Below are 243,793 nucleotides of genomic sequence, written 5' to 3'. Positions count from 1 at the left end.
CCCCGCCCCCGCCCCTCCTCCCGGCTCCGCCCGCCCCTCCTCCGCCTCCCGTGCAACTTTTGCCGAAGCCCCCACACACAGCCATGCTGAGCTGAGCTCCGGCCGGGCACTGGCCGCGCGCTGCCCGCCCCGGCTCCCGCCCCACCGCGGACCCGCTCGGGGGCCGCGGCCGCCCGGCCCCTCGGCCTCGGCCGCTGCGCCCGCCCGCCCCGGCCGCCCCGGAGCCCCGCGCAGGGGCCCGGCCTCGGCGGCGGCGGCGGCGGCGGCGCCCGGCCCCCTCCCCCGGCGCCGGCCAAGTGAGGCGGTGATGCGGGCGCTGGCGGCCCCGGCTGCGCCGAGAGCGGAGACACAGGCTCAAGATGGCAGATTCCGACTGAGGCTGGGGGGGCCGAGCTCGCGCGCCGCGTTCCCTTCTCCGTTGCCATGAACCGCGGACACCCCGGCCCCGATGGCCCCCGTGTACGAAGGTAAGGGGCGCGCGGCCCGCCGACCCCGCTCGCCCAGCGCCGCCCGGCCGCCGCGGCCCCCGCAGCTTTGTTCTGCCCGCGGCCCCTCGCCGGGCCGCCCCCCCCCTCCCACCCCCGGCCCGCCGCCCCCCGGGCGCCCGGCCTCCGGCGCCCCACCCCCCCGGGGCTTTAACCGGCTCCCGACCCCTCCCCGCCTCCCCCTCCCCTGCCCACGGCACGACCGGGATCCGGAATTTAACAGGATCTTATTTCCAGGGTGGAGAAAGAGGCGGGGGGGTGGAGGGGGGGGGGTGCGAGGGTGGGCTCCTGACCGAAGAAAAGAAATTGGGAGGGGGCTCCTGGGAAAAGACAGACCCGTGACTGTGCTTTTCATTTATTTGGGGTAAATAAAGGTGATGCGGTTTAGCTTTCATCCTCCCCCCTCCCCTGCGCACCGCCCCCCCCCCCGGAAAATTACCTTTAGGGTGATCTTCCCACTCTGTCCCCACGGCTCCCCTTTCCGCTGCTCTCCACTCCCTCCCCACACTCCTTTATTCTTCGCGAGCCTCTGATTTTGGGGGGGCTGTCGGATGGGAATGTATGTATGGGGCTAGGTGATGAGACGGGGGTACGGATGAAAAGTCCATTTCAGACCCAGGCAGAACAATGAAATTGGCTAAAATCTCCCCGCATTAGCGTGTGGAAGGGAAAATGTAGTTGAGCTTTTCAAGTCGGGGTGGGGGGGGCCTGGGGGGGAGGCGGCCGAGACGTTTCCCTCGGTGGGTCTGGCTCAACCTGCGCGGTGCACCTTCACCTGGCGTGGGGTCATTTTCCCGATTTGACTGTCTTTAGGAAGAAAGAAAAGCACGGAGGGCAAAAAAGCACTCCACTCCCCTTGCCCTCCCTCTCCGTTTCGCTTCTCTCCAGTCGGTTCTTGTCAGCTTCCAGCCAGAAATCAAACCAGAATCAACTAAGTTTTTACACTTCGGTGTGTTTTTGTGTGCTTGTAGTAGGAGGAATTTTAAACCAAAGGGTGCCCGATTTTTTTCAGTCATTTCATCGTGAAAATGTTTTTCTCATGAAATCATTGAAATAGCAGCCTTTACATACTTTTAGCGTCAGTCCATCTGGCTTTCTTTCGGTTTTGTTCAGATATTCTGTGGATGAAATAGCAAATGAGAGGGGAAAGGGTTTGTGTGGAGCAGAGAGGAGGGGCAGGGAGAGGAGGTTTTAATCCTTCTATAAATCCCGGGAACAGTGCTGGCGAGTGAGACAGGGAACGCATTAATAGTTTTATCTCTGTTACAAGAGGCAGATTAAAAAAAAAAAAAAAAACTTATCTGAAAAGAAAATCTGTTATTAGTTCCAGGGCTCCAAATGAATTTGGTTTCTGGATGGAATAAAGTTACCAGTCAGGCCCCGGATAATGAGGCTGTAAATAACCTATGGACTGTAAATATTTTTTTTCAGACTCTCTTAGAAACAAAGGGGCTGTTTAGAAGGCAACAGAGAGATGTTATTCCAGGGGCTTTCCTCTTTGATTCTGAAGAACACAAGGTCCATTTAACCATTCGACAAAACAAAACGAAATTTCTGATCACTCCACCACGCAGAATAGAACGAGCCAGTAGTGGCTCTGCGAACATGCCAGGAGAGCCCATGTCGGGCCTTCATTGTTCGTCTGTGTCTATGGGAGGGGGCTACAGTCAATGCTCCCACTGTCTATGGAGTGTTAAAATGAAACAATTTTCTCTTTATTAAGTACCTCCTTGAGACTCCCTCTGCTGGACACTCCGGGTGAGCATTAGAGAAGGAACTTGGCAATGAATTCAGAACTATAGTAAACGGCTGCTTTCCCTCTTAGGAGGGGCTGGGTATGTGGGTTGGGATGTATTTTGTCAACTTTGTAGAAAGCCGGCTTGGGAACTGTGCTGTTCTCCTCCTGTTCCTTTCCGTTCCAAATCCATACGGAATGTAGGCCATACCCCCGGGGCTAAGACGTGGCCCTCCGGTTCTGACTCCAGTGTTTTTTAAGTTATTCTTTTAGTGCATGACGCCAGATAAAGAATTGTGGGTGGGTAAGGTGTTAAGGGTTAAGAACGATCATGGGTCTCAAAGGTCTCAGGAGCTCGCTGTTTCTATTTGCAAGCTTCATTCCCTGTGGCAGGTGACCTCCCTGGTCACCTCTTTCAGCCCTGGGTTTCACTCAGTCTTGCCTTGTTCCTACACTTTGTACCCTTTGATTCTGCTGGAGTTTCTGTGCATCTCTGTCCTTTTTCTGTTCTTTCTCCTCTCCCCTTCTCAACCAGTCCAGCCTCACACGCTCAGGCCTGGGTCTTTCTTGAAGGAGACTGTTGGTCATGTTCTGAAACAGACAGGTGACCTCTATAAAGGATTGTATTGCTGGAACCTACATTCATTTCGTGTGATGAGTGCTTCTAAGACTCCAGTGACCTCCTTTTCCCCTCCTTGGCGACATCCGCTGCATTCAGTGAGCCTGGTTTTTTACCATATCCCGGTCACAATGCACGGACTCCCTGTGTCTATCCCGAAGGAGTAGGGCTTTTTCCTGGGGAAGTCACCAAGAAGAGCAATTTCTAATTGTTTTCGAGCTACTAAAAAAACGAACATGGGGTTCTTCTAAGGAGAAGTACAGTGACAGGTGAGGTATTCCTGCTGGGATTCAGGAGTGCACTCGTTTGTTTAAATGGGGTGCACTTGCCCCAGGCGGGGATACTGGGTCAAGGCCTGAATGCAACCGTGGGGCATTCTGAATGTGCCAGCTCTTGAGAGAGAAATGCCGTCTTTGGGTATGTGTGATAATCCGAATTAATGGGTAGCCAAGTGTTACCAGGCTTGCACTTCTTGCTTTTAAGGTTAGGTTTTAAATAGCGCATTAATTTTCAGTAACTTGGTACTGGTTAAGGTAGACTTCTTTAAAAAGGTTTATTTTCTTTAGGAAGTTAAACATTTGCCTTGCAATTGTGTTTACTCCATCAGCTTGCTTAGCAAGGCTTTTTTTCAATGTGTAGTGCAAAGGCCAACCACATAGGTCTGTATTGCCAGGGGTTCTGAACTAGGGGACCCTATATTCCAAGTTAATTACGTCCCACCGTACCTGAGATGTGTCACGTCAATTAGTATTGGCTTACACAGTCAGACTTCCCAGAACTGTCGTACTGAAATCTCTCATCAGATGGGTCTAAAGACACCTACCAAAATGCCTACCAAGAAATGGATTCTGAATCATCTTCCATTAAAAGAATTTGATGACACACGTTCTAAAATATCTTTTCCTGTGTTTGTGTTTTGTATTTTTAAAATGAGTAAGTATAAATATTGTTTTCATTCGCACCACATTTGAGTAGTGAAGCAAGGGTCATTAATTTTATCCTCAATTCCAGACAGTGTGGCACAGTGCTTAGATCCGAGAAACCTGGCTTTGAATCTGGCTGTACGACTTTGGACATGTTACTGAACTTCTCTGAGCTTTGTTTTGTTTTGTTCTGTTTGAAGCCTTATTGGATTGTACGAGGACTCCATTAGCAAGGAGTATATGTAAAGCGCCTGGCTGTAGGCGTTTTCTCTGTGTGTGTTAAATCCCTCTTTTTTTTTTTTAAATTTTTTAATTTTTCTGTGTTTTTGCACTGCTTACAGGCATGATGACTCCAGGGAAAGAATAACCCACAAATAGTTTGGAAAACCAATAATAGCAACATTTCAATTATTAATCTCCTGCTTTTCCTCTTCCAGTTTGGGCACCAGCGACAATAAACCCCCCACGGCCACGCAAGAAAGAGCCTTTCTGACCCCCTCTGTGACCTTTCTAGATTTCTGTTCCCACTGAGTTTCTGCCGGTTTCAGGTAGAGAATTTCTCACATTCTATGCCACTTTAAAAATGAGGAAACAAACCGTTAGAGCAGAGTTTCAGGGGCTGCAGCTGTGCCTGTGGGAAAGTATCCCAAAGCATGAAAGATAACCTTCAGCCCTAACCAGGATCCCTTCCTAACCCAGGGGGCAGGCGGGGAAAGGGTGCAGCCAATGGGCTCACCAGCCTCAAGAGGGGCGGCACGCACCCAGCCCCACGCCGGCGTCTGGCTCATCGTGCGTTTGACACACTTTTCCTACAGAAGAAAACTTGGTGCTTTATGCACGTTACAGCTGCTCCTGTCTTCATATTTAATTTTCTTATGTTTCCTCATTTCTCTTCCTTCCTCCCGTAGAGACCAACCTCAGGGAACCACCTTTGAGGTTTCTAAGGAACAAAGTAGTGATGATCAAGAGGGTATGATATGTGACCATTTTTTTATTGTTCTCTGAACGTGTAATTTGCCAGTGCTTTCCGGTAGTCTTGTGATGACAATTCAAGCACTTGAGGTTGCCGTCAGAGACGGGATTCAGAATAATGCCAGCCGACTTTGTATAACCACCGATAGATAGAGTGCGAACGGGAAAGGCCCAAACTGGCAATAGTTCCATCTAATTTGATGATACTCTGTGTGTGTGGGGGGGGGGGGGTGAGCAGGGGGGAAGAAAACTGAAAAGCTGGAGTATAGGGAGGTCTTTATTTTTCTTCTAAAAGAAACCGAGGTGCCTGAAGTTCATAGCGGGAAGTGTGACTCATGTGCCACTTAGAATGTGCTGCACCCCGCACTCACATTAACTCACTGTCCTAACAGCCCCACGAGCTGGGCACTGTCCCCCTCGCTCTGCAGACAGGGCACATCTTTAATGAATTCACTTAACAAGCATTTACGTAGGGGCTCTTTCCTCAAGGAGTCCAGGAGGTGTGGGAAGCGAAAGTCAAAAGTACACGTGGGCTCACCGGACCGTGGCCTGACTCAAGATGGAATGCTTTTTGGGGGACGCGTGTGCGTGCCAGTTTTTAATTCTTCACGTGCGAGTGTTTCTTAAGCTGTATAGGGAAGGCCTCGTTTCCCCATTTTTCTCTTGAAAGATGTTTAATTTGGATCAAACAAGTCTTTCTGAATGTAGGAAATCCCTATTACAAATTTCCTTAGAAATCACCATCCCTGGTTACCATTGCTTCCTCTTTTCTTATATTTTGTATCCTTGTAAATGCAAATATGTTTCTAATTTGCACACCCGCCCCTGGGAGACTTTTTGTTCTTTAAGGCTACGGGTTGTGCCGTGCGTGGACCAAGCGGACCCCTGCATCGGCCGTGGCTTTTGGAGAATTAATTTCTGGCCTGGCTGCCTGGATGAGATCTTGTGTTGTGGTACTTATTCGTGGGGATATAGATCCCTCAGGGAATTGTGGGAGAAGAAAACCTGGCTCTGCCACTCAGGAGCATAGAACCCAGGGCAGGAGAGGACCTCAGGAGAAATGTAGTTCATCCCTCCTGCCTTCAGGAGCGTCAGTGTCCATGACTTGAAATCGTCAGTTCATCAAAACAACCTCCCCCCCCCCCCCCCCCCCCCCCCGCCCAGGGAAGAGCCACACTAGGAACCCCCCTCAGTGACCAATTCCAGGATTCTAGTAACTGGATTGCCAAAAAAATTCCTGGGCCCACCAGTTCTCTGCTGCCATCGTTCAAACCTGTTTTCTTTTACTCAGTTCCTTTCTCTAAAACCTTTCATATATTTGAAGATAATAACTGGGTCTGTTCCGCTCTTTCCCCACAGAGCCTGTTCTGTGTCCCCTCCCTCCTCTGAACTCTCTCTAGTTTCTCCACATTAAAAAAAAAAAAAAAATGGTGGTGGTCGAAACTGAATGCAGTTCTTTAATAATGGTCTCATTAGTACAGTGTACATAAGAAAAATGACTTCAGGCTTCTTGCATCACCGGGAACCCCTAGAGGGCAGGAACCAAATCTGATTCATCTTTGCACCCCCCACAGTAGCTGTGCAGTCCGTGAAACCTCGTAGGCACTTCATAAATATTTGTTGAATTGACTCTTCCTTTAATATATCTAAGTAATAACGTACACACACCAGCGCTGGATTGGTAACTAACAGCTCGCTTCACCTCAGTCCCGAGTCTTCGAGTTCCTTCTGTGGCACGCGTAGCCATCCCTCCCCCAACAGCGCCACCTTCCGCTTGACTCGGCGTCTGCTGGATCCCTTTGAATTCATTCACCCTCTACTTCCAGCTCCTCAGAATCTTATCTATCTCCTACGCATCCGACCAACAGAATGCAGAGGACCTGAGTGTATGAAGTTGAACTGCTCTCGAAAGAAGAGAAGAGATTACACAGAAGAATCTTGATGATTCAGTGTAATATCAGTTCATCCAGCTTGAGAAAAGACAGTTTGTCAAATTCTCTACAGATTCTGAGTCAGCTAAAGCCATACCTGTTTTTCTGGGTTCTCTGTGACAAGTAAGCGAGGCATTTGTGAGAGCGGCTACAAGTCAGCTGGTATTCCTCCCTGCCTTTGGTCTAAAGCCCACAGAAAAGGCCAAAGATTCTGATGGACAAGGCCATTCAACTTGGGACTTTCTGATGAGTGACTCTCCCATTAGAAAGTAAGCCGGTAAAATAGTTGCCAATACAAAAAAAAAAAAAAAAAAAAAAGCAAACCTTGAAAACTGGAAAATAATTTTGTGGTTTTTACAGTCACTTATTTCTACACATGGCACTGAAGAGATTTGTAGTGTTTTGAAAGTGGTCTGTTTTGGCAATTCTTGCCTAACTTCTTTTGCTCTAGTAGGTTCTGATTAATTAAATGCCACTGTGTTTAAGCAGAATGAAGATTGATGGACTCTTGCATGTGCTAATGCTGTAGACTTTATAAAACCTTTACTGTCACAAAAAGAATACAGGCTAATATGTGAGCGAGCAAGGGCATTTTCCTTCCGTTGGTGGTACCTATCCTCAGGAAAAGATCGCTGCGGAAGCTGCTGTAACATTGGGAAGAAAAGCACTTTTTGGTTCATGCAGTTATAGATTGCATCCTGACAAAGGAAGGTTTGTTTCTGTATTTTTACCATTTTCCTCCGTATCAGTATTACCTCACTGATTCAACCTACAGAGTTATTATTCACAATATAAAATGATTTTTCCAAGAGCTTTTCATGCCAGTTCTATGTAGAACTTCTAGTTTCATAAAGTATTAAAGAAGCAAATTTCAGGTCGCCTGGGTGGCTCAGTGCGTTAAGCGTCCTACTTCAGCTCAGCTCGTGATCTCACGGTTCATGAGTTCAAGCCCTGCGTTGGGGTCTGTGCTGATGGTTCAGAGCGTGGAGCCTGCTTCCGAGCCTGTGTTTCCCTCTCTCTGCCCCTCCCCCACACGCACGCTGTGTATCTCTCAAAAATAAATAAACATTAAAAAAAAATTTTTTTTAAAGAAGCAAATTTCAGCGGTACCTGTGCCTGCAGTCCTCTTAAAAGTCATATGGTCAGGAGATTTGGAAAACTCTGGTTTGCTGATTGTTGAAGTATATTCTTTTTTTTTTTTTTTCCCCTCTCTAATGAAGAATTTATAGAGCTCTGACAAAAACCAGCATGTAAGTTCCTGAAATTGTGCAGAAAGGCAGCAAGTTACACCCTCCTGAGTTCTGTGTGACTGCAGCTACTCACCAGAATCCAGGCTGATAGCAACTTCTGCCGGAAAGTAAGTTCCAGGGGAACTCGTTACAGGCAGAGCGAGAGAGCACACGCGTGCACGCGTTCAGCTTTATCCCCTGAACCGCTTACATTTGCAGCCCCAGCACAGTACGGTTACTGTTACTCATTAAGTATGACCCGCACCATCAGGGAGAGATTAATCGATATTCGTTATGTTCCGTTAGCCGCGACTGGGAGGTTCTCTCTCATGCAGTGCAGCAATGTTTCCTTTAGAAAATAGTTAAAATGAAGAAACTCGTTTAATCACACCGTGACTTACTTCCAAAAGGATTGAAGGCCGCTTACAGGGTTAAATTTCTGGACGATGGGAAATGAATTTAGGTAGATCAGTTTCGTGCATCAGCTTATTCCCGAGGATGTCGGATAAGTGAGGTATTCCTACGCCAAGAGGCTACAGGAGCAGTCAAAACTCCCGTGCCAGCATAACAAGGTGAATAAGCAGAGAGCATAATGGAATTCATTTGCAAAGTAATTTTTGCTTGGCTGGAGTGGTAGGCACAAAATAGGCCAGTAGATGAGAACGGGAAGTGTTTGGGATCAGTTGTTGAAAGGTTTAAAGGGGGTTCTAATTCAAGAGACATTTTATGGTATGGAGAGGGGGACCAATCTAATCAAAATGATACTTGAACAAGGTAATTTTCCCTGGCCTGAGTATCATAGTGGAATGAGACCACCAGAGGGTGAGCCTTGCTGGGAAGCCGTGTGCTGCAGTGGAAGGGTATGAGCACCGTGCAGACGGACCCGGGGCCCTTGTTGGGGTCACGGAGGAAAATGTGCAGCGCGCCTGACCCGAGGGTTCAGTACATATTTGTTCTTTTTCACTTTCCTCCCCACACCTTATGGCAGCGTCCTAGGATCAGGAAAGCTTGCGGGGGTTGGCAACACCATGATATTTATTCTGTTTTTCCCAAGAATCTCTTCTCTTTCTAGGCTCTCTCACATTCCACGTGGAGATCAGCCTATTTCAGTATCTTATTGGTTACAGTAGAAACCCAGTGGGATCTTCACACATTAGTATCCACCTTTGACACAGGAGGAAACTGAGGTCCAGAGAGGTGAAGAGGCTGCCCTGATGTCGCCTAGAGAGAAGAGGGGAGGCAGAGCCAGGGTTCTTGTCTCCCAGGGCAGTGTGCACAGAAGGCTCGGGACACCAAGCGGGGCTTTGCTGGGCTGCCCTAGCAAACGGAGCTCCGGGGGTAATGGTTCCCACAAGGCTGTGGGAGCCCCTGGCCTTTCCCCCCCAGACCTGCCCGGGGGGGACAAGGCTGTCAAAGCCCCTGACCTACCCGGGGAGGACAAGGCTGTTAGAGCCCTGGCCTTTCCCCCCAGACCTACCCAGAAGGGAGCTGCTGAGCTGTGCTTCTCCTGGGTCCCCTGTGGCTCACAGTGTCTCTCTGAGCTCGTACACAGGCAGGATTTTCCCCGTTCCTGAGGAAAGCAAGGCCCCGTGCCCTCAGCTCCAGCGTTCAGAGTCTTCTGTTAGGAAGTTGTTGCTCGGTTTCTCTGAGAAGGTTTGCAGCTTGTCACCATAAGCTACTCATTAACAAAAACAGAAAAATCACAGAGAAACCAGTACAACTGAGCTGAGTTTCAGAGAACCTCAGAGTATCTTCCAGTCATTAAGCAGCTTTTCTTTTCTTTTTTTTTAATTCTGATTTCCCAGGTACAGTTTAGAGTCATTTTTTTCTCACTGACATGACCAGAACTTGTACCCATGGGCCCTGGGGAAGGCCTGGAAGTGGGCGAGAGGCCTTTGGGGCAGGAATTCCCTGGGCCCCAGGGACCTAGGTCACAGTCGGGAGAGGACAGTGCGCAGCCCGTGAGGTGGCGCACCCCTTGACCTGGGGGACATCCCCATCCTAAGGGCAGTGGTGATACGGGGACTTCTTGCTGTAAAACTTGGGGCAAGAAAGGCAACTTGAAACGTTTCCTGTTTATACAAGTCATGGCTGTTGATTGCTTCACTGGATACTCAGCTTTCCTTTCTTTTCCTCTTCAGCCTTGATCTTCTACTGTGGTTGCTCCATTAAGCACACTTGATGAAACTGACCCATTTCCTGTTGCTTGCCATGGCAGCTCGGTAACCAGTATGTTCCTCCCACAATGAAACTTGACAGAGAGCCCAGTAAATCGTATGGCTTTTCTGTTTCGTCTGTTGGAGCCCTTGACGGGCACAGCCTCTCCATGGCTCTCCTTCCTTGATGTTACGTCACCTCTCTGCTTCCACCTACTTATTACTTCCCACTCGTCTGCCCACAGCCGGGCTCCTTTACCGACCTGTTTGTTCTTTGACTTTGTGTGTCTTCGCTGTGTGTTCGCATTGATGCGCTCGCAGGTGTGAGGGTCCAGGTGGAGGAGCACGTGGAACCTCCCTTTGGGTCCATTGGTGCAGGAAACTGTCCGGAGAAGTGGTTCTCGGACTTTGCCAGTCACCTGGAGGGCTTGTTAAAACACATCGGTGGGCCCCACCCTCAGAGTTTCTGTTTCAGTAGGTCTGGGGTGGGGCTGGAGAATTTGCGTTTCTGATTGAGAACCCCTGTTTTAGAATGAATGTATTCAGAATGAAAAATCAGTAAACCTTTAAAAGGAGGTGGTAGTTGTTTTGATTACAACTTCTCTTGGAGGAGGGAGAGTCAGAGACCTGACATGAGCATTATTTTTAGTCCTACTGCCCTTGTGTGGCCAAAACTTCCTGAAATCCAGCCCCTGGCCTTCCTGCCTCTGGCTGCGGGAGTGCCAAGGCCCCATCCTCCCTTTCCCTGGTTCTTCCAGAGCCAGCCAGTCTGTAATTCATGCAGGTTGGCCCTGGGGTCCTAGAGTAGACTGGACAGGTAGCATTCTTGCAATAATAATATATTGTCATTAACATGAAAAGCTCTGTGATCTTCGGTCTTTGCACAAGAGGCCATTGAGGCTTAGAGATGTTAACTAATGTGTCTCAGGTCTCAAGCAGTAACTGGTTAGAGCTCGGGCCTGAGCCCCACCTGATACCAGAGCGTGCCCTTGTCTTGACCGGAAGGCCACCTTGCTTCTCACAGGTGAGGGGTCTGTGCCATATGTGACAGGGAGATACATGATTAGGACCCTTGGAGAAGGGGCAGTCCCGGTGGGGGCTGATGGTCCTAGAGCATTAACGTCACACACACACTCCCGAGGCCCTGCTGTCCCACTTGCCGCTTCTTCAGGATCCCGTTGACATGGTGATCTAGCACTTAGTCTGGTGGCTGGCAGAGACGCTGGATTATAGTAAAGGGCAGCCAAGACATGAACCCTCTTTGAGCAGCAAAACAGATAAAATATCTGAGAACAATCTCACTGAGGCGTCTAAGAAAAAACTGCTATGGGAAGATGATAACAGCTAATCCCTAACAAGCCCTAGCCGTTGCCGGTTCTGTTCTAAGGTTTCACACGTATTAATTCATTGAATCCTTGTAGCAAGGCTGCAGGGTGGGTTCTGCTACCATTGTGTTAGACAGAAGCACAGGAAGGTTCCGCAGCTCCAAAACGGCAGAGCTGAGGCTGACCCCAGGCAGCCTGGATGTAGAGCTCGCACCCCAAGGTGGAAAAGCCCTCCCAGCCCCTTCCTAGATGGAGAGTAAAATTTGGAAATACGTTCTTTGTTTTTTGTTTTTTTTTTCCCCTCCAAATGCAGTTGTTCTTTGTTTCGATCAAAATCTACATAAATGTTTCCAAATTTGAGAAACTGATTTCTGTTGCTCTTGAGAGATGAGGTAGTGGGCATGGAACAGTCAGGCCTGAAAGGGGAGCGTAGCAAAGGGGTGAGCTCTACCATGTGTTAAAAGAAACCGTAACACGTCAAATTTGGCACGAAATTTGACAGGCCCATCAGTGGGGCAGAATACATGAGCCAGCTTGAAGGCCCTGTTGTCTGAGCATTTAATAGATGATGAAGGAGGTGCCACAAAGCAGTGGGGGAAAGGAAACCCGACTGAACAAATGGGAGTGGGGCCATCTGATAGCAATTTGAAAAATCTCAATGGACGTCCTCACCTCACACCATTATACCAACATAAATTCTACGTGATTAAGATGTTAAATTCAACAAAAATCTGTCGAGCGCTTTCAACATGCCAGGTACTGTTCTAGGTGCCTTCAGTGAACAAAACAGATGAACAGCCCTACCCTGAAGCAGTGTGTATTTTAGTAGATAAAGGTAACTAATCCAGTGGTTTTGGTTTTGGTTTTTGTTTTAAGCCTGAAAGAAACAGAAGTGGCTATTTATTAAACCTCTGGAGGAGCTGAAATTTCTAAGCTTAGAATCTGTGGATAAAATCACAGAGCAAAATAATCAATAGTTTTGTCAGTGTAACATTCCCCAAATGTTAAGGTTATTTCTGGTTTTACGATCGCGAGATGTTCCTCAGTGTTTATTCAGTGTAGCATTACGGTGTGTCTGAATTTCAGGAGAGGTTCTCCGAAGTAGAATTACTAAATCAAGGGGTGTGAACATTTCTCGGGTTCTAGATATGTGCCGCCAGATTATGTTCCTTCCGGAAGTATTTTTGTATCAAACAAATCCAACCACCTAGATAAAGACTTAGGTTTACCCACCCCTTCCTTCAGGAAGGAGGAGTTCCTCTCTTCTCAGGGGATGTATCATTTCCAAGGGCTTTGGGTACAATCTATACATATCAGTAACTCCCAAACTTGTATCTCTACCTAGATTTACATTTTTGAGTTCCAGAGCCTTAGAGACAACGATTGACCTGACATCTCTGTTTGGATGTCCCACAGGCATCACATTGAACACGTACAAAGAAAAAAATTTTGGCCAACCCTCTGAAATATGTGCCTTTTCCAGAATTCCTTGTTTCCATGAATGGCATCATCTTCTACCTTGTAGTTGACATCAGAAAGCCGAGAGTCATTCTTGACTTCATTTTGCTTCACATTTAATCTATCACCAAATTTTATTGATTTTGCCTCCCAAATATAGACATTCTTGTTTCTCGCCAGAGTTATGCTCTGTAAAGCTGCCACAAACATGAATTAGCAAATCCTGAAGCACTGCTCTAGGTTAGCTGCCTGCAAGCCTCTAGTCATATTTTTATCAGCCGATCGATACATAACCTTGTCTACGTGTGCTTCTGTTTAAAGACGTCTTCTTTAATGTATAGTGTTAATTCATTAACATTGAACTCAAAGGCTACAGCACTATTAGCTCATGCTTGAATGAAGCTTACCAGCACATGTACTTTCTCTGTAAGGCACATCGCAGCCTTTTTGCATTGAAAAACACTAGATTGCCCTTCAGCACTGTGCTTGGGGGTCATTTTTAAATCCCCAGCGAAATCCACAAAAAATGCAAACCACGTGGTACTAAATAGACAGTGGAGAATATACTTGCGTATAGTATAAGAGCGGAAACTAAAAGGCAGAGCATGGCCTCATTTGACCTCAGCTGGGAACACAGTGTGTCAAGGCATGTCCGGAAGTTACTGTGAAAGCACGCTCTGAGTACTGATTTTGGGATTACAAATAAATTTTAGTGAGTTGGTGAATTCGCAAATACGGAATCTGCAAATGACAAAGGACCACTTGTATATGGTGAACCTATCCATTTCTTTCTATACTGCTGTCCCCTGGCCCAGTGGTCAGCAGACTCATTCTGGAAAGGGTCAGACAGTAGGTACGGTTGACCCTTGAACAATGTGGGGTTAGGGGTGTCAACACACAGTCAAAAATCCATGTATAAATTTTGACTCTCCAAAAACTGTACTAATAGACTGGAAGCCTTACTGATAACATAAAGAGTTGATTAACCCCCCCTTTTTTTTGTATGTGTGTTATATAGTGTATTCTTACAATAGATTAAGCTAGATACACTAGAATATAGTGTATTCTTACAATAGATTAATCTTACAATAGATTAAGCTAGAGAGGGGAAAATGTTATTAAGAAAATCATAAGAGAAAATACATTTTGGGGGCTATATTGTAAAAAAAAAAGTTCACACATAATTGAACTTGTGTGGTTCAAAGCTGTGTTGTTCAAGGGTCAACTGTATTTTAGGATTTACAGGCCGAATGGTCTCTGTCACAGCTGCTCGACTCTGCAGCTGTGGTGAAAGCAGCTGTAGACAATGCGTAAATGAGTGGATGGCACTGGGTTCCAGTAACACTTTATTTACAAAAGCAGGCTTCGGCTGGATTGGCCCTCAGGCTGCAGTTGGGAATCTTCTAGCCTAGTCTAACCCACCGTAGTGTCTCATCTGGACTGTCTTCCTGACCTGTCTATCCCCCATGTCCGTTCTTGAGCCTCCAGCCAACGTCCATGGTGATAGGAAGTGTAAGTTAGATCTGATCCCCTCTCCCACTTCAGATGTCCAGCTGTTTCCATCACACTTCAGATAAAATCCAAAATCTGAATATCATGGCTACACCACGGTCCCTGCTGATTTGTCCAATCTTATTTTATGCCAGGCTTCCCTTCTTTGCCCTGTCCGGGCCTCTTCCAGGTCTGTGACTGTTCCCAGCTGTTTCCTGCTTCAGCACCTTACTTCCAGTCTCTCTGCCTAGAATCGTCTTCTGCCTCTTGCCTGGCTGACTGCTATTCACTCTGTAGTCATAACCGAAATGTCACTTCCTCTGGTGTGAACTAGATGCCCCTCTTCTGATCTCTAGGCGCCCTGTTCTTTTCCTTCACAGCACTTACAGTCTTTACCTACCTACTTCCGCCTGCCTTCCCCATTAGACTGCAGGCTCTGTGAAGATAAGAACACGTGTGTGGTTGTGTCTGTTCTCTACTCGAGTTGCCTTCACGCACGTTGCAGACACTTCCTAAGACTTGCTAAATCAATGGATGATTGTACAGCACAGTTTTGTTCATATAGATTTTTCTACACTATAGAAACCTGAAGAAGTCACCCTTTCAGGGCATACAATATATCTTCTAAAATTGAGAGTGATAGTTGAAGAGAAAAGTCATCCTGAGAAGTGGATTTGTAAATGGGTGTGAGCGTGTCTTTATTGTTCAAGGGTGTATATACCTGCCAACAGGTATATCCGGCCCAACGTTTCCTCCCTGGGACTTGAGTGCTGTGTTAAGTCCTGCTAGGCTCCCTTTGCTCCTGGAGAGTTATTGAACCCTGCCAGTAACGTCTTCTCCCAGGGGAAGTGAGGGTCAAGTGTGCTCGAGGAGGCATTTGGCACCCCTTTAAAGACTGCCTACAGTGTGAGTCTGGGGAAGAAACCTTTGATTTGTCAGAGAATCGTTTTAGCATTGAAATCCAAAATCAAAGAGTGTTCGCAAGTCATTCCAAGAATCCTGCATGCTAGAGATGGACAGACAGCATATTTTGGAAAAATGATACATCATTTCTTAGATGGTCTCTCGTGGATTAGCATTGTAAGATTTAAAGCCTGTTTAATGTCTTTTGAAAAGATGTGTTGTTATTAGAAACACTACCTGTGCGTTATAAAAAGTTAGAAAATACGGGCAAGCAACACAGACATGCACACACTTTCTCTTTTCTTCTCTCTAGAGATTACCACTGTTATACATCGCAGGTCTTTTCTGTGCATATAAACGTACAAACACTTTTTTTTTTTTAGAAAAACCAAGATGATATATTACTGTCTCGTAATCTGCTTTTTTCAGTGAACAGTTTCCAGTCTTGTATTTCAGTGAAATTCATTTCATTTCATTCCTTGTCCATATTCACATTTCCTTAATTGGCCCCCAAATGTCCTTTGAAGACAGTTTGTTGAAGTCAGTATCTAATTGGGGACCACGCACCATGTCTGATTTAACTTTCTTTTAGTCTCTCAGCCTGGCACAGTCTCTCTCTGAAAAAAATGGACAGTTTCCTGTAGAAGTTCTCACCTTTTCCATCTGCAGGCTCGCTTCTTTAGGGCATTGCTGCACCTGCTTCTCCATCCCCTGGATTTGCTGAATCTAAAGGTTCCATGGGTTCATCAAGTTCACCAGTTTGCTAGAATACCCCAGAGGTGATTCTGTGCACTTCATTTACCTTCCACTTACCTACTCGTAGAGAAGCTGAGATTGACGCCCTGGATTAGGGTTGGGGCAGCCCCAAACCCTTCACTGTCCAGTTCTCTTCCCCCCCTTGACACCAAAAGCGATCTGTGTGGTGTAACTTTGGTATATAGACCATTTGCCGAATAGTTTTAGCACCAAATGATAAGTCTTGCCTGTCATCTTATGTTCATTAGGTTTTGTGAAATGATGCTTTTCTAATTCATTTCTTGTACTGGGTTTTCTCTCATCTATGGGGGCTGTCTGGTTATCCTGAAAAAATTCTTCTAATGCGAAAGGCAGGATCTTTGCTAATACTCCATCCTTAATCATTAATTTTCAAAGTAAGGAGTTGTATAATAGCCTTTTCAAATAGTGAGAAATGAGGTTTTTTTCTGTCTTTTTTAAATCATTTTATAGGCATGAGTTTGTTTTTTTCTTTTAATTGATTTGGTGTTTTAGTCATTAACCTTTTTGTTACATCTTCAGGCAGTGAGGACCCCTTCGCTAGCTGCTGTGACCTTTTGACAGGACTTTCATAAAGTTTTCTTACTAGATGGCACAAAATGCCCAAGGCTCATCTTGGACTTTTCAGTGGTCTCAAACAATGGTATTAGAGACCACAGTCTGTGCGTTAGGGGTGGTTATTGCTACAGAGGTGACTTGTTGCTAGGCAATTCCAGTGGACGGAACTAGAAAATACATATTGTTAAAAAGTTAGAGTTCCAATTGACTAGTTTAGTGTTCATTTCCCTGTGGTTTCACTCAGTTTCCTCAGTTCTTTCTTTTCTTTCTTTTTCTTTTTCTTTCTTTCTTTCTTTCTTTCTTTCTTTCTTTCTTTCTTTCTTTCTGTCTTTCTGTCTTTTCTTTTTCTTTCTAAAATTTACATCCAAGTTAGTTAGCATATAGTGCAATAATGATTTCAGTAGAATCCAATGATTCATCCCCTACGTATAACACCCAATGCTCATCCCAACAAGTGTCCTCCTTAATGCCCCTTGCCCATTTAGCCCATCTCCCCCCCCACTGATAACCCCCTCCAACAACCCTTAGTTCATTCTCTATATTTAAGAGTATCTTATGTATTGTCCCCCTCCCTGTTTTTATATTATTTTTGCTTCCCTTCCCTTATGTTCATCTGCTTTGTATCTTAAATTCCACATATGAGTGAAGTCATATGATATTTGTCTTTCTCTGACTAATTTCACTTAGGATAATACACTCTAGTTCCATCCCTGTTGTTGCAAATGGCAAGATTTCATTCTTTTTGATTGTGGAGTAATACTGTACTCCATTGTATATATATATACCATATCTTCTTTATCCAATCAGGTGAATGTGCCCCTTTGGAACAGCACACCTGTATCCTTTGGATAAATATCTAGTAGTGCAATTGCTGGGTCGTAGGGTAGTTCTATCTTTAGTTTTTTGAGGAACCTCCATACTGTCTTCAAGAGTGGCCGCACCAGCTTGCATTCCCACCAACAATGCAAAAGAGATCCTCTTTCTCCGCATCCTCACCAATATCTGTCATTGCCTGAGTTGTTCATGTTAGCCATTCTGACAGGTGTAAGGTGGTATCTCATTGTGGTTTTGATTTGTATTTCCCTGACGATGAATGATGTTGAGCATTTTTTCATGTGTCTGTTAGCCATTTGGCTGGCTTCTTTGGATGTCTTTGCCCGTTTCTTTACTGGATTATTTGTTTTTTGGGTGTTGAGTTTGATAAGTTCTTTATAGATTTTGGATACTAACCCCTTATCTGATATGTCATTTGCAAGTATCTTCTCCCGTTCTGTCAGTTGCCTTTTAGTTTTGTTGATTGTTTCCTTCGCTGTGCAGAAGCTTTTTAACTTGATCAAGTCCCAGTAGTTCACTTTTGCTTGTTTCCCTAGCCTCCTGAAACACGTTGAGTAAGAAGTTGCTGTGGCCAAGGTCAAAGAGTTTTTTGCCTGCTTTGTCCTCAGGATTTTGATAGCTTCCTGTCTTATGTTTAGGCCTTTCATCCATTTTGAGTTTATTTTTGTGTATGCTGTAAGAAAGTGGTTCAGGTTCATTCTTCTGCCATGTCGCTGTCCAGTTTTCTCAACACCATTTCCTTTATTCCATTGGTATTCTTTGTCAAAGTTGAGTTGGCCGTATGTTTGTGGGTCCATTTCTGGATTCTCTGTTTTGTTCCATTGATCTGTGTGTCTGTTTTTGTGCCAGTACCATACTGCTTTGATGATTACAGCTTTGTAATATGTCTTGAAATTGGAGTTGTGATGCTCCCAGCTTTGGTTTTCTTTTTCAGGATTGCTTTGGCTATTTGGGGTCTTTTCTGGTTCCATACAAATTTTATGCTTGTTTGTTCTAGCTCTGTGAAGAATGCTCGTGTTATTTTGATAGGGATTGCATTGAATATGTAGATTGCTTTGTGTAGGATTGACATTTTAACAATATTTGTTCTTCCAATTCATGAGCATGGAATGTTTATTCATTTTTTTGTGTGTCTTCAATTTCTTCCATGAGTTTTCTATAATTTTCAGTGTATAGATTTTTTACCTCTTTGTTTAGGTATTTTATGATTTTTTGGTGCAATTGTAAATGGGATCAATTCCTTGATTTCTATTTCTGCTGCTTCATTATTGGTGTATAGAAATGCAACTGATTTCTGTGCATTGATTTTATATCCTGTGGCTTTGCTGAATTCGTGGATTAATTCTAGCAGTTTTTTGGTTGTAGGGAAATCTTTTGGGATTTCCTCGTAGAGTATCATGTCGTCTGTGAAGAGTGAAAGTTTGAATTCCTCCTTGCTGATTTGGATGCCTTTTATTCCTTTGTGTTGTCTGATTGCTGAGGCTAGGACTTCCAATACTAAGTTGAATAACAGTGGGAAGAGTGGCCATCCCTGTTGTGTTCCTGACCTTAGGGGGAAAGCTCTCAGCTTTTCCCCATTGAGGATATTAGCAGTGGGTCTTTCCTATATGGCTTTTATGATCTTGAGGTATGATTTTTCCATCCCTACTAACAGAGGGTTTTTTTTTTTTTTAATTTTTTTTTTCAACGTTTTTATTTATTTTTGGGACAGACAGAGACAGAGCATGAACGGGGGAGGGGCAGAGAGAGAGGGAGACACAGAATCGGAAACAGGCTCCAGGCTCCGAGCCATCAGCCCAGAGCCTGACGCGGGGCTCGAACTCACGGACCGTGAGATCGTGACCTGGCTGAAGTCGGACGCTTAACCGACTGCGCCACCCAGGCGCCCCAACAGAGGGTTTTTTATCAAGAAAGGATGTTGTATTTTGTCAAATGCTTTCTCTTCATTTATTGAGAAGATCATGTGGTTCTTATTCTTTGTTTTATTAATATGAGGTATCACATTGATTGATTTGTGGATATTGGACCAGCCCTGCTTCCCAGGTATAAATCCTACTTGATCGTGGTGAATAATATTTTTAATGTGTTGTTGGATCTGGTTGACTAGTATCTTGCTGAGACTGTTTGCATCCATGTTCATCAGGGAAATTTGTCTGTAGTTCTCCTTTTTACTGGGGTCTTTGTCTGGTTTTGGAATCAAGGTCATGCTGACCTCACAGAATAATTTGGAAGTTTTCCTTCCATTTCTATTTTTTGGAACAGCTTCAAATGAATAGGTGTTAACTCTTCTTTAAATGTTTGGTAGAATTCCCCTGGAAAGCCATCCAGCCCTGGACTCTTGTTTTGTGGGAGATTTTTTATTACAAATTCGATTTCTTTACTGGTTATGGGTTCTTTCTTCTTTTAAGTTCATTTTTTTATTTATGCCATCTCTGCACCCAACGTGGGGCTTGAACTCATGACCTCAAGATGAAGAGTCATCTACTCCACCAACTGAGCCAGCCAGGTGCCCCCCCTCCCCAAATCTATTTCTTGTTTAACCTATAAATATAATTATAAAGTTTTGAAATACCAATACCTATATTATTACAAATACTAAAGCTACAAAGGAAAGCTTAACACATCTTTGTAATTTTTGCCATCCTTAGAAGAATGCATCCAACTAAGTATGTGTGTTTAAAAACCGTGTTCTAAAAGTACTTAAAAATAAAGCCTTCCTCACGGTGATTGTGTCACCAGTTTGACATATGTATTAGGTTCATTTCTTTCAGTTTCTTTTCAGTTAAAGAAATTTTGGGGGATGCCTGGGTGGCTCAGTCGGTTGAACATCCGTCTTCAGTCCAGGTCATTATCTCGTGATTTGTGAGTTTGAGCCCCACATTGGGCTCGCTGCTGTCAGCACAGAACCCACTTCAGATCCTCTGTCCCTCTGTCTCTCTGCCCCTCCCCTGCTCGTGCTCTTTCTCTCTCAAAAATAAACATTAAAAAATGGAAGAAATTTTTAAATTTAGCTTTTTTGGGATAAGTAATGCATTTTGCGTGACCAAAAGGTCAGAACTATGAAGGTATTAAATCTGGATGACAGTTATATAGGAACTTATTTTCTCTACATTTCTTTATGTTTGAAAGTTAACATAATTAAATTTTAACTACAGTAGACTCCCCTGATCTGCAGGTGATAAGTTCCAAGGCCCCCAGTGGATGCCTGAAACCATGAATAGTGCTGAACCCTATAGATGCTGTGTTTTTTCCTATACATAACATTCCTGCCATAAAGTTTGCTTTATAAATTAGGCACAGTAAAAGAGTAGCAATAGTGACCAATAATAAAATAGAACAGTTATGAGAATATATTATAATAAAAGCTGTGTGAATGTGGTCTCTTTCTCAAAATATCTTATTGTACCACACTCACCCTTCTTGTGGTGATGGGAGGTGATAAAGTGCCTGCATGATGAGACGAAGTGAAGTGAATGACGTAGGCACTGCTACATAAGCGGTAAGCTATTATTGACCTTCTGACCATACGTCAGAAGGAAGATTATCTGCTTCTCCACCGCAGTTGACCTCGGGTAACTAAAACCAGGGGAAGCGAAATCATGGATGGGGGAGAGGGGACTGTGCGTATAGAAAGATACGCGCAATGAAGTCTTGCTCTGTTTCCTCATAGATAACCATTTTTGTTAGTGTCTTGGCATTTAACTCTTTAAGTCTTTCGTTTTGTAGATTCAAATTAAGTGTGTGTGTGTAAGTGTCCTCTTATTGTCCTTTGTTTGTGTATATTAAAGGTAACCTACCTTGTATATTCTGCATCTTAACCTTTTTTTCTTAATGTATTCTAGAGCTGTCTTCCCTATTAGTACATAGAGATTATCTTCAGTCTTTTATGAAGTACTCCATTTTGTTGACATACTATGACTTATGGAACATTAACATAATCTTGGCTTGTATCCATTTCTCTGCTATTTATAAACCATCTGTAATTGATAACTTTATATCCATGTCATTTCATCCCGTGCAGGTATATCTATGGGATATAGTCCTATAAATGGGACTGTATGGTCAGAGGGAGGGTGAGTACATCTGTAATTTTTTTTAAAGATACTGACAAATTCCTTCTGCCAGGATTTGTACTATATTTCACTCACACAGGCAATGTAAGAACATGCCTGTTTCCCTAGAGTTTTACCTATAGGATCTGTTGTCAAATTTTTGGATTTTGCTGATAGGTAAGAAACGGTATTTTGATGTAGTTTTAATTTATAGTTCTTTTATAAGTGAGCTTGAGGATCTTTTCATTTGCTTAATTGTCATTTTATATATATTTTTTTGTGTTTTGAACTTTATACATTTTCCTACTGTGTTGTTGGTCTTCTTTATTTCTTAGAGCTCTTTATATATTGTCTGTGATCTGAGTTGCAAATACTTTTTTCCTGGTTGGCTGTGTATGTTTTGATTCCCTTATGGTGGTGGTGTTTGCCCTTCGAAAGTCTGTTTAATTTTATGTAATCGAGTTTATCTTTTTGTTTACGGCTTCTGTGTTTTGAGTCAGAGTTAGACACTTCCCATTTCAGGTTTTAAAGTTCTTTCTGGCACTTTTGTCATTTCATCTTTTCCACTTACATCTTGGGTCATTTCGTGTTTATACTAGGGTCTAGTCTGAGGTTTGGAGCCAAGTGTATATTTTTTCAATACTCAATTGTCCCAACACCATTTATTAAAAAGCTTATACTGGGGCGCCTGGGTGGCGCAGTCGGTTAAGCGTCCGACTTCAGCCAGGTCACGATCTCGCGGTCTGTGAGTTCGAGCCCCGCGTCGGGCTCTGGGCTGATGGCTCAGAGCCTGGAGCCTGTTTCCGATTCTGTGTCTCCCTCTCTCTCTGCCCCTCCCCCGTTCATGTTCTGTCTCTCTCTCTGTCCCCCCAAAAATAAATAAACGTTGAAAAAAAAATTAAAAAAAAAAAAGCTTATACTTTCCCCACAGTATAATAAGGTCTACTTTATCATGTATTAAATTCCTTTAGGCATGGATGTGTTTCCAGACTATACTTTTTGACTGGTTGGCCTGTTGTCCATTATTGGGGTGTCTATTGTCTTTTAGTTAATATCTGAAAGATATGAAAGTTCTTCCCCATTGCTCTTCCTTTCCAGAGTTTTCCTGGCCCTCCTCCTTGTTCGTTTTTCCATATGAATTTGAGAATCCACATGTCTTGATTTCAGAAAAACACATTGGCTTTTCTTTTTGGGATCACGTTAAATTTATAAATTACTTTACAAAGTCAACTCTTCTCATGTAAGATCACGTTTTCTTTCCACGTGTTTTTGTTCGTACTTTCCTAACATTTAAGGTTTTTTTGTGTGTGTAGAGATCTCAAATTTATTCTTGTAAACGAAGTCATTGACTTTTAACTGGTCGTTTTCATCTATGAGGACTATTGATTTCCATGTGTATTTTTTTGAACAGCTTTATTGAGATGTAATTCACATAATTCACCCATTTAACATGTATAGTTCAGTAGTTTTTAGGATATTCACAGAATTGTGCAGTCCTCACCACTATCCAATTTTATAACATTTTCACACCCCAGAAGGAAATCCTGCGCCCCTGTCCCACTCTCCTTTCATTCCCTGGAAACCACTAATCTACTTTCTATTTTGGAATTTCATGTAAATAGAATCATGCAACATGTGGGGTTTTTTTGCAACTGGCTGTTTTCACTTAACATTATGTTTTCAGGGTCCATCCATGTTGTTGTAGGTGTCTGTCTTTTGTATCATAGCCCTCCATGTGGGTGTGAAGCAGCATCTCATTGTGGCTCTGATGTGCTGATTGTTTTTAATGTTTAGTTTCCTTTCGCCACCTCCTCTAGTGAACTGTCATGAGGGCAGGGAGCAAGCTTTCAATTCTAAATCCCCAGTGACTGCCATAATGCCCGGCAAATGTTTGATATTCAGTCAAGTCTTATTTAACGAATAATTGGCTCTGTTATATTTCCATACCGCCTCTACTTTTTAAAGTTAAAATGTGGTTTAGCACATATAAGTTGATTTTTAGTTACTCTAGGCAAAACATAAATAGAGGGTGTTTTTCTCCCCTCTGGGAAAGTCATGTGTGAATCCAGCAGCCCAGTAAAGACAATTTTGTATGATATATGGTTTGTGATGATCAGCATTCATTTTTCTTTTTTTTTTTAATTTTTCTTAATGTTTATTTATTTTTGAGAGAGAGACAGACAGAGTGCAAACAGGGGAGGGGCAGAGAGAGGGAGACAGAATCTGAAGCAGGCTCCATGCTGTCCGCACAGAGCCCGAGGTGGGGCTTGAACTCATGAGCAGTGAGATCATGACCTGAGCTGAAGTTGGATACTTAATCAACTGAGCCACCCAGGCACCCCAGCATTCATTTTTCTTACGTTAGACTGAATGACTGAGAGTTGCTGGTACAGCTACTGAGAGTAGCTGGTGTCTAGAAGACTCATTATCTTTTCAGGAGGATGATTTTAAGCTGTAGATTCTGTTGTTATTGGAGACTACTTGGCAACATATTAAAAATAGAGATGCAGGGCGCCCGGGTGGTTCAGTTGGTTAAACATCTGGACTTCAGCTCAGGTCATGATCTCGTGATTCATGGGTTCGAGCCCAATGTTGGGCTCTGTGCTGACAGCTTGGCGCCTGGAGCCTGCTTCAGTGTCTCCTTCTCTCTCTGCCCTTCCCCTGCTCACATGCTGTCTCTCAAAAATAAATACACATTAAAAAAATGTTTAAAAGACAGTAGAGATGAGAACTTACATAAAGGTATTCTGGGCCTGGGAACATGGCGTTTCAAATGAGATTAACTCATATATTTGAGAAGTCCTAAGTTTACTAAGGTCTGTGTTCCAGAATTTCCTTTGTAAAGCAGCTGTATAGACACAGATCAGATTTAACAATAGAAGAAAGTGGTGTCAGTTAAGATTAGGGTCTCCAGCTGACCTTAAAGAATATTTAGCAGCATGGCTGATGCTTGTGTGGGGGCAAGAGGAACATAGGAAATCTCTATGCCTTCTGCTCATTTTTGCTGTGAGCCTGAAACTGCTTTGAAAAATAAAGCCTATAGTAAAATTGTTTAAAAGAGAGAAAGTAGCTGAAATACGTATTTTTCATAGCAAAAGGGAATAATTAATGTCAAAAATAATCTTGAATAAGAAATGATTACTTTTCTTTAATGTCAGTGTATGAAGAAAGATATTTTAATTATAAAAATTGGGGTGTGTGTGTGTGTGTGTGTGAGAGAGAGAGAGAGAGAACGAGTGTGTGTGTGTATGTGTTTGCAGGAGACTTTGGGGTCACTGTCCAAGGATTTAGAGGCCAAGAATCCCGGATTTTTATATCGCCACAGTTTTGTTCAAAATGTGTGACTTTTAACATGATTGTTACCCTCATATTATTAGGCATGTTTGGGGGGGGTAAGAGGGAGGGAAAGATTGATTAATTCGCTGATTCGTTCTTTCATTCATTGACTGGGACAGATTGATTTCCCTGAAGTGTCTGGGCCTGAGAGATGGGGAAGTAGAACATGGGTCAAAAGTATGTGCATTTGCTGTAAGGAAACATTTGTCTGAGGGGAACTGAGAATTGAACTGTATGAGACAGAAGCAGTATCTCAAGGGCAGATGGATTTAAAAAAAAAGGTAACTGTGGATCCAACTTGAACCAATGATTTGAAAGCCACAGGGAGCAGATTTAATCAAACTGTAAGGAAGAACATAATGCTGCAGTCTCTCCACAAATGGACAGTTCTGGGGAGCAGGGATTCCTTTGGTACCGGAGGAATTCAAGATGAGCATCTTTCGCTGGGCCTGCTGGGGAGTAGCATCCAGTATAAGATGGATGGGTGGGCGAGAAGAGCTTTAAAATTTCTTCTGAGGGAGAAGGTAATCGTCCTGATAGGATGCAATGTGTCCGAAGTATGTGGTTCCGGGTCTGTTCCTCGCGACCTCCACGAAAAGGTCTTGATGCCCCCCCTCTTCTGTTTTCCAGCAAAATGAAGCTTCGTTCGGTTGGGTGTTTCCCTGACCCAGAGCCAGATGACAACACTTATTTGAGCATCTCGCGTTTGTGCCCCTTCTACTGCGGGAGACTTAGAGAAAGTAACTCTTGTTAAAATGGCTGCGAAGGCCGGACGAGGGCCCGAGGTGCCCTAGCTCTCGTGTCCAGCCCTGTTGAGGCCTCTCTGTGGAGCAGCTTTCCCCCTGCTTCCGAAGGGTGCCTCCCAGGGAGACGTCAGATAACAGCTCGGCCCGGCCCCTTTCCCTGTTCCTGCGTCTGGCTCCCATCTTTGAAGTCAGGTTGCAGCCCAACGGGCCGAGCTGCTGCCCTCCTGCTCCTTGGTTATTCAGCGCAACCTTTAGTCCAGGAAGAGTGCCAGTCTTCATTTCCAAGAATCATATCTCCCTAGATGGGGCAATCTGCTTTAAATGCCCTCTCAACCGGCGCCTTCCCCATCTCACGATTGGCATAATTAAAGGAACAGGTTCACCTTGTTAGCTGCTTGTACTGTGCTAAATCGGGGTGGGTGGCTGGGGCCCACGTCAGGGTGTGTGCATGTGTCACCGTGTACGCGTGTGCACAAGTATCCCGTCCTCCAGCCCTCAGAGTGGCCATTTTCAGAAGTGCTCAGAGTCGTAGGCAGACGCAAGTTTTACTTTTCACACTTTCCCTATTGTGCTCAAGCTAAAACAAAAATTTCTTTTGTTTTAAGCAGGCTCGCTACTGTACGCACGAGGCTTTTTTTTTTGTATCTTGCCGGAACGAAAGTTTGGCCGAGAGAGAGCCTCCTCCCTGCATCGTCCCAAGTCAGAATTTGTTTGCTCCCTCCTGACATTTGTTATCTTCCTCCCCGAATCTTTGCCCTTCACTCACGCTCCCGGTGTCGGGCGGGTGCCCTGCTGCTCTTCATCCGCAGAGCCGGGACCGGGCTCAGCGAACACTGTGGGGTGGAGAGCGTCTCCCGTGGTCGCTTGCCCGCTCTGACTCCCGGTCCAGCTGACAAGCCAGCCCCTTCCATTGGACTCCTCTGGAACCTGGCTTCTTATTACCTGCCACTCGGCTTAAACCAGAGGCTTCTCTCAGGGCATAGCTGCGACTGGTGCTACCCTCTGTTCTGCGAAGGCGGCCGCGGTTTCCAAGCCCTTCGCTCTCAGAAGTCAGACCCGCAGCCGCATTTGAGGCCCACTGCGTGTAAAGCCCTGTGCTAGGTGGTTCGGCTGAGAACGAAATAGAAAACGTGACCGTGCTTCTGGATCACTTTAGAGACGAACAGAAGAACCTGGGGACAAATGCCCACCTGGGCTGTCCCTGGAACAGGTAGGCATGCCCTCTTCTGGGACGTGCACTTGGAGTTGATTTCCTGGCGGTGAGGACACATCTGTGCTCACGTCTGCCTCATTTGCCACCCAGGTCCCCTTCGTGGTGAAATCTGGCGTGCGCACGTGCAGGCCCCAGCAGCGGTGTCGGACTGACGCTGGGAGTTAGGAAATGTTCAGTCGGGCTCTAGAGCATCTGTGAAGGAAAGCCCTTCATGTCTCAGGAGAGCAGGTGCGGCCGGCTCTCCACACGCTTCCGTACAGTTTACTGTTTTGGTTTCTGCCGTAAGGAAATATGGGTCAGTGAGAAATAGGGTTTGCCTTACGGGAGGTGACTTTGGAGAATCCTGTCCTCAAAAGCAAAAGAAGCCGAAAGACAGGGGGACGGAGGGAATGTTGGGTGTAGTGGTCCTAACCCCAAGAAGTTAACTTTGGGTGCGTTCGGGAAGACTGTGGGTTTTGAGCAGTTCAGAAGTGAGATGGGTGTGATTTGGTACAGGAGGGAGAGAGGGGAACGTGGAAGTGAGAAGTCGCGTGAAGGCACCCTGAGTAAAGAGAAGGCACGAGACAGATGTAATGCCCGAAGGGAGGCCATGCAGAGTCTGGCTGTTGGGGGTTACTAGAATGTAAGAGAACCTTCTTTCATTTTGTCATGTGTGCGAGATTATCTGGAGGGTGGAGAAGAGCCGCGTGATGCCTTACACTTCAGATGTCTCCAGGACACCTCGGCGGGCTGGGTGTCCTGGAGACTGCAAGCGGAACAAGGCCTGGGCGGGACACCGCTGACCTCTGGGGGCCGTGGCAGCACGGCGGGGAGGCGGCGAGGAAGGAGCTTGGACATCAGTCCCTGCTCGACCAGAAGATATGTCTGTGTGCGGGAGGAGGTGGCTGAGTGGGTGGGTCAGAGAACATCTAAAATAGTTTCTGGGCGTGTGGGTGTGCCCATGTGTGTCTGGTGCCTCTAAGAGAAAAAGCAGATAGAAAAGGCCATATTGCCGGTGACCCAAGAGCAGCAGCATTGCAGTGTAGAAGCACCATTGCCTGGTCCGGAGAAAACACAACTGTGCTTTGAAACGGACTAGCAAGCTTTCCTGGCCTCCCTCTCTCCCTCCTTCCTCCCTTCTTCTTTTGGGGAAGAATAAGAGCTATGCGTATGTAGTGGTGGCAAATTCAGGACTCATACAGAGTTTCTCAAAGCATCTCTCTGGGGTTTACCTTCTAGCCTTCCCGTGGTTCAAGGGGGCATCTGGAGAGCTGCCTTCGGAGGGTGTTTTCCAGGAGCATTGCGGTTCTTACGGCATCTGCCTCCTCCGGCCCTTTGTCATGTCTCATTTATCCTTAGAGCTCCCCGAGTGTGCGGTTTCGTGCCCAGCCCTTAATGAGGGTAAAAATTAGTGTATGTGGTTGGCCCTGCAGAAATCCCTGTTTGTCTGTCCAGCCAGCCAGCCCGCCAGCCCGCCAGCCCACCAGCCCACCAGCCCACCAGCCCACCAGCCATCCAAATAAGCGATTCCTCAAACCAGGAAACCTTCCCTAAAGGCCCCCCGCTGTTCTCTTCCCCCTTGGGTAGAAGTGTAAGTGCCCAGCCCAGGCCAGTGACTCCCGGGCACAGGAAGTGCTTAGCTTAGACTAATCGGGATGGGCTCCTGAACCACCCTGGGTGCTGGTGTTGGGGGTGACACTTGAACCAAATCGGGGTTCTGCCAGAGGACAAAGCGGAAATGGCTGTTAGGAAGGCAACTTGATGGTGCCTGCTTCAGCATATTAATTATTTTACTTTTTACTCCGCATCGTGTTTTTTTTACCGAAAAAACATTTTATTTTTTCTAAATTTGGCTCTCTTTACTATAGTAATTATTTTCGTTGAGTTCTACTCAATCAAGTGTTTATACCTCACCTTGTTTTACAAATTACGCTTTGTTTTGTGGTATAAACACATATACTACAATAACCGATACAATACAAAAGAACATTGAAGAACAGGAAAAATCGAAATAAATATAAAAGTTCAAGGCCAGGAGGAAAAGGTATCACAGGTATGCAGACACTGAGACCCCCTGCATTGCTCTGGCTGAGCCTCCTATTGTGTCTGAGGCGTCATAGGGTCAAAGGGAAGAGGGACGTGCGGTCACTTCAGTAATTCTTGGTGCCAGAGAAGGAAGACGCACTGAGTCTTTAAGAGAAGCCAGAGTTTTTAGTTCTTTTGTTGTTTGTTTGTTTTCTAAGTAACTCTCATGACCCCGAGATCGAGAGTCGCAGGCTCTACCAACTGAGCCAGCCAGGCGCCCCGTTTATAAACTAAGTTGTGCATGTGGACTTTTTGTTTTTATCTCGGAAGAATCAAGTGGTATCACGAACAGGGTGTGACGTTCCCACAGCAGACGAACAGCTGGGTTCTTGTAGCTCTTTCTCATAGTCCTCCTGATGGGAGACTCAAGGCAGAACTTCAAAATGCAACTTAGCAAAAGGAATGCTAGCCTCAACGGGTACGATTTGATGCAATGCTAGAACCCAAAACACCCAGCACAAGTGCTGGTCTCCACATCCATCAGATAGTCTCCATAACGATTAGTTCTTTAACTGGTGTGTGTGTGTGTGTGTGTGTGTGTGTGTGTGTGTGTGTGTGTTTGAGTAGGTATATATGTATATCTGTATATACTCACATGATACTAACACATACGTACACGTGTATATGTACGTATATATGAAGAGACAGTTCGGGTTATATTCCATTGCCTACCCTGCTGTATTCTAGCTCACCGATTGAGGCTTTAAGAATCGACCTGGTAAGTTTGACATCTTCCGTAGAAATTAAGGATTCTATTTGAAACACTCACAGAGGAGAGTTCTATTTTTGTAAATAGGATAATTGGGTGGGAAACTGTGCTAATATCTATCTTTATTTATCCACTCCCAGGGACAAAGCCTAACTGTTAAAACTGTGAGTCCATAACCGAGGAGCCACCATTTACCCAGGGACAGTGTCCTCTGTAGGGAGGCTGAACAGTTCAAAAGAGTGCAGAAGCCGAAAGCCAAGACCATTCAGGTCCGTCTTAGTCTCCAGTGTATAAACAGAGGGTGGGAAGTGACCAGGTAGACTGAGGCAGGTTAGTAGGGAGGAGGGGAGAAGAGTAAGTGACACCACCACCAACTGCCAGGAACGTTATGTGGCAAAAGGTTATGGAAGAGGGCTTCGGGGAGTGTTAAATGAGACAATAATTGTGTCCTGACAGACCAGATTTTTTTATTCTCAGTGACAGTTGATGATCTTCTTTCTGTCCTTGTGCAGATTTGAGCGGTCGATGGCAGTATAGCATGCTTTACTGCCTACTCTGCTCAATGCCAGAGGAAGGTAGGGATGGGAAGCATTTATAGAGCTCCTACTGTGTACTGGGCATATCAGAAAATGGTCAGGAGTGTGGCTTTGCAATCACAGGGATCCAGCTCCAGGCTCTAAGGCCGAGTTTCTTCATTCAAAAAATGGGGGCAGGGGTGGTGCTTTACCTCACAGACTCATTGGGAGGTGTCACGAATATATCACCAACGCTCGGTAAATGTTAGTTATTAGAATGATGGCCATCAATAGGTCTTTCTTTATATAACGTGCGGCAGATCTCAAGCTCCTCATTTTACAGATGGGCAAACTGAGGCTTTAGGATGTTAATTTACTACACTGTCTAAGATCTTTCACCTAGTGTCAAAGCTAGGGCTCAAACCCGGTTTTCTAGCACTGGAACCCGTTGGTTTTTCTCTGTTCCTTGCTACCTGAATTTATGGATGGCTCTCATATCTCACACTGAGATGTTTGGGCAGTGAACTCAAGCACATTTCTGGGTACGCTGTGCTGGTGGATGACTTTCTGTTCTTTCTGTTTGCATTTGATAAGCTCGGGCACTGGTTTGTGCCATGACTGTGACCACCAAGCATTATGCTGAGGGGTCTGGGTCAGGGGAGACTTTCCCATTTGCGTCTGCCATGCCACCTGGAGAACATACCTGTACGATGAGTGAGCTTGGCTAGACGAACGTGGCGGAGTTTACCAGCCCTATATTTTGTGACTGTGACAGTTGTCGTGGTTTTCCTTTTGTACTTCTGCCAAAGTCTGTGTTTTTGGACCTTGTTAAATCTGGCGGAGTGGACTTGAATTGACGTTATGTATAATGGAAATAGCCTTATGTGGTATAAGTTTCTGCCTGGGGTCACCACCTGCTCCCACAAAGCTGAGCAGCCAGTAACTTCTTACGGATCTTTTCATATTAATAGAATAATGGAAAACAGATGGTATGCCAGGAGGGGTGCTTTTTCTTGGAGGCTTTGAGGGCCTGTCATGGGCTGAATTGTGTCCCCCCTGCCCAAATTCATATTTGAAGTCCTAACTCCTCACACCTCAGAATGTGAGCTTATTCGGATACAGGATCATTGCGGATATAATTAGTTAAGATGAGTTCATACTAGAATGAACTTCTCCTCTATGGCTGGTGTCCTTTATAAAAAGGAGGAAATCTGGGCTCAGACACACAGGGAGAACGGCATGACAGTGTAAAGGCAGGGATGGGGGGTGATGCTTCTACAATCCACGGACCACCAAAGATCGCCAGAAACCACCAGAAGCTAAGAGGGAGGCCCGAAACAGATTTGCCCCCACAGCCTTCAGAAGAAACCAGCCCTGCCGATGCCTTGATCTTGAACGTCCAGCCTCCAGCGCTGTGAGAGGCCAATAAGCTAGTGTTGGTAAAACCAGCCAGTCCCTGGTCCTGTGTCACAGCAGCCCTGGCAAACAGAAACAGGGCCCACGAAGTGACTTCCCCGATTCGACAGAGAAACGAGTCACCTCACGTGCTTTGGTTACAATTTGCACTGGAGTGTGGAGTTGGATGTAAGCTTGAGAGTCAGGAAGTAGAAAGAAGACAAGCAATACAGACAAGCAGACCAACATCTGAGGAATGTGAGTGCTTGTTCTATGAAGGACGTTGCTCTGAGGTGACCTTTTACCTCACTGGGTTTTTTAGGAAAAACCATTTGTCCGTTGGGGTTGGAAATGTATTTTCTTCAAGACTACAAGGTGACGGCTTTCAAAAAATTAGACCACCTACAAGTTTAAATGTTACCACCCAGAATAGTTCTGTCTAATAGAACTTTCTGCACCGATTATAATGTTCTAGGTCCATACACACTAAAATGGTAGTCACTTGCCACGTGTGACTGTTAAACACCTGAAACGTGACTGGTGTGGCTAAGGAACTAAATTTTAAATTCTATTTAATTTTAATTTTAATTTGCCACTGTGGCTGGTGGCCACGGTATTGGACAGTGTGGATCTAGAACAGCAGCCTGGTGCTAGGCTAGGACCCAGAGGCGAAAACGGTGCCTGGATTTTTAGTAAGGCTCACGGGAAGGCTGGGCTAACTGGTCACCCTCACGTGTGGTCTTGTCCTCAGCTAAAGGGGCTCTGGTGGGAGTAAAAGTAAAGAACACAACAGAATCTTCTAGATGCTTTACTGAAAAGACGCTTAACACAGAGCTTTGTTAGATGTCACTTCTCAGAGCCCAAATTGTCTTACAGTAGTTAGTGCTCAGTAGAGAGATGGGGCAGATAAGTGAGCGTGAAGAGGGCACGGGGAAGGTGGGTGTGTGGCTCCAGGTGGGCTGCATTTACTTTCAGGCTGTGCACGGGCCCTGATGTACCCCGAGGGACCTGTAGTCCCAGTGGTAGGACTGCAGGGATGTCCAGATCGGGCCACCTTCTCTGAAGGGAGGAGGGTCTCCCTCCAAGTCTTTGGTGTTAGATTGGCTTATGCAGATGGCCTGGCAGAAAGTACTGGCTGCAGCCCCCTCGGCCCAGCCCTCTGCCCTGGTGGCCACTGTCGCAGGATGTGCGAGCAGAGGATGCTGTTTTGGAGAGAGTGCACGTGGGATGGGATGTTTCAGAGTCGAAAACGGAACCCCATCCCAAGCATTACTAAATGAAAAAGAGCCCGTCTGTGTGAATGTTTTGGTCAGCCCTGGACAAATGACTTGTCAGTGTATCACCGCTGGCTTTGGCTCAGTGCCCGGTATAATTTGAAAACTGCTTCTTTTTCCAGCTCTGCTTAGTTATCGTTTTGATTTCACAGAGAAGTAAATGGTTCATCAGTCTTAGGTTTTTCTAGCTCCTGAGACAAGTGATGGGTGCGGCACAGAGACGCTGCACGGCGGCATGGTGCCTGCCTCTCCCCGCGCCCCCCTTTACTCTGGCGGACTCGACTCAAAACAGCGTAGGGGGTGTTGTGGAAGGAAGAGGGAGTACATGTGACTGAACAGTTAGCAGGTGGATGTTCAGCTGGAGTTTCTGGGTCCCGGAGGGCAGAGGTTTCGTTTGAGAAGAGGCTGAGGGAAAACCGCTTGTCAGCCTTTAGCACGTTGGGTGACTGGTGCCACGTGCCCGGGACCTGGGGGACACCAGTAAGCAATGAGGGCTAATAGCGCTAATGCTCATATAACGTTACGCTGTATTAGCCCACTTAAGCACCAGCTCTCTCTTCTCCAGGAACTTATAAACTCACTGCAGACGGGGTTAGGTAAAGCAACAAAAGATAGCAAGTGATGCAAGGTCATTTGTGCTGAGCACCATCAGAGAGGCCCAAAGAGGCAACCCTGAGGGTCCCAAGCGACCAGCGATGTCTTACTTGGTCTGGTCTTTGAAGGACGGCCTTCGTTTGGACGGGCAGCGCGGGAGCCCGTGGTGGCTCCAGGCAGCGGTGCACAAGGCACGGCTGGGGGACAGTGGGTGTCAGGCTTGGCACGACTGGAATAAGTCACAGGTCACAGGTTTTTCCAACCGAATGTGCTTATTTGACTGCGGTTGCCATCAGCAGATGGTGAGTTCAGAGGGACTACCCTGAAATAATTCATAATTTGCAGATGCAGTCAGTAGCCCCGGTGCGTCCATGTGCCTTTCCGTTCCAGCAGAATACACGCAAAGAAGGGCTCACAGCCCCACCTGCTCTGCTCTTCCTGGCTCTACCTTTTATTTAATAACCCTCTGTGACCTGTGCACGTGAGGCCATCCATCTCTTCTTTTTCTCCTTTGAATAGACTTGGCTGCTACTTGCTGTGAAGGACTTAACTAGTTAGTGGGTGGGATCGACCTAATTGAGTAAACATATTGAGTCTAGGACGGTGTTTGCCAGGAGCCGCACAGGAGGTGGACTCCAGCCTGGAGTGGAAGAGGAGGGAGAGGAAGGAGAGGGGGAAGGAAGGGAAGGGGAAAGGCGAGCTGGGCATTTCGCCCAGGCCGCTGGGGGCGCTGTGAGGACAGTATAGTTGTGGGAGAAAGGGAAACAAGGGAGGGGTAGGTTTGTGGGATGGAGAACAGGGTCATGACCTTGAGTTGGGACATTTTCAGTATGAGACAGGACATCCCCGTGGAGACATTAGGTAGGCATTAAAAAAGCCCAGTCTTCGGCTTCTCTCTCCTTCCCTTGGCAAGTGGTTCCCCATAGAGTCACTTCGGATTGGCGGGGGGAAAGTTGCTCAAGTCTCCTGAGCCTTTATCCTCACACTTGAATGCTAAATCCAGAACTCCCCGTTCCTGCTAAGTAGTTCAAAAGCTCTGAGGGATCCTTGGAACAGTCGCACCCTGGTGGGACTTTTCAGAGCACTCCTGGGGTTGGGAGAGAAATTTCAGGGTAACTGCAGAATAATGTGAGCTATAACCGGCTTGAGTGATCTTCTAGCTGGGATCTGGATGTGAGACTGGCATGTTTGAAGGTTGCTGAATACCTGTTGACCCGCATGCCCCAACTGGGTGAACTCCATCTACCTTTTGATTCCTAACTAATCGCAGCGAACAATACATCAGCTTGTCTTCTGTCAAACGAGAGGGGTGAGCGTTCCCACCAGCCTCGCCGCCTTGGTTGGACAGGTCAGTTGACTGCCTTGAAGCTCTGCTTATTCATCTGTAAATTGAAGGGATTTGGCGAGCTGCCCTTTAACACGACTTCCAACGCTAGCATTTTATGTCGGTCAGGGATTCTTTGTCCAGGGAGTGCTATTTTTTCCATAGGAACCGTTCTGCAGTTGCTAGTTAGCGTATCACCCTGGCAAGAGGCGGCGTGGAGAGGTGGGCAGAGCACGGCCTTCGGAATCAGTGACCCGATCTTAAACCCACTCTGTCACATGGCTCGCTGCGCGACTCTGGGAATTGGCCATTCCTCGCCAATCCTCAGGTTTTCTCACTTGTGAAAAGGGGATGATAATGCCCATTTCAGGTTCATTGGGTGATAATAAATGTCAAGCATCTGCGTTTGTGTCTTTTTTTAGGCAGTTTTATTGAGATGTTTATATGAGAAACTCATGCACCACAAGTTTGCCTTGGGTTTTAGTATATTCGCAAAGTTGTGCATTAATCACTACTGTCTAATTCCAGAACATTCTCCTCACCCCAAATAGAAAGTCCGCACCCATCAGCAGTCCCCCCCCTCACCCCCCACCGCCCTCCCCATAGTCCCTGGCCACCACTAACTGTATTCTGTGTCTCCGGATTTGCCTGGCCTGGACATTTCATGTAAATGGACTCATACAGTATGTGGTCTTTTCAGTCTGGCTGCTTTTGCTCAGCAGGACCCTGTCCGCCTTCTTTCGTGTATCCCCACTTTGCTCCTTTTCACTGCCGAGTAATGCTCCGCCGTATGGATGTACCGCATTTTGCTCATCCATTAGTCACTTGATGGACATTTGGGTTGTTTCCACTTTCTGGCTGTTATGAATAGTGCTGTGAACATTCGTACACAAGTTTCTGTGTGGAGTGTATTCAGTTCCCTTGGTATCTCACTGTTCTTTTGATTTGCATTTTCCTAAAGGCTAATAACGATGAGCCTTTTTCATGTACTTGGTGGCCATTTGCATGTCTCCTTTGGAGAAAAGTCTTATTCAAGTTCTTTGCCCCCTTTTTAAAAAATGGGTTATTTGTCTTTTTATTGTTGAGTTCTAAGAGTTCTTAGTATATTCTGGATACTATGCCTGGCATGCAGTTTTAAATAGGCATGCAGTCAGTGTCACTTCCTGTCCCCAGGTTTCTCACAGAAGTCTGTAACCTTTTGAAGTGACATCTAGAACTAATTGCTCAGATGTTGCATCCCCGGTATCCTGAGTCCTACCCCCTACCATTATGTCTCGACCAGAGCTCTTAGCACAGGGCCTTTCTGATGAGCCATTCTGATCCTGGAGCCCAGATCTGGAACCGGGACCAGCAAGGGATAGCTAGGGTCTGGAAATGAGCTCTGGATGAATCCATTGGGCCAGTGGTTATTTCTAAGTCTTGGGCTATTTCTAAGTCTATTTCTAGTCTTGTTCTAGATGGAGGACTTAGGGGGTGATTGTACAGATTTGTTGTTGTTTGTTTGTTTGTTTGGCTGCTACTGCACTCTGGTATCCTCTAGCCTATGCTGTGGGCATCTGGAAGTTGAGGCTGACGACCACATGGAGGTGTATAGGAGAACATCGGCCTCTTTCCACAGTGCCATGGCCGGGATGACTAACATGTTTTCCAAGAGTGATCTGGAGATTTTAAGCCATGTATAAATATGTCCCAAGGAAAATCGTGGGTCTCCTTTAAAAACAAGGGAGTTTTATGGGAAACCTTTGAAGACCTGGAAATCATTCTCTGTTCTGAGAGCTGTTCTGAACTGTATTCTGTGCCCTGAGACATGTTCTATCCTTTGCTGCCCCTTCATCTTTACACCCATCCTCCTCCTCCTCCATCCCTGCAGCCTGGCGTGTGTAACCATTCCTCAAGGCCCGGCAGAGTCTATGTAGTTAGAACCCCTTCTTCCTGCACACCAGGGGAAAGGTGCCTGCAGGGCAGTGACGGCCTGGACTGCCCCTCAGAGAGCCACCTCCACCAATTTGTGAAACTGCCAAGCCGCAGATTTGCCCTGAAGACTTGTTCTTTCCTTAGATGTGGCTTTGAAGGGCCGTAGACTGACGATAGTGATTCCTTCCCTTAAGTTCATCAAGACAGGTTGAAATCTCTTTAGCGCCCAGGGAATTTGCTTTGGGGGGGACAAAGTCAGCCTAGCTGCATTTGAATGATGCTTACTTATTTTAAAAGGAGGAGCGCCTAGGTGGCTCAGTTGGTTAAGCATCCGACTCTTGATTTTGGCCCAGGTCGTGATCTCACGGTTCGTGGGTTCGAGCCCCATGTCGGGCTCTGGGCTGACAGCTTGGACCCTGGAGCCTGCTTCCAATTCTGTGTCTCCCTCTCTCTCTGACCCCTTCCGCTTTCGCACTCTCTCAAAAATAAACAAAATAAACAAATAAAAATTTAAAAAAAATAAAAGGATAGGAGGTACCTCTAGGAATGCGAGTCCTTTTAGAATAGCTGTCCCCAGGGGAGCTTTCTCTGGCTCCTTTTACTCCTCTGAACATTCAGATCTGCCTCTACCTGGCTGCCCTCTTCCTGATTTCATAGAGAAGCACACCTTGCCCTCGGGAGGTGTGCCCTCTGGTTGGAAGGATGAGATGAATCCATTATTCACTCTTAGAGCTGGAAGTTTCCTTAGATTATCCAATCCAGTGTTTTCCGGTCTCCTTTCTTGACTGTGTGTGCGTGTGTGTGTGTGTGTGTGTGTGTGTGTGTTGGGGGGGGGATTTTTCCTTTGGTAAAGACATTTGGGCCACATGGTGGCCCTCTGGGAGATGCGGTGCTCACTCACTAGTAGATTCGAGGCTCCAAGGAGTCTTGCAGTGAAGAAGCAGTTCCTAAACTGTTTGAATCTCATTTTTTTTCTTCTTTTTCCATAAAAAGTATTAATAGCTCATGGGACTCTAAGCACACTCTGGAAACATTGAGTCCCATACGGACAAAAATACCTGTGTTCAGAAATACTGAGTGACTTAACTCAAAGCCAACGCAGAAATCAAGATTTCTAATTCCTCATCCGTTGTTCTGCGTACAAATAACAATCCTGTCATGCTTGAATGACAGTGCATGACATTCACAACGTTGCTGTTTATGCTACTAATGAAAAAAAAAATACAGGCTTCAGAGTAACGCCGATGTGCATTGAAACCCTGGTTCTGTCATTTGACTAGTGTGTGACCACGGGCGGCTAAAGCCCGTTAGTCTCTCTGAGTCTCTTCTCCAATAAAGCACAGATAACAACGGTGACTTCACAGGGTTATTGTGAGGATTAGTTGAGATAGTATACGTGAAGATCCAATCTGTGTTTCTACCCCTGTTTCCTCAGACTTTTCTCATCAGAGCAGGCACTGGGCCCCGTTACCTAGGATTTTGAAAGGCTAAGCATATTACAGATGCCAAGAAGTGGAGTACAGGTCATAAGTGATATTTATTGAATGGTTGCTGAAAGAATGAATGAGCATGAGTTAGGAGTAGTTACCTAGGAGCACGCAGAGCTATACTGAGCTGCTAAATATTCATGGAATCGAGGGGGAAAATGACAGAGGGATGGGCTAGAATTTGTAGACTAACTGGGGCCCCAGGGACAGGCTGTGGCCAAGGCAAGACACATTCAGCATCTCAGGCCAGCTAGCTGCCTTCCCCTTTTCCATCCCACAACACAAAACCGTGGTTGAGGTCTTTTTAGTAAATCGGTAGCAATTTGCTTGTGGATTACAATGTATTTTAAAAGGTTTGGGAACAAAGTTGGTCCTGAGGCGGGAAAGGTGACAGACAGGCGGAATGTGGCAAGGGGCTGGGACGGTGCAAAGTATGGCTTCTGGAAGGTGGAAGGGCCCCAGGGCCCCAGGGGCTGCCTGGGTCTGAGGTCCCCCCCCCCCCCCCCCCCCCCCCGCCCAGTGTTCCCAAGGGAGCAGAGTGGTGAGCCAGCCATTCTACGACTTCTCTTTCTCTCCTCTGCAGAAATCATCCCTGCCTCACCAGCCCATCTCCCCAGCCTCCCAACTTGCTTGCGGAGCTTTGGAATTTGTCCTTCTGCCTTAGGAGTTCAGTCTGGTGCCCCAACACGAAGCTCAGGCGTGTGTCTGCCACCAGCTTGGAGGGGCCACATGCCTGATAGGGAATCACCAGTTGCGTCGGTGGTGGGCCTGGCTCCCTTCCTGTGCTTCAGTCCCTGTGTGCTTGCTGGTCTTTGCCCTTATTCTGGAACACATCAGGACCAACAGGCGACAGGCCCCAAAGGGCCGGCCTCGTCGATACCTTCCTCGTCTGCTTGCTGTCTGGATTTCGCGTGGCCCTCGCCCTCTCCAGGTTTTCTCCCCGCCAGGTTCTCGGCAGGCGTTTATAGGAGCACAATCTGTGGGCGATAGTAAATAACTCTCCCCAAGGCTTTGACCAGTAGCACAAACAGCTTTGCCACAGCGAGGGGACAGTCAGAGAGTGCCAGCTTGCGTCCCGCTGCAGCTGTGCCGTGACAGAGAGCCGCTTCATCTGGCAACGGCACACCATGTGCCAGACCTTGTCTGCCATGCCAGGTGCTGGCTCATTCTCCGGGACGGTACAAGGCTAAGCGTGCTGCTGGCACCGAGCGAGTCACAGCTTCCCTAATTTATTTACCTCGAGTCAAACAAACCCTGACTCCTGCTTTGAATGTAGACTGCGGTAGTTCGCAGATGACAGAAGGGCAGCCATTTCTGTAGAGTTGCCTTCTGTGGGCTTTAACTGGGGCTGCTGTATTGGATGGCACAACTCCTGGGGACAGCAGGAGGCCACTTTAGAAGACAGGGTGGCAGCTCCTGAAAAGGTGAAGCCTGGAGTATCCACACGACCCAGCATTCCGCTGCAGGGTACCCCCGAGGGAGCTGCACACGCTTGTCCACACAGTCTGTTGTTAGCGAGTTCGTAGCAGCGTCGTTCCCAACGGCCAAAAAGTGAAACAGCCCAAATGTCCTTCAGCTGATGGATGGGTAAACTAATGTGCTCTCTCCACTCAGTGGAATATTATTTGGCAATAAAAAAGGGATGAAATGCTGACACATACTACGGCGGGCGTGAACCTTGAAAAAATTACGTTAAGGGAGAGAAAGTGGACACAAAAGGCCGCTTGTTGTATGGAGCTATTTATGTGAAATGTCCGGAATAGGCAAAGCCACAGAGCAGAGAGCAGATTACAGGGTGCCAGGGGCCGAGGGAGGGAGAGCGGGGAGTGGCTGCTGGTGGGTGGGAGGGTCCCTGATGAGAACGTTTGGGGGAATTAGCTAGTGATGGTGGTTGCACAAGTGAATGTACTTAAAAACCACTGAGCTGTGCATTTTCACAGGGTGACTTTTACAGTGTGTGAATTATACGTCAGTAAAGCTGTTAGATTAAAACTGCCCTGAGCTTGCCATTGTAGTCAAGTCCTTTGTGGACATATATAGGCTAAGGGTCAAGTGGAAGGAGGTGGGAAGGCCCATGGTGGGAGAGGAGCAGCACTGATCGTGCGCCTGGAAAGAAGCACCAAGTGATGGGTTTGGATGAGCAATGCTTTGGGGACACATTGGGGTTTGGGGACACGTTGCGGGATCCATTATGTTTGCTCTCAATTTCAGGATGCCTCGAACTTCCAAGTCCCGACCCCCTACCTGCAAATAAGTTCCAGGTAGATTTCATTAACTAATGAATAACTGCTCCCCCTTATCCACTTAAAAAATATTTTGTTTGGAAATAATTGTAAACTTACTGAAATTTTGAAACTAAGCGTAATTTACAAAGAAGAGCCCGTACCTTTTACCCAGATCCACCGGTTACCATTTTACACCATTTGCTTTATCATTTGCCTGCTTGCAGTCATGCACGCTCACTTTCTCCCTCTGTTGTCACACGTGTGTGTGTGCGTGCGCATACACATGTATGTTTACGTCTAAATGTACTTCCAGGGAATGACTTGAGAGTAAGCTGTAGGTGTCATGGCCCCTTATTTCTGCCCCATTGAATACAGCAGCCACAAGCCACACGTGGTTATTTAAGTTACAATGGAATAAAGTGTAAAAGTCAGTTCCTCAGTCACACTGCCACATTTTCAAGTGCTCAGTAGCCCCCTGTGGCTCGCGGCTCCTGTGCTGCTCCTGTGCTGGTCGGCAAAGGTGAGGGGGCATTCCCGAGATCACACGGAGTTCTAGGGGGCGGCGCTGCTCTAACCCTCCCCCCACCCCAGCACATCCTGCATGTTTCCCGACAGTAGGGCATTCTCCCTGGTAACAGCATGGGCTCCAACGTTGGCGAACTCGACGCAGATGCGATAGTTTCGCACAACAGTTTGTATCCCAGTTTTGTCAGTTGACCCAGTAGTGTTCTCATTCCTTTTGGAATGAGGTCTCCAGTCTTGTCTGTGGCCCAAATCTGTGTGGTTTGTGCCCAGGGGAAGCATCTGAGCTAAAGACTGTGTCAAGCTTTGATGAGGGCGGCCCTTCTCCCGCAGACTTGACTCACGTGCTGGAGCCAGCTTGCATCCCCCTCTCAGGATCGTTTCGGTGTCTTTGCCGCTCAAGGTGCAGTTTCCCTCTCCTCCTGCACTGACATTCGGTCTCTGAGCAGGTGGGGCTCTCTCTTAAATCAGCGGGAAAGGCTTCCCCGTGCGTAAAAAGAAACCAGGCTGCCAGCAAGCACACCATTTTTCTTTGTGCTGATAAGTTTCCCCAGATTTTAGCCTGCATCTAAAGAGAGGCCCACCTTGTTCCTTGTTTGTTTTCTGTTCATGGCTGAGTTGTGATGCCATAGTTCTGAGTCACTTCGTGTGGCCCAGGACCAAGGGGGCATGGAGACGCTTCCTGCCCCCAACTCGTGTGCATGGAGGCCAGATCTATCTGTAGGCCCACATTCCTGAGTGCTGCCCGCCCTGGCCCTGGCCCTGGCCCTGGCCCTGGCCGTTGGCGGCTCACTCTCCACCAGGCCCGGGGAAAGGCTGATTCTTGATGATTTTCACCCGTGCTTTGGTTGAAGCGTGGGGAGAAATGAGCAAATTGCACAGTGGTTTCTACTTTTGAACTAACTGGTATTAGAACTTATCCTCCTGGGGATTCCTGGTGACTTAATGGGATTTCATGGCATGAGTAAAGCATGGAAAACAGGTTCCCGGGCTGCTGACTTCACTTCCTTAGAGGTCCCTTCATCGCCCCCAGTAATTTCTAGCATTTTGTAGGAGTCAAAGCTGGGGGACGAGAAATCAACAAGTTTATTCTTTTGCCTTCTTGTATTTCCATTTGCCCCTCAGAATGTGTTCATACTCTCTCCCACCTTTTATTTGGATTCAGCCTTTCTTAGAAGAGAAGAATACTTAGCAAGGTAAGAGTCCCTGAAGAACACGGTGGGAATCCTATATGAGCCATATAGTTTGAGCCAAGAAAGAAAAGGGAAAAGGATTCATGCAGAGAGAGTGGAAATGGAGCTGATGGTTCATTTTCTGCTTAACTGAAAAAGAATGAAAAGGGCTTGGCCAGCGGGGTCAAGACCACAAGGCGAGCCGCTGAGAGCCGTGTGGTGCAGGATGGCGGTGAAGTTTCGTCCTTCACCACCTTTTGAGAACTGATATACAGAGGACTTTGAGCACTGGGTCCACTTGGCTCACTTGGGCTGGGGCGGGGGGTGGTGTGGGGAGTAGATGGAGTGTATGTATTTGATGTTAGTGAAAGACCAGAGAGTTCTCACCGCACCCGCCATCAGAAGGAACACAGAAATCTGGATGTTCTCCATTAATATCTCGTGTGTAACAAAAGGTACCCTCATAGGCCGGATGGTTTTGGTTGAGTGCTTCTGGAAGGGTTGCTGTGTGGTTTTGCTCGAGGATTATAGGTCCCTGTCCCTCCTGGACCCCCCGGCCTAGGGATTAAGGCTTTATGTTACCTGGTAGGGTCCTTCCAGCTACGGCTGGAGAGCATCGTCATGGGGCAGTAACTCATAGAGCCGGTGTGAGAACTGATTTCATTTTAGATCAGCTCTGGCCTTGGAGACGCATTCACGGAGAATCTGGGCGGCTGGAGGGGTCATTGCCGATTGATGCTTCCCGGGGAGCATCCTGGTTCAAAGAGCCCCCAGGCCTGGCCACGAACACCAGGGCATGCCCCCTTCTGCTGCTCCAAGTCAGCGAGAGCCCCATGTTCTGTCACTCATCACTGCGGCTCTACGGTATGGCCAATCCCTCTCCTGCCCTCTCCCTCCCCGTCCGCCACCACAGTCTTTAGATTGCTCCTCCAGTCTCTTGTCTGTGGCCTTGCCTTACCATCGCATCAGCTCTACACCTTTCGTTCAGGACCTCGCCTCACAGAACCTCCTCTAAGGCGGGCTGGGAGCCTCTTGGCCTTGGCCACACAAGGCCATTTTCCACGTGGCAGGCCGACTGGCCCTCCCGCTCACAAACACCTCACGACTCCTTGCTGCCTACAGGATAAAATTGAAACCACGTCTGACTATAACTCGTCTTCCCAAATGCATGTGCCACTCCCTGCGGGAGTCCTCAGATGCTTTCAGCCGTCCTCATTCTTCCTTGTGTTCCCTTCGGATAGTGGTGTTCCTCTTGTATCTTAAGCTATCTTATTCTTATATCTGCAAACTATTCCAGGTCCTGTGGGAAGTAGATGGCTTATAAATCTTAAATAATAATGGTCTTAGGGGCTCTTGGGTGGCTCAGTTGGTTAAGTGTCCAGTCTTGATCTCAGCTCAGGTCTTGATCTCAGTGTCGTGAGTTCAAGCCCCACATTGGGCTCTGCTCTGGGGGTGAAGCCTACTGGGAAAAAAATGTTTAGTCTTATTCCCTAACTGCAATGCATGTCTCCTGACCCACTGGCCTCTGTGCTTCAACCTCCCACCGCTTCCTCTTGGGGTGCTCTGTCCTGTGCTCGGTCCTCCTTCCAAGCCTTGCGGCATATCATCAGTAACAGTTATGTCAGCCTTAACGTGGTCAGTTATCGGTTCCCCATCACCCATCTCCTTGTGGTGTTCTCTTCAAAAGCAGTAGTGCCGTTCTCGCAGCCCTTGGGATGGTGCTTGAACGTGGCGGTCTCTCGGCAGACGTTTCTGGATGCTCACCATGGCCTCTAGAATCCTCAGCCTGGCAGATCTGTAAATCTAGCTTCATAAATTCATCAAGGATTATGAGGTCGGGAAGGACTGACTTGCAGTAACTAATCTTACAGAAGACTGATTGATGGATCTGGATCATTACAGAGAGAGGCGAGGCATGCTTATGCCAAGGGCATTTCCTCCTTGGTCAGGGAGGCCTTTCTGGAATCCCAGTAAGAGATCGTACTGCTTAGTAAGCACAGAATTTGAGCAAAAGGTATTATGTGTTTTTACAGATAACTATAAATTTAAAAAAGGCTCTCTAGGGATGTTTCTCTCTAAAGAACCTGAATCAGACATCTAAAATGAAATCCCCTCTCTCCCCCTTAACAATGAGAACTCTCCGACTTATTTATAAACTTCACTCCGACGACTGTCACTTGCCACTGTAACATCATCCCTCTTTATTTTGGTATGTTCAGCATGTTACAGTTCCCAGGTTTATAGATATCTTCCTTAATGACATTTTAGGATGATCATGTTTGAGTCACAAATATGACAGCATCTTAAATCCTGCTTTTGCAGTTTCTAAGGATTCCTTCTTTTGGGATCTGCCGAGCTCTCTCTGTAAGTTGGCACAGCACAGCACCCCTGTTAGAGCGGGGACACGTGCTGTACCTCAGTTCTTGGAGCCTCGGTCTAAAACCCCATAGAAGTAAGGAGTCCAGGGTAGTGTTTGTTCCTCCATTAATGAGTCAGTGGTACCCTGGGTGTGGGAGCAAATGCTATTTGTAAACCCATTGCTGACTTCAGTGATAAAGAGGGTACAGACTGTGCCTCGCCAGGCTTGTGAGCGTATCGTGAGTAATACCCGCGGCTATTATGATGTCAGAACTTGGGAATTCTCTCCCAAGAACAGAAGCAGTGCATCATGCAGGTGGGGGCAGGGTGTGAAAAAGTCTCTTTTTCCCAGGAAAGCAGCAGCAGAGGGGCATATGCTGAGGCTCCGACTAGGGCGCCTCGGCGTCAATTCGGCCAAACTGCCGTGGCCGATCTGAAGAGCAGCTTCCCATTTCAGTGCTAGCATGTCATTTGTCTCCAAGGTTCCAAGCCTAATAGGCATGTGTGACAGGTGATCCTAAACCTTCTGCTTTTTTTGGAGCGTTCCTGGGTGGGGATAAGGGTGCGCTCACCTGAAATCACTTAATAGCTTTGAGGATCGGAGCTTTGCCATCGTTGAACGCATGGGTCTCATGAAGCTTTTTCACAGGACACAGACCTGGTGCCTAAATAGGGGCGGTAGGGATTGAACCATTTAGAAGTTTTAAATTTGTCTCTAAAAATGGTGCGCTCTGCTTTCGACGGGTGAGCACGACGAGCATCAAAATATAATTACATTCGACCTCGTTCATTTAGACTCATCTGGGACAGCAGCATTAAGGGAAGTTGCATTGTAGTTAGGAGGGGCTGAGTTATACTGCGGCCACAAAGGGGCGCCTGGGTGGCGCAGTCGGTTAAGCGTCCGACTTCAGCCAGGTCACGATCTCGCGGTCCGTGAGTTCGAGCCCCGCGTCGGGCTCTGGGCTGATGGCTCAGAGCCTGGAGCCTGTTTCCGATTCTGTGTCTCCCTCTCTCTCTCTGCCCCTCCCCCGTTCATGCTCTGTCTCTCTCTGTCCCAAAAATAAATAAATGTTGAAAAAAAAATTTAAAAAAAAACAAAAACCCCCGCAACCCGGGACTTTGAAACAACAAGGGTGTGTGTGTTTCGCCGTCGTGCTGCCTGCGTACCTGTGGGGACTCAGCTGGGGTCCCTCTGCTCCTGGTTATCCTCATTCAGTTCTCTGGCCATGCAGCCTCCACCCCGGGGATCATCGCTGGCGGGAGGATCGAACAGGGGGACCGCACACTGGCTCCGCAAAGCCTCTGCCCAGAAACGGTATTTCACGCTCACTTTTTATTGGTCGCAGTTAATCATGTGGACAAGGCTAACTCACTTGGCTTGGACATCTGAGTCATAGGCGGGGGTTTTCAAAGTGAGGGGCTCAGAACAATTTATTGGGAAATAGAAGCAAACACTAGAAATACATATATTTTATCCCATTCTTTTAAATCTTCTATGTTTGTGTTTTTTAGTAAGCATACTATGGTAGTAAAATAGAACATGTATAATTTATTAAAAATAAATATCAGATGTATTAGGGGTGGTCAAGTTTTGTTTTTGTTTTTTTTCTTACCAAGTGTTCAATCAAAAAAGGTCATAGTTTATGTAACAGATACGGATCTGCAATGAACGCGTTGTATTTAGAAACTGGGTCTAGTCACCTCACACCTGTCTGAATGGCTGTTATCAAACTGACGAATAACAAATGCTGGGTAGAGGATGTGGAGGAAAAGGAACCCTTGTGCACTCTTGGTGAGAATATAAACTGGTGCAGCCGCTATGGAAACGGTATGGAGGTTCCTCAAAAAATTAAAAATAGAGCCACCATATGATCCAGCAAGTCCACTACTGGCTTTCCGGCAAAAGGAAAAGAAAAACACTAATTTGCAAAGATAGATGCACCCCTGTGTTCACTGCAGCGTTATTTACAGTAGCCAAGATGGGGAAACAACGCAGGTGTCCGTCAAATGATGAATGGATAGAGAAGATGTGACACACACACACAATGGAATACTACTCAGCCATAAAAAAGAATGAATCTTGTCATTTGTTACAACTTGGATGGACCTAGAGGGTATTACATTAAGTGAAATAAATCAGAGAAAGACAGATGCTGCATGATTTCATTTATATGTGGAATCTAAGAAACAAAACCCAACCAACCAAAACAAAACCTAGATTCACAGATACAGAGAACAGACTGGTGTTTGCCAGAGGGAAGGGGGCGGGGGGGAGGGGAGGTTGGTGGAGGGGATTAAGAGCTACAGACCTCTAGTTATAAAATAAGTAGGCCATGGGGATATAACATGCGGCATGGGGAATATAGTTCAATCATATTGTAGGACCTCTGTAAGGTGACAGATGGTGACTAGACTTATTTGGTGGTCACTTCACAATGTCTACAAATGTCAAGTCACTAACCATGTTTGCATACCAGATGCTACCATGATACTGTATGTCAATTATGCTTATGAATAAAATAAAATAAAATAAAATAAAATAAAATAAAATAAAATAAAATAAAATAAAAAGAAAGAGAGTCCCAATTATGACCAGGGGTAGAACTTTGGTATAAAGCATTATAAGGGGTCCTGGAGGAGTTAGGGTGGCCTAGGCTCACCTCGTCCCTCGAGCACAGCAGGTGAATACCAAATCATTTCAAACACCAAGAAATCGGTCTGAATGCTGAGAGAACTACACAACTAGAGAGAGAAAAGAAGCCACGTCACGGGAGAGTTCAAATTAAAAACTTGCGGGGCACCTGGGTGGTTCAGTCGGTTAAACGTTGACTTCACTCACGTCATGATCTCGGGGTTCACGAGTTCGAGCCACGCGTCGGGCTCTGTGCTGACAGCTCAGAGCCTGGAGCCTGCTGCACATTCTGTGTCTCCCTCTCTCTCTGCCCCTTCCCCTGTCACACTCCGTCTGTCTGTCTCTCTCACTCTCAAAAATAAATCAAACGTTAAACAAATTTGTTTTAAATTAAACAAATCAAAACTTGAAAAGAAGAAAAGAGTTACAAGGGGAAAAAAGGCACATGTTTTTTAGGCAAAGTAGGTAAAATATAGGCTCTGCCGTGTGAATCTTCTCAAGCCCTTGAAGTTTCCCGGCATCCTCTTCAGGGTCATTGGAAGTTGCTTTCTTCCTGATCAAACTTGCCTTTCCTGACGGAGTAGCATTTGAGATAAGTAATAGATGAGACCCATTTCAGTGTTTCTCTGTTTCCTTTGTCCATCCGGAGATGGCACACGGAACCGCGTGTGTGGGCCAGGCACCGGGCTGAGTGCTCACGTGTCCTCGCGCCGTTAATCCTCACCACGACCCCCTGAGAAGCTCTCGCCGTGCCCATTTTCTGGAGGAGGACGCTGAGGCCTAGAGAGGCCGTGCGGCGGGCCGAGACCGTGCAGCCAGCGAGGGGCAGAGCCCGTGGCCGACGTGCTCCCCGGGAACTCGGAAGCAGTCTGGAATGAGCTCTCAGAACACTGTTACCCCCCCTCACCAGGTGCCTGCCTGCGTTACGAGGCGGGACACGGGCAGGCTCTCCTACGCGTGAGCCATGCTGCGGGAGGAAGGCGCCAGTAACCGTCAGAACGTCACCTCCCCTCGGTGCCGCCTGTGGGTAGCCCAGCACCCAGGCTGTGGGCTAATAACCGCACCGGGGCTGGCCTGATGGCAGTGACTCCTAGCATGAAAGTGTCCTTGCGGCAGACGTAAGAGCCCACCTTAATCTGCACAAGCGTTTTCTCACTTCTCTGCCATCTTTTTCTTTAAAAAAAAATTTTTTTTTTCAACGTTTATTTATTTTTGAGAGACAGAGCAAGAGCCAGGAAGGGGCAGAGAGAGGGGGAGACACAGAATCCGAAGCAGGCTCCAGGCTCTGAGCTGTCAGCACAGAGCCCGACGCGGGGCTCGAACTCACAAGACGGCGCGATCATGACCTGAGCCGAAGTCGGACACTCAACCGACTGAGCCATCCAGGCGCCCCTGCCATCTTTTCTTTTACCTTTTCCTCCTCCCCTACCTTCCTCCAGCGTCCCTGCCAGTCTTCCGCCCATTTCTCTGACTTTTCTTCCTTTGTGTCTTCCCACTTTCCTTCTCTTTCCACCACGGGAGTGGCACAGATTCCTCTCCCTTTCCCCAAAATGGTCTGTAATGGAGTTTTGTCAGATGTCAGTTAAAGCAACTGAGAGCAATGAAAAAAAACCCGCCAGGGAGCAAAGGAGCAGCAATGGAGAGTTCCCGATGGGAGCGGCGGTCGGCATTTCAGTCCTGGAAGAGGGGTGTGCTGCTGTGCCCCCGGCCGAGGGTGGGGTGGATCCTGGGTTTGAAGAGAACCCAAGGGAGAGAGGCCTGTGTGCGGGCGGCTTCACAGGCATCCCTGTGTCTGCCTGACAGCTTTCACGAAGTTTTCTTTGCGGGTAGATAACAGCCTAGGAGAGAAACGTTAGGAGGCATACATAAACATGAGCACAAGAGGCGGCGAACAGGTGTTGTACCGGGAGCAGATTGCAGGCGGCGGGCCTTTGTCCTGGCTTCTTTGTCTAACAGCAAGGAGTTGAGGTTTCAAGAGGGCGGGTCTGAGGAAATGCCTTCCCCGGACTCCTTAACTGCTGGTGGGCTGCAGCTGAGCACAGATGGAACTGTCGCCTGCTCTCGTCCCAAATTTTGTTGTTCTGAAGTCGAACGCGGGTTGCCCTGAACAAATGTATTCGCATCGAAAGGGGAGGTGCTCTGCGCCCTGGCAGGATTGGTGACTAAGCCATGGGAGTAAAGCTGAGGATGCTTCTAGAGCTTTTCAACCAAGAGGCGGCAAAGACAGACTCCATTTGGCCCACGTGACCCTGCGATTGTTACAAATGCTTTATCACAGCTTGAGTACAAACATATTTTTTTCGGTGAAATAGATCCTGAAATATATTACAGAGTATATTCGTTTCCTAGCGCTATGATCGCATTAAGGTACCCAAAATGTGGCTTGAAACAACACAAAATTATTCTCTCATAGTTCAGAGGCCAGAAGTCGGAAAGCAGAGTGTCAGCAGGGCCTGGCTCCCACTGCGGCTCCGGGCAGAGCCTTCCTGGCCGCTCCCTAGCTTCTGGTGGCACCCGCAGCCCTCGGCACGCTTGGGCTTGCGGCCACACCACTCTGATCTCCGCCTCTGTCTTTAACGCGGAGTTCTCTGTGTGTCTGTGTCTTTCCTCCTCTTCCTATAAGGACACCAGTTGTATTGGATTTGGAGTCACCTTAATGGCCTCATCTTAACTGGATCACAGCCTCAAGACCTCCTTTCTAAAGAAGGTCACCTTTGCGAGTATCGGGGGTTAGGACTCCAGCATATCTTTTGAGGGGACACGTAGCAATAGCATTCCGTAGAGTAATGGAATTTGCGTACTCTTTGGTGTCAAAGAGAGTTGGCGTGGCACAGTAATTAGAATACCAAATGGGAAAGAGGAAAGTAGGTTTCCTGTTCCAATGCTGAGTGTGCCAAGCATTTCCGGAGGTGAACCTAAATGAGCTCAGAAAGACAAATCGGTTGTGGGCTGGGCATGGGATGAGTGACGGTTAAGTAAGGAGACCATTTGATTTTACTTTACCAGTATGGTACCAGAATAACTCTGTTTTGCACTCGAGAGTAAAAAGCCTAATGGATTTTTAGCCTTGATTTGGACTAGACTTTATAAGACATTTCTAAAGGATAGAAAAGTCGAAACTGAGGCTTGCATGGCATTGCCAGATACATACCTGGTCTCCCCAAGATCTGTTCCAGTTCTGGCTCACTCGTTTCTTGAGGTGTCAGTCATGATTTTGGAGCAGTAGTGAATGGGGGGGGGGGCGGTAATGAGAGAGAGTGGCTGAGAGATTCGAGGACAAGGCTTTTGCAAAAATTTGTGACTCAAACACCTGGAAATTAACACCATTGAAAGTTCAACCGCCTTATTTAGAACATTTCAGGAACAAGATGAGCATCCTTCTAGATCCTTGGAAAATGTATATTTGAATGGAATTTATCTGTGTTGAAACCAGGAGTAAAGCTGGTTTTGTTTTTACAGTTGGTGGATATTTACCCTTTTCATCCCGTCAAGTTTGTTTAGGAAGGCCTCTCTTCTTGAGATCCTCAGTTGGAAGGAAAATGCAAAGCTGGGAAATGTCACAGCCGCCACAGGCTTTGCATGAAAAGGATAGTGTGGACAGCAGAAGAGAATTAGTACGTGTGACACAAGACTGGCCCGAGAAGAAAACTTCCATCCCATGCCCAGCCCACAAATGATTTCTCTTTTGAGCTTACTCATGTCCTACTTCACAAATATTTGATACACCCAGAGTCAGAACTAGAAACTTGGCTGACTCTTTCCCATTTGGGTGTTACTAACATGTCCCTGCCAACTCTCCTTTATATCAGAGTTGACTGCAGTTATCCTCAGGATACATAACAGGTACATCCCTGCATGGCCTTTTCCAGAAGCACTAGAACATGCACGTCATGCAGAATTTAATTGAAAATAACCACTTTGCTTTTGCTTGTTTCCATATGTAATATGTGACTAATTGAAATGCCCTCATAGGTCATTCGAGGCAAGATATGGGGAAATCACAAAATGAAATATCTTCTCTCTAAGGAGGGAAAAACGGAGGGAGTTCTTTTGGAATATCCAGACTCTATATCCTGAGAAGATTAAAGTCTGGTAAAAAGCTTTGGGTTTCCTTAAACCTATTATTATGGGTTGAGTTGTGCCCCCCACCCCAAACTCACATGCTTTATTCTAACACCCAGTACTTCAGAACGTGACCTTGTTTGGAGACACAATCTTTACAGAGCTAATCAAGTTACAGTAAGGTCATCAGGGTGGGTCCTAATCCAACATGACTGGTGTCCTTATAAAAAGGGAAATTTGGACACAGAGACATGCATGGAGGGAAGAGGGAGTGAAGACACACAGGGAGAACACAGCCTCCTATAGACCATGAAGAGCCTTGGAACGGATTCTGGGAACGAGTCCTCGGAAGGAACTGAACCTACCAACACCTTGATCTTGACCTCCAGCCTCTAGAACTGTGACAGAACAAATTCCTGTTGCTTCAGCCACCCAGTCTGTGGTCCTGTCTTACAGCAGCCCCAGGAAACTAATACTCTGATGTTCAGGAGTTTAGGGGTTTTTTTGTTCCTTGTTTTTTTACTAACAAGAGTGTTGATTAATGCAACTATTGTTTTAAAAAGGAGTTTTTGAGTTAGTTTTGTTTCTCCTTTCATGGATTCCGCCAATTTCCTAGAGAAAGAAACTGGAAAGCATGTGTGTCTTAATGGCATCATTCTTTCCTTCACCAGAATTATATTGGATTCCTAATTTCCAGATTGCCTGTAAACACCTGGTAACATGGCCTCCACATAATCCATTCGTGGACTGCGGTACTCACCTGCTGCCGTGAAAGGCTGGTTCATCTATCACGGTTTATGGCTTTGTTCAGGCAATATGGTAGAGTCACAGCAAGGTGAATGTGAGAGAGGCTCAAAGCTGTTATAGGTGAGGTTAGCAACTTCCAAAAAGAAGTAAGTCTGAACCTGAGAGGGGCCGATTTCGACACATCACGAGCCCATAGGAAGACAGATAAGGAGAATTTGCAAATGGCGAGGACAGGATGCTTTCTCAATTGAAGGACTCCAGCTTCTGGTAGAATTTGTAGATTCAAGGCAGATGACGTAAAGGATTTTGAGAGTCCTGAAGAGAATCACATTTCTTGGAAAAGCAAGAGGGTAACTTGGTGCGTTTGCTTCTCTTCCCAGGAAAGCACCCCTTCTTTCTCTCCTCCTGACACTGTGGGAAAAGAGGGCTATTGGCTTATATCCAGCCAGGCCCAGTACCTCTTTCTCTGTTTTCCTTCTCTAGGATCAATCCCTTAATTGTGTTTATCATCATTTTATCCTTGACTTTTCCCCATGACTCATACTTTCCTCATACTATTCGACAACGTCTGTGCCCCCAAGGATTTCTTTATTTGCCATCTGCTCTACTTTCTACACCATTTCTCCTGGGAAACAGCTATACCCACACGGACTCCATTTCCATCTAGGTGTTGGTGATGGCCCTTAAGGTCAATATCTCCAGTCACGATCTCTCGCTCATTCTCCTGTCCTGGTTTTTTTCTCAGTACATATAGAACGTTTCCTCTATGTTGTTATCAATGCCTACAATGAAATCTATCCAAAATAGAGCTCTTCCAGCCGGACTCTCCCCTCAAAATCAAGGACACCTTTCCTTCCTCCGTCTCTTTGGGATGTGAACTTTTGATTTTAGTCTTTTCCCCTTTTGGTATCTTTGTCACTGGTCCTGCTGATCTTTGTTTGTCAATCTCTGGTGTGCGCGTGAGCTGATCCCGGGTCACCCTGCCCTCTTCCCCCTCTGACTAATCCTGTGCCAGGTTAGTGCACCTTGTTGGAATCCATTCTCTTTTCAAGATGGTTTATCCTCACTCAAGACTCAACTGAGCAAATGGGAACTAGATGCTGATGGTCAGTGAGCAGAGACTCCTGACACTTTAGTTTGGGTAAATTAAGGAATTCCTTGCCTCAGAGTTGCAGCATGAAGAGTTCAACACTGAATATCTCCACTTGGGCACCTTGTCAGTGCTGTAGCTCCACTTGTGGAAAACCTGTTCTGTTATCCCATCCCCCGCCCCCGAGACAGACAGCTTTGCTTCCACTCCCCGTCTTTCCTGCCACGGCCGTGGAACCCTGCTCCTTTGAGCCCCCCAGACATATTTGATTTCCCTCTCCTTTGCCCTTACATCCCACCTGTCAGTGTGTCTTGTCTTTTCTTCTCCACAAAGCCTTGTGTTTCTGCTACCTCCTTTCTGTTTCCTCAGACAGTCCCTTAGTCCAGATCCTCATTGCCTCACCCCTGGACTGCCGTGACAGCCCAGATCATCTGACTCCAGACCAGTGCTCTGCCCACTGGGGCCACTCTGCATCGGATAAGTGAGGTTTACCTCTTTAATGACATACACTTATTTTATTTGACCAATTTTGACTGGCTGTGTTTCTCGGATGTTATGGGAACCAGATGATGCAGAAACGGTAGATGGCTTAGGATGATCACTGTTGTGGGTGCCCATGATTTTAGCAGGTGGTGCGCAGTCGGGGGTGCCCCATACTTTACATCTGTCGCTTCTCCCATATCAGCTTTTATTTCTCCTTGCCTGTTGGACCAGTCTCCTTGTTTGGAACTTCTAGTCTGAGAACCTGAAGAGTGAAAAAGAATGGTTAATAGCATGAATTGAGAGTCAGGCGGACATCAGATCAAATCCCAGCCCTGCTCGTAGTAGCAAAGTGACCTTGGACAAACTAGATCATGTCCCCAGACTCCATTAACTCATCTGTAAAACAGGGAAAATGCACTTTACAGTTGTGGGGTGTAAGCACCCGGGGTCTGACACAGAGAGCAAAGTCAATGATAGTCCCTCTGCAACTTGTTAATTGTGTTAGAGGACAGTCAGTAAGGCCGGGTGAAGGCTAAAGGTTGGATGGGAGTGGCTTTAGTGGTCGGGCTCCACCCCAGCCTTACTGAGTATTCAAAACTTACTTCTGAAAGACTGAGTTAGAAGATGACGGTTCTGGGTGGGTAGGCTATTGGTACACACGGTTGTTTATTCGTTTAGCATTTGTTGTTGTTTTCCTATGTAAAATGCCCCTACATTGTCATCTCCAAGCAAATCCTAAACTTCCTGAGGGCATAGGGCCATAGTGCCGGCTGCTCCCCACAGTTTGCTTACGCCAGTTAGCAGGACCTGGGACATTTCAAAGATACCCCCCTCTCTAATCTCAGCTCAAGTCTTAGCTCCTCTAAACTCCTGTCATGTTTAGCTTGACTAGTTACTTAAAGTTGCCTAGAATTGCCTGTTGTTTTTTAATTTGCAGTGAACTTGACAAACCCATGAGATTTGAGGCTCCTTTAGGCAATGCTGATGTGTTAGATGTCTTTGTGTTTCCTTCTGTGCCCAGCCCCAGCCTTTTTTATATAGAGGACCCTTAATGCAGTCAGTAGTATTGTTATTGTCATTATCGACAAAAGAATTCTGTCGAGTGTATGTTTGCTTCTCAACTGTGCTCTGATGGAGCAGACTGTATATTTAACGTGACACCACTAGAGGATAAACCGACTTTGATTGAAAACAATGTAAAAGCCCCACAGGCATTTAGTGTACACTATTTTGGAAATATATCATTTAAAATTGGCTAATCTGAAATTATCTTTGCACTAGTTGTGAAATATAAACTTGATAAGCAGGGAGACTATCATTAAAATTGTATGAATATGGTTTTGCATGTCCATGAAGACATTTTTTTCCTAGTACTTTTCAAGCCCCGAGGCGTCCAATTATCATGTTGTACAGGGTGATCAAGGGTTTTTCAGATTAACCCTAGATGTTGAAAAATATCCATTCAGGTGCTCATTTCTAACATTCGTATATTTTTGACATTTCTTTTGAAATATTCTAGAACTGGACGATATCTTCATGTAATAATTTGATTTATGATACAGATACGGCATCCCGTCGGGTATGGGAATTAATCCTTCCTTTAAGTTCCTGATTGCTCCTATCAAACACTCATTACTCAGCAGAAGTGTGTGTCAGAGGATTTGGGGAAGTGGGGACGTGTGTACCTTCTACACCAAGGTGCTCACGATTGTGGTGCTCACGATTGTGTTCTCGCGAATAATGTAACTGGACTCTGTGTGGTAATCTATTTCACATCTGCCAAACCACAATTAAACCTTATCCACTGCGGGAAATGGTGCCATTATTTTACTTATACAATTCCTTCTCTCAAGCTTTGGTAGAATTCAGTGAAGTTGAATTCAATTTAATTTCTTTTTAAATCATAGTTGAACCCTCACTCATCCCCATGGTTTCACCAGAGTCTGATCTTCCAGTAGATAATTTTGGGGTGGTGAAATGGAAAGGAAATGTACTCAGATGTGAAGCAACTTTTCAGTTCTTCTAGTTGTGAAATAAAAAATTATGAAGAAACTAAGCAACTAAGCAGGGGGAGAAAAAAGAACTAAATGAGCCAGTCCTTTAATAAATGACATTTAAAAAACCTTGTGCGCTAATCCTTCAGGAAAATCAGGAAGATATTTAGCTATTCTTATTTTTAGGTGGAAAAATTACTCTTAATCCTAGAAAACGGGATTTATCAATAAACCATTAAGACAGAGACAAAGAGGCACATAGAATTGTTTTGGTTGGAATGTCTAGGGTCAGGGCCTGATTTTTCCGCTTAATCCTGGGAGCCTAAACCCATCAATTGTCTTCCTAGCTTTCAAACTAGGACCTTTGTGAGAATGGATTGGAAAGAGTAACTCTGGACTGTCCCAGACAAAGTCGGACGTGTGCTCACCCTGTCCATAGTACATCTGGCCCAGAGCCTAGTGGGTACTTGAGATTTTAAAATCTGGAGAATCATGGTAATCCCGAGGAATAGCATTTGAGGCCCCAGGCGCGATGAAGGGCATTGTTAGCCACGCGCATCTCCTCTCTGGTCCTGGGCATCTGTCACCAGAGGTAGCCAGCGATGATTTCCACAATTTTATGACCCTTGGCTGTCATCCCAATAACAAATAAGTCATAAGCCATCCTCTTCCCCTCTGTAAATTTCCACTTCTACACTCTGGCCTTTCTACAAAATGTTTTTGAAACAGTGAAAATAGAGAAAAGAGCCACTTCTCCCTTATGTAACATCAGCAACTTTCTTCCAATGCCATGCGACCCTTCCCTCCCCAAGTACTTGAGCGTTGAGGAATGAGGCGCACATGAGGTAGCAAAGGACAAAGGAAACGCTTTGCCTCCAGTAGATAAGTTACTAAAAGTCGAGGGACTGGTTATTTCTACATAGTGGACAACATCTAGGACAATATGAATATTTAGTACTGGTGACTATAGAAAACAACATTTTCAGTATTACGACAGAATTAGAGGGAGGTTGACTTGAACAGAAAGAGCAATGGGGAAAAAATAGGTAAAGTGTAGATTCTGAATAAGCAAGCCAAAATGGTCTTGCCGGGCAGAAAGATGTATATGGAGGTGTAGTCATTTTGCATAGGTAGATATTGGAGTTCAGGATCCAAACAGGAAGGGAAGCCTTTCTTAGATCTACGGGATCAGGTTGAAGGTGGGGCTCCGAGCAGGTGCTGGGTGTCAGGCTGAGGCTGCTTGTGGACAGTCAGAGCATGTCCAGACTGAAAGTACCGATAGACGGTGAGTGCTGACATCAGGGCAGGAGCTGCCCAACCCCTGCCTCGTTTTTTTTTTTTTTTTTTAAAAGCCTTGGTATGGGTGGGAAGATAGCGACAGGTTTTTCTTTACTTTCCAGGGGATGGCCAGGTCCCATAGGTGCCCATGACTGGTCATTGCTCTATGGCCAGAGAGCTAAGCTCTCCTGGAGGTCTGGCCAGTTAGAGTGCTTTTATTCCATCAACTGAGTGCCTGCCATGGATAATATAAACTGTAGCTCTTGCACCCAGAATATAAGCTGGTTATGGAAACATGACCTAAATGTGTAACAAGTGAAATAGCACAAAAAATAAGTAATTCAGCTCAACAAGACAAGATTTTGCAAGGCAGAGGTACAATTTGTGGCCAAATGGATAGTGCATATGGTAAGTGCTGTAGGGAAAGAGATTCGGGAATGATCACTGTGGGTTGGTGAGGTCTGGGAAGAGGAGGGATCCGAATTGTCTTGTCTTTGAATAACTTTGAAGGCGTGCCAGATGAGGGAATGGAGATAGGAGTGTGGAGGTAGGACGTGTAGAGACATTCTAGAAACAGTGATAGAACTGCTTAATTCAAGTTGGGGGTTGAGGATAGTTCTTCGTTGGAGATGAAACCAAGAAGGTAGTTGAAATTGAATGTGATAGTGTTAAGTGAAAGAGTCCTCAGCTTTATCTTGTAGACACTAAGAAGACACTGAAAGTTTTTGGACAGGGGAGTAATGTGCCTAGAATTATTCTAGGAAGATTAATCTGGTGACTGAATATGGACAAGTTAGAGGAAAAGACTTCTCAGGTAGACCAGATGTTGGCATTGGCCCTAGTCCTATTAGGAAGTGATAAATAAATGCTTTAATCATGGAAGTGGCAGCCAGAATGGAAATACAGAGATGGCTACAGAAGACATTTTGAAAGAAAGAGAAATTAATAAGATTAGTACGTTGTCCATGGATAAAAGAAGACTCATCAAAGGTAAATCCACATTTTTGGAACCAAGTGACTAGAAGAATATTCTATGAACAGAAAGGGGGATGTTAGAAAGGGGCGTGAGATGGCTAAAGTTTTAGGAGAAGATAAGGAATTCAGCTTTGGGAGATAGTCTTTGACGTTGCAGGAGGCAGAACTTCCTAATGGAAGATAAGAGGGAGAACCTGGCCTGAGATAAACGGTGGGAGTCGCCTGCATAAAAATGACAGCTCAAACTGTTTGAATGAATATCTTCCAGAGAGAACAGAGTCAAAATGTTGGAAATACCAACATTTTAAAGGAGGAAGAGGAAAAGGAACCACCCAGGCACACGGTGTGCAATCAGACACTGGAGGAGGAGATTACAGATTCTCATAAGCACAGATAAGAGCATCGAGAAGGAAGTTGTGGTCAGCATATCAGATGTTTCAGGGAGGTCAAGGAGAATAGGGGCTGAAAAGGGGCCATTGGTTTAGGCAATTAGGAAGTCATTTACCTTTAAGAACCTTGCAGAACACAGCACTGTAGTGTGTGGATGTGCGGGATGGGGGCCTAGACTAAGGAGAGAGCCTTGAAGAAAAGGGAGCATAAACCACTGATGACAGGTGAGAAGGAAAAAATTAAAGGGGGAGAGTATGGCTGTTACTCTTCTTACCTTCTAAGTTGGGAATGTGTGACACGGTGACACAGGAAGGCAGAAAAAGATTAAGTCATTGATTTGCTTGGCAAAACTTTATTAAATACCTACTAAGGACCTGGATCTAATTAACAAGCAGAAATTGAAAGCTCTGGGAGAGGGAGAGGACAGTGGAGGGAACTGGAGAGGAGGAATCATGAGAATGAAAGGAGATTTGGGGGTTGGAAATGAGAGACACAGCTTCCTCTGAGACCGGGGAGAAAGCAGAAAGGATGGGGGCTGGATGTAGATTCAGGAATGTTCTGAAATGGAGAGAATAAAGGTGGAAAGCAAGACTGCAGGTGTTGGGCTCCTGGACAAGTGGAAGGTGTCTGCTGGGAGGGAGGGTGGCTAGGGTGACAGGTGACAGGGTGTGAAGGAAAATGTTTAATGACCACTCTAGGTAATGCGAGGGGTCTGAGACAGGAACACAAGGATGGCTAGACAACAGCAGTCCTTGACGGAAATCCCACTGTCCTTGTGCTTCTATGAGAAATGGTTATGGCGTATCTGGGTGGCTCAGTTGGTTGAACGTCCACCTTGATTTTGGCTCAGGTCATGATCTCACAGTTGTGAGACTGAGCCCCACATTGGCCTCCACGCTGGTCATGGAGTCTGCTTGGGATTCTCTCTCTCTCCTCTTCCCCTCTCCCCTGCGCGAGCGCACGCTCTCTCTCTCTCTCTCTCTCTCTCTCTCTCTCTCTCTCAAAAAAAAACGAATGTTTATCAACTACAGTTAGATGATGAGCAGTGTTTGTTTTCACTTTCACCGTTAAGAACTTACCTTCCTCATTTCATTGCCTTATTTTTCCTTGATACTTTTCTATGATTTTTGTTTGTTTTTAGAATCACCAAAATTCTAAATTGTGTAACTATTCCAGAGTTATAGTCTAATAGATTTCTGAGGTTATCTAAATTGTGGCTGAGATGTTGGTACGAAAGAACAGTACTTTATAGATAAATTTATGGATAGATGAATTCAGCAGGAAAAGTTAGTGAGTAGAGCCCATAAATGGTGCTACCCACTCCTTCCCTCCCCACAAAAAAAGTAAAGGTTTCAATGATATAAAACAAAATAAATGACAAAATGTTTTATTTAGACCATCTAAATGAAAGCATCAGACTAACTGCTGATCTACTCAGCCCTAGAGAATTCATTTAAGATGACTAAGATCCCAGGGGGTAATTACGATTCATCCGGAAGCTACCGGATCATGAGTGGCGCCATGCCTGGACCCGTAGAGGAAGATGTTTCTTCGAACGAGTTAACCCAACAGGGTCTGTGACAAGGAGTAGCAGACCATGTGGGACAATTAAGTCTAACAGTTACCTGGGCCACCTGATACAGTCCTCGGTTTTAGTAGGATTGCAACCCGGCGAGAATTGGGGAAGAATCTGTTTCTCTCACAAACAGTATTTATAAAAACAAATAAGTCACGAACAAAGTCCTGATATTCCAACTCTGTATCTGAGTCTTGATTGTATTCCTGACCGACTCTACAATTCTCCCCCTCCCCACCCCCCACGGTGGCAGGCGGAACACGAACTCCTCGGCCCCACGAACTGAGTGACCAGAATGTGCTTCCCCGGGGTGGGGGGGTGGATAGATTCACTTTCCCAACCTTGCTTTGAAGTGGGAGGAAAATATTCTCTAGGACCCGAGCCACCGGTCACAACTGAGATGAATCTGCTGAGCTCGTCCGTTTCGTGGCGACTAAAACACGTGTCTTTCCCTTTCTTTTCCTCCTAGGTATGGCCTCACATGTGCAAGTCTTCTCCCCTCACACCCTTCAATCAAGTGCCTTCTGTAGTGTGAAGAAACTGAAAGTGGAGCCGAGTTCCGCCTGGGACATGACTGGGTACGGCTCCCACAGCAAAGTGTACAGCCAGAGCAAGAACATCCCGCCTTCTCAGCCAGCCACCACAACCGTCAGCACCTCCTTGCCGATCCCAAACCCAAGCCTACCTTACGAGCAGACCATCATCTTCCCAGGAAGCACCGGGCACATAGTCGTAACATCAGCAAGTAGCACTTCTGTCACCGGGCAAGTCCTCGGCGGACCACACAACCTGATGCGTCGCAGCACTGTGAGCCTTCTCGATACCTACCAAAAATGTGGACTCAAGCGTAAGAGTGAGGAGATTGAGAACACGAGCAGCGTGCAGATCATCGAAGAGCATCCACCCATGATTCAGAATAATGCCAGTGGGGCCACTGTAGCCACTGCCACCACATCGACTGCCACCTCCAAGAACAGTGGCTCCAACAGCGAGGGTGATTACCAGCTGGTCCAGCATGAGGTGCTGTGTTCCATGACCAACACTTACGAAGTTTTAGAATTCCTGGGCCGAGGGACGTTTGGGCAAGTGGTCAAGTGCTGGAAACGGGGCACCAATGAGATCGTGGCCATCAAAATCCTGAAGAACCACCCGTCGTATGCCCGGCAGGGTCAGATCGAGGTGAGCATCCTGGCCCGCTTGAGCACAGAGAGCGCCGACGACTACAACTTTGTCCGCGCTTACGAGTGTTTCCAGCACAAGAACCACACGTGCTTGGTCTTTGAGATGTTGGAGCAGAACCTCTATGACTTTCTGAAGCAGAACAAGTTCAGCCCCTTGCCCCTCAAGTACATCCGCCCAGTCCTCCAGCAGGTAGCCACAGCCCTGATGAAGCTGAAAAGCCTCGGTCTCATCCATGCCGACCTCAAACCGGAAAACATCATGCTGGTAGATCCGTCTAGGCAGCCGTACAGAGTGAAGGTCATCGACTTCGGTTCGGCCAGTCACGTGTCCAAGGCTGTGTGTTCCACCTACCTGCAGTCCAGATACTACAGGTAAGGCCACTCACACAGAGACGAAATGGCGAGGGCCCGGCGGCGCTCACGGAGCGTGGGCGGTGGCGGCCACTGTGGGAGAAGCCAAATTACGTGCCCACTGTTGTTGCCCTCAAGTGATCTTAGTTTAGTCAGAAAACGAGGACACATGCACGTGGAAATGATGGTCAGAGGCCATGCGAGACCGGAGCCAAGTAGGCTTCTCGGCATAGACCTTCGGAGTCAGAAGGGAATCCCTGGAGGCTGGGGTGAAGGGCACCGCCGGGCAGTTATGTCCTCGTGGGTGAGAAGGATCCAGGCCTGGACGGGGCGGGCACTACTGGAGTCACTGCTGCAGGAAGGCTCCAGACTTGCACGGGAGATGAGGAGGACCCCCGCCCGCGCAGCGGGGCACCTGGGTGGTGGCAGATGTGATTGAAAGGATAAACTGGGGTGTTGGGGTCTGAAATACCAGACCAAGGGGCCACAGCTGCATCCTTAAACATGGAGCAAGCACTGAGGCGGGCGAACAGGGTGGCAGGACGAAGGTGAGGCGGGGAGAATGACTTTTCTGTCCCCGGGGAGGAGGCAGGGCAGGAGGGTGAGGTGTGGCCCAGGGGCCAGTCAGCTCATGCCGGGTGGGAGCTCCAGGTTTGGAGCCCTGGATGGGGAGTGTGGCGTTTGCATTCCTTCTGTCAGTCAGCAAGGATCGACTGCCCTTCCAGCGCGTGCCAGGCACATTGCTGGGCCCCGGGGTACAGCACAACACCCCGGCCAGACCCTCTGGAGTCTCTGGCATACTTGTTCCCAGCCCTGGCCCGTGTGTTGCAGTCACCTGCGGGGGTGGGGGGGGTGAGGGGTGGAGTTGAAAAATAAGCCGGGTGGGGTCCTAATCCCCACGAGCTGAATCAGCCTCTCTGGGTGTGGGGTCGTGCATGTTATCTTAACAGCTTTTCTGGGGATCCCAGCACAGCAGCTAGGGTTGGAAACAGCAGCTCTGGTGGGTCCCTGGATGAGAGAGCCGGGGTTGAACCGGATAGCCCCTCTCGCTGAGCTGTGTGGCGTGGGCTTGTTGCCTTGTTTCTCCGTGCCTTCACTTCCTCGCCCACCAGCTGGGGAAGTCCGGTCACCGGCCTCGGGCTTGCTGGGACGATGCGCCCTGGTGACGCTCACTGTCACCACGCCCGAGTGCCTCGCTTACTGTCCAGCTCGTGGTCGGCGTGTGAGGAGTGGGAAGGAACGGGAAGCAGGAGAGTCCGTTCTGGGGAGACCGTGATGGGCGGTGTTTGAGGTGACGGTGAGCAGGCCCGCGAGGGTGGAAGTTGGCGAGGAGCGAAGCTGAGCTGCCGTGAGAAGCCAGGGCCGACCCACATTTAAGAGGTTGCCGTGTAGGCCATAAAACCGAAGTCCCAAGACTCGTGTGTGCCTGAGCCCTTCTGCCCTGATGCTCGAGGCCACAGAGAAGGGCTGCGAAATGTGCCAGAGGCGCGTGGGCCCCTCGCACTGGTCACCCATCCCTGAGGCTGCCCTCTCCCTGCCCGTTTACCGCCCTCAGCCTGCAGGCCTCCTCAGATAACCTCAAACCTCCTTCCCTGGGAGGTCTGAGCCTACAGGTCGTGTCCCCGCCCCTTCGTCATCCAGTGGGGCCTCACCGGCCTCTGGGCCCCACCCCTGCTGTGTCTCGGGGCCCTGGCCCGCCCTCCCCTTTAGGAGGCTGGGCCACAGCCGCTCTTCAGGCTCTGCCCCAGTCCTTCCCCAGCGTTCCTTTCCCACAACATCCAGATGCACCGACACACCATCTCCCCGGCCCAAGAGGAGCCTCTGCTGACCTCCGCTCCTGGCCTCCCTGCCTCCCTGCCAGCTCCGGGAGGGACGGTTCTACTGCTCACGTGCTTGCAGTCTGCTGTCTGTCCGTCTGCTCTGGAGCCACGTGGAGAGGGAAACCATGAGCCGCGCCGTGGCCAAGGGGGAGGCAGGGCATGAGCTTGGAGGCTGCGGGATAGGGCCCTGCGTGAACCACCAGGGAAGGGTTGAAGGACAAGGACGTGCGGCGGTGAGACAGCTGACGCATGTTCTCTTTAGAAACTGCCCTTCTTCCAGGGGTAGCTCTGGGCGGCGTGATCGCCCTGTCACCTTCGCAGGTCTGGTTGAGGAATAGCTGGTGTTCGGGCTTTTATTACTCAGTTACCCTAAATTGCCATTCAGCGAACAGGTACCAGTGTTATTTGCCTTTACTAGAAAGTGAACATGGCGACTTACAAAAGGACCTTTAAAAACTGTTCAAAAGGCAATTCAGGAGTGCCCGGGTGGCTCAGTCGGTTGAGCATCCAACTCTTGATTTCGGCTCAGGTCATGATCCCAGGGTTGTGGGACTGATTGTTGTTGTTGTTGTTGTTGTTTTTCTTTTTCTTTCTTTTTTTCTTTTTAAAAAGGCAATGCATACAAGTTGTCAGAGTACAACTTGATGGATCCAGTAACTTTGACTTTGGGATTCTTTATGTCCTCACATCTTACCATCTTGTGCCTGTCCCTTTCCCACCAGATGGTCTCTGCAGTTTACTTTGCTTTTGTGTCTGCACCTGGGGCCTGGGACCCAGCTCAGGGCATCTGGTGGGCGTGGAAGGCTTCTTTGCAGACAGTCCCAAGGCTCTCTTTAGCTCCCCCCTCCCCAACTTCCACCTCTGGCCCCTGCACCCCCGTTACTCTTGGAAGGTCCTCCACCTGGGTGTGATGTGACTCCTTTTCTTTGGCCCTTAGGTGACTGTTAACCAAAATTCTGAGCAGGCTGACCTCTTCCTCCTCAGGGTCACTTTGGCCAAAAAGCTTGCTTCGGGTCCTTATAGTGACTTTCTGCGCCCAGCTCTGGATTCAAGGGCACAGCCAACATGAAAGCCAGCCCAGTTTGAGCCCTATGTTCTGTTCCTTCCCCAGGCCTCATCTGAATCCCAGAGTAGTTGGCAACCATAGAGAGCAATCCAGGTGTTTGAGGATAGTCTTCAGCTCTATCTGTGTTAGTCCTAGCTCTGAGGGACAGCCAACTCCAGGCCACATTTATCTAGTTGATTTTCCCAATTGCATTGCCTCTTATGGGGACTGGGGATGGAAAGAAAATCTGCAATTGTCCATTGTTAATCTGAGAAGGAAGACATTTACAGCCACAGCTTGAGAGAATGTGTCTGTTTGAGCTGCCTGGGATAAGGAAGTCAGCACACTGCATCTGTCCTTCTGTGGATCCCTTGGTTCCCTCAGCATCCCCCTATATCTATGCTGGGTACATTATCCCCTGGGGATCTCTCCCTTTCTTTTTTTTTTTTTTTTTTTTTTTAACGTTTATTTATTACTGAGAGACACGAGAGAGACAGAGCATGAGCATGAGCATGGGAGGGGCAGAGAGAGGGGGAGACACAGAATCCGAAGCAGGCTCCAGACTCTTAGCTGTTAGTACAGAGTCCAACGTGGGGCTCAAACCCACAAACAGTGAGATCATGACCTGAGCCGAAGTCAGACACTTAACCGACTGAGCCACCCAGGCGCCCCTCTCCCTTTCAAAGAGGAGGACACTTGCATGCCCTTCCTTATTTTACTTTAATTTTTTTAATGTTTATTTTTGAGAGAGAGACAGAGTGTGAGTGGGGGAGGGGAAGAGAGAGAGAGGGACACACAGTTTTCGAAGCAGGCTTAGGCTCTGAGCTGTCAGCACAGAGCCTGACACAGGGCTCGAACTCACGAACCATGAGATCTGACCTGAGCCGAAGTCGGGCGCTTAAGCCTGTCCCTCCTTATTTTAAATGGGACAGTATTAAATATCATCTTATTCCCTTGCCCGACGTGTGATGTGGAAACAGTATGACATAGACGTTCCTGTCCTCGGCCCAAGGTACCTGGAAAAGTAGGTGGTGTTACGGGGAGGGAACTCTGGCATTTGGGTGGCCGAGGTTGGGGGCATATTACTGCAGCGGCAAGCTCAACTGTGAGTTTTTCAGGAAACAGAGGCTCCTTTTTTTAGTTTTTTATATCTGATGCATGAGTATCCCCTTCCTACTTGACCTTCCAACTTGAAGGTCTGTTACATAGTTAACTGCCAAATCCCGTTGCTTCTCAAACTGTATTGTGCATAAGAATCACCAGGAGAGCTTGTTAAGAACACATTTCTACCAAGGTCCTGCCCCATACCCACCAAATCAGAATTCCAGAGGAGCGCCTCCAGAGAGAGTCTCCACCCCCCCCACCTCACCCCCCCCCCCACACACGCACACATACTTCACTGTACACAGTTGGGGGTGAGCTTGTGCAGGTGGCCTCAGGTCCACTCCAAGAAATACTGCTAGGGAGAAAGATTTCCTTAATGGTCTCGCTTTTCACATGCTCACACCCTAAGAAATGGAGTCGTAGGTAACTTACTTTTGTTACCTCACCTTGGAAGTCTCTGCCATTTCCTTATTTGATCTACATCCATACCAGTTTTTGTGGGGCTTGTTTGCTTTTTTGTTGTTGTTGTTTTCTGGTGGAGGGAAAGCCAATGGTAAATCGACATGGGGGTATTTCCACTATAGGCGTGATCAGCAAACTAAAAACAGGACCAAATATTAAGCTCTACTCTCAGGAAAAACAAAGGGAAAGACATGCCATTCAGGCAAAGGATAGTCAGTGATTAAGATGTGTGGATTTCTTTTTGTTTCTGGCAATTCAGAACACTCCGTCTAGACTTAATTTGGAACACTTAAGACCGTTACTAAAACCTCAAAAAAACAATGGGCATAAAAATCCCGGACATAAAAAATGGCCAGATAATCTCCTTCTTTAGAATAATCTAACCTTTTTTTTGTCTGATTCTTTTGGTTGCAGAGTCTGTCTTCAGATTGGTTACATGGTTGTTTTAGGTGGGGTGAAGGTCTATTTTAATTCAGTTCCATTCATCTGCCATTCACTAGGTACCTACTGTGCGTCCTGTGGTAGACCTACTAAAGGGAACGAGGTAAGGAGAGATCACTCATCTGGAGGAGTTTATGGTGTCTCTGAGGTGATCACAGGACACAAACGAATCACCCGGAGTGTAATTCCGATGTTTTGCTATTGCCAGTGTTTGATCACTCTGCAGATACTCATTGAGCCTGGAGGGAGCAAATCATGAGCAAACCAGTTAAAGAAATTCAAAGTCAGTGAAAGAATTTGCAAGATGGGCTAACAGGGAAGATTTATAGAGCAAGAGCTGTATCAGAGGAATGTTGAGGTGGGTCTTACAGGAAATGAGAGATGGGGGTAGGGGAGCCTGAGAGGCACCAGGATTGGCATAAATGAGGGAAGATGGTCACATCTGGAAGGAGCTGAAGGCTTGAGTCGGAAAGTAAGGGTTAGGGGAATCAGGTCTGATCGTGGACATTAACATAGGCATATGGGGCTGGGATTTAACAACAGAGTAATTGAACGAAGTTAAGGATGTTAATGAAGTTATTCAACGGGAATGGCAGAGAAAAACAGTGGGGGAAACGCAGAGGTTAGGAGACAGTACTAGTTGTTTAGGAATAAGCCCTGGATTATGATGCCTCCCCCATCCCCCCCCCCCCAGTATAAATGTGAACACTTTTAGTGCATTTAACTTTCCAGGTACTGTGACTGCATAATTGGCCTAGAGGGGATAGTTTTCTATCCGTTTGTTTTGCTTTCTTTTGTTTATTGACTTTGCTTTCTCTAAGGCACAATTCCGAAGCTCTCGTCTCTTTGGAACCTGGTTTCAAATCCCACCCCTGCTATTGAGTGATAGGCTCTGGAAGGGTCAGGAGGCTTCCACCCCTCTCCTGGCCCTGTGTGTCCCCAGCTCACTGTGTTCTACTGAGTCACTGATAGAACGTCAACGGGGCCATCCACACTCTTGCATCTGGACCCCATTATGACCAGGGCCTGTGTTTGGCCGTATGGTGGGTCAGAGTCGGTGGTTTTGTCTGTGGCCCTGGGACTGTTTCCTCTCCTGTGGATTGAGTTTGGCCTTCTTACCCCAAACTGGGAGCCCTCCATGATCGCCTCTCTATCAGGAGGGGACACGGCACATTCTAAAACGCCATACTCTGAGTCACTTCAGAAGAGGGGCATAGCTTCATAAAGCCATAAATGTAAGTAGTTTCAAAAATTACGTAACTTGTACAGATGATAAAGTATAAAAGATGCCTGACTAGAAGTTAGGTTTGATTGAAGAGTGTAGAAACCAATCACATTGTAGGCATTGGCTTTTTAAATGAGTCTTTTGTTACTAGCAGATAACAACAGGACAAGGCCCCAGTTTGAGGGTATTAAGTGAAATACTCAACCCATTGACAATCCCATCCACCCAGGGAGACGGCCATAAATACGTGAAAGCTTTTAGGGCTGCAGCTTGTCTGAGAAGTAACCAGTTAGTTGTCCAGCCGGTAGGTTATCTTCAATTTCCCTTTACTCATCTCTGGGACCTTGAACCATACGGTGAAATAATTTGAAATTAAAATTTTCTTACTGGAAAGCTCAAGTGGGAAGCTTCGTGTGTGCTCGACTACATCGGCCCAAGTGCCCTTCCCTTCTACGCGCACCCACGTATGCAAGTGTTCGTGCACACCAGCTGTGTGCCACAGCGTAAACCCGTGCATGGTGTTTGCAGACAAAGGTGTCCTTGTGGCACCTTGGTGGCAGAAGCTGACACGTGGCTGCAGCAGAGATGCCAACGGGCACAGGTGTCCCCCACACCACCTCAGGGAAGGACACACACAGACACATGCAGCGGACAGGCACGTACATGCAAAGACACACACACACACCTTCAAAGACTGTGAAATAACCTGCACCTTCACGGACCACACGGGCAAAGCCAGGCAACCCTAGAGATTGAGCAGCGTTAATGCCCCGGAAACTTGGCCCAGCTTCCTGCCTTGCTGCAGGGATACCAACTACGTGTCCCGAAACCTGAGGACAGTGGGCCAGACCGCTTTGGGGCTGGGCCCGAACCACTTTGGGCCTCGAGGCATAAGCCTGTTGTTTCCAAAGTGTAATCTAAGGATCCTCCTGCCCCAGAACCACCCAAGTACTTCTCAAAAATGGAGATTCCTGAGGCGCCTGCGTGGCTCAGTTGGTTAAGCATCCAGCTTCGGCTCAGGTCATGATCTCACGGTAGGTGAGTTTGAGCCCCGTTGTCAGGCTGTCTGCTCTCAGCACAGAGCCCGCTTTGGATCCTGTGTCCCCCTGTCTCTCTGCCCCTCCCCTGCTCACATTCTCTCTCTCTCTCTCTTTCCCTCTGTCTCTCTCTCTCTCTCTCTCTCAGAAATAAGTAAGACATTTGAAAAAATTAAAAAATAACAAAAATAAGATGGAGATTCCTGAGTTGCAAAGCAAATCTAATGAACAGGCTCTCTGGGGGTGGGGCCAGGTGACATACATTTAAACAAGCTCTATAGCTAATTCTGCTGTTAAAACATTAATGAGGTATGACTGGCATACAGAAAGCTGTGCATATTTAACGTGTGCAACGTAATGGGTTTGGAGATAAGTATGCACCGTGAAACCGTCACCACAGTCTGCCGTAAACAGATCCGTCACGTCCAGAAGTTGCCTTCCACCTGCTCTTCATCACCATCACCATCCCCACCACCATCATCATTTTATCCTCTGAGGACTGTTCCTCTGGGTGGCGGGAGTTCCAAAATCTCTCACCCCTTGCCTACCCCCCAGCGGTCATACCGTGTGCCCGGTTGAGATGGGAGAACAGGGCTGCCGGTGACGGCCTGGCATCGAGCTGTTGATCCTTCACCTGTGATCAAACCCCTTTGCTTGTGATCAAACCCCTTATGTCCCAGTGGTGGTGACAGTGAAGATCCAAAAGTAGTTGGTGAGGTAGGAGACGTGTGTGTTGGTGAACTGGCAGGTGGGTGGTTAGGAGGTGGGTTGGTCGGGTGAGGTGAGAAAGCAGATGAGCGGCAGAGGAGATGATGCGGGTTACTCTCTTCATGCTTTACAATAGACGTAGCATTTGCCGCGCTGTAGCTGCTGGGCTCTCCCTCGAGTCACAGCGGGTTTGGAGCTATAATCCTCATTTATGCATCGAACAAGTAATTTTTTGAATTCCGAAGATGTGCCAGACACTGTGCTTTGTGCTGAGGTTTCAAGAAATGAGTAGGAGTGCCCTCAACTATGCGGCTCTGCCCCCAAATCTGTAACGGAATGAGCTGTCCTTGGGGAGCCAGTGGTTGGGTGTGCTAGGTTCCACTGCCCTTATCCCCCGGCACAGACATCTCTTATTAAACCGAGGAGGCAGAGTGTGCAAGACAAGCCCGGAGTCGCCTCTCTCCCTCAGCCCTGTTGGCTGCTGACCAGTCTTAAAGCCAGCTGGAGGATCCGGGCTCTTGGTCTTGGGTATCGGGCCCTGGGTAATGGGCCCTCGTTCCCAGGCAGAGATGTAGATGCTGGCATTGTGGGAATGAAGGTCTCAGGTTGGGTGTTCCCCAAGCAGAGCCTGAGGCAGGACTTGGGTGCCTAGAGTCCTTCTGGGAGACATAGGGAATGGGGAAGTGACAGGGAAATTAGGGAGCTGCCCCATTCTCCCTCCAAGGGGGCCACTGAAGGCCTTTGGGATCAGGCCCTGGAAGGGCCAGAGGCTGGGACTCTGCACCCACCCCCCTAGGTTGAGGGTCCTGTGCCTTTGTGTGGGGGCCACGCTGGTGTGAGGACCCTGTGCGCTGGGGCAGACTGAGAGGAGGCTGCAGCAGAAAAGAAAGGGGACGACGTGTCACCGGCTGAAATCAGAGGGACCACACCCATGCCCCGAAAGGCCCCAGGGTGTGTGCTACAGCACCACGCCCAGACCTCCTTCTGGGTCCTCCCCGCCAATCCAATCACATGTGAGGTGTGTTTAGATGGAAAGACTAAAAGGGAAATGCCCATTTAGGCAAATGTAAGGACCGTATAGGCTAAGAATTCAGAGTGGAACTCCAAACTTTGTTTGGTGTTTTAGAAGTTGGAGATAGGACTTAAGAGCTGACATTAACAAATCCCGCCTCCACCCCACCTTCCTTTTGTAGCTGACTAGGTGTCTGCTGGAGGTGGGAGATGGGCTGGGCTCTGAGAGAGAATACCTGGGCAGGGGCAGGTGCCTGAGGGCACAGTGGCGGGAGGTGGAGGGAACTGCTCCTCTTCCCGTGTCATCCAAGCACACTCAGGACGTGTGCAGGCACCGTTCCCTATGGCTCCTTTGTTGAATGAGTCAATGGCTAAGCGGCCATGTGAATGAATGAATGAATGAATGGCATTGGTGGCCCCATATGTTTTAGCCCAGCTCACACTGCCACACGGCAGACACCCTCACACACCCGGTTGCTTGTGTTCTGTCACTGGTCACCCGAACCCTGGGCCCGTGACGTCCGGCATCTCTGAACCCGATCGTATGGGTCTGCAGTGGCAGCCTTTGGGGGAACATACACATTTCACCAGAAACAGTCATTCGCATCTTGCCTTTCCACCTGTGAGATTTCAATTTAAAACCTGAAGACAGCTGACTCGGCTTTTAACAGATTAGTTCCCTGAAATCAGCCAACATCTGTCATGTCCCATTATACCTTTGCAGAAAATTAGAAGCGACTCCCCTAGCACGGAGAAGGGGTCGAGCACAGCACGATCTGACTAGAGAACCTTGAAGGTGTGAAGACGGTGCCGTCCTCTGGGCCTCTAACCTCTTACCTGCTTCCCTAGGGGACCTTACTCACATGCTAGACATGACTCCCTCAACTCTGTCTTCATACGTGTGAGCTGAGCGAACAGAGATTTCCTGCAGAGAACGCGGCTGCTCGAGCGTTGCTGCACATGAGCTCGGCGCATGGTGAGCTCTGCGTAAATGTGAGCTGCGGGCATTTTTACCACCGTTCTTCTCCTCATCGCCATGTGTGGCAGCGGACTTGGCTTTGAATTCCAGACCTGCTCCCGTATAGCTGTGTGATTTTAGGCAAGTTCCCACTCCTCTCTGAGGCTCATTGTTCTTTCCTCTTACGGGGGAAAAATCACAGCCGTTGCCGAAGCTTTTATAAGGACTAAACGAACAAGCTGCGTGTGTCTGACTCACCTGTGTGCGCCTAGCCCGGCCCGAGGCGCCTGTCATAACCATCATGCTTTTCCCTTGGGCTCCCTTCACGGTTAGGCGCCTCTGGTCTAGCCTGTACTCAGTCTGGCCTGTGTGTGTCATTATTAGCTATCAACATCCCCAGTATTCCCAAGCTTCTTGGGATCGTGCATGATTTCTTCATCATTTCTATCAACGTGGAGGCCCGCTACTGTGCTTTACCTTCGACAGGTGCTAAACGAAGGAGGGCCCGCGTGCAGGGAGTGTGTTTGGTGGGTCTCCTCCAGCGTCAGGGAGGGACGGTGTCCAGCTCAACAGTGAAGGGGTCAGCATCGGAGGACAGGAGCGACATCCCCCCTCTGAGGCGGGAGGGAGAGGTGACGGAACTGTGTTGGTGTGGATAGAAAGACAGGGCGCTGTTCCTCACTTGAGGGCATGGGCTGTCGCCACCCTGCTGCCACTGGTGAGCCGGAGGAAGGCTGTGAAGTACTACGCTCTTTGGGCCGGGCACAGGGGCCTCGGAGAGTGGAGAACGGCACCCTGGAAGCCTCGTGAAGGTGTATTGCGTTTGACACCTGCCGGGACTTCCCACGTCCACTCGCCATCTCTGCCGACATCAGAAGGTCAAGGAGCGAAGACTGGAGTGACGTAAGAGACTGTTCAGAAACCGTCCGATGGCATGTGAGTGTGTGTTGGTGTGATTGTGTGTCGGGGGTGGGTATTGGATGTGTCGGTGTGTTGGATATTTGAGTATGTATTTTGTGTGTGTGTTGTGTGTGTGAGTGTATATTGTGGGTGTGTTGAGTGGGTTTAGCGTGTGTGTATGTGTGTTGGGTGTTGGTGTGAGTGTGTTGGTGTGTATGAGTGTGTGTTGGTGGGTGTGGACGTTGGGTGTCTTGGATATGTGAGTATGTGTCGTGTGTGTGCCGAATGTGGGTTTCGTGTGTGCGTGTTGGAGGTGTGAGTATTGGCGTGAGTGGGTGTTGGTGCGGGTGTGTTGGGTGTGCACGCTCATGGGCAGCAGGTAGACTGGTCCATAGAATATCCCATATTTGGAGCCCCCTCTGGTCCTGCTGCTTGTGACAGGGGATGTGTGCTCTTTGGTCACAACCTGATTTATGTAAACGTTGACCACAGAATAAAATTTTTTGGCCAGCACACGAGAGACAAACTGTTGGTGTCGCTTCTTCATCATCCACTGCCCTCCAGTGAAGGAGTTCTAGTTCTCTTCTTTCTGTAAATGAGAACTTATAGTGGCAAATAAAAATGCACTGAGTGTGACCCTCCCCCCCCCCCCCCCGAATATAAATAGACCTGGCACTGAGATCAGATTTTGTCACTTGGGGAAGTGAGCAGCAGGGCCGGGCGGACTCAGGGAGATGGGAGTGCTCCGGGTCCTGATTGTGGCAGTGGCACCACAGATCTGTACGTGGACCAGAACTCATGGCACTTAGGTCAAAAACTTAAATAAAAAATTCTGAAATAAAAATTTTAGATCTCTTCACCCATAAAGACCTCTAAGGAAAATGTTGGTAACATTAAACCCTTAAACCTTACCTTGCCTGGTTTTTCTTCCTGGTTGTGTTGTGTTGTGTTGTGTTGTATTGTGTTGTGTTCTGGCAAAAGAGATAGATTTGTCCATCCTGCAACAGGATGGCCAGCAGGGTAACAGACATTTCTGGAAATGGCCGGACAGGGCAACCTGTAGAAACAACTCTGGGCAATAAACAGCTGCTGATGACAGCAGCATTTCTATCATGCTGTTTCTTTATTTTATGTGCTGCTTTGTGGGACAAGTCATGGACTTGTCCTCTAAAACTTAGGGACAGTGGCTGCCGGAAACAGAAGTGACACATTGTTCCCTCTAAAGTGTCAAAGTCCAGAAAGAAGAGTAAGTCTGTGGAATTTGGTCATGCAGCTTTATTATGCCTATGGGGTCCTGCCCTTGGCTTTCCCGTTATTGTGGCCATGGCCAGCACACCCATGTGTGAAACAGCCCAGTTTTTCCCCAAACCAGCTTTTCCCTGTGGCAGGCCCCCCATCTGAGGGGGTTTTCATGCTGGTTTTGCAGGGCAGGTCTTCTTTCCTCCGCAGAGAGAGGGTGCCTGCGTGCCATCTTGGACGCGGTGTGTCAGCTCGTCTACGTCTAAGTGACAGACCTTGAAGAGGGGCCCCTGTCCCCGGCAGTGATCTCAGGCATGACGAGACCAGTTCTGGCAGCAGGGCCTGGGTCATGCACCCCAATAACTGGGCCATGGCCCAAGGCCACATGCTGGGCGCAGAGCCACATTCCTTCTTTTCCCTCTGCGCTGACAGGAGCTTTCTGCTTGCTCCTGTGGAAGAAACAAGAGAGCCACCAGCATGTAAATGTAATTTCACTGTGCCCTCTGCAGCTCAGAGCAGCCAGTTTGAGACACAGGTCCTCTGCTATGACTGTCCTGGCGGTGAGAGGTCCACTGGTTTGCAGATTTGAGCTCATGGCCACACTACCCCTGTTTGCTTCTCCCCGTCGTGCTGTCAGGCTGCTCTCTCTGCATTAGTTCCAAGGAGGTATCCTTCCTTGCTCTTAATCATTCCCTTTTCTTCCTCAGAAGACATTCCCCAAATCTCCTTCCTTGATTCTATGCCCTTCCTCTATTCCCGGTTACAGCTCCCATATTCTGGGTCCTAACCTGGAATTCAAAGTCCTGTTCCAAGGGCCCCAGCCTTCCCCTCACCCCGTGTGGCCTCCGTGCCTGCCAGGAGACGGTGCTGCTGCCTTTGCTTCCGGTAACTCCCCTGCCCTGCGTCCCACCCAGACCCCCGAACCCAGCCCTGTTCCACTTCCCTTCCGAAACTCAAGAGCCAAATCTGCCGTGACCAGAAGTGATCTCTCCCTCCTCAAAACATTTAGATCTAGTGCAATCGTCTTGTTAGTCATTCATCCATTTGATCTCCAAGGAAACTGTGAGCTTCCTGGGGCCAGGGTCTGGCTCGTAAACCCTGTGGGAGAACCAGGGCTGATGTTACAAATGATTTTACAATGAGCTGAAATGACTAGCTAACACCAGCTCAATCTAGGGAGGTGCCGTGGGGACAGAGACCTGGGTCCCAGCATCCCACCAACCATGTGATGCAGGATGAGTCTCTTAGCCATTTCCTTAGCTTCTGGATCCCGTGATGTTCCATAAAGGCCTTGGGGACCATGAAAGTCTCTGCAAGTTAGCGGCACTGTGTTGAAGCTTTCCACAGCTCTTCTGAGTCTTGCGTGTATAGATTATTCTCTCTTTTTTTTAATGTTTATTTATGTTAGAGAGAGAGACAGTGTGAGTGGGGGAGGGGGCAAAGAGAGGGAGACACAGAATCTGAAGCAGACTCCAGGCTGTGACCTGTCAGCACAGAGCCCAGCTCAGGGCTCGAACCCACGAACTTTGAGATCACGATGCGAGCTGAAGTCGGACGCTTAACCGACTGAGCCACCCCGACGCCCCTGTAGGTTATTAATTGTAACATTCCTCGTTCTTCCTTTTTCTTCTCTTCCCTCTACCTGTGTTCCCAGGGCTCTCCCAAGCTAACCCAGGTGGACATACCAGCAGTGACGGGAAGTCTCCACAAGTCACACACTTAGACACGGGGACACAGTTAAGTGAGAACTGAGCTTTCAGAATGTTGCCAGTTAATTGCTGTCCTGTCCTGTGTTAGGGCTGCCCCTGAAAGAAATGTATTCACGTCTGACTCTCGATTTGGTGCCATGCAGATCCAAACGAGGCTTCTGACGGAAGATGTAAGACCGAAGATGATTTTCTCAGAACTGTGCCATTTACAGTTTTTTTCCCCCAACTTTTCATGTTTATGTTCTGTGTCGTGCTTTGTATGGAAAGGCCCGTATTTTCATCTCAGTGCATTACTTTATAAGCTGTACTCAGCAGAACAGTCCCTACTGTGTGTGAGACACTGCGGGGTACCCTTGGCCCTGGAGGGGGTGCCGTGGCTTCTTTGGAAAGAACATCTCTTATGGGCACACACGTTTGGATGAAAGCCTCAGGATTGGAAGGCACCAGAGAAATTAGCAGAAGGGCCGAGTGGGCCCCACTCTCTGTGAGGGGGAAGCACCCGTTTGTATTTGCCCAGGCCTTTGGTTGTGATGGTGATGATGGCTGTTCATCTCTCCTGAGTGTTCCAGGAACGTGGCTTCATGTGATTGTTATCATAACTCTGAAGGGAGCTGGGGCAGCAGCAGCTTCCCTGTCTGGCCGTGTGGTCCGGGCCTTGCCCGGGGTCACCCACATGTGGGTAGCCAACCCACGAGTGCAGCCTGTATGTCCACTCTCTCTAGATGCCCCCTGCACCGCTGCAGAAGGCCTCCAGGCTTGCCCCCGAGGGCTGGAGAGGGCTAGCGGCTGCGGGTAGGCTCAGGAATGCGTGTGATGTGAGCAGCGTCCTGTCCGTCCTCCTGCCCTCCCCGCCTCACGCAGACAGGCGTCCTGTCCTCTGGAGAGTGCCGCGGAGCCACAGTGCCTTTTCCTGTCACGTCAGGAGCCCCGAGCGAGGCTTGGTTTGGTGCGACAGCTGGATTTGCACGCTGCTTGGTTTTTACAAGCCACGGCCCCTGTCCCGGTGGTAGTGAAACGGTGCCCTTGGCGTGCCGGACAGGCCTGTCTGGGCAGTGTCCGCACCCACTCTGAAGTGGACACGTCCAGCCCAGAGACCGGACGGCGTGGGCGCGTGGCCACAGCGCACGTGCGTGTCTGCCAGGGCAGGCCACGCGTCCGCACGTCACCCCACGGTGGACTCGGGCTCAAGTCAGCCTTGGCCCCAAGAGCGTGCCCCTAAACGTGAGGACAGGAAGGATGCGGATAACTGCGACGCCCGAGTGCCGGCTCTGCGGGCTTCTGCCCAGGGAGGAACCACCTGGGGCACAGGGCAGTGGGGCCACAACCCCCCACCCCGCGCCCGGCCCCCCTGGCTGACGGCAGGGTGTGCCGAGCCCCTTGCCCACCTGCTCTTTCGTAAAGCTCCCCGCACTCAGTCTAACTGCCTGCTGCGGAAGGAAGGCACGTGCGGTCATGTCCTCCGGGTACCAGAGAGGAAGCAGGAGGGACTCTGTACATATTCATGTTATCCCTCTTCCCATCTAGCGAGCAAGACTCACCACACTTAAATACTTTCAATTTTGCCTGCACAGCATGAGAATTGCTGGGTTTGTTTTGCCACAGAAATTGAACATTTCTAAGGAAACATGACAACACTGCCTTTCCTAGCAGGTAGGAGAGGGCTCTTCTGCAGGAGATATGCTCCCCGCCGCCCTTGGGAAATGAGATAGTGCCCGGTGCCAGCGAGGGAGGCGGAGGGTCCCAGCTCTTCAGTGTCTCCTGATCAGGGCGCTCGCTGCCTGAGCTAACCCGCATTAATAGAGCTGGGCGCCCCCGTCGGTGAGGCAGGCCGTTGGCCGGGATGCAGGCGGGCCGTGGTGCTAAGTGCTCTGCACAGTTATTGTTTTTCTTCTTTATTCAAACCGCCCTTCAAGGACTTCTGTTTTGTTTCCCTATTCATCTTTCTTTGGCCGCCGTGTTTTCCATGCATCTCTCCCTTGTCTGTTGTAAATTCTCGTTGCATTTAAAATCTGTATTTTATGCTTCCTTGCATTTGAGGGAACATTTGGACTTCCATTTGTTTTATAATTTGTCCTGGGGGTTAGTCTTGGGCAGCCGGCTAGATTGTAAATGTCTTGGGTGTCCGTTCTGGTGATTAACATATTCTCCATACTTGATCGGGGGAGTTGAGGATTAGAGATTTCACAAGGTCTGTTAAAGGAAAGCTGTTATATAAATCCCCTAAGCCTTTCATGATCTGCAAAGGTCAGCATTAATGAAAATCATTTCAGGAAATTTTTTTTTTTAATAATTTAGGTATGTTTAAAAGAGCTTTTGCGAGAACCTTCATACGTTGCTGGTAGGAATGCAAAATAGCGTAGCTACTGTGGAAAACAACTTGGCCCTTCCGCAAAAAGTAGAATTTCTGTATGAGCCCTGCAGTTCCACTTCTGGGTATATACCTGAAGGAATTGAAAACAGGGACTCAAACCAATACTTGTCCAGAGGTGTTCATGGCAGCATTATTCAGTAGCCAGAAGGTGGAAACAGCCCAAATGTCTATCGGTGGACAAATGTATAAGCAAAATTGTGGTCCATCTGGACAACGGAGTATCATTCAGCCGCGAAAAGGAACAGAGTGCGGTTGACCCTTTGAACAATGTGCGGTTAGGGGCGCTGACCACCCTGCGCGGTCAAAAATCCACACATGACGTTCACCGCCGCAAAAACTTCGCTACTAAAAGCCTACTGTTGACTTAAACCTCACCAATAACATAAAGTCAATGTGTATTTTGTACGTCATATGTGTTATTTACTATATTCTCATAATAAGGTAAGCTAGAGAAAAGAAAATGTTCTTAAGCAGATCGTAACGAAGAGAAAATGCTTTTATAGTACTATATGTTATCGAAAAAAAACCCGCACATAAGTAGAGCCATGCAGGTTTCACCTGTGTTGTCTGAGGCTCAGCTATACCGATAGATGCTACATGAGGGCAAACCTTCAAAACAGGCCGCAGAAGCCAGACACAACAATAAAATGTTTTATTCCCTTCATATGAAATGTCCAGAATAGATGAATTTATACAGACAGGATGCAGATTGGTGGCTGATGTCAGGGGCTGGGGGACACAGGAGGGGAGGCTCTGCTGGTGGGGAAGCTGTCTTCCTTCTGAGTGATGGGAACGTTCCAGAACTAGATAGAGGGGCTGGTTACAGTGTTGTGAGGCCACTAGGTGCCACGGAATGGTGTGCTTTAACGTGGCTCATTTTATGTTCCGTGGATTTCACTTCCATAAATTAATATTGAAAAAGAAGAAAGAACTTTTGCAGGCTGAGATGTTGGGATGAGATGGGATTTTACTGTGAACTGAGATTTAGGCCTTTTTGGGTTTGTACAGGGGACCCAGAATTGTTAAAAATGCCAGCTAGAATATGAGTAGCTTTGAGAGCTGTATCTGTGTAGTTGCTCCAGGAATGGATTTAAAAATCCTTGCAAAAGCAGAATTTTGAGGATGATGTATACTTTTCTGGTGCTAGGTTGAAACAGTGGAGTAAATTAGGGGTTTTCTTTTTTTTTCACTGACTTGGGAAGAAAACGAACGTCTTTATCCTAGCTGTCTGCGAGGCCCCTGGGCACCCTGGTGCGTAAAAGTGGAGGTTGATGTTGCCCTGATGAGCGTGGTATTACCTGAAGGCCAGGCACCGTCTGCACAGTGAGCCAGGGGTTCCCAGAGTCTCTTTGGTGTGTGTGTGTGTGTGTGTGTGTGTGTGTGTGTGTGTGTGTGTGTCCGCGCACGCGCGTGTGCCTTTCTCTCTCTCTTATAAGGAGGACCCATCCTGTCTGGGGAGAAAAAAGACCTGTATTTATGATATGTCAGTGTTGCTAAAGTACACAGTAGAACTGATTTCAGAGCTGGCGACCCTGAAACAAAGCTCCACTTGTGCCGCTTCCTGACTCCGTGTTCGTGCACAGGTTCCTCAACCGTCCCGTGTCTCAGCTTTCTGGTCCCCGCACTGGGGATGCGCATACCGGCCTGTCGCCGTGAGGCTGCATTGAAGTGCACGGCCTGGGAAAGCGCATGGGAACCATAGCCAGCCTCCCCCACAAAGGGGAAGTGGTGGTGAAAGTGTGTCACCTGTGGAGTGATGACCCCAGGGAGGCCAGGGGCTCCCTTCAGTCTCGCGTTTGAACCCCCTCATCCTTTCACCGCTCCTTACGTGCGTGCCCCTCGGTGTCATGCGCTTTCTTTGCACTACCGTGTGGAAGAAGCACAGAGTGCCTGGGTTTTCTTTGGATTTTCCTCACGTGTCTTCCTCGCCCCTGGATTCCATGTGGGTAGTGGTACTTTATTCTCCCAGACCTTTAGAGGAGAAAGAAACCTGCATATTACCACACGTGTATTTACACATTGTCTTCATCCCCCGCTGCTATTAAGAAAACCAAAGTTCAACAAATGTGACATTATCACTGGCTTTCCGGGGACCCTCTCCTTGCCGTGGTATCTGTTATTCCGCAGGACACTGTCCCCTTCTGGCCACTTCTCCCAAGTCTGAACCAGTCATATGTCCATCCTTCTCCAAATCTGGCTTGGTTATTCCTTCTCTCTCCCCTTCAGCCAGGAAGCACTTAGTGGGCCCCCACTCTAAGCGGGGTGGGGTGCACCACGATGAAGAGAAGGAGGCCCTTCCCTCAAGGAGAACCCAGGAAGGACACTGAGAAATCACTATGATCACAGCAAAGCTGTGTTGAGGGTGATAAGATTTCATCATTAAACTCTGTTTCTGTAGCCATTTTATTCCCCAGTCATGCTTCCCCATAATTTTGGGTAATTTGTCCAAAATATCTTTTGCAGGGTGTATTTTGTGACTATTTGTAAATCTCCCTTCCCTCAGTTTTTCTCTTGAGTCTGTGTTCTTTCTCTTCCTGGAAATTTGTACTGGTTATATCAAACTGCCCTATAAATTGTTCTTTAGAACAGCTCCAATTTATTCTGGTTCTTCACTTTCCTCTGGCCTCTTGGAAAACTTTTTCATGTCCTCAAGCTCAAATGTATCCATTTCCGTATCACAGATACAGAAGTTTTTCTCCCTCGTAGCACAGATGTCAGGTAATTGGGTTGGCATTATCAGCCCCACCGCATGGCCAGGTGGCCCCAGGAGGCGATGTGGAGAATCCCCCAAGGCCACCCAGCCAGCCGGTGATAAAAGGTGGCCCCGGACCTCTTAATGGTCGTGCAGTTATATTTAGGCCTTTCCCTCCGTTTCGGAGCCGCCCACTGCGATGGTCACTTTGATGGCCAAGACTGCCGTTCCCCGGGATCCGGGCTACGCGCAGCCTCCTCCTTAATGACTGAACACATGTGGCTGCTGGCAGTGGGAGACAGTATGAATATTAATAAACTATATTTCACTTTTATTGCTTTTTTATTAGGTTTTCATGGAGATGGTGTTTGTGAGTGAAGTCCAAGTGCTGAGCCATAGACAGGCGTTTTGTTTCCTTGACAAAATGGCGAAGCTTCAGCCAGAGGCAGGGGTGTGCTTAGGAGCAGCTCGTTAGGAGAAATGCCGGTCAGCATGGCAGGCCACACAAAATGGGATGAGCCTGGGAATTTTTATATTGTAACTGTCATCTGTGGCAGATAAATACCATCGCGGGGCTTTGCAGGGAACTTCTCTTGTGGCTGTGGCAGCACCCCACCCCATAAGCGATTCCGTCACCTTCGCCTGGGGTTGCCGTGAGAGTATTGCCCTCCTCCCGCACTGGACCTCACGGCCCTCCCCCTCCCCTTCCTCTGCTCATCTGACATCTTTCCACCAAACCAAAGCCGGCACGACCTCCCCCATCTCTCGCGTCTCACGGCCTGTCTCTGTTTTTGTGTGACCGTGGATGCCCCTGGGCCTACAGGAATAATTGGGCCAGCAGGTAACGGTGGACTTGTCAGCATCACTGGCAGCTGGCCCTTTGAGACCCAGGCAGATGAGAACGGAGTTGCCATGTGGCTCCGGAGACAGGAGGTGGGGCAAGAATGATCCTTCAGCAAGTACCTTTGGTCCTGCTCTAGGGGAAGACGCTCGCTGGAGCTCTGAGCTGAGCGTGGCTGGGATGTGTCACTTTCAGGCCACATCCTGATCTTTGTGGTGAAGATGGGGCTGTTCCTCATCGGGCCAGGGGACGGAACCTCGGCCACAAACCTTGTGTCCTGTGGAGCGTGCGAGCGCACGTGTCTCTGGGATCGTGGAGCGTGCCTGTGGGAGAGCTGTAGGGGACAGGCCTAACTGAACGTACTCGTTCCACCAGTCGGGGAGATCAGGTGCATTTCTGCTAACTTGAAATTAAATAGTCTACTTCAGCCAGGTCAAAAGATCTGAGAGACCCAAAGTGCCGAGTAGCGGAGAATACTGAGGTTTAACCATTCTTGATTTCTTATTGAATTGGGGGGGGGGAGGGTATGTTCCTGCTTTTTCAATTCCCGATGTTGTCTCAGTTAGAATTAATTACTCCATAGACAGACTGCCCTCTTTATGCACGTAGAACTTGCCTGTTTTTACAATTGGATTATCACTCCTTTCACGTATTCGATTTGCAGCACGTTTATTGAGTGCCTACTGAATATTATATTTTAATACTCTGATGAATGCAGGTATTTTTAGAAATGGTTATATAAGTCACAATATTGGAGACTAAAGAATATCCTATATGTGTAAGTTTTCCAAGTGACTGCAACTTAATCCATTTCCACGCCACACTTACAATGTTTCCATTTTTCTGGACAGAAATCGAACAAGAAGACACCACTGCACCCACTGCCCTCTGATACAGAGGAGAGGACAAAGGGGGAACGGCACTGACATTTAATGAGCACCTGCTAAAGGCCAAGGGCCTACCTTTAACCCTCATGAGCTTTCTCATCCCCATTTAGTAGATGAGAAAATTGAATCTCAAGAAACCCATTGCCGAGTGACAAGGCTAGTAAGTAGCTGCTGGGATCTGAACCAGATGTGTCTGCTTCTCAGATACCCGCTCCTTCTACCGAGGGGTGTTCCCTCTCCAACGGAGCCTTTTCTTAATCCCTCCGGGTTATCATTATGAGTGTCATGAAATGTGCTCGTCTATGGAGATGCACTTATGCATTCTATTTAGATGTTTAATTCTCTTTGCTCCAAAGTTAAAAGGCTCTTGTTATCTCTGTTCATTGAATTCTTAAAATAATAACTAGAGCTGCCTTTTATTAAGTGCCTATCGTGTGCCAGGGACTTTATATGTATACATCATCTCTATCGTGCACGACTCTTGCAGCTAAATACTTGGCCTGTTTTATCAATGGGGAGACAGTCTCACAGAGGTTAAGGACACTGCCCGCAGTCACATAACCACTAAGTGATAGAGCCGGGTCTTTCTGCCTCGAGAGCTGTCATGTTTTCTCAGAGTGGTTGGTCTCTGGTCATCTCGGGGTTCAGCTGTCGGCTCGCTACTGTCAGTGTGCCAGCCCCTCCCCCCCCCCAATGTGACGAGTGCAGAGTCAAGTCCCCAGACTTGTTAGAGGTAATGAAAAAATAGTACGCAAGAGCCAGAGGGCCTGGATTCCAGCTTCAGGCTGGACGTGCGACCTTGAGTAAATCATGAACTCCTGGAATTTTGGAAGTATAAATCCCTTGTCCCTGCTTCCCTGCCTGGGCATTGATCACACGTGTAGGAGAATTTCTGTATGCTCCATCCACATAATGTGTGTAGGCTGGATTGTGTTTAGTACACGTCCACACAACTTTGTTCTGATGCGTACAGATGCTATTTTGATTAATACATTGAAAAATATTATGTGGATGCCGTAGCTCTTTTGGCATTGTGTATTTTTGGTTGGAAATTAATAATAAAAGTACAGTTACTATCATGTGGCTTTGATTACTCTTTTAGAGGTAAGTTCCACTAAATGTCCACGGCCGTGGTCCCCGCCACAGGGACAGCACCTGCCCCGCACACCCTAATAGAATTGCTGTGCACGTCTAGGATGTGGAAATCCATGCAGGGGGCGCCGTGCAGAGTGGTGCTTGCATGAAGCAGGCTCCTGGAGAAGGCCTCTCTGTGGCCAGCGAGCGTGAGCTTCGTGTGTGGACTTTGGGACGTCTGTTTGTGGTGCTCAGAGGCCTTGTGGAGTTTACTTCCAGGTTCTGGATTATGTTCCTATAGTTGTTGATGCCAAATAAATGAGTTCCAACTGTTACTAGATTTGTATATCTCTACTAAAAAGAAAATACTGTTTCAGATACTTGGTAATTAGAAATTATACCACCTTGGTCCTCTCTCTGAGCACTGGCTTATTGAAACTTAAAACACACACACACACACACACACACACACTCACACTCTCAGCTGTCTGTATGTAGCTATGCATGTTGGTGCATTAAAAGCCTTTCTTTCATCTTTCATACTTTATTTTTTTTTTTTAATTTTTTTTTTCAACGTTTATTTATTTTTGGGACAGAGAGAGACAGAGCATGAACGGGGGAGGGGCAGAGAGAGAGGGAGACACAGAATCGGAAACAGGCTCCAGGCTCCGAGCCATCAGCCCAGAGCCCGACGCGGGGCTCGAACTCACGGACCGCGAGATCATGACCTGGCTGAAGTCGGACGCTTAACCGACTGCGCCACCCAGGCGCCCCTCATAAACTTTATTTTTGTGCTCTGTCTCTCTCTGTCCCAAAAATAAATAAACGTTGAAAAAAAAAAAATTTTAATAAAAAAAAAAAAAAAAGGGGCGCCTGGGTGGCGCAGTCGGTTAAGCGTCCGACTTCAGCCAGGTCACGATCTCGCGCTCCGTGAGTTCGAGCCCCGCGTCGGGCTCTGGGCTGATGGCTCAGAGCCTGGAGCCTGTTTCCGATTCTGTGTCTCCCTCTCTCTCTGCCCCTCCCCCGTTCATGCTCTGTCTCTCTCTGTCCCAAAAATAAATAAACGTTGAAAAAAAAAATTTTTTTTAAAAAAACTTTATTTTTGAATATGGGAATTTTTTTTTTCAATTTCCCTTTTTGTACAATCTGGTCATGATAGACTCAACACCTTCCCTGAAAAGAGAAATAAGTGTATCTCATAGTAGGTTTCTATTCCAAAGAGTATCTGGATTCATTTCATAAGACATGGTTCTCAATTCGTTATTTGTTTTTAATATACAATCTGATACTTACAGAGTATGATCACAGGTACTATTTTGTTTAATCATCAGAACAGCTCTGTCTCATCCCCACTTCTCCCTGTGGAAGCTCAGAACCTGCCGTGCCGAGAACATGGAGCCAGGAAGGAGTGAAGCCGGCCTGTCCCCGGCCGCAGCCAGCTCTCCTGACACTGGGCTTTCTCACGCATAGATCCTGTTCCATACAGTAATGCCAGGTCAGAGTTTAAATGGTTCCAAACAACATGGTCGTGGTAGGAGGAAAAAAAAAAAAAATCTCGAAAACTCAAAAGAGCAAGCCTGAATGACATCGTATATCTACTATTGTTGTCTTATTGTATAAAAAGAGAACATAAATCCGTTGGCACTCCCTCCGCAGACATGAATGCTGAAGTTTATTAATTATAATGGTAAAGGGCTCATCTGAGTGCTAAATTACCAGCCACTGTCATGTTATTGGATGCTCCATTTTATCAGCAACAGTGCCAGATGTTTGCACAATAGACACTATCGAGCTACAGGGACGTGCAAACCGGGCTGTGCAGCCAACCACATACGTAGCCGTTACCGGACTGGGATAACGAGGAGGGGAGCTCTCCTTTTGTCTAAGGAGAACCCTTCCCACAGAATTGCAGCACTGTGGCCCCAAAAACGATCTTGGCAATGACCTAATCCCACCTCCTTCGGTGCGGATCTTGTTGAACACCCTTAATGTTGAACACATGCTAGGTTCAGGCCCTCGGCCAGGTGCTGAGGAGGAACGGCGTGAAGGCCTGTGAAGCCGACCGGCCAGGTTCAGACACCTGGTTGGTTAGGGGGCCTGCTGTGTGCCCCTCCCCTGTCCAGTGAGCAGGACCAGATCCAGGACCTTGGCCCAGCTCCCCTGACTCCGCGTCTAGTGCTCATGGCAGATGGCATAGGCAGATGTTCTCTCGCAAGTGGACCGTGGGCTGATGCGGTCCCTTTTCCTTTACGCCAGCCAACGGGTGTTCTGTGGTGCTCTGGAGGCACTCTGGGCACAGCTCTTTCCCAAGTACTTGCCCTGCCATCCCTATAAACTCTGTCACCTCTGCTGTTCCCTGTTCCTTGGGTACCTGGCATTGGGCCCCCGTGTGTCATCTCTGTCCCTGTCCTTGTCAGGGGAGCTCTGTGTGAGCTAAAAATCTCTAGACCCCAAGTAGTCCTAACTCTGGCAACATTCAAACCATAACTTTGGAGTTCTGAGCCACATGATTAAATGTGAGGTCAAATATTACTCTCGGGCCAGCAGGAAGCTGGTGACAGGCAGGGGTGGGCAGGTCTGTGCGGGGGGGGGGGGGGGTAGGAATTTCCATCGGGGCTTGTTAGACAAGAAACATTTCGGAGCAGCTCCCCTGGAGCAGATAGAGTCCGAGACGCCTTCAGCAGTTTACTTGATGCATATAAATGATGGTGCCTGAAAATAATTCTGGGCTGTTTCACAGGAAATATTTGTTTTCTTTCCAAATTGGATAACAAGCTGATTCTTTCTCATAAGAGAGTACATAACACAAATAACTTCAATATGGTGCGCTTGCACCGGCTAAACCTTAATCCTGAGAACTATAGGGTTCTCCTTTGTACATGAGCTTCCTGATCGAATTGATTGATTTCGCGATTGAATTAGGCGGTCCCATTAACACCAACAAAACGCCACCACTTTGGTCTGATTGCACGTGTCTGGCTTGGTGAGTTTCCGCCCATAACAGAGCGGGGCCTCCCTGACAGCCCTTGGAGAGGAGACGATGGGGTTCATAGCACTCAGCGCCACCTCCAAGCTGTATCCAGATGAATCTTTACCTATTGCTGTGGGTGGCCAACTGGCAATTAGGAATGTTTTCACGAGAATTTCTCTTCGTGTGCCTTGGGTATTAGGGTTTGACTTGCAGTGATACCATAAGATACGAGCTCTTAATTAAACTGAAAATAAAATTGTGATATATTTTACTATACATAAGCTCCCGAAAGTACTCCAAAGTCTTATGAGTTAATGGTCCTTTTTACTAACTTTTTTTTTTTTTTTCAGGTTCTACACTGCTAACATTAAACGTACACATAGGCAGAACTCTCCTTGTAATGAACATTAGTATTTTCTTTAACTTAGCTGTCTGGGTGTTGGTTGAGTGGGAGGTTGTAAGAGGGAAAGTAATTTTACATGGGAATTCATCTCTGATGTTAAAAATAGTAGTCAGCGGAGACCTACGATTGATACACAAATATTATCCCATACTGCATTATTCGGGGTAGCATTTGATGCTAAAATTGTAGGCCATGGTTGAAAATAAATAGGAGACCAGCCCTCTGAGATATTTACCTATAAATGGGATCAGACCCCCCCCTCCCCTGCACCCCCCAATAAAAGCCCTTGGAAAAGAACCAGACAGCAGCCATCAGCTTCCACCTTCTGGCCCTTAACATCTGACCCAGACTCTAGAGGTGAGAGAGGAAGAAGCCAGTTCCTTCAGACCTTTCTGTGTCTTCCAGTCTCTGGCCGCCCCTCAGCTGCTTCTGACATTCAGAGGTCACGTTACCATTTAGTTGACAGCCCTTCTTCCCAGTTGGTGGTGGCCCTAGGGAGAGGAGCTGGGAAGGATGGGTGTAGGGAAGCACGAGGAACCTGCAGAGCCGGGAGAATGCAGGGGGGCGGGCAGCTTGAGGTTGAGAGTCATCATCTCGAGACTCACACGGTCGAGAAGGAGCCAGACTTCCGGGGCAGCGAGGAGGACAGAGCACGCGCACGTGTGTGTGTGCATGCCCACTTGCACACGCGATGGCCCACTGGATTGTCCTTCGGAGTCTCACGGGTCATGTGTGTTTGCTGACCTCGGCAGCACCTTACAGTAGATTGGGGGTGCTCAGGGACAAGGGCAGACTTAACCCCTGCATGTGTTCACACTCAGCTTCCCAGAGCTTGGCTGGGAAGGATCCTAGGCCTGGTTCTCCCCAGAGACAACCTGTGTCCCCTCTGTGGGAAATTTTGTTCCATCTCTTATCTAGATTACTCTCCCACCCACTCGCCCATCCACTGGCCCCAAAACTGCCTCAGAACGTCATTGAACACAGAGGTGAGCTACTGAAGCCAGAATTTTGTTTCGTTTGGGGAAGGAAGGGCTAGTTATTAGACCCACCCTTAATGCTTGAGGTTTGCAAGTTTGAGGGTCCGGGGGACCAGTATGTCCTCCAGGTGCCGGTGAGGGGTGCCCGGCAGCGGGCTTGGTGCACGGATGAGGGAGTGAGACAGACAGTGGGGGTTGCTTACTGTTCAGAGCCTTCGTTAAAATTCAAACTGAAATCCTTAAGTAACATTAAATGTTCTGTGTTCAGCACACTTGCCATTGACTCTGATTCTAAGATTCACCATTAGGTGCATTCAAATCAATAATTAACGTGCACAGAGCACTTGCTAGGTACAAGCCGCTGTGCCAGCTGCAGTGGAGAGCACAGGAAACATTGCTCCTGATCTCAAGGGCCGGGAATCCTTGGGGAGGGGCACAGGAGAGCATATTCATTACCCAAAAGGACCCAGAGGGGAGGGGGCAGGGCAGCTGAGGGTGAGCGGGGAAAGCTTCCGGTGGGCAGTAGCATTTGGCCTGGGCCCTGAGCGGGGTAGAAGTGACAGCTTCCTCTTTGGTGCCCCAGACCTTCATTCTGACGCTTTATTGTGCGTATACGCTCGTAGGTCTGGCTACCCCTGCCCCTGTTGAGAATTTCTGGTGCCAAGTATGGTTCTTGACTCACCGTAGGTCCTCAGAGGATGCTTCACAAACGAGTGAATGAACCGAACGGACATATGTGGTGATGGATGAGACTGGGGAGGTCACTCGGACTGAATTATAAGGGCCTGGAATGCCAGGAATGTTAAGCTCCTTGGCAGTGAGGCCCTTTTCCTTCTAGGCTGGAAGCTGGGGCCTAGCCCTGTGGGCCGGGCCCCCGGCATTGCCCACAGTCTCTACCAAAAGCATGCCGCTGACAGAGGCAGCAAATTAAGAGGAGGAACCAGACCTGAAGGATGCCATTGTGACTCTTGGACTAGAAAGAGCAGAGCCACTGCAGCCTGGGGCACCTCTAGGTCCCAGGAGAGGCTGTCCCAGAAGCAGGACCCTGGGTGCCTGGACAAAGAAATGCAGGGAGATTCCGACTCGGGGAACCTCAGGCCTCCCTCTCCTAGGAGCCATGGCGGCTGCAGTGCAGTCAGCTGCCTTCTGACACTTCCCTTAAAGGGAACCTCTTCTCCTTGGAGTCCCAGGAGTGAGTGGTACGTGAGGGGCATAGGTGTGCTCCCAGCGGTCACTGCAACAGCCTTAATCATCCCATAAAGCAAACCAACTTAACTTGGATTCACAGAAAATGAGCCTTTTTTCTTACATGGTGTTTAGCAACCATTGGAGGTCATCTTTCATAGTCCCCTCTTGACGGTCCGCACTGAAGGGGGAGGCAGTGGGAAGGTGGGCGGAGCACCCGGCCTCTGTATGCAAAATGGCGGGGAATCCAGAAACCTCTTGGCCGTGGAAGTGGATTTGTGCTTGTGTTTACGTGTAGAGGTGCCTGGTATTCTCAAGTTTCACCATAAAGTTTCAAAATCAGCTTTGAATAAAGACAACTGAAAAGCAGGATCGCTTCCTCCCTCCTCCCCCGTTCACCTCCAGCCTGTCGCCCGGTCCTCATTTGGGATGGCAGCATGCTTCTAGTACAAAAACAAGCCAAGGAATAGGATTACAAGCTAAAGCCAGAGAAAACTTTGCAAGTTTCATTTTCAAATTGGTTATGTGATGTGGTGGTTAAGACGCTGACCCAATTGAAACTTCTAGGCTCCATCAGAGAGCTGCGTTTAATGGCCTCGCCTATACATTTATATTGGGAAAGGTGTGTTACTAGTTTCCCCAAAGTGCAAAGCCTACCCAAAATAGAGATTGAAGACTGGCTTTATCATCTAGTGAGTCAGTGCAGCTTTATCATCTAGTGAGTCAACATCAGCCAAGAGGAAGGATGAATATAGCATCATGATATTCTGCACGGGAAATCACGGGCAGGCACACTGGGGGGGGGGGGGGGCGCGTTCTCTGTAACGCAGGGGGCTCTGTGTCTTCAGAGGACAGGCAGAGCCACTGTCAGTCTGCCCTCTGAGCTTTGTCAGGTGACCGTGTTCCAAAACAGAAGGTCTGTGCCCTCTTGTCCTAGTTGGGACATTCAGGAAGCACATTCAAACATACACGTGCCTTCCAACATGAAAAGGATTCTGTCTTTTGAAGACTCTTCCCTGATCCTAACATAAAGTTAAGAATGATTTGCCACATTTGAAGAAATGCCAACACTGGCATTTCTTAAACCAGTGTCGAATGTAGTCCCGGATTATTCTGTTCCTAGGGATATTCAAGATACCCATTTTTGTCATGGTCCGTACTTTAAAAAAATGTCTCTTGCCCCATAAAAGCCCTCATAAAACAGCTTCCCTTAACACCCAGCGTGCTTTGTGGGGCAGCATTTTAAGTCCACAGCAAAAATTTAACATCAGGCACCTAAGTCATGGTTTGCCCATACTTCTTCAAAGTGCTGCAGCCCAGGGGAGGACTCTTTGTCCCAAGGTCCCACACCTGCTGCCTGCTGGGCTGTTTGGGCACCAGCTAAGCTGGGGTGTAAATCAGGATTTGCTGTGGGGAAGAAGCCTTCTGGAGGCAGGTCCTTAGGAAAAGTCAGTAGGGAGCCAGCTAGAATCCAACATAAACCTGGATAGAGTGGACCTTCTTCCCACACTGGCTTGAAAATGTTACACTTCCAGCGAATTCTGCTCCAAGTCTCTGGGGAGGGTGAGGGGCATTCTTCAGAGATGGGCTCACCCTTAGAAAATCCCATATTCACCCTTGCTTTCTCACCTTCTCATACCCCATAGACACTCTTCTTTGTCATAATTTGCAGAAAGCTTTGCTCCCCAGGGTTTCTGGCTGTGGGGATGAGAAAGACCAGTGTCCGTGTCAAAATGATTCTTGATAAAGGCGTCCTAGGTGTTAAATATTTATTTTAAGGTAAATGTTCTACTTCTGAGAGGTTAAAAAAACGATTGGGGCGCCTGGGTGGCGCAGTCGGTTAAGCGTCCGACTTCAGCCAGGTCACGATCTCGAGGCCCGTGAGTTCGAGCCCCGCGTCGGGCTCTGGGCTGATGGCTCAGAGCCTGGAGCCTGTTTCCGGTTCTGTGTCTCCCTCTCTCTCTCTGCCCCTCCCCCGTTCATGCTCTGTCTCTCTCTGTCCCAAAAATAAATAAACGTTGAAAAAAAAAAATTTAAAAATAAAAAAAAAATAAATAAAAAATAAATAAAAAAACGAGTGTGTTTTCACGCAGAGCCTCTTACTAGTCCGTGCATGAGTGTCTTTAGGCCTTTTTATTTAGCTCTGCAGCAGCCACCTTACAAACAGGATCCCTGAGATGAGCTGACAAGGATGCAGAAATGAAGAAATAAACAAAAAGCCATGTTAATTTCAAGCTTCAGTAGGAACACAAAAGGAAATATTAACATTCGCTGAATGACAAATAATGAAATGGCTAGGATTTTTTTTTTTTTTTTTTTAATGCTTCTAGCAAGGTTTTGTAAGCTCTCATGGAATTTTCTCCCAGTCAGGTGGAGCACATTTATAACCAGCAGTGCCCCGGGAAGGTGGTTTGATAGGTGGTTTAATTTAAAGATTGGCACCTGCCAAGCATATGGTGTTGCTAAGACGATTCCATGGCCCCATTTATGCCTTTCTAATCTACTTGGGGTAGCACATCTCCTTAGCGCAATCTTCATGATTGCTTGTCCGCTAAATGAAAATCACTTCACCTGGCAAGAAGGATGGTCACAGAGTTGTGGTGTGGTGGTGGTGGTGGTGGTGGTGTTTAATATATTTGTGAAAAAGAAAAGTATGTCAGCCTCAGCTCCTATTTATTTCCTGTTTCTTTCACACCCACGTTCTTCAGAAGTCTGTCCTCTCACCTTGACACGGTGTTTCTCACACTGAGAAACACTAAGGCTCTAAAATTTGTATTCATGTGTCAGGAGGACAGAAGGCACTGTTAATTTCAATTTAGTAAATGTTTTTTGAGCACCTACTACGTGCACAGAACTGTGTGAGGTGCAGAGGCATGGAGTGTTTCATTGTAGAGAAAAGGTGGTGTGGCAAGTCAGAGGAAGGGGGACTTCTGTTGACATCCTCTACTAGCTGTCCATGCCTCTGCTGGATTATAATTCTCACAGGAGTCTGCCTTTCACTCTGTGTACTCAGCACTTAGCAAGTGTTTGGCACACAGTGAGCAGCCGACAGATGCCTGATGAAGGAGCTGATTGGGAGAACAAGAAAGGTGTAATGAGGTAAGGACCTATAAGCCAAACATAGGACAGTTGAGGACCTTGACCTTGACAACAGTCAGTGAGTTGTGAGGGTGCTCCAGGTAAGGAGACCCATCTGGAAAGCCGAAAACGGGAACCACCTAGAGTTCAGGATGGTTCAACCGTGGGATTCCTATGGAGAGGTCAGCAAACTGTGGCCAGCAGACCACCTGCCAGGTGTCTGTGACTACTTTTGTGCTGTGTCAGCAGAAATCAGTACAGTCGAGCTTTGAAGAATGCAGGAGTTAGGGGAGCCAACCCTGTGCATGGTTGAAAATCTGTATACAACTGTTGACCCCTCAACAACTTAACTACTAACAGCCCACTGTTGACCGGAAGCCTCACCAATAACATAAGCAGTCGGTTGACACATATTTGTATGTTGTATGTGTTACAGACTGTATTCTTACACTGAAGTCAGCTAGAGTGAAGAAAATGTTAAGGAAATCAGAAGCAAGAGAAAATACAAATTTACAAGACTGTATTATAAAAAAATTCGTGTATAATTAGACTGGTGCAATTCTTACCCGTGCTGTTCAAGGGTCAACTGTGGTTGCCATATTTGGCCTGCTGAACCAAAAACATTTATTATCTGCCGCTTTACAGGAAGTTTGCTGACCTCTGCTCTAAAAGAACGTACAAGAATGAGTTTCCTGAGGACCATATTGTAAAGTGACCGCCTGTATTTGGCTGTCTTGATTGGGGGACTGACCTGGCCAGAGTGTGGTTTAGGAAAGCTAATATGGGAGTGATTCAGTGGGGTGGAGCTTTGGGGAAGGAAGTGGGTGCAGAAAAACCAGTTAGGAGGATACTCCGGTAGCTATCTCTTCAGGCATTGTTGAATAAAGTGCATCATTTTGAGTCTTATCTGGAAGTTGGCTCCACACGCTTTGTTCCCCGGACTAGAAACCCTCGCCTTTCTCCTGGTTCGTGCCACTAGTTTGGGGTTCCACCCCAAAACTCCTTCCAGAAAACTCAAGTCAGCCCCAACTAACTGATCACGCTCTTACTTCTAGTGTTGTTTGTATGGAGATGTGTGTCCTATCTCACAACCTGTCCATACCCCGAGGCCAGGGACTTTGGCCACACCTCTCTCAGTGGTTAGCTAATATTTTGAATATAACTAGACCTTTCTAAATGTTCGTTGATGATATACAGTCACTGAACAGGATGTGTTGTTGGAGGAAACATACCCTATCTCATTCCATAAATTAGTCAGAATACATCAGGCCAGTAATTGTAAGAGCAAGCATCTGTCTGTCTGATGCACCAACATCCATCAGATAAAAGCAGTTAAACCCACGTCAGTCATTTTGGTACAACAAAACTAAAATTAGACACAGCATAAATACAGTCAAGACGAGAACATTTATCCCAGTGTTCGTTTTCAGATTGATAGAGACAGAATGATAAAGCATCTGGACTTTAGGTGCAGTTCAGTGAGATGGCTCTTACAGAGGAGAGCCTGGGGGATGGAAGGAAAGGGACGGCTGGGACCTCAAGTTCACGTCTAGCACCTCTTTCTCCTTGGGACCCTAAGCCCTCTCAAGGGTATGAAATGCAGAAGTTTTTGGAAATATAAATCAGGTTTTACTTTGTAATATTCATTAATGACCTAAATCAAGGGAGAATCTCCTACTTAACGAAGTAATTAATCCGCTCTGGGAATTGATGTTGAAAACAGGAGACTAATTGATTAATATGATCCCTGTGTTCATTTTTCTTCCTTCTGTGGAAAGAGCCGGCGTTCAGCCCACACCAGGTTTGGTGCTTGGGAGTAGGCTAGATCATTCTGCCTGGAGTCAGCTTTGCTCTTCTCCACACAGCCTGACCCCCCCAGCGCTGTGCTTTGGTTCCTGCTCCCCTCCACAAGGGAAGGCCGTGTCTCTAGCACTCTCTTTCTAAAACCTCGTGTATTCGGGCTATCTCCCCCCTTATGGATCTCTTCTTTCCTTAAGTCACCATTTTATCTAATCAATACCATACAGTTTAGCGTACGTATGGGATAATGGGAAAGGATTAAAAGATTAAAAGCAAATATTCCCCCACATTTTACATGGTGTGAAATCTGACCTCACTGAGCTGATGAACAGATTTCCTCGCAGCTCTGAGGGTGAGATGAGATCGTGGAAGGGAAGACTCTTCATAAACCATGAAGTGCCACACAAATTCTGGCTATTGGCATCATTATGATTGTTGGCTCTATATATCTCAGTGTCTCCACTGCATTGATACTTAAGATCTCCAAACCAGAAATCAACAAGCTTGTAAACACCCTTTATGAATGGGCCTTACCCTGGGCCAGTTTGCTGGCAATAAAAAATTTTTTGAACTGGGTTCAAAGTTACCTACTGCCCTTGTAGGGAGAAGGAAAGAGAAGACCCACCTGAAACAAATAGAGAACTCAAGTGGCAAACCCCTGCGGTCCCCCTAGCCCCCGGAGCCCTCACACAGATGGCCTGACAGACCTCAGTCCCCGGGGGGCTCCCCAGCCCTCATCGTCCTCCGTTTAGCCTTACAACAAGAAGCAGAAGATGTCAGGGCTGCTGCTTAGAGAGGGAGATCCGGCAATGCACTCAAGAGCACTGCTGGCTGACTTTTCCTCTGTGACGGGAGAGAGACCTGACAGAGTATGAATGAGAACGAGGGTACATCACTGTCAAGGTCAGATGCCTGCACTACACTCTTCATTTGTTGCTAGCCAACATGCTCCTTCCGTTTGTTTCCATTGACAGTCTTTCAGTTCATCCTCTGCCCACTCTTCCCCTCCCCTCGGGCCCTGGAGCAGGGGGGCGGCTCTGTAGGTTTCTACTATAATTTAGCGGCCATCCTCCCCCCACCCCCCTTTTTTTTTCTTCTTCATACAAAATGTTCTAACCACTGCTTTTGTAATCACCACTGTTCTAACCACTGGGACTTTCTGTTCTAGGCAGATTTATTGCTATTAAAATATTTGTCTTAATTGTTGCAGGTGGTAAATTCTGCCTTATGGGCTTTCTTCCAACTTGCATTATTTTTTTGCAAGGAGGATACTGAGTAGGTTGTAAAAATACTAAATCACGCCGTGACTGAGAAAAGTGTGAATTCTTTATAAATGTAATAGCAGTTAGGGGGCACCTGGGTGGCTCAGTTGGTCTGAGCATCTGACTCTTGATTTTAGCTCAGGCCATGAACTCACGGTTTGTGAGATTGAGCCCTGCGTCAGGCTCTGCACTGACAACGAGGACCCTGCTTGGGATCCCCTCTCTCTCTCTCTCTCTCTCTCTCTCTCTAAATAAATGTTTAAAATATACACATGTATAAATAAACATTCAAAATATAAGTATATATGTATATATATTTATAATAGGGGTTAAAGATGAGGTAGGCACCCAGAAGACAGCCCACAATGATTACATAATTGTGATTCTGGCTTAATGATCTTAATTAATTCCCAAGATTAATAATAAAATGGTACTTTTAATTATTGTTTTTAAAGTCCCCATGTTCTGAAGTTGGGACTTGAACTGACCTTTTTACGGCAGTTAATGGTTAATTGATATGACATAATTAGAACTTTCTCAGTTAGTTCTTCTTCCAAACTTGACTATCAAAGATGTTTTATAATTTTTTGCCAACTTAAATAAAGGTAACATCTCCTTTCAAGTCACTAAGTCAGAGGCTGATCAATTCTGTTAACATTCAAGGGTTATGAGGTAGAATGTCAATTCCATGAGGGCGGGGATCTTTGGAGGGGATGAGTCTCTTTTATTCACTGTGTTATCTCTAGCTTCTAAAACAATACCCAGCATACACTGTGGTCACTGGATAAATATTGAATGAATGTAGACATCAAACTAAAAGAAATCAATAAAAATCTTTGTGTAAAAATGCAGAGCAATATATTATGTTAAAAGTTTGAATGTGTAATTTTATTTTTTTTAATGTTTTTATTTATTTTTGAAGGAGAGAGAGACAGAGTATGAGTGGGGGAGGAGCAGAGAGAGAGAGAGGGAGACACAGAATTTGAAGCAGGCTCCAGGCTCTAAGCTGTCAGCACAGAGCCCGATGCGGGGCTCGAACCCACAAACTGTGAGATCATGACCTGAGCTGAAGCCGGACGCTCAACCGACTGAGCCACCCAGGCCCCCCTTGAATGTGTAATTTTAAACAAGAACCATAAATCTGCAACAAGTGGGAATAATGAAAAGTTCCTTGCCCATCTGAACTAGAGCATTCCATGCCTAGAGTCTGGCAATGCCCATTTCTAATAAATGCATTTGAACTCTCTTCATTAAAACTTCACTCCCAACTGAAAGGACTTTAAGAGAGTCTAATCCACTTTGGCACCCAGATCATATAAATAGTTCGTAATCGGCTTTAATTTTCTGATCTGCATTCAGCAGTGTTTATAGAGACTGGCGTCAAGATAGGTGCAGAGCAATCACAATATTGGAGAAAATGTCACGTTAGCAGTTCTTTTCAAAGAAGTCTATAAATACAAAGTTCACCAGTGTTGTTTTCTATAAACCTGTCTTTGGTCTAATTACTATTTCTTTCAATTATTCTACCTTTTTACTTTTATAATCTTCTATTATTGTTTGATGTGCCAGTTTCATTCGGCTGAATTCCAGATGTAATACCTTGTTTTTAAGTATTATAAATATGTCTCAACGTTCTCTCTGTGGCAAATGACTCTTTTGGTTCATTGTTTCGAATTGTGGGTTTGAAAAGTGTTACTTTTCAAGTTGCGATCAAAACTAGAAGAGACTGAAACTTGACTACAAGAAGTCCACGGGACTATCGCGAAAGCAGAGGTGGGGCTCGACCCTGTCCTTTGCTGCAGGCATCATCAACAATGACATGATGTTGCTCTTACCACCTGCAGAGCTGGGCAGGAGCTTCCAGAATCTTAATTTGGGTGCAGACCTGTGGAGACCCTTTGACCCTGTACCCCTCCACCAGCTGTGCCTCTGCTTGTAGAAGAAGAGCCTTCTTGTATGATTTCTGAACCTTCTCTGGTCCGCCTCCCAAACCAGCAAATGAGTTGAAAATGTGTTTAGTTTTTATTGTATCAGTTCCCACTTGCCAAATGCCTGAAGGCAATTTGACAGTAATTTAAACCAAATTTTTTATTTTAGTAAATCTAGTGAAAATAAATTTAACCCATTAACTGTGCTGTTTTGCTGTGTCTTCGCACTTCCATAAATAGAAGGTTAAAATAATGGGCATTACATGAAGTAAATAAAGCTTAATTATCCCAGTTTAAAAGTCAGCCGGGGGCATGCCTGTGCCTGGCTGCAGTGTTGACCTCATTGCCATCTGACTGCCATCAATAGCTCTTTCTCCTTAATCCATTTCCTCTAAAAGCCGTACTAACACATTTACAATGTTTGTAGTCCTTTTTCCTCCACATAATTGATGTGGTTCAGCGTTATTGAAGTTTTTGTGAGATGTAATCTCTGCGGTTATTCTGGGCTTTGGTACCCTCTTTGCATGTGTGGCTGTGAGAGTATGGTGGCTAATGAAACCTTCAGGGAGACCGAGGAATTTCCCTTCGTGTGTGTGGCTTCATGATCATCTCTCCGTCTGCCAGATTTCGTCCACATAAGAACCATATTCGACAGATGGTTTTTGGAGGACCTGTTACAGTCTTGTTTTCTCTGTCACAAACGAGTCTTGAAAGGCTGATTTTAAGGAGACAATTTTAAGAGCTTTCTCTCTCAGTCTACAAAAGAAAAAAACGGGCTTATTAATGTTCTCTCTGTCTCAAATTATGGGAGTATAACTATCTCTCTTCTTGGGTTTCATCTCCCCTGCCACATCCCCAGCTCCTCCAAGTGAGAGGCCGCTCCTGTTTATGGCTCATCCTTTTAAAGGACTTAAAATCAGGTTGAGTGCACAGTGACCCGCTGGCCTGGGGGACAGGTTGTGGCCCCCTGGGTGGGAGGAGGGCTCAGATTCTTCTGAAAAGGTCACTCCCTACCCAGGATGAGAAGCCCTCAATTTTTGAATGTAGTTGTTAGCTAAAGGGATTAACCCAAAGGAAAGGATTTTAAGGCCTTGTCCTTGGTTTTGTTGTTTTTGATAAGAAAACTGAATTGGGGGGCGCCTGGGGGGCGCAGTCGGTTAAGCGTCCGACTTCAGCCAGGTCACGATCTCGCGGTCCGGGAGTTCGAGCCCCGCATCAGGCTCTGGGCTGATGGCTCGGAGCCTGGAGCCTGTTTCCGATTCTGTGTCTCCCTCTCTCTCTGCCCCTCCCCCGTTCATGCTCTGTCTCTCTCTGTCCCAAAAATAAATAAAAACGTTGAAAAAAAAATTTAAAAAAAAAAAAAAAGAAAAAGAAAACTGAATTGGGCTTTCTGTAAATTCACTACCTTATATAAGAAGGCACAGGTTAAATTGATCCGACCACTTGAGTCCTTCTATGGTTATTTGTTTATTTTCAAAACATCTTGACATTTGAAAGGCATATAGACAAAAGCCAATCAATGTAAATAGTTACATTTAGAAGAAAAAAGGACAGACATCAGCCCTTTTTTATTTCACCATTTTTAACCACTTGGATTCAGAGCTGGATTTTGTCTCAACTAGACAGAAAAGCCACTGTCTCATCTAAGGTGCAATTTGAACATTAACCAGACAATCCCCAAAAATCTGAATAACATTTGTAACTTTTAATCACAGACTTAATGGCATTACTCTCTAACAGAACTGATTTCAATTGTTAATTTCTTCTAATCAGTCTAGAAGAAATAAATGTGATAAAGCAGACACCGAGTTACAAAAGTAAGTCCTGCCCATTTCCCACAATGTTTAACATTAATCGAGTTTATTTGGTTAATATTGAGGTTATCGGACTGCGTTGCTTAAGATATTATGGATTAAGGGATGTGTATCATATGCAAATACATGCTGTCTTCCCCCTTACCGAGAAGATAACCCAAAGTTAAATAGATTGTATTCACTACTTACTACGTATGAAACCAGATTGTTCTCATGTGTAAAGAAAATTATGTTTTGTATATTATACAAATGTATGAAATTTTTTTTTAAAGAGCTCATTCTTTGTTGTTGTTTCCTTATTTAAAAGCCAACAAGTCAGTGCCATTTTTGAAATGGCAGTCACGATTTTAGGATCCTACAGCAGTGACTCAGCACAAGAGGCAGATCAAAAATGATAAAATTGAAATGAAAACTGTATATTTGTGTAGTCCCTCTAAAGGTCAATGTAGCAAATCATACCAGCAGCCATAAATATTTCTATATCCTTTCACCTGATAACCTCATTCCTTAAAATTGTAAGTCATTAATTTTTTGGAAGCTGTAGGAGTATTTATCATCACCCAACCATTGTTTTTAAAAATTGAATATTAGAGACCACCAAAATCAGCAAGCGAGCGTTGAAGAATCAAAGTTTGAAAAATGGGATATTAATAGTCGGTGGGCTCTTGGATTACACGTGTAAAAACCAGAAATATACAAGAGTCATTGTAAACTATCGAGCGACCAAAGAGCACAGAATTGTATGTGCACAAGTGTATGGAGGAAATTTAAATGAAAAACCATGGAATTAGAGTAGGGATACAGATTTTTTTTTTTAATTTAGTTTTTTTTAATATTGTTACAAAGTTGCTCGCTACATTTCCTGACACGTTTCCGCCATAGAGCACTTGTTGCAAGGAGGACCCTAAGAGATCAGTCAGCACCTGCACGTCACGTCGGCAAAAATAAGGCGCCTCGCGGCATGTCGGTGCCATTTAACAAGTGACTCCGTCCTTTCCTTGACTGTGTGTCCTAACAGTCGTTGCCAACTCCCAGAGAGTCACTCCCGCCCTGGGAGAATACGTGCCGTAGGCTCCTGTCTGTCCAGTTAAAAACCTCAAGGAAGCAGGCGGTGTTTTGCCAGGGCATGAACTGCCGTTTGGCCCCCTGACCTCTGACCTTCAAGAAGTGCCAGAGGGTCCCTCATGGTTACACGGCCTCGGGTTCTCTGTGTTGCCATGGGGACAGCCCCCTCTTGCTGAGGACATCTCCAGTCTCAGGACGCCTGAACCCCTCAGTCGCTGGGTTGCGGGTTAAAGAATAGCTTGGTATTCCCACCCCGTTGTAAAACTCTGATTTAACGAGTACTCCTCTTGACTTTCTAAATTAAAGAAGGGAGGGCCCAAACAGGTAACATACTTGCTCTTCATGTACACCAAGGAATTATTTTGGAAAATTGCCATCTCCAGAAACATGCTTACCATGTCCTGTCTATCTCTTTCTTGATGTGTTTTTTTGATGGGTTGTCATTGCCCGCCCTTATAGAGATGGGCTTCTATCAGTCGCTGTCCACCAGCGTGGCCTGTTGAGGAATTGCCATATTGAAGGCACCATCTGGGCATCTCAGTGTTTGAAAAAGAAATAGATCTGCCTTCTGATTTTAAAGAGCTTATAGTCTAGGGGCTCCTGGGTGGCTCGATCAGTTAAGTGTCCAACCTCGGCTCAGGTCATGATCTCATGGTTCGTGGGTTCGAGCTCTGTGTTGGGCTCTGTGCTGACAGCTCAGAGCCCAGAGCCTGCTTCAGATTCTGTGTCTCCCTCCCTGCCCCTCCCCTGCTCATGCTCTGTCTCTCTCTCTTTCTCTCTCTCTCAAAAATAAATAAACGTTAAAAAAAAATTTTTTAAGAGAGCTTATAGTCTAGTTGAAAACAGAACAACTAAACGTTCTCAGAGCTCAAGAAGAACAGGTCACATCACGAGCATTTGCTGCACCGAAAGCTGGGTGATCTTGAACAAATGAGCAGCAGAGTCAGATTAGCTAAACAGATGGCTCTGGGTGTCCCCGGCGGGGTTGGTACGCATGTCAGAGAAAGTTAAGTACCAGGTGCTAATTTAAAGCAGATGAGTTTGGTAATGTGACAAGAATAAAGAGCAGTTGTAGATTTTTGGTAAGTGGGTAATGGAATAAAATTTGAATAAAAAGCAGTGGGCTGATTGACTAATGTGGCCGGGAGGCTGAAAACAGGAGCCCGGTCAGGAGAACCGGGTCAGGGCCTGCCTAGCTGGGACATGGGAAGACAGAGCAAAGTCCTATCTTGTACAGAAAAGGAATCTGCTCGATTTCATAAAGTATTGGCTGTGGGATCAGAAGGAGGAAGGGTAACTAAGGGATAGAGCCAAAAGGAATTTGAAGCCTCTGGAAACTTGTTATGTTGGTGTGGATGACAAGCTGGGGACAGGGTACCTCTAATGAGATCAGAGGAGAGACTTTGAGCTGCCTATTTAAGTTGTAAACATCCAGTATCAATAGGATGTTCATGTAGACGATGAAGGTATAGAATTTGGGAGCAATTAGGGCCAGAGATTAGATTTGTCAGTCTGTGTTTTGGATGAATTCATATGCAGAAGGAAAAAGTAGTTGAAAGTCAAGGGGAGGATTAAGTTAATGGTGGAGAGGGGGAGGGACGGCCGAGAAATGTAGGGCCACAGTGTGGTTCTGGGCTCACCTCGCTACAGAGCCCAGGGTCCTCCCAAAGGGATGTTGCAACACAGCAGTAAGGATGGAACCCACACTGTAAGAACCGAGAGAGTTTGGGGGGAAAGGCATTTGAGAGAGCAGTTGAGAGAGGAAGACAGGCAAAGCAGATGATGGGGAAAAGATGGAAGGGGAATTTTGTCAGTTCCGGGGAAGTCTAAGTGGTTGTGCATGAAGGAAGGACAGCCCTGAAGCCAGTGACCAGAAGTGAGGAGAGCGGGTCCTCAGGGAGCAAGCCTGCCTGCCCGTGATGTCTGCTGGAGGGAGGACCATGAAAAGCCCTGAGCACTTTGAAACAAAGGACATTGGGCCTGCCAGGACCGAAGGTAGAATTTAGGAGGTCTCTGGGCCAGTTGCTTCTAATCAATAACTTTGTCTCTAGGCTTCAAAGGCGGGGCATGTGGAAAGTACTAATCTCTCAGAGTTAAAATTTTACCTCCGAGTCTTCGTGACTTTAATTTCTACATGGTGTTGTATCCAGTGTCTCATGAGCCCAGTTTTACTAGAAGCTATTATTTAAAGTTTGTTTATTTGGTCCCTGGTGCATATAAATAGTGTTAGGATCAACCCTGCCCTTCAAACCCCCTCTTCGCTCAGCAGTCACTTTGTGGTTTATATCCTCCAGCTAAGTCGTACTGGTAATGCTACCAGAGGCCTACAGCTGTGTGGCTCTTCTCAGTTTCAAAGAGCTTTGATGAGAGTCTCCACATCTGAACCTTGGGCAGTTAAGGAACCTGTGATGTTGTCCAGCTCCCGAGTGGCAGAACTGTCATTCAGACCTGGGCCCTGTGGCTCTCCAGCTGCACCTTGCTGCTGCCTCTGTGAGTGTAAAAAAAAAAGAGAGAGAGCTCAACCTGGTGACCCTCCCCGGTCCGGTATCGAGGTTGCAAAGGCCATTTTCCTGTGCCTATGTGACTGGAAGCATTTAAATGAATACTGTATAAAATCAAAGTCACTAGGGATCAGAGTCGAGGGGAGATGCTTCATGGAAGAAGGGGCTTGCAGTGCACCTTGAAGGTAGGGTAGGAATTAGCGAGGCGAAAGCAGGGAAAGAGTTTATGGGCTACAGCAAGTGTCAGCAAGGATCAGGGTCACCAGTAGTGGTCAGAAAGGAGGCTTCCAGAGACAGAGCCCAAGGGGTGTGGTCCGGCCAGATGACAGAGGGCCCTGACAGTCAGGGAGCAGACTTAGGACCGGGTATGGGAGAGAGAGCTAGAAGAAGACCTACAGGAACCCAGGCCAGCACCTGAGTGGTAAGCTTGTCATTGATTCCCAAGAGGATTCTAATAGGGGTTATTTGGCAAGTGGTTTCTAAGAAACTATGGAATGATCACAAGATGCCCATGTGACTTCCCTGAGAAAAAAAGCATGCAAAATGAAAACCATTTATTTTCTCCACCGCATTCTTGGAGGGATAGATCTGCAGTGGGAGGGGCAGACAACAGGCAAATCCTTACCTTTATGTAGTGCTTTTCTGCTAAAAGTACATTCTGAATCTCAGCTCAGCATTTGATAAGCGTTCGAAATTCTGTGAGCAAGATGGACAAATATATGCTGGACAGGGGTAGAGTTGGGTGGATTTTCGATGGCCGGAGGACCTCACCCAAAGAGCATAGGTTACATACGGATTTATTCCATTCAGAGGAAGGTCTCTTAAAGCATGTCACAGGACTCTGTGTGAGTTAACTGGAAGAAGACACAAAAGGCTTATTTATCAAGTGTGTGGGTAACACAGACTTTGGAAGAACATCTAAGTTCCTGAATGATAGAATTGAAAAAGATCTAGGGGCACTCGGGTGGCTCAGTCGGTTAAGTGTCTGACTTTGGCTCAGGTCATGCTCTGACAGTTCGTGGGTTCGAGCCCCATGTCAGGCTCTGTGCTGACAACCCAGAGCCTGGAGCCTGCTTCAAATTCTGTGTCTCCCTCTCTCTGCCCCTCCCGTGCTCTCACTCTGTTTCTGTCTCTCGAAAATAAATAAACATTAAAAAATTTTTGAAAAAGATCTCAAGACAGAAGCATGGGCCAAATTAATCCTATAACATTTAGTAAGAACCATTTAGTCTTAGCATGTGAAAAAAATCAATTAATGGGAGAAACCTGAATTAATGGTAAAACGTATTAAAAGACTTTGGGGGGGCGCCTGGGTGGCGCAGTCGGTTAAGCGTCCGACTTCAGCCAGGTCACGATCTCGCGGTCCGTGAGTTCGAGCCCCGCATCAGGCTCTGGGCTGATGGCTCAGAGCCTGGAGCCTGTTTCCGATTCTGTGTCTCCCTCTCTCTGTGCCCCTACCCCGTTCATGCTCTGTCTCTCTCTGTCCCAAAAATAAATAAAAAACGTGGAAAAAAAAAAAAAAAAAAAAGACTTTGGGATGGGAAAGGCTCTGGGGTAGAGTTATGTAAGGATAAGCAGTCCGCCCGTATCAAATGGCTGTCACAAGGCTTAATGCAGTCTTAGGACAGAGTGAGAAAAATGGTATTTACAACAAGGGAGGTAATGGTCTCATTTTATCATATTTTGATCACATTCATTTTATTATGGGAGTGAGCAGTTTTACTTTTGATGTGAAGGGTGGTTGTTAAAGAATCTGGGGCTGTTTAGCTTGGAGGAAAAACACCTCAAGGTTCATAAAAACTATCTTCAAATCCATAGAAAGTTGCCATGTTGGAGACCCCACCAACAGGTAAATTTATCCTGCACTCATCCATGGACGTGCAGGGAATTCTAGGGTAGGCAGATTCTGACTCAGTGCGCAGCTTATCGTTAAACAGAGGTTTGATGAACAGTTGTCGGGGATTCTGGAGAAGAGACTTTTCATGTCGGGTCTAAGGTTGTGCTTGTATAGTTTCTCGTGTGTATGTTATCCAGCATGTGCTGGAGCTGGCTTGTACCGGCTTGCAGGAGCTGATTGTTAAATGATCAGGAATTTTGCAAGCTGGTAGTGAAACTGTTGGTGGCTTGAAATCAGCCACAGGGACGGTATTTATACCACAGAAGTCCACAAATGTTATGGATCAGCCCCGCCCCACCGCACCCCCTCCCAGCGTCAGTATAGCAGCATACCACAGATATTGTCCAGAATAAAGAGTGTCTGTTAGAAGCCGGGATCCTCTGGAATGTGAAAGAGCAGACTGGGGAAGGCAACGCTCACGTTTGTGTCCTTTGGACTTTCCAGATTCTGTTTCTCTTCGTTGTACGCAGCTCCCCTCGTTGGTTTGCAAACCACTTCCTATCTCCTGCTGAGATCTGGGGCCTGTGAGTTTCTCTGTCACCAGATCTGCCAGGGAAACTCGAATGTCTTCTGTCTCTTGGAATAATTCTTTCCTTGTTATGTATCCGGACTGGGCTAGCCCTACGCAAGAGGTGGCTCCCACCCCGTTGTCAGCCACTAGCCAAAAGGACTGTGAGTCACAAATGAATTCAGCCATTGAGATGGGATTTAGAAACACCTGCGCTGTTGAGTACAGGTGCAAGGTCCAGCTCATGGATATAACAAAGCCTGCAAGCCACATGGCAATAACTGTCCAGATAATAGGGCTGTGTTAGTTGACCTCAGATCAGCCTCTGTCCCCACCCACGCCTTATGGCCAAGTAAATAGTGATTTTAATTCTCTTGTTTTATCTCTCATTTCTTTTTAAAGAGAGGATTTGAATAAAGTCTGAATCGTGATGTGTAAGGGAAAAGCAAATGTCCTGTGGTAGATCTGATAGGCAAATTCAGCTGTGGTCATGCAAATTCTATTTGTGCTTGTGCTAAGGCTCTAAGTAAAAAAAAAAAAAAAAAAAAAAAAAAAATTTATCTTACTGGTCTGATATGTCTACTATGTACCATTTGAAACCCCAGAGGCTGTTCTGTTTCCCCCGTGATGCCTTCTCTCCACTCCCTCCCTTTTTTGGTTTCCCAGGAGACAGACAATAGCACCCAGAAATGGTTAAGCTGTGACCAGAAATGAGCTTCTATAACTGTGAGAGGCCTTTCCAAATAACCGGTCCAAAGGTGATTTCAGAACTCAGGAGCAGGCAACTCTGAATCTCAACGTTCAGATTATAAACAAGAGAGTAGGAATATAGGTGTCATTGTTAACGTGAAGTGAGGTACTGTGAACCTGTGCCTACATCTAGCCCGGAAATGACCAAACCAAGCAAAGATGAGCTATGTCCCTGTATGGTGATGGGGTGTGAAGAGAGGTCAAGGAGAGCTGAATGGGGGAATGAAGACAGGGAGAAAGGCCAGAAAGGAGACAGAATGCAGCTGTAGCCAAGCAGGAGTTCACAGTCCACAGAGACATGCCCTTTGAAGGACGGTCTGTGACAGAGGACAAGAACGGGGAATAAAGACACAAACAGGATTCTTAGGGCAGAAGCTATAGGAATGAGGATCTTTTTTTTTTTTTTTTTTAACATTTACTCGTTCTTGAGAGACAGAGAGACAGTGGGAGTGGGGTGGGGCAGAGAGAGAGGGAGACACAGAATCCGAAGCAGGCTCCAGGCTCCGAGCTGTCAGCACAGAGCCCAATGCGGGGCTCGAACCCATGAACTGTGAGATCGTGACCGGAGCTGAGGTCAGACGCTCAACCCACTGAGCCACCCAGGCGCCCCTGACATGATGATCATTTTAACCGGAGGCCTGACCTGGGCAGCTAGGGGCCCAGGGAAGAATCCCACTCTACAGGTAAAAAATGCTGCAGCCACAGCCCAGGACTGGAATTGGGTTTACTGACCAGAGTTCGGACCCCTGGGCTCACAGCCTGGAGAATCTAGCAAAAGGAGGGACTTGAGGAAGATTACTTAAGACTTGAAAGAGTACAGAAAGAATGGACTGAATGCCTTTGAATTCAGCTGCATGAGACACGTACCTGAGCATGCTTCTAGAGCAGACAGTTTGGTTTGAATGGCCTAATTGTGATGTGCAGCAGGGAAAAGGTTAGGAAAAGAGATACTCTCAGGAAAGAAGTAGGGCAGTGAGGGAATTGTGGACACCAGGGGCATAGAAAAGCAACTGAGCTCAGTAAGGTAGTGCTCTTCAGTGAATAATGTCCCTCCTGGCTCCTTTGCCCTTGGTGGCCCCAAAGAAACAGGGACCCTCTTGTTTTTGGTCAGCCGCATGCTATTGGCCTGGGTGAGAAATATGTCCACCAGTCAGCATCTAGCCTTCACCACCCAGGCTGTCGGAGGGGAATTAAGTCCTCCTGCTCTAAGGTATTCATCGTGTGTAATGAATCCACTTTCCCCCCAGATTCCTGTTGCTACATAAGAAGGTATAGTTAGATGATTTTCTGTGATCTGTGGTTCCGATGGAGAACGCTCCTTGAGAAAGACTGGCCTTCATGACCTGAGACTGGCCTTCCCATGTGAGATCAGCAAACATTGTAGCAACCTGCCCGGGATCTGCCTGAAGGTTGTAGGTAGCAGCTGTGATGGAGGACACTCGGAGCTAGGCACGTACAGAACCCGATCCCATCCCACCTTTGAAACATCTGCCGGCTTTGCTCTGCCATCAGAACTCTGTCTCCTATCTCTACCCAGGATGAAATCCGTTTATTAGTAAACCAAATCTGCGCTTCCGAAGGCTCTCCCGTGTCAAACCTTCCAGTAAGAGTTGGCATGAACTTTGCTCCTGTGAAGAAAATTTGGTTTTGCTTTCCCATTTCTCATGGCTCTTATTCTATGAAAATAATTTAATGGGATTGAAAACTCTTGGCTCCGTGTCGCTCAATAGCCTGGTCGTTTCTATAGCATACATTGAATGATTGAGTGAGTGAATTAAGCTTATCATTAAATCTTATATATTGACACTCAGTTGGTCTTTACCCCAGTCTATAAGGTGACTCGGTAGGAGTTATTCTCACCATTTCAAGTAGAGTAAACCTAGGTGTATAAATAACGGTTAAGTGACACAACTGGAAACACATGGTCAGGTAGGTGGCAAAGTTGGGCATGGAACCCAGGTCTCCTGATTCCTGACCCAGAATTCCTTAAGGGCATCTAGAAAAATGGTGGCCAGTCACATGGTATGAGACAAAATAAGTCAGCCAGTTTTGTTTTGGTGAGCACCTAGTGTATAATGACACTGTGTGCAGTGACGTGGGTGTCGAGAAAGAGAAGATGCCATAGTTTTGCATCAGGAAGCTTACAGCTCAACTGGAGAGACCAAACTATGCCCACAAACAACGGCCTCTCCTGGAAGGTGGATGAAGAGAAAGAAGAGAGTTCTGGAGTGCATGTAGAAAGTTCCTAGGGGAAGAATTGAAAGTGAATCTTGAGCAGAGACAGACCTGCATAACCAGACAGAGGCCGACAGGAGTGAGAGGCTAGCAGGCAGAGGCTTGCTAGAGCATCTGGCTGAAGGGAGAAGGTGCAGGTGCTGTCTGTCTGTAGAGAGGAAGGCACTTGAAGGGGAGATGTAAGAACTCCGCATAGGGAAGGCCTGAGGATCTGGACCAGTAAAGTGAAAAATGGAACAGACAAGGTCTGAAGGGACATCTGGGTCATCTTGAGCCGCCATTCTGACAGCACAGTCATGACCTGCAATGCCAAGGCAATTGCCCCACAGAAGACTCCAGGCTGGTGTGAAGTGTAGCGGACAAGGTGGGGCTCTCAGTTGGGGCGGAAGCCCCGGTGAGCCTGGAACAAGAGGTGACAGTAGACCTGAACTCTGAGGATGTTTCGGGTCTGAAGAGGAGAGTGAACACACAGAAGAATGAGGTGAGAAGTCGGGCTCCCGGCCTGACAGTTCCTGACGGAAGAGGAAGTTAGGAATTGTACCCAGAAACCAGCTGGGAGACCACTCCAGGGACCTGGGTGAGGCCACGGGATTCTGGCACTAAGAGTGAAGAGGGGGGAAGGGGCCTTGAGGTACATACCCCAAAGGCAGCAAAAACTGGAGGGCCTCCCTTGGACACGAAAGAAGAGTGGCTTTGCCACCATAAATGAAGCGGTTGGGAAAGGAACCCCGTGTTGGAGGAGAAAAGGTGGTGGCTCAACCCAAGGCGTCCGAAGAGAGACTTATTCAGTCTTTGAGGTTTTAAGGCCGGGTGGACAGAGAACCCAAGGAGAGGGCGGAGCAAGGCATGCGACTGGCTGGCCGTTGGTGCCTGGCAGTGAATGTGGCGGGAGGCCGCCAGGGTCTGTGATGAAAGGGAGAGGAAGCAAAAGAGGGCAGCTGAGGAGAGGAGGCCAGGGGAGCCTCACAGAAGAGGGCGGGTGGGTGTGAGAGCAGTTCCTCTCCTTGCCTGGACTCCCGATTCTTCTACAGGGACCTGTCAGGAGAGAGTGCTCTTGCTTTAAAATCATAACCCAATTAATAGTCATGTTTCTAAACTAGAAGTCTAAGCATGCACTTAGATTGGATTTGTGAGTTGCTTTGGAAGAGAAGGAAGGTTGTGTAGACCACCTGTGAGCAGTCTGTCAGTGGGAACAAAAGGAGAGAACCTTGAGGAAGGGAATGTGGACTGTTTAAAAAGGAAGGAGAGAAGGGGAAAGGAGAAAAGGAAAAGGCAGCGAGCGGGACCCCTCACCGTGTGGGGTCAGACCCCCACCCTCTGTCTCCTGCGCCCACCCAAGGCCTGCAGGCAGCCGCCTCCCTGTCCAGCAGAAAGTTCTCACGCAGAGTCTCCCCGTGACGTCCCTACAAACCTCCTTTGCACCACGCCTTATGGCTTCATTGTTCCAAAGGGAAGGCTGAGATTTGCTTATTTATCATAAGTTGCTTCACTTGTTGTTGATTTGTTTGCCTTCCCAGTACTTCCCGCCACGATTTCCCTGGTTTGCCTCTGTCGTAACTGTGGTCCCTTAACTACATGTGGTTAACGCCATTAACGCTGCACCTTGTGGCCACTGGGAATTCAGTCACTTGCTCCCGGGCACCTCGTCCCCAGGCTTAGGACCCTCATTCCTAGAGGCACGTTTCTATCCAAGTGAGTGCCTCCCTGGTCCTAACAGCCCTCGTGCAGGGGGATTCTCTTCCGATGCTCTTTGTTGCCTGTGAATACGTGATTGCATGTGATCAGGAGGAGAGCGTAGCTCGCACCCTAGAATCATGGTGTTGGCAAGGACTTCAGAATCACCCTATTCAACCGCCCACTCACAGGAATTCCCTTCAACAGCTTTTGTTTAACTTATTAATAGCCTTTTTTCTGGATTTAAGCTGTTCCCCAAAATAAATATTGGGTGGGTGATCCCAGCAGTGGTTTGAGAGTTGATATTACCAGGAATAGCAAGAGGAGCAGGCTTTTTTTGAAAGCCAGAATTTTGCTGGCCTTGGAAGGATCTGCGTCGTACTGGTCCTTCCCGCACAGGCTTCCGCTCTCTTGCCGATCACGGCCCCCCCTCCATGGAGACGGCACTGGGTGCCCTCATGGCGGAGGCCCAGTGGACCCAGGCGACGGGCTCAGTGAGGCCTCAGCCCATGGCACAGGTGCAGCAAGGACTCCTCCCCTCCCCAAATGCAGTAGGCAGTTCCAAAGATGGGTTTTTGACGTTGAACTTGGAACGCCCCGTTTGTGCAGCAGCACATGTGTCCCGTGCCATTCAACCTGTGTGAACGTGGACCCATCAGGTCCGTGCACCGCTGGGACCTCGTTTGACGTTTTTCCGTTCAGCATGCTGGGTTGCACACAGATTAAACCGTCTCCGCATTAATAAAGGCACAGTCTTGGGGCCCGGGAGGTGTGGTTTGCTTCCTCCCCCCCCACCCCCCACCTTTGGGAAGGATCAAACATCGTACAGGTGGGCAGGCTTTGCCGACGCACCGTAAAACTTGGAGAGTCCCATCGCTCGGGGTCGGTAGTCCCCGGGCTGTGCTTCTTGAAGCGCCAGAAGCTGTTTCCTTTGCTCACGGATCACCTCGATGGTGGCCCACGTCGCCAGCGCAGGGCCTCCTGCCATAGGTCTGTCAGGCCTCTGTGGGATGCGGTGGCGATGGGGAGGCGAGAGTTGTCCCATAAAATCTCTAAGCCCACTGTCCATCTCACGGCACTTCACAGTCCTCAGCACCGCATTTTCCAGTTACTCATGTTGAGAGACAAATGCCCTTGTGTCTGCACTTTGTGAGTGAAAGAATCAAAGAATAGCTTATTGTCTTACCTCCGGGCTGAGGCCCAAGGAGCACAGCAGTAGTGTTTTCTGCCCTGGTGCCCTCTGCCCCTTACTCACACAGGCCTAGCCCACCGTGTCCTTTCCTTGGGTTCTGCCTCTGCCCCTTCACTCACGCTGTCCTCCAGGCTGCAGACCCTGGCCATTCTCTGAACTCTCTAAAGTCTCCCTATCCCTGACGGTCTCAGGAAGTCCTGCCTCCCTGAATTCTCCCCTAGTCTTCCCAGCCCAGAGTGAAGCCCCCCACAGTCCATTAGAGTTAAAGCTCCCTGAGGGCAGAAAGCATCTTTTCTGTTAATTACCAAATACCGACCAACCAGCCCACAGTAGTTGCTCAGTAAATATTTGTTGACAGGAAGACAGCGATTGCTGTCTATAAACTTAGCATCTGTCCTATATTACTTCTGTCTTCATTCGTCTCTCTATACACATACACCAGACGCTAAGCTTCAGAACAGAGAGCAGGGCTTTGTATCGCCCTCTCACAGAGTCTGGGACACACTAGGAGCTCAGTAAATACTGGTGATTGAGTTTATTGCATAATCACTCCTACATAATGTTCCCCGAGCGTGGGGTGGGGGTGAGGAGGCAGGCACGGTGTCTTTCTCCCGCCCTCTTATATAAAAACCACCTAGAGCGGCGTTTTAAGCAAGCAGAAGGGTCCCCCTTCCTCCTACCCAGCACTTGACTGTTTAGGGAGGATATGAAGGCCATGATGCTGTTAACATTATATTCCCCTCCAAAAAATTTGCAAAGGACTGTTTGGAGTGTTCAAGAATCTGTTATCCAGTGGTTGGCCAGTTAATTCCTGAGTAAGCCACTTTGAAAACTGATGATAATCCTGTTTCAAACGGAGAGTTGGGAGAGGGCCAGAAAGGGTATATTATTGTATCTCGTAGGAGGGGAGAATCCGGCAGAGAGTCCCTGAGTTATGGCGCCACAGCCTTCCTTTCTTCTGTTATTGTAAATTGTTAGGGTAGAAAGCCAAATCAGCAAAGTGAGACTCCAGCATTGCACTTCCTCTCAGCCCAGGTCTTATATAATGAAGACCTTCGTAAACAAACATTGCATAAACTTAATATGGGATCTCTCCTGTTAAAGTTCATGCTGTTTAATGTAAAGCGGAATAATGATTTCACATTTCTCTCAAGCTCTAAGGTGTCCCTTGCTTCTGGGGTAGTTTAATAAGAGAAAACTAGTTTCATGCCCCTCAAAAGTCCCCAGGGTTCTGCTAAAACAGTACTTTTGCCTAGCTCCTCCCCTTGCCTTCCTGCCTCTCTCCTAGGAGTCTCAAACTCAAGTGCCTGTAGGGCCCGCAGGTAACACCAACACCGGTGAGCTGGTGAGGTCAGAGCAGGTGGCTCACAGGTGCGCCGTTTAAAGGGGCCGCGCGCGTCAGCCCAGGTGCACTGTTGCTAAGCACGAATGTGTAGCCCAGAGTTTGCCAGGGCTTTGGATTTTCAGGAGAAGCTGGAAAGGCAGGCTTTTAGGAAATATCACCTGATTTCTAAATGTTAATACGTAATTTTCAAAAATTTGTTAAATCCTCTGCAGGCCAAACCGCTTACGGCTCTGTGTTGGATACTTTCCATGGGAGGGTAGTCTGCAACCTTAGTTCCGTCCCGTCAGGCCTTCCTGCCTTTGCGCACTTGAAATTCCCCCTCAGGTATCATTTTCATTGTGCCACCCACCATTTTTAGGGGGTATTTAATTAATTCCCGTCCAGGGCATCTGCGGCTGCAGGGAAGGGACCAAACGGAGTGTCTCCTACAATGTTGGGTGCCGGGCAGAGGCTCCACTAAGGCTTGGGGAAAGAACGAGTCCCCAACTTCTTCTCTGTGCTCTGTCCTCTCATAGAGGCATATGCCCATACGTGGGCATCACCCACGGCCGTGCAACAAATGACCCCAGAACTCCGTGGCTCCACAGAACAGTCCACACGTATTCTCTCCCCAGTTTCTCTGGGCCAGGAACTTGGCGGCCACTTGTCCAAGGACTCGCCTGGTGGGGGGGGGGGGGGGGACCGTTCGTGGCCGCTCACGCTCGTGGCTCACAGTCTGTGCTGGCGGCTGGCAGGACGCCTCCGCTCCAGGCCGTGTGGGTATCTGCACGGGACTGCTTGAGTGAGCGTCCTCACAACGTGGCACTGGCTCCTCCCAGAGCCAGTGATCCGAGAGAGAGCAGGGCGGCCGCCGCAACGTCCTTTATGACCTCACAGGTCATTTCTGCAAAATCCTACTCCGTGTCGGAGGGGACCACACAAGGACCTTGCCAATACCAGGAAGCAGGCATCAGTGGGAGCCATCTTAGAGGCTGGCTGTCACAGGCCCTCAGGAAATCCTTCTTAGGCAGATAATCCAGGACTGGAAGTAATTTTCCAAAAACCTTAAGGGAATAACAATGATGTCATAGTGATGCATACCTGATGATCATCCCGTTTACTATTGTGTTCTTGAGATCAACCTCAAATTAAATTGACATCTTTTAACACATCTTAGAAACGTCTTCCCTAGATGTGTCTAAAATCATTTTTTTTCATAATTTTAAAATTCTACCGGTATCACCCCTTAAAATGCTAGGTGCAGATGTACACCTGCTTTTCAAGGAAACCCTTTCGATTATTGCTTACCTCTGTCCGCCTCACGGGGGTATTCTTTGTTCTCATATTCTCTCAGTTGCCTGAGATGACACTTCTCTACTGAACCTAAGGTTTTTTAAGGATTTGAAAGGAAAATCCCCAAGAAGTAGCATCCTGAATAAAGAGTAGAACCCCTTTGATATATTAATAGCACTTGTGAACACAAATAGCCCCCAGAGATTCCCGGGGGCCCTCCGCGTTGGTAGGAGGGGTGCCCATAAATCAGAGGCCTCAGACAGGGAGGGGGTTACCTCTGTTCTGCCAGGTTATCTATTTCTGGTACCTCCTTTCCAGCCTCCCACCCCCAACTCAGACAGCAGGACTAGAGTGGACGCTGCTGGGACTTACACACACACGCACACACACGCACACACACACACACACACACCCTCAGGCTGCACATTACCTTTGCCTTCTTCAAGACCACCCTTAGTATTCATTTTAGCCAGATTTCACCTGAATAAAAATGTTAAGGGGAAGAAAAGGTGCCCCAACGTGATTTCCCCCAGGAAAATCCCCCTTGGTACCTAGTGCTTATTTGTTCAATAAACAAAACCTTAGGCTGGGAATTGAAGGTCAACACAAGCAGAATCCAGGAGTGTGCACCGGGGCTACGGAGCCGTGCCACATTTGCGTGTGCACCTGGGGAGGAGGGTCTGGCATCACGCGCGCGCGCGCGCACACACACACACACACACACACACACACACACACAGAGCGAGCCCCACCCAGTTTGCCTTGGCGGTGGTCACCGAGTTGGGGTGCTGGTAAATGGAAATGAAATGTATAATTCATAAGGCCGAGGTGGTGTGCAATCTGTGGAAAGGGGGTTGGTAATTACAGAATTGAGAAATGAGGCTGCAGTGTTGTAAGTAACCTTTCTAGGTTAGAGGCTGCTGTGATAGATGGCCTGCATTGTTCTCTTTCTGACCTTTTTCTGAACTTCCCCTTAGAAGAACAGAGGAAATACAGTTCTGCCTTTTCCCATATTGTTTTTGAATAATACCTTCAGATGCCAGCTTTTAGCATTTCTGTTCTTCCGTTTGGGGTGTTGCTTCCCCCCGCCACCCCCCCCCCCACCATGCTTTGCTGCTTCCCGTAGAAAAATCCAGCTGCTAATTACTTTATCCCAGTCTTAATGCTAAGCACAGAGGCTACACAAATATTTGTGTACGTACTGTGTACGTACAGGAAAAGGAAATAGCCCCGCAGCATCCTTTCTCTCCCTGTGCCCCCACCCCACCCCAGCCACGCAGGGCACTCCTGAGAATGGTCCTCTCAGGTAACGGTGCAGACGGACCGGTACGGAATGTGTGGGACATGGCCGCTCGGTCGGAAGATGTAAGAGCCAAGCTCGCACTTGCAGAATGGAGTCGTTTTAACCAGATGTTAACGTGCACGCAGGAATCACGCTCATTCACATTTAAGCTATTGATGCAGTCCTAGGGGAAAAGAAATAACAAGGCTGGGGAACGTGTGCTGTGTGTCTTTCGTCAACCTTTCCTCCGTGCAACCTGAAATACTCAGCCGCGTGCCCTCCTCCCTTCCCTCTACCCGTACTGATTCCCTGGTCTGAACAGTGAGTCCCTGGTGCTGCCCCGTAACTTTGGGCTCTGTGATCACCTGAAGCCTATCACATCAGCCTCTGTGAAGTCAGGGAACCCCGGAAGAGAGAAGAAGGAAGATTTCTGTTTGGTTTCCACACAAGTAAGCGTCGCCGAAGAGGCCGCGGGATAGTTTCACTTAGCCTTGCAGTTGAATCTAGAGTTGAATGTCTGGGGTATTTGGGGTTGTTTTGTTTCTTGAAAACCCAAGTCTTTGGAGACCAGATGAAAAGGAACTAGACAGTTCTGTGTCAGAGCCCTTCAAACTGGGGACAGAATTTAGTTAGCTCCATTTAGTTGGTTAATGCTGATTGAACACCTGCTGTGCGCAGAGCCACCACCCGCAGAAGGAAGCAAATATAGGTTCTTTCTCCTCAAGGAACTTCTGATCTCGTGGGGGAATCCAGGGCAGGCCTGAATGCATACGTACCTAGACCTACTTACATAGCCGGCACTCCACAGAGGCGAGCGTGACAGGCAGGCACTCAGTGCCTTTAAGTGATATTTCAGAACTTCTATTCTTTGGCAAAAGAAAAAAGCTGAGCTCGTCACATCAGTCATCGCTGCCATTCTTTCAAACGTCCATTTAATTGCTTATGGGGGCTTTTTTTATTTGAATATTTGAAAATCTCCCTGGGCGCCTTCTTTCTTCCTGTCTTCTCTAGTTACTTCTTTCTTCGTCTCCAGATAGATAGAGAGCGTCTCCTTTCTCACCCACCACTTCTCCGTTTATAGGTATGTTTTAAAGATACAAACTTCCTCTGCCAAGCCTCTCCCATTAAAAATAAATAGAGCTTTGTCGGTTTCTGTTCAGATTTCCCCACGGAAATCCCCATTATCAGAGAAGAACTCCGAAGAGCTGCTTGCTCCCTATCCCTTCCCTTACCTTAAAATACATACATGCATGAACAAACGAGCAAAAAGTAAGAAGGCCCTGTGTTTACTTCGTTCTCAGATAATAGGTCCAGTTCAGCAAACATGGCATATTGAGCACTTACTTTATTCTTGCACAGTGCTCAGCGGTAGGGGAAGAAGGATGAGACCATAACTTCTTCCAGGTCATGAGTGTGAATGAAGTGTGACAGCCGGTGTCTGTGGAGGGCCCAGGACTCTGCAGGGTGCTGTGAGGTGAACAGAGATGAATAACGCAGTCTGCCACTTCAAGATGCATCCAGTCTCATTGAGAAGCTGATTTTTAAGAAACATTTGTTTAATGTTTCTTTATTTTTGAGGGAGAGAGAGAGAGCACAAGCAGAGGAGGGGCAGAGAGAGAGGGAGACACAGAATCCAAAGCAGGCTCCAGGCTCCGAGCTGTCAGCACAGAGCCTGACGTGGGGCTGGAACCCACAAACCGTGAGGTCATGACCTGAGCCAAAGTCGGACACTCAACTGACTGAGCCACCCAGGTGCCCTAAAAAGCTGATTTTTTTTTTATTTCTTTTTTAATTTTTTAATATTTATTTTTGAGAGACAGAGAGAGAGAGAGAGAGAGAGAGAGAGAGTGTGTGTGTGTGTGTGTGTGTGTGTGTGTGTGTGTGAATGGAGGAGGGCAGAGAGAGAGGGAGACACAGAATCCGAAGCAGGCTCCAGGCTCTGAGCTGTCAGCACAGAGCCTGACGCGGGGCTCGAACTCACGGACCGTGAGATCATGACCTGAGCCGAAGTCGGACGCTTAACCGACTGAGCCACCCAGGCGCCCCCCCGAGAAGCTGATTTTAAAAAATGATGACTGTCAGTGCAAGAGCTGAACAGGCAGCCGGTGAGCTGTGGGAACACGGAACAGGAGGCCACCTCGGGCAGCGTAGACTTCTGGAGGAGGCAGGATTCCAGTCGAGAGCCCAGAAGTCTTCAGGCAGTAGCCAGGAGAGGTGCTTTCCAAAGAGGTAAACTGGGAGCACCGGGGGTGTCCAGGGGCCCCACCCCGACCGCTCTGACAAGTCTGGAGGCTTCGGCCTCAGTCCCTGCCTCCCTCCTTCCTTTCTCGTCGCTCTGCCTCTTGAGCTCCACCGACGAGTGGCATCTCCACGACGAGCGAACGTGCTGGTTCGCTCATTTGGCTAGACTAGTGTTTGGTGCCCAAGACAGCAAGATGAGCGTCTTAATCTCTTTTGCTGGAGGGTGCTCCATTTCACAGGCGTGCAGGAGAGTCCCAGTTCTGGGACTACAAAGAGGCCCCATTGTTTATGGGAAGATAGGGCAGCGGTCCCTCTTCACGTAGAGGGACACTTCCACCCCTTCCACTGTGTGCTCCACGCCACAGTCGGCCCTGCGTTTCTGACAGTGAGGTCCAGCGGCCGTCCGGTGGGTTCCGTGCCTCCGTCCCCTGGGGTTGAAGGTTCAGACACCGTTGAGATGTGTGTCTGCTGCACGTCAGCACCCCCTAGTGTGAGCTGGAAAGAGCCAGCTTAGTTCTTCCTCGGGACCCAAGCAAAACACAAGAAAGCAAACTTGGGCTTTGTTGGTTTGGTTTTGTTTCAGCTACTTTAGGAAAAGCTGAATGTTGGAAGGCTCTCCCTAAACAAGCTGCCCTTGGCTGGACCCCTAACGTGTACGCCCATTTTGTTTGGCAAAATTCCTTCTGGAGCAACCAGCCAGCCGCCTTGGGAGGTCCCTCCTTGTCCCGACCACGGCAGGTCCTAACAGGCTGTGGCTAAGTCCACCATGTGATGTTCCCTGCCACAGACTCGGGGGAAGGCTGCACCCTCATCCTCTGCCGTGGGCTTGGTCTCCTGGCAAGGCCAGAATGGTATGCCCTTGCCCTGGGAGCAAGGCCGGCCTCTGCCACCTGGCTCCTCTGGTCCCACTCACACCTGGGTGCTTAGAGACAGGACGCGTCCTGTACGGCCTGGGCCAGAACCAACCACACTGGCCGGCAAAGGCTCCTGGCTTTATTTGAAAACTGGCTTAGCTGATGTGTTAGCAGGCACATCTTTCTCCGTAATTTCTCTCCTAAAAGCGCAACGCAGGGAGGGAGGCCTCTTCTGAGGCTGTGGGCACGTCCCTGTTGCTGCAGTGGAAACTGACCCTCCGGCATGTGTCTGGCATCTTCACTGAGTGGATTCTGTTTCGTATCTCAGGTTTCCAGCTTCTGCTCTCTCGGCTGGCGTATCTCCAGTCAGTGACACTGAATGCACCTCCCTTTCAAAGAAGGAGCAGGTTTCCATCTTCAGTCCCTGTTCCTTATCCTAGGCCACCAGCTATAAAGAATGCCTCATGATCTAGCCCCACAAGCCGCATAATCAGATAGGGCTTTATAAGGAAAGGAAATACCCCAAGGATGAGCCTTGTCTTCGTTACAGTTCGCTTGCTAAGAGTTGTGAACCCCGGGGCTTCTCCAGTGCAGGCCCGGGACCCCTAGCAGGAAAGCATCATGATTCTCCAGCCCTGTGTGAGATCATTCATTCATCCAACAAACATCTTAGAGTACTCACTGTGAATCGGTTGAAGCTAAATATTAACCATATGTTTACTGACATTTAAGTCGCATAAGTAATCTTACCTTCTTGGTGTGCTTTTATCTGGGGTAGAGAGGAAGCTTTGAATTGATTGTTTGGTGTGAAAGGGGCCAGCCTTTTCCCGCCTGGCCTGACATCTCGTTTTCACTCCATTGGTGGGTAACGTATCACCTCCCGGAATCAAGTGAAGGCGCTGCATTTGCAACTGATCCACAGGAATTGAGATTCCAAATTCCCTCCCCGTGCAGAGAAAAGAGGTGCAGCCTCCGGAAACTGAAAGGTGACAGCAGGTGGTGGTGGGACTGGAGTGTGGGCAGGCTCCCCAGGGAAGCTCTGAATGCACAGTGCAACGCTCAGTTTCAGTCAACAGACTAACAACAAAGCAGAAGAAAAACAATCAACCAAAGGAACTGAAAAGAACGTCTGAGGTTTTTGTCTCCTTTCTCTGTCAGCCAGCTCTGTCGTCTTCCCAGCTCCCGGTCTTTGCGCCGAGCCCTCTCGGTCGGAGCTTGGATCTCCCTCTAGCCCGCCTGTTCAGGAGCCTGCACCCCGAGGCCTGGGGTCCACGCCGCCCCCCGATACACAGGGAGCACGGGCACCGTGGCCTGGGCAGAGGGGACGGCGCGCGGGAGGGAATGTGCAGGGGCGTGGCCACACGGGCCGCGTTCTGTTTCTTCACCTGGCTGGTAGGGGGACACTGGTCATTGCTTTCTGAGAAGTCACTGAGCTATATGTTTTTGCTTTGTGCACTTCTTTGTATGTGTCTTATCTTATACAATAAAAAGTAATTTTATCAAGATAAAAAAGACTTTAAAATTAAGAACCCGAAGCAGTGTATGAGTGAAAAGAATCGGTGTGTGTAGATACGTGCAGAAACCTGTGATTCCATTGCCCTGGTTGACGGTGCTTCCACAGACGTTTATTGAGCACGTACCTTGGCAAAAAGTGAGAACATAAAACATAATATTACGGTCCAGCAGGGTGTGGGATGCAAAACCAGGCCTTGTCCAGCATCCCTTGGCTTCGTGGCAAAGGCACCAGGGACCAGACTGGGAGATACAGGCAGAGTCGGCACAGTGCATGTCCACAGGACTAGGAATTACAGGGCAGGGTGAGTGTCTTTGAAATGACCCATTGTGGGGTCCAAGCTGATTTCTTCCCAGGAACATTTCTCATTGAGGTTTGGAAGGAATTTAGAGGCTGACATCAGAATATACTCCAGACATCTGAGAAGCGGTTCCCGATTTATACGAACGTCATTAGAAGCCTTTGGAGTTTAGGTTCCAGATCTTTTATTCTGGTGTGCAAGCAAGGAAGTTAGATTTCGGTGCTGCGCTTTGCAGAGTTGAAACACAGTGGCAGGACCCCAGGATCAGCATGGAGGCAGAATGGGGGTGGGGAACACACAGTTGACCCTTGAACAGCATGGGTTGGTAGTGCCTGGTCCCCTTATACACAGGCTTTTGTTTTTGGTTTTGTAAATACAATACAGTACTGTAAATATATCTTCTCTTCCTTACAGCTTTCTTAGTAACATTTTCTTTTCTCTAGCTTACTGTATTGTAAGAATATGGTATATAACACATATACGAGTGTGTGTTAATCGACTATTGATGTTATCAATAAGGCTTCAGTCAACGATAGACTGTTAGTAGTTAAGGTTGGGGGAGTCAAGTGCCATGTGGACTTGGGACTGCATGGGGGAGCGGGGTTTGGCGCTCCAGCCCCGTGTTGTTCAAGGGTTGACTGTATATGTATTGAGTGCACATCCAGGAAAGTCTTACTCAGAGCCAAGATGCTCGTGGCCAATACAAATAAAACTGTCACTCTGATTCTAACACTACCCTGGAAATGGTCAGTCGAATCAAAGAAGCCAGCTTCCTTTGGGAGACTGTCCAAATGTGACACGAGAATGATGACGGCATCTAGACCCAGCCGTGGTTATTACAATCAGCCTTCCATACGGATGCACTGAGTTGTTCTCGCGTCCTGAGCGTTTCTCTTGGTGATAGCTGGAGACATTGAGCCAACAGAATCGCTGGGGAGGGTCTTGAAATGATGCTCACCAGCACACAGGCACACGGTGTCATGGACGTCAACAGTGTCGCCGGAGGTAACACTTCTAGGACATTTGTGCAGGGATTTGGGCGCATGTATATCGTTGAGCTGGAGCCACCCACAGGCATGAGTGGGGCGTCTTGGCTAGCTCTCCTTCCAGAGTCAGAGCCTGGCCCCCTGCGGCGGCCCCCCACCACAGTGCCGTCCTCAGCTACTTACGGGGCAAGACTCCTCCTCGGTGGAGCGTGTCTAGAAACCTTAAGGTCCACAGCGTTTGGTCAGGCCATCACCTGCAGACAGGGTCCACATCACCTCGGCTCAGTACAAGCTAACGCAACAAGGGAGCTCCTGGTCGGCCTCACCCCGTCGCTCGTGCCCTGCAGCTCCACCCCTGGGTCCCTTTGGCCTTCGCATCTACCCAGCCCCCTGGTCAAAGACAAAGCTCTTTCTCTCACGTCTCCTGTTCACTAAGGAAGCTGTGTCTTTCTCAAAAATCCCAGGTTGGCCGTGGCTACGCCAGGCCCCCCGATCACTATTTCGATCTCCGCTGGACCTTCCTGGGTCCCCCAGACGTGGTATGAATGCATCTCTTAGGAACGCTGCTCACCATTTTCCTCGCAGCCCGCCAGTGGCCAGAGGAGATGTATTCTCTCCCCACCTGGCCGCCCTGCCGTGCTCCCCTGCACTCACCCTGCACGCTGTCTTCCATGCAGATCCTTCAGCTCTGCGGTTCAATTTCTCTAAAATAGCCTCCTTCTAGTCCTCGGATTTCTCCTCTTTCTCCGGTCCTGTGTTGCTTTGATGTGACCCCTTGCCTCCCACCCCGGGTCACCAGCACACATAGTGGCTCAGAGCTCATGTCAGCATTTCCAAGTCCCCTTATTTTTGCAGCGGAAACATAAGATTGAACAACCCATCTGAAATACAATTTTACATTTTGATTGCTTCTGCCCCAGCCATACTGAGGTTATTTTCAATCTACATATATTTGTGGGAACGGGCTTTTTCTCTGCAGTTCAATTCAAGTACACCTTATAATATCAGTGATTATAAAATACCATGGCCTAATAGAGTGTCTTGCTTCCAAGGAGTTCAAAATGCTTTATAATTCTACCGACCATCATTTGTCTTCATATGCTGCTGTAGAGACAAGAGAAAGAAAAAAGAGAGAGAGAGAAAGAGAGAGAGATTAATAATCACATTTTATAGACGGTGAAATAAAAACTCAAGAGAAATTGAGTAACATTTTTCCAGAAAGGCACGGTTGTCCGTGTGCTCTCTGATTAGTGTTGCAGATTTATTGCCCGAGTTGGGAGTGGCCGTGAACCCTGCACTTGTTTTACTAGTGCACCGTGAAGACGACCAAGATATGGACTCTGGTCGTACATCTGGCCGGGAGGCCAGGTGAGGCCAGAGAGCCAAAGCCAGGTAGCACGAAAGGGGACGCAGGCTTAGGACGGCGTTTCTGTGTGTGAGGGGAGACGTGGGGCCTGTAGGCTGGGCAGTGCTCTTTCTGAAGTTAGTTGGTGGGCGTTTTGCTGCTGGTTTTATTAATTGTTGTACCTTTTACAGCAATAAATGGAACAAAAATGCTTAACCCGTTTTCCTAGTAATGTTTCCGCTTATAAGGAGGAAAGTGGGCTTTAAAAAAGGAGGAAAAAGGATGCTCTTTGTGTAATTGCTACGACGTGGACTTGAGCGTATTACAGATGAGTGAATACGTGTTGACTGCCTGCTCTATGCCAGGCCCTATGCTGGGCGCTTCCCCTGGCGCCGTTTAATTTCATCCTCAGAGCGGTATGAGGAAGTCGAGGCACGGCTAGAATGCGCCAGCACCGAGTTCCGCCCGCGAGCACGGGGCCCCCGAGTGTGTGCTGTCCCCACTCCACTCTATGGTCTCCACACCTGTGTTGGGGTCACTCCCTCACAGGGTCATGTGGTCTGGACGTGACCTGGGAATACCCTACCAGCTCTGCCTGCCGCCCAGAAAACTAGTGAGCGAAATATCAAAGCTTCAATAATTGACGTGCTAAAAACGACAGTTGTTTATTCTCTTTCTATAGAAAAATGGAATCTTCTGTGTCTTACTGTGGGAATGTTGGAAAGGAACAGTCTCTCTCTTTCTTAGGTGCAAATTTTGTCTGACACTTCATGTATGTTGAAAGTATGTTTGATGTCCCAAAATAGCAATGAGGAGACTCTCTAAGAGAATTCCGTGGGGTGGCAAAGGAAGGGTGAGTCATTAACGGAGCCTGGGTGATTCTGAGCCCAGTGAGAAAGGCCCGTTTCCCAAGCCAGCAGCCCTACTTGCGGTGGAACCGAACCGAGAGCAGAAACGGCCCCCATGGGGGAGCCCAGAATGTGATTTTGTTTTTTAAACTGCATAAACTTTGAAACAGAAAGGCCAGGTAGTCTGCCTCTTGTCATAGGGCATGTTGCCAAGGGGACGGTGCCAGCTTCAGGGGAACCGGTGCCCACTAAGGGTGTGGGGTTGACACAGAAAGATTCCTGTACAAATGTGGAGACAGCGCCTACCATGCCCAGGTACTGTACTAGGTGCTACAGACAGAGCTGTGACGTGGGGACAGGGCGGGATGGGGCACACACTCACCCTGCCCTGTGCCCAGAGGCCACCCCGGCCTGTCCACTTACCAAGACTCAGCTCACACGTCTCTCCGGAAGCGCTCCCTGCTTTGCCCCTTCTCCCCTCGGTTAGTTTCCCATCATGTACTGGGCACACACTTTGGCCCATTGTACATCAGCTGTTGGCACGTCTTGCCTCCAGCTAAACAGTGAACTCCCGGAGGGGCCGTGGGGTCTGGTTTATTTATTTTTTGATTCTCAGCACAGTGGCTGACACAGAGACACTTAGGAAATGGCAGTTTGGATAGTCAAGTAAGTGAAAGGATGGACCTTGAGCCAACTTCTCAGTCACACTAACCATTGGTAAGAATGGCTTTCACCTCCCTCGGGAGTGAACGAGCCTCAGGTGCGCTGAACAAAAAGAAACAGATTTTAGGCTTGCGTCTCGACTTCAGGGTCTCAGAGCCTTATGGACCAGCAGAAAAGGGAACAAGGCATCTGCGAGATCACAGCAGAACCGTCTTCGGTCCCCCAAGGATTACTGAGAGCCGGGTGAAAAAGCACCTTCCTTACTTAGGCCTGGGTGTTGAGCAGGTATTTATGGAGCAAGTGAGGCACAGACCCTGCCTTCCAGAAGGCTTAAGAGGGGGCAGGTATGGGAACATGTGTTGGGAACAGCAGGTGCGCGGTTCATAGTTACTGGACCGCACTGGTTATTGGTGCTGACGCATTCGTCCCCCAGTGTGGGCAGCACGGAGAAGGTGGGCAGCCTGTGTCTGAGGAGGAAGGAGAGGGGCCCGGCCTCTGCAGAGATGTGATCAGGGTATCACGTGTGCAGAGAAAAGGAATGAGGAAGAGTTTCGGGGTGGGTTGGAACAGGTTGAAACCAAGGGCAAGAGACCAGTAGGGGGTTAGGGTAGAGGCCTAAACCTCGAGCCCTTTCCAGCCCCTCCGGGACCCTAGAGCCACCTGCAAACCCCTGCCACTCTCCTTCTTGCTGGAATTCGGGAGCCACGGCAGGCAGGTGTCCTCTGGGCCTCCGCTCCCACCCGCAGAGGCCTTCTCTCCCACGGGGGACACCTTGCTCCTGGTGCCAAGCTTCCATTCCTCCACCAAGATTGACCCCTTCTGCTCCCCTTTGTTTATGCTGCCTTAGAACTTTCTGCCTGAATCTCATATTTTAGTGCTTTCTTATATTTAATAAAGGTTTATTCAATCAGCAAATCCTTATTGATTGAGTGGCTACTAAATGGCACGCACTGTGCTGCCCTGTGGACGTAGCAGGGGGAGACGGACAGTAGCGGGTTATTGGGGAAGTGCTGTAAAGTGACATTTACGGCACTGTAGATGGAGACTAACTGGTGTCGAGGGACGCCTGTCTGCGGCGGTGACAATTAAGCTGAGGTTTGAAGGATGAGAGGGAGGCGGCCATCTGAGCGCCGGTGCAGGGAGCCTTCGAGGCAGGAGCACAACACTGCACGAAGGCTCTAGGTCCAGGAGGAGCCTAGAAATGGAAATGGAAATGACAGTGGAGAGCAGGGCAGGGAGGTCCTGAGGGTCACGGAGGGATTCAGGGTTCAGCGGGGAGCCTCTGTGGGGCTGAGAGCAAAGGGAGAGGCGGTCTGTCTGCTCGGGCAGCTGTGCGGACAGCGGATGGAGGACGGAAGGACGAAAGGAAAGACCCGCCGGGGAGCTCCAGGTGCGACGGGGTGGCCAGGGCCAGAGGGGTGGCGGTGGAGGTGGAGAGTCGGGGCCGGGCCGAGAGATACTCGGGGGCGGCCGCATTGAGGCCTTGGTGGCGAGGATGAAGGGAGCAGAGGGGCTCGGAGAGCATCCCGGGTTCCCAGCGTGGGGAGCAGGCGGGAGGGGCCAGGATCCCATTCAGCGAGACGAGCCCGGCAGAGACAGGGACCCGTTGCCGTTGGGGAGGGGAGGCCGAGGAGAAGACGTCCCTTGCGAACATACTAAGTTGGAGGCGACTGTGAGTCATTCCCATGGAGGTGCTGGGCCTTCAGAGTGTAAGTGCGGAGCAGAGAAGAGTCCAGCGCGGAGATGGACGTTCGGAAATATGAATGGAATATGGACGTGGGGCTGCCATACGATTCCTCTGTCAGCTTCCTGAGGCTGCAGAAACAGTCCCCGCAAAACACAGGACCGACCACAACAGCTATTTACTCTCCCGCTGTCCTGGCGGCTGGAAGTCTGAAATCAAGGTGTGGGCAGGAACATACTCCTTCTGACACCATTCGGGGAAGATCCTTCCTTGCCCCTTCCACCTGCTGGTGGCCCCAGGCACTCCTCGGCTGGTGGCAGTATAACTCGTCTCTGCCTTCGTCTCCACGCGGCTGCCTCCCCGCTGCGTCTGTGTCCCTGTTTCCCTCTTCCTGTAAGGACACCTGTCCTGTTGGCTTAAGGGCTCACCCTACTCCAGTGACATAATCTTCGCTAGTCACATCTGCAATAACCCCGTCCCCAAATAAGGTCCCGTTGTGAGGTACCGGGGATTAGGACTTCAACATGTCTTTTTTGGCATTTGATACAACTCAACCCATAACGGTTAACCCAGAACAAAGATGAAAAGAGAGGAGACCAGGGGTCCAAGGGCTTTGCCGTCCCACAGCAGCTAGCTAGAGGACAAGCCAGCAAAAGAAACGGAGAGGCAGGACAGCTGTGGGAGCGTATGGTGTCGTGAAAACCACACTGTGTGTTTCAAAACGGGACGAATGTCAACCGTGAGAGAAATATGCAGCTCCTGGGTCAGCGAGGGAAGTTGACCCGTGGACGCGACATGACAACGTGACCCTGGGGGTTCGGATGGGCGTGGCCCCTGAGTGGAGACCCCTCAGTGGAGTCCAGTAGGAGACAGGTGGCAAGACGGGAGGTGGGGGGGGGGGGGGCACAAAACAGTGGAATTGCAGGAGACCCCCGTGAGGTTCGGAATAGGGCGACACCTGCAGGGACACGGGGGGCTGGAGAAAGGACTTGCTTTTGTGTTTGCTTCGCTTTGTTCTTGTGTGCTGTTTTAGTTCTTAAAATGGGAGATGCTGGAGCATGTCCGTATGCTTGAATTAGCTCTGTCTTCGTGTCTGCAGGTTTGGCTTGTATACCAGTAGTATATTCGACCTCATTTGTCACGTGTGCTGGTGTTGGCGTCCAGCACTGGGGCCCCTAGGGGACAAGACTCCGTCTTCTATTTCTTTTGTCCCCCGGCCATCTAGCCTGACACTTGAGCATTTGTTCATTGTGGTCACAGCAAGAAAACTATCCTGCTATACATACCCTGGTGCCATGCATGGCTACCACTTCACGTTCTAACAGAAAACAGGTAGAGGGACGCCTGGGTGGCCCAGTCAGTTAAGCGTCCGACTTCAGCTCAGGTCATGATCTCATGGTTGGTAAGATGGAGCCCCACATCAGGCTGTCTGCTGTCAGCACAGAGCCTGCTTGGGATCCTCTGTCTCCCTCTTTCTCTGCCCCTTCCCCATCCTTGAAATAAATAAACTTAAAAAAAAAGAAAATGGACCGAGAGCCGTCTTCATAGGCCCTATTCACATAACGTCAGTTGACAAAATCCACGGCTGGTGTTTCTTGCCAGAGCACGTCACTGAAGCGTCACTCTTATGTGTCGGGTTCTGTCTTGCACATCCTCAGGGAACAGAAGCCAGGAAACGGATTTCCACGGGTTCCAAGTGGCCTGCTTAGGGGCATGAGAACCAGGTGATTAACCTGATAGGAAGGTTGGCCCCATGGTCGAATCCAGAGATGTCCCTGTGAGACCAGCCCAGGCTGTGTTCCTAAGACCCGACCTGGAGGCTACGAGGGGCAAGGGTCCCGGTCACAGGAACAGGGAGACAGAGGTGCGGAGAAGCTTGTCCTGTGTCAGCAGCCTGCCCGAGGGGGGCTTCGCGGGAACCGGGACAGGACATCTTCTCCAGAGAAGAGGTCTGAGTCTGCATGTGGGAGGAGGCAGGTGGACACGCCGACCCTGGAGCAGAGAGGGCAGAAAGGAGGGCAGGTTCTGACACACACGTAGTAAGAGTGTGTGGTTTTCTCTGTCATGTTCTTTTCGGATACCCCCTTCTCTTCCAAGGGATGTGTTGTTGTTGTTGTCGTTGTTGTCGTTGTCGTTGTCGTTTAAATAATCCACAACACAGGACAGTCCAGCAGAGACGTACCTGGAACCAGCACGGGCATCCCCGGTGCGGCAGCGCCACAGGGGCGACAGCAGCATCCCGTGTTCCCACGCACAGTCAGCACCTGGGATGGGAGGACACAGAGACCACAGAGCTAGGGTGCAGCGCCAGGCTGAGCCTCCATGCCAGCAGTGAGCTGAAGGTTAAGTAGGGCCAGCGGCAGCTTGCACCCCCCCCCCCCCCCCCCCCCCCACACACACACCCAGAGTAACTCCCTCCCGCCAAGCCTGGGAAGAGACCCACCCAGCCCTGGACTCTGGCAAAAGGATGTCGTGCACCCAGACTGATGACCAGGGCACTCTAGAAGCACCCGGCAGCAGTGCTGAGTCTCCAGCCCTAAGACAGCGAGGGAACTCCTTCTTCCGAAAAACCAAGACGTTGTGACAAAACATGTTGGGTTTTGTTTTTCGACGTTGTTAGCTAGAGAAAAAAGATCAGCAACGAGAGCAAATGTAAAAGAGTAACGTTAGGGAGACGCTTTCTTAAGTGGGGGAGATTCAGCTTGACACTCCCAAGACGAGTGGGGCTGTTTTGGCCGCAGCCTCGCTCCTTCCTCCCGTGCTAGCTGGTGAAGATCACCCAGACAGAGCCGCCTCCCCAGCTCCCGCTGCTCACGTGCCAGGCTCCTGAAAGGGTAGGAGAGTGGCGTCTTCTGGCATTGCTTAATCAAGTGGGAAATTTACAGAGAAAACAGAAGCTGGGCTAATGCATTTCATTATCAGCCGAGCGCCTTGAGCCACGTTTTTTCAAAGCTGGGTTCATATCTCATACATTTGAGCGTGGTTTTCTCCAAAACGTACCCCTACTTCATCATGACACGTTCTTGGAAAAGAAAGGGCGCCGTGTGGTCTCCTTGGTTTTCGTTACTAACTGCGTGTGAAAATTTCCCTCTGAGTTTAGGTGGTTTCCTCCGGAAGCTCCAGCATGTAACCTTGTCTATCATGTGAAGGGACATAATCCCACAGGCAGGAATGGGTTTATAATGGAGTTCTGACTGGTACCCAGACTATAGATTCATGAACGGGGTTGTATAACTGTAATATTTGAAGACATTTTAGGAGACTAACTTTTTCAGAAGCTGATGATAAAAAATAATAATAATGTTTCCTTACAAAAGTGTGATTCAGACTCCTAAGAAGGGGGATCATTGACATTAACAAATATTGGATTTAATCCCCTTGTTGTGGGTAGAGGCGACCTGTTTTCTATATTGCTGAAAATAGAACATTTATATTTCAGAATTCCTTTGTAAAAACTGGGCATTCTCTATGATTGGTTTCCTGGGTTTTCAGTTACAAAAGGTAACTCCCAGGTATCTCTAAAGCGGTTATTAGCTCATCCGACTGGAATATAATGGTAATGAAGTCAATGGACGTGGTTCCCTTAGATCTCTTCTAGAGCCACAGATCTACCCTTCATCTCAGCCAGTCATCTGACCACGCTCCCTGCCGACAGGGAGGACCAAGCCCAAGAATGGAGGGATCACTGCCACACAGTGCAAGAACCACAGGCCCTTTAGAGGGGAGCAGTAATGGCACCCCAGATTTGAAAGATAGGGTTTTATGTAGAATTCATACACAAATTGCTACCTGCACTTTCAAGTTGCTAATGGTTTCTCTCGTTCTTCCTTTGCAGGGCCCCTGAAATCATCCTTGGTCTACCATTTTGTGAGGCAATTGATATGTGGTCCCTGGGCTGTGTCATTGCTGAGCTGTTCCTGGGCTGGCCGCTCTATCCAGGAGCTTCTGAGTATGATCAGGTGGGTCCAGATAGCTCAGGTGTTCACAGTAAGCACGTCCTTTATAACATGACCTGTGGGTGGGATTGTGGGCTGTTTCCTTGTCTCTGAAACCTTGCTTCCCATAACTGCTTTTCTCTTATTCCTCTTTCTTTCCCCTCTTGCTTCTATTACTTCTTTCTTTCCCTATAAAATTGTCATTTTTCTCAAAGGCACTAGAGCCATTAGTATACCATATGTCCAGTTACAGGAAACGCCCTGACCTCATTCTCCTCTTTTCTTGCAGATTCGGTATATTTCACAAACACAGGGTCTGCCAGCTGAATATTTATTAAGTGCAGGGACAAAGACAACTAGGTTTTTCAACCGTGACACAGACTCACCGTATCCTTTGTGGAGGCTGAAGGTAGGAAGAACGTCCCCACCACTCCTCACCCATGCCCAACACTCAGGGAAGAAGGGCACCATCCAGTTGGCGGGGAGCTCTTGCCATTGCCACACTGATCCTGCTTTGATTCGGCCAAAAGCCCGGGAGAGGGGGCGACCGTTGTTGATCCATGAGGTAGATGAATTCGAATGTCCGAAAGCACCGCTTTGTTTGGCCAGCTGCCTGCGAAGCTCAGATCCCAAGTTCTGGTGGCTAAACTCCTGGGATGAAATCCCAGTGAACCATAATGACTTGTCGGGTGTGTGCTAGAGAGAGAAATGAGCCCCACCTTGTCCTCGAGGAGCTCCTATTCCAAGGACGCATGCAGGGAGCCCCCCACCCCTCCATCCCGCTGTCACAAGTGCGCCGTTGCTGGTAGGGGTAGAGTGTGGGACCAAGAGGAGGGAACCAGAGGGTCAGGAGGAGCATTTGAGCTGGGCCCTAAAGGGGGAAGAGTGTCTTCCAGGCAGAGGAAATGGCCTCGGAGAGATGACGTCCTAAGGCTCCGGGGGGGGGTCTGTCTGTCCCGGCCGGCAGGTGGTATAGCACATCACTGCACACTGTCAACTCCCGAGTGGTTTTACTTTAAGGCAAACGTATTTTGCTTTCACTTTGATCTGTGCCTAGCAAGGAAAATTTGTGTATTTTCCTGAGAAGGAGAAGATGATGCAAGTCTTAAGTATGCTTTGTGTTCATTTTAGGTGGTTTTTTGTTGTTGTTTTTTGGGGGGTTTTTTGACAAGAGAGTGGGTGGGGGTTTTTTGTTTGTTGGGGTTTTTTTTTGTTTGTTTGTTTGACAAGAAACCACAGCCAAATTCTAATAGGATTTAAAGATAACGTGTGGCCAATAGTTGCAGAAGATCTAGAAAAGAGATTTGAGAGCTAAGCAAGCACTCCGAGGCTGTTGATGAGGGGGCTGGCATTCGACAACTCTGAGAGCTAGCAGCTCAAGGTCACGTCCAGTAAAAAAGAGTTCGGGGGTGGAGGAGGGTGAGGCCAGGCAGAGGGGCAGGGTTCACTTTTATGTCTTCATCTGGAGCCTCGGTCCTCCTTGTCCAGCTGTTTCCGGGATCAGAGCCTGGATCCTAGCAGCTCCTGGTATGCCCTCCTTGAGTGACAACGTGAGCATCCATGGATGCATCCAGAAACCCACAGTAACTGGAGACAGCAGCTTCCTAGACCAAGGCCAGTGCAGGGCACGTGCATGGTCCAGCCCCAGGCAGAGGGGCAGCACAGAACAGACGCCAGGGCCAGATGCTGCTTCCCGGCCACGCGGCCTTGGCACACTCCTGGAGCTTGCTCTTCCTGCTTCTTCCCTGGAAAGTGGGTCGGTGTTTGTCCTCCCTAGGATGGTTGTCAGGAGTACCGAGTGAGTTCTTGTGCTTTACAATAGTGCCTGGCATGCGGTGACAGCTATCTATATGAGAGCTTGAGAAATAAAATTAAATTACAACTTAAAACCATGTGGAAAAGGGCTTCTGCTTTTCCACTTGTGGAATCTTACCTTATCCCTTAAACTTAGGGGAGAATGTAGGGTTTTCAGGGATATGGCATATCTTGGTCATCTTGGAACCTTCTGGATATGATTCAGAGCAGGCTCTCGACAGGTCTTTGTGGGAAGGAGAGAAGAGAGATGGGTTAGTGTGGAGGACGAGTTAAGTGTGTAGGGCACTTTAAGAAGAATCCGAGTGTCCTCTGAAAGATGGGAAAAAGACCCTCCGTGAGAAGCAGAAACCAGGGTTTGAGTCACAGTGACCAGGAAATAATTCACATGACCACTCAGCTTTTGCATCTTTTGACCAGACACCAGATGACCATGAAGCAGAGACGGGGATTAAGTCGAAAGAAGCGAGAAAGTACATTTTCAACTGTTTAGATGATATGGCCCAGGTAAGCCCCATGGGTGAGTATGCAGTGCTACCCCTTAAAAACCAAGCACAGCAAGAGTTCTGCGTAATAGAAGATGGCGGGTAGAAATTCACATTACTCACCTGCGGTGGTTGACCTTGACCTTGAAACAATGATAGGGTCACTCCTAGTAAGAATAGCATTGGGTTGGTGGAACATTTTCAGGAACCTTACAGCCGCCCTTTACTGGTTCCCATTTGTAGAAAAAGAAGGAAGGAAGGGAGGGAGGAGGGAGGGAGGGAGGGAGGGAGGGAGGAAGGAAGGAAGGAAGGAAGGAAAGAGAGAGAGAGGAAAGAAGGAAGGAAGGAAGGAGAATGGAAGGAAGGAAGGAAGTCATCTTAACTGCATAAGAAAGGAAGAACTCCCTTCCCTCACGCCGACAGAAAGAAAAAGAAAGTGCTAGCCAATCTTACTGATGTTTTCATGAGAAGAATTCAAGATCATTAGTACATCTGAGTTTACTGCCCACAACTCAGTGTATTGGTTCCCGAGGGCTGCCCTGACAACATACTGCACGCTGGGTGGCTTTAGATAGTAGACATTTATTCTCCAACAGTTCAAGAGGCTAGAAATTTGACATTAAAGTACCACTGGGGCCATCCTCCTCTGAAAGCTCTAGAAAGAAACTGTCCCATGCCTCAGTCCTAGCGTCCGCTGGCCCCTGGCAGTCCTCAGTGTTCCCTTGATGTGTAGCTGACTGATCCCAACCTCTTCACCCTTCTTCCTATGGCCTTTATTCCTGGATTTCCTCTTGTCTCTGTGCCCAAATCTCCCTCTTCTTTCTCTTATAAAGACACCAGTCACTGGATTTGGGACTCATCCTACTCCAGCTCACCAGAGGGATCACAGGTTCTCTCACCTTTGTGCCCAGAGAAAATTCTAGAACTTCATCTGTTTTTAGTGTAAGGACTAGTCTAAAAGCAGGGCAACCTAAAGAGTCTTTCCTGAAAGCAACGAGAAGTACAGCACTAGACCAATAAACACTAGGCACACTTCTTCCTGAGGGTGAGTGGAACCAAAAATCATGATTCTGAGTAAAGGGTACTTGTCAGTTGATTAGAAGCTTAGATTGTCTGGGAAAACTGAAATTACTTTCCATAGCATGCCTTGGAAAATAACGGAAAGCACCACACAACAGGCCTTTCAAAAACCATCCGAGGCTTACTCTTGGAAGAAGAATCCTGGGTTCACATACCCTGCTGTCTTGGCCAGAGGTGATCCCAGTGAGCACAGGGGCTAAAACAGTTCTGGCGTTAACACAGGGCACTACCAGAGGACAGATAACACTGTAGCTGGAGGAAGAAGGTTGGCCTCTGAAGGTTAAATGCATAACCCTTTTTGCATTTCATTTTTTACTACTTGGTTATAGTTCTTGTTTTTTCAATTGTGGTAAAATATACATAGCATAAAATTGGGGCACGTGCATGGCTCAGTCCATCAAGCTGCCAACACTTGTTCTCAGCTCAGGTCTGGAGCTCGGAGTCTTGAGTTCAAGCCCTGCCCCAGGCTCCTCGGCGGGCGTGGAGCCTACTTAAAAAAGAAAAGAAAAGAAAAACTGACCGTCTTAACCATTTTTAAGTATATAATTCAGTAGTATCAGGTATAACCCCATTGTTATACAACGAATGCCCACAAGTCTTTCCATCTTGGGATTATTTTCCGTGAGGTGTGATGCGAGGTACATTTCAGTTTAACTGATGGAAGCAGGTACAGGGCACGTCCTGTCACTTCTGTGTATTTTCTAGAACGGGCAGCGACCTGCTCCCTCCGCCACGCATGGCCGCCCTCTGCCTTTCCTGGAGAGGAAGCAGCCACCGCCTGTGGGCAGTAACAGCCCATGGCAGTGCCTGCAGCAGGACCCGCACAGCCTTCTGGACACTGGGAAGGGGTGACAGACATGGGGATGGAGTTCCCGGCAGAGAAGAAGGGAAGCCGGGGGAGGGGCGGCCGAATGGGGTTTTGGTAACCTGTCCCTGTTTGCCTCCAGGTGAACATGACAACGGATTTGGAAGGGAGTGACATGTTGGTGGAGAAGGCAGACCGGCGGGAGTTCATCGACCTGTTAAAGAAGATGCTGACCATAGATGCTGATAAGAGAATCACTCCAATTGAAACCCTGAACCACCCCTTTGTCACCATGACGCACCTACTCGATTTTCCCCACAGCACACAGTAGGTGTCTTGCTCGATGCTTTTTACCAGGGGTCAGCAGACTTTTTCTTTAAAGCCTCAGATAGTAAATCCTTCGGGCTTTGCGGCCATATGGTCTGTGTCGCAACCACTCCACTCTGCTGTTGTAGCTGACGGTAGCCGTGGACCGTACGGAAACCAATGAGGGAGGCTGCGTTTCAATAAAACGTTATTTGTAAAAGCAGGCGGCAGCCAGATTGGGTGGCCCTGAGCCACACTTTGCTCTACACCAAAGAGCAGGGAATGGGAAGCGTGGGAGAGCTCAAGGCTGGGTGAACCCGCCCCGGGGGTCTGTACGTAAACGGGGTGCTCACAGTGGCGGCACCTGGGAAGCAAAGCCACTTTCAGGGCCAGAGGTCACTCCCAGAACCATTCTCGTTTGGATCCGGGTTTGTTCGTCCACTCATTCGTCCCCGCAGCGGGCTGTGTGCTGGGGTGCAGCGTAGGGCAGAGCGGTCGGGCCCCTGCCCACCGGGGCTTCCAGTCTGTAGGTGAGAGAAAGACATCACGTGGGTGATCCCCCAAGAAGCAGGCTGTTACCAGGGAAAGCGGGCTGCAGTCGGGGCCCGGCAGGGCAGCCCCCGAGGAAATGACCGCCGAACGACTAGCGACAGGTCACCAGTGAAAAGGCCGGCCAGGGGAGAAAGGGCACTGCCCGCGCAGCGACTGCCAGCACAGGGCCTGGGGCTCGGAAGGAGGGGAGGCCTCGGGACGAGCCGGGTAAGGCCCCGTGTCAAGGGTCTGGGTCTTCGCCGTAAGAGCAGCGGAAGTCACGGAGGGACTTCTAAGCAGGGGATGGCTGGTTAGAGCTGCGTTTGACAGAGACCGGCCTGCTGCTGCACCATCAGGTCAGAGAAGCCCGGGCAAAGTGCCTGTGAAGGGAGGCAACGTGAAAGCTGCTGGTGGCCTGAGAGAGCCGTTTGCGGGGAAGCAACGGCCAGTTGAGCAGGCTGCGGGACTGAGGGGAGGGGAGGGAGAAACAGGAGCGACCAGAGGGGCGCGACGGGGTTCTTCTGATACGGAGGGACCGGGGCAGTTCAGGGTGCTGGTGCAGCCCGAGGGATTGAAGAGAAGGACGCAGAGGTTTCCGAGAGGCCGGGAGGCGCCAGGATGGCAAGGCCGGCGTCACGGGCGGGGAGGGACGTGGGTGTCGGCAGGCGTGCTGGCCTGGCCAGCGAAGTGGATGTTCTTCAGGCAGCTCCTGTCTTCCCTTGTGGAGAGCAAGGTGGTTGGTGGCTGAAGAAATAGAGGAAAGCCCGGGTGGTCGGGGCAGGAGGTGGCCGGGCCAAGTGGACAGAGCAATAGGGGAACAGAGCGTGGCAGACGTGAATGGTGTGGAGGGTAACCGGGCCCCAGGTGACGGCAGGCGGACAGCAGGTCGCCACTCAGGGTCATCCGGGCTGGAGCTTCGCCAGGCTGTTGAGAGAACAAGACAAACTGACAGGCTTAGGATGTTGGCAAGAGAGCGGTCATTTTCCCAAACGATGGCTGTGGGAGGCTTAGCTGTGAAGGGAAAGGAAGTGAAGACAGAGGGGCCAGCGGGGCCGAGCAGGTTGATCACCTCCAAGACTGGTGACTTTAGCAACAGCCGAATGAGCCAGATGGGCCAAAGTGTGGCCAGGGGATGAGACACTTGAATTTGCAGTTTGGGGAAGTGGGGAAAGGGTGGCCAGAATTGACCACAGGCCACTGGGATAAGAAGTGAGGAGCCAGGATGTCTGACCTCTGAAGCCCTGCCTGGTGGGCAGGGAGTGGGGCAGAGGCCCCGGTGCCTGACGGGGAGAGGAGAGGCCAGGGTGGCAGAACGGAGGGAGGAGGAATTTGCAGAGGCTGTAGTAACAAAGTACGCTGAAGGCTGACCCGCTTCAACAGCAGACGTCCATGTTCTGACAGTTCTGGAAGACCAAGACCAAACACCAAGATCAAGGTGTTGGGCAGCACTGTTTCTTCTAAGGCTGCTCTGCTCAGCTTCTAGATGGCCGGCTCCTCCCTGTGTCCTCACGTGGTCCTTCTCGACACGTCTGTGTCCTAATTTCGTCCTCCTCACGGGCAATTGGATTAGGGCCCACCCTGATGGCCTCGTTTTACCTCTATAAAGATCGCATCTCCAAATGCAGCCACGTGCTGAAGCCCTGGGGCTTAGAACTTCAGCGGATGGATTTGGGGGCAGAGTTTACCCATATCAGAGGGTAATGAGGGATATCATTTCAGCCTCTCAACCTGGAGGCACTTGGGATGTGAAAGAACAGATAGTCCCATCCCTGGAAGTCTGCAGGGAGAAGCGGTATGCTCAAGGGAGCACCAGATTTTAGACGGGGTTAGGAGGAAACAGAAGTACGTGAAGAGGCTGAACATGAGAGACCTTGGCACATCCTGGCTGTTCCTGCCACGGCCAGAGTCTGATTGGGCTGAGTCTCAGGCTGGACTTGACCTTATCTGGTCTGCAGAAAATGAGTGGGTGGTACCCTAATTACCTCCTCTGATTTCAGTTCTGGTCCTTATCAGTTGATGTTGAGCAAGTCAGATCACATGGCAACAACCACCAATGTCCAGTTCAGAGCAGGAAGTTGGACCCCTCCCTCGCAAACTCTCATTACAGGATTTGTCCAATTTTGGGGTGGTTAGGGGTAAGTCAAGGAGTCAGTCTGCGCCACTGAAGGAAGGCAGACTCGGTGATTTTCTGGATAGGACTCCCATGAGATCAGTCTTCTTATATTCAAGGGTGAAATGGGACAATTGTGAACCAGCTATAGTAGATGTGGGAGATGGAGTGGTGCTCTCCAGACAGCTCCCAGTTAGCCCTCTGCACTGTCAATGAGACAGTCATCTGCACAATGTCAGGGCCGTAGCTGAATGACCTCAGGGTCCTGCCTAGCTCTGAATTCTGTTAAGGAAGCAGCAATAGAATGCTTCACTGTACTTGGTGAAGACCAAGCGTGGAGACCACGAGCATGAGCCTCAAATTCAGAATTTGGCGTAGATCCAAGAGAATCACTGGCAATTTAGAATTCAGAAAACGGGCCCCAGAAGGAAAGACAGGTCTTTAAGCACACCTAGGCTTCCCTGAGAGTAGGCGTAACCCCTAAGGGTCCCTAGAACGGGCTGGGAAGACCATGAGAACAACAGGGCGAGAAGAATGCTCCAGCCCCCACTCCTTCCGAAGACCCCCACCCTTGGGGCTGGGCCAGAGCTGCCCGACATATAGATTAACAGGTGAAAGAGACCCCACTCCTTTCTCCACACCAGGATTCTAGTGCACAAATTCCTTAAAAGCCATTCTGACAGAATTAACCCAGGGCGTAAGTGTTTGCTCTTCCTGAAACTCAAAACTCAGACCATTTTAATTAGAAAATTCTGCGTCTAAAAGCTTTGGGTTGAATTGTCACAAAACCATATAATGCTTTAAATACATTCCAAAAAGAATACAAAATGCACCGCTTTATTCCTTCAGCTTCCGCGTGAAAGCACTTGGCAGTTTGCTTGGCACTTAGTACATGCCCAAAACTGTCGGTGTTACCAGCATTATAAGTAGTGTGTTTTGGCTATTTGTTACCATAGAATATGTTTTCCTTTTTCTCCAGGGTGATCAGTCGGTAAGTGTTTATTTCGTGTGCACTGTGTGGCCATTTTAAGTAGTCATGAGCTCAGAAAGGATTCTTCGGGCATGTCTAAGTTCAGAATGCCTGTCATGGAAAGGACGTTTCGGGATAGCCCTCAGGCACCTGCTTGGCCCAAATTATAGCACACCCATAGCACACATGCGTAATCTCAAAGGAGTAGAAAACTAATATTTTATTTATATTCAGTTATTACATTATTTATAATCAGTATCAGTACTTAAAATTGAAATCTAAATGTGTTTTACTATCCTGAATGTTAGCATTTGGGGAAAAGTAAGTTTAATTAGAAAACAGAAGCGGGGCACCCGGGTGGCTCAGTCGGTTGAGCGTCCGACTTCGGCTCAGGTCATGATCTCACAGCTTGTAGGTTCGAGCCCCGCATCGGGCTCCGTGCTGACAGCTCAGGGCCTGGAGCCTGCTTCGGATTCTGTGTCCCCCTCTCTCTCTGCCCCTAACCCACTCGCATTCTGTCTCTGTCTCTCTCAAAAATAAATAAACGCTGAAAAAAAAAAAAATTAAAAAAAGAAAACAGAAGCGAATGAGAAACAGTGTATAAATTCTGAAGGACACTTCATGGTGGATTTTCAAGAACTCCGTGGTTGAGGCCGCTGTGGCTTTCCTTTTCCTTGACGCTGGTGTCAGCTGCATTTTTAGACTTGACTTTCATAACTAGGGTTCTGTTTTGATTCACAAATGGAGGAAGAAAAAGAGGGAGAGAACTTCTATTTCGTGTAACTCGGCAAGAACGAGGAGAGCAAAAGGGAGGATGAAGGAGGTTAAAGAGGATGTGTGTGTACACACGAAGATGGCTAGTAATTAGCTGTTCGCCTTGGCAGATTCCCGACCTGTCCTCCCTAAAACTTAACACCTTTGACTCGTAAACAGGGACAACTATCCTGTCTCCCTCCTGCGGGTGTTGTAGGACTGAGTGAAAGAGTGCTTGCAAGCAACTGCCACACTTCTCAATAAATGTTAACCACTATTATCCGTTATTACTGGTATTACTGTTCCCATTACTGCACTGGAACACGTGCAGTTCCAGTGGGGACAAAGAGTGCCAACTGGGCCCGGATACGGGTTTGGCTGGCTCCTCAGCTGTCCCCTAGATGGCGCTGGTGCCCCAGAACCACAAGGAGTCCGTCATCTTTGGTAAGGTAGAGGCGGGAAGCTGCTGTTTAATGTTCCCAGAGTAAACCGTAAACCACCCCGAACGCTGAGAATGATCAGTGAAGTTGGTCCAGCAGATCAGCGATATGAGGAAATGCAGCGAGAGCCATCAAGTCTGTTGTGCTATGGAGAACCTTTGCCCATCCTGGGGGAAATTCATCTGAATAAAACTGACTTGAGCAAATGCAGACTTCGCATGAGAAATCCAGGAAATTTAGACCTAAAGTTAAGTTTTCCCAGTGGTCTTGTTTACTAGATTAACTGTTCTCTCCCTTTCTCTCTGTCTTTTCCCCCCTTATACTGCGTTACCCTCTTCTCTTTCCCTTATGCCTCTGTCTTTTGCATGAACAGCGTCAAATCATGTTTCCAGAACATGGAGATTTGCAAGCGTCGGGTGAATATGTATGACACCGTGAACCAGAGCAAGACCCCTTTCATCACGCATGTGGCCCCCAGCACGTCCACCAACCTGACCATGACTTTCAACAACCAGCTGAACACTGTCCACAACCAGGTGAATGGGGAGCGAAGGGGAAGGTGGGCAAGGCTGACTGTGCATCAGGAATTGTATTTTCCCACCAAACCTAGTCAGGAGGCCAAATTCCTCTAGTATCATATAGAAGAGACAATATGCACAAAATTCCTCTCCTGTCATGTTTAAGAAAGTGTTTGCTTCCACGGTTATTTCCTTTGAGAGACCCAGGGACCCTGTAAAGGTACTCTTTCTGAGATAGTACCTCTTAGGGTTTCCCTTGGTCCTGAGGTGGGAATAACATAAAGTCTCCTGCTATAATCCGTTTATGCCTGACACGTGCCTGGTAAAGAATTCTAGCACTGGAAGGGACACTGGCGGTCACCCCATTCAGGTCTCTCCCCCTTGTCCCCACACTGCTGGGTCCACATGATCTCCTTTCAGGACAGATAAAAGCTGTCCTTTCTCCAAGTCACAGGGAAAATCAATTCATCAGTCTGTCACCAGAATCCCAGCAGCTGGAATCAGAAGGGACCAGGAGAGTAAGGCTTTTTTCTCACAGATACCCAACTTTTTGAAAAAATTAGCAGAACCCCGCACTTAACATGCTGTTTAAAATAGGGGTAACATACTTACCGGAAATACTTACTGGTTGAATAATTTCCAAATCCTAGTCTGGGCTGCCTCTGCTATTTAAGACACTTTTACTTTGATTCCCAAATTCCAGTCTTATCACTTCCCCCAAAGAACTAACTGCCCCTAGATTTTTCCAGCCTTGGTATCAGTCTGCAGTGGCCACAACACTCCCGTGTGTGTGTGTGTGTGTATGTGTGTGTGTGTTCTAGAGGAGGAGAGGAGTGTGTATATGTTCTAATCCCGAAGTATGAATACCTCCGCCTGGCCATCCACTCACTTCTCTGTCACTGAAGAGGCACCGACCCCAGCTTCCAGCCTCTCCTCCCTCACGTCCCCCCTCTCTTAGGCATCCCTCTCTCCCCCACCTAAACTCCAGGAGAGGCCACGTGGAATGTGCCATCCTCGGGACCACTGGTGTCCTTAAAGCTCTCCTTAGAGAGAAGAGCTTGTGCTCTCTAGGACCTGGAGTCCAAAGAAACAAACAGTCCCTCCCCGTGCCTGGCCCTGCACTCAGGCTAAGGTGTCCACAGCCAGACATATGCGCGCCTTGACAAAATACCACCACAGTTTTGTCCTTCAGCACCAGAACCCCATCACGTCAGCTGGCAGTTGGGTTAATATTATAAAGAAGTTCATCTAAATTGACGGTGTCAGGGAGGGTTTCAGTGTGGAGCACACGGGACCCAGGCGAGGCCTTGAAGCAAGCACAGAGGCTTGGAGAGAATGTGCTGGAAGGATTTATGTGAGTCTGCAGGGCCTGTGCTCTCCGGCTGGTGCCATGAGCACAGAAAGCAGAGGGAGGTAAATTTGGAAGGGAAGGTTGGCCAAACCGTGGGTAAGGAGTGCCAGACCCAAACGCGCGTATAGTGTTTATTAGACAGTAATTGGAGATTTGAGGGCAGAGGTGACAACATGCACAAAGTAGTCTTTTGGAAAGAATGTTCTAGCCTCAGTGCCCAAGAAAAACTGTAAGGGAGAAAGCGGAGGCCAGAACTTCACTGAACAGAGCCCAGCCACCAGGGGAGAAACCCTGAGAGTCAGGTTCCAGGGATGATTGGAAGAAGGCAGGCGTAGGGGAGACAGAAGAGTCGAGGACCCGCGTGGGGACCTGGAGGGTGCCGGTCCCCGAAGAGGGAAGCTCGGGGCACAAGCCGGCAGTGGGAAATGGGGACAGGGCGAGGCTCCAGGAGAGGTTCTCTGGGCAGAGAACAGAGAGGAAACAGTAAGAGAACACAGACGCCGGCCTACACATGGCGCGCACAGCCCAGAGGCCCAAAACCCACTCTTTGTGGCAATTTGTATTCTAAAACCCAAACGTGTGTGCTCCATAATTTAGTGATTACTTTCAAGCAAATTAATTTGCTTAACACTAAAATTGGGCATAAAACCTAGGTACAAAAAAAAAAAAAAAAAAAAAAACACATAAACTGAGTAGCCTTTGTATCAAATTTGACATGTGTACGTACCCTTCTTAAAACTCTACTTCTGTACTTGTCCAGGATGCCTTGTGGCTCTTTCCTCCTCGTCCATAACCTCTAGTGGCAAAACCTGTGTTAGGCAATGTTGAATTCGATGACCCCGGTAACCTCCACCTATCTTGCTGCAGGATCCGTGTGAAGAAGCTAGAAAATTCCCAATTTAGAACCGATTTTCCTTCTGTGGCCTTGCTTTCCATGGAAGTTCATTCTCAAGTGAGGTCTCTTTCCGAAAGAGGCAGGAGAGAGCACATGATTTCAGAATCCATTTAACCCTCTCCATTTAAGTTCCCCTGAGCCATCGGCGTCTTTCCTCTCTGGCCTCCAGCCTACGAAGCCAAACCAGCGTAAGAAGGCCCCAAACTCCAATGAGAAACCCCAGGATCGGTGTGTCCCTCTCCCTGGCTGGCTGTTAATGTAGCGCGTTTATTTTCAGTAACCTGTTCCGCAGCCATCTGAGGGTATCTGTGAACAGTGCTCGCCTCAGACCTGAGCGGGAAGGCCCCCTTCCGAGGCCCACTTCAGCCTCCCTCCATGTCTGTGTGCTTCCGTGCCAAGCTCTGGGTACCCAGGACGCTGTGCCCGCAGAGGCCTCCTCCTGGCTCTGCCTCCCAAGTGTGGACAGCACCGCAGGCCCCAGGGAAGGGGTGTGTGGACAGAGCTTAGAGGTGTGGGCTGGCAGGCCCATATACGTGCACCGAGAGCCCCCCACGTCATGGGACACAGCTGGGTCAGGAAGAGAAGGCAGTCAGGGGGTGAGCAGCAGCCAAGGGATCCAAGAGTCCTAAACTCAAACCCGGCCTTCCAGGTTGTTGGAAGGTAGAAGGGCAGAACATGAACGGTTTCTGGCCTGATTTTTAACTTTGCAGTTTGTAGACTTACGGCACGCAAGCAAGCTTCCGTTTGCACTCTGGTCCAGGCCCCACACAGGTTAGGCATTGGCCCGAGTTTAAGCACCAAAGGGGATGCGGAGGTGAATGTGGCTGCAGGTGCCTGCTTTTCCCTGAGCCTTCAACTGTGTTTCCACTACCCTCTGTTTTTGCTTTTTTGGCTCTTGGTTTTTGTTTATTTGTTTACTCCTCTTTGAGTTCATTTATTTGATTTAGACTCGCGTCTCCCAACATGCCACGTCCCTCATTTTTTATTTTTGTTTATTTTTTGTTCAACCCCCATCATTCCTTTAGGCTCCCACCTCCACCAGTGCCACTATTTCCTTAGCCAATCCCGAAGTCTCCATACTAAACTACCAATCTGCACTCTACCAGCCCTCAGCGGCGTCCATGGCTGCAGTGGCCCAGCGGAGCCTGCCCCTGCAGACGGGAACAGCCCAGATCTGTGCCCGGCCTGACCCCTTCCAGCAAGCTCTCATCGTGTGTCCGCCCGGCTTCCAAGGTAAGGCTGAGCAGACCCGGCCCTTCACCTGCTCCTTCCTGTTCCACCTCCAGGGAACCGGCGCCCACGCCTTTCTTTCACGCCCACCTCCCTGGACTAAGGCTGAGGCCAAGGCCCTCTTCATTTCCGAGAGAGCACTGGCATTGCTGAACGTCAGGGCCCCTCTCCTACTCTGGCCAGCCTAGAAACAATAGGACTTAGGCTTCAGCACCAAGTTGTTTTTCTCCCCACCTGCTGGTGTTTTTGTCCCAGGCCAGCTGTCTGTAAATACCCACGTTGTCTGTGTTCTTCTTGTTAGGCTGATGTCAGCTTGTATTTCCTCCAGTGAAATGTCCTCGGGGCTTGCCACTCTCTGACAGCCAACTGGGTCCAGTTCTCACGAAGAATATGAATCTGTCCAAAAAGGACCTCCCACGCCTGTCCCCCAAATGATTCTTTAGCCATGCACCTCAACACTCTTCTCCTGAAAGTTCTAAGAACCAGCCAGGGTTGACTGTGTACGAGGTCTCGGGGTCTACGGAAAGCTCCGTATCTGTTCCCAAATGTGACACCCTGTGTGGATGCTCAGTTCCAGACAGAGGGCTTCCAGTGGATTCACAGGCTATTCCCCGACACCCCTGCTTTGACATACACCAGCGTATTTTCACGTCAGAAGCTGTCTTTCTGGTGTAATTTGTCAGCATAACCGTTCCATCTTTGGCTTTACAGACTCCTTAATTTGGCCTCCTAGTCTCCGAAAACATTCCAAGTTGGTTTCTGTGGCTTTAACATTTTTAAGTTGGAAACTGAAGGGGAGACTTGCAAAGGACCAGGTGATACCTGGCGGGGACTGGTGCGAAGGGGAGATGGGAGCGGACGCAGCTGGCTAGGAAGGTTCTCCGCGTCCGGCTGTTTCCAGCCGCTCACCAACCCCTCTCTCCCTTGCCGCTGTCCGGAACAGGGCTGCAGGCCTCTCCCTCTAAGCACGCTGGCTATTCCGTGCGAATGGAGAATGCGGTTCCCCTCGTCACTCAAGCCCCGGGAGCACAGCCCCTTCAGATCCAACCAGGTCTGCTGGCCCAGGTAATTCCTTCTTTATTATTACTGGTATTGCCATTATCCCTGTTAATGTTGTTCACAAAAGAGATGTATCTCTGCTAATTCCCTCCGTGGTAATGAGTTAGGTGCTTGGACTCATTAGAAGATACCAGTAATATTCTGAATGGTCCCTCGGTGAATCACCTCCCTACGTTATCTTGCTTATAATTCCAAGAAGAAATTTAGACATAGGGAGAGTCTGGGGAAATTATTATTAACTCTTGTGGCTTTATAATGCAAATGAATATGGAAGACATAGGTTTTAATCCTAACTCTACTAATAACTGTGTGACCTCAGGCAAGTCAGTTAACATTTCTTTGCCTCAAATTTCTTTCTTACCAGATAGAAATGATTTTTTTTTTTAGAGCCAAAAGGAGCCTTGGAGATGTATCTCCTTACTTTATAGGGAGTTGCAAAACCAGGATCACAGAAGCTGTGAGCTGGAACCTTCCTTATCTGTTCACAGAGGTACTCCAATGGTAGAGGGGGAGCACAAGAGGTGAAAGTGGTTGGAAATGCGTAAAGCGTTGTGGAAGTGTAAGGTAACGTAGGGATGCAGTGATAACAGTAATCGATCCTTAATGACACTTGAACAAATACATCATCATTATGCCAGACAGTCTGTAACTGTTTAATTGATTTAATCCCCACAACAGCACGATAAGTAAGGCATTTGTCTCCAGTTGACAAATACGGAGAGCAGGCACAATCAGTGGCTCAGAGTCCCCCAGCAAATAGGTGCCAGAACCAGGACACGAACCCTGGAGGTCGGATGCTGGCATCTGTATTTAGCCACCGTGCCACATTGCCCCCATACTTTCGTTTCTATCACTGGGCGTCAAGGACAGCTTAACCTACATGTTGTCCGTTTAGAAGCACGTTTATTTTTAAATAAGGTAGGTTCCCAAAGCCTTCTCTCAGAGTGTTCCTACGGACACTTGACTTACGGTATCTTTTGTTGAATAGAAGTTTTTGGTTTGGGGGCACCTGGGTGGCTCAGTCGGTGAAGCCTCTGACTTGTTGGTTTCGGCTCAGTTTGTGACCTCACGGTTCATGAGTTCAAGCCCCACATCAGGCTCTGCGCTGACAGCACGGAGCCTGCTTGGGATTCTCTCTCTCCCTCTCTCTGCCTCTCCCCTGCTCACTCAGATGCACTCTCTCTCTCTCTCAAAATAAATAAACTTTATTTTTTTTTTAATTTTTTTTTTAACGTTTATTTATTTTTGAGACAGAGAGAGACAGAGCATGAACGGGGGAGGGGCAGAGAGAGAGGGAGACACAGAATCTGAAACAGGCTCCAGGCTCTGAGCTGTCAGCACAGAGCCCGACGCGGGGCTTGAACTCACGGACCGTGAGATCATGACCTGAGCCGAAGTCGGACGCTTAACCGACCAAGCCACCCAGGCACCCCAATAAACTTTATTTAAAAAAAAAAGAAGTTTTGGGGGTGCCTGGGTGGCTCAGTCTGTTGCATCAGACTTCAGTTCAGGTCATGGTCTCACAGTTGGTGAGTTTAAGCCCCACAACGGGTTCGCTGCTATCAGGGTGGAGCCCATTTCAGATCCTCTGCCCACCTCTCTCTCTCTCTCTCTCTCTCTCTCTCTCTCTCTCTGCCCCTCCCCCGCTCATTTTCTCTCTCTTTCTCTCTCAAAAATAAATAAACATTTAAAAATTCTATTTTAAAGGGGTGCCTTGGGCGCCTGGGTGGCTCATTTGGTTGAGCATCCGACTTCGGCTCAGGTCATGATCTCGCAGTCTGTGACTTCGAGCCCCACGTCGGGCTCTGTGCTGACAGCTCAGAGCCTGGAGCCTGCTTTGGATTCTGTGTCTCCCTCTCTCTCTGCCCCTCCCCTGCTCATGCTCTGTCTCTCTCTCTCTGTCAAAAATAAAAATAAACATTAAAGTGGTGCCTGGGTGGCTCAGTCGGGTAAGCATCCGACTTCGGTTCAGGTCATGATCTCACAGTTTGTGGGTTCGAGCCCCGTGTCAGGCTCTGTGCTGACAGCTCAGAGCCTGGAGCCTGCTTTGGATTCTGTGTCTCCCTCTCTCTCTGTCCCTCTCCTGCTCATGCTCTGTCTCTCAAAAATAAATGAACATTTTAAAAAAAGTTTTTGGTTTTAATTTTAACATAGTGAAACTGCACGGGTCTGTTTGGGCTCTCTTTTCCACTGGCCTTCCTCATCCTGCCATCTTAACTGTGATAACTAACACCTGTCTTGCTGTCTGATTGGGAAACCCCTGTTCCTGTTTCTTTTTTCAAAAGTCCCCTGTCTGTCCTTGTCCCTTCACTTTTCATATGAATTTAAACATCACTGTTACAAACAAAACAGTCATTGGCTCAGAGTCGCACAGCAATTAGCAACTGTCTTCTCTTTTTTCTTTTCTCTTTTTTTAGCAATTATCTTTTCAAAACAGAAAACCCTGATGTGCATTTACTAGACTGGGGCTAAATCTATATTTACTTTAGGAAAAGCTGACATCCTTATGGCATTAAGTCATCTCAGGCACAAACACGGCATAACTGTATATGTTATCTTTCACTCTTTTTATTAAAGTTTTCTTCTGTTAGAACAGTTCCTAAATATTTTACAGGTTTTGCTATTAATAATTTTATTGATTTTATTTTCTGAGTATTTGGTTTTGGTTTATAGGACTAAAACTGATTTTGGTCTACTGAGTTTGTTATCTGGAAGTCCTTCTAAACTCTGATTAGTTATGATTGTTTCTGGGAATTCCCTTGGATTTCTTCTGTGGACCGTCTTACTAGCTTTGTTTCTTCTTTTACACTCCTTATTCTACTGTGCTGCTAGCACCTCAAAACAATGATCACTAACAGTGTTGACACTGGACATCCTTAATTGGTCCCTGACTTTACAGGAAATTCTTCTAGCTATTTGCCATATTTGGTCTGCTATCGATATTGGGTGGAGACAGTTTTCCCAAGCTGGCTAATCTTTTAATGAATATTGAGTTATGTCGCACGTTCTTTCTGCATCTGTTAAAATACTTGTGTTTTTTGTTCATTAATCTATTAATGTTACACGTTACATTAATAGGTTCTTAATGTTAAACTATCCTTTATTTCCAAGATGAGCTTTAATCATGTTCGTTTGATATGCTCGTATGCTTTCCAGTATTGGGCTGTTTGTAAATATGTGGTTAGTGTTTTTATTTCTATGTTCAGAAGTGAGAAATGGCATATAATTTCTCTTTCTTATAGAATCCTTATCTAACTTGAGCATCGAGGTTACCCCGTCTCATAAAATGTGTTGGATATTATTAACCTCTTCTTCTGTTTCCTGGAACAGCTTATTTAAGGTTGATATTAACCATTCTTCATCTCTGTTCTTAAATGCAAATTGACTCCACAGTGACCACTAACACCAGCTTCTGGTGGCACACCAAATTTTGTTGCGGAAAATTTATAAACAGAGAATCTTCTGTACTTAAAGCAAGCCTTTTCTTCCCTCTCTCACTGGTCCTCATGGCTTCTTTTTGCTCGCACGGTTTCGTAGTAGGGAGTTCGGAAAAAGCCGAGAAAGATCAAGAGAAGGAACCAGAGGCTCACTCTGGGGGCAGCATAGCTTGTTGGTACTTTATCTGAGTGGCAGAAACCCAGACCAGCCTCCCAGTGCTCCTGCTCTGTGAGCCAAAACCTAGAGAACTCACATGTACTTACAGATCTTTTTTTGTTGGCGCACTTAACCCCGGTAAGCCAGAAATCATTTCTGAAAGAAACAATAATTAGCATTCTTATTAGCTAACCTCAGCTTTCTCCGTTGTTCAGTTTGGTGCAAACCAACAGGCTCAGCATTTCTGAATTTGTTTGTGTTTTAGTCATAGCAGGGAAGAGCTTTGCCTTTTTGCCCACTTGAAAAAGAGTCCCTAGAGTGCTGTAAATCTCCAAGCGGGCTTAACCCAAAGCTGTAATCCGGAGCGGGAATAAAAATTACATGTGCAAAGATTTTAGTCACTGCAGTGTTTATAACGGGGAGCTGCTGGAAGCAGTTTGAATGTCCATCAGTAGGAGATTTGTTAAATAAATGGATGTGTACACAAAATGGAACGCCACATAGCCATTAAAAAGGACACGGGACACCAATGCGCCCCCACATGCAAAGATTTCTTGTATTAGGTGAAAACAACTTCCTGCCCTATCCAGGATCACGTTGTGTCTTTCTGTCGGTTGGTTGCTTTTTCTTTCCCTGTTTGTCACTTAATCCATGCCAGTGTGTTAGTGTAAAGGGGGAGCTCTCTCCTAGGTATTTTTAAATATCCCTTCAAAGGACAAAAGTAAGCTAACTTATAAAACTAGTATGGTGGCTATAAACAAGCAATAACTAAACATTTAAACTAGTGCCTTCATTTTTCTCTGGGTAAATTTCTAGGTATCAGGCAGAGGCACCCCAGATATTATTCTTTACTTTAAACATAGCTGAAAAGTGGGCATCATTCTTTTTACAAATATTTAAACCTTAGGAGCGCCTGAGTGGCTCAGTTGGTTAAGAGTCCGACTTCGGCTCAGGTCATGATCTCCTGGGTCGTGAGTTCAAGCCCTGCGTCGGGCTCTGTTCTGACAGCTCGGAGCCTGGAGCCTGCTTCATATTCTGTGTTTCCCTCTCTCTCTGCCCCTCTCCTGCTCATGTTCTCTCTCTCTCTCTCTCCCCCTCTCTCTCTCTCTCTCTCTCTCCCCCTCTCTCTCTCAAAAATAAACAAACATTTAAAAAATATTAAAATATTTAAATCTTTTCAAGGTTTTTATTTGTGAAGGTTTAGGAACGGAGTCATTTGAATCCATCCCACGTTAGTTTTGTTTGCTTTGCTTTTTCCTCCCCACCTTCCAGCAGCACCCCATGTCCTCTGAAGGGAAGCAGTCTCTCCGGGGTTCCCCAAGGATGTGTGCGTGGGAGGCCAGAGTGAAATCACACCCTCTTGTTTACATGATACGGGAGTGATCTTTACCAACTGTCTTGCCAGTCCCAGCCTTGCTGGTACTACCCACAGGGGGCTGTCCCCTCTGTCGTCCCATGCCTGGGGCCTGCGCTCACACCTTGACCACCATCAGAGATTGTGGATAAGTGGATAAAGGCAGAGAGATGGAACATACAGCTCTTGATTGAGACAGTATTGAATTTAGCTCACTTTTCAAGTTGGCAGGATCCAAAACCCCCTTGGACTTGCAAGGCTGGAACAGAAATTCAGAGCGCCCCCAAGAGGTGGAGGTTTGCCATATCCTTCTAGACCCCAGCCTTTTGAAGGTCTATGCATGCTTCTAGTCCTAGCACCCGAATCCCTTTAAATGTCTCCCTGGAACTTTTTCAGCCGTCCAAATTACAAAACTTCAGTGCTTCTCATTCATTACTTCCTCTGGTAACATTTTCAGCAAGCAGTCCCTCCAGCCATTCTGTCTTGCTATCTGCTTCTGTCTTGCTTAGTGCCTGGGTTGTTAATGAATAAGGAACACTTTTTCATGTGACTTTTATGCCTTCACCACCAGCCCTGATCCTGAATAGAGCCATCGTTTCTGCGCATCCTCTCCATAAAGTAAGGTAGTACACTGGTGAGAACATGGGCTCTGAAATTTGATTGCCTGGAAGTCAGAGAAGCCAGTCCCACCACTTACCAGCTACATAACTGTAGGGAACCTACTTTCGAATTTAACGTTTTTTTCAAATTAACACATGTACCTAATTTTTAAAGTGAAATGAAAAAAAAAAAGTGAAATGAGTCCACAGACTTCTAAGAAAATGGTAGTTGCCTGCTCTATCCCACCCCCAATTTCCACTTCCCCCAAATAATTTTTAAACTCTTTTGTTTTGTTTGTTCATAAAGTTTATTTATTTTGGGAGAGAGAGAGTGCTTAGGAGGGGCAGAAAGAGAGGGAGAGAGAATCCCAAGCAGGCTCTGCTCTGTCAGCACAGAGCCCAATGTGGAGCTTCAACTCGTGAACCATGAGATCATGCCTTGAGCTGAAACCAAGTGTCAGATGCTTAACTGACTGAGCCACCCAGGTGCCCCAAGTCTTTTATTTTGTTATTTAACTCCCATGTTTCTAAATAACGTGCTTAAACTGCTTTTTACTGATATTCCCATTTTGGGTATCAATGGACTTCCTACTGTGGAAGATAAAGACTTAGCCCCCTAACCCACCCCAACCCAACAGCACACACACAGTCATGTTCTCTCTCTCTCGCTCGTTCTCTCTCTTCCTTTCCCCCATTCTTACCATGGAAGTTTCTTATTCTACCACTCTGCATTATTTACATACTTACTACCATCAGTATTGTATAATATTCTCAGTTGAGCCTCACAGCATACTATGATTCTATTTCTTTTCCTAGACAACTTGTTTTCCCTGGAGTTGATGGCGGTTTCATTTTTTCATTTGGTTGGTTCCCTCTCTGTACATTTATATGCAACCCCAGATTCCTCCAGAGCCAGTCACGGTTTGGGTGTCTGATGTGTTGACGTGTTTCAGCTTATTGACAAGTTGTGTCTGTTGTTTTTTTCTCTTTCTGAGAACTTTTTAAGACTCTCCTTGTCCACGATGGTCTGAAATTTCATAATCTATATGCTTTCCCATGGGTGAGTCTTTATACATTGTTGTGAACACTGTTTTTGCCCTTTCAGTATGGAAGTTTTTATTTTTCCTTCGTTAATTTTTTCCCATCCATTTTCACTCCTTCTTTGTGAAATTCTTCATTGGGTGTTGGCACTCCTGAATTGATCTAATGATTTTCACGTATCTCCCCCCACTCCCCACCATTTTCTCTCTCTATATTCTATCTGTGCAATCTTACCACAGTTGAGATTTTCTCAACTTTTTTTAAAACCTTCTATGGAAGGGCGCCTGCATGGTTCATTCAGTTAAGCATCTGACTCTTGATTTTGGCTCAGGCCATGATCTCACAGTTCATGAGATTGAGCCCCATGTCGGGCTGTGAGCTGACAGGGTGGAGCCTGCTTGGGATTCTCTCTCTATCTGTCTCTCTCTGCCCCTCCCCTGCTCGCACACTCTCTATCTCTCTCAAAAATAAATAAACTTAAAAAAGAAAAAAACTTGTATGGAATTAATTTGTTATAGTTCTCATTTCTAAGAATTCTTATTCTCTGAATACAGATATGGATATATAAATATATATTCCTATATATGACCTTGTTTCATATATATATATATATATATATATATATGATTGAAACAAAATAAACATTTTTTAAACTCTGTGTACAGTATAAATTTTCGGAAATGTTCTTCTGATTCCTACACTGTTTTTGTTTCCTCTGAGTTTCTTGTTTTGTTTTAGACTTTGATGTTAGAAGCTTCCTTTAATTTCTGGTTATCGTTGGCTGTTCACTTGTATTTAAGACTGGAGCACTGGAAAGCTAATTCGAAAGCTGCAGAAGGGGCAGGACTGTTGAATGTGGTCTCTCTAGTCTGAGAGGGGTGAGCCCGTGATTGTCATTGGCAGACTCCCTACTCCTCACATGTGTTTGTAGTTCTTTATCTTGGACTTGTGGGTTTTCCTAGAGAGGATCTTCCTGCCTCCTGCTTTGGCGGGGAGTGGGGAGGGACGGTGTAAGCCTACATACCAGGGATCTGCAACCTGAGGGGTAAAGGAATCTCACGGTTTAATATGCAGACTTGACCTTAGATGCCTCAGTCTTCTGACTCCGTAATTGCCCTTCTCTTTCCCAGCTTCCAAAATTTTGCTAATGGTTATTGTCTCCCCTGTTGTCTCTGTCCTTACGGATCTCTGTATTATGTTTTTATTACTTCACTATCATTTCAGTTGGGTTTAGAGAAGGAGTGCAATAAATGTATACGTTTAATTTACTGCCTTTTTGGGTAGGTTATTTAGTTTCTGTGTAGTTCAGTTTATCCATCTGAGAAATGGGAAAAAATAATAGTCCTTAGCTCACAGAACTGGTGTTAGCATGAAGTGAGAAACCTATCTATGGTCTTAGCGCTCTGTGCTTGGCACCAAGAAGTATGGGCTGTAATCTTAAAAATGTATTACAAAGTAGTAAGTTATAAACTATACAAGTGTATACAAGTCATTATACAAGTATGAAGTGTCATCTCAAATGAGTTGAACGTGTCTATCAGTGAAAGGGGTCAAAAACAGCCTTTACCCCGTCTCTTTCAGGTAAAATGCTAACATCTATTTTAGGGGAGTGGGGAAAAAAATGTCCTTAACTTGTTATCAAGATTTATTATTTAAAAGTGACAGTCAAAACACATGCTTTTCCAGAAAGCTGAAAAGAGTTTCAAAGTTGTTTAAATGTTACTGCCAACGAAATTGTTATTCATTTAACTTTTTGAGCTTGTAACTGTTTTAATTGATCGATTAAATTATTTTTCTGCTGTGTCTGAATTCAGCAAGCTTGAAATATAGTTAACTATAATTAATTGCCTTGGTAGGATTGCTTCTTTCATCTTACAACAAACATTAAGCACTTTCTGTGTGAACTGTTGTCCCTAAGCTTTTTGCCTGTATCAAAACAGATCAGTAAGCAAACAGGCAATGTAAAAAAGGTATGAGACCTCATGGGGCCTCCTCTGCACCATGAGAAGGATGGACCAGGTGAGCCATCCACTCAGATCTAAAATGTGCTTTTGGGGTGCCTGGGTGGCTCAGTCGGTTGAGCGTCCGACTTCAGCTCAGGTCATGATCTCACAGTTTGTGGGTTCGAGCCCCGCATCAGGCTCTGTGCTGATGGCTCAGAGCCTGGAGCCTGCTTCGGATCCTGTGTCTCCCTCTCTTTCTGCCCCTCCCCCGCTCCCACTTTGTCTCACTCTGTTTCTCAAAAATAAATAAATGTAAAAAAATTTTTTTAAATAAATAAAATAAAACGTGCTTTTATCATTTTTATGCACATCACTTTTTATAACGCTTTGACTCAAGTTTGTGATTCATTTCCAAGTGTGTGTTTGTACATATGAGCCAAAACACACATATTGAAGATGCAGCCTAAAAAAAAAAGATACAGTTTGTGGAGCACTGTATTACATAAATCACCCAGTGTTAGCGATATCCAGCCCAGTGGAAAGAACGAGATATAACTGAAATCATACATCTTTAAATTCTTGACCTGCCCGAGATTTTACCTTAGTGGTGTTCCTTTCAGTGTCCAACTATGGACAACTGTGTTCAGTCTGAATCACTTGATAACCAAAGGCAAGCAGGGTAGTGATTGAGAATATAGAAAGCAGAGAACACCACATATATCCCCCCTGCCACCGTGAGTCTTTTCAAGGAAGAGTCAGGACAGTTCATTTTAGACTTCTTAGAAAAATCTTAATATTTATGTAGAATCAAGCTATGACCCTCCAACTACATCTCATTTTTGCTTTGAGGTAAGGTCAAGGTAATTCTCAATTAAGCTTATAGTCCCAGCTAAGAATTATTTCATGCTTGCTTGCTTGCTCTCAGATGTGGGCAAGTAGTAGATATTTGGTGATCTCAGAATTATGTTAACTTAGCGGTGCCTGGGTGGCTCAGTCAGTTGAGCATCTAAATCTTGATTTTGGCTTAGGTCATGATCCCAGGGTCATGGGATCGAGCCCCATGTTGGGCTCAGCATGGAGCCCACTTGGGATTCATTCATTCATTCTCTCTCTCTCTCTCCTTCCCTTCCTCCCTCCCATGCTTGCACGCACACACTCTCTCTCTCTTAAATAAATACATAGTTTTAATTAAAAGTAAAGAATTATGCTAACTTAGATTCAGAAGATAACACAAATTGGAGGTCTAGACTCTAATAAACAAATGGTAAAGTAGTAAATAAAGGAGATTAGATGGAAAACTTCTTGAGGGCAAAAAGTCACCCTTGTGTGGTCCAATTCAACTGTCTCAATCTCTTGCACATGGTTGTGTGCCAGAACAAATCAATATGCGAACTTTTGGAAACTGTGAGCACTGTTCTTAGAGCAAATTATAAATAAATCATTCCTCAACATGATTAAATCCCTTCCATACGACTCTTTGCCCATGTACTTATTATCTTCTAGGTAGTTCCCAGATGTGAGTTTTATCTCCCCTTACCTTAGTTTTTGAGGCCAAAGACCAGGTCTCCACTTTGACACCCATCACAGGGTCCAGAACAACCTGGGGCACAGAATAAGGGCTTGACTTATTATTGAGTGATTGTGTGATTAACAAACATGTTGATGGCCCGTGTCCTCTGTTCTGCAGCAGGCCTGGCCAAGTGGGACCCAGCAAATCCTGCTTCCCCCAGCATGGCAGCAGCTGACCGGAGTGGCCACTCACACATCAGTGCAGCACGCGACTGTAATTCCCGAGACCATGGCAGGCACCCAGCAGTTGGCCGACTGGAGGTAAGCAGGAAAGCACGTGTGTCTGTGTCCACGGCTCACCCGGAGAGCTGCCGGACTGGCCTGCATTGTGAATTCTCTGGTTTACAGGGAACTTTTGAAATTAAACAGAGTATTATTAGCTGGGATACAACTACAGTGTTATGAGGGTGAATTTCTAAATAAATGTACCAGGACATGAGAAAATCAGCTTCATTACTTTATGGTCACTTGTCATTTTCGACCCCAAATTCAGTTACATCATTTGATCGCCGGTGTGATCCAGGGACCCGCATCTGGATGGTTCTTGGTTTGTTTCTCAGAATTAAATTCCACTCCCGGAAAACAAAGATTTCTCGGCAGTGAAAGAATGCGGAAGAGAGTCCCTGAGGCTCCTACGCGATTCTAGAAAGTGTTCTCAAGGTGTTTTGAGACATGGGCACACTGGAGTCGTATCTGCCCTCTCAGGGGAAAGCTGACAGAATGGGGTTTATTTGGAATGGTAAACTCTGGCATGTTTGCTGAACGTGCCTCTTCAGTTAATAGTCATAGCTGATAGATCAAAGTCCATTTTCCACAGACCCCAGAGGCACGTGCTGACAGCCACCAGCACACCATAGCCCTGTATGTTTCCAGAACCCCACCCATCCCACTCACTGACTTCCTCACCAACACCTTGCTCTGTTGTTCTTATGGCCACTTTCCACTTCTCCTTGTACTCTCCACCCACTCCGTCCCAACACCACCACTGTGCCCCCGCACCGATGGCAGTCCCCAAGTTGTTTCCGGCTTCCCGTGGCCCTCTGGGCTCTCTCGTGCAGCCCGAACATCCGGCGTCTCTCCACCTTCCGACACTCTCCATACCAACCGTGGAGGCGCCTTGCAATTTCTTTTCGGATCTAAAAGGCTGTTGTGAATGAAGAGCGCCTGGTAAAACCAGAGGCGTGGAGATAGAAGCCCCAGGTCAGGCCTCAAATGAAGCTTCCTCTATTCCTCCATTGAATTTTCTGACTAGTACAAACAAGAGAGGACACAGGCTCTTTCCTGCAGCCCCACTCACTTCCCACCGACAACACCCACCAAGTCCACCCCCACTCATTGGAAGCACTTTCAAACAAGGTAAAACTGGGTTCAATTCTGGTTCTGCATGATCCGAGTGAGGGCTTTATGAGCCTCAGTTTCTTCTTCAATACTGTGGGCATAACAATGCCTACCTCCTAGAACTGCTGGGAGGTTTAAATGAAGATAAACTACAAAGCACTTGACCTGTATTTAACATATATTATACTAGCACCTGGTACATGACAGGCAGTAAATAAATCTGTTATCTTCCCTTCCCCCATTTACGCTGGTTCATGCTCAGAGAGATTGCCTTCCCTCTCCAGCTCATTAGGAACAGTGACCAAGTGGAAAGCTATTTGACAATTGGTTTTTTCTCCCCCCCCCCCCCTTTTCTCCTAAAAGACCATACACATGCCGTGCTACTTTTTTCCTTTGTCTTTCAGCATTTATAACTCATTTAACTTCAGCAAAACTCACTTACACAGATCTTCTCATTCCTCCTCCCTCCTCAGCTCTTACCTGGTTACCACAGAGAATGCTTAAAGACAACACTTTCTTTCCAATCTCTTCTCCATTTCATGTGTGGGCCAAAGAACATGCACAATCATGTAAACAAAAGAGAGAGGTACAGATCCTAGACTTTCTTATCAAAGGAAAAAGAATGCCATGTCCGTAGAAGAAATAGCAACAACACAGTAAAGAAGCCGTAACATCTGTTTCTAAATGTAAATGTCCAAGACTCTATCAAAATCTCTACACAAGTACCTACTTACTTCTTTTTCCTTATTCATCCTTTTCCCCAAGTTGCAAAGATGAATTTTGTAGTATTTTTAAAATTCAAATGAAGTCTCCTTTAACTTTTCATCTCATTGTGTCATAAATGGGCTTTGATGGGCAAGTCTCTGAATTAATCACCACTTGTAATATTTCGTTGGGAAAACAACCCTCCGAGCTCCATACAACCCAGATCGTAAGAACTTTGAAAGAGAACCGGCTTTCAGGATAATGGCTGCCAGCAGTACTTCTGTCCATAGGTGTCTCGTATTAACTTTGACTTAGTACCAAGTTCCATTCACATCTTGTCAACCTTCAGTTAATCTAATTGTTCATTCAGCAAGCATGTCATTAACTGATCAGCTGCTACACGCCTGAGCATTGTGCTAGCCACGGAGAGAATTCAAAAGAATGTTAACACTTCCGAACAGCAGAAACCTACGACTCCTGGTTTCCAAAGCTGTTTTAACAGAAACGACAAATTCCTCGTTTGTAAAGTGGTATTACAGTATCCTACCTCACAGAATGCAAGAACCCAATTAAAAGCACTTGTAAATTCTAAAATAAAATGCACAGTGCAGTCATCTGTTTAGGGACTTTAGAAGGTAGAGGGGTTAGTTATCTCCTCTCCGCTGAACCTGCAACTTGCCAATTCTTCCCCCTCGAAACGACCTCTTTCTCACTTACCCACAAATCGTGTTGCTGCCCACTCCTTCAGAACAGCAGTTAAACTTCACCACACCTGGGAGACCTACCTGGTGAGCTCATCTCTTCAACAACTCCCTGAGCTAGTGAGAACCAACTTTTAGTTTTAATTTGGCTTTTAATCGGGGAGGAAGCTTTATCTCAAAAAGAAGCTCCATATTTATAAAATCAATAAAGAGCCTTGTTTCTCCCATCTCCCGCTCAGGAACACCCACGCTCACGGCAGCCATTACAATCCCATCATGCAGCAGCCTGCGCTATTGACTGGTCATGTGACCCTTCCAGCAGCCCAGCCCTTAAATGTAGGCGTGGCCCACGTGATGCGGCAGCAGCCAACCAGCACCACCTCCTCCCGGAAGAGTAAGCAGCACCAGTCCTCTGCAAGGTAGGTGGTGGGAGTTGCCCTTGAGGAGAAAAACTTAAGAAGATTGCAAGTTACAGAGATGTTTTTTAAGTTTTATCTATTTATTTTGAGAGAGAGAGAGAGAGCATAGAGCAGGGGAGGGGCAGAGAGAGGCAGAGACAGAATCCCAAGCAGTCTCCACAATGTCACCACAGAGCCTGATATGGGGCTCAAACTCACCAACCATGAGATCGTGACCCAAGCCGAGACCAAGAATCGGACGCTTAACTGACTGAGCTACCCAGGCACCCCAAAATGTGCTTTCTTTGAAATCTGAGGTCTAAGGTAACTCATTTAGCTGCTTCCTGAATTATAAGCAATAACTTTGGTTAATCCTAGGCATTACCAGCAGAATAGTCTTACTCATTCCCTTTCAATTCAGTCTCATCTCAATGAACTCTTGAAAATCAAGGCAGAGAAAAGGCCACATACTGCATGATCCCATTTATTTGGCATTTTGGAAAGGCAAAAGTGGATCAGGAGTTGCCAGGGGCTACTGGGTGGGTGAGGAGGGGGATTGACAAGGAAGGAGCATGAGGGAACTTCCCAGGGTGATGAAAAAGTTCTCCGGGTTGGCAGAGGCAACATGTACATTTGTCAAAACTCAGCAAACACTTACAAAGGGTGACTTGTGTGTGTGTGTGTGTGTGTGTGTGTGTGTGTGTGTGTGTGTATAGTCAAAATTGTGTGGCTGCAGAATTGCTTCTACATCTTTCTCCAGCAGCACTGACTTTGGAGGCCCTTAATTGTTTCTTTGGAATAGGTTAATCAAGAGAAAGAAGTCCAGTACATAAAATGTCTAGTGAATTTTGGTTTTACTCCCTCATTTAACCAGGGGCCAGATATTAGGCCTATGTTTTTTTTGTTTTTTGTTTTTTTATTCTCCTCTGAAGATTAACCCAAGAGCTGACTTCCTTTGAGTTGTCATTCTTCTTCAAGATTCCTTATTTGTGGGTTTCTGACAACCCACGGAAATCCATCTCAGATCTGAGGCAGCCCCGTGACAATGCACCCATGTCGTTATTGGACGGGGTGGCAACGGAGGCCACCGCCTCAGTCCTTTGCTCTGTCATGCCCAGCCGTGTGGGTGGTCACACGGAATACCAGCCTGACCCTGTGCTGATCTTAGCACCCTCATGGCTCACCTTGGCAAGCGGGGGCAGTAAGAACTCTTAGCCTCCCAACCTGTTGACAAGCCCCTCCCTGTTGCCAAGTCACCACCCAGCTGGCTTTATGACGGCTTATTGCCAGTGCTTCTCAAGATCGGTATAATTATACTGAAAGTTTTGTATTTGCCTATTTTTAAGACCAATGCCTTAGGCAAAACAGAAGGTTCTCCCTTGTTGGGAGGTGCAGCCAGGCTCCCTTTCCTTTCAACAGTGCCAAGTGGAGCTATTTTAACTGCTGGGGTAGTGAAAACATAATCTCAAAATTGTAACAAAGCAAGCAGTAACAAATGTATAGGTTTATGCTGACTACAAACAGTGGGCCAATGCTATCGGTAAAAGTTAGCGCCCACCCCCCAGAAAGGAACAAGCAACATATCTGACACCAGCTAGATAGAAAATTAAATAAATCTACAGAATTGTTTTCGTCTTCCTGCCTTTTAGCTAGAAAGCGCTAGAACCTGTAAGGACATACCAGGATCTTCAAAAGTTTCTTTGGCCTCTCACTGTACAGATACGACCGAGGTCGGCAAAGGTTGGTGGGTGGGGAAAAGATAAGGCATTTTTTTCTCCAAAGTTACCAGAAACCACAGTTGCCAGTTTGTTAAGGAATTTTGAGTCGATCAAAAACTCCAGATTAAAAGGTCCCTGGTTAAGTACACCTTTTCCTCCTGCATCCTGCCCGGCTTTTCATCCCAGCTCAAACAGACTGGTAGACTTCCTGTGAGGCTGGTGTTTGCATTTCATGCGCGGCAGAACAGCCATTAGCAAGGACACCAAAGCTTTATGTGGCAAATAACATTTCTTTCAACTCCCTTCAAAACAAGACCCAAGTACACGACCAGAGAACCACCAGATGGAGCTCAGGAAGCCAGGCCTTGACCCCCCCGAAGACGGGGCTGCAGTGGAGCAGACAGCCCTGAGGCCCAGGGCACTGCACCTGCCCCCACAGACCAGCCGGGTCCTTGAGCACGAGCTTAAAGCCCTGGCCGCTCCCTTTGTCCTGCTGGGAACAGGCACGTGGCCCCGAACCAGAGCCCAGACAGGGCCATCTGCGTAGCAAGTAACTGAAAGAAAGAGCTTCAGGGGCAGCCGCTTTTGCAATTACAGAAAACACCCGAGTGCCCGAGCCTCCGACTCTTGAATGGAGATCGGGCAAGGCTGGTGTCTGTGGACCTCCTCGGGAGGAGCCGCGGGGCCCGGCCTTCCTCCGTGAGCGTGCGTGGCTTTGTCGTTACAGAAACGTCTCCACCTGTGAGGTGTCCTCCTCGCAGGCCATCAGCTCCCCTCAGCGGTCCAAGCGCGTCAAGGAGAACACGCCTCCGCGCTGCGCCCTGGTGCACAGCAGTCCCGCCTGCAGCTCCTCCGTCACGTGCGGGTGGGGCGACGGGGCGTCCAGCACCACCAGGGAGCGGCAGCGGCAGACGATCGTCATTCCCGACACCCCCAGCCCCACGGTCAGCGTCATCACCATCAGCAGCGACACGGACGAGGAGGAGGAACAGAAGCATGCGCCCACCAGGTGAGGCTGTGCCACCTTCGGACGCGCGGGAGGGAGCAGGGCGGGGGCGCGCCGGGTCCTCCGTGGGCCCGGGCCGCTGTCCATCGTCAGACGTGATGAGCTCTGGCTCCTGGCCCCCAAGTTTTGGTCTTGCCGTGTCCTAGAGTCCTGAAGTGATGTCAAGGGACCATCAAACAGAGTTTCCATAATTGTTCAATGCCAAAACAATCCGGAATCACTTTGGTCTCGAAAAATGGTTCTAGTCTCCATACGTTTGGGCGACTTGAGACCAATTGTGTACAACGCCAGTGTATCTCAAGTCCTGTGTGAGCTTAAACATCTCTGCCTTGGGCTGTTGAATTTGTTCCCAGTTGGTCAGGATATTTCTCTAGCATCGCCTTGGCTCTCTCGGAATTCGAAATCATTGTCCAATTAATCAGAAATTTCTCTGTGTCTGATTAACCCAATCTTTCAAGCTGCCAGTTGGCTCTTCACCCAGAGAGCGTTACTGTTTATTCCAAAGTAGTAAGAACTCCTTTTATGCTCTGTATGCCTCCTGGGAAGGGGAAAGGAATATTTATTATATTTGCAAGACTATTAACCCTGGCACCAAAGCCTCTTTTCCTACATTTTCCAGCCAGACTTCAGCAGGGTGCGGTTTGTACTTGGGCTGCCTGATGAGCCCCTGGAGCTAGCCCCTCCGGAACAGTTGGTCCCCTGGCCTTCTGCATCCCCAGGGGCCTCCGGGCCTCGTAGATCCCAAAGGCTCACAACCCCAACTCCGACCCGCTGGCCTCTCCCGCTGGGACCAAGAGTCGGGGACAGGAGGAGGCCTGTCACCGCCGAGCCCAGCGCTTCTGGTCAGCACGTACACCGCTCCCTGATGCGAAGCTTAACATTCACAATTCGGCCCCGGTTATTCATTCCTGATTGGTACAATGTAACTAATTAGTAATCACCAGTCTTCTTGATTAAATAATACATTCCCACACTTGAGATCATTACCAAATGTACAGATAGACTAATTAAAACAGTCTCACTATAGCTGTTCCAGTCCAGGCTCTCCCCTTCCTGTCTTCATAATGAACTCTATTTTGTTTTGTTATCTCATGATAGACCTAGTACATGTCCCATTCCAGTATCCTCCTTCCCCTCTTAACGTCTCAGCGTGGCCTTCAGTGTGTCTCAGAAGAGAATATAGTGGAACACTTCTGGGGCGGGGGAGGGGGGCACTGGGGGATGCCGTGGGGGGTGGGCTGCACTGGGGAGACCGGATGCAGTGTTTCACTCCCCACCTGCCTGTTCCGGGACTGGCCTCGGTTTCCCTTTTTGATAACAGCCCCCAAGTTGAGTCAATACTCTGTCCTCCCCAGCGCCTCGTGCCCCGCAGCCCAGGAATGTCGTGGGCTCAGGTGGTCCCTTCACAAAGAGAAAGGTTTTTCCCAGCCCGGAGCGGTCTGTCCACACGTTTATAGCATTGGCCATAAAACGGGCCAAGCAGCCCCCACACAGCCCTTTGCTACAACTGGGAAAAAGAAAAAGCAATTTAAAAATCTGACAATCAACTAGATTGGACTATCGTTTTTGAAGTATGAGATTCGAACTGACACAGAATCTCAACATACGTGCTCAGGAGAGAATTGAATAGTGTGTCTAAGGAAAAGCAGGATGAGAGAGCCGTCTCTCCACCAATCAGACGGCTGCCAGGGCTGAGCACAGAGCCAAGCCAAAGCACAGACTGCTTCCGCGGTGGTCCCCAAAGCCCCAGAAAGAAACAGAACTGAAATTCTTGGCAGCGTGCAAGGACCTTGTTGTAAATCAGTTGAGACCTAGGGGAGGGCATGGAAGGAGACCGTGGCAGGTGCACGCGTGAGGAACAACCACCAGTAGTGACGGTGGCCTACCGAGCATTGGAGCTTCATAAAATGAAAAATGCAGGGACTGCCTGGGACGTTAACACCACATGGGGAAAGCTGCAGAGTGAGGCCAGAGAGGAATCGGGAAAGGTTCCAACGGTCGGCAGTTGTGACAGGAAGCTCGCAGAATGAGGGGATGGGTGTTTTCTGGAGAGATCAAATGACTGTTGCCTTGGAAAAGTGTCTCAAGACCCAAGAAGACAGGAAAGTGTATTTGAGTCTGAGTAGGATAAAACAGAACCCCATAGCTGTTTTATTTATAGACAAACCACTGGATAATGTGATCACATTATTGTGACTGTGTTTTGGAGTGAGAGAAAAACGGAGAGGAAATATGATTACTCGTTCTTAAAAATCAGAATTACCATAAAATTTAACACAGTAAATATTTATTGTCCCCACCAGTGTGAGAGATCATGCTAGGAACTGCAGGTGTTACATAAATAAGGTAGACAGTCTCTGTCCTCAGGAGGTTTGCAGGGTAAGAAGCAAGATAAGACACGTACAAATCATAACACAAAACGGAGTTATCAGTCCCGTAAAAACTAGCAGAGTGCTGTGGACATTCAAAGGGAAAATAGCTTGAGAAAATAGCAGGAACAGCGGACTTTCTGGGGTCAAAGGTCCAAAGGGTGTAGAAAGAGAGGGGGTGAGATCGCAGATTCCAGGAGGTCAGTGGCAGGCAGGGAAGCTGGGGCCTCAGAGGTGGGCTCGTAGGATCCAGAGCACAGAGGGGCCACAGATCAGAGACAAAGCAGAGGCAGGGACGACAGGGATTTCCGAATGGAAAGGGGATTCGAGGGTCTCCCCTTCAATGGAGGTGGTCGACTTCAGGAAATACTAAGGAGCTCACGGGAGAGCACCAGTCTTGGGAAAACAAGGATGTACCCCCAAGGGCAGCCCCTCGGGGAGCCTCTCGGCCTCCCTCCAGCTAGAAGCTTTTCTTGCCTGTCCGTGTTCCCATTTGAACACTCAAGATTTCCCTGCTCGTTCCCAAACCTGATTTCTCCTGTGCTGTGAGCATCTCAATCCTGAACTGCTGTGTTCCCGACCTCATTTCCTGTTTGCTACTCACCCCAGGACCAGCCCTGGGACTCTGTCTAAAATGCTGATTGCTTCCCCTAATGTGACTCCGCCCCCGTACAGCAGCCAGAGGGTGAGGGGGCCGATGACGCTCACAGAGACGGCGATCATGGTGGCACATGGAAGCCCTTCCACCACCGGTGTCTTTTAGAGCCGGTACGAGGCACACGGTGGCGAACCCACAATGTTAGGCCTATTTGAGGGTGTCACCAAGTCTCTGGGACCAGAGGACATCGCCTAGAATTTTTAGGGGAACGCAAGGCAAAGTCACTATTCCAGACCCCCGTATTTGACGCTGTTAGTTGCCAGAGCAGACGGATGGTCACCAGCTCCTACCTGTGAGGAAGGTTCCTGAGCACGAGGTGCAGGCTGGGAGTGAGCCGATTAAAGGGGAGGGAAATCATGACACACATTTACTGAGTGTTCCCATTTGCACTGCCCTGTGTGTCTTTCAGTAGAGTACACAAGGCAAGTAGTTCTACTCCACTCGATAGATGAGGAAACCAGGACCCAGGAAGGATAAGTGACTCCCCCCGATTGATGACGTTTCTGAGGAGCGCAATTGGAATTCGGGTCCCGTGCCGTGGAAGACACGGCAGTCTCGGGTTACTGGCAAAAATAACTGATTTCTCTTTGGTTATGAACTTGACCAATGTGAACTCTGTCCTGCCCCCTCCTCTGACCACCCCCACGCGGTCATGCCCGCTGTGTGCAGGGCAGCAGCCCAAGGCTATGGGGGGTCCAGAGTCTGTCCACCGAGCCCCGACTGGGTACCCGGTGTCAGTCACAGTGCTGAGCTCTAGGAGCAAGAAGGGCAGAGGTCAGCTCTTCTGATTCTTCGAGAAGACGTTTTAAAGTGAGGGGACCGACAAAGACCCGGCAGCCTGCTTTTTCTCAACGAGTGGCTGCTGGACTAGGGGGCTCCTGGGGCACGGCTGGAGAATTGTTGTAAAGATAGAAAGCACACCAATCTGCAGTTTTTCTGGGTGCCCTGAGAGGAAGTCATAGAACCAGTCTTATTTTAATCATTTATAAATGATTTTGATTAGAGGAACATTTGACTGTATGTGCTGAATAAGCCATCTTCTCTCCCTTGAAATCTCCTTGAACGAAGTTTATTGGTGCATATCTTATTATTCAGACTCTTTGCTAACCTTGCCTTGTGCTGAAACTGCCCTTTAGAGGCCATATCACACAGGCTTCAGTCATGAGGATAGTTTTTTTTTTTAAGTTTATTTTTATTTATTTTGAGAGAGAGAGGGAGAGACGGAATCCCAAGCAGGCTCCTCACTGTCCGTGTGGAGCCCGATGCGGGGCTCGATTCACAAACTGCGAGATCATGACCTGAGCCCGAGTCAAGAGTTGGACGCTTAACTGACTGAGCCACCCAGGCGCCCCACGAGGGTAGATTTTAAAATGTGTGACCAGAGTGGCTCATGTCGACTAACCAGCTAGAAACCATTCCTTCATGTATTCCTTCATTCAGTTACCGGGATATTTCTGGTAGACAGGTTTCATCTCCTGAGGTCAGCAGGGCTCTGTGATGTCCTGCATCCCTTTGTGCGTGTAGGTGGCCGCTCCAGAGTATTACCACTAGTATCACCAAAATAAAAATTTTAAGAAAGTTGCTTCATTAACATCACTCAGTATTTCAGATAGGGACCACTCTTAAAATGTTTTTATAAAAAATATTTGACCCTAAATGTTCTTCTTTCCACTAAATTGCAATTCTGGACCCGTAACTGCAGACAAAAGGCGTAGTCAGGACACCGATAAGCTGCTGCTCAAAAGAGTTTGGCCTGAAAGACTGACGTGTCCTTGGCAGAGGGGAACACCCACACTCAGGTGTTACCAGCCAGGCGGAGCCACCCCGAGGTGGACCCCACGTCCTTGGCCACCTGCAGCCATACCACTCCTCTACTCGTGCTCCTGGTTTGTGAGCCTCAGAGAAGAGACCGGAACCCAACATGTGGCATCATGAGAAGGGGCTGTGTTGTTTTGCAGTTTTGTTTTGTTTTTTAATATGGAATTTATTGTCAAATTGGTTTCCATGCAACACCCAGGGCTCATCCCAACAGGCGCCCTCCTCAAATTTTGCAGTTTTAAGTTGCAACGCAGCCCCAGGTTGGAGGAGTTCTCAGTCATCCGACTCCTTTCAGGAGACAGAAAGGTGTCTTGTCTAGCTGACCTCAACGCATCGTCTCTACATCCTCTTCTGTGCCTTCACAACACCCCCGCGGGTTGAGTAGTGTGGCCAATGGGCTGCCTTTTACGAAAGGGCAGCATCTTGAAGAAGGGACCTTCCACCCGACCATTCCCAGCAGCCTGTCCTAACACTGCAGCCTGTGACCAGGCCATCACTGACCCATGGCAGCTTCCACAGGCCAGAGGGAAGAGGGGCGGGACAGTGCTGGGTGTCACACGGGCAGAGCGGTGTTTGGTGGCTGGATTGTAGAAGGAAGTGGAAGGAGAAGGAACACCATGCTTGTACTGTGTGTGGTGTGGTGGGGACCGGACCCGTGGCTCATCCACACCTTGCTTGCTTCTGATTTCTCAGGAAGGTGGTCTTGCAAGACTGTCTTCCTGCTGGTGTATGTGCGTGCGTGTGTGTGTGTGTGTGTGTGTGTGTGTGTGTCTGGTAAGAGAGAGACCTACACACAGATATAAACATGTAAATAGGGTGCCTGGGTGGCTCAGTCAGTTGAGCATCCGACATTAGCTCAGGTCATGATCTCTCAGTTCATGAGTTCAAGCCCCGCATTGGGCCCTGTGCTGTCAGCTCAGAGCCTGGAGCCTGCTTCAGACTCTGAGTCTCCCTCTCTCTGCCCCTTCCCCACTCATGCTGTGTCTCTCTCTGTCTCTCAAAAAATGAATAAGCATTAAAAAAATTTTTTTTCAAACATGTAAATAATATAACTTGAACGTATGTGCCAAATTTAAAACGTAGGGGTTTTTTTGTTGTTGTTCTCACTGATGACTTCAAATTGAGAGCTAAGAAATACATCACAAGGAGCACATTAGCCTGGAAGTATCAGCTTCTGGTCCCTGTCCTCACAAGGGCAGATTAAATGTACTCAGCCGTGTATTTCTAACTGGGTGGAGGGGGCATGGGAATAGGACAGCGAGCCACATGCATCTCCGTGAAAGTGGCAGCGCCAGCAGCCCTCCTCTCCATCAGCTGAGACGCCTGTCAGTGTGAAGGACTCCATGCCCTGTGCTTAGATGTCCCATGCTTAGAGAAGAACACTGTCACCGGAACCACAAAGAGGCGTTACAGTCAGTTTACATTTTCAGGGCTTGTGTGTAGGAAAGGTGGGGTAAAGGGAAATGGCATAGTGACAAAATGAGAGCATGCTCACGATAACTCAATAGCAAAAAAACTAAACGTGACTACAAAATGGGCTAAGAACTTGAATAGATGTTTTTTTAAGCTTATTTATTTTGAGAGAGAGAGCGTGTGCGTGCTTGAGAGGGCGAGGGGCAGAGAGGGAGAGAGAAAATCCCAAGCAGGCTGCATGCTATCACCACAGAGCCCAATGCAGGGCTTGATCCCACAAACCACAAGATCATGACCTGAGCCAAAATCAAGAGTCAGATGCTTAACTGACTGAGCCCCCCGGGCGCCCTTGAGTAGTTATTTCTTAAGTGGCCAGCTTTATGAAAAAAATGCTTAACATCACTAACGATCAGGGAAACACAAATCAAACCACAACCAAGTATCACCTTACACCTATCAGAATAGCTGTCATCAAAAGAACAGAAGAGAAGTATGGGCAAGGCTATGGGGAGATTGTAGCCCTTGCACACTGTTGGTGGGAACGCAGTGTAAACAGGCAGCTGCTATGAGAAACAGTGTTGAGGTTCCTCCAAAAAATTAACAACAGAGCTACCATTGATCCAGCAATCTCACTTCTAAGCATTTATCCAAAAGAGCGGGATCAGGATCTTGAAGAGACATCTGCACACTCCCATGTCCATTGCTACGTTACTCACAACAGCCAAGAGGTGGAAACAGCCTGAGTGTCCATCATATGGGCAGACAGATGAGGGGTAAAGAAAACATGGCAGGTACATACAATGGAATGCTGTTCAGCCCGAAAAAGAAGGAAATTCTACAATGAGCAAAAAACCTCTTAACACAAGGTTCCTAAAAATAGTCAACTCGTAGACTTAAGCAGAGGAATCTCTGTTGCCAGCGGCTCTGAGTTGAGCCAGATGAACGAGCTTCAGAGATGCGCTGTGCTACCGACCCTGTGGCCATAGTCAGCCACGTGGTACTGTGTACTTAAAATCTGATCGAGAGGGTGGATCCCATGTTAAGTATTGTTAGAGTCAGAATTGGAATGTTCTTTACTGCATGGTCTTGCTGTGAGGATCAGAGATCGATGTCTGTGAAGTACTTCGAACAGCCGCCGCGCATCCTATAAACGCTGCCTATGACTATTAATCAGTGTTGTAAGAGACGCCCGGTTTTTATCACATACGGCATTGACTGTAGAATCGGGGCGGTGAAGTACGTCATGGAAAGTTTGTTAGTGGAGATGAGTCTTGACCCTGGTCTCAAAGGATGAGGTTGACTGAGATTGGCAAACGGAAATCAGAGACACGCTCCAGATAGGGGCCTACAGGGAGGAGTCACAGGCTAGCATCCGCTCCTCCAGCAAGGTTTCCTCCTTCGGGGCTGATTTCTGTGGCTCCTAGCCCTTCGTTTCTTGTCATCGTTTAAAAATGATGAGCGGGGCGGGGCGCCTGGGTGGTGCAGTCGGTTAAGCGTCCAACTTCAGCCAGGTCACGATCTCGCGGTCCGTGAGTTCGAGCCCCGCGTCAGGCTCTGGGCTGATGGCTCGGAGCCTGGAGCCTGTTTCCGATTCTGTGTCTCCCCTCTCTCTGCCCCTCCCCCGTTCATGCTCTGTCTCTCTCTGTCCCAAAAATAAATAAAGAACGTTGAAAAAAAATTAAAAAAAAAAAATGATGAACATCAGCTATCGCCATCACAACACAATGCAGTGGTGGAATTCTGGAAGCTCTGCTCTTCTTTCGGAAGTGATGTTCTGCCGAGGCCACTTAAGCATAGATTTCTCATTCTACGCCCGATTCTCAATTCATGATGAGATTGATAAACGATCAGTAATAATTAGACACTAGTGGAATGAATCCCGATAGAATCAGTATAAATGAGCCTAAAGAATCCATAGTAATAAATGTCACATGGGTGCTCATTGTTAAAGTGACTCATTGAAATAACTGCTTCCCATTCGTTGTCGAATCTGCATAGTGTATTCAGTTAGAGCACAGATCTTTAACGGTAGAGGAGAGTAAAAACAGAGCTGTCAAAACTGATTCACCTTTTCCAAACCGGTCAGAGGCAAATCCAAAAAGGTAGGTAAGTTAGCCCTGGACTGTGTCGACCTATTTGCTCATCAGGCAGAGGGACTTGTCAACTCTGAAAACAAAGGATGAGACCCATGAACCGTTCATAGAGATCTTATCCCACACTCCTTGGTGGATATCAAGGCTCTGACGTGCGGGACCCTCAGCCTCTGGCGGAAAGGCTCCCTCCCTAGGGGGTTTCCGTCAGGAGCCAGCCCTAAATTCTCCCAGGTCTTCCAGACTAAGCCGTCCGCTGCTATAAGACCTTTGCCAGCAACTCATTCTTCTTCGGTAATAAGAAGCCCACTGATCTGCCAAGTGGCCCGTTGTGTGTTTAGATTCTGACTCACGCTGAGGTGAAGCTGCTCCACAATTTATATTGAAAAGTGAGAATTTAAATACATCCAATTTGAATTTTATTCCAGTTTGGCTGAAATTACTGGTGTGCGTGTGTTTGCTTGTTTTCTAAACTACCCAGAACCTGAGAAAGATCTGGTCAGCAGAAACTGGCCATGTCTGGGTCTACATAGAAGGTACACTTACTAAAGAGATTTATTTCCTCTCCGAATTAGGAGTAAACCAAATCCTATTTTAAATGCCTTCAATAATACATTTTTGTGGGGCCCTCACAATGGATCCCTTCGTGCCACTTTCCCTGGTGGATTTCAGAGCAAGTTGGAAGTGGAGGGATGCCCAGGGTCGTGCTAATATCAGGCCACTGTCCAGGTGATGAATGGACAGTGGAGCCAGGACCAGAGCGAACACCAGCCCCCGAGACACATTTGGAAGCCAGGCTCTGTTCTTCGTGTGGGGTTCATCACCCACGGACTGTGCACCTGCAGCAGGACACGTCTGCGTCTGGCGAGGTGACCCGATGAGCCGCCGCGTTTGTGCGTCAGTTATGCACAACTGACGGTGGCGGAAGCTGAGTGAAGGACAGGGCAGCACAAGTCCCTGCGTCCCCTCAGGAACCGGGAGCACTTTGTGATGGCGTGTGCGTGGTATGGGAAGGGGGGGTTCCTTTAGTAACATCTTAATACACAGCAGACCATGCACAGGCAGTTGTTTCCATCATCCGCTCCCTCCCCCCCGACCACAGAAAACGGCTTCAAGTCTTGTCTTTTTTTTTTTTTTTAAATAATCCTTATTTTTGAGAGAGAGAGAGAGAGAGAGAGAGAGAGAGAGACGGAGTGTGACGGGGGAGGGGCGAGGAGAGAGGGAGATGCAGAATCTGAAGCAGGCTCCAGGCTCCCAGCCGTCAGCACAGAGCCCGACGCAGGGCTCAAACGAACTCATGAACTGTGAGATCATGACCTGAGCCGAGGTTGGACGCCCAACCGACTGAGCCACCCAGGCGCCCCTTCCTTTCTAAGGCAACGCTCCCTCCTCATTCCACAACCTCAGGGACTTTTTCCTGGTTCCCCACTTTCTAGGTTTTGCGCCAGGTCTCGGTGCCCTCCACCTGCTTCCACCCTCCCTCCCCCCTCCCCACTAATCCCATTTGCTTTGTTGTCTCTCAGGTATAGAATTCAGTGACATTAAGTACGCTCACAATGTGTGCAACCTCACAATGTGTGCAACCGTCAGCACCGTTTCCAGAATTTTGTCATCACCCCAAACAGAAACTCTGTACCCATTAAGTAAGAACTCCCCATTCCTCCCTTCCCTAACCCCTGGTAACCTTGAATCTACTTTCTCTATGAATTTGGTTATTCCAAGTACCTTATGTAAGTGGAGTCATACAATATTTGTCCTTTTGTATCTGGCTTCTTTCCCTTAGCATGTTTCCAGGGGTCATCTATATCGTAGCATGCGTTGGGACTCTGTTGGTCTTTATGGCTAATATTCCACGGTGTGGATGTACCAAATTTTGCTCGTGCATTCATCCGTTAATGGACACCTAGGCTATTTCCACCTTTTGGCTGGTGTGTATAATGCTACTGTGAACGCTGGCAAATGAATTTCTGTTCGAGTCCCGGCTTTCGGTTCCTTTGCGTATATAGCCAGGAGTGGAATTGCTGGGTCCTGTGGTAATTCTGCGTTTAGCTTTGTGAGGGGCAAGCATGTGGATTTTTTGCATTTCAACTGTTATAAGTGGGAAGTGTCGGTCTTTATTAATTAAAATGTATCTTATCAAAGTTAACGTGAAGAGCCGTAAATATATGCAGTCAATTCATTCCTCGCCTCCTTTTGAGTTCTTAACAATTACCATCTGTACGACTCATTTGACAGTTCGTCACAGAAGGCTTTGTGACATCCATTATTCTCTTTAACCGATTATTTTAAAGCTTTTACTGTTTAACTTGTCATGTTTTTACACAGTCCCCCACTGAAATTGTAATCACCTCCAGGGCAGAGGCATGTATTATATTTCTTTGTACAGGAATTCCCCATGGCACCTACCCCAGATCTCCAAGATCTCTGACTAATGAGTTTTAATTTCTTTCATATCAATCTTCACAGACTAGAAACTTCTCCGTTGAGTCCATACTTTGATAGAAATCACTTTGCCTAGATCTGTTCTTGCAAACCTGTTTTCACATGTTAAATGAGGCAGCACAACAGTAACGATCCTGACGGCTAACCTCTGCTTACTATGTGTCGTAAGCCATTCACAGCACATCTGTGGGTTTTCTCACTTCTCAACATAAGCCTGTATGCGTAAGTGCTGCCGTTATCCACATTTGACTGATGATGAGACAGTCACTCAGAGGCTGAGCAGCTAGCTGCCCACAGCCACACGCCCGGCACACGCCGAAGGTAGGCCCCTGGCCGCAGGGCCCGTGTTCTTACCCACAGACACTGTTAGGAAGGGACATTTCTACCCTGAACCAAGAAGGACACAACGTGCAGCCACTAGAAGAATTATTCAGCCCAGATGTCAGTAGCGTCAGGCCTTGGGGCGCAGGGGCTCAGACCTTCCGTGGGCTCACCTCTCAGCCCTCCGGCCTTTTGTAGGCTACCTGCCTCGTGTCCTTCCACTTAGTTTCTTTCTGCCCGGCTGCCCGGGGTGCTTGAGCTCGTCCACTTCTCTGCTGCCCTTAGGGTGGCAGAGATCTGTCTTGGAAAGAGTCTGGCCCGTGACTGACCGTGTGACCTTGGGCGAGACACCTCAGGGGGTTGTGGTTCCATTAGGCACTCCATAAATAGCAGCTTCTTCTCTTAGCAAATCAGTTGGAAACTGACCGTCTTACTTGGGGTGATCGATATTTCTTAAAAATAGATGATCAGTATATAAAAATAGATGGAATCCATTTTTACAACCTTCACAACAAGCAACAAATTCCACATCCATCATCCCACCAGCCCATCCTGGAGGCAGACGGAATTGGTTCCCCTAGTAGCCGCGCATGCATAAATATCTCAGGACAGAAAATGTGTGCTGGCCAAGAGCCCTCCAAGGCTGGTTCCTCCCCGTCAGCAAAGAAAGAAGTTTCAGATACAGGAGAGTCCAGGCAACTCTTTTGTAGGCATCGTCCCCACGGGAGCCCTTCTGACCTCACTAGGCACAGTGTCGTCCCCTCCCTTGTCCTGGGCCCTGGCGGGAGGGAAGCTACAGGAGGGCCAGCCCTCCCCTGAGAAGGGGACTCTCAGATGTCCTGGTGGCCTTTGCCACAAAGTCATCCCACATAATACCGCACAGCAAAGAGGTGGCTGAGGGTGTCACGGCCAGCTCCCGACTTGCGTCTCTCGGCATGTCAGAGCTGCGTCGTGTGGTCAACCTCCTCAGACCCTCCCTCTTTATCCGCCCCTCTGTCTGCATCCTGCTCCCTCTCGAACACCTTGCTCCCTGCCTCAGTTTGCGGGGTGTCCCAGGCCCCGAGCCTAAGCTGATGGTGCTCCGCTCCCAGCGATGTCCTCCCAAACCGGGGCCTCGGGGTGCCAGGGTCTTGCTGGGCTCTCTCTACTTGCTGAGATGTCCCCTTCTGGTGGCTCAGGGGGTGTTCCCACACAGCTCTGGGCTACAGGCACCTCCCCTGCAGTTCTGCTTAGCTCTGCTGTGGGAAGGGCGTTGGGGGGAAGTCCAGGCCCACCTGGAAGCTTCTCTTCCAGATTCCAGAAGTGCCTGTGGGCCCAGCTCCAGCCCCTTTCTCATGTCTTCACATGTCCGCTTGCTGCCGGTTGGACAGGTGACACTTGTGTGCCCACCCTCCCCGTTCCTACCCCCTCTCCTGCCCCACTCCCCAGCCCTATCCCAGAGCACAGAGAGGGGCTTGTCCCACAGGCCAGTTCTGGAACGCCGGCTGGTGTCTCACTTCACAGCTTTCTCGTGGTTCTGATTTCTCCCTTTCCATTTTCAGCACTGTCTCCAAGCAGAGAAAAAACGTCATCAGTTGCGTCACGGTCCACGACTCTCCCTACTCCGACTCCTCCAGCAACACCAGCCCCTACTCCGTGCAGCACCGCACTGGGCACCACGCCAACACCTTTGACACCAAGGGGAGCCTGGAGAATCACTGCACTGGGAACCCCCGGACTATCATCGTGCCACCCCTAAAAACCCAGGCCAGCGAAGTGTTGGTGGAATGTGATAGCCTGGGGCCAGGTAACTTGGGGCCAGGGCGGGCCGGGAACCTCTCTCTGCACACTGCTTTGCCCGTTTTCCTGCTATTGGCAATCGTGTTGTGTGAGGCTGATAAGCGCCGGGTTATGGTCGATCCTCCCCCCCGAGGGTCTCGCTCAGGCAGCCAGGGTAGGATTCTGCTCACCATCACTTTGCATAAGCAGCGTTTTCAGTTCTATAATTAATACCTTGCAACCTTTACGGTGGCTCTCCCTTTGACTAGGTTGATAAGGATGAAACAAAAGCCACCCGGTTCCTTATCCACGGGTCAGCGATGACCCCTGTTTTAGGGAGTTCCTGACTGACTTTTAGCAGGAAGAAGCCCTAGTGGTAGAGCAGCTTCCTGGGTGGAAAGAACTTTCTCTGAGTCTTGGCAGGTGAGGATGACGGAGGTTCGGCTCGGCATCGCCTCGGGGCTCACTCACTGTTGGGAGGAGAGGTCGTGGCTGGCCGGTGTGTTTGTTTGCTCACACGGTGCTTGAGAAAAAGGAGTCCTTCCATCCCCTGGAGGCTCGCCCTGACAAGTGCACTCTAGAATAAAGACCGAGAGCGTAACCTTCCAAGGAAACTTAGTGGCTCTGCCCACGTTTAGTGACATCTCTTCAGTGACTCCCTTGTTGACGCTCACCAGTGGCAGAATTCGGGGAACAAACCAAAAGCCATCCGCTTCCCCGCCACAGACCGTCACCAGCCCATCCAAGGCAGCACCTTCACGAAAGCACTGTTTAGAAGGACAGAGGAACAAACTGCCAAAAAAAAGACCTTGCTTAGATTCAGGGAGCTATTGGGGCCCCTGGCTGGCCCAGTCAGTTAAGCGTCCAACTTTGGCTCGGGTCGCTGTCTTGTGGTTTGTGAGTTTGAGCCTCTGTCTCCCTCTCTCTGCCCCTCCTCCCCCATTCGTTTTCTTGTTCTCTCTCTCTCTCTCTCTCTCTCTCTCTCTCTCTCTCTCTCACACACACACACACACACACACACACACACACACACACACACACAAAATAGACATTTTCTTTAAAAAAAAAAAAAAAAAAGATTCAGGGAGCTATTCACCAGGAAGGACACCCATCTGTGTCACCTGCTGCAGGAGACCTTGGAACCTTCTTGGGGCGGTCGCCACGTGTGAGGCCCACTAGTCATGGGCCACTCTGGTTCTGCCCCTGAGAGGGAAGAGCAGAATTGAGGATGGGGTCCTTAGGAACTTTCCCAGCCCAGCACCATAGGCCAGCCCGCATAGTGTGGGACACAGGATATCTCTCTTCCAGAACCCTCTTTCTCTCCCAGGCAAGGGTTTTAGTAGTAACCTTGGCAGAAAGCAACACTCTCTAGGACCAAAGGAACCCGTAAGACAGTCAAAGTGGTTTGCCCAGGAGAGAGGACTCCTCAGAGCAGCGGCCCTCATACTGTGCTGCTCATATAACCCTTCAATGCTTAAAACGATATCCATCGCATGTTTTTAAGTTCACATCCTGGCAAAGATACCACTTCTGTCACGTTGTGTATGTCGCGTCATTACTGAAGTACTTTAAATGTCTGTTAAAACCTTGGAGCTGCACAGTCAACTCCCCCGGTCCCGGCACCCCGCCTTACCCCCTAGTGAGCAACTACTCCTCCTCGACCAGGCAGCCAAAGCCGCTGTCACCTCTGTCACACCTTCCCCGTGACCACCGCCTCACTTCCGAATTTTATTTCGTGAATGGATGGATAGGGTGGGGAGTTTACAAAAGCGTCTGCAGCCTGAATAAGGTAAGGCTGGACAGCCTTCCGTGTTTCTTACTGCACAAGGCTTGGCTTTGATATCTGGGGACTATCTGCCCCTCAGGAGCTGGTCAGGCTTTGCATGCCTGGAGGCAACACACCATATTAACTTTCCGGAAGGAATAGGAGAAGACTGTGGATGTGAGAGAGAAGGTGGGAAAGGAAAACCAGTAGATGTTAGTGCTGGTAAATCCGTTCAGGAAAAGATACATTTGCAAATTGGGAATCTGGAAATTGGCCCCTTAAGTCTTTATCGCCATGGACCCTCAAGCCCTCAGGTAGCCCTACACACACCGGCTTAAGACTGCAGCTTTTGAGAGGCCACCTGGCTGGCTCAGTCAGTAGACCATGCGACTCTGGATCTCAGGGTTGGGAGTTCAAGCCCCATGTTGGGATTACTTAAAAAAAACCAAAATCTGCAAAACAAAACAAAAAAAGATGCAGCCTGTGGTGCACACGGTTTAGTGGGAAGGGCTTTCCTGCTTAATCAGCAGGTCTCAAGACTGTGTTGTTGAAACCCTTAAGGAAGCCCGGCCCTTTTATTGAACAGGAAGAGGAGATAGTCCTTCCTCATCTGCAATCCAAAAAACTCTGAACACCAAATTTTAACTTTATAGCAAACTCATTGGTGGTGAAACCTGGCCTGAGTCAACGAGGGGCTGTGCACAGTCTCTTTGTCGTAGTCATTTGTGCCCCTTAGTGAAATATCCCTGTGTTTTGGAGCGAGAATCTTCACGTCTTTGATTACAAAGTGGTGCCCAAGGCTCTGCTGGGGGTAACCTAATGCATTGAACCTTTCTAAAACCTAAACTTCTGCATTTCAAAAATGAATGTGTGGCCCCAGGGATTTCAGATCAGGGATTGAGACCTGCAACCATGAGACAGTGATTTTTGTTACTCTGTTATATACTCTGTTGTATACCCCTGTTCTGAGACATCCCAGGGGGACTCTGTCACAGTAATGATCCCTTTAAAAGATGGATAATGGCTCAAGACGGATCTTCTTGAGGTCATCTACGAATTCATTTGTTTTTAAAGGTGGCTGGTGCTAAATGTTTCTTGGCCTTTTAAAACGAGATGAAGGATGCATGAGAGGGCGGCCAGATTTCCGCAGGTTGGAAATCTTCCAGCATGGGGGCACCTGGGTGGCTCAGTCAGTTAAGCGTCTAACTTCAGCTCAGGTCATGATCTCGCAGTTCGTGAGTTCAAGCCCTGCATCAGGCCCTCTGCTGGCAGTGCTGAGCCTGTTTCAAATCCTCTGTGCCCCCTCTCTCTCTGCCCCTCCCCTACCCTCACGCGTGCACGCGCGTGTGCACACACATACACTCTCTCTCTCTCAAAAATAAACATAAGGAAAGAAAGAAAGATGTTTAAAAAAAAAAAAAAAAAAAGAAAGAAATCTTCCAGCTTGGAGCTTTGTCAGGCTTTGATGCTGGTGCCATTCCATGGGAGGTGACAAAATTTTGAGGAGAGTTACTGAAACTTTAAGACCACCTGGTCCAACCCCTGGTGGAGACGAGTGAAGAGGCTGAGGGCCAGCTTTGCCAGTGTAACAGCAGTTGTGTGTCTTGAGAAGCCACCAAGGCAAGAGAGGACAGCTCTGTGGAGCCGCATTTCACGCCTTTCAGGTTACATTAACCGGTTCCGTCCTCGGCCCATCGCGCTCTGTGCCTGCGGGCGGCCGGGCGGCTCAGAGGTCTTACCCCACTGTCTTTCCACAAGGACTGCGTGCTGTCTGAACAGCTGAGAGTCTCTGAGGGATATTTCCCACCAAAAAAAAAAAAAAAAAAAAGATTGGAGCGGGGGAGGTCATTCCCCGCGGTAACACTACTGGTTCTAAAGCAACCAGTGCTGCTGTCTCCGGGGAACCCCATGGTCTAACTTTCCACTGCGAAGAGAGATTTATTTTCCCCTGTGGGGACATGCTGCAGAGTCTTTCTAGTGACAGGTAAGAGGCAAGAAGGGACTTCATTCCGGTGCCTGCTTGTCCCCAGCCTGTGGTGTTGAGAAATACCTAGGCTCAGAAAAATCCGAACGGCGGCCTTCTTCAGCTTCCTGGTGCCCAGGTGGCCCACAGAGGCCAAGGTGTGAACAGGTTGTAGCCAGCCAGGTGTTCCCTGGGCTCAAGTCACAACAGATGCTGTGCAGACCGCAGTCCGTTTTCTCACAGAACGTACCCCTCCTGTGGTTCTGAGCTCAGGAAGGAGCCCTGGGGATTTCTCACATAACCTTCCCAGGTCTCTTGGGTTAGTTAAGGCTCCTTTGGAAGGCAGCTGAGTGAACTCTATACTTATGCCGTCAGACCCATGATGTATTGGAAGGAATTAAGAGAGCTGAGGCAAAGTTCAACAACTACATCCCAGGCTGGGCAGGAGCCAGAACTCCTAAGACCTGGGCCGTTGGAGGCCCAACGCCTGCTTTCTGGAGCACTGCCTCAGCCTGACCCGGTGACTCCCAGGCTTCCAGCTTCCCATTTCCAGGAGACAGGATTTGGTTGTCCCGGCTTGGAGGAGACACCTGTTCCTTGAGCGTCAGCTTTAGCCAGGAGACAAGGCTCAATAAGAAAGATATTAACAATAGCTAATGCATTTAAGAGCTTAACACATGACAGACACTAAGCGTTCTATGTACATTAACTCATATGAACCTCATGACCACCCTATAGAGTTACCATTATTCTCCCAGTTTTCCGGATGCGAAAATGGAAGCACCGAGAGATTAATTAAGTCAACCAAGGCCATGCGGCTGGACCTTGCAGGAGTCTGGCTCCCCATCTTAATGTCTTGGTCCCTCACAAGACCCCACCCCTTATCTGGAGGTCCCCTTCTCTGACCCAGCCCCCCGTTCCCTGTCCCCACAGTGCTGGTAAGAGGTGCATGCTGGGCTCTGTCACACCATTTCATCTACAACTTCTAACCTCTTCACTGTAGACTCAAGCTACGGATAACTCGAGCTCAGGGTTTTCCTTCAAATATAATCACCATGCAGTGCCCGGAAAGTTGGAAGTAGGGACAGAGAGACAGCCTCCACCGCTGGGGCCCACACAGCAAGCACAGTTGTGGCCTGCTACTGACCAGCAAGGACTCTGGCCCCACCACAGTAGCACTGTGGCTGAGCAAAGGGGAGAAACCAGGCCCTGCCAATGGCCGACATTTGTGGCCGTCCTTCTCTTACCCTGCAGTGGGTCCCCCAAACCCCTCGACCCCCCAGGTTTTGGAAGGCCTTTGAGAGTCTGAATGGGTTTGGCTTTAGCATAGCTCCGTACGCCAGGGCCCGGCTGCCTCCTCTCCTGGGGCGCTTATTACTAATACAGATTCCCAGGCACCTCCCCATGGGGTTCTGATTCAGTGGGTGGGAGGAGAAGACCCACAGGTGCCAATGCACAGATCTGGGGGTCCCTGGTAGGACCCACCACCTCCCTCCCCAGTGAGGCAGCCCTCGCTCTCCGGGGTGGGGGTGGGGGTGGGGGGAGGGCGTTCTGCTGCCTGTGGGGCAGGGAGGCTCCTCGTGGACTTCAGTGCGCACCCCGTCTCCCATCCCCAAGTTGCCGGTGTCCCAAATCTTCACTCTTCATGTTTCTCTCCTTCAGCAGTTACTCAGTGTTCCCTCTTGCTGGCCCTAGCCATCTCCTCCTTGACTTTGGTTTCACCACCCTGAGATTTGTAATGGAATTGATCCAACCCAGTTACGGCAAGGGCCTGCCTGCTCCCTGGTGGATGCTTCATTCATACTTAGCATCTTCATTCATACCCGCCTAGTTCACACTAGCAACCATGAGTTGTTTTTCCCTCAGGACGTGTGTGGTCCTCTTTCTGAGGCTTGTTTATCCGTGCCCTGCTTATCTGTCACTGTGTCTCTGGATCTCAGCAGACAAGCCCCATGGGGCACGAAGAGCTACAGAGACCTCTCCTCCTTTCCTGCGTTACACTTTCCTTGTGCTTTTCCATGTCACCAGATGAGAATCCTAAAGTCCAGCAAGCTGGGATGGGCTCCTAACCCCTGGGGCGAGCCAAAGCCCAGCGGCCCGTCCAGACTCTGGGCAGACTCTTAACTGGGTCCAGGGGAGACGAGGCTGACTTTGATGGGCCAGTCTTGGGAACCCATTCCTTCCCGGAAGACCACCGTTGTTTCCTGGAGGGGCAGGGTCTTCTGGGCAGCGGAGGACGTGTGATCCCTCTGTGACCTGTCGCTCCTCCTCACACAGTCAACACTGGCCAGCACTCGTCCTACAAGTCCAAGTCCTCCAGCAACGTGACCTCCACCAGCGGTCACTCTTCAGGGAGCTCATCCGGAGCCATCGCCTACCGGCAACAGCGGCCGGGACCGCATTTCCAGCAGCAGCAGCCTCTCAATCTCAGCCAGGTGAGTGCCTCCTGATCCTGTCCCAGCAGCCAGCACGTCAGTGCCATCCCCTCCGTTCCCCAGCCCGGTAGCAGGTCACCGCTGGGGCCCCTCACCCCGCCCACAGAGCCCCAGCCCCCTCGCGGCAGGACGCATCCTGAGCGACCTCTGACTTCTTCCCGCCATGGGTTACCATTGGGGGAGCTGGTATGACTGGGTCACACAGAGCCAGCCCAAAGTAAAATGAGTTGTCCGATGTCACAAAGCACTTAGTGATGTGGTGCCAAAGCTTAACAACAGGATGGCCCACGTCTTGCCAGTTCAGCCTAGCGAAGGGTAAGCCACGGTGTCCTGGCCCAGTCAGACCAGGATTCCAGGGAGATAGTCTGACGGAGTTGGGCTTGCTGTTCATTGCAGTGAGGGAGGCCAGACCACACCCAGAAAACCCCAAACCGAGGGCAAGAGAGGATTTGGAGAGGGTGGGTGGCGTTTAGGTGGAATTATAAATGAAGCAGGGTCTCCATGGACGGAGCCAGCCTGGGTGCAGAGGGTCTAGGTCAGGTCTGAATTGCAAAGCGGACCCAGGGGCCTGTTTCCTCAGACACCATGGAGGTGCAGTGAAGGGGGAGTTTGTGTTCAGAAACCCCTCATCCGAGGCGGTGCACTTGATAACCTGAGGCTGCGTCCCTGTGTCATCATGACTCAGGCTCTCTGGAAGAGATTTATACCAACATAACTTCAAACAACAGAGTTTCCAAGAGCCTAGGATTTTAGAGAACAGGATTTCACAGTGAGGGAGGAAGCACTTGTCACTCAAAGAGGGGCTCCTTTGACACTTCCTGGACCCATGTGCTCTGAGGAGACACAGTCTCCTGTTACCTTTTCAGCTGGCTTGATCTTACGGCCATTCTGGCCCCTTGTCAGTCCAGGCTAACGTGGCAAGGGGGACACCTGCTGTCACTCCAATGGCTCTGGCCTCCTCCCCTCTCCCTCCTCCCTCCTCCTCCTCCTCCTCCGCCCTCCCCTCCTCCCTACCCCCACCTCTCTTTCCCCCCCTTCCTCTCTTACCCCTTCTCACTTCTCTCTCTTTCCCTCCCCCTCCCTCCCTACTTCCCCCCCCTTCTCCCCCTCCTCCCTTCCTCCCCCTTCTCCCTCCCACTTCTCCCTCTTCCTCCCCCGGCCCACCTCCCCCTCCTTCTCCCGCTCCCTCCTCCCCTCCCCCCTCCTCCCCCTCCCCTGCTCACCAACCCCCCCTCCCCCTCCCTCCCGCACCGTCCTCCCCCTCCTCACTTTACTCTCTTCCCCTCCTCTTCATCCTCCCCCTCCCCTCCTCTTCCTCCCCTTCCTCTCCTCCCACGTGTCTGGCCCCCAATGCAGCCCTCTCCTGGTGCTTCTCCTCCTCCAGGCTCAGCAGCACATCACCGCAGAGCGCGCCGGGAGCCACCGCCGGCAGCAGGCCTACATCACTCCCACGATGGCTCAGGCCCCGTACTCCTTCCCGCACAACAGCCCCAGCCACGGCACTGTGCACCCCCACCTGGCCGCAGCTGCCGCCGCAGCCCACCTCCCCACCCAGCCCCACCTCTACACCTACACGGCGCCCGCGGCCTTGGGCTCCACCGGCACCGTGGCCCATCTGGTGGCCTCCCAAGGCTCAGCACGGCACACCGTGCAGCACACTGCCTACCCGGCCAGCATCGTCCATCAGGTCCCCGTGAGCATGGGCCCCCGGGTCCTGCCCTCGCCCACCATCCACCCGAGTCAGTATCCAGCCCAGTTTGCCCACCAGACCTACATCAGCGCCTCTCCAGCCTCCACCGTCTACACTGGATACCCACTGAGCCCCGCCAAGGTCAACCAGTACCCTTACATATAAACACTGGAAGGGGAGGGGAGGGGAGGGAGGATGGCCAGAGGGGAGGAGGGAGGAGGGGTGAGGTGGGAGCCGGGCTTTTTATACTGAAGATGCGGCACACAAACAATGCAACGGGGCAGGGGGGGCAGGGGGCAGGGACAGACACAGATGAAACTTGAACTAGGAGGTGGGGGGACTTAGAGCAGAGAAGAGAACGTTTTTAAAAAGAAGGGATTGAGGAGGGGGAAATCTATGCTTTTTATTTTAAAAAAGAAAAAGAAAAAAAAGAAAACGTCAGTAACAAAAAACACAGCTCACGAACCCATTCTGCACCAAACTGGAAAGGAGAAGAAGAGAGCGACGGAAAATTCTGGAAATGGGGGGCCCCAGTTTTTGAAGAACTTTATCTATGAACTTCTCAAAGATTATTTTCATATGGCGGCAAGTGACATTTAAGAATTTGCTGTCAGGGACACCTGATGTGGAAATCCAATAGATTTTTAATTATGGAACATAAGAATTAGGGATTTTTCCAGAACTCTAAAGGGTCAGCAGCCCTCTAGAAGGTCAGGCCATGGCCTGAGGAGGCTGATATCTGGGGGTCGGTGTGGGGTTGGCAAAAGCCCAGTTCTGGCTCGTTTGTCAGGACTGGAGTGGGGGGTGGCCAGGGCTGGCAGAAGACCCCTTAGCAGAGGGCGCATTTTCTCTTCCTGAGCACTCTGGATAAATCCCTAAGCAGTGTTACTCCTCCGCTGTCATTAATAATGTGTGTTGCTAACTTTAGGGGTTTTTTTTCTTTCCTGAAGATTTATTTTCTCTTTGAATCAATCCCTAGTCACGTAGCATAGGGCTAGTGGTCGTCGCCGACACCCTAGTAGAATGTAGCAGTCTACACCCGTTTTCTACTTTGTGTTCAACTCCAATGATACCAATAGACTATTACTCAATGTAATTGCACAAAAAAAAAAAAAAAAAAAAGTGGTATAACATAGGCATGTAACCAGTGTGGTGGTCCAGGTGTGTGAGCACGAATGAGTGTGTGTGGGTGTGAGCGTGGATGCCACCCTCCCTGTGTGTCCCTCGGCGCCGCCATCACGGTTCTCGCATCCTTGATTTTACACCGTTCCCTCCTAGTGCCTTACCGACCGACAGACGCGGTGTGAGGGTTGATTTCCATGGTACTCCAAGAAGCTGACTGAGGCGAGTCACATCACCTCAGCTCTTCTCTTGTGCTGTTGTAGATTTTACTCTGGTCTTTCCTTGTTTTGTTTTGTTTTGTTTTGTTTTGTTTTGTTTTGTTTTGAGTTTTAACTTTATTTTAATACCTGTTGTCTTTTTTGAGCTGTTTGCTAACAGAGGGGCATCAGGGAGCTGGCAGGAGTGGGGGGGGGGCACCCATGGATCTTGAGAGAGACGTGGGAGATGGATGGCGGGTGGACACATTTGACTTTTATCTTGGAGACAAAGAACAAGAGAGACTCCCCACCCTGCACCTTCTCCCCACTCTGCCTTCAGTCCACCAGTGGGGCTGGCTCTAGTGCTGTGGGAGCAGAGGTCCCAGCTGTGTTTGTGGAAATGTTGGCCTTGCCTGGCGGCTACCTCCTTCCTAATATGAAAGGGACAGAGGAGAGGAGGCCTGGTACCCAGCCCCAGGCTCTCAGACCCACCCCATGTTCATGCACGGCCCTGCCCCTCTCTCTGGTTCCACCAGCTGTGTTTTGCTCTCACGATTCTGCCAGATCCCTCCCTCTGTAGACAACCATCAACCTTTGTTTGCTGCTGAATCTTTCCTCACATTACCAGGCCTACCCAAGACTCGACTTTGGCTTTGGTTTTTAGAGGGGTCTGGTGGGCAGAAGGTCGGAGGGACATTTAGGAGGGTCACGAGGGGGTCTTACACTGCACTTTGGAACACTCCCACGGGCACTTAAGTTTCCAAAGAAATTTGCCCTTTGCCCTCTTTGCACCTTTGATACATTCTGGAAGTTTTCTCAGGCTTTGAACACTGCAGGGGGTGGGGGTGGGGGGGAGTAGGGAGAGCTCCATTCATAGCAAATTATTCTTGAATACGTGAATGTTGGGAGACTCTGTCTGGTCACAGATGGGGCTCGGAAGGGTGGTCCTAATTGTCTGATTCTCGATGCTGAATCCTAACCGATCCCAAAGCCAAGTTTCCAAGGTGCAAAGAGATGGCTCCTGGTTTTGTCAGTTCATCCTCACGCTCCCCGCCCCCCTCCACAGTCTCCCCTAACCATCTACTGTGAACAGTGGTTTTATAGTGCTTATCCAGCCTGATTCAGTCATGAAGCCAAGCCACTACCTTAGCTGTTAGCTGTGAAATGTAAAATAACTCTGGAAACTCCCCCTCCCCAACCATAAATTCTGCTCATCTAACAAAGAAATAGGTCCCCGAACTGGAACCCACTTAGTCCAGGCCTTAGGCTGGAAGGAAGGACCCCACGGCCCACTGGAGGCACGCAGGCAGCTCCCATGTCCCCAGCAGGCAAGCCCAGGACAAGACCCTCTCCTTGTGGAACCACCAACCGATCGGCCGATCAATACTCTTTACCCAGAAGTGAGGAAGTGCTCTCTGTCAGAGACCACAGGGAAAATGGCCAGTCCGGAGAGAGCGGGGGAAATGGGAGCCAGGGCCACGCCGGCCTGGAAAGTCCGCCTGCTCCTGACGTGCAGCAGAGCCCCAGAACATTTCCTCATGACCAGGGACAGAAGTCTTGGCTGCAGATGAGACTCTCTTTGCCTTGCTGGGTCACATCCTGATCCCCTTGCACAGTCGACTTCCAGCCCTTCCTAGATCTGATCTCTTAGGGGCAAAGACAACATAGCCTTCCATTTTAAAGAAGCTCATTTCGTCTACTTACGTTGGAAGTCTCTTACTCTTTCACCTGATATTTTCTTTCTTTTCTTCCAGATCAGGAATGAAAGTTCCATGCTGCTCATAAAGATAATATTATTGTACTAATTATTTTGGTTATTACCATTGTAATTATTATCGTTTTCATCATGTTGATATTTTAGCTGGGGTTTTAAATGCACATTTATTCCCAGTATCTTTGTGTTTTCTCTTTAATATTTAAACTTATTTTATTATATCTGTGAGTCTCTGAGTAGGCAGGAAGGACATATGGATGTCCAGTTTTGTTAGACAAAAAAAAAACAAAAATAAAAAACAAAAATAAAAAGGAAAGACACAGGAATTAGGAAAACTGTTTTTGTCATCTCTAGTTCACAAAGAGCCGTCAAGAAAGATCGACCACAGAACAAAAGTTTGAAGAAGAATCAAGGCCTTGTCTCTGTGCAGGCCAGATGGGACTCTTGACAACATGGTCACCGTCTAGATTCTCAGTGGCCTGGGAAGAGTTCTGAGGTGACATCTCCTGGGCCAGACTCTTAGCTGTGGTTTTTCCCCCACGTCCTCTGTGCTCTCCTGTGCTTCTGGAATCTGCTGACTACATTCTTGGCCTGCCTCGCATCTGATGCTTACCTGTCACGCAAAAGAAAGCCCCTCTGCCTAGAGCTGACCAGATGTCCTTCCCTTTCCCCTCAGCGCACCAGGAGTGTGGCCTGTCTCCTTCAGTGCAGAGACGGTTGTCCCCTCCCAGAAGCCACTGAATGGAATGAGCTGACATAAGGGTGCTAGGCAGGTGGCACCTTCCCCTGGGAAGTTTCAGCCCCACTTCCCTGCCTTCCGCTCACTCACCACACTGCCCACTTCTCCCGTCTCCCCCCCTCCCTCCCCCAAGTACCTCTTCTCAGCACGCAATTCTAGGGACAGAACTAGGAGCCAAAAAAAAGGTAGAGGGATGGTCAGAGGCCAGAGGAGCGCTGGCGACGGCAAGCAGCCCCTCGACATTGTGGGCGCAGCCCCACCTGAAAGCATTGGCCAGCGGAGGGGCACAGTGGGGCCTCACGGCCATCCCCTCAGTGCGCTCTGCCCTGTGCGTGATGGGCTTTCTTTGATCGGCTTGAGGTGCCCACAGACTGCCCACCAAACCCAGAAACTATAGACTTGGGGTTGAAATGCCGGTTTTGCGGAAGATTATGACGAAGGGCGCTGCGGGGCGGTACCCAGCCCTGCAGGCGCTCGGCAAACACGAGCGCGTACTCCCCTCGTTTCCCCCCCCCCTCCTCTAGTCCCAAGCACAGAGCTGTGGGACCAGAAGACCCCAGTGGGAGAGGCCCCACTCCTTGTGCGCTCCTTAGCACTTGCCCGGACCTCCTGGCCCGTCCTTCGGCTCTGAGTCACCCTGGCCAGTCGGGTGACTGAAAGCCTGCCCGTCCCTAGGACCAAGCTCCCAAGTAAAGGGATGCCAACCTCAGCCTTGTTTCGACCACAAATAACCTAGAGCATCATCTTTTCTTCACTGGCTCAAAATAAAGAAGCATAGCAAAGACGAAGGGGGAAAAATGCAAAAGGACAGGTCAAGGAGAACCATCTAATTGCAGCCTCGGGAAGGACAGGTGGATAATGCTTCTTGTGCTTAGTGCCTCTTTGATGACGTTTTGGCTGTTTCCAAGGGAAGGGGTGAGCAGGCCGACGGGTGGGAGAGTCTGAGGCTCGATGCCAATTAATACTGTGAAGCGGTACATGGCGGTTGATGGAATTCAGAGGGAAAGGAAGGGTCGAGGCAAACCCGACGGTTGTCTCCTGGACTGTATCTGCATTCTGGCCTTACTGGCGGTGAGTGGCTTGCAGGCTGGGGGAGCCAGCTGGCCTTGCCCTCTTCACCCTGGAAGACTCAACCCGCCCAGACACCAGATTGTTGGACGTAAGGAAGGGAAGGTGAGATTAGCACAGCTGCTAACAGGCTGATTTCCCTTGACCAGATCTTTGGAAGGGCAGACACTCATTTGTGAACAAGCGTGTGGTGGAGGATTTCGGTTGTGTGAGTGCGTGTGAGTGAGTGGAGCAGACTTTCTTGGAAACTGGAGGAAGGAGATGAGGAGGCTTAAGGAGCTACTGCTGATGGGCTGTGGTTGGTGAAACGAGGTGTCCGTGAGCCGGCCCCAGCTTTCACCCCAGGCCCTCTGGTGCTGGGGCCCGGGTGGGGCGTGGGGCCCCTGCTGGCCTGCCCAGCAGCTGCTGGGACAGGGAACAGAAACCAGAAGATCACTAGGCGCCCGCACGTAGCAGAGGGAATTCAACAGGGAGGCGAGGACTCTTTTCCGCAGGCCTGGCCTGCGATTGCACGACGCCGGCGTGAGCCACTTTGCCAGGAAACATTCCAGCCCCGGAAGCACTTTCCGTGCCGTTCTTTCCGACGCGTCTGGCAGGTTTCAGATGGGGAAGCCTCAGAAATTCAGCAGGCCAGAGATGTCCTTACCAAACTGGAAAGGAAGGTGAAATGTTCCCTTTTTTAGCCAAAGAACCCTTCTCAAAGACACCTCCAGACAGGGACAAAATGGCATCCCTCTCTTTCCTTTCCGGGCAATAACGACATCATTAGCGATGCAATTCCATTTGTCTTTCTCTTTCCCGTCTCCTGACTTGTATTCTTTTTTTATTGCGTCCATTTCAAACTGTATTCATCTTTTAAGGGGAGTGGAGATTAGTAACCCTAAATGCTGCTGCTGTTGGCAACCTGGAGGCGCCTCACAAATACGTGGGCTTAACTGATGTCATGTCACCACGGGTACAGACCGGAGCGGACCCTCCACGGGGAAGCTGAGCTGCATCGGGGGTGGGGGGGGCGGGGGGGTCCCACGCACGCTGGAGCTGCTCTTGGGGTGTCAGTACTTTTCCACTCGGATGCCTTAGGACTCTCACTTCTACTCTGCACAGACTAGACTCAGTCGAATCTCAGTTGGGCTACTAGAGAGCTGAAGATGGCGGAAAGACATTTAAACGCAATAGAAACTTCTGAAGGCTTCTGGCACCGATGCTCGCTAGAGTGGCCCAAGCTAGTGGAAGGCCCTCACATCTTTCTCGCGGCTCCCAGAAGTTCCAGAGGGCCAGCTCCCGGCCAGTCGCTCCTTTCAGACTCAGTGAGCAGTACCGAGAAGTGACCCTCCTGCAGAGTGCGCTTCCTCAGAGATCCTCCTACATTCCCCCGGCTCGACTCCCCGCAAGTCGTTGAGGGCCCCTAATCTAGACCGCAGCGATAGAACATTCTGTTGACTCCCTCCCGTTTGTTAAAACTCGCAGTGTCCCTCAAGGAAGCAACAGCCAGCATTTGCTGAATGCTTTCAGTCCTCCAGGCCCCACGCCAAGCCCTGTACCCGCTCACCTCTTGGAACCCTCGCCGCCGCCCCACTCGCAGAGGAGGAAGCCGACGCTCTGAGAAAGTGACACGTGTCAAAAAAAGGAAATAGAATGGTGGTCCAAAATCTCCACGTTTCTAGTGAAATTTTTGTTATTCGGGACTTCACTGAGCTACCGTTTCGTTTCGCTTTTTTTAATTAACAGCAATGAGTGGCTTCGTGTTTTCCGAGGAACCATTTGACGGCACTTCTGTTCGCTGTGTGCCAAACACTGTGCTAAAACTTGCTCACCGGTCATCTCGAGTCATTTAGTCTTACCACAGTGCTCAGAAAGGGGCACCATTAGCCCCTTTACAGATGAGGCACCCGGCTTGGAGAGCTGGCAGCGTGCCCAGGGCTACACGGCCAGTGAGGGAGCCGGGCCTGGCCCCCGGGGTCGGCCCAGGTCCAAAACCGGGCCCGCGGCCGCCAGCCTCCGCCACCTCCGGTGTGTGTGCGCAGAGAAAACCTCGAAGGAGCGTCACCCCGCGCCATCCCCAGCAGAAGTTCTGAATGAAGAGGGAGCCGTGACCTGGATGCAAGCAGAAGGGGCAGAGTGCGTTTGACTTTTAGAGAAAGTCTTAGGGGAGTTTCTTTGGATTCATAGTAGAAGTCATTTTAGATTCCTTTCCAGCGTACCAACTAGCTTTAGTAGTGCTGCTACAACAAACTCTTACGAGTGAAGAAAAAAGTGTTCTTTTCTTCTTTAAAAAAAAAATAATAATTTTTTCTTGCTTATAGTTAATTCTAGAAAGGCAATACTAAAGGTATATATTTTTTTTAAAATGCTATTTTTTACTGCACTGATAAATATCATGACAATTCTGGTCTCTATAAATCGATCCACTTGTCAGCTCTGGGTAGAACCAGATGCAGGATTCACACCAAATGTGTAAATACCGTGTGTGGGTCTGGTGTCCAGGAACTTTTTTTCTTTGTGTAAACAAAAGAAAAGGGGGGGGGGGGGGAGAAAAACAAGATGACTCTTGGAAAGAGGAACCAAATAAGGGTTTCTTTTGAGATAGCTTTCTCACAGAAGTAGAAGGAACAGTTGTGTAAACAGAAAAATCAGCCAACTTTTAGGATATAAGGAAGCAGAGTCTCTTGCCGCAGTATGAGATTCACAGTAACACTGAAGCATTTTTAATTTGGTTGAAAGGTGACGAGAATTTAGAAATGCTTTAGGACGAGATTTTTAATTTTTTAGGAACCTGTTATCCTTTGTTATGAAACATCTCCTCAGTTGTTTGGGGTGGGTTTTTTTTGTTTCTTTTTTATTTAAAAAAAAAAAAAAAACTTCTTTATTGACTGGCTCCAGGCTTGTTTGCCTCAATTCTTAGGTAGTTTACACAAGTTCTAGAACCTTCTAGAACTTTAACTCCATTGGAAGCAAACCCAACTAATCAGCATTTAAGATCCTGGTTGGTTTCAATAGGTATTCTGGAATTCTGACAGAACACCTAAAGATTTTTTTTAAAGAAGGTTTTAGATGCATTACCTTACACAAACTGTGACCTAATGGCAATAATTACCTCAACTGTGGGCATTCATCCTGGTTTTAGCCTTTTTTGAAATCATGTAGCCAGCTTGATCTTGGGATTTCAAAGACTATGAACTCTGTGTGGGCTGCAGATAATGATTAATGCACACCCTGGTCATTGTTGCTTAAGTGAATTCTGAAAATAGCTGATCTTTACAACAAAAACTAAACCAAGGAAGAGACTATTCTCTGTGTGTTGTAATGAAATGTGATATTCAAATGCACATGTTGAGTATATATGTTTTTAGCTACTGTAAAATGCTGTTAGCCTTCTAAGATCTCGAGAGAGCCACACTTTAAATGCGTAGACTAAGTAATTGACTGTGGATACTTAATCATATTTCTGGCTACGTTTTATAGCTAAAGTGTTTTATAGTTTACATTTAAACTGGTACTTTTTAAAGAAAATTTCTGTTTATAACTGACATCTTCAAACCCCGGCGACTGCCCCTCCAAGGCAGGTGTTTTCTAACCGTACTCTTATGCAGCCCAACACACACATTTCCCTCCACGTTACTGGTCGTGAACGCGAGAGATTGTGAACGGGTTTCGGGACTGAGTGGGAAGGGGTGAGTCCGTAGCCTGGGCCAGATGTGAACACCTCATGCCATGCTGTATCAACACTTGTCTCTAAAGAGGCCTTCTCTCTGACACCGTGGAAGAGGCAGACAGAACAGATACCTGGTTCGCTGATTTTGTCTTGATTTAAATGTTTCATTTCTGTCAATCCACTGACGTCCAGTCACCAGGCAGTAGAAGACACTGGGCTTCGGGTGGCCCTGGAGGTACAGCTGCTATTTCTGCCCTCCCCCCCCCCCCCGGCAATACTTTGATCGGTGTTTTGCAGCGGGGGAGTCATACACCCCTACGCCCATACTCAATGGCCGGGTTTTCCATATATCTGCTGTCATTAATTCCTTTTCTCCTTTAAAGCAAAATAAACACAAAAGGATGTGTTTACTTTTTACTCTGTCAAAGTTAGAGTTGAAGCCTAGGCCAGTGGGAGCGGGGGAGCTAGATTGCTTCCTAGAGATTGTGTAAGTTGCTGCTGAGCAGGGCAGGGGGGGCCGGGGGACCTAGGGGCAGCTGGGGGAGGGGAGTGGGGCAAAGAGCCCCTGGGAGTAGCGATCTTCCTTGGGACGCTTCAGAGAGTGGGCCCCACTGTCTTACAGGAACAGGCTAGAAAGTGCTGGTTCCCCTAAGAGTTTGGGTTCGTTTCTTGTTTCCTCGTACCACAACCGAAGCGCAGAGGACCCGCTGTGACAAAGGGCATTCCGTTAGCAGAGAAGACCTTGAAAAACACCCGGGACCAGGGAACCGTTGGTGTGTGTTTTCCCTGTGAACTCTGTGGACAGTATGTTCTCGTTACAAATGTTAGGGTAAAATACTCTTTATCTCGCCCTTCCTACTTACCCTTCTGCTTTTCCTCTGTTTGGTTTCTGCCTTTGCTTTAACTAACCAAATTGACTTTATGTCATTGTCTCTGGGGCTTAGCCATGTGTTTAAAAACTAGAAGCATCGAATTTAGCTTTAAAAAAGAAAAACAAGCGAATATGCTGTAATCTGAAAAAAAAAAAAAAAAAAAAGACTATTGCTCTCTCTAGTTTCCTTTCCACCGCTGTCCACACAAATCTCTCCTGGAACTGCCTCCTCACTTCTTGCGTGGGGTCGGTGTCTCCGTGGCCACCTCAGCCTCCACCTTGCTGCCACCACAGCCCCACACCCGGGTACTCCGGACCCCCAGGACGCTCTCAAGAGCCAGGGAGAAGCACCCCCTTGGCCTCGCGAGCGGTGGTCTCGCCTCCCTGTCAGATGTTCACCCGCTTGGTTGAAGGGGCAATGGATTGCTCATTATTATTAATATTATTATGATGATTTTAATAGTTTTCGGCTCAGGTTATAAGGAAGAACTTGGGAAGTGGAAAGTGACTTGACCATGCCCATCCTTTGTAGCTTTTCCGTGACTTCTGAATGGAACATGAAGCATCCCCCACCCCCCTCGCCTCTCCTCACTTCCAAGCAGACACCCCCCCACCCCCACCCCCACCCAGTGGGCGCCCCCTCCGTCTCGGGGTCTCTCGCCGCCCCGTCACCCTCCCTCTCGCTTTTGTGTTACTGCTCGTTTAAAGCTGTCTTCCGTGGCTTTTCCAGGGCACAATCATTTCTGGCCCCCAAAGCATCTCCATCCTGTTTGTGTGCGTTTTTTAACCAAATGAAGTAGCCCAGGAAGTCCTACTTTGGGGCGGCAGGCTTTCTAGTTTAGTAGAATCACTGTATAGATATAGATGTTGATATATATGTTAGTGTATATATATATCAAACCAAATTTCTGATAGGAGAAGTATAGCTTTACCGATGAGGGGGAAAAGGAGCTGTCAGAAGTCAGGCAGCATCAGCAGCGTAGACGAGCCGGGGCCGGCCCCAGGCCGCACCTTCCCTGAGTGGGCCCGAGGCATGGCGCCGGGTGCCTGTCACCCGCCTCGCCGCAGCGGAGGCAGGCGGCCCTGAAGGGTGCTACTGCTCTCTCTGGGTCCCCAGCCTCCAGGGCATAGATGGATGAGTGAGGGGGTGGGGGGGCAGCAAATCAGAATGACTGGAATTTTCCATCCCATTTTGCTTTGACCACACATATTGAGCTGCAGCCTCTGATACTATATCACGTTTCCGAAAGTGGGATCCATTAGGGTGGAAAGAGAACAGATCTGTAGACACGTTTACCTTCCAACTGCCCATGAATTCCGGACACTGGATAGAAAGACTCACTCCCCAGAATGAGAGCCGGGAAGAGGAGACCCGGTGATGATTGGTCACCAGTCCAAGGAACATGGCTCCCTCCCCAAGGTCACCTTGCCTCCACCTTCCTCCACCAGGTCATCTCAGCTCAATAGCCCTACGAAAGCCCCGGTCTGTTGTGTTCCTTCACTGTACGGTTTCTGTAATGAAAAGTGTTAATCCATGTTAATCTTTGTGAAAATTATTGCGTGCAACAGTATTTTCTCGTGTACCTCTTTTTCCTATGTGAATTGTCCCTCTTTTCTTTTTTTATTTATAAATGTCTACTTTTTTTAAAAAAAAAACAAACAAACCAATGTGTTGTAGACCTATATGTAACCTATTCCTTAGTCTCATATTATAGGTATGTTATAAGAATGGATATTTTACTTGGCTTTAGAATGTTTTACAAGAAAAATAATTCTTAACTGATCAAGTCCTTGCTACTAAAAATGCTTGTGTTTTTCATCATGATGTCGTGTGCTTCTAAATTAATAATCATTTTCGTTGTAGAAAAATGGAGTGAATTTATATTAGTCTTGGAAACTAATAATAGCATTGTAAATTTATGAGATGATTTTAACAGAAAAAAATTATAGAAGAATATAGTTATTTTAATTGTAATATTACTAACTGTAGGGTGAGAAAGGGGGGTCCCGTTGTGGTGAACTATGTTATAGCTTGTTACTCACAGTTTCTTTTTGATCATTTTTTCGGTCTCTGAGGTGAAATGAGTTATTAATTAAAATTTGTAAACTCACATATGCATATTGTATATGTGTAGAAATGTAATCACACTTTGTCTTGGAATTACATTAAACTGTTTGGAATCACTGTACCCTTGGCCTGCCTTGCTTATTTATTCTAGAACTATAAGACTAAAGAGCTTACTGTCACAAGCAACATCTTTTGGAAGTTATTTAGCCCTTCAGAAACTACTTCATACCCCTGAACGCGTTCATAACCCGCCACTGCACCCACGGTTTGCCAGGATGCCTGGGGATGGCTTTAGAGGGAGGGCCTTGAGTCCATTTCAACCTCATCTGTTGGGTAGTCATCACCACTAGCTATTTCTAGAACTTTCATCAAGCCAAACAGAAGCTCTGTACCTATTAAACAGTAAAACCCCACTCCCCCTGCCCTTAGCCCTTGGCACCTACCCTTCTGTTTTCTGTCTCCGGGTACCTGGTGTAAGTGGGATCATACAGTATTTGCCCTTTATCTATTTGCCCTGGCCTATTTCACTTAACGTGTTTTCAAGGCACATGTCAGAATTGCCTTCCTTTTTAAGACAGAATAACATCGCACTGTATGTGTATACCCCATCTGGATAATCCATTCGTCTGTGGATGGGTAAGTCAGCTGTTTCCACCTTTGGGGTTTTGTGAATGATGCTGCCGCGGACATCGGTGTGTAAAAACGAATCCCTGCTTTCGGTTCTTTTGGATCTTCGGAGTGGGATTGCTGGATTAAATGGAAACGCCGAACGTTTTGAGAAACCGCCAGACTTCTCCGCAGTGACTACACCACTCTACATTCCCACCAGCCACACACGGGGATCCAGCTTCCTCACCTGCGCTCTCGTCCCGCCCTCCATCGCCAGCGTTCTCAGGCCTTGGGACCGCCAGGCTCCTGGCCCCCTCCCCCACCCCCCATTATCAGTTCCTCGTGGCTTCCCAGGCTTCCCAGCCAATCAAAACCGCACCCACCTTCCCACCTGTACCCTCCGCTTCCTGCCACCTTTGCTTCTGCCACGCGCGCCTGCTGTGATCCGTCCAACCAGCCGCTTCACTGCTCCTACTGGAGAAGAACCCCCCAAGCCTGTGGACCTCCGCCCGCCTTCGGTGCTCATCAGCCCCCCCCCCCACCGTGGGTAATTGGAAGCCTCCCACGGTGCCCACGCCCTTGACTATCGAACCCTTACTCTGCAGAGTAACCCAGAGAAACCCGGGCCACAGAGCCCCTCAACCCCCATCGCCTCCCACAGACCCATCGGCCTCAACCTCCATGCTTTCTCACTGCGCAGGCTCTTTCTTGCCAAGCGTCCCTGCTTTGGACCTTCCAGTTTTTCTCGCGCGGTGCCCCGCGAGAAGCTGCCTGCGTCCTCTTCCGGAAGCCTGCCCTCGCGCTCCTGATGAGGTCGGTGACCCCCCCCCCCCCCCGTCCTGGTCCCCAACCCCTGTGCCTGGTTCTCATTATGCCACAACGTCAACATTTCCTGATTTCCCTTCTCCGCAAAAACCACAAGACCCTTGCAGGTAAGGAACCGCCAGACTTTGTCTTTCACCTCTGTTGCTACGGCATCTAGTACAATGCCAGGCACAGCTGATTTGGCTAAATCAGCAAACTACTCAGCCCATTTCTCTTGCCCTATCAACCCACCTTTCCTTTGAATTCTGGGTCTCCCAGAATTCAGATAATACCAACAGAACCTAAATGCTGCCAACACGTGAACTTGGTTAAATACAACTCAGCCAAACTTCAAATTACATAAAAACCGATGCAAAAGATTCTGACAGAACTTCAGAACTCTTCCAGGGCATATCATATTTTTGAATTCTAAATGCACCACCAGGGATCACAGCCCATGGAGGACACGCCCCGGAGCCTGTTCCAAACCACCAGGTGTCCATTTTGGGTGAGGCTGACTTCCATGTTTTGTAACTACGCCCTAGGATAGCTGAGCCTAAGCAAATATCAAATACGTATACAAGCAGAGAATACACTAAGAACAGACTGTAAACATAACACTGATGGGACGGTGTCCTCATGACCTCGTGATCTCTGAACTTACCTGTTTCGTCCCTCCTGTCTGCCAGTAGGAAGCTTTGAAGCAGGCCGCTTGGGCCCCCTCCCCCACCTTGCACGCTGTGTCCCACTTGGGCCACCCAACGCTCTTCTTAGGAGATCTGTTTCGTCCAGGAGATCTCCCTCAGAAGATCTAATTCCGTTACACCGTCTGGCACTGCTTGAAGATGGAAGAAACCCCCGGCTCAGCGACACCCCCAATCCTCACTCCTCAGGGAAGAAACAGGGCTAGGAGCTAGACGGTGTGTAGGGGGGCCCATCTAATTCGTTTTTCCTGTTGTTTTACCCATGCCGATCTGCAGGAGGCATACGGTCCTTTCTACTGCGACACTTGCCCTTTGAAGTGCTTCGGAAACAACGCTGGAGTATAGGTACTCTTGCAGAGAAGCCACTTGGCGTGTACTTTTATGTCTTTTCATGTGCTGTATAAATGCCTTCTGTTTATTGCGGTGGCTCTCAGGGGCCTTAGCAGTTGCAGACTAAGCCTGTGGACCAGGCTGCTTGTGAGAGAACCAAGTACCCACTGATAGATAAAAGGCCAGAGCCGGAAAGAGAAAGTGGATGTTCAGAGGCAGCCCCTGCTGGGGGAAAAAAAAAAATCACAGGTCTTGAGATAGCACGGGCCTTGAGCACCAGGCATTGTGTGAAAGTGACGAATTACCAAAATCTACGCCTGACACTAACACTACACGGTATGTTAACTAACTGGAATTTATTTCTTTTTTTAATGTTTTTATTTATTTTTGAGACAGAGAGACAGAGCATGAGCAGGGGAGGGGCAGAGAGAGAGGGGGAGACACAGAATCCGAAGCAGGCTCCAGGCTCTGAGCTGTCAGCACAGAGCCCCAAGAGGGGCTCGAACTCGTGGACTGTGAGATCATGACCTGAGCCAAAGTCGGACGCCCAACCGACCGAGCTACCCACGCGCCCCTTAACTAACGAATTTAAAGAAAAACTTGAGAAAAAAAAAATTTTTTTAAATAAAGAACATTTATTTTTTTTTTCAACGTTTATTTATTTTGGGACAGAGAGAGACAGAGCATGAACGGGGGAGGGGCAGAGAGAGAGGGAGACACAGAATCGGAAACAGGCTCCAGGCTCTGAGCCATCAGCCCAGAGCCCGACGCGGGGCTCGAACTCACGGACCGCGAGATCGTGACCTGGCTGAAGTCGGACGCTTAACCGACTGTGCCACCCAGGCGCCCCTAAATAAAGAACATTTAAAAACAAAAAAAAGAAAAAGGATAGCGGCGGCCAGGGAGGGAGGCAGTAGGGCAGTAGGAGAGAAGGCAGTATTGACAGCATAGTGATTCGGAGCAAGGATGTGGGGACAGCCACCTCCAGCCACTGTTGTTCATGACTGTGAAAGCTGGGAAATCGCTTAATCTCTCGAGCCTCAGTTTTCTTATCTGCAAAATGGGGATAATACTACATGTGACAAAGACTGGCTCGATATTCCCCAAAGCCGTTTCTTCTTCTTACTGAGCACACAGCTAGATTGTATCTCCTAGCACGCTTTGCAGATATATATGACCAAAGCTGGACCCTTAAAATACTGTCACACATTTATCCACACTCTCTTCCCTCAATTTCTGGCTAGATATGGAAGATCCAGTGAAGGACTCTGAGGGCCTGGGGAATGGTGGGGCCACCAGGTGGAGGAAGCCCAGGGTGCTGAATGACTGGGTGGCCTCCTAATACAACCACACCGGACAAAATCACAAAAGAGCAAGAAATAAGTGTTTCTCTTATATTTAAGACTCTGAAATTAGGGTTGTTTTTATTATAGCAATTAACCTATCCCATCTAATTCAGACATTGGCTCCTGGAAGTGAGGTACTCCTAAAACATCTAAACAACAATACATGGGGGCACCCAGGTGGCTCAGTCGGTTAAGCGTCCAACTTCGGCTCGGGTCGTGATCTCACAGTCTTGAGTTAAAGCCCCGTGTCGGGCTCTGTGCTGACAGCTCGGAGCCTGGAGCCTGCTTCGGATTCTGTGTCTCCCTCTCTCTCAGACCCTCCCCTGCTCCCACTCTGTGTGTGTGTCTCCCTCTCCCAAAATGAATAAACATTAAAAAAAACTTTTTTAACAAGAATACATGGCATTGGCTTAGCAGCTGGACAGAGAAATAAGGAAATTGATTTCAGGATCTGGAAAAGTGACAGCCCATGCTATGCTTTCATAAAACAGTGGATAATCATGCAGAAATTCTAAGTAGTCTACAAAAAAATCGACCGGAGCGAACAGGTCAACCTGGCCAGATTATAGGATAAAAGGTCAATGTACAAGAATCGATTCTGCTTCTTTATACTAGCAACAAACCGTTGGAATGTGACAATTTTTTAAAAAAAAATTATAGTAGCATGAAAAATAAAAATACCTGAGGATAAGTTTTTTTTAATCTGTGCAAAAACTCTACCCTTAAAATTTGTAACAGGTTGCTGAGATTTGACAAAAAACTTTTAAAAATTGAGAGAGCTACACTGCTGATTAGAATAGTCAAATTATTAAAATGGCACAGCCCTTCAAATTGATTTACAGATCCAATGCAATTAACAATTGTTAATTACAAAACAATTAACAATTGTTTTGTTAACAATTAACAAAAATAAAACAACAGCAACAACAAACTAGAGCATTAGAGACCCACGTGATAACATCAAACAGCCTTACTTGGAGTCCTGGAAGGAGAAAAGAAGGGTGGGGCAAGAGAAATATGTAAAGAGGTAAAGGTGAAGAATTCTCCAAAACTGATTCCAAGACATCAACTTGCAGAATCGAGAATCTCAGTGTGTACGAGCGTACAGCCAGTCTGCAATCCTCAGCCTTCCACAGCTGTCTGCTGCCTCCAGGGGACATGCCTGCCACATAGGTGGCCTCCCCAGGGCCCTGTCGAGTGGGGCTGGGTTCGAATCCTGCCTGCACCGCCTCCTAGCTGTGTGATGTGGAGCCAGCCCCTTAACCTCTCTGTTCTTCATGTGTAAGCATGGGCAGATGATGATGCAGGCCTTGCAGGGACGACCAAGCAGACACCAGATGACCTGGCAGCACAACGCCACACGCTTAAAATGGCCTCCCTGTCGTCCTCCAGCGTCGCAGAGGTCATCTGAGGAGGGTCCGGTGCGCGGGCTCAGCCTTCTGCGGGGTCCCTGCCCGCTCCTGGGGCTCACCGAGGATGGGACTGGGGTTTGGGCTCAAATCCGCTCAGGGCACAGCAGCCCAGGCTCCAGGCTAAGCACTCTCTCAACTCCAGAGGGGGTCGCCTTGGCAAGGAAAAATCTTCGCAAGGGGCTAAGTAAGGTGGTCCCTGCTCCAGCGACGGTGGGGGTTGGGGTGGGGAATCCAGCACCGGCGGGGTGTCCGCCCTCGGTGCTGCCCCCTGTGGCCGCCAAGAGCACAGCACCCGGCCCTGCAGCCGGGCAACCGGGTCCGCTCAGCCACATGGGAGACCGAGGTGCTTCGCCCGGGTATAAGCTTTGGAAGGATTGCCTACGTTTCTGAAGTTTGGCCGTGCTCCCTTCCCAGCCCTCTCCAGTGCCTGGTTGTCTGCAGGTGAGAGCACAGCCCGGAAGCCCCGGCCAGGCGCTACCACGCTTCGGGACCCCGGGATCCCGCCACACGCAGTCTGGCCGCCTGCGTCAGCCTTTCCTCCTTTCCTGCCTTGGGCATTTCTGTAAGAATTAAATGAGGTACCACCGGCAAGGCTTTTGAGCCTCACGTCTTTGAGGGGAAGAGATTGTGCATGACTGAGAATAGGGGGAAGTGAGACTCCCCCCTCCGTCCCCCAAAGTAGTCCCCGCGGCAGCCGACCGTCGCCTGGGTGCTCAGTCCCGCAACACGTTTCCCCACCGGGGCTGAGAAGGTGCCGGGCTTCCTGCCACCCCGCCCAGGCGCCACCACTGCCCTGAATCCCTATCACCTCTTAACAGTACGCTTGGGTTCCTCACTGGCTTCCCACTAAAAACAAAATGTGAACTCTCAAAATGCCCATATTTTACTAGATACCTGGAAAGCACGCAGAAAGTTCAACACCACCAAGTTGACAGCTTTGTCTGAAAATGGACAGTAGAAGGACTGAGCAGAACACAGCAGGACCTGGTTTCACTCTGAGCTATTTTCTGAAAATGGGCCAGGACCCACATTCACATGGGCCACTCCCGGGCAGGCCACCCCTCTCAGCCAGCCCGGGGCCCTGAGGGGAGGCCGGGCTCCACTGTGTGTGCTGGGGGCCGGGCGCCCTTGGAGCCTCTGCAGGCCCAGGGGAACTGCCAGGCCCTGCTTCCTCCCCAGGCAGACCAAGGGGGACAGGAAGGGGCCTCAGGGCCTTCCCAAACTCTTACCCGCCCAACATGGACGTCATCTTTTTTGCACGGCTAATCCTCCCGCTCATGTCACCCCCCTCCTCCCCTAAGGCAGGATAAGCCATCCCTCAACTGTGTTCCAGAACGTTCTGGTGCTTCCCAAGCTGTTGCCTCTGCTCTCTGCGTGCTCCTTGGGGGATAAAGCTGTTGCTCCCCATGCCCGGCGTGGTGTCCGGCACGCAGTAGGTGTGATGTGAATAGAAGTTTGTCATACTGAGTGGAATAGTAATGAGGGAGCCAGATGGACACCCCCCTCCGACAGCTAAGAATAACTCGGTAGCTTAGCAAAATTAAAGGGTGCCCTGAGGCCACAGAATGTGCTTTTCGTCCTCGGTTCCCACACGCTGCCACCTGCCACACCAGATCAAGTGCATCTTGGTGGTGCCTTCCTGCAGACAGGAACCCAGAAACGTGTCCCTCTGCTCCTCCCCCAAGCCGTGACCCTGGAACAAACAGCGGCAGATTTCTCTGGACGCCAGTCATCTCTTTATTCCATCAGTGACCAACACCACAGCACCACAGACGCGGCAGGGGCCTGCCTGAGAGCCCCAGCGAGGCAAACAGGGCGGATGGAGGGGGCCCAGTAAGGGGAAGGCCTCCCTCCCTGCCTCCCCAGCACCCCGGAGAAATGACTGTAATGCACTCTGTGACGGTGCCGGAGGAAGTATTCCAGGTCTGGGCCAGGGAGGGATTTGTTGGGGTGGCTAAGGGTGGACTCTGAACTTGAGAAGGGACCGTGTGCAGACGTGTGCGTGCATGCGTGCGTGTGCATGTGTGTGTGTGTGTGTGTGTTTGGGGGGCGTCTACACTACTGAGCATGTGGGATTTGACGGCTGAACCACAGGACCTGCCTGGGGCCAAGGAAACCAGGAACCAGGGCTGTGGGACCTGAATGGGGGCCGGAGCGCAGGCCACCCTCCTCACTGCTTCGCCTTGGAGAGCAGCCTGGGGCGGGCAGGTCTCGGCGCCTGGCTGGAGAGCTGCCTCTGGCCTGACCCACCTCATGTGTAGGCCATCTTGCTGCACACCCAGGGCCGGGTCATAAGACACTCCGTCGACACCAGCCTGGTGGGCTCCACGAAGACGCACTCTCCCAGGCCCGAGATCGGGAATCTGGGGCCAGAAGACAAGAGAGCAGGCAGTTAGAACCTGGCACGCACAGCCTGTCACTGCATGGCCCCGGAGGCCCTGTGACCTGTCCCTTCCCTCCGGAGCCACCTTCTAGTGCTTTGGGCCCCAAAAGAACTTTCTCGTGCAGCCTCTCATTGTTTCCCTACTGTGTCCACCACGGCTCCAGGCACGCTGGGGATGTCCGCAGACATCTCCTGAACACAACTGCACTTTCCTCTCCTTCCAAAGTTAGCTCACTCGTCCGTCCCGTGAGCCAGTATCCGGTTCAGGACCACCCTCTGCCCCCTGCTCCCCAAAGCACCTGCCTACACCATGGGCACCGCCTGTCACAGCTCGTGGGGCCTGTGTCTGTCCCTGCTAGCCCCCCCAGGCAGTCAGCTCCTGAACAGCGGGCTCCATGCCTCCCTCATCTCGGCTCCCCTGCAGCACACGGTGTCCAGCACAGGAAGAGCTCAGCAGAGATGAGCTGAATTAAACTAGCTCACAGGGGTGGACCTGATTAACCCCAGCGGTTGATACCCAGGCTGTGTTGCCCACAAATTCACTGACATCATCGGTGGACGTGGGGATTGGGGGTCCTTTCTACCTCAAATCATTCCTGTGAATTTCAGTATTGCTTCTTAACCTCATTGGTCACCCTGATCTGAGTTCCCTGCCAAGGCTGGAGCCAGGGTCTCACAAAAGAGGACACCGGAATGACCTCAAGAGAGAGTGCCAGGCAGGACCACCTCGGTGCCAGAGAAACGTGGCCTAGAGGCCCTTTGGTTGACAGGTGGTCAGCACACTGGGAACCCCAGCCTCCGGGGCTCTCCCGGCTCCTGAGAACAGGAAGCTCCCAGATGAGGGGAGAAAGGGGCAGAAAATGCAAGACTTCTCAGCAGCTCTAAGGATAGGACTGGGGTGAAGGCAGGAAACGGAAAGAGAGAAAAAGGAAGAGACAATGAGGACAAAGAGGGGTGCAGAATGAAGGGCAAGGGAGCCCCGGGAACGGAGGGAAGGAGCTGATGAGCTGCTCGCCCCCTAGAGGCTCCCAGCGACTGATGCAGCCCGCAGCCAGTTTGGAATGGGAAGGCCACGGTGGAGCGCTGGCGGTCAGTCCTCCCGCCTCCCCTGCCTTGGGGTCCCTCCTGCATCATCATCACCATCATCAGGTGAGCAGCTTGCTCCGACCTGGTCTCTCGGGTCTGGACTAGAAGCTGAGGTTCTTATTCCCCTGTACGCAATCCCCTGTGTCTCCCCAAGCCTGGACTGCCCCCCCCACTATCATCACCCCCCCCCCACTGCCACAGACATACACCCCCACCGCCCACGACCACTGCCAACGGCACCCCACAAACCAGTCCCTGAGACGGCACACCTGCCACCCCATCACACGCTCCCATCCACACCACTTGGGTCGCACAAGGGACACCACCACTGCACACGCCCCCAGCACCCTCAGGAGGTGTTTTCTCTAAGACCATGCGCACAGCGCCCAGGGCTCGGAGCCCCCCCTCTTCCATGATAACAATGTTTAAGCAGCACACGGCTGCCCGGAACGGAGGCCCCATCTCCGGCAGCTGTGGTCACGTGGCTAAGTTCCGGCCAATGCAGAGGAACATCCGGGGCCTGTCTTGCCCTTCCTCGGAGCCACCCTGAGCCACGCAGACCGGCCGCTACACGGCCGGGGAGCCCCAAGATGGAAAAAGCCTGGCGGCGGAAAGCTCCGATGGCTACATTACAGCAGAGCCGCCAAAGCAGGCTGCACGGGAGAGGACAGGGAAGTAAAGCCGTTATCGTTTTCTCTGTCACACGCCGCTGAACCTGGAGGTTAGTAGCTCTAGCTGGCCCCGACCCGGGGGGCTGTCTCTGGGGGGTTGTGTCCAGGGAGCTAGGCCTTCCCCAGTCTAAGCTCAGGGGCCAGAAGATGAAGCCTCAGCTCACGTGTCCGGGTCAAACGGGTCCCCGTTGACCCAGTGGAATTCGTCCCCCACTCTGCGCAGGCCAATCCAGGGCTCCCTCCGGGTGAACTTGAACATAAACTCCTGTACCAAGGAAAGAGGGAAACCTGAGTCATATGAGGTCTCCTGGCTGTTCAGACATGCCAAGACTAATCTCGGCTGAGAAAGCCGGCTCCCAGGACGTACAGACACTGAAAGGGGGTCCCTCACTGCATCCCGAAAGTAAGGAGCTGGGGTCACAGAGTGCCCTGCGCTCCCACTGACCTCCGTCCCAGCACTGGCCGGCACTAGCCTCGGGGCCCGGAGCGTGCCTGCTGAACCGGGAAGCCTGGAACAAAGTTCATCTTCTGAGCTCAGATTCTTCGGGGCACCTGGATGGCTCGGTTGGTTAAGTGTCACCTTTAGCTCAGGTCATAATTTTGCGGTTTGTGAGTTCGAGCCCTGCTTCAGGCTCTGTGCTGACAGCTCAGAGCCTGGAGGCTGCTTCAGATTCTGTCTCTCTCTCTCTCTGTCTCTGCCCCTCCCCTGCCTGTGCTCCCTCCCTCCCTTTCTCTGTCTCTCAAAAATAAACATTAAAAAATATATATTTATAAAAAAGAAGTGATTTTTAGATTATCCGCTATTTTGGATTGCCACGCCACTGTTACCCTCAAAATGCAAAACGGACCACAGACTCACTAGTGGCATTTCTGTCACATTTATACTGATAAAACTGTTGTGGGCATTAAGTGAGAGCTCATGCCCTGATGTGGACTCGCAGAAGATGCCAGCGTGTTCTTCATCCACAAGTGCCCTGGTAACTTGTAATTCTCACCCTTGGCAAAACTGAGTTGAGCTCGGCAAACCGGCCTTGGATTGAAACCATCGGCCTTCGCGACAGCCGCAGAAACGGGAGCCACTCGGGCTCCCGCCCCGTGGGGCCCACCAGCACACCCCAGGCTGGGTGCCTTCTGGAAACACGCCACGGGGGACGCCACATCCCAGGAGTGTGGTCCTCCCCGAAGGTCCCCCCCCCCCCCCGGCCCAGGGCTCACCAGTTCCTTCTGGCTCTGAATCACAGCCAGCACAGCATCGTGAGTATGGCAGTGCTGCCTGCCCGTGTTCCAGTCTCTCGGCTCCTCAGAAAAGAAGTAGCATTTCCTTCCGTAGAGCAGCCAGTCCTCTGGGCAGGGCGCTTCGCACTTGATACAGCCCTTGGAAGCTGCCGGGAAGACCGAGAGGACTCAGTGTCCGCCAGCATGCCTGGCCCCTGCCTGGGCCTGAAGGATCCCCAAATCCCACCCCCCCCCGCCCCCTGCCTGACTTGGGTGCCCTCCAGTGATGACTCAGGTGGCTGTCTTCCCACGTGAGCGGCTCTCGCAGTGCCTGGCAGGTAATAGGTTGGTGACTAAATTAACGGTAAGGGAGATCTGGGAGGCTGGCAAGGCCGCAACCGCCAGGGGAGGTGACAGCAGATTAGCCCCTGGGTTAAGATCTCATCTCTCTCTCTCAACTCCTGGAGGCTCGGAACCCCAGAAACAGAATTAGGAAAGACCTAGAGGCCACACGCGCTCTCTCCCCGGCCAGGGTGGGAACCACCAACCCCCTCTCATTGGCTGTGCCCTCGGTAGCTAACAATTCAACCTGTTTCACTGCTGAACTGCTGCCAGGTTCTTTTTCAGTGTTGAGCCCCAACCTGCCTTCCCAAGACCTAGACCTCCAGGTCTAGGTTCTGCCCCTGGAGTGACCCAGAGCAAGCCCAGCCCGTCTTCTGCCGCCTACTTGAAGAAGGATGCCAGACTCCGCTCATCCAGGTTTCCATAATTCCTTGCGAAAGATGCTCTCCACACCCTTCTCCGTCCCGTCTGGCTCACTGTGGTATGTCCGCACGGTCACCAAAAGGCTGCCACCAGGACAGACAGAGGCGGCCCCACCCCCAGCAACAGTGCCATACTGCCTTCCAGTTGCTATGGGCTTTCCTGCCTGCAGACAGCTTCAATGAAAAGAATCAGTGGGTATGTGCATATGTGCGCTTTCCTAGGCCGGCAGAACATACGCTTGGATCGTTTTCGTATGATCTGTTTCCAAGCCAGGTCTCCCCTGTGTCCTGAACTCGTATAAATCACTTTGTAAGTCCATATGGATATCTTATTTTTATTTCTTCCACCTTTACCTCATTCACATGGGCTCATCTGAGTTTTGAAAGACACATTTTAATCTTTAATTTTTTTTTTCCATCTGTCTTCTAAGCATCCTTCCTCTGTCATCCCAAGCATCCTTGTAACACCTACAAATTCCGTAAGCATATTTTTGTTTGTGTTCGTACGAGCGATTGATTAAAATGTAGACCAGGACAAAGCCAAGAACAGGCCTGTGGTTCTCCAGCCCCTAAGGATCTATAGCCGCACCGACGCCAATTAAATAATCGACACTCTGGCTTATCTGCTCGGTGCATTGCGATCACTTGGGAGTATTGACCATGGTGAGGCCACTTTCAACTGCCTTTCCGCAAGGATCTCCAAAGAGACTCTGTTGTGCTTTAGTAAAATCACAACGAGCTATGTCTTTGCATGGCTCTGACCTCCCCAACCCAGCACTGGGACACCCAACACCAGGAAACCAATTTAATTTGTAGTGATTATTCTAGGTTGAGCTGGCACCAGTGGTCACCATATTCTTTTCTAAACACTCACAAATCCCCTGATTATCACGCATGCCCGAAGGTGAGGATTTAGCAGGAGCCGATGTTGTCATTGGACTTTTCTCCCATTTTAAGGTGCCCGCCTCTGGTCTTAGGGTGCTTCTCAAAGATTAAAGCCAGAGGCACTGAAATCACTTTGCAGACTCTTCAGAACCCACGACATACTTAGACTTGAATCCATTCAAAGCAGCCACATCTCCTGGTCATATAGCCTCACCTGTTCTTAGTTGCAATTTCCTCCTTTTTATTCCTTTCTTCCTTCCTCCCTTCCTTCTTTCTTTTTGTCCTCAGCATTTAGGGGGACTAACACACAGCAGGGCTCAATAAATGTTCACTAAATGAATGAACGTGATCTTTAAAGGCCCTCATCCCCCAGCCATCTCCTTCAAGAAGCAGGGTCTGCCTAACTCCCCTCAAGCTGGTTTGTGTTCTTGAAGCACGTACGGAACAGTCCCTAAGTAACATCGCTCCTTCCCCGCATGGCTTAGTAAAGGGGACATGTGGAGTCAATGTGTGACTATATTATTTTTGGCTACACTCTCACCTGGAAACAGCACTCTGTTTTCTGTGCTTTGTTCCCCACAGAATACGTAGTATGTCTGGAACCTTTCTTTACCTAGTTAGACTTTACCTAATTTGACAAGGGGTGTATATGGATATAGGCATCTCTGTATACACTTGCATAAACGCTCTGACATGCATGCTCACCCAAGATGCTCATCACCACCAGGATAGCAAACAGAAGGACTGCGATGGCCCCCAGCAGGAGACGTGTGGTGGTGTCTGAGAAGAAAAGAAAGCGGTTCAATACCCGGCCACCCACCCCACCGCCAATCCCCATCGCCAGCCCCAAGTCCTCATAGTGAGAAAATCTGGCCTGAGCCCGGCAATCTGTGTTTTTTGTGTTTTTTGTGTTTTTTTGTTTTTGTTTTTGAGAGAGAGAGAGAGAGCATGAGAGAGGGAGGGGCAGAGGGAGAGGGAGAGAGAGAATCCAAAGCAGGCTCGGCATGGAGCCCAATGCAGGGTTCGAACTCATGAACCAATGAGATCATGACCTGAGCTGAAATCAAGAGGCTGATGCTTGACTGACTGAGCCACCCAGGCGCCCCATCAATCTGTTTTAGCAAGCCCTCCGCGTGATTCAGATGCATGCTGAAGTCTGAGAGCCTGTGTTCTGGAACACAGTTCTGAATCTGTGACACTGCCCTCTCCCGGCTTAAAAGCCCTCCTTCCAAGGCTCTGCACTTGACCGTCTTCTGTGGTTGTTAGGCTTTCCGGTCCTCACCTCCTGCTGCTTCTCTGCCTGGTCCCCGGTTTTGGCCACATGGACTCCTCGAAACAACCCAACCCGTCCTCACAGCCCTGGGGCTGGGTCTCTGCCCTCAGAGCTCTCCTCCTCCACTGCTACCTCTGGAAATCCTACCCATGTCTATACCTGCTATCCTCTTCACAATACCTCTGCCTTCTCCCCTTTTGTTTTTTCTATCACTGAAAATTTTTATTTCATCTTTAAGGGAAGAACCCTTTGAGACTTCGGACAGCCTATTAAAGTTCTTCTTACTGTCAGAACATAGACATCACATAAAAGTTGCCATTTTAACCACTAAGTGTACAACGAATGGCGTTAATTACATCCATGATGTTGGGCAACTATCCCCACTGTCTTTTCAGTTTTACAAATAAACTTTCTCGTCACCCAAACAGAAACTCCATTCTGATTAAGCATCCATTCCCTGCTCCCACCTCCCCCTGCCAGCCCCTGATAATCTCGAAATCTACTTTCTGTCTCCCCAAATTTGCCTAGTCTAGATATTTCATATAAGTGGAATCATACAATATTTGTCTTCTTGTGTCTGACTTACTTCACTTCAAGGTCCATCCACGTTGCAGCATGTGCCAGAAGGTCATTCCTTTTAATGGCTGCGTAATATCCCGTTGTGCAAATACATATATGTGTTATATGTGTATATGTGGTTGTTGTTATTTACCCTTTCATCTGTTGATCGACACTTGGTGGGGGGGGGACATGAACATCCACACCATAACAATGTTCTTGAAGAAGCACCCCCCCAAACCCTTCTGAGCTTCTCTAATCTAATTTTGCCTTCTAAGCCCCCCTGCCACCCTGGAATCTCCCTTTACCAGCAGCCTGAGGATCTCTCTGCCTCCCTCAGGTACTGGCTCTCCTGCACTTTCTGTCCCACGCCTTCTTTTTTCTTGGTTTACTCCCTTGTTTGGGTGGAGCACATCTTCCAATAGAGAAAGGACAGAGCAGGACCACCACACCACACAACCACCAGCGGTAAACCATCGCACCGTGTCCTATGGTGAATGCTCCCCCCTGGAGCTGTGAAGTCAGAGGCCTGAGTACCGCAGGTTGGACAGAATTCTCCTGCAGAATGTTGAAGGCATTAATTAACGGTCTTCTAGCTCCAGTGTTGCTCTCCAAGAGTCTAGAGCCATTCTCACCCATGATCCTTTTCCTATCAATTGCTTTCCAAGGGTGCTGGCTGGCTCAGTTGGAAGGGCATGCCCCTCTTGATCTTGGGCTCGTGAGCTGGAGCCCTACATTGGGTGTCGAGATCACTTCAATAAATAAATAAACTTAAAAAAAGAATAATATCAATTGCTATCCGCCCCCTGCCGGAAGCTTTTAGGATCTTTTCTTTATCCCTCGGTCTTCTAAAATTTCATCATGCATGCCATGCCCTAGTTTGGGTCCATTTGCGTCCACTAAAGTAGGCAATCAATGGGCCCTCTCCATCTGGAAGCTCATGTCCTTTGGTTTCAGGAAATTTTCTTTAATTATATCATCAATGGTTTCCTCTTGTCCATTTTCTCTGTCCTCTTTCTGGAAGTCATATTCTGCAGATGTTGGACCACCTGAACTGGTCCTCTGAGTTTCTTTTTCTTTTTTCCCCCCTTATCAGCTATCTTTTTGCCTTTTTTGCTCTATTTGCTAGGAGATTTTTCTCAACTTTATCTTCCTGCTCTCCCGACTCTTCCATTTCTGCAAGTATTTTTAATTTTCAGGGTGGTTTTTTGTTTTGCTATGGTCTGCTCCTGTTCTCTGAAGACCCATTCTCAAAGCATCCCATTTTTAATGGTGCCATATTTGCTCTGATCACTTTGAGGATATTGCTAATAGTTTTTTGGAGGGGGAGAAAAAGAGGAGAGGTGGACAGAAAGCTTAGTTCTCCTTGGATTGTCTGGGTTTCTTCCCAATTGCTTTTTTTTCCTGTTCATTTGTTTTGGTCTCTAGTTTCCAAGTCAGAGAGTTTCCTCGGATGTCTGGAATTCCTTGGTTATTTGTTCCTGATTAACGCAGGAGGAAAGAGTCCACTGGGGCCTCTGAAGCTGGGAAAAGGCTTATTAACTGTGGGGTCCCAGCGGAGTGACCAGGTGGGGCTCTCTGAATGCCCCAGGTTTTTCCTCTTGGGTGGGCCAGAATTCCCGGAGAAGTCTCTTCTGTTTCCCTCCCAGGCAGAGAGGCCGGGAGACCATGCTAAGTATTCAGTATGTAAATGTCCACTTACCTGCTTGCTCCCAAATGTACTGCTGTCTCAAGACCCTCCCTAAGACAGCCTCAGACTCCTGCCAGCGCTGGGAAGATGCTGGACAGCTGGCAAAGAGGCTCTGGGGAACTAAATCATTTCTAAAATGTTCGAGCGGCTCTCCCGTTTCAGCTCCATCTTCCCTCGCTGCCGTGATGACCGGTGTCCCCATCTCCATACTCTGGGGTTCCTGCATGTGACTCAGGCCATTCCTCTGCTTGTCCAGCCGGTGGAATCAGCTGGCATTCATCATTGACCCCTAGCTCCCAGTTGTGTTGCTATTGTCTTCTCTCCTTCTCTCATTGTCCTTCTGGCCTTTTAAAAATCCCTTTACCAATGCGTTAGTGGGCTTCTGGAAGGAAAGAGGCTAAATGTGTGCATTCAGTTTGCCATCTTTACCTACGGGTGCAGCCGGCATTCTGGAATCCTCCCTATGAGCAGGTTCTCTGCTGGCAAGTGGCCAGGAGCCTAGGGGCGAGCGGCTGCAGGTGAGAGCAGAGACTCACGTGTGGCCTCCGGGGCTGGGCTCTTTCTGCACCTTCTCTGTTGTCCTCAACGCAGCTTGTCGTAGGGCTGATCCCCCCCTGAGCCGCCTGGTAACTGCCTGTGGCAAGTGCCCTGTATGTATCCTTCCTCTCCCTTCTCTACTCGCCCGTCTAGGCCGATACACGCTGGCACCATAACGCTTTGTGCATAGCATCTTAAACCACTTTGGTAGGTTCAAATCCCAGCTCTGCCGCTCTCTAGATGATTTGGTAACTTCGCGGCAAAGTTACTCAGCTTCTATTTTTACTTCATTTTCTCCGCCTTTAAAATGAGGTCATGGTAGTATCTGCCTCCTAAAATTTTGTGAGAAATCATTATTCAGTGCTTAGCAGGTGTCTGGCTTAGAAAGCTCTACTTCAGTGTTAGCAATCACCATGGCGATGACGATGACGATGACGATGAGCCCACAGGCTCCTTTAGGGAAAAGCCCATGCTTTACTCACCTTTGGATTCCCTACATAGGGTACAGAGCACCCGTCAGTACTCAAAAACCTGGGGGGGACTTAGCTACACTGAGTGACAATGTCCTTAGTCAGCCTTAAACTCTGCTGAGTTTGTAGGAAAGGCCACATGGATGTACAGCTGCTCTCTGGGGGTGGGGATGTGCACGTGCATCTCTGATATCACAGAACCAGGGAGCCTCTTGGGACTTTCACAGGGATAACTGCTCTGGACGTTGCACTGTGGACAGAAAAGACCCTCTAGGGAGTCCCGACTCCTTGCTCACTACTGCTGTCACAGAGGACGGCTGTGGGGCTGGACAATCCAAAACAACGCTGTATTCGTTTCCTAGGGTTGGGGTGACAAAACACCACAAACCACATGGCTTAAAACTCCGCAAATTTATTTGTCTCGCTTCTGCGGACGAGAAGTCCACGATCAAGGTGCCAGCAGGGACACACTTGCTCCGAAAGCTAGGGGAGTCCTTGCTCTCTTCGTCCTGGCTTCTGAGGGTTTGCTGGTGACCTTCCTCACCCCCGGGTTTGCAGCCCTTTATTCCAGGCTCTGCCTTCTTCATCACATGAACTTTCTCCCTGTGTGTCTCTTGTCTTCCTGTGACCGTGGTCTTATAAGAACACCAGTCATATTGGATTAGAAACCCACCCACTCCAGAACGGGCAGCCTGGGTGGCTTAGTCAGTTGAGCTTCGAACTTCAGCTCAGGTCGTGATCTCACATTTGTGGGTTCAAGCCCCGCATTGGGCTCTGTGCGGACAGCTCGGAGCCTGGAGCCTGCTTCGGATTCTGCGTCTCCCTCTCTCTCTGCCCCTCCCCTGCTTGTGCTCTCTCTCTGCCCCTCCTCTGCTCACACTCTCTCTCTGTCTCTCAAAAATAAGTAGACGTTGAAAAAAATCTTCAAAAAATACAGTAAAAAAAAAAAAAAACAATTCAAGCCATAACAAATGTCTAACTCAATCATTCCTTCTATGCAATACTCCACAACAGATGGAGTTTGAGGGTGCGTTTATTTGTGTTTATAAACATATATGAATTAGCCTCATGTTAGAAGGAACCGCTGAAAATCTGGCTCCAACCCAGTAGATGCCCCATCACCCTCACACCCACAGCCCAAAAGAGACTCACCGCTGACCTCTCTCTAAGTTGTCAGGGCCACAGTCTGGCAAGCATAGTCTTGACTGTTCAAAACCATCAAATGCAGAGTTTGGTAATTTTTAAAATTTTAAAAGGCTTGGCTAAATGCATGTGTGTGGTTTTGACCAGGAAGTTGTGGGTTTATGTCTAATCAAGAAACTTTCAACATTAAAAATTCAGAATCGGTGAGCTCTGAAAAATCTATAGCCTGTGATGTGCAGAATCGTCCCCTCCCGTACCCTCAGGCTACTTGCTCTTCCCCAATCCCACCCCCGCGGCCAGAAATATCCCCATCTCCTGTCACCCCCAGTCTTTCTAGAACCCAGGCCTCGGCAGCGCGCTGGGTCACCTTTTCTGGCCGCTCCCCGAGGCCAGGGCATGGAAAGAAAGGTTAACAGCCACAGGGAGAGAAGGCTTGCTCAGGAGAACTTCTGTCTGGCTTTCTATTTATAAAGCTAATTGTTCATCTAAGGAAAGTCGAGAAGTCATGAGCTCTAATTCTGGTTTAAATTTAAGAAGTCCTCAATTTCACTTAACCTGTGAGGAGGAAAAAAAGGTCCGTGCGCGAGGTAGCAGCGTTGTCTGGAGAGTCTGGGCCAGAGAGCTACACGCATCACAAACACAACTCAGTTCTTCCCGATTAGCCTCATGAAGCCCGAGAACTCTCAGGTCAGAGGCCCTCCTGGCAAACACACGTTAGCAAACAATTAGCAAACAACTTGTGTTCTTGGGCAAGACGCTTAGCCTGTCCCAGTGGGCTTGCTCATCTGCAAAATAGGTAACAATGCTCAGCAGCCCCTGAAGGGTGTGGGGGGGGGGGGTATTAAATGGGACCGTGTCATGAAAGCCTCTGGCCCGGGGTGGGGCACACAGTAGGTGCTTGAGAAATGCCTGGCACTTGGTACCAAAGGAGCACAGCCCCGCCCCGACCGTTCAGCTTGGTCAAGTCAAAAAGTCTCTCACTTGTCTCAAGGGCAGACCCCTCATCCCATCACAGGTGTTTTCTCAGTGTCAGCTGATGGCTCATTCCATGGACTTCAGCCGGGGGCAGGGAGCAGACTCAAGGTAGGCAACTGCGCTCCCCCGTCACGGGCGCAGGATGCCAAGTCCAGAGAGCTGGTGACAGGAGTCACCTGCACAGCCCACACCCCTGCACCTTTGTGTGGCCCTGAGAGGCAGAAGGAATTACCTAGCTTAGTAGATAAGGAAACTGAGTCAAACAAGTTTGAAAACGGCCAGCCCATGGTGGTGGAAGGATCTGGCTTGGGTTTACCTGACTTTGAGTTCTTTGTACCTCACCAAGCTGCCTCAGCCCCCGTCCTGTGATTTCTGCCCGCACAGCAATACCCTGGAGAGACCAGGCCTGGTCCCTGAGTTCCCCTCTTCTGACAGGAGATGGGGGTGCCAAGGGAGCACCCAGCAGACTCTCAGAGCACCGGGGGGCCCTGGACTCAGACCCCAGATACTACAACTCCTGCAGAAAAAGTCCATAGGCCACAGATGCTGGGCCTCCAAGGACCAAAGACATCAAGGGTGGGGCTGCTTCTGGGGGGACCAGGGGGAGAACCAGAGGTGGCATGAGATGAGACGCAGAGCCAGGCACGGACCGGCAAGACAAGGCTGGACTGCAAGAGACACTAAGTACAGATCAGCGAGCTTCTTCGCGGGTAGAAGAGTCCGTGTCCCAAGAGAGCAACTGGGCCTGGGCCTTATTCAGCCTAACCGCAGATGGTCAGCCCAGCCCCGGTTGGGAGCAGAAAACAGGATGGTCAAAGTCAGGGCCGGGGGTAAAATAGGAACCAGCAAGCCAGAGGCATTGAATGAGGCCACACCACCCCTGAAGCGGCCCTGACCATCAGGGGGCTGGAGTGAGGCTAGGCCAGACCCTGCAGGAATGCCTATGAATGAATGAATGAAAACTCACAGGCAAAAGGAGTGAGCAACTTCCAGACATAACTTGGGCGGGAGGGATGCGGGGATCACAGGCAAATCTGACAATGCCCGACAGAGAAAGCGGTTTGCCCACCTTTTTTCAACTCTACTCTTCCCCGCCTGCAATGGCTCTTCTATTCTGTGACCCAACTTCTTTGCTTCCTTTGTCCCAAATCACCACCCAGGCATCTGACCGTCCCTCCCTCCAGAGTTTGCACAGCCCCTCCCCCACACAGGCAGCCCAGACCCCCAGCCCACCGGCCTCTGGGCCAAGAGCTGATATCGCAGCCCCCACCTCTCCCTCCTCGGCAAGGTACCTGCCCTGGCAAGCGCTGGCCAGGTCTCGCCCCCGACCACCACCCCACCTTCCTCACTGACCTGGTCTTGGCCTGACCCCTCTTGATCGCCACCACTTTTCCAAGGGCAAATCCACTGTCTCATTCTATGCCTAACTCTCAACAGTTTCTTCAGAACAAAGTCCAATGCCTGGGTGACCATTCACAGTCTGGACCCTCCAGATCCACCTCTTCCCATCCCTTCCCCTCCATTCTGTTACTCTGGAGTTCAGTTTGCCACAGGGACAAGCTGGTTCTGGCCACCTGGCCCCTGAACATGTCATTCCTCAAGCCTGGGGCACCCTGCCTTCTCTCCACTCCAAGAAGGCTTCCTTTTCTTTTTTTTTCTTTTCATTTTTATGCTTATTTATTAATTTTTGAGAGGGAGAAAGAGATAGAGGGAGAAGGGTAGACGGAGAGAGAGAGAGAGAGAGAGAGAGAGAGAGAGAGAGTCTCAAGCAGGCTCCGTGCTGTCACTGCAGAGTTTGATGCTGGGCTCGAACCCACCAACTGTGAGATCATGATCTGAGTCCCTGACAAGAGCCACCCAGGTGCCCCATAAGTCTTCCTTTTCTAATACTCTGCCCCCAAGGGTTAGGTGACCCAGGCTCTGGGCTTCCCTAGTTAATGCTGCCCAGATTCTCAGCCTTTGGACTGGGGGCGTCAGGAATATCCAGAAGTCCAGAGGGCCAGCCCTCTCCCTTGACAAGTCTAGCATCTCCCACACCACACACCCCCTGGGGCCACAAAGTTTCCCCCAATGAGCTCATGAACTTGAATTCTATTTTCCACTTGGGTACTGCCCCCTTGGTTGACCAGGGTCACTCCCTGAGCCCATCTGACTGGAAGAGGAAGGTGGCACGCATGACCTTGCCAGGAAGAGCCTGAGGCATATTCTCCACCTCTCTCCTTCCTATGTGGCCCCGTCACCGCCAGCGCCCCCTCCCCTTCCCACAGCGCAGGGGCACCTTCCCCGCCGGCGTCTACAGCTTTTGTCACTTTGCCCAAAACATTTCCACCACTACAGATCGAAGCCACCCTCTCAACGTGCACATCAGGTGAGGGCCGGTCAGGAACCGTCCCCCTTCATTCTGGAGGAGATTGGGGCTCAGACCATGAAACCCGCTCCCAAGGTCAAAGAGTGGGTCAGCTGCCTAGGTAGGGTCAAGGCTGTAACTGTAGGTGGTCCTTAGCTACGGTCCTCCCCAACTCCGCCATGTGGCATCTGACTGCCCTGAAATCAATCCTCCCGGCGCTCCCGCCCTCCCTCCGGGAGCTCGGCCAAGGTGACTCTGACCCGCCTCCCGGGTCCCGGGTCCCGGGCGGGGGGACGGAGGGCCGCTCGGCGCTTACCCTCCAAGGCCGCCTTCCAGCTGGTGCTGCCCTCATAGCCCGACCCCGATCGCCGCAGCAGCCCCTCGGGTCCGCGGCCCTCCGCCTCCGCCGGCGAGCGCGGCCTGGGCGCTGCGGGGGCGGGCGCGGGGCGGGCGGCGGGGGGCGGCGGCGGCCGGGTCCGCGCGGGGGGCTCCCGGGCCGGCTCCATGCCCCGCGCTCCGCCGCGCCGCGCCCGCGCTCCTGCGCCGGGGTGCGGGGCCCAGCCCGACGCGCACTCGGCGCTCCGCGCGCCTTGCGGGCCCCCCAGGCCGGCCTCGGGTGGACGAGGGCCGCGGTTGGCGCAGGCCGGGGCTGAGCCCGGCTCCCCGCGCCGGACCCCCGTGCCCGATCGCCGCCGCCTCCGCCAGCCGTGCGCGCCGCGCCTGCCCTGGCCGAGCCGCAGCCTCCGCGCACAGCCGGGGCACGGGGAGGAGCGGGTGGAGGCAGGCGGTAGCGGGGCTGGCGGGGTGGCGCCTGGGGGGGTGGGGGTGGGGACGGGGAGGGGACGGGGAGGGAGGAGGCGCCGAGGAGCAGGGACAGCCCCACAGCCCCGGGCCCCGCCGGCCACCCGCTCCCTTGGCAGGATGCCAGATGCTGCAGAGAGAGGAGCGCGGATCCTGGAGCCGGGAGACCTGTCCTCTAATCCGGGGCATGCACCTCCCAGCCTCCCGCCTGTCCTCTGTGAAATGGGAATAAAGTTTACAGGGATGACGCGGTGAGATTCCAGGAAGATGAAGGGCTTTGCTCTGGGCTGTCGTGGAGTCAGGGCAGAGGGGTGAGGCCGCCACTCGGCCAGACTCTTGACACTGGAGAGAGAGACGGGGGGACCAAGGTCTGAGGGGACAAGTGGAGGAACATTTCAGATTCAGGTCACACTGGTGAACCTCCACGAAGCGCTGGGGACTCTTACATATGTGCGCTGACAACATCCTCGGCTTCGGTTGCAAATCGCAAGTCAACAGCGTTTGCGAAGGCTGCACCCTGCAAGCGCCGGCTGGGTGGGTTCTCTGACTCCCAGGCCGGGCCTTCCTCCATGGCCTTCACTCAGCCTGTACCCCCTACCTGGCTGCCCCAGGGTCACCTGAGCCTCTAGCTCTGAACCTCCGTCTCCAATCCCAGTCCCGCATCTGTTTCCTATCTCATTAATGGTCCCTCACTCTCATTTCCTCCTGTATTTCCATGGGGATGAGGGCTTACCCTACATATAAGTTTGTAGGTTTCTCGGCTTATTCTTTTGGATTGGACTTGAGAAATCAGATTGCCTTCCCACCACACTACACCCAGAAGTCAACCAAATCACCTAAGATCTGCAATCAGAATGCACGTTACCGTGAGACACCAGGGAGGTCTTCCCTCTCGGCATAAAGAAGGCTAGGAACACATCACTTACAATCATTTCACTTTACACAAGTGAATAAAGTGAAAAATTGTAAAACCACCCAAAAAGAAGAAAAACTAAGTATTGGTAGCAGAACATATTTTATTTCGTGGTTGCATTTTGGCAGAATCCCCTTCACAGAGTCTATTCTTGGCTGTCAACAATCAAATTCTCATTGCCAAGTGCATGTGAGTGTTGCTGTATGATTCACAACTCCGATTGCAGCCAAGGGTCTGCAAGGTCCTTCTTCCTTGGGTTCAGGAAAACGAGAGGGATGGGGGCGGGGCCAGGCATCTTTCTGTTAAAGAAATGCTTCTCTGCTGGGGCAGAGCCTCCCCTGGGTCAAGTGTTTCTCTCTGGACCGTGGCTCATCTTGCTGGAACAAGTCTTCCCAGGAGGAAAGGACCACTCCTTCGTCCTGCCCTTTTTTTACCAACAGGTTCCCAGTGATGTGTGTGATTCATCTTCTATCAGCCCCTTCTCAGGCCAGGTGACAACCCGGAATCTTTTCCATCCTCAGCCTAGCCCGAATATGCAGCCCATGTTTGCAAACCCAACTAGAGCACACAAATAGAACGTTCGGAGTGGAAATAGAGGGGATCATCAAATGTCTTTGGCCAAGAGATGTTCCAGCCCCAGAGCCAGGTGTGAGACACGCTGTCAATGATATTGTGGCCCAGGAAATGAGCATGAGCTTGGTTAGTTCCCCGGCACAGGCACTTCAAAAGATGATCGTGGCGAAGGAATCTTTGAAGGAACAAATAATTTTGCACAAATTATTTTGCACAAATAATACCACAGCTCAGGGTGTTCCCTGAGCTGCTCCAAAGATTGTCCTCAGGAAGGGAGAGAGTCCATAAGAGTTAAAGAATGTGACAGTGACGATAAGGGTGGGCATGGTGGTAGCTTGTAAATCCCCACATTACCATTTCTGCACCTGGGATCAAGGCACAGCCTGCTTGTCATTGGTGCGGCAGGGCTGGAGATGTCCGTGTGGGTTAACCAACACCAGCCTTCGTGAGTCACTCGCCAGTGTCTCTGATAACACAATTCCCTTAGGATTTCAGGGGCTTGTAGGCTGTTTGCTTCCCAGTGCACGGGAAGGGTCACAAAGCCATCTACTGCCCAAGTCACAGTCCTTTCCCTGTCCCTTACTGACTTCTCTTTCCTTAACGGTTTGAATAAAGTCCTGGCCATGACTGGCATTGCCCCGATGTGACATGTGACAAGTGGTATTGCCAGAGTCACATGTCCATCGCTGAATCAATCCTTGCAGTAGGGTCCAGGACATATGTCCAAGCCCGAAGATGGGATCAGGGTCATCCCCCCCCACCCCTCACCACCGCACATCGCAGGATTGCCGTGAGGAAGAAATGATTCCCCGAAGCAAATGCAGGTTACTATTCCCGGAAGAAAGAGAAAAGGCTGCTGGCAAGAAAAGACAACAAATATATACCATATATTTGGAATAATATGCAGCTGTTTAAAAAGAACAAGGTAAATCCGCATATACTGATTTGGAACAATCTCCAAGATAAATCAAGCTAGAAGAAAGCAGGGGCACCTGGATGGCTCAGTCAAGCGTCCAGCTGTTGATTTCAGCTCAGGTCATAATCTCACGGTTTGTGGGACGGAGCCCCCAGTTGGGCTCTGAGCTGACAGTGCGGAGCCTGCTTGGGATTCTCTCTCTTCCTTTCTCTCTCTGCCCCTCCCCTGCTTGCAAACTCATGCTCTTTCTCTCTCTCTCTCAAAATAAATAAGCTTTTAAAAAAAGTTAGAAGAAAGCAATATGCAGAAGGGTGTGTATGGTGTGAACTCATGTGTGTCTACTAAGATGTGTGTGTGTGCTTCTATGAAGATTTTTACAAGAATACCCAAGAAACCAAGTTCATGGGTGTTTATCTCCACATAGTGAAACTGGATATGGAGGGCAGAAGTAAGACTCTTTTTGTTTGTTTTCTATCCTTCTGAATGTTTGAGTACCTGCGCATTTTCCTTAAACATCACCTTTAAGTTGTATTCAGAGCATCTATGTTAGAATTTTTGCCTCATAGCTACTGGGGAAGATTACTGGGTGCACATAATTGGTGACGTGGCTGAGATTTTGGATGCGAGGCAATTGGCCTGGGATAGCAATCCTCAAGGCCACAGACCAGGAACTGGGCGAAACAGAGCTGTCATGTGCCTTGGTCAGGAGCAGAGACCTTCAGGAGAGGGGGACAGAGGGCTTGGCTCTCTGGGGCCTTGAGCCTTGGCTCAAGGCTGGGGACTTAACTCCTTTTCAGAAACAGAGTGGGCCTGCATTTGGGGTTCAAAGGGTCTTTGGGGGGATCTGAGGCCTATTGGGGCCCTTTTTTGGTACCCTGCCCCCAAGGATGCCCAGAAGTGCTTGATTTTGCTGTGGCCATTTACGCCACTCACCAGTATTAGGGCGATGAACGTTTACATGTAGCTAATACCAGAAACATTCTGCAAATCACCAAGACATGTCAGATCAACTCCGTGGTATTGTTTCTGAGTCCAGGGACAGTGTCTGCTCCTGGGTCAAATCTTCTTCAGGTGCCACACGGGCGGTCAGGCCCCCCTGCTCACAACTGTGCCAAATGAGGGATCTAAGAGACAACGCTGACTCACCAGCCAGGAACTGCCGGCCATTTCACAGACGCCCCTTTTCCCATGATACATGAAAATCAAGTCGACAAGAATCAAAAAATTCCCCCTTTAACAGATGCATTCAACAATTATCGAGTACCAACTACGTGTTGGGTTCCATGCCGGGTGCTGGGAATACGGACGTTGACGGTGTATCCTGTGGACAGCATACCCAGTCCTGCACCAGTGGGTGGAGGCCGAGCCTCCCCACGGTCTGCCTTTCTCTTTAGAAGTTTCTGAGTGAGAGACCACCCGGCCTCATGCACCACAAGGGGGAGTGCCCCGGGTACCCGCCCTGACGGCATGGAGACAGCTATGTTTAGCATTTCCTGATGGGACCAAAATCTGCAGTCAAGAAAAGCTGGTCCTGGCCAAAACATTGACTTTTGGATGAGAACGATGTCTTCAATAATAATCCTGCCAAAACCACTGCCTCATGCATTAGCCCTCTCCCTAGAGGGTGACAGGAACCAGTAAGTGACAGAAGACTCCACTTGTACAGACTGGGGAAAAAAATCAACTCTGATTTTGTTTTTGTTTTTGTTTTCTGTGAGGACAAAAACAAATGCATATTTTACTACCAAAGTAAGACCTAGGCTGTTCTCATGCAAACATATACATTTTTAAAATAACTTTTCTCCCAGGGGGCACCTGGGTGGCTCAGTCAGTTGAACATCCGACTCTCAATTTCAGCTCAGGTCGTGATCTCACCATTCCTGAGTTTGAGCCTTGAGTCAGGCTCTGCACTGACAGCACGGAGCCTGCTTGGGATTTTCTCTCTCCCTATCTCTCTGCCCCTCCCCCACATGCACACACGTATCCCCCCCCCCACCTTTTTAAAATAAATAAATAAATAAATAAATAAATAAATAAATAAATAAAGGGCACTTAGTCGGTTAAGCATCCAACTTTGGGCTCAGGTCATGATCTCACCATTGGTGAGTTCAAGCCCCACGCTGCTGACAGCCCAGAGCCTGGAACCTGCTTGGGATTCTGTGTCCCTCTCTCTGGCCCTCCCCCGCTCACACTCTGTCTCTCTCTCTCTCTCTCTCAAAAATAAATAAACATTAAAAATAAACAAACATTTGGGGCGCCTGGGTGGCTCAGTCGGTTAAGCGGCCGACTTCAGCTCAGGTCATGATCTCGTGGTCCGTGAGTTCAAGCCCCGCGTCGGGCTCTGGGCTGACAGCTCAGAGCCTGGAGCCCGTTTCAGATTCTGTGTCTCCCTCTCTCTGACCCTCCCCCGTTCATGCTCTGTCTCTTTCTTTCTCAAAAATAAATAAACGTTAAAATAAATAAATAAACAAACAAACATTTAAAAAAAGATATTAAAAAGGAAATGTTCCAGTTTCCTCATTAGGACAAGAAATGAGCAGGGCAGGTTTCCTGAGTCAGCGTCTCCCTGATGCCACTGACATGAAGGTGAGAAAAATTTCAATGTCAGCATCAGGATTAGTCATGAACTGCACGCATCGGTAGATCCCACGTGAGGCTGGAGCACACAGAGCGAGATAAACTAGCGCCCCCGAAACGAGTTTGGGTATCAGCCCCTGTGTTCACACAATGGGGACCGATCCCCTGCCTGTTTAGACAATAAGCTGGGGGTCAGTTCCTCACTTATTCTTAAACTCACCCAGCAAATATTTGCTGTCTAAACTTCTTCTTAAATAAACGTAATACAATCTAACACAGTAAGACTCTGGGTAAGTCTTAGTGAGTCTGAGTAAGTCCTCGTGTTTGCATTTTGTGAATAACCAAAGGCCCACGGTAACCAGGCACGTGCGGTTTTTCAGACAATGGTGTGGAAGAATATTCAATCTAGTGAGCAGGCCTGGCCAGCTAGCCAGCTATCACTGCATTTTGCTGTTGTCCCTACATCGCTGAATATTCAGCAAAGTTCCAGAAGTGATAGGAAAGGAAAGAACACAACTGTTTGAAAGGGAAGAGCAGACAAGGAGGCGCGCCTGGGTGGCTCAGTCGGTTGAGTGTCTGACTTCAGCTCAGGTCATGATCTCATGGTTCATGGGTTCGAGCCCCATGTTGGGCTCTGTGCTGACAGCTCAGAACCTGGAGCCTGTTTCAGACTCTCTGCCCATGCTCTGTCTCTCTCTCCTTCGAAAATAAACATTAAAAAAAAATTTAAAAAACAGACAAGGAAAAGGTAGTTAACTTATAGAATGAGAATAAGCACAGGACCAACTCTGTGTTCCTGGACTAAGATTTTTTTTTTTTTTTTAAGGGGCAACACAGAAGCTAAATAAACATTCCCATATTCCAGGGTTTCTCAACTTCTGCACTGTTGCCCTTTTGGTCTGGATGATTCTTTGTCCCGGCGGGCTGTCCTGTGCATTGTAGGATGTGCAGCACCATCCCTGGTGTCTATCCACTAGATGTCACGAGCAACCCCACGCAGTTATGACCATCGTTAATGTTTCTTGAACTATTGCCATTTTTAAAAAAAAAAAAAATTTTTAACGTTTATTTATTTTTGAGAGACAGACAGAGTGCGATTGGGGGAGGGGCAGAGAGAGAGAGGGAGACACAGAATCTGAATCAGGCTCCAGGCTCTGAGCTGTCAGCACAGGGCCCAACACGGGGCTCGAACTCACAAACCGTGAGATCATGACCTGAGCAGAAGTCGGACACTTAACCGACGGAGCCACCCAGGCGCCCCGAACCAATGCCATTTTTGAACTTTGGGAGATTCAAGAAGCTCTTGGGAAGTATCTCTCCTGAAGACCAAGCAGCCGCCATGGGCTCTGACCCCAGTCACAGGAACCAATTAATTGGGACTTTTGGTGGTTATTATTTGTTGTTTTCTCTCATCCAGACCGGCAGCCTGAATTCAGCTACCATGGGGCAGAGTGAGTGGTTAATATGGAAGAGAAGCGGACCAGAGGTCCTCAGAGGACCAGAAGCCCCGCAAACAAGTAAACCTATAACTTGGTTTCTGGAGCAGAAGGTTGTGGTTTCAGGGAACCCTTCCAGAAAACTGGTAACTCTGGGGCTGTCCTGCCAGGAGGGAGATTAAGGCAGAAACCCCAGGTGAGGGGGCTAGTTTGGAAAATTGCAGGCAACGTCATGCACTGCCCAAGTGCACCTGCTCCTGGAGTGCATGCTACAGCGGCGGGAGAGGGAGCGAAGACAATAAGCTATCAAGGTGGGGAGCCACTCTGGTTTTTCGAGGAAACTGTTCTTGCAGTTGACGCTCAACTCCCACCCTGGGTAGTCTTGAGTCCGGGATCGACGCCTCAGGGGCCCCTGCTCGGCCGGGTGCGACTCTCTCCCCCTCTAGGGCTCACGTCCCAGCCCCAGAGACACTGCCTCACCAAAATCCCGCAGGGATCGCTAAACGGGAGGGGAGGGGCAGGGGCAGGGGGCGGAGCACATAGGGGGCGCTGCGGGGCAGGAGGCGGAGCAGCGCTCCAGAGCCCCGCCTCCGAGCACGGGGCACGGGGGGCCGGCCACGCCCGCGCACTCCCCTGCAGCCTCGCGCGGGCTCAGTCCCACCGCGGACCCCGCCTCCGGGAAGGCGCCCCGCGTCCCCCCTTCCGCCTCGGGCAGCCGGGCGGGGTACGCGAAGTAGCGACTTTCTGCGGTACCTTTACGCAGGGTCGCCATCTAGTGACGGCAGGATATACTGCTGCGTTCGGCCGCGAAGCCGGCCGACGCTACAAGTTGGGAACGTTTCTGGTTAGTGCGAGAACGCTTTAGGGTGGGGAGTAGACCCAATCCTAGGCCCCGTTGGGGGGCTGGGGTGCGCAGATCGGTGGCCCTTCGCTCACCTGCACCCCGTGGCGCGGGCCCACCTCCTAGAGGAAGGTGGGCCTTGGCCACATATGAGTAAGGCCTCGTGTTAACAGTGCCCTGGTCTTTGAAAGGGCAGGCCCGTGGCCCCAGTGAGGTTGGCTCTGAGAGCATTCTGCACAACACCTGTCTGCAAGGGTGTCTGGCTTAGGAAAGCCCATTCTTTGTCGGGGGGTGGGGGGAGCGGGGAAAGGCGTTCGGGGAGACAGGGGTCCCGGAGAGAGCTCCACCAGTGACTAAGAGCTCAGAACAGGCCTGTCCTCCCTGAGTGCCACCTCCGGAAGAGAGGGCAGGGGAAGACAGAACTCTCGGGTTCCTGAAACAGCCTCTGAGAGAGCCACCTCAGCCCCACCCCCACCCCCACTCCTTGGGTCTGCAGGCACAGACCCAGGGAACAAGAGCCTTCGGCAGCACACATTCAGGTGGGGACAGGACTCCAGTCTTGTATTTTTAGACACCCCCCCCCACACACACACAGTAAACTTTACTGGGGGTTTTCTTGCATCCCCCAGCTTGGCTTCATGGAGGGAACGTGTTACTGGACAGAGAACCGGTTCCTAGATGGGGTTGGGCTTCTCATTGCTGGAAAAATCACTCCTCCGACAGAAGGTCAGTACTCAGAGACAAGTGATGCTGGGAAAGGAAAGGTTGCTTTTTTCAGCAAGCCCGCAACTGGGATGATGGTGGACTAATGTGTCAAAGACCATCTTCTCCGTCCTGGCGAAGCCCGAGGGTTTTAGAGAGGAAAGGAAAGGAGGGGAGAGAAGGGGGCGCTGGGTGCAGGTGAAGCAGGTGCCCAGGTGGTTAGTCCTATGTTGTCGGCATGATCCTGAACAGACTTGCTGGCGTCTGAGGCCCCTGTTTTTAAATGTAGTCGGGCCTTCTCTCCTGGAAAAGTCTGGCCCTTCACTCCTCAAGGCCAGGGGTCTGCAAATCTCAAAGTTAGTTCTGCTACAGACGAAGGGACTTAGGTCAGCTAGCGAGGAGTGCATAAGCTTGAAGCAAGGTAACTCTTAAGACCGGTTACCAAAGCTGTCACAAAAGCACCCACCCCCCTCAAGGGAATAGTTTCTCTCTATAGGCACTATACTCCCCACGGTTGATGACCTCTTTCCCTCTGTGATCTTATATTGGGAGGGAAAGAAAGTTCTCAGGACACCACTCAATAACCCTGCAGATAGGCTTAGTCTGACTGCAAGGGTTCCTTGGATTTAGAATATAGGGTATTTAGTACCTCTTATCTACAACTTTGGACCTTCGCTGCCATTCTTGGGCAACAGGACAAAAGCCTCACCCATATGGGATGCGGTCATTAATAGAAGCAGATGCAGACTGGGGATGGAGAGAGCCGTCAGAACTGCCATGTATGTTTGTGCAGGTAGCTCACTGCACAAGGGTACCTGGTTGAGGGTGGGACCCTGGGATCTGGAATTCAGCCCTTGCTCGAGCACAAAGCCATGCAACCTGGCGAGGGCTGTGTCTGCCAAGAGGAAGGGGAACAGTCTTCAAATTTACCTGCTCTCCATGAGCCTGCCCACAGGGACCCCCTTTTCCTTCTCAGGCACAGATAGGAGCAGGCTGTAGCCCTTAGGGATTTAGGCGACTGTCTTTGGAGAAAAGGCTCCTGCATGAAGCCCCAGCCCGGGATTCTTTGGTTTGTGTGGGCCACAACTCCACTCTATTCTCCCACAAGTAGAAACTCCCCTGGAGGCGCACAGTGTATTAGCCAGAGGGGCAAACCTCTTCTGGTTTTTGTGGTCTCCATGGGGGCACTGCTGGGGAATAATGTCCGTGCCTGGTGTTTGATAAGGTTTTTCAGGCAGAAGACATGTATTTGCCCTCTTCTGTTCTTTCTGGTTTCATAAGCCCCGGCTTCCTCTCTCTTGTTCCCAGAATACTTCATGTGCAAAGACACATCTCCAGACTGAAAGGTCATTACAGTCCCAGTAGACAAAGATTAAGGTGAGTCCAAAGACAGATTTATGTTTCATCCATCTGGTCTATAAAATCTGAGCAGTTAAGCACTTTTTGATGTTTGAAATGGGTGAGCTGTTTCCTCACAGCCTACCGGAGAAGCAGGTAAATGTATTCATTTGCTGTAAGAAAGTACTACAAAATATGGGGGGTAGACAACGGAGTTCAGAGTTGAAAAATCCAAGAACAGTGAGTCAGCAGGATTGACCCTTTCCGAGGCCATCAGGGAGAACCTGCTCCCATCTCACAGCTTCCAGGGGTTCGCCGGTGATCTTTGGTGGGTTTTGGCTTGTGGACACATCACCGCAGTCTTTGTGTTCACACGGTATTCTCCCTGGATGCCTGTCTGTGTCCAGATCTCCTTTTGTGAAATTACACAGTTATACTATATGAGGGCCACCCTAATGACCTCATCTTAACTAACTACATCTGCGGTGACCCTGTCTCCAAATAAGGTCACGTTCTGAGGTGCTGGGGGTTGGGGTTTCAACATAGGAACTTGGGAGGACACTATTCAACTGATCACATTAAGAACCGCAAACAAGATGGCACTAAAACCCTCATCTGCTACCCACTGCCACGGTGACAGGAAACGAGGTGTTGGAGGGAAGAGGAGACTCACCTCATAAAAGCTACAAGAAAGGGGCGCCCGGGTGGCTCAGTCAGTTCAGCGTCTGACTTCAGCTTAAGTCATGATTCACGGCTCGTGAGTTCAAGCCCCATGTTGGGCTCTGTGCCGACAGCTCAGAGCCTGGAGCCTGCTTCGGATTCTGTGTCTCCCTTTCTCTCTGCCCCTTCCCTGCTCTCTCTCTTTCTCTCTCTCTCTCAAAAATAAATACATATTTTTAAAAAAATTTTTTAAAAAGCCACAAGAGAGTTTTTCTTTCTGCATCAGGTTTGTATCAGGATTGTATCTTATCCCCAGGTAACCAATGAAATCTCTAAGACAGACAGACGAGCCAGAGGGTCTCTTATGTGTTCCCAGACCACAAAGGAGAGGGAGGTTTCAGTAGCCGGAACAGACCATGAGCTGCCTCACTAGCCAGAGAAACGTGGGCCTGCACAAGGCCTGGCAGACCTGGTCTGTGTGAGTGTCACAGACCTTGCAGGACTTGTCCCCCTCCCTTTTTAAATGTTTTTATTTACTTTGGAGAGAGAGAAAGAGGGAGGCAGAGGATCCAAAGGGGGCTTTAGGCTGACAGTAGAGAGCCTGACCTGGGGCTCGAGCTCATGAACCTCGAGATCATGACCTGAGCCGAAGTTGGATGCTTAACCCACTGACCCACCAGGCGACCCTCATAACTTCTCTTTTAATCATCGTTGTGAAGGTCTCCTTGAGGTTCATAGTAACTGAAATGCCTGTTTTAGTTGATGCGTTTTGCTTGCAGAGATGTCATAATTCTGGTTGAAAATCAGTGTTTAATTCTCAAGCCGTGTGGCCAGAGTGGCTCCCATGTTATCTGAGTCATGGTACTTGAGTTATTTAAATCTGTTGGCATCTGAAGTCATCCATAATCCCAGTTTGGGGCTCTGATGAGGCGGGTGGAGAACAGCACCCCCGGTGGCCTGTGAAAACTTCATGGGCAAAGATGGGGTGGAATCAATAAGCCACTGGTTAGAGCTTCATCCTGTAGAGCATTGCTGCTCATGGGTGGCCTTCAGGGAATCTGTGACCCTCCTAAAACTGAAAACTGCAAAATGTGTGTATTTTACTACATAGGGGAGAAGGTTCCCAGCTTTCGTTAGACTCTCAAAGGAATCTACATACAAACCAAGTAAACCTCGCACATCTTTATGGTAAAATAGTAAATTCAATTTTCTTCTAAAGTGTAGAGGTTCATCGTGAAATTTAGAATTGTTAGCAAAGGGAGCAAGACCTTTAAACTTGACGATGGTCGATCTCCCAGTTTGGGCCTTGAACGTCCTGTTAGGATTATATATATGAATTTATAATTTGGAATGTGCAGGGTCGGTTCCTGTGGCCATGAATTGGCATATGATGTGGTCCCCCGTGGCCTGGGGTCTCTGATGGGTCCCTACTAAGGAGGGGACCTTGATGGGGCCCGTGGACTTGGCTTCAAGATCGTTAGGGATGTAAGGCCCTTCCCCCAGAAGTTTGCTTCTTTGGAGGGTTTTTGTTCATATCAGCCGGAGTTGAGTGGCAGACAACTTCTACTTGGCCAAAGGATTCACATGTTTAGAATTAGGACAGAAACTGGTCCAATACTCTCTCTGTTTCTCAATCATACTCCCATTTGTCTGACCCTCCTCCACCACTCTACCCTATTACACATATAGAGATTTTATATGTATTATATATATGTAATGGATAATTTTCACGGTACACGGTAGGGAAAGTTCTGCCTGCGTTATAAAAAGGACGACCAGATATCCAGTTTTACAGAAATAAAATAGGAAATTTTAGCAAACCGTTTTTTTTCTTTAATAGAGTTCCTTCACAGCCAGAGATCTTCAGTAACCTCCCCGTCAGACATCACTTCTTCATAACTGATGAATTTGGCCTTTAGTTTGGGGAGAGAAGCTTCGTTTCCTCTACCTGCTTGCATTGTCACTGCAGTGTCATCTAGAAAGCTTGGGTCACTTTGACGCACATGTCCGGCACCCCAGGAAGACCTCTACCTTGCTGTGTGCCATTACTATCTCTCTCTGGCCTTCCCTCTCCTTGTATTTGACAGGCTGGCAATCATCTTATGCTCATAACCGGGCAGGACCGAACAGCGTCTGCCCACATAGTCTTGCTTTTCGGAAAGCATTTGCACCGTCCGCCAAGAGTATGGCCTAGTGACATCCCCTTCCCCAGCCAAACCTTAGGCAGCAGTGTTAGCATCGATGTGTCATATTGGTCGAGTGCTCCTGGTCTCCATTAAAGGACATGGGAATTACCTGCGTTGTTAACCTGGGCCATGGAAGGTCCCTAAAACTCCCACTTTGGGGGAAGGAAGGGGATTTGGGGCTCTTTCTGAGCCAGACTTGGTCAGACGTGGAGAGGCTCTACCTTGAGGGTGGTCCCAACAGGTGCGGGAGAGGTTGGCACAAATGTCTGTGGTCAAGCAACGTCCAGGGTCTGGGGCCTCCCCTGCCACTCAAGTGTTGGGTCACTGGGGACACTGAGGTATGGCTGGATCTGTGGGTGAGAGTGGGGGATCAGACCCCTGAGCCTCTCGAGAGAAGGGACGTGGGGTTTGGTTTCAGGAAGCAGGCCCACCTACCTTGAGGTAAGCAGAGGGGACCAAGGGGACAGTTGGAGGCAGGTGAGAGGGAGCCATCACAGAAGCAGGACAGGATTGAGAAGGGCAGGGGCCTAGGAGGGCAGGGAACTGCAAGCTTCAGATAGGCAACCCGCGCCTCAGACAGGTGACCCCATGCCTCGGACAGGCAAGCGCATACCTTGGACAGGCGACCTCGTGTCTTGCACAGGCAGGGGCAGCCGGGTCAGTTCCCAAAAGACCCAATTTCAGAGCCCAAGGCAGTCAGGGGAGACCGACCCCCTAGCTGGCTATGGGGTTGCTGAGGCCTGGTGTCTGATCTTTTATCCTGAGCTGCCCAGAGCTGCCTGTTGGCGCCCACCCGCTGTCTAGTCTGGCATCCAGCCACGCTGGAGCAGCCCGACTTCCCTGGGACCCTTCGTTTAGATCCAGCTGGAAACAGAATCGTGTAGGATTGAAATGAACTCTGGTTCTCTGAGCCTCACTGAGCTCTGCACAGTCCGGCCTGGAGTGGGAAGTGGGATCTTGCAGGAAGACCCCCCCCCATCTTCTCTGTAGTGAGAAGGGGCCTGTAGCCTGGGGCTCCGGACACAGGGTCCAGAAGAGGGACTCTTGAGCAGGCTGTACACCAGCAGCACAGGCTGCGAACCGCTTTAGCCCAGGGTTGCCGCTCACCTAGACTCTAACGCGAGTGAGGACCGAGCCCCCTGGAGCGGAGCACCTCGTCCCGTCTGCTCCTGACGGCAGAAAGGAAACAAAGCCGATGGGTAGGAAGAGCCTGACTCAGAGTTAGCCATCTTATTTTCCTCCTGACTCGTTACCAAAAAACAGAGGGATTTTCTGCTTCTTCCTCTTCACGGGGCAGTTGGACTTTTTGTCCTGAAAATGGACGTGCTCCTAGCCCCAGGGGAGAGCTGAGTGTTTTATTTTTAAAAGCTTAGACTTCTAAAATAATCATAACACGGGAGATTTGGGATAGAGGACTCTGGATTGAGTCCAAAGAACAGCCCAGGGCTGGAGGATACGGGGTGGAGACAGGTGTTCCCACAGTGCCAGAGACCTGCTCCCAAAGGGCGGGGAGGGGATGGTTGTGTGTGGAGGCCACCTCTGGGCGTGCTGGGAGGTTCTGTAAGGACAGCCAGGAAGAGGAGTCTGCGACACTCACACAAGGGTCGTGTTAGTCAGGGTTCTTTAGAGAAACAGAACCAGCAGGGCCTCTCCTGGGATTTCTCAGCCTCTATAATCGGGTGAGCCAATTCCTTCCATATATGATAAGGAAATACATATGTTATGCAATATTATAAGGAGGTAACTCACCCAATTATAGAGGCTAAGAAATCCCAAGATCCATATTTGGAAGGCTGGAGACCCACTAGGCCAAATTTGGGGCCTCCTCACCAAGGTGCTCGAGGGCGTTTGCTGCTCTCTCCCAGCCTGGTGGAGTCTTTTACACGCATGTGAGGTGAGGTGTCTCATGTCCCCTTGCCTTGTCCATTCTGTCTCCTGGGGCTCACACCTGCTCCATCCAGATCGTTTCAAGTGCTGAGCCCCAGACACAGATCAGCTAAGGTGGGGGCCGTTATCCACAAGAGAGCTAGGTCTGCCCCAGATGTGACTAACGTCAGGGCTGTTTACACACACACACGTGCACACACACACACACACACACACACACTAGCTGCTCACCATCCAGCATGCATGTGCTGCTGTCTACCGGAACAGATTCCAGGGGTGGAGCTCCCAGCAAGAGAGGGCCTCTGTTTGGACTTGCAGAGAGCAAGCAGCTGATGACTCAGGGAGATGTTTTCCTGCTCTCCTGTGAGTCTCCTTCGACGAGCTTGCATGCGCCCAGGTGGAATGTTTTCTCATCCCTGTTGCAGCTGTACCCACACGCCTGACTGGAAGCCACCTTACGTCCCCCGCCCCTCCCCCCAGAGCCGGGTTTGTCTCTCCTCGGCCCAGGTTAGCTGCAGGTGGATCCTCCACTAAATGAGGCAGAAACAGGACTGCCTGTCACTCCCAGCTGACGGCTAAGGTCTCAGGAACAGAGACAAAGCCAGGGGTGCAGAGTGAGCATGTGGCTGGAGGAGCTTGCCTGCTTCAGATTCTGTGTCTCCCTCTCTGTCCGCCCCTCCCTCGCTCATGATCTGTCTCTCTCTCTCTCTCTCTCTCTCAAAAATAAATAAAACATTCAAACAAATTTATAATATACCCTAAGCCACTGGGGGTGACATCAGCCAAGAACCAGAGACGAACATACCAGATACTCTTCTGGGGATATGGCAATGATTTCTAGAAGGCCAGAGACAAACATCGAACGACAAAACAAATACGTGAACTTGTTAACCAGAGATAGCCCCGAAGTGCTGGGAAGACAGTTCCCAAGTGAGGGACAGGAGTGCCACTCACTGGCTTGGGTGCCCCTGAGCCTCTGAGCAGGTGGAATGTGGGCTGAAGGGGGACTGTGCCAGGGAGCCGGCCGTGCAGAAACCACCCCTCCTGCTCTCATCTGGGTGTCCACACGCCCTGGAAGGTCTCAGGAAGCCAGAGGAGAGGACATCAGCCAGGAACCTGGCGTGGCCATGTTTGCTTCCTCCCCAGGAGAAGCCAGCCGTGCTTTGGTTTATGCTTTTATAACTCTTGGGCCTGTTCACGTGGGTCAGATACCATCACTCTTCCCGGGCCAGTGAACGCCATGGTGTGGGGGCAGGAAGGAGTGACAAGGGTGCCTGCTGAGCCACTCCCTGGAACCAGCCCCTGACCTGGAACTGGACTTAGAGGCCCTGTGCCCAGCCCCTGAGGCTGGTAAAGACACTGCTCAGTAACGCAGTTAACAAACGAAGAGATGGTCAAGTTCACCCATAACTAAAGAAATGCAAGTTGAAGTTTCACATTTTTGCCCATCAGGTTGATAAAGACTAAGAAAATTGATCATATCAAGTGCTGGGGAGGCTGTGGGGAACAACCCCTCATCCACTGTTTGTTCAGCTTCTTACGAAGAATCTGGGGACTTTCGACACTGTCCATCAAATACAAAACTGTGACCACCCTTTGGCTCAGCAGTTTCATTTTAACGAAGCTATGTGAAGATAACATCGGCTTGATTTTCAAAAACAGTGCACGAGGACGTCACTGAATTATAACCGTAGCTTTTGCATTGATTTCGCTCCAACGGGACTGCCTGTCCACGTGGAAACAACTCGAATGTCCACCAGCAGGAGACTCCTTAAATAAATTACGTATGGGTATGTATTTAATAGCAATGTCTTGGAAATAAAATATATGCACATATAATAACAACGTAGGTAAGACAGGCATGGAAAAAAATCCAGAAGACAAGATATTGAAATGTTAACAACCGAGATGTCTTCTGGGGGGCATGAAATTTCTTTCTATAGCGTGTATTTCTGTAATATTTAAATTTCTGTAAAATTTAAATTTACATCACAAGCATGTATTGCTGTTATAAGCAGAAAAAGATTTTATTTATTTTTAAATGTTTATTTATTTTGAGAGAGAGAGAGCGTGAGGAGAGGCCAAGAGAGAGGGAGAGAGAGAATCCCAAGCAGGCTCCTCTCTGTCAGCGCAGAACCTGACACAGGGCTCAGTCTCGTGAACCGTGAGATCATGACCTGAGCTGAAATCAAGAGTTGGACGACGCTTAACCCATGGGTCACCCAGGCGGCCCGTAAATGGCCTCCTGATGACAAAGCCCCCATGGCTCTACATTGAAGGCACAACGGAGACTGCTCCAAAGCCTGGGCCTCACCCTAAGGGAGCCCACAGGGCCTAACAGCTGGTGGCTGAATTGGGGTTTTCTGCTACTTACAGTTAGAGTGGTGAATGCTACATGCTAACTCGAGATTTAAAAAAGGGAGGTAAGGGAAAGATACTCCAGGGTCATATGACATCCACAGATACGGACAAGCAAGCTTTAGGAAGGGCTGGGACCAGAGAAATTCCAGGGACCTGAAGAGCAGTTTGTGGGTCTTCCCTCCAGGGAGCTGCCCTCCTGGAGCTCTGATACCTCCCAGCCCTGGCTCTCTCAGATCCGTGCCAAATTCCTGCGAGGGAGAATCCGATTGGCCCAACTGTTAGCTGTGACGAAGTGGGAGGCACAGAGACCACCTGCATCCTGGAGAGCCATTGCCACGGGGTGGGCAGCCGCCTGGACGGTGACTTGTTTGCAGTGGCTGCCTGCGGTAAGAAAGTAATAAACTGAGAAGCTTGAAGGACAGAAATGTATTCTCTCACAGAAGGACAGAAACGTATTCTCTCATAGTCGTGGAGGCAAGAAGTTCAAGGTCGAGGCTTTGGCAGGGCTGGTTCCTTCTGAGGTCTGTGGGAAGAGAATCTGTTCTAGGCCAATCTTCTAGCTTTGGTGGTTTGCCAACAATCTTTGGCCTTCCCTGGCTGGTAGATACCCTCATCCCTGCTTCATGTTCACACGCTGTTCTCCCTGTGTGTGTGTTTGTGTCCAAATCTCCCCTTTTTTATAGAAGGATACCAGTCATATGGGATTAGGGAACCAGCCTAATCCAGAATGACCTCATCACAGTAACCACCCTAATCCCAAATGAGGTCACGTTATGGGGCTCTGGGACTAAGACTTTAACAAATGAATTTGGGGCGGGACATGCTGGAGAGACCAAATTCAACCCATAGCTTACCTGTGTGGTCAAGGTCCGGAGAAAGATCTGGGCTGGAGGGAGAGCTGGAGAGTCAGTGACCTAATGGAGTGTGAGGAGTCTCTGGAAGCAGATGGAAAACCAGCAGAGTGCAGTGTTAGGAAAGCCACAGATGTGCGGCTTCTGAGAGATAAAGCGAGCACTGAAGAAACCTGCAGGAGTTGGTGATGTATGGTGCCTTTGGCAAGGAAAAATTTGGCAGACTCGTGGGAGAAGAAACACTGCAGTGGCTTAGGGAGGGCTTGGGATGTGATGGAATGAGAAAGTGAGTGATAAGGAAAGTTGGTCGTGCAAGGAGGAAATAAAGAGTGTTAGCTGGAGGAAGAGACAGGGTCCTAGGAGGCATTTACAACCTGCTCACGTTTACCGACGAGGGAAAGAACCAGTAGAAAGGAAGAGATTAAAGGGGAAGAGATCATCTCAGCACCAGCTCCCCTGAATGCGACAAAGCCGTATACCCGCAGGCTAGGGACCCTGCTCGGCGAGTGTTTGTGAAATGAAAGTGTGACTGCAGACAGAATCCAGAAAACAGGTGGGAGGGACTGGCCACGGCCACATCTTCAGTCCCTGCAGCTTCTGCTCATACTTCCTGCGGCCGGTGGTGGCTCCACCTGTGGCACTGTTGATGCCAGTGCCAACCCCGGTTCAAATTCAAGATGGAATTTAGATGCCCCTGGGTGCCTCTGAGTCAGGAGCCTAGCCCAGTTTAGTGGGCTGTGGCCAGAGGAGCCAGGCCTTGGGGTATCCCCGACAAGGTCACGGGAGCATGGCTAAATGGTAAGCACGTTGTGTTTTCCTCACTGACATTGACTCTGAGCCCAAACACCTGGGACATTAGAGATGCTTGATGTTATAAACTATTTGATAATCATCATCCCAGGAAAAGATATGTAAATAGGAAAGCAAAGTCAGGTTGCTCCTCTCTTACCCCAGGTCACTCCAAAAATGGATAAGCAACTAACGTCAGCAGGGACAGTGGCTACCTCTGAGAGGGGAAAAAGAGGGGAGAGACCTTTCCTTTATATTTTATATACTTCTGGGGTGCCTGGGTGGCTCAGTCAGTTGAACACTGACTTCGGCTCAGGTCATGATCTCGCAGTTCACGAGTTCGAGCCCCGCATCGGGCTCCGAGGTCTGTGCTGACAGCTCAGAGCCTGGAGCCTTCTTCAGATTCTGTGTCTCCCTCTCTCTCCGTCTGTCGCCTGCTAGTACTCTGTCTGTCTGTCTTTCTCTCAAAAATAAATAAAAAACATTTACAAAAATAAAATAATATTTTACATACATCTGCATTATTTTAATTTTTATAGTAATCTCCATCAGCTCTAAAAGAACCTTACAATATGCCATCTTTGTAAAAATGGATTTTTATTTAAGAATATGCATACATTCTCTTTCTAGAAAGTAGAAACATTACAGATAAAAGTCTCTTAGACTGTCTCCCCAAACTATCTACAGCAGCATCTACTATTATCACTTTGGTGCGTATCATTTCACATCTTTTAAAATGTATTTTCATGCATGGATATGTCCCCACATTACATATATGGTCTGGATTTTTGAAGGGATTAAACATAACATGTATTCTTTTTTTTTAAAGTTAATTTATTTTGAGAGATTGAGGTCGTGAGTGGGGGAGAGGCAGAGAGAGAGACAGAAAGAGAAAGAGAGAGAGAATCCCAAGCAGGCTCTGTGCTGGGCCAAATCTCATGAACCATGAAATCATGACCTGAGCTAACATCAAGAGTTAGACACTTAACCTTCTGAGCCACCCAGGAGCCCCTAAACATAACTTTTTCATCTAGCACTTTCTTTCCACTGGACTTTTTCTCTCCATTACTTGTCTTCTGGGGTGGGGTGGGGGTGGACATCTGTTCCTAGAATCCCTCTTCCACATTCTCCTTCCTTCCCTCTCCCCTAGAAGTAACAAGTATCTGGTCTTTCCAAATGTTGCTCCTAAAACCAATCCAGTAGAAGCCCTTGGGGTAAGGTTGCCGGATTTAACAAATAAAAATATAGGAGGCAGATTAAATTTTAATTTCAGATAATGAATAATTTTTAAATAGAAGGACACACAGTGCTTGGGGTGCACTTATACTAAAAACCTAACACTTATTTTTCTGAAATTCAGATTTAACAGAGTGGCCTCATCACCTTAGGAGATTCAGTAAGTGTGGGTGGAGCCCAGCCCAGAATATGTGTATTTTTAAATGGTATTCAGATCACTAGCCAGGTTTGGGCACCCCATATTGCACCACACCAGGCTGACTGGGGACCAGGATTCTCTCCCCGTGGAAAATACACATTCATGCTTATACACCCCTCAGTTTTCAACGAGTTAAGCTAGTAGGAGTCAGGCCTTCAGAGTAGCTGTCCCGGGGACTTTTGCTGTGGCGGAGTCCTCTCAGGTGTAGTGCCCCTTCCCCCACTACACTGTCAGGACAACCAGCTCTGCTCCTTTTCCTCAGGCCGCCCAATTTCCTTTGCACCTGCTGACCTGAGTCCCGGGCTCTCTCACGGGTTTGGCCAACCGCTCTCAGCCCAAAGCTGTAACCCTCAAAATCAGCGCAATGGCAGAGGGCCGTGGGACTGGGTGCAAAGAAGAGGGAGGAGTCAGGTCAGGCGTGGCTCTGGGTTTTTCCTTATGTCTCTGTTCCCAGCTCTGCCTTCTGGGTTACCCCTCCGCTAGGTCCACTGCCCCTCTCCATTCCTGGCGCCAGCTGAAGGAGGGTCTGGTAGCCTAAGGGGGCGTGGCCAATAGAATCCTAGCCACAGCCAATCCCAGCGGCGCCCTTGGGGTGGGCGGGGGCACGGGTGAGGGGCGTGGCCTGAAAACAATTGTCCAGGCTGGACCAATCCATACCGGGGAGGTGCCTACCTGGGCCCAGGTGCGCTCCGCTCTTCGTCTGTCGGTGATGAAGCGGGCCCGGGCGGCATCGGAAGGAGACCAGGCCGAGTTCCCAATGGAGCCCCTGGGGAGCCAGGTCGCGGAGCCGGAGCAGCTGCAGGTCCCCGCCGACGAACTACGGCTTGAGGGTCTCGAGAGCAGCGCGAATCCGGTCCGAGCCGTAAAGAAGGCGGCGGGCGCGGGCCAGGACCTCGCCGGCGGGAAGCAGCAGCCCCCGGCCCGCCCGGCGCTCACGCGGCTGCCGCCATCCAGCCTGGGCTACGGCGCCTTCCGCCGCCAGACGTCCGCGGACTCCGAGCCGCCGTCGCCCGGCCCTTCCGTGGCCGAGCGGCCCCAGGCCGGCGAGGCGCCGGGGGCCGAGCTGGTGTCGGGGGAGCAGCTGCCTGGCGCCTGGGCCCCGGTGGAACTGCAGGTGGACGTGCGCGTGAAGTCCGTGGGCGCGGCCGGGAGCAGCCGCGCGCCCTCGCCGGCGCCCTCCACGCGCTTCCTCACCGTGCCGGTGCCCGAGTCCCCGGCCTCCTCCCGCCACGCCTTACCCACCCACCCGCTCCTGCCGCGGACCCCAGCGCGGCCGGAGCGCGGCCTCGACGCCGAGGGCCGGGCCAGCCCCGCCGACGGGCGCGCGGAGCCCGCGGGCTCCCCCACCACGTGCGGCGGCCGCTGCAGGGAGCTGGGGCTGGAGAAGGAGGACGCGCTGCTGCCCCGCGCCGAGACGGACAGCGACGAGAAGCTGCCCCGGGCCATAGAGATCATGGGTAAGCGCGCGCCCGCCCCGGGGGCCCGCGCGGCCGGGGAGGGGGCGACGCAGCCGGAGCGCTCCCCTTTCCCGGCGCCCCGCCGACCACCCCGCTGCCCCGGCCCCGCCTGGCCTGTCCCGCCGAGCTGGGATCAGTAACGTTCGGGGCTAGTGGTTGTACTTGAGCTGTCTGCGATGAAAGAGTAAAACCACTGTTTCCACCACCACTCCGCCGTCCCACCGCAAGAACTTTCTCACTCCCTCTTAGTGTGGAAAAGTAGAGGAGGGAGGAATTCCGGGACAGGGGAGGTCTTCCAGGATCACGTGACGGTGGTGGCAACCCGGATGGGAACACAGGTCCCCGGACTCCCGACTCCTGGCTCCTCTCTCAGGCCCAGCCTCCCTTCTCTTGTCAGGGAACCAGAAGGAGCCTGGAAAAGGTATAAACAACCCTGGACTGGGAACTGGGAGGGAGTGGTTGGTGAACCCTGGGGGCATGGGAAAGCTTCCTGGAACTAAGCGTTGAAAGGTGAGTAGGGTTTAGGGGTGGCAGAGGCAACCTTCTAGCTGGAAAGCTCAGGAACAGAGGCCAGGAGGGCTAGCCACCTGCCCAGCAGGCAAAATGCCAAAACCTTAGCCAGGTGAGAGGAAGACCAGGCCAGCTAGAGAGGCCGCAAAGCCCGAAGGTCTCTGCCATGTCTCGGTCGTGGGTAGACTTCAGGGACGCACATCGTTCCTGGCTTTTGCAGTTTGGTGTGAGCACATTGCCTGATGATGTGTTTTCTATCGCTGCTGTAACAAATTGCCACAAACTTAGTGGTTTGAAACAACACAAAATTATTATCTTACAGTTCTGTAGGTCAGAAGTCTGATGTGGGCTCACTGGTCTAAAGCCAAGGTGTCAGCAGCACCGTGTTCCTTCCTGGAGACTCTGGGGGAGATTCCGTTGCCTTGCCTTTTTGTAGCTAGAAGACTCTGCATTCCTTAGTTCATACCCCTCAGAATATTCAAAGCCAGCAATGTGTGGCTGATTCCTTCTCCTGCCGCCCTCTCGGACTCTCCTGCCCTTCTGCCTCCCTCTTCTGTTTCTAAGGATCCTTGTGATTACGTTGGGCCTACCAAGAAAATCCAGGAGAGTCTCCTCATCTTAAAGCCAACGGATGATCAGCCTTAATTCCATCTAAAGCCTTAATTCCCCTTTGCCATGTAACCTAACATATTCACAGGTTCTAGGGATTAAGAAGTGGGCATCTTTGGGGGGGAATATTATTCTATCTACCACAAAAAGTACTTTTAAAGTCGATAGCTTTTGATCAGATTAATAAGAATCTAGGACTAAAGTTTAAGTGCAGGTCAGCCTGGGACGGAGCCAGGAGGGGTCTGGGCAGGAGCCTTCTGGAACGGAGAACGGGAGCAGAGGCTGGAGTAGAAGGTGTCTTTTGGAGATGGTGGGGCAGCCTAGGAACTCCAGAGGTGGTTATAATTTTGGTGGGACGGGCAGGAAGAATGTACTCACCAGTGCTGGGGGCATGGAGGAAATGGGGCCCAGAGGGGATGATGCCCCAGCATGGTCCTGCCCAGCGGGAGGAGCAGGGCAATTGTGATAGATTTTACCTGAAGGCGATGACACAAAAGCAGAGCCTCACTGGCAGGAACCCTCTGAGTCCTATGCCAAACTTTGTATTTGGAGGCTTTTGTTATATTTTTTAAGACCCCTTCCCTCACCCACCAAATTGAATAAATTTTTTTAATGTTTATATTTGAGAGGGAGAGAGAGAGAGAGAGAGAGACAGTGTGGGAGCAGGGGAGGGGCAGAAAGAGACGGAGACAGAATCCGAAGCAGGCTCCAAGCTCCGAGCTGTCAGCACAGAGCCTGACATGGGGCTGGAACCCATGAACCGCAAGATCATGACCTGAGCTGGAGTCGACGCTAACCAACTGAACCACCCAGGCGCCCCTCCAAAAAAAAAAATTTTTTTTTAAATGTTTATAGTTGAGAGAGAGAGAAGCAGTGTGCAGCAGGGGAGAGCAAATTGAATAAACTTGAAGCCCCGCAAAACCTGGTTCCACCCCCTGATACCCGGATTTGGCTAGGAGGGAGGAAGCAGACAGTGTTTCAGTTGCCGGTAGGAAATATGGCAAGTTAAGATGGAGTTCGAAGTGAGAGAGTAAACAGAGGGTGTAACATCAGAGATGGTCAGTCCAAGATTTGGAAACGGAATTGGGTGGAAGCTAGAGAATGGGCCAGAGGGAAGGACTGTGTGTAATTACCATGTGGGACTGGGTAGGTTTGCAGACCCTGAGCAAATTCCATTTAAGCAGGTCCAGAATTGGAAATAGGGAGAAGACGAGTTTAGAGGGGACTTCAGCAGGCTGCCTGGGTGGCTCAGTCTGTTAAGTGTCAGGCTCTTGATTTCAGCTTAGGTCATGATCTCATGGTTCATGAGTTTGAGCCCTGCCTGGAGCTCTAGTTTGGCTGAGTGCTGACGGTGTGGAACCTGCTTGGGATTCTCTCTCACTGTTTCTCTGCCCCTTCCTCCCTCCATCTCTCTCTCTCTCTCTCTCTCTCTCTCTCAAAATAAATAAAGTAAAAAATAATAATAATTGTTTTTGTTTTTAACATTTATTTATTTTTGAGACAGAGAGAGACAGAGCATGAATGGGGGTAGGGTCAGAGACAGAGGGAGACACAGAATCAGAAGCAGGTTCCAGGCTCCGAGCTGTCAGCACAGAGCCTGACACGGGGCTCGAACCCAAGGACCGCGAGATCACGACCTGAGCCGAAGTCGGATGCTTGACTGACTGAGCCACCCAGGCACCCCAAAGAATTGTTTTTGAAAGGGGGTAGGTGGGACTCCTGCCTGGAAATTTGGGGAGGACCCTGGCTCTGTGGGAGGCCATCCCCAAGGTCAGCACTGCAGCCCAGGGTGGAAGGTGTGTGAGACTATGTACCCTGCTGTATTTCTTTTCTGAAAGGTCAGAGCTGAATTTAGTGTTCAGTCACAAGAGTTACATTGACGGAGGTGATTGGTAGATTTGTTCTCCTTTTCTTCTGCAGGCTTTTCTGCTTTTAAGGCTATCAATGTATATGTATTTTTTATTCCAAGCATTTTCAAATCACTTTTTTTGGTAACCGCTTCATTGAGTCATAATTCATATACCATAAAACCCATCCATGTAAAGTGTACAATCCAGTGGTCTTCAGTATATTCACAGAGATGCACAACCATTATAGTTGGTTTTAGAATATTTTCGGGATGCCTGGGTGATTCCGTCAGGTAAGCGTCCGACTCTTGATTTTGGCTTAGGTCATATCTCGCTGTTTGTGAGTTCGAGCCCCACATCTGGCTCCACGCTGGCAGTGCAGAGCCTGCTTGGGATTCCCTCTCTCTCTCTCTCTCTCTCTCTCTCTCTCCCCCTCCCCCGCTCACTTGTTCTCTCTGTCCCTCTCTCAAAATAAATAAATAACCTTAAAAAATGTATTTTTTCAATACCCTAAAAGAAAACCCTGTATCTTTGAGCCATCACCCCCAGCCTCTCCCCAGCAACCACTGATCTACTTTCTGTCCCTGTGGGTTTTGCCTGTTCTGGACATTTCATAAATGGACTTGTACTATGTGCCCTTATGCGACAAGCTTCTTTCTCTGAGCATAAACTTTTCAGTGCTCAGCCACGTTGCAGCCTGTATCAGCACTTCCTACCTTTTCATGGCTGAATATTGCGCTGTACGGATATACCGCATTTTGTTTATCCACTTATCAGTTGATGGAAATTTGGGTCAAATCCCTTTAAGAAGCGGATTATGTGTTTAAAAAAAAAAAAAAAAGAACAAATTCCTAAAAGGTCATAGATGGAATGTGACTCTTCACAGATCACCGTAACATACTTCCCTTTCCAGTCTTTGAAGCAAGTATTTTTCCTAATGGAAAAGGGAAGTCAAAGATTTCAAAAGTGCCTTTGCTTTTAAAGTTGAATTATGATTGCAAACATGTTTTCTTAAAAACCTTGGAAGTGTGTCCCAACTTTCTTTGTGTATAAGTTGTGTGTACCATACACACATGTGTGCATTCATATGGGGGGGTGTATCCTGTGCATATGGTTTTAAAAATGGCATTAGTCGTTTCAAAATAGTAAAATATTTGCTGGAGAATTACCTCTGCTGTTTCAGGCTTTGACAAATACGATGACTTGCGTTCTTGGGACCCTTACACTGAATATGTAGCTTCCCCAACCCTCATCCCCGAGATGTGGCTGGGTCCCATGGCCCCTTGCGGCGAAGTGCCTGGGAGAGGAGAGGCCTCTTCTTACATTAATTGATTTCATGCTTCTGTGTCCTGGTAGAGGTCAAATTCAAATTCAGGAGTACTCAGTCACTCGTTTATTTATTTATTTTAAAGTTTATTTGTTTATTTTGGTGGGGGAGGGGCAGAGATAGAGAGGGAGAGAGAGAATCCCAAGCAGGCCACACTGTCAGCACAGAACCCAACGCGGGGCTTGAACTCACGAACCTTGAGATCGTGACCCGAGCCGAAGTCAGACACTTAACCAACTGAGCCACCCAGGTGCCCCAGGAGTGCTCAGTTACTTTAGACGTTTCTGGGTAGAAAGCCGCCGTGAGCTGTCTGAGGCCACGATTAACCATTTACTGTGTTTTATTCCCCACGTTTCCCCCCTGGCCTCCCTGGTTACTCCATCACCGGGGCGGGATGATTCAAATATGTTCTCTCTCTTCTGCCTGCCTATCTCTGGAGTTCCTTTCCCCTCTGCAGCCTCGTTCTAGTTATCTGGTCCCCTGGGTCCAGCTCACAGGAGCTGCTGACAACTCATGTCTGTCTCCTGCTCTATGGCCTGCAAAGCACACTCTGCACGATGCCTCACCAGTGGCCTCCAGTGGCCTGGAGAGATAGGAGAGGCAGGTGGGAAAACACCAAAAACACTTGGGGGACCCACAGAGCCAAGACTGGAAGCCAGGTCTGCCAACGTTTAAACTGAACCCCCATCCCTCCCGTTTGGAGCTTTATCTCCTGGTACCTTGAGCCCCATGAGTGCAGGGGTCTTGCCCTGTCCCTGGTGGTATTTGTGCCCTGTGTCTAATGCATGGTTTGTGTTCAGCACATGGTTGTCAGCCAATCGTTTGTTCTCCTTGAATGGATTCTTATGTTTTCTATTTTTTAATTTTATTTTTTATTTTATATTATTTTTTTTTAGCGTTTATTTATTTTTGAGACAGAGAGAGACAGAGCATGAACGGGGGAGGGTCAGAGACAGAGGGAGACACAGAATCTGAAACAGGCTCCAGGCTCTGAGCTGTCAGCACAGAGCCCAACGCGGGGCTCGAACTCACGGACCGCGAGATCATGACCTGAGCCGAAGTCGGCCGCTTAACCGACTGAGCCACCCAGGCGCCCCTGTCTTCTATTTTTTAAAGAAGCAGAACATCTTCTAGTGATTTCTCCTCAATAATAATTTTCTAACCTAAATTGAGTGGGTTTCTGTGGTGTCTTGGGCCAAGGTGGGGGGGGTGCTAAGGCAGGCGTGATGCTGGTGTACGAGTCTTGGGTTCTAACCTGTCTCTCCTGGTTGTCCCCTCCCCCAGGGCTGCCTCTGTACATGAAGTCCCTGCGCTGGGCCCTAGTGGTCATGGCTGTGTTTCTGGCAGTGTCCGCGGTCACCATTGTGGCCCTGGCTTCTAGAGTAGGTATGGTGCCTCCTCCTGGTCCCCTCTCCTCCTCTGGCCACCACCAGGGTGTGTAGTCCTGACAGCAGCTTTCTGAGAATTAGAAACACACACACACACACACACACACACACACACACACACACACACCCCTGCCCCAGGCAGGTGCAGCATGAAGACATGGGGCTTGTTGAGCACAGAGAGGGAAAGGAGCTCCTTCCTCCCACTGGACACAGACTGTGCTCTGATGAGCAGTGGGTTGACGGCCCCCACCTCGGGCGGCTTTGGCCATTGCACAAACTCTACAGCCTGCCCGGGTCCTTGCCCATCCCGCTTGCCCTTCCCAAGGCTTACCACTTCCATGCTCCGGATCTGTCCCATCAGTCAAGGCCATGGCCAGACTTTCATTTTTTACCGCGCATCCGTTCAGCTCTTTACAGTGGTCTCTGTGCTTGCAGGGGCCACTTGCCAGCCGTGCCCCCCGGGCTGGATGTGGTGTGAGGAGCATTGCTACTACCTCTCTGCCGAGGCTCGGGCCTGGGAGGCCAGCCAGGCCTTCTGCTCGTCTCACCATGCCACCCTCCCCCTGCTGGGCCACATCCAGGTAAGAAGGGGGCGGGCGGCGGAAAGATGGACGTATCGTTACGGATCACCCATTCCTAGCGCTGGAAGGAATCTCAAAGATCTAGTCCAACTCTGCATTGCAGAAAAAGTCACCTAGGCCTGGGGAAATAAAGTTACATGCGGGAGGACCAGACATCAGGGCTCCCAAGGTCGTCAACCTACTCTTCATTCTAAGACGCAGAGGTGGAGCTGGGAACACGGGCGCAGGCGTGCTCCCGTCCAGCCTGTGCCAAGCCCTTCACAGTGAGGGTTCCTTCGGTCAGTGATTTAATAAGTATCTATTGACCACCTATGCTGTGTTTGGCCCTGGGGAGTCAATGATGAGCCAGAACAGCCCATTCCTTAAATGTTAGCATTTAAGGAAGTTCCTTTCTAGTCCCATTTTTTGAAGAGTTCTAAACATGAATGAGTTTCATTTCATGGGATGCTTCTTTGTGTGTGTTTCGAGATGATACCGTTGTTTCCTCTTTAATCTCTGTGGTGAATTACGTTGGTCTGCTTTTATTTATTTTACTTTTTGTTTTTTATTTTTTATTTTATTATTTATTTAGAGAGAATCCCAAGCAGGCTCTTCACTTCAGTACAGGCCTCTTGTGCTAGTTGACTTAGCCGTGATGTTTTCTTCCTCAAATACTTCTGGATTTGACTTGTTAATATTTTACTTAAGGTTCCACATACATAACATTCTGTTTTCTTGGACTGTTCCTGCCCAGTCTTGACACAAAGCTGTTCTGTGCTGCACAACAGGGAAGGTGGTTCCTGCCTTCTTTCTCTCAGAGAGTTCCCTGGAGATGGACAGAAAACCATGCTGGAGAAAATGTTTTACAGTGAACATGAGTTATTTCATTACCAGGAATAGCACTGACGTTTCAGAAAACATGGAGAGATGAGAAGGATACAATGTAGATTGAAAACCGTCGAATCTCAGTATGGTAAAAATAAATATACAAAGGAAAAACAGAAAGGAAATATGTATAGTAATATCCTAATTGTGGTTACCGCTGGGGGCAAGATTACAAATGATTTTTTTTTTCTTCTTTAAAGTTTTAATTTTTTTCTAATCTTCTAAATGTTCTGTGAATAACGTGTGCTACGTAATTAGGAGGAAATGCTAGAGGGACAGTAGCCCTGTAAGCAGGAGGTCAGTATTTAAGCGTTTTTGTCGGGGGCCTGCGTCAGACCTGAGTTCTTATATTTGTCAGATAAGAACATTCTCAGGCCCCTGGTTGCGTCTGCAAAATGGAGGCCAATGGGAATGGAGGTGGGTCCCTAGAGAGTGGCTGGAGCTGGGGAGGGGACCCAGCTGGGCAGTGACCCACTGAGCACAGCAAGTGTCCTCGGAAAGCCTGTCCCTGCCCTCCAGCCTCTAAGCAGACGGGTTGAGTTCAGAATGACCTCAGCCCTCTGAGCAAAAACTTCCCTGTGGCTGGTGGGTCCTCCAAGGGGGAGATGAACTTCACCAAATTGCAAGCTTCAGATAAAGAATTCTTTTAACTTTTTTTTAACATTTTTTTTTTAAATTTTTTTAATTATTTTTTTTAATGTTTATTTCTGAGACAGAGAGAGACAGAGCATGAGTGGGGGAGGGGCAGGGAGAGAGGGAGACACAGAATCCGAAGCAGGCGCCAGGCTCTGAGCTGCCAGCACAGAGCCCGACGCGGGGCTCGAACTCACGGACCGCGAGATCATGACCTGAGATGAAGTTGGACACTCAACTGACTGCGCCACCCAGGCACCCCAAGAATTCTCTTAAAACTAAGCATACGAGATCAATTATTTGAAACATAAGTTATATAGGAAACATATCATGAAGTCTGGATAAGCCCCTTGCAAGAAGACAAGGGTGAAGATTTGGGTCCCGGGCTGTTCAAATCTGGAACGTGATGACTGTGGAGCTCTCCACGAGGACAGAAGCTTCAGCAGGCACCGGGCGAGGAGGAGCAGCTGAGGGTTGGCAGGCAGAGGGAGCCGGCAAAGGCCAGGCTCCAGGAGCTGGGACACACACACCCGGGGACACTCCAAGGTGCCAGTGACACGCACAGCCCTGGATCAGCAGGCCTCAGCCTCCCCAAGAGCTGATTTTGCTCGCAGTTAGAGAAAAGGAGAAAGTTTAAGTGTCATCGGTCAGCAGACTCACTCGCCATTGGTTTCAGAACGGCTGTGTTTGTGGGGTGGAGGGAGGAAGAAGCCACAGTTGACTACAGAAAGGTGAGAAAAAAAAAACCATGAAAAAATCTCCATCGTAAGATTACGAAGATTAACTAATTGGAGCATTTGAATATGAAAGCTGAAATGTATGGAGGCAGGAAGTAGAGTGGTGCTCGTCAAGCAGGTGGGGGGATAGGAGAGTGTTTAATGGGCCCGGAGTTTCCATGGAGGAAGATGAGAAAGTTCTGGGGATGGACGGTGGTTGCACAACAGTGTGAATGGACATAATGCCAGCAGCTTGTACACTTAAAAATAGTTACAATGCTAAAGTTCTTGGTATGTTTTTTATTCACAGTTTTTAAAAAAGATGTTTGAAGACTAATTTAGCAGATAATTTAGCTCACTTTTAAGATGGAAAATATGGGATTTCAAGGAAATTCTGCTGAGGGTCATATTCCCCCATGTTCCCAAATTGGTGGCAAAGTTGGAGAAGCACCAGCTGAAGGCCGTGGAGGCCCTGGGATTTCGGCGGCCTCATACACAGCAATTCTTTGGGCCATAAGTGACTCAGAAGGTTCTGGAACTTAATCTATGGATGATGCTTTCCCCAGGCCATATTTTTGCTCTTCTGCTCTTCTTTGCTTTGCGAGTTTTCATATTTACATTTTCTGGCATTACATTTTCTACGTACTTGTCACTGTTACCAGCATTGTAATTTTCCATCGTGTTGATGTCCCATAACGTGCCTAGTTATTTCCTTATTACTAAGCAATTGGGTGGTTTCCGTTTTTTCTTTACAAATAACACTGTGTTATCTTTGGAGAAGTTCATTTCCTCCCCCTTTATGTTCTTGGGTTTTTCCTCCAAAGTGGAATCACTCACTCAAGTGGTCAGAAGGATGTCACTGCTCCTGTTAAGGTGGCACCAAAGTATGTTCTGGAAGATGCACCAGCATCGCTGCCCCACACCGGGACTTACAGCACTGAAACATCTTTTTCCAAGTTAAAAAAATTTTAATGCAATGTTTTCGTTCACTCTGTTGCCAAAAACAACATGACCTCAAGGACAAATACTCAAAAGAAAAAGAAAAACGGTCTCTAATAGCTCTCCAATGCACTCCCGGCTTTTATTGTTCCTTGCGTGTCTGTGTTTGTGTGCGTACGTGTTTTGTCATGACGGTGATCATGGCGCAGCTGATTGACATTCTGATTCACTGTAACCCTGTCTGATGACTTTCCTCATACCGCTCCGTGGCCTTTGTACTTGTCTCCTTTTTGTAAATGGTCGTGACATCGCGCCCAACTGGTGCAGGGTACATTACGCTCTCGCTGACAGGTGCGCTCTTGCTGGCCATCTGCTCCCAGGCCCCCTCCGAGGCCGCCTCAGCCCTGTCATCGCCTCCTGCACAGTCAGGCTGTTTGCTCCCCGGATGTACTCTGGAGTCTCCCAGCTTTCTCCCCGCCTCTCTGGCCGCTCAGTATCCATCTCTCATTGCTGGGTGGGGACTGGCATTCGCATCCTCTCTCCCCGTGAAGCGGAGATGGGATCACCCCCATTTCTGGTCCCCAGTCCTGAGCACAGTGTCTGCCAACCCACGAGCATCCGATACAGCTTTCCACTTCCTGATGTTCTGGGAGAGCCGGGTTGAGCCGAGTCACTTCTCTGGTCACTTCTCTGGCTCAGTAAGTTGGGAATCTGCAGGAGGTGGGGCAGGGGTGGGGCAGGGTGGGGCAGGGTGGGGCAGGGTGGGGCACAGAATTCCCGGGGAGGAGCCTTACTAGTGTCGGAGAAGGGTGACCAGCTGCTTGTCTCCTTCAGGACTTCCTGAGCAGATACCCAGTCACCAAGTACTCCTGGGTGGGGGCCCAGCGAGGCCCCCAGGGCTGGCA

At 49.0% G+C, this 243,793-nt stretch overlaps 3 protein-coding genes and 2 long non-coding RNA genes across 6 annotated transcripts in view; 3 read left to right on the top strand and 2 right to left on the bottom strand.

The window, feature by feature from the left end:
* The first annotated feature begins 289 nt into the window (after window positions 1–289).
* HIPK2 (homeodomain interacting protein kinase 2) lies at window positions 290–179,340 on the top strand. Of its 2 annotated transcripts, none has more exons than XM_030308554.1 (15): window positions 290–467; window positions 59,990–61,073; window positions 127,986–128,109; window positions 128,375–128,494; window positions 130,318–130,404; window positions 132,410–132,594; window positions 137,751–137,913; window positions 141,248–141,374; window positions 142,315–142,436; window positions 152,649–152,791; window positions 155,514–155,693; window positions 158,118–158,399; window positions 171,049–171,293; window positions 177,271–177,428; window positions 178,813–179,340. In XM_030308554.1, the coding sequence occupies exons 1-15, from the start codon at window positions 449–451 to the stop codon at window positions 179,281–179,283; spliced, it is 3,510 nt and encodes a 1,169-aa protein (XP_030164414.1). In that variant the 5' UTR covers window positions 290–448; the 3' UTR covers window positions 179,284–179,340. The 2 variants fall into 2 exon arrangements, with proteins under 2 accessions (XP_030164414.1, XP_030164413.1); XM_030308553.1 differs by having other exon boundaries at window positions 291–467; window positions 141,167–141,374.
* An 18,127-nt stretch (window positions 179,341–197,467) lies between these two features.
* Window positions 197,468–212,257, bottom strand: CLEC2L (C-type lectin domain family 2 member L). Its single transcript, XM_030308552.1, has 5 exons — window positions 212,068–212,257; window positions 203,464–203,538; window positions 201,110–201,276; window positions 200,059–200,159; window positions 197,468–198,117 (listed from the first exon to the last, which is right to left on the bottom strand). Exons 1-5 carry the CDS (start codon window positions 212,255–212,257, stop codon window positions 198,006–198,008), a joined length of 645 nt encoding a protein of 214 aa, XP_030164412.1. The 3' UTR covers window positions 197,468–198,005.
* On the top strand, window positions 201,240–202,192 carry LOC115509250. Its single transcript, XR_003967272.1, has 2 exons — window positions 201,240–201,447; window positions 201,725–202,192. It is a non-coding gene; the product is annotated as an uncharacterized LOC115509250 (long non-coding RNA).
* Window positions 212,258–228,724: 16,467 nt separating the features above from the next.
* On the bottom strand, window positions 228,725–232,750 carry LOC115509248. Its single transcript, XR_003967271.1, has 3 exons — window positions 232,690–232,750; window positions 229,797–229,877; window positions 228,725–229,323 (listed from the first exon to the last, which is right to left on the bottom strand). It is a non-coding gene; the product is annotated as an uncharacterized LOC115509248 (long non-coding RNA).
* KLRG2 (killer cell lectin like receptor G2) overlaps window positions 232,680–243,793 on the top strand; it is a 12,093-nt gene continuing 979 nt past the window's right edge. Inside the window, exons 1-4 of the mRNA XM_030308550.1 lie at window positions 232,680–233,474; window positions 239,052–239,153; window positions 239,591–239,736; window positions 243,723–243,793. The exon at window positions 243,723–243,793 is cut by the window's right edge and continues 33 nt beyond it. Of these exons, the coding sequence (XP_030164410.1) occupies window positions 232,727–233,474; window positions 239,052–239,153; window positions 239,591–239,736; window positions 243,723–243,793 (1,067 nt within the window). The 5' untranslated portion in view covers window positions 232,680–232,726. The remainder of the gene's footprint in view (window positions 233,475–239,051; window positions 239,154–239,590; window positions 239,737–243,722) is intronic.

The sequence above is a fragment of the Lynx canadensis genome, chromosome A2 (assembly GCF_007474595.2).
Source record: "Lynx canadensis isolate LIC74 chromosome A2, mLynCan4.pri.v2, whole genome shotgun sequence".
In the NCBI taxonomy this organism is placed as follows: domain Eukaryota; kingdom Metazoa; phylum Chordata; class Mammalia; order Carnivora; family Felidae; genus Lynx; species Lynx canadensis.
This window is presented reverse-complemented; position numbering and strand designations above follow the sequence as displayed.

Excerpts from the sequence above, each read along its gene's own strand:
- HIPK2 (XM_030308553.1), top strand. Across the intron at positions 132,595-137,750 it reads GATTTTCCCCACAGCACACA|CGTCAAATCATGTTTCCAGA; the intron begins GTAGGTGTCTTG and ends TTGCATGAACAG. Across the intron at positions 158,400-171,048 it reads CAGAAGCATGCGCCCACCAG|CACTGTCTCCAAGCAGAGAA; the intron begins GTGAGGCTGTGC and ends TTCCATTTTCAG.
- CLEC2L (XM_030308552.1), bottom strand. The coding sequence starts at position 212,257 with ATGGAGCCGGCCCGGGAGCCCCCCGCGCGGACCCGGCCGCCGCCGCCC. Across the intron at positions 203,539-212,067 it reads CTGGAAGGCGGCCTTGGAGG|ACACCACCACACGTCTCCTG; the intron begins GTAAGCGCCGAG and ends TTTTCTTCTCAG. Across the intron at positions 200,160-201,109 it reads TTCAGAGCCAGAAGGAACTG|GAGTTTATGTTCAAGTTCAC; the intron begins GTGAGCCCTGGG and ends TCCTTGGTACAG.